Raw genomic sequence first — 216344 nt, forward strand, 5'->3', positions numbered from 1 at the left:
AGTTTAGCAATGGGGGATATTGACAGACTTAGTATTGCTGAAAAAATAAATATTGCAAAAAACAAAATAAAACTGGTAAATAGAACCATCTTTTAAAATTTCCCCTTCTTTCCAGAATAATTTACAAGGAAGACAGTGTTCCACTCCTTCCCAAATTTTCAAATGTATGCAACTTTCCTCCTAAAGTCAAAATAAATTTCTTTCCCCCAATCTATCAAGTAAAAATCTCCTTTCTCAAAGAGGATTTCAATTTCATCACATTTTGGAGTTATTTATGAGGCCAACATGTTCAGTAAGGTAGTATGCACAGTTAAAAAAAAGTTATTTGGTTTCACTTGTCCAATTACAAAATTATGATAGGGAAAAAAAGTCCTCTCCAGACCCTCTCCCTTTTCCCTACTCCTATCACCACACCTTTGATCCACTTCCAAATATGGAAAGTTTCGTGCCCAGTGAAACATTTTTTCTGGAAATTCCAGGCTTTATGGAAAGACAGTTAGGGAAGGAATTTTGCAACAGAAATTATTTTACTGCCTTAACGTTTGTACCAGAATACAAAAATAACCCAGTGAATGGGCTTGGTACAAAGTCATAATTTGCAAGCCTATTTGAGGGGATTTGAGGATAGGAGAGAGGAGGACTTTAGAGAAATGAAAAGAAAGTTATTTTAACACAACCGAAGTTAGATATATTTAGTAAAACACCCAGTACACCACTGACTGACCTGACTGACCAGGCTTAAGGATTTGGCTAAGACTTAAAGTTTTTGGTTTTTTAATGTTTCTTCTCTCTCCACTTTATCTTCCTTTATCACTTGTGTGCATGTGTGTGACGTTTCAGTGTTTCCAGGGACTTCATTTCTTCACTTCGAGCTCCAGAATCAATCCAAGTACCTTCCCCTACTAAGAAGCCAGCTCCAAACCACAAAACAACCGAGAATGGAGCTGCAACAGCCTGGAAGCGGTAGCCACACTTGGAAGGCATGAAAATATCCCAGAGCAAGCCCTACCCGGGGAGGCCGAGTCGTTGCAAAGCAGTACCAAGGAGGCTTTCACTTCCTCCTTCTACCCGCAGAACAGCACTGAGCACGTTAGGTCCAGAGAGATGCTATTTGGGACAAAGGGACAAGAAAAATAAAAATCTGCAGCTGTTCGGGCGTCCCTGATCCAGGAGCTCCTGGGCTCCAGCGAGGAGGACAAGCTGCTCACTCACATCTGCAGTTTCTCCCGGAACAGGAGCAGCATCAGCAGCTGCAGGGGGCGGCGGCAGGACTAGGAGCAGCAGGAGTTGGTGGGTTAAAGGGATCCAGACTGAGAGGCTCTCCTAGCCCCTCTAGGAAGTGACGACTTCGCTGAGTCCCAGAGAAAAGAAACAAAGTTTGTGTTTGTGAATTGTTTCCCTTCCCTGCACTCCTCCACACCCTCTGAGTAGCCCTAACCGAGACTTTCACCCAATTAAGGTGAGTAGCCCTGAAGGGGAAGCCCCCCCCCCCATTCTGATCCCTCAGAGCCCCCCACCCTCTGGTGGAAGGGGAGTCTTCTCTTCTTTTTTAAATGGATTTATGCCTTCGGTTTCCCTACAGAGTTCGGGAGGGGAGTGCGTTCGTTTTAGAGCTATTTGTTGCGTCTGCCTGGAGAGGCTAGAGTTGTTGGGGCCGGTGTAGGGGGAAGGGACGAAGTACAATTGGGGGCTGCGCTGGGCCGGCCTCCCCTTCCCCCCGCCTCTGCTGCTGCTGCTGCTGCCCGCACCCACTGTGCACCAAGTGACAGGCACAGCTGAGCGCCTCGGCCCAGGGCTCCCGGCCCGGCGGGCTGCGGCCCCGCCTGGTCTGCCCTGCCCGCCGTCCGGCCCCGGCCCCGGCCCGGCCCGGCCCGGCCCCGGCCCGCTCTGTCCCTCCTCCCGTACGCTAAGGACCCTTCCACGAACAGACACTGGGCAAAGCGATCAGTTCACGGGGGGGAACAGCCAGCTCGAGAGTTCCGCAGTCTGTTTTCCCTAGTTGCACTGAAGAGGGGGGGGGGGAGAAAAGTTCGGTGTTTTCCAGAAAGCCAGACTGCTTTGTTTACCCCTTAACTGGTAGTAGTCTCCCAACCCCCACTCCTCTATTTTTCTTGCAAGGACATCTTCCTCTTCTTTCCTTCTCTTTTAGGCTTAGGTAGAAAGTTAAAAGGAACTCCTTTTCATCTCCTAACCCCCCCCCTCCCCGAATTTACTTGGCTCTTAAATGACTAAAATCAATCAGACTCTTCAGTTTGAATAAACACATAATCTGGCCTCCTAAAAAAACTCCTATCTCCGCAAAACCTGAGAATGTTTGAATAAATTCATTATCACTTCTCCACGACCCCCACCTCCATCTCTAACTCCCCCGCCTCCCCATTCGTACAGTTCTTTAGCAGATTAATTGCTAAGGACTATTGCTTTTGCAGTTTATCCATAAAACTGCCTGCACGCCCCCGTACATATGTGAGTGTTTTATATATAAAACTCACAATTTCTTCCTTCTGATGGATTCTGGCATACCATCGTTTTTATGAAGCTCTTAAGACTGTATAAGTATGCAGGGGATTTTTTTTTTTGGTGGGGGAAGTGGGTATCCTTGTAAAGTATCTTTTTAAAAATAACAGCTGAAAGATTTCTAACCCCGGCAAAGCAACCCGAGTGGAGTCCAGTTTGGCCAGCGGCGCAGAGGCTCCCTTGCACGTAGTCTGTCGGGGACTGGGAAATTGGGGGCGGGCACGAATGCGTCCTTTCTAGTAGGGTCATTTAATGCAGAGATCTGGGGATCAGTTGTCTCAAGGACGAAATGTTGCAGCAGTTTCATGATGGCGGCGTGTAATTACTGTGGGATCGCAGACTGGCTTTGTTGGATTGGATGTTGATACTCAGGAGCTAGGCTTTGGCGTGGGGGGGGGGGTCGTCGAGAAAACTCGATTTGCATTGCAAATACAAGAAAGAATTCTGCCTCGGATGTGTTGCCAAGTTCCTGTTTGCCCCTTAACTTCCAGCAGGTGATTTATTTACTCTTCTCTCTGGCTCCCAACTTCCCTCTCCCCAGACACCATGCTAAACAACTGAGAACGAAAAGCAGGAGGAGAGATTGAAGCACACTACTGCATTGCCTACCTGCCTGGGACTGGGATGTCCTGTAAAAATTCAGGAAAATAGACCCTTATAAATTGCCTTTGAAAACTGGTGAAGAGGGATTGGGAAGTTAAGGCCTGGCCCACCTTCTGCAGGAGGACTTTCTCTACCACCCTGTTTAGATTACTTTGGTCTGCTTATAGGTATCTAGTCATTTCTTATTTCTTACATTATATGTGGGTGGCTAGATGATAGAAAATTAGTTGTTTCTATGTCGTTTCCTGTTGTAATCAAAGTTTCTTGTAGCCAAGCACCATTTTAGCTTTGTTTTTTAGTCTTTATTTGTATCCCACTGTGCTTCTCATATAGTAAGTAGTTAATAATTGCTGGTTGACTGCCTGGATGCACATAACCTGTCAGAGGACACTCAGGGTGTGGCTGTGTTTCTGAGAGCTGTGTTAGAAATCAATGACAGCCTGTTAGACTTTGAACTCTTGGTGGCCAGCTACAAAAAACCTTGTTGGGGCCCAATTTCTTCATTTTGTTCTGGGGAAAGGGGGGGGGCAAGACACTGTATATGTACAGGAGGAGCAATATTTCCTGAATGAAATACCTTTTTCCTAGACATAGTCTTAAAACTTTATAATTACCAACTGCCTCTGGGCCAGGAAAAGGACTTGGACCTTTTCTGGCTCATTTCTTTGAATAACTTGAAAATGGACCAGATAGGAAATGAAAGATCCATGAGAAATCCTTTTTATTTAGAAAGGTTTTATTTATTTTGAGTTTTGCAGTTTTTCCCCCAATCTTGCTTCCCTCCCCTTTAATCTTATAGTATAAGCAGTATGTGTGCATATAGACATGTATATAAACACTCATGTATTTCTACATATATGTGCATTTTACAGGTCTACTGTATTTCACTACAGTCAGGTATTTTAAAGTTACAAAAAGTGGGGTGAAGGAGAGGCTTGGAAGGCAGGGACATCATTTTTGTGGGTGAGAAACTCAAGTTCTGGTTACTGGGGGGTGTGCTAATTGGCACTCCTTTGCATCTTGCTTTACAAGTGTTCTTTAGCCTGCATCCATACTGTGACTTTGGCCTGTCTGGATTCCTCCCCACCCACCTCTGGCAACCAGTCCAGGCTTCTGGAGGTGAGTAACAACTGTTAACTGATTTGAGTGAGCTTCCTCTGTTGTGATCATGCTGTGATCATGTTCTGTTCATACCTATGAGGTTTTGAAAACCAGACTTTATTTTCACATAAGTTGCAGATAGTTTTGGACAGAGAAAAACCCACCTATAACCACAAACACTCATCTCCTGTGAATGCAAGAAGAATCAGTACTTAATGTAAAACATCAAAAGCCATTTTTAGTGGAAAGACGGGACTGTTTTTGGAGTCAGGAAGATGGATTCAAAATTGTGTGACCATGGTCAAATGACTTAATTTTACCACCTGTTTCTTTTTTTGTTTTGTTTTGTTTGTGTTTTTTGCAAGGCAAATGGGGTTAAGTGGCTTGCTCAAGGCCATACAACTAAGTAATTATTAAATGTCTGAGATCAGATTTGAACCCAGGTACTCCTGACTCCAAGGCTGGTGCTTTATCCACTACGACACCTAGCCACCCCCTAGCCTGTTTCTTCATTTTGAAAATAATAGCACTCACATCTCAGAATTGTTTAGAATAAAAATCTTAAAGTCTTGCATAAATAACAGTTGTTATTTTTATTATCAGGAGCAATCTAGATTATAAATCTTGCCCACGGGATGGCCCATTCTGGGCCATATTCTGGAATGTTCTTCCCTTTAAAGAATCTATCCATCCTTTTATGTCTTGCCTAAGTTTCAAGTATTTGGTTCAGTAGACAAGAACTATATTTACCATGCTTAGGGATTGTACTTGATAGTGGGTGTGAAATACCATGCTGACCCCAAAGACCATGTTTTGTACATTTCAAGAGTTTGACCTAAATGGACTAGGTGTTTTTGGCCTCTAACTGAGATTTGATTAAGTATCTGTAATCCCTTTGGTGGAGGCAGAAGACCTGGCTTCATTGCCTGCCTCTGGTACTTTTACCCCTTTGAGATCCATGAATGCTACCCCCCCCCCCCCAATAGAACTGGTTAAAAGGAATTACCAGCATGCCACTGGTCTTGGCTATTAATGTCCTTTCTGGAGATGGCTAGATGAATCTTGTAATAATATTCTGCATTTTTAGGGGAGCTTGCAGGAGAAGGTAACTGCCCAAATAACCAGTTTGAATTTGGCACCAGGAATGGCAGGGAAGGGGAGTTGCTGATTGCCAAGGGCTAAAGGGTGAGAAGGGGATCAATTGGTGAATCTAAATGGGAGCCATACAGCAGTTTGAATGGTTGCAGCTCTGTGGGTTAACTCTGGCTGATAGTTCTTCATAATTCAGACTCTTCAATTTGCTCCCCGCCCCTCCCCTGCTTCTTTATTATACTAGAATCTGCACAGTAGTTGCTTAAGACCGGAAACTTAATCCTTACTTCCTCTCCCACCTTACATAAAATGCTGATTTATTAGCTAGGCTTACTGCTGAGTTCATGGGACCTAGGACTACTTTATAGCATTTGCCTCTTGGGAGCCTGTAAAAACTGTGAATAAAAACTGAATATAGATATTTTTTAAACCACTTACCTGTAGTGTGAGAAGTGGGAACACACCACACATAGGGGTTCCTGGAGGTTGATTATGAAGATTAGTAATACTCAGAGATTACTCTTAAAAAATGTTGCTCTCTGAGTCAGATGGAGCAATCCTCCTCCCCTCCCCCCACTGTGGCTGTAATGAGGAAGCTCCATTATGCTCTCTCTGCCCCACATCTGCATTTCTATTCAGCTGGTGGCCTCTTGACGCACTCATTCCTATAGCCATAATCCTCTGTTTTGACATCACTGTTAGCTTCCTGAAAGAGAGGCCTAAACACCCCCCATTGATCCTGAATTCCTCCATATAACAAACCTTTGCAAATTTCCTGGTTCTGTGAGTATCGATGCTTGGTCTATCAACCTCACTTCCTTCTTGAAAAACCCTTCCCCCATTTCATTTCTCTTTCTCACTGAAAAAGCCTTTAGTGAAGACAATTAACAATAATACATAAATAAATAGATTAATAGATAAATAAATAAAATGCCTAGCGTGTACAAGACCAGAGAGGCAATATAGAGGAAGTCTTGTAATTAGAAAAACCTCATTTCAAGTCTTGCCTGATGCTGACTGATGTGTTATCCTGGGTAAGTCATGTAACTTTTTAGTACCCATGGGCAAAACTAGTTATCTATCTGCTCAGGGTAGGAGTACTTGCTTTTAGTACACCACTACACCACTGAAACCAAAAAAAATCAAGATCAAAATAAAAAAAAGCCTAACAGGTGCACCAAGCAAATAAGAAATGATACAGTTCCTACTTAAGAAAAATCACAGTCTGAGTAGGAAGACATCATTGTGACACAAGGATCATACATGATAGAATATAATACTGAGTAGAGCAAAGGAAAGGTCCTGACTGTATCCAGAGATGATTTAAGGAGCCAATGCTGTGGTTGAGTTAGAGGTTGGACACTCCTGAGGAAGAGGCAGCATCTGAATTGGGTCTTGAAAGAAAATATAAACTCACAATTTAGAACTTTAGGGGCTCCTCCTTACTTTTCCATCTATATCTTCTACTATTCCCCTCCATTGGATGGAACTTTGTATTGCAGTCAAAACATTTTCCCTATTGTTCTGCTAAAAGGTCATGCACATTCTTCCTGTGTACCTTGGTGTTCTATGTTCACAGGCTTCTCCTTGCTTTTACTTCTTCCCCCCTTGTTTACTAGTCCTTCAAGCTCTAGGTCAAAGCTCTTCCATGAAGTGGGCCATGGAGCCCAATCCTTTGAACTCCAGTAAGCAGTGTGCTGGTAAAAAGTTTAACAGTCAGCTCTCAGGAAAAAATGTGCACATAACACACTTTTAAATTTAATCTTTTGAAATTTTTAAAAAAATTTTCTCCATCACTTTATTAAGTCTAGACAAGCAGCAAAACAATAAATCAAGCCCTGTTGTGTAGCATTTGCAGATGTCTGAAATGAAAATGCTTACAATGAAAATATAACAAATGGCTTTTAGGAGCCATAGAAGCTGACTCCAACATACTTCTGACTATGTTACAAAACAGAATACTAGACCTGGAAGGAATTTTTGAAGTCATCTAGTCCAATTCTCCCTTTTGACAGATGAGGAAAGAGATTTTTATTAATGGCTTAGACTAAAACAAAAAAAAAAGACGTGTATAAAATTTACAGATGACCGTAACCTGGGAGGAATAACTAACACACTGGATGATTAGTCAGTCAGGATCCTAAAAGATGTGTGATATAAGAAAGAGCATTGGAATAAATTAAATAAGCTCCTTTCAGTAGTGATAAATGTAGTCTTATCAATTATCCCTTACACATTGCGGGAGGAGCTAGGGTCAGGGCACCTCCATGATTTAAAAAATCCATGTAAAATTTTTTGTTTCTCAGGGAAGAAGTCTGAATTTTTTTCTTTTTCTTTTATGGGGTGTTTATAGTATCTCATTGTAAAATTTGGGTTAAGATAAATTTTGGTCAGAGACTGTTTTATCTGTTGGCCTTCAAATGTTGTTTTCAGTTTCTGCAAAACTTACCCAAAATTCCCATTTAATTTCCTACTCATAATATATTGAAACTGAAATGGGAAAAGTCGAGATGTGGAAGGGATAGCTATATTTGGGTTAAAAAAATCAGCTTCATAATATAGGGGAGTCATGGTTAGATATCATTTTGCCTGGAAAAGTTTTCTGTTTCTGGGTGGATTGCAAACTCAACAGGAAGGTAGTTTCAAAACAAAACAAAAGTTAATATGATATTGGGTTTTCATTGTTTCCAGAAATAGTGTCTCATATCATAGCCCATGTGTTATTGTATTCTCTTCTGGGCATAATAGTTTAGGAAGGTCAATCTAGTATTCTGGAGAGTGTATAGAAGATGGTATTAGATGTGTTAGGATGGTGAAGAGCCTTGAGTTCATGTTATATGAAGGTTGATTCAAAGTACAGGATAGGAGAAGATTCAGAGGGAACATGATAGCTATGTTCAAAAATGTGGGGTGGGGGTGGTAATCAGAATTAAAAGACTTGTCCAGCGTCATTAGAGCAAGTATCTGAGTCTGGATTTGAACTAAGGTCTTACTGACTTCAGGAGTGCTGCTCTATCCACTGTACCACTTAGCTGCCCCTATGTTCATGTATTTGAAAGGCTATCATGTGAAAAAAGTTCTGGTTTGGTTTGGTTTGGTTTGATTCCAGAGAACAGAACCAGGAATGATAGGTAGTAGTTGCAAAGATACAACTTTAGGTTTGCTAATGGGTTCCTCCTTAATGGAGGTCTTCAAGCAAAGACAGTCTATTGTGTTATAGTGAGCAAAGGCTACACTAGGTGGCTGCTAACTGCAGTTCTATAATCTTGAGCCAAAATTTACACTTCACTTGGCACACATTGTCTCATTTGAACCCTACAACCCTATGTGATAGGTGTACAACAAGTATCCACTTTGATAGTGATCCATCTCTATCACCAAATTGGGGATCTATCTCACAGGTGAAGAAACTGAAATTCAGAGGAATTGTGACTTAGCCTAGGCCAAAGTTAGAACTAGAACCCAGATCATTTTTTGTCGCTTAGTTCTCAAATGGTACTTATCACATACTGTCTTAGGTAACCATTATTTACATTTTTAATGTATCTTCTCTCTCTCCTTAATTTAATTACAAACCTCCTCAAGGAGAGGGACCTTTTTGATTCCTTTTGAGAGTCAGTTAGCATAGCAGATGAGTACTTAACCTGGCATCTATTTTACCTGGGTTTGAATTCCCAGAGGATATTTAGTAGCTATTTGGCCCAGGTCAAATCACTTAATCTCCCTTTAATCCTCAATTTCCTCATCTGTAAAGTGTTGGGGGGAGGAGGTGTGAGGGGGAGGTAATAAACTATTAAATTTTAATAGCTTAAAACTGCAATTTGGCAGGGAGGAAGGGATTTTTGGGGACTATAGTACAGAACACAGAATACTCAGAACTCTGAGTTTATCTAGTCCCATTCCTTCCTTTTACAGGAAAGAGGTTTATATTAATAGCTTGGACTGAAATGTAGATGACATACTTATAAAATTTACAGATGACTGTAATTTTTGGGACACTCTACCCATACCTATCTCACTAGTCTGTAGTAAGATTCAGATGAGAGAGTAAATGTTTAGTGCTTTGTAAAATATTTGTAAAATACATTCTTTTTAACATCCCCAGAATCTCTTTTCTCAGAGAGGTAGCTGGTGATACAGAGGGTAGCATTCTGGGCCTGGAGTCAGGAAGACCCGAGTTCAGTTGTGATCTCAAACACTTAGTAGTTTTGTGACCCTTGGCAAATCAATTAACCTCTATCTACCTCATTTTCCTCAACTGTAAAATGGAAATAATAACACTTACTTTGAAGTTTTTTGATGAGGGTCAAATGAGTTGATATTTGTAAAAAGTTCTTAGCTCCATGTCTATCACAAAATAGACTAAAATAAAAATCTGAGGATAATGGAGAGAATGTCAGCAAACAATTAGTTCTACCATGTGTCAGGCAAAGGAACTTGTAGTAAGAAAAGACAAATTCTCCTGCCTTTGCCCTTCCCATTCCCCCACCCCTCACCCTGAGCCAGAAGCATGATTTCACTATATAATTACTATATTTTTAAAAGTAAAAAGCATCAGGGCAGATTTGAGAAGATCCTCTCCAAGGTAAACCCTACCATCAAATTTGCTCCCCAGAAATTCAGTAGCAACCACCTGGCACAAATGTTGTCAATTATAGCCTTCTCCTGCAAGCCAGATTCCTTTTTGATTGCACTATCCCTGGGTATTCATAAACAGATCTGGAGTTAACATTGTGAATTCGTCCTGAAAAATTGCATGTAATCTGAGTTTTCATAACTCAAAGCATATCTTAAATTCACTAAGAGAGCATATTATTTCCCAATTCAGTGTCATTGTTCTTTCATGCTGCCTTAACTATAACTAATCAGAATAAAACATCAAAAACTATTTTTGTCTGTTTTGTACAAACTGATTTTCTTAAATTTTCTTAAAATTTTCTTAAAATATCCTGTTCTTTAAAGATTTTTAAAACCTTAGAGTTCCCCCCCCTTAAAGCATGAGTTTTGTGCTTTGCTAGAGTTAATGCTCTAGCATTTGATTGTATAATTAATTAATGTAGTGTTGATTTCCAAGACTCCAGACCAATGTCAGATAGATAACAATATTTATTGAATGTTTACTACCATCAGAACACTGTACTGGGCAACATGTCAAAGAGACCTAAGGCAGAGGTCCTGGCCTGAAAGTTCTTATACTCTGATGAGGGAGCCAGTATAAACATGCTTGAAAAGCACAAATGAACAGTTACAAAATAATATTTGAATTACCAGTCCTTAGAAAATTGTTTACTTCAGAGCTCAGCACTGATCTAACATCCATTCACTCGTTTATTTTGATGGATTCAATTCAGTTCACTTTGCATTTATATTAAAAAAAAGTACTAATATATTTTGATTCTTCTTGTCCTGTCATATCTGACTCTCTCTGAACTCATTTGGGATTTTCTTAGTAAAGATACTGGAGTAGTTTGCCATTTCCTTCTTCAGCTTATTTGAGGAAACTGAGGCATACAGGATCAAGTGACTTGTCTAGGGTCACAAAGCTAGCAAGTGTCTAAGGAAGATTTGAACTCAGCAGATGACTCTTCCTGACTCCAGCCTGGTGCTCTAGTCTTTGCATCACCTAGCTGCCCTATTTCTTTTGCTTATACACCATGTGAATATTTAAATTTCTTAAATATCTTCTTCCCAACTCTCCAGTGTATCCATTCATCCCTGTAACAAAAATTAGAAAGAAAAAGAAAAGGGGTGGAGGTAAGAGTGGAGAGGAAAGCAGTTCATCAAAATTAACCAACATGATAACTGAGTCTGACAGTGTTCCATACCTAGGATGCTTTACCTCTGCAGAGGGAAGAAGGTATGTTTGTTTACTTCTTCCTGGGACCAAATTTGGCAATTATATTTGTATAACTTTAAGTTTTGTTACAGATTCTTTACTTTTACAGTTCTTTCCATTTCCACTTATTCAACATTCAGAAGTGCCTACCAGCAATAATATTTGCTCTTAAAAGTTCTTATATTCAAATCTATTTGTAAAGACAAGACATTCCTGGAAAGTTACACAATACCTTGAGATAGTCCATGTGATGAGTGGAAAAAAGTAGGGAATTTGGAATCAGAGATTCTGACTTCAAGTCCCAATTCTGTTGTACAATAATAGTTATTCAATCATGGAAACACTACTTTATCTTTCTGGGCATGTTTCCCTATCCATCAAATGAGAGGATTGGACTAGATGCCATCTAAAATCCTTTCCAGGTTTAAATCTATGTACCAATATTGCAATAAGGTATGTTATTCAGTGGCATATGAATAGACTCTGAGTGCTCTGAGTTTACCCTAACAGAGCAAATGTACCAGTCAATCAATGAACAATTTTTAAGTACTTTTACTATACAGTTGTTTTTTTATCCTTCATTTTTTAAGAGGACCAATGACGTCATGGATGATGTCTTGTCTTGTCTTGTATTTGTTTTGAATTTAAGGTGAGGCAGAGCTATGCAAAGTCAGCAGCCTCACACTCTCTTCCTGAGTCATTGAAGTCCAATGGCAAGACAAAACTCAGGATAACTGGCAGTGTCCAGGGGAATGCAGTGAATGATCTTGACCAAGCTCTCAATCATTCACAGCACTTGCTTCATGATTGTTGGAACGCTTTGCTTTCATCTGTCCCTTCCCACTGGAGAGCATATCTCTCTTCTTTTTCCTCTTAAAGATTATTTGAACCTCTGCAAAGAAGGATGGAAGTAAAGTACCTTTTTTCAATTTTCTCTTGGATTAACCTTTGCCATTATAGGCTTTAGAGGTAGAAGAGACTGTAGAAGCTATCTAGGCCACACTTGAGACCCAAGGTCACCTAGGTAGAAAGTGGCAGACCTAGATACACTGAGGTCAAATCCAACTCTCTTTCCACTGTACTGAGCTATATTTGAATTCTCCTTTGGTCATTTACTAGCTATGTGACCATGGACAAATTCATTTATTCAACTTCTTTGAACTCCAGTGTTTCTGTCTATAGACTATATTATCTATCTCAAAGGGTTGTTGAGAGGTTCAGAGATTCTGTTAAGCTTGTGTTAAGCCTTAGAGGACTATGTAAATATAAGCTATTATTATTTTTATGCTTCTTTTTCTCTTTTGGGGAGCATGAGGGAAGAATTTGGGGCATGCTGGTTTGGGATGATAGAATTAAGATTTGTTTTTATGGAAAACACTGCCCTCTGGTCTTCCATTTAGCCTCGTAAAAGTTCTTTTCACACCTTCAGTGTGTATGATGACAAGAATGGACTTCTCTAAAGCTTTCCAGGATGTCATTGCTAGAGCCCTGAGGGTTTGCAGTGGTTGAGTTGAGATATCCAGTCTGACATCTTTTCTGATAGCTGGGAGCATGACTTGTCTGAGATCTGTGCCAAGGACATAGTGCCTTGAGTCTTTGAGTCAGAAAGTTGCCTTGGCTTAATCTTAGACCATTAAAGTTCCCATGATGACATCCAGAGTCCCCCCCAAAAAGACTCATCTTCAATACATACTTTTAAAATTAATTTTATTTTTTAAAATCCATTTTATTTTATTTTCCATTCTAAATTATCTCCTTTCTTCCCCTCTTCCCTTACTTATTTAGGTCAGAAAAACAAAACCTATTACAAATAGGTGGTAATCTTGCAAAATAAATTCCCAAATCAATCTAGTCCTCATCCTATACCCCCCTTCCCCTCCAAAAAAAAAGGAAAGAAAGGGAAGAGAGAAGGGGAAAAAAAGTAAAGAAGATAGGAAAGAGGATAAAATTTCTTTTAATCCACAAAGTACATTAGCTCTCTATCATATTTCATGAGTTCTTTAAACTGTGGTTGGTCTTTGTGTCAATCAGATATTAAGTCTTTCAAAGTTGATTATCTTTACATGATTGCTGAATAAATTATTCTTATTTCAGTTTCTGTCATTTTTGCATCTTCCCAAGTTTTTCTGATTTTTTCTTTTTAAATTTGTAACCATTAGCAAAAATAAAAAATTGAATGAAAAATTTAAAGATCATATATAAACCATAAATTCCAAAGAATTTTTAAAATTGTGTATATTATACCTACCAAAATAATAGACATCTGTTTTTCTTCCACTTTTCCTACTTAAAATTTTTTTTCTTCTTGTGCACTTTCCCTTTGAAGATTATTTCATTTAATCTTCAGTATACTTTAAAAATAAAAAGGAAATGCAGCCCCAAATTTATTTGAATCATTGAATGTTGGGAGCTATTAGGAACCTTAGGAATGATATGTATGGTTCAACCATCTATTAGGCTGTAAAAAATTTTTTTAATCTGTGTCCCTTCCCTATGGGGGGGGGGGGAAGAGTGGTTCTGGACATATATATGCTTGCCTTATTATAGAAAACTTCTGTTGTGAAAGTTCCTTCTTGGGATGCTGATTACTAGCTGGTCTGGGGGGTACTAAGAGATTAAGTTGCCACTTGGCCACAAAGTTAGCATCCTTTGCTAGGATTTTTATCTGAAAAAAAAAAAAGTTAAAAAGACCAGACTCACAAGGTAGACTGTGTCATGGTGGAGAGTACAGTATTCCAAGGTTGGCTTCTTCTCTACTCTGACACATTACCTTTTACCTTTTACATGTTGTTGAGTCATGGCTGATTCTTTGTGACACATTTGGGGTTTTCTTGGCAGAGATTGTGGAATGGTTTGCCATTTCCTTCTCCAGCTCATTTTATAGTGAGAAAACCAAGGCAAACAGGGTTAAGTGATTTGTCCAGGGTCACACAGCTGAGCTAGTATCTACCATACCATTTAACTGCCTTTTACATAGTAAGCACTAAAAAACTGCTGAATCAAATTGAACCCAGAATAGTTTGCAGATGGGGATACTGAGGCCCCAGAAGGTAGTGTGCTTGAGGTTCATACAGCTGGTGTCTAGCAGAGACAAATTAGAATGAAATTGTCCAGGCTTTAACCACATCACATTCTTCTTTATTCTTTAGCCACAGTCAAACCTGTAGGTCTCTTGTTTTCTTGATGCCTTTGCTAAGCCACAGTGAAAGCCAGAGATGAGTTTCAACTGAGTTAGATGTGCTTATCTCTCCTGGCTCATCTTTCTTTTTACTTGAGGCCTCCCTGAGGCTTTAGGGCGAGTACTTTACAACCTTTGGCTAAAGGTTTCCAGGGCAAGTGTGTAGGTGTGGGGCAAATTTTATTGTGTTCCCTACCCCATCCTCCATGACTCTGAGATGGACAGTATAGAAACAAGTCAACTTGATTTACTCAGGATCATATAGTTAGTATATAGATTTTTGTTGTTGTTGTTTAGTTGGTTCAGTTCTATCTGACCCCTTTTTGTGACCCCATATGGGATTTTCTTGACAAAAATACTGGAGTAGTTTGCCATTTTCTTCTCAATGATTCAGTGGGTCTGTTTTGTCAGCCAATCAGAGGTTAAGTGACTTACCCAGGGTCATGCAACTAGTAAGATTCTAAGGTTGGATTTGAACTTCCTGATTCCAGTTCCATTGTTCTATCCACTGAGCCACAAGCTATCTCCATTTGGGGATTTTCTTGGCAAAGACAGTGGAGTGGTTTGCCATTTCCTTCTTTAACTAATTTTACAGATGAGGAACTGTGGTAAACAGGGTCAAGTGACTTGCCCAGGATCACATAGCTAGTAAATCTCTGAGGTAGGTTTTGAACTCAGGAAGATAAGTCTTTCTGATTTCAGGTGCAGTGCTCTATCCACTGATTAGTGGACTCTAGTAGAGAGTGGATAAGTCAAGAATAAAACCTAGTTGCAATCTCTTTTATCCTTTATATTTATTAGATGTCCTATGCAGACCTTTCTATCATTATTTTCACAAATTGTTTATAAACTATGTTTGAAGAATAAATATCATAATATGGCACAAGCTAGAATGATATTTTAAGATAGGAAATCACTTACTAAGGTTTGGAAGGGCATAATAAGTTTTAGGTAGAGGGTATACTTATACCTATGAATTTATAGGTATTTTAAAGTATGAGTAGCATTAATATTAATAAGCTTGGATTTAAAATGATTCTATTATTCAGAATGTCTCTGGGTCAAGAATGAGATCCTTTCTAATCCAGGCATTCCCAGAGGAGGTGTTCCTGAAATGTTGTCATAAACTGTCCATTCCCTTGTGGACCTAAGTACTAGGAAATAAACCAAGTGAATGTAGTGAAATAGAAAGAACAAATCATTTATTCTCTCTGAGCCTCAGTTTCTTCAGCTGTCAAATGAGGGACTTGGCCCTATAATAGCAGAAAAATAGCAAGGAAATGATAAAATTCAACATTGGAGGAGCTGAAGGGAAACAGGCAGACTACTAGTACTACTGGTGGTATTGCAGACAGGTACAAATATTTTAGTCAAACCAGGTAATGTATAATAAACATTACAAAACTGATCTTACCTTTTTATCTAACTTTTCCTTTTTAGGGTTTTTATGTTGTTTGTTTGTTTGTTTCTTGCAAGGCAGTGGGATTCAGTGACTTGCCCAAGGACACAGAGCTAGGTAATTATTAAGTGTTTGAGGTCGAATTTGAACTCAGGTCCTCCTGACTCCAGGACCTGTGCTCTATCTACTGCACCATCTAGCCACCCCCACAGATTTTATTTTTAAAATATCCTAAAAATGAAAAACAAAGGAACACTTACAAAAAATATCATGTTACTTGGTGTGGAATAGAATTTTTTGGTGCCATAAAAATGTGATGTATTAAAAGGAATGATGAAAAGTAAACCAATCAACATTTAATATAAAGAAAAATTGCAACAGTCCCTGCTCTCATTCTGTAAAGTAAGAAGAAAGAAACTACATGTTTAGAAATAAATATATATAAAATAAATAACAAAGCAATTTGTGGAGATGGAGGTAGAGACAGAATGCAATCCAGGAATGGCAGATAGACATGTAAAAGAATGGAAATGAGAGAAGAAATGTTATGTGAAGTGACATAAGTAAGATCAGCAAAGCCAGAATCATATACACATTAATTAAATTAATATGTACAAGACATATACTTTAGATAACATTTGAAAGTAAGACACTAAACAAATGCCTTTTTTTTTGTTTATTGATTCATTTGGGAGTAGGGTTTTTTGGTTTGGGGATTTTGGGGGGATATATAGTTTGTTATATAGTTTATATAGTTTGTTAAATAGAGGGGTTTATTTGAAAATTTACTCCTTGATTTTTTTTTTGTCTTTGTTGATGGTTATGAAATTTTTTTTTTTTAATAAAAGAGGGTAGAGTATCTCCTAGGTGCTTTTAGGCTGTTTAGTTCTATATTCCTAACTGATAGACCCCACCTACCCCCTTCTACAAAGCTTGGAGCATACCCCAAGTCTACAATGAGCTTACTTGAAAACCAGAGAATAAACTATTGCTAATTTTTCTGTCTCTCTCTTCAGAATAAGACCAGAAAATTTTCTTCTCTGGCAGAACAGCTGGTTTGATTGAGTAGCTTAATGATGGATTTTCTGGGCTGTACTAAATGCAATGCCTAAATCTCAGATATTCAAGAGTAACCCATAGCCAATTCCTGTCTTAAAGGACCAGGATGTTGGGTGGGTTTTTTTTTTTTTTTAGGTTTTTGCAAAGCAAATGGGGTTAAGTGGCTTGCCCAAGGCCACACAGCTAGGTAATTATTAAGTATCTGAGGTCAAATTTGAACTCAGGTACTCCTGACTCCAGGGCCAGTGCTTTATCCACTGTGCCACCTAACTGACCCAGGATGTTGGTTTTTGTGTTTGTCCATGCTGATGTTTGATGAATGAATAGGATAGGGTCCCATTTAACATGGGGGTGCAGGCAGGGTTTATTCCAGGGGGCCAACACTTGAGGTACATTTTCTTCTTGAGAAGGATTCTTTTTTATTATTTAAATATTTTAATTTTTAATTTTTCCAACTACATGCAATGGTAGTTTTCAACAATCTTTTGGCAACATTTTGAATTTTACATTTTTCTCCCTCCCTCTCTTCCCTCTCACTACCCCCCTACAGAAAGCAATATAATATAGGTTCTACATGTATAATGATGCTAAACATATATCCATATTCACCATATTGTGAAAGAAGAATCAAATCTAAATGAAAGGAAAAATAATTAGAAAAAAATACATATGACAACTTTTAAAAATTTTTAAAAATTGAAGATATTAAGCTTTGGTCTGTAGTTAAACTCCACTATTCTTTGCCACTACAAAAAAAAAACCTGCTATAAATATTTTTATGTGCATGGATTTTTTTATCCTTCTTGTTGATCTCTTTGAGATATATTCATAATAGTAGTATTACTGGATCAAAGGGTATTCACAGTTTTATTGCCCTTTGAGTATAATTCCAAGTTGATCTCCAGAGAGGTTGGATCAGTTCACAACTCCACCAACAGCACATTAGTGTCTCACTTTTCCAACATCTCCAACATTGATCATTTTCTTTTTTTGTCACGTTAGTCAATCTGATAGGTGTGAGGTAGTACCCAGAGTTGTTTTAATTTTCGTTTCTCTAATCAATAATGATTTAGAGCTATAGATGACTATAGATAGCTTTAATTTCTTCTGAGAATTTCCTTTTCATATCCTTTGGCCATTTATCAATTTGAGAATGACTTGTATTCTTATAAATTTGGCTCAGTTCTCTATATATTTTAGAAATGAATCCTTTGTCAGAAACACTAAATGGTAAAAACAAAATATTTCCCAACTTACTACATAACTTGTAAACTTAGTTGCATTGATTTTATTTGTACAAAAACTTTTCATTTTAATGTAATCAAAATTATCCATTTTATCTTTTAGAATGTTCTTTGTCTCTTTGCTCATAAACTCCCTTGAGGAGAATTCTTTTTTAAAAATTAATTTATTTTAATTAACATAAGTTTATTTTCTCTACTTCCAACTTCCCCCTCATCCTTGGAGAAAAGAAAAAGAAAAGCAAACAAGTATGCATGGACAAACAAAACTAATTCCCACATTGCTATTGTGGTTTTGGTTGTGTTTTTTCAATTGTGTCTAACTCTTTGACTCTGTATAACCCCACTTGGGGTTTTCTTAGCAAAGATATTAGACTGGTTTACCATTTCCTTCTCCAGCTCATTTTAGAGATGGGGGAAATTGAGGGGAAAGGGTTAAGTTGCTAATAATTATCTGAGACCAGATTTGAACTCAGGAAGATGAGTCTTTTTTGACTTCTGGCCTGATAGTCTCTCCACTGAACCACCTAGTTGCCTTTATTCCCACATTATCAATATCAAAAAAAAATGTCTGTTTTCTCCCTGAGTCTATCACCTGTCAGGAAGTGTGTAGCATGTTTCATCATGAGTCCTCTGAAAGCGCCATTGTATCGATCAGAATTCTTGAATCTTCCAAGGTTGTTTGACTTTACAGTATTGCTATTGTATAAATTGTTTTCCTGGAACTGTTCAGTTGACTCTTCATCAGTTCTTATAAGTTCATCAGGTTTCCCTGAAATTGTTCCCATCATCTTTTCTCACAGAAAAATTGTAATCCATTATATTCATAAGATAATATGTTTACTGGTAACCTAATTGATGAGCACTCCCTTGGTTTTTATTTCTTTGCCTCTAAAAAAAGAACTATTTAAATATGGCTCTTTTTCTTCTTTTGATCTCTTTAGAAGTATAGATTTAGTGGTAGATATCCCTAGGTTAAAGGGTGTGTACAGTTAGTAATTTTTTTAGCACGGTTCCAAATTGCGTTCTCCTTTAGTTATACCAATCATAACACCACTACCAATAGAAGTATCTATTGTACTTGTTTTCCAAAGCCCTTCCAACATGTCATTTTTTTCTTTTTTGTCAACATTACTTATCTGGTGAGTTGAGGTGGAACCTCAGAGTTGCTCTAATTTACATTTTCCAATTATTAATTTTTAATTAGCATTTTTAAAATATAGTTATTGATAACTTAGATTTCTTCCTCTGAAAATTGCTTGTCAAATCCTTTAAGTTCCTGGGAGGAATGATCAACATACAGTCCTTAGATGCCCTGAGGATCCTGTCCCCATGGTCTCCTGAAATCTCTTTCTCCAATCCTCTGTTTGGGAAAGGGCAAGGAAATAGATCATGCCCTTTTCCAGTGCAACTGTATCTAGAATTAGATTGTCTTCCCCTAACTTCTGTTGTTTTTTACTTGGGTGAAAAAATTCTGAGGGCAGTCACCTCATTGCTAAAGAAATAAATCATAAAGGCAAGGATTAAAGGAAGGGATAGGAAAAGGAAAAAAGAGTGCTGTTAAAAAATTGTCAAATTTAGTCCTTCTTTCTGTAGAGACAGACAGTGGGAAGCTCCAAATTGTTCCCTCATGCATTTAGCAGTTATCTTTTATAATTTAGTTTAATCCTGGTAGAAATTACTTTCTTCTAGGAACTTCACAGTCCACTGATGATTGTGGATACCAAGTGTTCTTTTGAACTTTTGGGGGGAAGTTGTTCCAAACCTTTGTATCAAGTTGAAAATATGGGCAGTTAAGAGAACATAGACTAGTGTCATCTGTGTATTACATAGCTTTATTTTAAATTTTTTTCTTTTCTATAATTTTTGAAATTGACCCAAGAAAATGAACATTTCCTCATCCAAAGAAAAATGGAACAGAATATGAGAAGTCTCAATTTTGTCCAAATTTTAAAAAATGTGTGTATGTGTGTGTGTGTGTGTGATTTAACCTATAGTTACAATACTGACCTACTTATCTCTTCCCTACTCCTTCTGTTTTCCTCTATGTATTTTTTTTAGGTTTTTGCAAGGCAATGGGGTTAAGTGGCTTGCCCAAGGCCACACAGCTAGGTAATTATTAAGTGTCTGAGGCCAGATTTGAACTCAGGTACTCCTGACTCCAGGGGCGGTGCTCTATCCACTGAGCCACCTAGCTGCCCCCTATGTATTTTTTTTGACATTAGATTTCTTCATCTCACCCAGACTAGAAGTATACCAGTCATATATGGAACTCGTCCCACTTCTCATTGGCATGGAAGTTTTCACCTGCTCTGTTTCTAGCCTGGGCACTCTTTAGGCAGTGGGAATTGCTTGACAGGTACCAAATTTAGTAGAGAACTCTTTTAATTTTTTTATTTAAATTTTCATTTCTTTCTTTCTTTTTTTTTTTGGAGGCAGTTGGCGTTAAGTGACTTGCCCAGGGTCACATAGCTAGTAAGTGTCTGAGGTCAAACTTGAAGACAGGTCCTCCTGGCTCCAGGGTCAATGCTCTATCCTCTGTGCCACCTAACTGCCCCTTTAACTTAAAATTCTCTCTTGCCTCCCCTCCCCCTCTCATTGAGAAGGCAAAAAAAAATAGGATGTCTATTATACATATGAAATCAGGCAAAAGAGATTAATGCAGACACTCATTTGGCTCTTGTCATACTGCCACTCAAAAATCCTGGAACTCAAGTAATCCATCAACCTCAGCCTTCCCTGGAGAAAGGATTATAGGCACATACCACTATTCCTAGCTTTTCTATGTGTTTTAAAATTTTTTTCATTGACAATTCTTCCTTTTTTCTTTTTGTTTTTGGAATTACCATTCTTTGGCTGTAACAACCCCCTCTCCATCCCAAACCTCACAACATTCTGCACTTAAAGCCATTTCTTGAGACAAATAAGTATAGTTTATCTCATTCTGTATCTCTTGTCTATCATCTCTCAGTCTTTCAGAGTTGTTTTTCTTTACAATGTTGTCAGCATTGTATTACATTGAAAATCAGTTATCATTGATTTCATTGGTTCTGTGTATTTTATTCTGAATCAGTTAATACTGGTCTTCCCAAGCATTTCTGAATCCATCTTTTCCATCATTTCTTACAGCCCAAATAAAATTCTAATACCTTCATGGATTGTAATTTGTTTAGTCATTCCCCAGTTGATGAATACTCATTTTGTCCAGTTCTTTGCATTACACAAAGTTTTGCTATAAATAATTTAGTACATATGATATATTTTTTCTCTTTTCTTCAATTTCTTTAGGGTATATGCTTATCTTATGACTGAGTAAAAAGATATTCATAACTTATGATGTTGGGGACTATAGTTTCAAATTGTATAACTACTTTTCTAAAGCCTCCAAACATCAGTCTAAAGGATCTTTCTTTCTTGGACCACCTACTACATTCCCATAACATAACATTTTTGTGCTTCTTATGGACCCTTGTTTTCTTTGTTATTTTAGATAATTGTATATATGTCACATACATACATCCCCTATAACTTTGCATGTTCCAAGAGGACTGGGTCCTCATATTAATAGTAATAAATATTTAAATATTCAGAGATACATTGTTTCATTTCTGTGAGTACTCTTTTTAAAGAATCTTTATTTTATTTATTAATTTATTTTTATCTGAAATTTTTAATTCCAAGTTCTTTCTCCTACCAGCACTATCCCATCCATTGAGAAGGTAAAAAATATGACACTCGACATACATATGAAGTCATGCAAAACATATTTCCCCATTAGTAATGTTACCCCCCCAAAACCCAAGGAAAATAAAGGAAGTAAAATATGCTTCATTCTATACTCTGAGACTATTAATTTTCTATCTAGAGATTGATAGCATTTTATATGATGAGTCCTTTGTGGTTGTGATGGCTCATTGTATTAATCAGACTTACAGTTGATTATTTTTATTTACACTGGTATTGTTAACTGTGTAGATTGTTCCCTGGTTCTACTCACTTTACTTTATATCAGTTCATTTAAGTCTAACCAGGTTTTTTTGGTTTTCTGAAACCATCTCCTTCATCATTTCTTATAGCACAATGGTATTCCATAATCATGTTATGTAACTTGTTTAGCAATTTCCTAGTTGATGGGCATCCTCTCAGTTTTCAACTCTGTCACCACAGAAAGAGCTGCTATGAATATTTTCGTACATTATGGGTCATTTTCCTTTTTTTTTTTTTAAATCTCATTGAGGTATATAAACCTATTAGAGATATTGTTGGATCCAAGGGTGTGTTCAGTTTTACAACCCTTTGGGCATAGTTCAAATTGTTCTTCAGAATTATTAGGCTAGTCTGCAGTCACACTAATAATGCATGATACCCAGACAAATAAGTCTTTGGGAGTTGTTGTGACTTTAAAAATTCATTATTTTGTTTATGGAAACTTGATGTTGAACTTTTCAAAATTAATATTTATATTCCCTCAAATTCTCAAAAAATTTGTATTTATATTTCTTCAAAGGAGTAAACTAACTGGAAATTTCCTTGGTATACTCATCTCCATTGATGTCTACTCCTCTCTAGCTACACACAGAATGATCATTACTTTGATCTTACTATTACCCACAAGAGTTCCACTTTCATGTTTGTGAACATTGAATTTCCTTTATCTGATCATAATTTATCATTCCAACTTTCCATTTGTATGGAGGCCTCTAACTCTATTCTTTATCCTCTCTGTGATCTCTAATCCATTCTTTCCTTTGACTACTTACCCTCTTTCCTTCCCTATTACAATCCCTTGGTGAACTAGTTCAAATCTACACTATTATCTACACTTGGGCCCCTTGTCCCTTACTCTATGGTGTCTTACCAAGTCTCAATTTTTTTATTATTCCAACTATCTTCTGCCTTCACTCATCATCATCCGTGGGGCAAGACAATCCTTTTACACCCCTAATCAATTCATTATTTTATCATCTCAATAGCTTTTTCAAACCTTTTTTATCTTTTTCTCAAATCCATACCTCTTTTCAAAGAATCTTCAATAAAAGATTGAGACCATTCACAGAGAGCTTCCTCTGCTTTCCTCTTCATTTTACATCACTCAGTTGTCTTTCTCTATTTTCTTCTCTTTCATTCTTGTCTCACATGAAGACATGGCCCTTCTCCTTTCTAATAGTAATTCCTTGTGCATCCTTGTGTGTGCTCTTTTCTTCATTAGATTTCCCCCTATCATTTATACTTTCTCTAATGGTTAACCTCTCCCATTTCTACCCTGGTCTTAAAGAAAAAACAAACCCTTAAGTAAATTGCTCAGGTCAACTAGTGAACTCTAGTCCTAACTCTGGGGCCAGTGCACTATACTCTGTGCCACCTAGCTTAGCTAGCTTCCTCATTAACTGACAAATCTAATAGATTTTTTCATTCCTCATCCTTCTGATTCTCATTGTAGCCTTTGACTCTCCTCTCCCCTCTTCCTTAAATAGTAAGCAATTTGATATAGGTTGTTTATGTACAGTCATGTAGAACACATTTCTAAATTAGTCATAGATATGAAAGAAGAAACAAAAGGAAAAAAAATCATGAAAAAAATAAAGTGAAAATGGTATGCTTCGATATGCATTCAGAATCCATCATTTTTTCCTCCAGATGTGGATAGCATTTTTCATGATGAGTCTTTGTAATTGTAATACTGAGAAGAGCTAAGTCATTCATAGTTGCTCATCAATCTATATGTTGCTGTTATTGTATATATTATTTTTCTGGTTCTATTCACTTCACTTTATATTACTTCATATAAGTCTTTCCCGATTTTTCTAAAATATTCTACTCCTCATTTCTTATTACACAATAATATTCCTTTGCAGTCTTGTTCAGCCATTCTCCAATTGATGAGGATCCTCTTAATTTCCAGTCCTTTACCACCCAAAAAGAGCTGCAATAAACATTTTTGTACATATAGGTCCTTTTCCCTTCAAGTCTGCCCAAATCTTACCTTCTGCAAGTAGTCTTTCCCAGTCCTCCTTACTGCCAATTCCTTTCTTCTGCCTTTAATTGATCCCGTGTGTATAGTCAGTCCTCAGTAGTTACTCATTTAACCATGGCTCTGTCCAACAGAGGAAAAAAATGAGAGGCACAATGCATACAAGTTTGTGGAGTGATTAGCATCCTACTAGCCACTTCATGATGTACATGTTCACCCTATAGTTGTAAAGAGCTTTCTCTATATTTGTCATATTTTCACTAAGGGCCTTTAAAACTTTAAGTTTAAAACTCAAGTTTTGTGTTATAATTCTACCCTCCCCAAAGTGTAGTCCTTTGGGCACCAAACCTATGCATGCAAAATCAGTTAAGTGACTCAGTGAGAAAATAAAAGGTATAAAATAAAATTCATGAAACCATTGTCTGCTTAAGTTTGATGTTGACAAATCATTATGTAAGGCCTCAAAAAAGGAGGAAAGGGGTGGGCGGCTAGGTGGCTCAGTGAATAGAGCACCTGGCCTTGGAGTCAGGAGTACCTGGGTTCAAATCCGACCTCAGACAGTTAATAATTACCTAGCCATGTGGCCTTGGGCAAGCCACTTAAATCCATTGCCTTGAAAAAAAAAAGGAGGAAAGTAGTTTTAAGTGTTTGGAAATTTTTTTCATAGTTGTATTTTCAGCACTTTCTAGTAAAAAATGATCAGTTTTGGTGGTCTCCAGAACCTAACCTCCTCTTTTCCCTAGGTTGATATTAACATTCATGTTTCTGTCTTTCTCACCATTTTCTAAGAATATTAGACAAAGTTTGTTATTAGTTGCCATGTTGACTTCTTAATGGCAGAGACTTTATTTGGCCTTTCTTTGTATCCCCCAGAACTTAGCACAGAACCCACCACATATTGGCACTTAATAAATTTTTATTAGTGACTCAATTTGTTTTTTGTTTCTTTTATGATAATCTTTGTATGCTTTGTTCTTTGTTCCTCATCAGTTTATTCAGATCTCACATTCCTTTGAATTCTTCATATTTATCTGATCTTATGTTCTGATCCTTTTTCTGCCTTGCTTCCACCATCATTTTGGAAGTAGAAAGATTTGGACCACTCTGCACCATTCTATATTTCGTTCATTTTATACGTCACTGTGTCAAAAACAACAGCAACAACAACAACACCAAACCACTACAGGTGGCCAAGCTTCTGGTGATAGGTTGGCCTTTCCAAACTCAGGCACACTGATTCTCAGACATGTTTTTACTTGTGTTTTTCCCAAGTAAATAGAATCTGCCAGAACTGTCAGTCTCCTGACATAGCTTTTAGAAAGCTAAGATCACTTACACACCATGATGACCAATAATCAATTTTTTCATAGGAGTCGTAGCACATAATAGATTCTTGATAAATGGTTGATAATTAAATTGAAGGTTTCTTGAATGGCAGAAGGTATTTTGAATGGGAGAAGTGTCATCTAGGCTCTCTCTCTCATGGCCAGGGAGAGAAATTAAAAGGAAATCAAAGAACCTGCTATTTCCCTTTTTCTTTTCACACTATAATATACTTGAAGTCCCAGGGAGTTTAGCTTTATAGCTAGTGTTAACTTCCAAAGTTAATATTCTGAAAAGATGTAACGTTAGTAGCACTCAGTTGTTTCAGATAGTACAAAAAAAATACATAGTATTTCAGTTGTCCTCTTTAGGAATGAAACTTTGTAAAAAGAACAATGAATTTCTTCTTAATATATTTGAAACATGTTATATAATGAGCACAGCAGAGGAGTAGCCTCCAGACTAATTTTAGCAGCCACAAGTGATCATCATTTTCATCATTCTGGAGAGCCAGATGTGGATATACTTATAAGGCTATGATGTCAGTTAATGGGCACTAGTTTAGGACTAAGCCCAAGATAGAAGACCCCCAGGAGATTTCTTTTATTGGGTAGACTAGTCATGTCCAATTCTTTAAGATCCTTCTGAGTTTTGTAAGCAAAGATAGAAGAGTTTACTATTTCCTTTTCCAGCTCATTTTCCAGATGAGGAAACTGAGGCAAACAGAAGTGACTTGTCTAGGTTCACAAACCTGAGGCCAGATTTGAACTCAGGAAGATGAGACTTTCTGACTCCAGTCCTGGTACTCTATCTACTGTGCCACCTAGGTACCTACTCAAAAGATATCCCACATTTATATATCCTTCCTACAAACAAAATTATTAAATCTCTCAGTTACAAAATTGTTAGGGGAATCATCCTAAATCCTCCAACCCCTAAGTTGTACCCTCTTGTACCCTCACAAGAAACTCAGTAAAGACATATGGCAAATATTTGGTAAACAGATAAATTATTCTTTTGAAATTCATTTATCTCTTTAACTTCTTACATGAATATGCATGGTAAATGCTAAACTTTATTTCCTTTTGCTTTGACTAGGAAGTAGAAAAAAGTTTACTAAAAACCAAAGGGTATGAAGACTGAAGAGGAATCGGAACCCCTGCCCTCCAGTGTTGGTGGCAGATAAGCCTCCACCAGCTCTTCTCTGTAGTATCAGGCCCTGGATGACTAGGGGCTTTAATATTTTACCTGGGTGGAGCGAGTGAATAGAATGAAGCAGCCTGGTTTTCTTCCAACTCATGTTCAAAGGCTTTGTCATAACAAAGCTTATTTTGAAAACCTGTTTTCCTTCAAGACTCAGGTCAAATCCTTGAATCTATAAGCTACTTTGTTCCTTTTCTCCCTCATGCTTCTCTCTCCTCCACTCCCCCCCCATTACTAGTGCCTTCTGCATGAGAGTCCCTCTAACTTACATTATATAACAGAACATATTTGTAGCTTGTAGTTATTTGCATGCATGCATTTGCATATTGAGTATTTTCATATTGTGTCCCCCCATTTCCCATGTGAGTTTCTTAAGGGTAGAGGACATATTTATTTTTTTATCTTTGTTCCAAACTCCCAAAGATATTTGGATGAAGCAATAGACCATGCCATGGATAGAGTGTTAGGCTTGAAGATAAACCTAAGTGTAAATCCAGCCTCAGAAACTATTTGAGGTGTGCCCTTAACCTTAAAGCAAGTCACTTAACTTCTGTTTGCCTCAGTTTTCTCATCTGTAAATGGGGATAATAAAAATATTCACCTCCCATAATTGTAGTAAGGATCAAATGAATTATATGTGAACCACTTAGCTTACTGCTATATAGTAAGCACTATATAAATGTTATCTATGCATTCAAAGTGCCTTGTACTTAGTAGGTGGTTTAAAAATGTTTTGTTGATTAGACTGATTATTATTTACCACTCTCAGGAATGAAAACTACAGTTAATACCATATTTTCCAAGTACAAGCTGTATTCATAATGTAAAACATAGGTATAGCCCACATTCCATAAAAATTGGACTAGCTGACCTCCAACTTGTACTGGAACCAAAGCAAAATTAAATTCCTTGAATCCTTTCCATTTTTTTTTTAGATTTTTGCAAGGCAAATGGGGTTAAGTGACTTGCCCAAAGCCACACAGCTAGGTAATTATTAAGTGTCTGAGTCCGGGTTTGAACTCAGGTACTCCTGACTCCAGGGCTGGTGCTCTATTCACTGCGCCACCTAGCTACCCCTGCTTTCCACTTTTTAATCTATTAATGATCTAAGTTATTCTGAATATAATTTAGTGATAATACTATTTTGCAATAACAATATTCATCCATTATTATGACCAAACAAAATAACATTAAAAAGTAGACAAATTCTTACTGTCTTACTTCCAGTGAAAAAAATCAATGAAACACCTTTCCCTACTTCTCTTAGGGAGAGGTAGGGAACTCTAATTGTAGAATGTGAGATATACAATATCAACCACTACATCAACTAGTTTTGTGTAACTTTTCCCTTTTTTTGCAAAGGGAGGATTCAATGGCAGTTGGGAAGCCATATTTCAACATGGCCATGGTATATAAAAAAAGCATAAGTAAAACTTTAAAATAAAAAAGGTAAAATATATTACAAGTAAATTCTATTATAGCATCACAAAATTCATGCAATCAACAAAAACACAATAGCCAGATAAGCATTTAAAGTAAGATGCAAAATCTTAATAAGACCCTTAGCATTTAATAAGTTTAGAACCAAATGAACTAACAAACAACAGACAAACAAAAAAAATGCTCCCTTATGGAATTCCTTTCCTGGGTCTATCTAAAGTTCAAATTATTTCTTCTCATTTTCTCCCTCCCTTCCCTCCATTTCTTTCTATCTCTCTTTTTCTTCCCTTCCTTTCCCTCCTTCCCTTTCTTTCTTCCTCCCTCCCTTCCTCTTTTCTTCCTTTCATCCTTCCTTTCTAATGTAGGGTGTTGGACTAAATGATTTCTGAGCTCCATTCCATCTCTAGATTTCAAATCCTGTGTCATCCCCACTTTTTCTAAGAGCTTCACAATCAAGGTCTTAATCACTTCTCATCTTGTTTTTGAGTTTGTCACAGATTTAGAACTACAAATTTGATGCTTTGGTTTTTTGCTTAATAGTATCCTCTCTTCTAACAATCTTTAGCAATTTTATTATCCTGTCTTTGAAATTCTTTTAGGAGAGGGAGTCTTAGTACTGTGTTCCTTGTGGCTGCCCCCAGTCAGAAGGAGGTTGTCATAGTTCATGATGTTGAGAAAAGCATAAAGGCTTCCTCTCCATTTAAGAATTTGCCTCGGATGTGGTCTGTCTGATAGAATAGGGATCATTTGTACAGACTAGCAGGTTTAATGTGGGAGGTGAAGGTGTAGGAAATGGAAATGGAAATATTGATTCCATCTGGAATGATAGCACAGAGAGCCCCTGGGATTTTCCTTGGAATGTACAGGTTAAATCCTGTTACAATAAATACCAATGCAGGAACCTCTGTAAAATTCTAAGGCAGAGTCATTGACCTGCTTATTTAAAACAACATTCAACAACAACAATCAAGCAGATTCCAATGCAAAGAAAGAATGGTTGCTATTATTCAATTCAATAATAATGTGTTAATAATAATGCCTCCCCATCCTTCTAAGAACATTGAGCTCACACAAATCTAGTTCTGATCCTGGGAGTCAGTCATTTTCTAACTTTGGTTCATGCCCCCAGTCCAGGGTTCTACTCTGAAAATACTTTCTGAATAAACCTTAGATTTGCTTCATATCTAGGTTCCCCCCCCCAAAAAAAATGGCAAAAGGGTATCCAACTTATGTATTCGGTGTACAATATGGATGTCTAGTATGAGACAACTTTTATCTCTCTCCCTTTTACCTAGAAAATGCAGAAGGTAAAATGAACACACAGGAACAATGAACAAATATAGAAACACAAGCACTCACTAGCTCAGTAGACTACTCTCTGGAAGATAAAGATATTTTGAGAGATTGCTAAACAAATAATTCCCATTCTTCTTGGATGTCTACATCATCGGAGCAATTTATGGCAATAGTAAGGTCCAGATGTCCTATCATGGCAGAGCAGAGCAATTCTCTGTTGAGAATTCTCTTCCTGTTGAGTAAATCTTCTAGGAGGCTTGGTGTTTGACTTTAGAGGACAGAAACTCTTGCTGGCTTTGAAACTCTACTAGAAAAGTTCTTTCTTAGGACTAGTCCCTGACATACTCAGTTGAGGAATGTTAGGTAGAAAGCAATCAGGAACTTAAAGGTCTTTAATATCCTTCTTAGGCCCTCTGAAAAAACACATAAAAGTCACCATGTGCTTCTTCTATTAGTCTTTAGTTTCTGCTCTTGCTATAGGGAGGGAAAAGTCACTTTCTTCCCTTTTACTTACTGCATTTTAGTATGTAAGTCCAAGAAAGAGAAAACTTTTTTTTTTTAGGTTTTTGCAAGCAAATGGGATTAAGAGGCTTGTCCAAGGCCACACAGCTAGGTAATTATTAAGTGTCTGAGACCGGATTTGAACCCAGGTACTCCTGACTCCAAGGCTGGTGCTTTATCCACTAGCCACCTAGCTGCTCCGAAAACTCTTTTTTAAGAAAGATTTTATTTATTTTCAGTTTTACAATTTTTTTCCCCCATTCTTGCTTCCCTCCCCCCAGCCCCTCACAGAAGGTATTCTGTTAGTGTTTAGATTGGTTCCATGCTATACATTGATCTCAGTTGAATGTAACAACAAAGAAATCATATCCTTAAGGAAGAAAACTAAAGTATAAGATAGTAAAATTACATAATAATAATAATAATAATAATAACGCTCCCCCCCTCATTTGATGGTAATAGTCTCTGGTCTTTGTTCAAAGTCCATAATTCTTTCTCTGGATATAGATGGTGTTCTCCATTGCAGATAGCTCAAAATTGTCTCTGGTTGTTTCACTGAAAGGATGAGCAAGTCTATCAGGGTTGATCATCACCCCCGTGTTGCTGTTAGGGTGTACAATGTTGAGAAAACTCTTTTAAAAAGAATTCATATCCTCTGACTTTGCCCACTGACTTGAAAGGAGCCCTAGTTACTGGAGACCAATCAAGAGTTTCTATGACCTTTCAGCAAGATACCCTTCCAACAAAACTTCTTGTCCTGTAATCATATCAAGTAGACTGACCAATGGTCAAATTAATCAGAGGCTCCCAGGTTCATTACTATATGGGAGAATAATTCTATTATCTTTTTTGTTTTTGTTTTTTAATTTTTGGTAGGGCATGCTAAGTCAATACATCAAAACCGTTTTGCAAACATCCTATTTCTCCTCTCCTTTTTAGCCTCCTTCTAAAAGGGGGGCAGCTAGGTGGTGTAGTGGATAGAGTACCGGCCCTGGAGTCAGAAGGGCCTGAGTTCAAAGCCCACTTCAGACACTTAATAATTGCTCAGCTGTGTGACCTTGGGCAAGCCACTTAACCTCATTGCCTTGCAAAAACTAAAACAAAAGAAAAATCCAAAAAAGTCTATCTACAATGGGTGTCTTTTTTTTTAGCCTCTCATAGTCTTCTAAACCCCCTTAACCTGACTTCCAATATTATTATTTAATGGAAGCTACTCTCTCCAAATTTATAAATAACCACTTAATTGTCAAATCTGATGACCTCTTCTCACAATCCTTTTTAAGTCTTAGCAGCATTTGTCACTGTTGTCCACCAAGAATATCTCTTCCAAGTTACTTTTTCCTCTCTGATTTTGTGAGATTATTTTTCTTAGTTATCTTCCTATCCACCTGTCTGATTGTTCCTTCTCAGTCTCCTTTGCTGGACCATCATCCTTCAAAGCTCTGTCCTAGGTCTTTTCTTTTCTCATTATACTCTGTCCTTTGGTGATCCCATTAACTCTCATCAGTTCAGTGATCACATCTTTGCAGATGATTCCCTAACTCTATATTCCCCTATCTCTATATCCAGCCATTTTACAAAATTAAAGTTTTCACTTTGAACTAAACAAACATCAAACAAAATAAGCAGTTCTATAAATAAGGTAGAACAGAAAAAAAAGTATACAAAATTGCAAATTTCAGTTATGTGCAGTTTGCTTTTCTTTTAAAAATACATAAAAATTCAACATTTAGACTTTTAAAGCTTCCCTGTTTACTTGTCCTTTCTGGCCTTCTATTGTATTTGTAGAGTAGGAGGATGAGTGGGTCATTATTGAAGCATTTTTTAAAATTTACAAGTGTTATAATAGTTTCTCTCAGAAGAATGAGAGAGAGAACATGATAGAGAAAAACTATTATAACAAATCATATTCAAGTAAAATAAATTTCTATATTTATCTTAGCTAAAAATGTATGTTGTATTCTGCATGATGAGTTTATCACCTCTTTCACAGGAGGTAGATAATATGATTCATTATCAGTCTTATGGGAATTGTGGTTATTATCCCCCCTCCCAAGAAAAAACACAACAAAATACATACCTCTTCTGAAATTTTTTTTCTAATTAATGATGAGAACATCATCATCCTTCTAGGCTCCTTAGTTCACAACCTTATTGTAATCCTTCAGTTATTAATTTCACTCCCTTTCTAATCAGTTGCCAACTCTGTCTCTCAACATCTCTTGTGTAGTTCACTCATCCTATATATCCAATCAATTGCCAAATATATTTCCACAATATTTCTTGCATAGGGGTTCCATCTCTCTAGACAAACAGTCCATCATTACTTCTATCCTAGACTATTATAACAACCTCTTTTTTGATTGATATACCTTCCTCAGACCTCTTACCACGCCTTTCCATCTTCCTTGACACCCAAAGTGATTTTCCCAAAGCATATCTTTCACATACAAACACTACACACACACACACACACACACACACACACACACACACACACACACACAAACACTCTCTCTCTCTCTCTTTCTCTCTCACCAAACTTCAGTGGTTCTTAATTACTCCTAGAATCAAATATACTCTTCCTTTTGAAACCCTTCTTACCATTCTAGTGTGCTTTCAGGTTACTCCTTTCTAAGCATTTTTCAATCTAGCTAATAATTAATAATAATAATAATAAATCCTCATAGGATGCTCCATCCCTGTGCCTTTGCATAGGCTGTCTGTCATATAGAATGCTACCTTTCTTCACCTTAGCTTTTTGGAATCCTTAATTTCCTTCCAAACTCAGCCCAGGGACCACCTTTTTTCCCCCTTATTAAAGATTTTATTTATTTTGAGTTTTACAATTTTCCCCCCAATCTTACTTCCCTCCCCCCACCCCACCCCAGAAAGCAATTTGTCAGTCTTTACTTTGTTTCCATGTCGTACATTAATCCAAATTGAGTGTGATGAGAGAGAAATCATATCCTTAAGGAAGAAACAAAAAGTATAAGAGATAACAAGATCAGACAATAAGATATCTGGGTTTTTTATTCCTAAAGGGAATAGTCCTTGAACTTTGTTCCATCTCCTTGGTTCTTTATCTGGATACAGATGGTATTCTTCATTGCAGACAGCTCAAAATTGTCCCTGATTATTGCACTGATGGAATGAGCAAGTCCATCAAGGTTGATCATCACCCCCATGTTGCTGTTAGGGTGTACAGTGTTTTTCTGGTTCTGCTCATCTTGCTCAGCATCAGTTCATGCAAATCCCTCCATGACATACATACACCGCAATTTGCTAAGCCATTCCCCAATTGAAGGACATTTACTTGATTTCTAATTCTTTGCCACCACAAACAGGACTGCTATGAATATTTTTGTACAAGTGATGTTTTTACCCTTTGTCATCATCTCTTCAGGGTATAGGCCCAGTAGTGGTATTGCTGGATCAAAGGGTATGCACATTTTTGTTGCCCTTTGGGCATAGTTCCAAATTTCTTTCCAGAAAGGTTAGATGAGTTCACAGCTCCACCAACAGTGTAATAGTGTCAGGGACCATCTTTCCATGTCCACCCCACCTCCACCAGCTGCTTGTGCACTCTCTCTCTCTCTCTCTCTCTCTCTTTCTCTCCCCCCTTCTCTCTCCATTTATATAAATATATGCATATATGTATACATATATGTTTATGTGCACCTAATATTGATTTATATATATATATACATTTATATATTCTTTATGTCTCTAATATATTCATCTATGGTCTCTCCAGTTTCTGGATAAGCTTCTTGAGGATAAGGACTGTATTACTAATCTTTAGACACCCATTGCTTAGCCTGGTTCTTACTTAATAAATGCTTGTGGATTGATTGATTGGCATATCTGTGAGCATCTGCCCATGAAAAACTGTCATGGCAAAGAATCATTTTGTCTATCCTCAAGTCCTTCTTGCATATTCCTTGCCTGGTGTCAGTGACAGTTACTCTGGGTAGCATCATCTAGCTGGTTTTTTTCCCTCTCCTCAACAAACCCCAACAAACAGACAATGTATTTGTCTATAAAATCCCTGGTTGACCAATCAAAATTCCAAAAAATTGCTTTAATGAATTGGAAAAAATTGTAATTCTCATATAGAGAAATAAAAAGTCAAAAATTTCCAGGGATTTAATGAAAAAAAAAGTACAAAAGAAGGTGGCTTAGCCCTGCCAAATCTAAAATTATATTAAAAAGCATCAGTCATCAAAACTATCTGGTATTGGCTAAGAAATAGAGTTGTGGATCAGTGGAATAGACTAGGTGTCATAGCAGGAAATGATTATAGTATTCTGCTGTTTGATAAACCCAAAGAGTCCAGCTATTGGGATAAAAACTCTCTCATAGATAAAAACTGTTGGGAAAATTGGAAGTTAGTATGGCAGAAACTTGGATTAGACCAACACCTCACACCCTACACCAAGATAAGATCAAAATGGATATAGGATTTAGACATAAAAAAAATTATAAACAAACTAGGAGATCAAGGAATAGTTTACCTGTCAAATCTATGGAAAGAGAAACAGTTTATGACTAAGGAAGAGATGGACAATATCATTAAAAACAAAATAGACAATTTTGATTACATTAAGTTAAAAAGCTTTTGCACAGACAAAACCATTGTAACCAAGATAAAAAGAGATGTAGTAAATTGGGAAACAATTTTTACAACTAGTATTTCTGACAAAGGACTCATCTCTAAAATATACAGAGAACTGAGTCAAATTTAAAAAGAAAAAGAAGCCATTCCCCAATTGACAACTTGTCAAAGGATATGCAAAGGCAATTTACAGATAAGGAAATCAAAGTGATCTATAGTCATATTAAAAATTGCTCTAAATCACTACTTATTAGAGAAATGCAAATTAAAGCATCTCTGAGGTACCACCTCACACCTCTCAGACTGGCCAATATGACCAGAAAGGACAAATGATCAATGTTGGAAGGGAGGTGGGAAATCTGGGACACTAATGCATTGTTGGTGGAGCTGTGAACTCATCCAGCTTTTCTGGAAAGCAGTGAAAAATGTGTATACTCTTTGATCCAGCAATACCACTACTGGGTCTATACCCTGAAGAGATTATGAAAAGGGGTAAAAATATCACTTCTACAAAAATATTTGTAGCAGCAGCATGTTTGTGGTGGCAAAGAATTGGAAATTAAGTGAATGTCCTTCAGTTGGGGAATGGCTTAACAAACTGTGGTATATGTATGTGATAGAACACTATTGTTCTATTAGAAACCAGGAGGGATGGGAATTCAAGAAAGCCTGGAAGGATTTGCATGAACTGATGCTAGTGAGATGAGTAGAACCAGAAGAACATTGTACACCCTAACAGCAGCATGGGAGTGATGATCAACCTTAATGGATTTGCTCATTCCATCAGTGCAACAGTCAGGCACTATTTTGGGGTTTCTGCGATGGAGAGTACTATCCGTATCCAGAGAAAGAATTGTAGAGTTTGAACAAAGATCAAAGGCTATTACGTTTAATTTTTAAAAAGTTATCTTATTATATGATCTTGCTATCTCTTATACTTTATTTTTCTTCCTTAAGGATATGATTTCTCTCTCATCATATTCAACTTAGATCAGTGTATAGCATGGAAACAATGTAAAGACTAACAGACTTGCCTTCTATGGGGGTGGAGGGAGGGAAAACTTGTAAAATTCAAAATAAATAAAATCTTTCTTTAAAAAAAAAAGGTTGGAGTGTCTAGGTGGTGCAGTGGATAGAGCACCGGCCCTGGAGTCAGGAGTACCTGAGTTCAATTCCATCCTCACACACTTAATAATTACCTAGCTGTGTGGCCTTGGGCAAGCCACTTAACCTCATTGCCTTGCAAAAACTAAAACAAAAACAAAAAAAAAACAAAAAAAACTGGTTGAAGTCTGTTGGAAGTGGAAGAGAGGTGAGATTTTAGCACTTGGAAGAACTCAGAAACATTCAGGATGTGTCAGAGTAGATGACAAAAAAGCCTCTGATCAAATACACATTAAGGTGTATTTGAAAGTGTCTGTCTGGTATATGTGATAACGTGTCAATGGTAATAGGGACAATAAAAGAAATAATACTCCTGTAATGAAAGCCCTAGGTAGCACAGTGAATAGAATGCCAGGGCAGGACTCAGAAGGACCTGAGTTCAAATTCAAATTCAGACACTTACTTAGTTGTGTAAATAACTTAACCCTGTTTGTCTCACTTTCTTCATCTGTAAAATGAACTGGAGAAGAAAATGGCAAAGCACTCTAGGATCTTTGCCAAGAAAACCTCAACAACACTGAAGTCCTACTCTAGGATCTTTTTATGATTTTAGAGGTAACCAGGGGCTCTTTGAAATCAAATCAGTGTATTTCAAATCTTTTCAGCTCTGTTCCAGTCCCTTTTCATTCAATAATATTCTTTTTTAAAATTTTTTTATTTTAGATTTTTCAAGGCAATGGGGTTAATTAAGTGGCTTGCCCAAGGCCACATGGCTAGGTAATTATTTAGTATCTGAGGTCGGATTTGGACCCAGGTACTCCTGACTCCAAGGCCGGTGCTCTATCCACTGCGCCACCTAGTCGCCCCTTTGCCGCCCCCCTCATTTGATAATATTCTAAGGTGGTTCAAACTCTTGAACTTCGTATCTTTTAAAATAAAATAATGTATCTATAGTTTCTTTTTGATTGGCTACATTTGGCAAAACTTTTTTAAAGTGGTAAGAAAATTGCAAGTGAAAATCTATTCCTACATGCATGAAGAGAGTCTACATATCATAGTGGAAACTGTATAAGCCTACAGATCAGGAATTCTGGGTTCAAGAGGCACTGACAGAAGCTAGTTAGATAACAGTCATAGTCACTTAACCTCTTCATGGCCTCAGACAACTCTCTAAGACTACAAGTTTCAGAGAAGATTCAAATTTGCATGGGTGGAGGAGATATTTCTTACATGCATGAAAACCACAGCAGGCCTAGACCAAAACAAAACATGTGGGGAAGGAACTTGCTGACACAGTGAGTTGAAAGCCAAAAGCATTTGATACCTTTGGATTTGGATACTTAGCATTTTTACAGATTTGGTGTTCAGAATAACATATGAATGACCAAGGCAAGAGCTGATATGAATGAGAATCACCTAACCCTTACAAAAGTTTGTTTATATTAGCCACCCTACCATAATTCCCCATCCAATTAAATGTTTTCTTCTTAAGAATTATGGAACACCATGTGGGATTCTGATTAGTATCACTTTGTTACAAGTTCAGATCTAAGCTATTTGAATAGGTTGTTTGCCTTAAAAATTAAAATGCCATAGCATTCTTGCATCTAGCTTTTGCATGTAACAATTACAAACAACTGGAGGCATAGATAGATCACTGGGCAACAGATATTTTTAAAAAAACACCACCACAACTTCCACCTTTTTGGTGTCTTTTGTGATGGAGAACTCAAACTGTTAGTCTTTAATTGAATAGATATTAGTTATAAATAATGAGCACCTATTACAGATAAAGTATTGTTCCCTACTCACAAGGAATTTACAGTCTAATAGAGGGAAGGTCAAGTTCATAAATATAAAGGTAAGTGAGATAAAAGGGCAGAGAGGAGTTCAGAGTGCTATGAGAAATGTGAGGAATGGGAGATCACTTTTACCTGGAAATAGAGCAGCTATGAAAGATTTCAAGGATGAATTGATTATCATTGTAATAAATTAGACAACTGAACACAGAAATATATGGTAAAATCAGAGACACTGACTACTGAAGAAGAAACTCCTCTTTGATAAAATTTCCTCAGAAAAGGGGTGGCTAGGTGGCACAGTGGATACAGCACCGGCCCTGGAGTCAGGAGTACCTGAGTTCAAATCCGGTCTCAGATACTTAATAATTACCTAGCTGTGTGGCCTTGGGCAAGCCACTTAACCCCATTTGCCTTACAAAAAAAAAAACAAACTAAAAATTCTCCTCAGAAAGTAGTCTAGGAGAAAATAGGTTTAGATAAACCTTATGTCATTTACTATACTAAATTCCAAATGAATCCAAGAAATCATATCTTAAAATGATTAGAGGACAGAGGAAGGAAGATATCTTTCAAGACTATGACAAGGGGGGTGGAATTCTTAAACAAAGGAGATGATTGGGCAAAAAAACGGGCAATTTTTGAGTATAGTTAAAGTCAGAATTCAAACAATTAAAAAATCATAATGGTATGTTTCTGATAAAAATTACATAAAATTGATACGAATATATAAGAAGAATAATTCCCCATTAAGTGGTCAAAGGCCAAGAAGAGGCAGTTCTCAAAAGAAGAAATGTAACCTATTAGTGACCATTTGGAAAAATTTGATAGATCATTAATAATAAGAAAAATGCTGATCAAATAACGTAAGTTCCACCTTTTACCCATCCAATTGTCAGAGATAATAGGAGGAAAATAGCGATTGCTAGAGTTTTGTGGGGAGGGGATGGACACACTAGTCCAACCATTGCTAGTGCTTTAAATTGGTTATATCATCCTGGAAAGTAAATTGGAACTATATACTCCAAAGTCAGTAAATTATACTTACCTTCAACCTTGTGATATTGGTCATGTATTCCAAGAATTGGGAAAGGATTTATATGTATAAGAATACTTACAGGAGCAGTTTTTATTCTGGTAAAGAATTCCAAAAAGAATAATTTCCATCAATATGGGAATAACCAATGAATTCTAACTTATGAAAATAAAGGAATTTTATTAGGTAATATCTAAGGAGGATTTGGAAAAATAAGGAAAGACTTGTATGAACTGATTCAAAGTGAAGGTGGGGAATGGTCAGTTACCTTGGAAAGAACTATAAAGGAGAGTGGTGGGAGGAGAAGTCAGATTACAAGGAGCTGGTGCTCAGTGGGCAATGAAAGAGTAGAGTAGGGGCAGTGAATATTAGAATATGCTTTCTAAGAATTTAGATAGTTAGTGAGTAGAACTAGACAGAATGATGGCCAGCCCAAAGAAATAGTGGGAGAGAATTAAAGGTTGACTGGTCTGGGGTCTTTCCTTAAAATTGAGTTTCTGGGAAGAATGTATCAATAGGAGAAAGTTGCCACAGATATGGAAGTATGATCCAAGGTGAGAAGGCAACTGAGGCATCATGGTGATAACTCTAAAGATCCAGAAGCAGAACTGAGAGAAGAATGGATGGATTGCCCATCATTGCGATGTTAGTGACCAAGTGATAATTTTTTTTAAGTCACAGTGATTCACGACACAGTGTAATAGCCTGGGTGGGGGAGGTCAGTCTGCATCAGTGGGAGGTATAAACATACTGTGATGAAATTGTAGATCTTTTGAAATATCAAAGCAATAATAATTCCTTATGCTTGTAAAGTGATTTATAGTTTATAGAGCACTTTTATGTTTCCTATATCATGGTTTGAAGGGAAAAGGCTTTAAGGACTTGAGTTCAGATCCTTACTCTCCCTCTTGCTAGACATATGATTTTGGGGAAATCATTTGTCCAAGGACCCATTTTCCTTCCTTGTAAAATGAGAAGGTAAGACCAAATGACCTTAAAGTTCCTTCAAGTTCTAAATTTGTGAACCTTTATTCTACATGTAAATGTGCCAAAAATTTCATAGGATGTAGAACTGGAAAGAACTTTTGAAATGATATAGTCTGATCCCTTCATTTTATAGATGAGAGAACTGAGGCTGAGGGAAATAATTTTCCCAGGGTCACATAGCTAGGTATTAGTAGAGCCAGGAAGGGGCTTTAAATATTTTAAATGCAAGAACAAATTGCAGGGACTTCCCAGAACAAGATCAGGCTGTCTTTACCCACTAATGTGTATTTGAGCTACCTGACTTCTTATAAAAGGAATATGATGTCATAATGTTAGGTCTAAGTTATTTAGTGATCTAGTACTTCTGGCTAGGAGGAGAGCAATGAAAGAACTGGAAGTTTAGAATGGACATGTGGATTTGAGAGGAGTTGAAAAGGAAATAGATAAGCAGAATTGAGGACATGAACCTCAGAACAAACTGATCCAGATAGGAAATTGAATAATGGCAAAGAAAATTTTCCTGAAAAGCAGAGCCCACTTGACACTCTAGCAGGTGGTTGGTCAGGTGGGTGTCAGCAGCATGACCTTGTCCTTCCCTAGAGTTCCCTCTAATGCCAAATTGTAGCATGGAGGTGATCCTAAGTTCTAAAAGTTGATACCAAGGTCCTACCATAGTGGAAGTCATTTGGGTCTACTGAAGGCCTATGCATCTGTCATCTATCAGCCTAGCTAAATTCAGGAATATAGGGACTCAAGAAGGAAATATTTTCCATAAAGAAAATATTTCCGTCTTTTTTATTCAGTTATGTCTGATTCTTTGTGACCACATTTTGAGTTTTCTTGGCAAATATACTGGAATGGTTTGCTATTTCCTTCTCCAACTCATTTTATAGATGAGGAAATGAGGCAAACAGAATTAAGTGGATTTGAACTCAAGGTCTTCCTGATTCTAAGCCCAGTGCCCTATCCGCTGTCCCACCTAGCCACCCTTAGGGAAAAAATACATCTCAGAAAAGTCCTATGGGAGACCAAGGTCCAGCCCTGAGGTGGATTAGCACAGAAGACTACAAACTCAAGTTTTGGTTTTAGTGGCACAGCCTTCAGACTACAAAAACTTACAGCTGTAACTATATTAAAGGGCTGCTTGATACTTTAAATCGGTGCCTGGTTAATTGAATAACATGGAACTGCACTTGCATACAGTCAGCTGTCCCTGAACTATCCATAGCTTATGCTCTAAAATTTTCTACACTGAAGTAAGATTAGTTGTACACTACTGTGTAAATTAATGTATAGAGTAAGGTTAATAGATTCTGATTGTGTTTTATTATAGTAGAGACAATGCTGGATTTGGAGTAGGTCTGGGCTGGAGTCTTGGCAGTGCCACTTATAATACCTTAAGTAAAGTACTTAATCAACTCTGAATCTCAGTTTATAAACTTCAGGGATTGGACTTTATGAATTCTAAGGTTCTTTTCAACTCTAAGTCCTATAATATTATGTAATATATATATATATATATGCATAGCTATATATGTATATACACATGCACATAGGCATCAGTGTATGTATATACATATAGAAGTTTCCTAGAGAAGGGTGTGTTATACTGGACAGGGTCATAGCACTAGTCTTTTAAGGGTTTTTGTTTTTGTTTTTGTTTTTGTTGTTTTTTTTTTGCTGCTTGAGCTATCTATAAAGGCATTGAATGCCTTTTCACTGGCTGCCCCGCTTTGCTTGGAATTCTCACTCCTTACCTGTTATCTTCTAGCTTCCCTAGTTTCCTTCTAGTCTTAGCTAAAATTCTGTCCTCGGCAAGACTTAAGGTATAGTAAGTGGCAAAGCCAAGACTCACACTCAGACCTACTCCTGATCCAGCATTGTCTACTATAATACAATAGGTGCATTAATATACAAAGTCATATATGATTGCTAGTGCCTTCCCTCTGAGATTATTTTCAATTAATCCTTTAAATGTCAGCAGTTGCTTCAAGTGGTGTCCATAATTAGAATGTAAGTGCCTTGTTGGATGGAGTTGTTTTTTTGTAGTCCTTTCACTTAGCACAGCGTTTAATAAGTCCTTGTGGATTTGACCTGATTTGACTATAAGAGCTACTGAAATGGCCATTCTAGAAACAAATTTTCATTTTACATTTCAGTAATTCTATAATGTCAGACTGTCCCTAACTTGATTTCTGGGATTTTACCCAAGTCAAGAGCAAAGGTTGGGCAAGGAAGCTTACTTTTAACCTTTTGACCCCTCCTTTCTGTCTTTCTTTTGATATAGTTGGGGGAAAAAACCAATCGTGGTAGTTGAAAGCAGATCTCAAAAGATTTACAGGAAGAATAGATGGGATAAAATAGGCTAAAATTCTTCAGAGGAAATAAATACTGGAGGGATGTGAAATCCCTAAGGATGAATTTCTGAAGATACAAAGGAGAATGGCTGAATAAATCAAGATCATGTGGATGTAATAGAATACTGTTTTCTTGTAAGAAATGAAGAAAGTGATGGTTTCTTTGATCTAGGAAGACTTGTATGAACTGATACAGAGTGAAGTAAGTAGAATGAGAAGAACAATTTATATTGTAGCATCAATATTACAAAAATGAATGATTCTGATGAACTCCAGTACAAGGACTATCTATGATTCCAGAGGACTGATGATAAAAAAACCACTGCCCATTTCACAATAGAGAGATAATGGACTAGTATGCAGAATCAGAAACACATTTAAGAATATGGCCAGTGTGAAATTAATTTTTGACTATGCTTATATGAAAAAGGTTCTGTATTTGTTGCTTTTTTCTTTTTAAAAAAATGGTACAAGGAAAATAGGAGGGAGAAAAAATACCAGACAATTTTCAAACTACCTACAAAGGGAAATATAGTGTCAATAGTTTAGAAAATTGATGATTGTCTGTAAAAACTAATATAAAACTCAAAACTAATGCATATCTAAAAAGGCAGGTATCTAAAAAGATATCTACAATAATAGTTGGAAGCAAGGACTGGTAACAAAGGATGAATGTGAGCAAAATCTGTAACAAAATGTAGTCCTAAAAAAATTGTGTCAGGAATGCTAAAGCTCAGAACTGAGGAATTGAAGTTTAAGAAAGTAAAATGATAAAAAAAAAAAGAAAAAAGAAAGTAAAATGATTTGTTTTTGTCATATTGGAAGAAAAGAAAGACTCAAAGAATGGATAAGATCATGGTTTGGGAAAGATGGTATGAAAACATAGAGAGGGAAAAATAACTTGTCTTGTTTTGCTTTTGTTTACTCTGCCAAGACTTTTGGACTGAGGATGATAGAACAAAAATGATCAACAGAAAGTAATTACCCAAGACAGGTAAAAAGATAGTAAGAGAGCACCTAATTGCCTTTGATAAATACAAGTCACTTGACCCAGATGAAATACATTCTGGAATACAGAAGCTGAGGATGAAATTGCTGAGCCATTGTCAGTAATATTGGCAACCTTCATCAAGACTAGATCATACCAGACTTAACTTTATTTCCTTTGTTGTTAGTCTGACTAAATTGGTAAAAATGGGAATGCTGTAGTTGTAGTTCACCTTGATTTAAGTGTATATCTCATTCTAATGAAAAAATATGAGGAGATATGGATTACAAAATAATACAGAGAGGTGGATTTGGAAATCGTTTCTATGTCTATACCTAAAAAGTAGTTTAGTTAATAAGGTAAGTTGTTAGAGGCTAGATGGCTTATGTATAAAGAACTAACCTAGAGTCAGAAAGACCTAAGTTCAAATCTTGCTTCAGATACTTTCTAGGTGAATGACCATGACAAGTCAGTTTTCTTATCTGTAAAATAAGATAATAGCAGGGCCTACCGCTCAGAGGTGTTGTAAGGATCCAATGAGATAAAATCTGTAAATCATCTTAAATGCTCCTTTCCTTCCTACTTAACAGATCACTGGGCAACAGCTATTTTTTTTTTACTTGTTTTGCCAGGCAATAGGATTAAGTGACTTGCTCAAGGTCATAGAGCTAATAAATATCAAGTGGGAGACTTGATTTGAACTCAGGTCTTCCTGACTCCAAAGTCAGTGCTCTATGTCCCCAACATCTATTTTTAAAAAATCATCACGATTTTAATATCAATATAGCAAGAAGTCTTCTATGGAATATTCTAGGGACTCGTGAGATTAATGACTTTAACAAAGGCATGAAATACATGCTCATAACATTTGAAGGGGGATCTCTTCACACACTGGGATAACAGAATTAAGACCCAAAAAGAAGGCTGAATCTAATAAGATGAATTTCAGTAAGAATACATGTAAAGTCTTACACTAGGATTCAACAAATTAGCTTCACAGAGAAAAGATGTGTGGTTAAATAGAAGTTTATCTGAAAAAGATAATGGGTTTTTTAGTGGCCTGAAGCCTACAAATGAAATCAACAATTTGATGGTTAACTTTGGACTACATTGGAAGACACATGGCTTCCAGGAATAAGTGTGTGTTTGTGTGTGTGTGTGTGTGTGTGTGTGTGTGTGTGTGTGTGTGTGTGTGTGTGTGTATCTTGAATATTGAGTTCAGTTTCACATACCACCACTGTTTAAGAAATTGATAAGCCAGAGAGTTTCTACAAGAGAAAGCCTAGGGTGATCTCATAGCCAGGAACTTGAGTTCCAATCATTAGCAGATAAATTTTATTTACTTATTTTTAAAGATAATTTTCAACATTCATTATTGCCTTTTTAATTAATCAATTTTCCCAACTACATGCAGAGATAGTTTAAAACAATCATTTTTTATAGGATCTTGAGTTTCACATTTTCCTCCTCCCTCCCTTCCCCCTCCCCAACAGAGAGAAATCTAATATGGGTTATATACGCATAACTATCATCCATTTTTGTAAAGTTTTCTCCCTCCCCTTTTCTGTCTCCCTACCCTAAAGAAGCAAGTACTTTGATATAGATTATATATATATATATATATATACACAATTGTGTTAACATATATTTTCAAATTAGTCACACTGTGAAAAAAGAATCAGAACAAAAAGGTAAAAACCACGACAAGGAAAATAAAATTGATAAGGTGAAAATTCTTTACTTGGATCTGTATTCAGATTCCATAGTTCTTTTTCTGGATGTGGGTAGCATTTTCCATCAAAGGTCTTTTAGAATTTTCTTTGATTTCTATATTACTGAGATCTAAGTCTATCATAGTTGATTATTGCACAGTGTTGCTGTTAAAGTGTACAATGCGCTCTTTATTCTAAACACTTCATTCATCATCAGTTCATATACATCTTTCCAGATTTTTCTGAAATCTATAATCGTTTCTTTTAGAGCAATAATATTCTATTATGTTTATATACCTCATTTTGTTCAACCCTTCTCCAGTTGATGGTCATCTTTTCAATTTCCAATTCTTTGCCAGTCACAAAAAGAGCTATGAATATTCTTGTACATATGGGTATATTCCCCCTTTTTCGTGATCTCTTTGTGATATAGCCCCAACAGTGATATCATTGGATCTAAGAGTATGCACAATTTTATTCCTTTTTGGGCACAGCTCCAAACTGTTCTCTGGAATGGTTGGATCAATTCACAACTCCACCAACAGTGTATTAATGTCTCAGTTTTCCTCTATCCTCTCCAACATTTATCAATTCCCTTTTCTGTCATATTGTCATATTTCAAATCTGATAGGTGTATACCTCAAAATTGTTTTAATTTGTATTTCTCTAATTATTAATGACAGAGCATTTTTTTTTCTTTTTTGCAAGGCAATGAGGTTAAGTGGCTTGCCCAAGGCCACACAGCTAGGTAATAATTATTAAGTGTCTGAGCCTGGACCTGAATTCAGGTACTCCTGACTCCAGGGCTGGTGCTCTATCCACTGTACTACCTAGCTACCCCCAGAGCATTTTTTTTCACATGATTATAGGTAGCTTTAATTTCCTTATCTGAAAAATGCCTGTTCATATCCTTTTATCATTTATCAATTGGGAAATAACTTTTATTTTATAAATTTGAATCAATTCTCTATATATTTGAGAAATGAGGCCCATAAGAAGATAAACTGAAGAAAAAAATGACTAATAGCCAAGAGAAGAGATCATTCAGGAGGAACAACCTAGCTGTGTTCAAGTATTAGGGCTTTTGTGTGGAAATGGAATTAGACTTATTTTGTTTGGCTTAGGAGACCAGCTTGGAACAATGGGTGGAAATTACATAGGCAAATTTAGGATGGATTGAGGTCAGGAAAAATTTTCTTAACAATTAGAGATGTCTAAAAGTGGAATGGTTTTCCTTGAGACTTAGTGAATTCGTCCTCTGGAAGTTTCTAAGCAGAGCCTGGGTGACCACTTGCCAGGTTTGTTATAGTAAAGATTTCTTTCAGGTATGAGTAGCACTGTATGGCTGTTAAGGTCCCTTCCAACTTTTCAATTCTGTGTTTCTGTAATAACTTGAGTTCATGCCCAGAACAAAGGCCTCATTACTGGAAAAATAAAGAATTTATACCTAGTCTGGGAACTAATAACAGAGGGAGGAGTGACTTACTAGACTTTCCTAGAACATGTCTGAGTTCTCTGGCTACATATGAATTCCATGAATTCTTGTTGAAATGCTACTCCTCATTCAGGACCCAGATCAAATGGTACTTCTTTTATGAAGTCTCTTCTGATGACCTATTAGGTGTTTGTTTGAAGTGCATCATCTGAACTCCTTGTAGTCATATTTTGTACCACCATCTGTAGCATTTATCATATTCTACTTTGCATGATCACTACTTTTGTACTAGTATTATAGCCTTAATTGTTATCTTGGGGGGGGGGGGCAGGCAAGGTTAAGTGACTTGTTCAGGGTCATATAGTTAGTAAGTGTCTCTGGCCTCAGTTATCTGCTAACTCTGTGACCCTGGGCAAGTCACTTACTCCTGTTGACTTCAGTTTCTTCATCTGTAGAATAAGCTGGAGATGAAAATGCCAATCCACTATCTTATCTCTGCCAAGAAAACCCCAAATATGAAAAGTTGATCATGACTGAAAAATGACACAACTATGTGATTATGGTCAAATCACTTAACCTGTGTGGGCCTCAGTTTTCTCGCATGTAAAAATGAGGTTGAATTTGATGAATTCTAAAGTCTCAAAGTTCTACCACCTCTCTATGGAAAGGAGATATTTATATTAGTTTTCTTTTTAATATCAATCAACTCCTTTATATGAGGAGTTCTGATCACATAATAGGAGACTAATAAAAGGCAATATTATTGATTCTTGGGGAATGGATATTGCTGCAACAAATCTAAGTTTAGTTTCTTTTTAGTGTTGTTTTATCATTATTTATCATTACAAATAAGGTACAGCTATTCTCTTGTTTTCTATGCATTTAATGCTTGTTAAATGATTGAATTATTTTTTCTAAACATGTGCTTTTATTCTGTTTTTTATTTTTAGACAAAATCCTTTTTAGCTTTAATGAACTGGTGTGTAAATATTATTTCTCTGCATAGTTCCCAGGAAGCCCAGGTAGCGGGAGGAGTCCATGCTGATTATCTCACTCTTTTTTTTTTAAATTTATTTATTTTTGAATTTTACAATTTTCCCCAAATCTCGATTTCCCCCTTCATATCCTGAAGGAAAAAAAAATAAAAGATAGCAAGATTACATAAGATTTTTTTTTAATTAAAAGTAATAGTCTTTGGTCTTTGTTCAAATTCCACAATTCTTTCTCTGAATACAGATGGTATCCTCCATTGAAGATACCCCAAAATTGTGACTGATTGTTGCACTGATGGAATGAGCAAGTCCATTAAGGTTGATCATAAACCCCATGTTGCTGTTATGGTATACAATATTCTTCTGGTTCTGTTCATCTCATTCAGCATCAGTTCATGCAAATCCCTCCAGGCTTCTTTGAATTCCCATCCCTCCTGGTGTCTAATAGAACAATAGTGTTCCATAACATACATATACCACAATTTGTTTAGCTATTCACCAGTTGATGGACATTCACTCAGTTTCCAATTCCTTGCCACCACAAACAGGGCTGCTATGAATATTTTTGTACAAGTGATGTTTTTGCCTTTTTTCATGATCTCTTCAGGGTATAGACCCAGTAGTGGTAGTGCTGGATCAAAGGACATGCATTATTGATTGCATTCTGAATAATCCTTTCAAGAACTGTTTTCTTTCCCTACAGAGGGAACATGGCATAGTAGATGGAGAGCTGGCCTTGAAGTCAGGAATATCTAGTCCTCTTTTATTACAAACTGGATGCAAGACCCTAGGCAAATCATTTAACAATTTTGGGGCAATACTCTAAAACTGAGCTGCAGAGAGGGTGTTGAGCTTCCTTACCAGGGAATTCCCTGCAACACTGAAACCACATATCCGGTCCCTATTTAGAGAAGTGTTCTCTTTTCCAAATAGCCAGTTTACTTCATTTCTGAAGCTCTTGGATTTAATCTATCTCACCACACCCACCCCACCCAAATCCTTAACGTGACTGAATGCCTGGAATGGGAGGCTTTGGAATTGATTATAGTTACTATACAATGACCGTATTAGTCCTGCTGGACTGTGGCTTCGAGGGTCTTTGACTTCTCCCTGCCATATGCATTTTGCTATTTATATCCTTCCTTTATGTATGCCCATTGACCCAAGTTTTGTAGCCCAGAATGGAAGACAATGGGAGGAAGGGTGCCCAGAGCTAGAGATGATTCCCAAGATTGCTTTTGGATCTTGGTACTTTGCAATCCAACAATATATTTCTAGAGTAGGGTTTTCAACTTGGTTAGGAATATGTCACTTGGGTTGGTTAGCATTGGATACCTAAATTACAAGCTCATTTTACAGCATCACCTGTTTTTTATCAAGCAGGGTTAAGTCTAGGCTCCTTAGGAACGTGGCCCAGTGAAGAAAGGTTATGATGAAGCTGCTTTTTTTTTTGCTTTATTTTGATTGCTAAATACAAGTCATGACAAACTCATGACAAACCCAACATTGCCTTGCCAAAAAAAACCACCAATAAAAGGAAGAGTGTGAAATATTATTTATTGAATACCAATGTATTTAGTCTCAGTTTTGTTACTATTTAAAGTCATCTTCATTTATATAGTTGTAGTCATTATATATATTACAAATTGTGTGTATGTATGTATATATATATATATATATCTTTATTTGGACTTTACTTTTGTTCATTCTGTATTGCTTCATGCAAGTCTTTCCACATTTTTCTGAATTCTTCATGTTTGTCTCCTTGTATGGCACATCATTTCACAGAATCATATAATTTGAGAATTGGAAGCGTCCTCATTGATCATCTAGTCCAGACCAGTTTTCAAAAGGAACCCACCCTATTCCCCAGTATGTTATCTTTTCTTTGGAAACCACCCCAAAGAGAACCCAACACCTCTTAAGCACATGCCTGTAATCACTGCTGTTAGGGAAGCTGAGAGTGATGGATTATTTTGAGCCTAGGTGGTAGGGTTAAAGCCTATTAGGTGTCTCCACTAAGTCTGGCATCTATAAGGTAAGCTCCTGAGAAGGGGGTGGCCACCAGACTGCCTAAGAGGAACAAACTGGTCCAAGAAATGGAACAGATCAAATCTTCCTTGCTGATCAGGAGGATTGGGCCTATAATTGGCCACTGCATTTCCAGTCTAGGTGAAATAAGAAGCCTCAGTGTCAAAAAAAAAAAATGCTGGGTACCCTTAAGAATATTTTTGTCCTGAATTTTTGCTGCAAAAAAACTTTGGAAAATTAATCTCATAAAGAAATTATGGTTCAAAGGGTATGAACCAATTTGTTGTAACTACTCTTTCTGGAGGAAGCCAAAGTAGCAGTTGTGCTATGATAACCACTTGGTTTCACTTTTTATCTAATTCACTTTTAAAGGAGTGGTTAGAGAAAAGAAGCAAAACTAAAATGAAAAACTTTACTGTTTTATAATGAGGCATACACAGGCTAACAAGTAGGAATCGTAAGTAGCGTTTATATAGTTAGTATCTTAAAGTCTGGAGAGCATTTTACATACATTATCAGCTCACTTGTACCTTGTAGCAATCTAGTGAGTTAAAGTTGTTGTTCCTGAAATGTTTTAGTTGTGTCAGAGACTCTGAGACCCCCATTTGAGATTTTTCTAAAGTTATTTTTTTTTAAGGATTTTGCAACGCAAATGGGGTTGAGTGGCTTGCCCAAGGCCACACAGCTAGGTCATTATTAAGTGTCTGAGACCAGATTTGAACTCAGGTTCTCCTGACTCCAGGGCCAGTGCTTTATCCACTGCACCACCTAGCTGCCCCCATTTGAGATTTTCTAGCAAAAATACTGGAGTAGTTTGCCATTTCCTTCTCCAGCTCGTTTAACAGATAAGGAAACTGAGGTTAACAAGGTTAAGCCACTTGCCCAGGGTTAAAGAGCTAAGAAGTGTCTGAGGACAGATTTGAACTGAGGTCCTTCTGACTCCAGGCCAATGCTCTAGCCACTGTGCCACCTAGTTCAGAAAAGAAAAATGAAATGACTTGTCCAATGTCACACTAGAAAAGGTGAGAAGTGGGATCTGAATGCAGATTTTCCTAATTTCAAATCTAGCATTTGATTTGCAGAAAACATCTTTTGATAATTCATCAGGATTCATTCAATCATATACTAAATAATATATGTGACCAAGTGCCTTGGCTGGTACATTTAACCCACAGAGTGGAAATTAGATGTTGAACAACTTCACTCTTTTTTTTCTTCCTCTTGATTCCCTTGATTCCTTGAAAAGAAAGAAATGATAGGATACATAGATTAGCTTTCTACATCTACTTTCATAATAAAAAGTGCTTGTTCAGCTATGTCTGACTCTTCATGTTCCCATTTGGAATTTACTTGGCAAAGATATTGAAGAGGTTTGCCAGCTCATTTTCCAGTTGAGGAAACTGAGGAAAATGAGGTTAAATGACTAATATGTGTCTGAGTCCAGATTTGAACTTAAGAAGATGAATCTTCCTGATTCCAGACCTGCAGTTCTATCCATTCTACCACCTCACTGCCCACCATAAAACAATAATAGTATTTATATAGTCTTGAGTTTTGCAAAGCGCTTGAAAATATTATCTCATTTGATTCTCACAACTATGGGACATGGTGCTATTATTTTATATTTTAAATATGAGGAAACTGAGGCTAAATTACTTGCCTCTGATCACACAGCTTAATAAGAATTTGAGGCTGGTGAACTCAGGTCTTCTTGATTCCAAGCCTAGTGCTCTATCTACTATGCCATTTAGCTGCCCCCAGTAGATATTTTTTTTAATATTTAATTTAATTTGGTTTTTGCAAGGCAATGGGTTAAGTGACTTGCCTAAGGTCACACAGCTAGGTAATTATTAAGTCTCTGAAGTCATATTTGAACTCAGGTCCTCCTGACTCCAGGCCAGTGCTCTAGTCACTGTGCCACCTAGCTGTCCCCCCCAATAAATATTAATGAATGTTTATTGATTTATTTCCTTTCCTCTTCTAGAAGGTTTTTTAAAGTCCAGATTGTGATTTCCACACTCCAGAGGTGCCAAGTAGCTGAAATAATATCTACCTTTGGATCTAGAGCATTTGCTGCAAAGACTTGGAACCTGACTTCCCAAGCAAGTAAAAGAATTTCCAGGGAAGAGGTTTCAGGTGGAGGTGATCTCTCCACACCTGCTTACCTCACTTAATAGGTCAGGTTTGTTGAATCTTAGAATGTTAGAGCTGGAAAGAACCTTGAAGATGGAGAAAGAAATTTAGAATCGACAAAACAGTTCCAGAGAGATAAATTTATCCAAAGAGATATTTCTGATTCCAAGTCTATTGTGCCACAGTGAAAAGCATTCTTTGGATTGAACTGGTTGAGAGCTGGTTCATCTGCTTGTATTCCCAAGACCACATTCCTGAAGTTGCTTTCTCTTTTCCTTCATGTGAATGCTGCAGGAAACTGGGTAAAGATTAGAGAAGGATTGGCCTTTCTTTTCCAGAGTTTGTTGTAAAGAAGGAGGGATAAACAGGTTAAGGATAACTGACCAAGTTTATTTTTTAATCAAATGTCATTCTCTTTCTCCTCCAACCCTAGAAAATCTTTATAGGTATAATCTCACTTTCTTAGGAATAGTCTGGAATGGCTAAAGGGAACGAAGGAACACGCTTTTATTTTATTTTTTATTAGTTTTTTTTGCAAGGCAAGTGGCTTGCCCAAGGTCACACAGGTAATTATTAAGTGTCTGAGGACGTATTTGAACTCGGGTCCTTCTGACTACAGGGCGGATGCTATCCACTGCGGGCGCTCTATCCACTGCGCCACCTAGCTGCCTCGGAACAAGCTTTTATTAAGCACCTAAAAATGTTTACAAATGTTGACTCATTTGGCCCTCCCTACAACCCTGGGAGGCAAACTATCATTATTCCCATATTGAGAAAACTGAGATAAAAGAGGTTAAGTGACTTGCCCAGGGACACATTAGGTAAGAGTCCTAGATCTTCCAGACCCTTCGCTCTCTGCAACTGCTGCTACTTTGGCTCTCTCCAGAAAGCTGTAGACTTGGGGCCATCACTTCCTTTTCTTCAAGGTCCTGTTTCCTCGCTGTGCTCGATGCTAAAATAAAGGGGGAACTTTTAAGTAAGAAGTGGCCGGGACTTTACAGATTGTCTCGCACAGCCCCTCCACTGCCCCCTCCTCCTTTCTAGTTATTAGCATGGGGCGGAGCTGGGCAAGAAAGGGCCACTGCCTCCTTGAGCATGCAAGCAGTGGGATTCTGGATAGGGACGGCAGAGAAATTGTGGATGTGGAGGAAGAGCCTTTTCTGATGCCTTCCAATACAACCAGACCTCTTTAGAAAGGAAAACCCAGGGACTTTTTCTTTTTTAAGGCATAGTTTCTTCAAGATGGGTTGCAGGGAGATTTGTAGTAAAAACTCCTCCCTCCCTTTCCCGGCTGCAGGCTCTTGTTCTTCCAAGACAGGAGTGGAGGTTCCTGGTCCTTGTTCATGACGTGCGGGGGTTGGGGAGGGGGAAGCATTCTGCGTGGTCTCGGCGTCCAAAACAGAGGATTCTCTTCATGTTGGAGACGCTCTTTCCCTCCTCCCTCCCTCCTCTGCGTGTGTTTCTGCACCCTCCTCCCCCCCCCCCCCCCCCGGCCTCCCAGGCTGGGGCACTTTCCTGGCAGGCACGATGGGTTTCCACGCATTTCGTCAGCATCTCCTCCCGACCTTGGGGCTGGCCAGGGAGCGCCGCGCAGGGGCCGGCCGGCCGGCTGCTGGCGGCCCACCCGGAGGGGGTGGTCCGGGGCGGGGGGAGCAGATGGCAGTCGTGCGTGGAGCGGGGCCGCGCTGGAAATCCCCACTTCGCGGGAGAGGCGGGCGGTTGTTGAGGACGCCCTTCGCGGCCTTATATGGTCCCAGGAAGTGGGCGGGCCGGCCGCTCGGGAGGCGAGATCATCAGACGGGAGTGCTGACCCAGTGGGAGAGCCGGTTCCAGTTGGCCGCGGGGCCCGCGCGCGGCCGGAGGCTGTCCCGGGGCTGCCTCCGCGGCTGCGGCTTGTGCAATCCCGGGCGCCCGGCGCCGGCCCCCCCGGCCCCTGCGCGCTCCCCCACGCCTCCTTTTTTTTCCAAGCCGTGAGCTCAACCGATGAGTCAGAGCCGTGCGAGCCTGACAGCGCGTCGCAGGCCGGGCCGCAGCGCGGGACGGAGCCAGGGCGAGCACGGGCTGGCGCGGACCAGGTACTGGGCGCCGGACGCGGCCCCCGGGGGCCGGCCCAACTTCTGCCCCCCCCCCCCCGGGACCTCCGCCGGGGTGGGGGGGGCAGCGAGCGTCGGTTTGTTTTCAAATTCGGGGAGGCTGCGTGCGAGCCGCCCCGGTGCTGCGCGGGAGCGCGAAGCCTGCAGCGGGACGGGCAGGCGCGGGGCGGGCAGGCGCGGGGCGAGGGTGGCGGCGCCGCTCCGCCCGCAGGCGCGCCGTCGGGCCCGGGAGGGCCCGGGGCTCCGGGAGACCTCGGCGCCGGGGAACTTTTGTGGGGTTCGGTGCGTGCGAGTGCGTGCGCGCCCGAGCCCCCTCCCCCTCCGCCGTGTGCGTGCGGACGGGCGGCCCGTGCAGCTACGCAGCTCCGGCCGGCTGTCTGCAGCGCCGGGGCGCGGCCGCCCGCCGGCACCCCCCTGCCCGGGGCCAGTGGGAGCGGGCCGGGGGCCGGGCGGGCGCGCCCCGGACCTGTCACCCGCAGCCTCCCCTGCAGCCGCCGCCGAGCGAGGCGGGGGGCGCGGGGGGCGCCGAGCGAGGCGGGGGGCGCGGGGGCGCGGGGGGCGCGGGGGCGCGGAGCAGGCCTGGGGGGTGCGAAGCAGGCGCGGGGGCGCGGAGCAGGCGCGGGGGCGCGGGGGGCGCGGAGCAGGCCCGGGGGGCGCGGGGGCGCGGGGGGCGCGGAGCAGGCCCGGGGGGCGCGGGGGCGCGGGGGGCGCAGAGCAGGCCCGGGGGGCGCGGGGGCGCGGGGGGCGCGGAGCAGGCCCGGGGGGCGCGGGGGCGCAGAGCAGGCCCGGGGCCGCCCCGGCGCTCCGCGCTTCTCCGCGCTTCTCCGCGGCACTTGCCGAGGCCGGCCCTCGCCGCCGCCGCATCGGCCCCTGCACGCGAGAGGCCGCGCTCTGCAGCGGCGCCGCAGTCGCCCCGAGCCCGCCGGCACCCCTCCGTGTCCGGGCTCGCCTCCTCGCCTCGCGCCGCTGCTGAGCCAGACATCACGCCGGCAGCGGGCTGCGCCGAGACCTGTTGCATGGCCGGGCCGGGTCCCGAAGGGCCGCGCCGCTGGAGGCGCCTCCGGCCGACTCTCGCGCTGGACTCCGCCGGAGCACTTGCCTAGTGAAAGGAAACATTATTTTCCCCAAAACTTTGTGACTTCCTGGTTCTCTGATTTCCCCATTGGCCTTGCTCGATGGCCCTTAACTGGAGAAGTTGGGGGGCGGGTGCATCCGTCAGGCAGCAAGGCCTCAGGCTGGCAAGAAGGATTTATATATATACAAGTTGCTGTGAGCGGGGCTGAGGGGGCAGACAGACGGCGATCGGGGCTTCCACAATATTCACTGGGCCCTGGATAGATTTTGCACGACAGTGACGCTGGTGGTGCCTGGTTTCCCTCCTACAGCTGAATCAGTACTACCTTTGGGATCTTTTCTGTAGAGGGGAAAGGGAGGAAAAGAAAGCATTGCAGTTGTGAAGACCCTCCATCGGGGCTAGGAGGTAGGGGCGGAGAATAGACCAACCCAAACAAGTCTCATTATTTGCCGTCCACCCTAGTGGCCGCCAGAGGTGGTAAAAGGTGGCTCTTTAGAAGTGGTAGTGCAGATGTAGGTCATAATGATAAGAGCCAGTATTTAAATAGCTCTTAAAGGTTTGCAATGCACTTTACACATAGTATCCTCGCATTAAACCTGGGAGGTAGAAATTTATCCCGATTTTACAAATGAAGGCACTGAAGTAGTTGAGTTTGACTTGTGCCGGTCACAGCTATTTGAGGTCATATTTGAACTCAGGTCTTCTGACTCCAGGTCCAGCTTTATCCCTCATGTCAGTTAGTTGCCTTCATCTTAAATGTGGTCTTTCTTTTCACATGCTGTTGGGAGCTTTAGATTTCCCCTGTTAAAATATCTTAAGATAAAAAGATTGAACAGTTAGTTGCAGGTTCGTTTTCCTGCCTTCTATGAGCAGTGAAGAAAACATAAGTAAAAATGAAATTGCATGAATAATAAATGATCAACCCAATTTAATGTTAACATACAGAGGCTATGCTACATTCCCTAGTATGATTGAGATCTAGGCCACCCAGGCTTTTTCTTTATTGGAATCAGTGGTTTCCCCTCCCCCCCCAAATCCCTGGAGGATTTTGGACCACTTGACATCTAAATGCCCCAAGTCTCAGCTTTAGTCATGGAAAGGGCAAATGCAGACTACTACTCCCCTCCAATTTCTACAAACCTTGCATACCATGACCTCTACTTCCAGAGCAAGGGAAGGGGGGCTTTCTGAGATGCCTTACTAGAACACAGTAGGAGGCAATTTAACTTTTAAACAGAGGATTTAAAAATAACTCCAGCATTTGGTGCTGTGGGCTGCTGCTTTTAATAAATGCAGGAGAAAGACAACATGCTTCATTCAGATTAAGGAGAAGTTTCTCAGAGCCTCTGGACTCTTGCATAGGTTGCTAGTGAAAGATGCAGCTAGTCAGTACTGGCTAGGCAAGTCTGCCTTGAGACCCATTATATACAGGGGTACAGAAGCTCCCTTGGAACAGACAGCTAGTTCAGGGACTTTCTGTCTGAATGTCCAGACTACTTCCAGGTCATTTAGTAGCAGATGGATAGGCAAGATGGGGGCCTTCAAGACTTTGGGACAAAAGGCATTAGCCCTGAGCAGAACAAGTCCCTATATAACTTCTTGATCCTGTGAGCTTTTCCTTCCCCCCGCTCATAGGATCACATAATCATAGACTGTCAAGTTGAAAGAGACCCTAGAAATAAGCTAGTACAGCCCTTTAATTTTTCAGATGAGGAAACTGAGTCCTACAAAAACTTCCAAGTTAGTCAATGTAGAGCTAGTAATATGACTTTGGTTTTCTCTATCCTCAGTACCTTTTTTTTTTCCTACTCCAACAAGGTAACCCCCTCTCAGTGGAATGTGGTGTGCAGTGCTTGGGCAAATAAAAATATACCTATATCCCAGAAAGATCTTCTCAGTGACTTTAGTCAAGCTAGATGCCCCTGTTTCTGGAATTTGCCCTTTTCCTTCACTCTCAGAAAGATACCAATTCACTCCCACCTTTTCATCCTTTCGGACTTTGCTCAAGTGCAGCCCCCCTTCGTGATCTCTCAGCCAAAAGTAATTTATTTCAAATATTGTGTGCTTCCTAGGTTCTGTCAAAGCATTTTTATTTGTATTTTTGGTCTATTTATCACATTTGACTTTGCATTGTACTTATTTGCATACTCTTATCTGTTGCATGATGTTGAAAGTTGCTTGCTTAGATAAGTATGATGCCATGGAATGTGTATTGACTTTGAATTAAGAGGACAAATTTCACTTTTGATATTTACTACCTGTGAGTCCTTGGTCAAGTCACTTAGAAAAAATCTGTAGACTGATGGTTGGTATATGGCCTCTGATGTTACTTACAGTTCTAAGATTATTTTACTTTAGGCTCCTTTGAGTGGAGGATGAGAGTCATTTGTATTCAGAGCACCTAGACATATTGTTCTTTTATGTAGCAGGTGTTTAATAAATGCTTGAATTGTGGTTATACTACCAGATTGAGTGGATGGACATTGGTTGCATTCAATTTAAGGCCACACTGACCTAATCATACATTTGTCAGCTTGTTGAAAACAACAAGGAAGGAATATCTAGAGGACAAAAATATGGCCAACATTTATGTAGTACTTTAAGATTTGAAAAGTGGTTTACAATCATAGCCCTGTGAGTGAGAGGGCCATCATTATCATTCCATTTTACAGAAGAGGAAAATGAAACTGATGGGTTAAATGGCTTGAGTGACTTTTGAGACCAGCTTGTGTCTGAATCAGGGTTTGAACTTAGGAATGTGCCACTTATGTGAATAAAAGAGTAACATATGGGACAGTGAATTAAGAGAAAGTTGCTTTGAAGAGGGTTGATGAATAGGAGCTGAAAAATGTAAAAAACTTATAGAAAAGCAGATCCCATTCTGGATCTCTTCCAGTTCTAAAACCCATATCTTACAACTAGAGCTCCTAAGACAAAGGGAAAGATCTGAAAGGAAGAGATTTGGGAGGGAGGTTCAGGGGTTGGAATATATTAAATTTTGGAATTATTTGGATTTAAATTAAATTTGGAATATATTAAAATTTAAAGACTAGATTTTGTGAGCCAATCATTGATCATAGAATTTCAGAATTAAAAGTAATCCCAACTATTATCTAAACCTATCAGTACCTGAAAGGAACCTACCTGACACATGGGATATCCAGCCTTTTCTTGAAAAAGACTGGAGGAACCTATCACCTTTTGAGGAAGACCATTCTTGTATTTGTGGATAGCACTAATCTACTCTTGGTAGCCTAAAATTGCTTCTTTACATCTCTCACATTGTACTTTACTCAAGTCAGATCCCATTTCTATCCCTTGTAACATTGCTGTTGACTCCCAATTCCTACCCTTTTTTAAAAGTTAAGCATCTTTAGTTCCTTCAACCAAGTCTCATATGACCTGGACTTAAGGCCATGGTCATCATGTACATGTTTTTGGAATATCATTGTGGTGTGAGTGGGCCAGTTTCCAGGGAACAATAATAATAGACATTTTTATAACATGTGCCAAGAACTTACCTCATATGATCCTCAGAACAGCTCTCAAAGTTGGTTTGTATTATTATCCCCCTTTTACAGATGAGGAAATCAGGGCAAACAGGTAAAGTGATTCGCCTGGGATCCTAGTAAATATTTGAGATTACATTTGAACTCAGGTTTTCCTGACTCCAGCCCAGTTTCTTTGATTGTCTAGGGAAGACAGAGCCCCCACCCCACCCCCGCTTGTCTACCTCAGAGTTAGATTTGACCTAACTTGAAGATGATTGATTCCTGATCATGGATTTAGGGCTGGAAGGAATCCTTTGAGCCCATTGAGTTCATCATCTTCATTTTACAGATGATGAAGTTGGGACCCAAAGAAGCAAGTAACTTGATCATAATACTTAAGAATTAAATACCAAAGCTGAGATTCAATTCAAAACCAATGCTCTTTCCACTGTGCCTTAGTACTTGCCTCAGAGCTGTCTGAAGCAGCAGAGTGAAGGGGCCATTGAGCAAGGGTGCCACTAATTTAGAAGTGCCTTTTGATGACATAGCTAGGACTGAATTTAGGATCAGACCCAAGCTTCCTGAGCTATTGGGGCTTCTTGGGGAGAGGGGCTCTGAAGACTTGCCTTGACTTTTTGTTTGGGGGTACATTAGGATTTTGGCTTCAAGTGAATTAAATGGATTGTTGTGTACTAAAACTCTGGCCAGTGGGGGTGTGATGAGGCAATGAACATCTTGGAACCATGAACTCTTATTAAAGTCATCTGCATCTGAGGTAACATGCAGCTGGAGAAGGTGAACTTTTTGTATACAGAACTTTTTGTACAAATGAACTTTTAACATTTGAGTCCTTACTCAACAAAGATGTATCATATGCTAGGTTGAGGGGGACAAAAATGAAAATGAGACAATTTCTGCCCTACAGAAGCTTATATTCTGAATGGGAAGAAGAGGGGAGAAAGTTGCATCAAGTCAACAGGTAAATAATATTTACAAGGCAATACAGAACAATTTCTGGCGGGGGGAAAAAGCTGCTTATGGGGAGTGGATCAGAAAAGGCAGTTAAAAGAGGAATTATGCTAGGTAGAGGGGAAATGAGAAAAAGGGAATTAGAATTTACATAACATCACTGTGTGTCAGACATATTGCTAAGCACTTTACAAATATCTCATTTGATGGAGATGAGAGGTAGTGATGAAAAGAGAATTCTTTCTAGACATGGAGTGGCCCACCTCTGCAAGCATAGAGGAAAGAAGGTTATGTATGGAGAACAGCTCTCATGTCAGCTGAACTGGAGCGGGGCATGAAGGTCACTTTATTTTTTTTTATTTTTTATTTTTTAAAGTTTTTTAGTTTTTGCAAGGCAATGAGGTTAAGTGGCTTGCCCAAGGCCACACAGCTAGGTCATTATTAAGTGTCTGAGGCTGGATTTGAACCCAGGTACTCCTGACTCCAGGGCTGGTGATTTATCCACTGCTCCACCTAGCCACCCCGAAGGTCACTTTAAATGATAAATCTAGAAGATTTTTTTATTTTTTATTTTATCCTAAAAGTAATAGGCAGCTCCTGATGATTTTTGAATAGGGGAGTGATTTGGTCTAATCTGAGTTTGGCACCTGTGAGGGTAGCTAGGTGACACAGTGAATAAAAACACTGATCTTGAAGTCAGGCAGGCTTGAGTTCAAATTTGACCTCAAACATGCTGGACCAAGTCACTTAGCATTTATTGCCTCTCTCTTGCCAAAATTTTTTTTGACTTCTCTCTGATTAGGAGGGGACAGAGAAATCTTCCTGATGGTAGCCAGTAACTAGAAGTAAAACTTCCTCTACTTTGATATCTTGATAATCCGGTGCAGTGGATGGGGCACCAACTTTGGGGTCAGGAGGACAAGAATTTGAATCTGGCCTTGACTCTTATTAGCTACATCACCTTAGGCAAGTCGCTTAACCCTGATTGCCTCACATCCAGAATCTTCTCCACACATCCTGATTCATATCTGGTCACTGGACCTAGATGACTCTGGAGGAGAAAGGATCCTGCTCACTCAAATCCAGTTCATGCGCTTGTCATAGCACCACCTCCCTGTTGTCATGTTCTTTGAAAAATGAAGGACAAATCTTAGCAAAAGACTGGACTCTCCAACCTCAAACCTTTGCTAAGCATTACTGGCACAGACTGGTTTCAGATCCCACCTTTTGATATTTATTAGTAGTTTGCCCATGATCAGCAAGCCTCTAAGTTTCAGTTTTCTTATGTGTAAAATGGGAATAATAATAATACCTGTAATGAAAGGAAACATATAGTGAGGAGAGAGCATACCTCAGAATCAGGAAAATTCAACCTCAATTCAAGTACACCTTCCAGTCACATTGATGTGTCCCTGGACAGGGTAACCTCAGGCATCCCAATTTCTCATTACTTCTTTAAGACTATAAATGGCAGAAAAGGGTTAGTTAATCTGTTTTGTTAGTCATTGAGAGTTGCTTTCTGTACTGATGATACTAGTCTAGTCAAAAAGTAAGTGACCTCAGCAATTACAGAAAGTGTTTAGTTTATAGGAGGGTTGTGTCTTAAATAAAATAACATTTGTAAAGTGACCTTTGGGTGTCATTTAGGGAAGCTAGATGGTGCAGTAGATAGAGCACTGGTCTTGGAATTAGGAGAATGGGAGTTCAAAATCCAGCCTCTGACACGTAGTAGCTGTGTGACCTTGGGCAAGTCACTTAACTGATTGCCTCACATTCCGGATCATCTCCAGTTGTCTGATTCATATCTAGAATCTGGATCCAGATGGCTCTGGAGGAAAAAGTGAGGCTGGGGACTTAGCATAGTACCCCCTTCACTCAGTTCCAATGCAAATGCTTGTCATGGCATCACCTCCCTAATGTCTTGGTCTTCTTCAAAAATGAAGGACAAACATTATGATTAATATTTTATTGTTATTATTATTATTATTATACTCTGAGCCTATATGGTAGGACTTAATGACCTCAGATGTTTCAAGAGGCAATTCCCCAATGAATATTTTTTCTTTCCTCTCTCTTAATTATTTCCTACTTAGCCTCTGTATGTTCAGGCATATTCCACTTTTGCATTTTTTTGGGGGGGGTATTTCAGTAATGATATTGGAATGGTTTACCATTTTCTTCTCTGGTTCATTTTACTGATGAAGAAACTGAGGCCAGTAGGGTTAAGTGACTTGCCCAGGATCACATAGTGTCTGACGATGAATATGAACTTGTGTGTTCTGACTTCAGACCTAGCATTCTCTAATCAATATAGAGCTTATATATGTGTGTGTGTGTGTGTGTGTGTGTGTGTGTGTGTGTTTTCTCTCTCCCCACCCCCATTAGATTGTGAGCACCTTGAGTAAAGGACCTTTCTTTGACCTTCTTTTGTATTCTCAGTTCTTAGCACTGTTCTAGATATATAATAGATTTTTAATGATTAATGACTGATTGAATGCATTTAGCACCTTTTTCTCCCTCTAATTTTGTATCATTCCCTGGGTCTGATAGGTATATCTGTCTACCTGAAATGAACTTTCTACCAATTTCCAACTCCTCTAGTTCTTGACTGTGCTTGTTTCCGGTATAGGAAGGAAATTCTATTTGTGTGCTAGCCTCCTGATGAGGTACTGGAACCTTTTGGGGCTGTCTGAGTGATTATTCCTGGGTGATTAAAATTAAATAGGTCATTTCAAATCTGTGGTCTTTAAAGTCTTGTGGGCCTGGAACTTACTGTCATCTAACCTCTTGGGAATGTAAGCTGCTTGAGGATAAAGACTGTTTCTATTTGGCTTAGTATTCCCAGTGCCATTTAATAGGCTTAACCAATATTTATCAGTTATCTGGAAATGGAATCTTTTTGGCATCTCCCACTATCTCCAGGTCCTAATTTTTAGCTGATGTTGAGACCCTAGGGGTCTCAGACATTCTCTATCCTGGTGCCATTGGGCCAGGACTGGAAAAATGGGGCCTTTGAGTGACATCAGGTTGTATTTGCTGGCTCAGATCCTAGAACACACCCAAGCTTTGCATTCATCGAATGAAGTGTCATTTGGGAGGGTCCATCAGGATGTTTAGATTGATAAACTCCCTCAAATTCTCCCTTCTTTTGACTCCACTTAATGCCATTAAACTCTGGAGGGTGAATTCTGAGCAGATTCGATTGGGGGGGTGGTGAAGGATGAGACTGAAGCTTCAAAAAGGGTTTCAAGCTTTCTCTTAAACAAACAAAAAATGAGGGAAGCTACATTACATAAGAAAATTACCACAGTTTGGAAACCATCTGGGTTTAGTTGTGTGTGTGTGTGTGTGTGTGTGTGTGTGTGTGTGTGTATTGTGTGTGTATTTTCCCTGGGTTTCTTTCTTCCCATTGACATGTGATTGGGTGTCTTTGTGTGTGCCCAGTCTTGGCTGGGCTTGTAAAAATGATCTCCAAGGGGAGAACAGGGGCCATTTTCCCAGTGACTGGTTAAAAACTTCTCCCCAAATATGTCTTGCTATCAGTAAGCAGCCTGTCTTCCTGGAACATTGCAGGTTGGCTAAGGTGCTCTCTGTCCTCTTCTCCTTTCCCCTTTGGCCTCAGGGACTTTGGTGATCACATTTTTTCCAGGCTGTTTCTCTGTTCCTTTCTGTTTTGGCTGGAGTTTGGGGCCAGAATTGAGGTCGGGGGAGGGGGTGGCATTAGTCCAGACCTTGGCTCTGAGGGGAAGCACAGGCCCATATTAAGCCAAAACGGGGTTTTCCCTGGATACTGCTCTTCCTCCTCCCAAGATATGGTGGAAAATGAGATCTCTGGTGGGAGAAAATTAACAACTAAAATTGGCTTTCCTTCAAGGCAAGTCAACAAGCATTTATTAAGTCCCAAAAATGTGCCAGGCACTGGGTACTCACATTCTAATGAGGGAGACAGTTTGCAAATGATTATGTTTAAACAAGTTGTATACTAGATAAATTAGAGATAGTCAAAAGAGAGAAGATATTAGCATTAAGGGGAATTGGAAAGCTTTTTCTGTAGCATTTCAGCTGAGACCTGAAGGAAGCCAATGCAGCACTGGTGTGCTAGAGTTGATTGTTAAATAATTTGTGTGATCATTTACACTCTAGAAAAAAGGGATCTTTGTTTATTTAGGTCTTGATTTATTGTTTTGTTAGTTGTTTTGGCCTGAGAAAGTCTTGGAGAAATATTAATTATGCAGATAAAACATAAAAGTGTGTCATCCATATATTTTTTCAGGGGGCAGCTAGGTGGTGCAGTGGGTAGTACCGGCCCTGGAGTCAGGAGGACCTCAGTTCAAATATGGCTTCAGATACTTAATAATTGCCTAGCTGTGTGACCTTGGGCAAGTCACTTAACCTTATTGCCTTAAAAACAAAACAAAAACACATTTTTTTTTCAGAGAGCCTGTTGTTAGACATTTACCAGCATACCCACACCACCCCTTTCGCTGCTGTGAAACTGTGGGGGAAAGAGTTCTAAAGTTGAGAGAGGATCCCACTTATTTTGAAAAAAGTATCCCTGATACTCTCTGTCATCACACATCTTCTATTTGCTTATTGGTTTAAGTGTTTTCCTTCCACCATTCTCCCCATAACATTTAAGTGTTTTCTAGGAACATTTGAGGACATTCACCCTGTTGTTTTACTTATTCTGGCCTGTGAGTTCACTTGTTTGAGGGAAATTCCAGTGTGGAGACTTCTTCTAGTGAGGCCTCCAAGTTTTGCACATAGTAGGTATTGCAATCTTGTTGTATTTAATTTAATTTCAATTTCCTGCTGTATCTAACTGTGTTCCAAAAACCTGACCCAGTCCTCAGCTGCTCCAGTCTGTGTTATAGTGTATTCAACCTTTTGCAGCAAGACTTTGCAATCCTACTTATTGCTTTGCAATCCTTCCTCCTTTGCAGCTCTTGCCTGTCTTTTGGGATTCTTAACCCTCTCTGCTGGTGCACAACTTCCATTTGGAATATACTCCCCCAGGCCCTTAGATCATGTTATATAATGTTAAAATTTTCTACGGGTCCAATCCCCTCATTTTACAAATGAAGAAGTCAAGGCTCAGAAGCAACTGCCCCTAGCCATTTTGGTTAATGATGGCAGAGCTGGAGCCTGTGGGAATGGGAGAGTACCCTCCCCCCAACAACTGCTTTGAAGTCTCAGCTCCCAAAGAGGTAACTAGAGATTTGCTGTAAGTCTCCTTTTCCTCATATGACAGGGTCTAGAGGAAATCTGTCTGGAAACCCTGGATTCTGGGTATATGGTCATATCATAACTGGGCTTTTTAAAATTTTCTACATTTATCTGTATTTGTTAATGGTGAGAAAGGAGGCACCACAAGTCAAGTGAAAACAGAAGTGCTGTGTTCCATTTTCCACCCCGAGAGCCCCTTTACAATGCTAGGTACAGGTTGGGGAGGGAAGTAAGGAGTGGGGGGGAGGGCCTTTTACTCTGCTTCAGGCCTCTTCTTCTATCCCAGTGGTAATTCCTTGCACAGTTGAAAATAAATGTCCCACTCTCTGTTGCTAGCAACTGCCTTTCCCTGTTGGCTCCTGACAGAAGAGGTGCCAAAAATAACTAGCTGTGCTCTTATAATTAGCAGGACATTAAGCTCACCCCACTACATTTTGGGTAGACTCCCAATGAGTCTGTCATCCAGAGCCCCACTTCTTTATGTCCAGTGTTTTTCCATCTTCTAGCAATGGTTTATTTCGTTAAAAAGATTACATTTTCCTTCCCACTCTTTGCTGAACTCTCCTCTGTAGTCATGGGCTCTGATCCCTCCCCCACTCATCTGGGGACTGGGCAGCTGAGGGAAGTGGGGGAATCACTTTTCCTCTCTGCAGAATTTCCATAGTCTTATTTCTGGAATATTTCCCAGGCTAGGAAATCTTTCCTTGGCAAAACTGTGAAGTTCCTTCATTAGTTTATTCATTCAACAAACATTTGAGAGTTCCTCTCCCTTCTCCACCTTCAATTATGAAGAGGAATAAGACATGGTCTATGCCCTTAAGGAACAAGGGGCAATCTATATGTATGCTGGGTAAGAAAGAAATGCACACACAAATAGGAAAGTCTGGTGCAGTGAAAAGGAACCTTGTTTGGTAGTCAAAGGCCCTGGATTTAATTCCTGTCTTTACCTTTTATTTTCTGTGTGATCTTCCTTAATTTCATCACTAAATGCAGTCACTGGATGATTTTTGTAAGGTCCTTTACAACTCAAATCCGTGTTCTGACACAAAACAGAGTTTACTAGTGGATACAAAATGCTACTGGTGATCCAAAGTAAAGAGTTTATTTTTGCCTGGATCCGAAGTAAAGAGTTTATTTTAACCTGGATCCGAAGTAAAGAATTTATTTTTGCCTGGGGGGAGGTCAAGGACCCCATTCTGGAGAAGGGCTTTTGAGCTGGACTTTGAAGAATGGGTAGGATTTCAAAAGGCACATAAGTAGGGAGAGGACTTTTGGGGTGATTTGTACTAAGGCAAAGTTTTCTGGGGGCACCCTCCCTATTTTCCTTTCAGGATTTCTTATTTGCCCAGAGGTCCTTATTATACTGTCCTCAGGTTGCCTTAGGTCCCCTCCAGACTGCTTTGTTTTGGATCAGTTTCCTCCTTTTTCCTCTCCTTCCATTACAAAAAAGTATTCATGATATTAAGGCTTCAGTGACTGATAACAAGATTCATGTGTTGCTTTTCCTAAGGGACTTTGAATTAGTTGGGATAATACTTTACTCCCAAGAATCTTAAATAGTGTGGCATTTATTACAATCTGTGACAGGGCCTGAAGTCAACATCTCTCAAAATTCAAAATTAGTGATACAGGGATACTTTGAATGTCTCTGTTAAGAACTCTGAAATCGATTATTCATCATGGGAGATATTGGCACAGAACTGGCCAGCATGGCATGTCCTCATCAGAGAGAGTGCTGTGCTCTGTGAAAAGCAAAAATGGAAAGCAGCTTAAAGGAAATGTGAGATCTGTAAATTTAGAGAACCCACCTCAGGTTGAACCATGGACGATTTGTGCCCAACCTATGGTAGAGCATTCTGAGATCATATTGGTCTGATCATCCAGTCATATACACTGTAATTTATCTCTAACATAGCATTGTTATTTTGATCTTATTCTATAATGTAGGGAAGAACCAACTAACCATTTAGCATTTGCACTTACATAGCATCTAAGGCAAGTTTATCCAAAGAATTAGAATTGCTCAGACTTTAAGGACAAAGTTGCAATTAATTGCTCAGGGCTATAGTACTAGTGAAGTGGCTAGCCTGACTAGGACCACAACTACTGATTGCTAAAGTATTGAATTCCACCTCAGGTTTGTTGGGTAGGTTCTATGCTTAGCCCTTTACAGAATATTTGGTTAGATCCTCACAAAGAACCCTGAGAAGCATAAGGTTGGATCTGATTTAGATCTTACTATCTATCCCCAAAGCTTCTCTTCCCCCACCCCCAACATTTTCCCAACCTCTACAACCCAACTGTTGCTAGAAAGTTTAGACCATGGCAAAATATGTAACCCTTGGTTCTAAAATTTTTTCTCCTTTAGGTTGTAGAAATTTTAGGGCCCTAGGGTCCAATTGTCTGACCTGGCCCCTGCCAAGGAAGCCTTATTATTATTAGCTTGTATTCCAGGTTTGGATTATTTGTGAAGATCCATTGCCAAAGACCTCTGGGTGTATTTCAGGAACATTAAAGAATAAATCAACAGGAAAAAGAAGGGAAAGAGCCCTGCAGCTGAAGTCTCAAAAGTAAAAGAAACTCAAAGAATTTGTATTCATTTGTGCTGGGAGTGATTTAGGTTTACAGTCCCCACCCCTTCACCTGGTAGATGTGGATGAGCTCCCTAGGCTCACAATCTTCTGTAGCCTAACTATGGCCAATTCATCTAGAAGACTTTTGTTGAGAATGAGGGTGAAATGAAGTTATACATACTTGGCCAACCAGGCTAGTTTTCTGGTCTTCTCTTCCTTAGGGGGAAGTAGGTTACTGCTGGTCCATCCCCTCAACTTAAAACAGGTCAACCTTTAGGCCACAAGGCAAAAAGTAATGAGTTGAAAGTCCTACCACCTTCCTTCCCACGTTTCCCGTTCCTCCTCCAGGAATTTTTCTTCAGGTGTGTTGATCAGACATCCCTTCTCTCTGAGGAAGTATTTCTAGAGCAGTAAACTAATCATTCTGGACTTAGTTTGGCTTCCACTCCCACTTGTTGCTGGATGGCCAGGCTCCAACTTCAGTGACTCAGTTTCCTTAGCTGCACAAATAGACTTATGTTAGAATTCTTTGAACTCTTTGAAACTGGAGAACCTGGATATAATTGTTTTGATCAATCAGCAAACATTTATTAAGGATTATAATGAACCAGGCTGTTATAAACTCTGGGAATAGAAAGAAAGGACAATACAGCTCCTGCCCTAAAGGAGCTTACATTCCAGTGAAAAGTTCCATGAACAGATTATGGAGGGATGGGGGGGGGGGAGATCTGTGAATTTAGAGGAGAAAATCTTTTCTTTGGAATCCTATTACTTTATTTTGCATAGTCAAAAATATTCTGAGAGGGGATGCATAAGTTTCAGCAGTCTGTGAGAGACAAAAAAAGTTGATTCCTGTTCATTCCCATGGAAGAAAAAATATCTGACAAGGTATACTAGGTAGAAACAAGGTATCTTGTTTTCAGTAAAGGTCTCTTGAAAGTTAAATGTGAGATGAATTTTTGAGGAGGTCAGGGAAATTTAAGAGGCAAGAGTTGATGATGAAGAATATTCTAGACATCCAAAACAGCCCTCCAGCTGGGAAATTAAATGGCCACTCTTAAATGAATGTGACAGTGAACAGGATTCACTGACTCAAAAGTTGGAGAGTGTCCTTCTGAATCCTAGCTTTGCAGGGATGGGAAGTAAAATTGAGTGGCAGAGATTGGAACAAGTGTATGCTGAGAGTGACTTTGGATGTATCACTTGTTCTTCTCCAGGCCTCAGTTTCCTCATCTGTACAATTAGTTGTTCACTTGTGTCTGACCTTTCACGATCCTATTGAGGTTTTCTTGGCAAAGATATTGGAGTGGTTTGCTGTTTCCTTCTTCTGTAGTTTTCCCTTCTGAGTTTTGAAGAAACTTAAACAGGGTTAAGTGACTTACCCAGGGACACACAGGAAGATATCTTCCTGATTCCAAGTCTGCACTCTATTTGCTATGCCATTTCTCTGCCCCTACAACTAGGTAGATGGACTAAGTAATCACCAAGCTCCTTTCCAGTTTCATGATGCTGTAATCCTAAGCAACATCAAGATTTTTTTTTTCTACATGTGAGAGATCATCAGAAAGTATGCTCAGCAGGAAAGTCAAATTAAAACAGGGGTTCTTCACTCTTTTTTGTGTCATAAACCTTTCTTCCTGTCTTGTGAATCCCATGAACTCTTTCTCAGAAAAATGATTTAAATGAATAAAATACACAGGATTACAAAGGAGACCAATTAAATTGATGTAGTTATTGAAAAAATTTTTTGTTATGTTATTGACCCTATGGTAAGAACCTTTGTTTTATTCAAAATGTCTGGCTATAAGTAAGTTTGATATAGTTTCAACTTGCCTCTTAAACTTTTTAATATTATAACCTTCTTTGGGAGTCTGTTGAAATCTATAGATATTTTCACAGAATAATGTTAAATGCATAAAATAAGATCCATAGGATTCCTAGTTAGCATTATAAATAATTATGTTGAAATAAAATTATCAAAAAGTTTTAAGTTCTCAGATCTCAAGTTAAAAACTTTATTTTTACTTATATTTATTTCAGTCAACAAAAATATTTTCCCTGTCATGCTTCACCTCACCCCAAAATTGAGATAGAAAAAACAAAATCCTTGTTATAAACATGTGTAATTAGGCAAATCAATTTCCCTTAGTGTCCATGTCCTAAGGACACAGGCAGCTTTATAGTATGGGTCCTCTGAAAACTGATTGGTCATTCCATTGAATCAAAGTTCCCAAGTCTTCTGCAGTTTGTCTTTTCAATATTGTCACTATATAAATCTTTCTTCTAATTCTGGTCACCTAACTCTACCTCTCTTCAAATAAGTCTTCTCAGGTTTCTCTAAAACCATACCCTTTACCATTTCTTATACTACTGTAGTTACTCCATCATCTTTATATACCATGACTTAATCAGTGATTTCCCCAGTTGATAAGACCCTTCTTCATTTTCAAGTTCTATACTATTACAAAAAAAATCTGCTTTAAATATTTTTTAATATGTCCTTAGAATTAGTTTTGCTTTGGAATACTCTCCTTTAACCTAACCCATTTGACCTGGTTTTTATAGGTCTTGTTTTGTAGAGTCATTAACTGTTCATTGATCCTCTAATTTCAGGGATTTTGTTGCATGGGAAATATTTTGTACCTACTATGCCAAACTGTTTAATTTCCTTTCCAATTCTTTCTTAGCTCTCATTTCTTTTTTGATTTTTTTCCTCTAGCACTCTCATTTCATTCACTTAAAAAAATTGTTTGGCCCTATTAAAAAAACTTGCTTGTCTCTTCCAAGTTCTAGTTGAACATGTGCCCAGGCAGTGTTTTTCTTTGAGGCTTTGCTTACCGACACATCTGTTTTAGAATCATTCTGTTCTTTTGGATCTCGGTCACCATGATAGCTCTTTAGGGTGGCATTCTTTTTCATTTGTTCATTCTTCCAGTCTATTTTCTGACTTTGGACTTTATTATAGAGCCAGAATCTGCTTATTTCTTTAGGGAATATCTGAGCTGCCCCTGTTGCTGCTTTCTTGGACTATTGAGAGTTGGGATATTCCAGGATTTCAGGGTCAATTCAAGATATGCAAAACTTTCAGTGATCTTAATTCAGTGTTTGATCCTGAGAAAATATAATTTCTACCTTCTTGGTCTAAGGTCTTGGATTTGGATCTGAGCAAAACAGCTCCAGGCTTTTTATTGCAGACCTTTTTTTTATCATGAATATTGGATTTCCACAGTGGCTGCTGTACTCAGTCAGTTCTGCAGGTTCACAAAGAAAACACTGAAGACTCTTCCTTAGTTTAGAGTAGGTAAATTCAATCTGTGGTGGCTGAGCAATCCATTCATGCAGTCTGCCAATGGTGCAATCCTTAACTTACAGGGACAGGGATTAAATTTTTTGTAAGGTCTGTGTGGTCTCACAGATTCATTGAAGGGCATCTTGAAAATATTCTTTACATTATTACAACTTCTATCAAATCAGATGTAGATGCACTGGTATAGAAAAAGCAGACTTTAAAGTGTTCACATTAAAAAACGACATGTTCTTAATTTTGTTTAAAAGGTAAATGTTTTGGGGCAGCTAAGGTGGCACAGCAGATAGAGCACTGGCCCTGGATTCAGGAGGACCTGAATTCAAATCCAGCTCGGACATTTAATAATTACCTAGCTGTGTGACCTTGGGCAAATCACTTTAGCCCCATTGCCTTGTTAAAAAATAAAACAGTAAATGTTTTGTTGTACTCATTGTTTTTTATTATACTTTATTACATTATAGTAATATGGGTTACATTATTGTAATTAATAAACATTACATTCTATATGTGACCCTAGACAAGTTTTGTTTTGGGTAATGAGGCCCAGAAGAATTAAAAAGCTGGGCACCATGGTTTAGGACTGATTATTCTGTTGTAGGCTTTAGCGTGATTTAGAAGCTGGAATCTGATCTTGTTCTGCTCCTGGGTTCAGAACCATACAGTTGCTGCTTATTCTTTGGAATTTACTCCTTGCTTAATATTCAATCTAGGATTACATTTCCTTCTTATTAGGCATCCCTGGTTAAAGGACAAAAGAGTTACCATTTGTTACTCTTTCTTGCCCTGCTTAAGATTGGGATTCTCTTTGCTGAATTTGGAAACCAATTTTTTCTTTCATGCATAGCCTCTCCCTGCACTAGGTAGACAGACCCTTGTTTTTTATTGTCCTAGAATTCTCTTTTTCCCTGTACTGACTGGGGCTGGAAAAAAAAATGACTCAATATTATTTTTCTTCTTGGATTTCCTTATCAGGGATTTATCTGGGGCATTTTAAAAATCTGTTTAGATGTGTTAGAGGTGTGTGGGTGTAGGTGAGTTCCTGTTCTGCCATCTTGGCTCTGCCTTTAAGAACCTCTCTTCTAAAAGAAAACTATTGATAAAAGAATGAAAGATACAAAAATGACTATGGGGTTTAGAAGAGAAGGGGAAAAGAAGTAGAATGTAAACTTTTTTGAAGACAGGGACTGTTTCCATTTTGCTTTGATTCTTCCATGTACACCTTGCATACAGTAGGCATTCATGAAATGTTTGTTGAATTATGCCATTTGCATGTTGAGTAGAAATTGTATGAGTCATCATCTTGAAGAACCAGGTCAATTAAATGACCTATAACTACTCATAACCCTTTGACTTCAAAGCTCTTATGTGGCTATCTATCTTTTCTTCCCAACTCACCATACCATAGTGAGGTAGATAGTAGAGTCACACCCATTTCCCAGGTAGAGGCAGATTGGGCTCCAAACCAGGAAGCATTGAGCAAACAAGGGAGCCCACAGTCATGGAATAAATGAGTGGCAGAGCTGATACTGGTACTCTAGTACTAAGATCTCTCTGTGGCATCCCTCCTGGACCTTCCCATGTTATCTGGCTCTATCTTTCTTTTAAAAAGTGGGTATGTACAACCTTTTGTTGACATGAATGATGTTTGGAGGGAGGGTGATGTTCAAACCTGTTTCACGTGTTCCCTGAGTCCAGATAAAGTGAGTTGAGTATCTGGTCAGCTTGGTGCTGACTAGAGCAGGCAGAATTGTACAGGATACCTGCTTGTAGGAGCATTTCCATCTCATAAATCAGAAAATGTTTTTTATAAATCAAGGTTTGATTTATTGTTTTGTTAATTATCTAGACTGAAGAAAGTGATGAAGGAAATGTTAATACAAATTAAACACAGTAGTGTGTTTGGGGGGGGGGGCTAGGTACTGCAGTAGCTAGAGCACCAACCCTGGAGTCAGGAGGACCTGAGTTCAAATTTGGTCTCAGACATTTAATACTTAGCTGTGTGACCTTGGGCAAGTCACTTAATCCCTTGCAAAAAAAAGTGAGTCTTTTTGGAGGAGAGTACAATTTTTCCCCTAGATTTCTGGCTAAACATTTCACCAGCATACCCTGAGTACTAGGTATAGGAGACAAGACAAGAAATATGAATTATCCTATCAACTCAACCACAAACTACCATGTGACAGTGGAAAACCACTTTATTTCTCTGAGCCTCATCTGTAAAGCAAAGAAGTTTTATGAGATGGTCTTTTATCTCTAATGTTCTGTGTCCTTTATTTTAAGGTCTCTTATTTTCCTGTGATTCAATGACCCAGGAAGTCTGGGTTTCCTCTCAGTTTCATTCTTGATTTGCTTTATACTTTGCAAGGCACTTTCTCTCTTTGAGGATGGATTTCCTCATCTTTGAAGGAAGTGTGTTATTTTGTTTCTTTACTGACCTAACAAGGATGTCAAGAATTTTTGAAATGTGCTTTGAGATTCTTGGAGAATCACCTACCTGCCCTTAGCCTCAGTTTCCTTCTCTGTGAAATGGTGATAATAACACTGACTACACAGTTTTGTTGTGAGGATCAAATGATCTTTCTGTAAAGCACTTGAAGTGCTATTTCAAAGACTAGCTATCATTATTAAAACAGTTAAGTGACCCTGTGGGTAGAGTCTTGAACTTGTATTCAGGAGGACCTGAGATGAGACCTAACTTCATAACATCAGTTTTCTCCTTTGTAAAATGGAGGGAATAATGGCACTACTTTCCATGGTTGTTGAGAGGATTAAATTAATATTTTTTGCTTAATATGTTTTGCAAACACCAGAGATAACATATAAATGTTAGTTATATTATTAGAAAAAATATCTCATAGAATAAAAGGATTCTATGATTTAGAGCAAAGAGGGATGCTAGGGATCTATCCTCTTGTTTGAGCAATGAGAAGCTGAAACCAAGTGGAAAGATGAGATTTGAAACAAAATCTTTTTTATCCCAAATTTCATTCTTGCTTTTCCCCACTATACTATGCTGTCTATTCTCCACCTTGAATATGTATGGTATTTGTATCATTGAAGAGTTCTAAGAATATATGTTAATTCATTATAGTTGAGGATCTCTTTTGTTTTGAGCAGGGGGCTTAACTGGATGAATTCTCTCATCCCAAAGAAGATTTTAGTTTAAATCTAGCCTCAGAAATTTATCACTACATGATCCTGGGTAAGTCACTTAATTTCTACTTTTGAGGATCAAAGAACATAATATTTGTAACACATTTAGCACAGTACCTTGTAGTTAGGTTTCCCTCCCTTCCTCCATTTATGATGACCCACATGGTCATTCATGCTTGAGAAGGAGGAGTTTGTGAACCAGTTACCACGCTAAGAGCATTTGAGGTTGGGCATGATGCAGGAAGATGGCACTGCTCAATTTTTGAAACAACTTCTTGAATGGTACTTACCTTTGGTACCACTGTCTTTGACAGACTTTTGTACTAGAATGTCCTGGACCAAATAGCTCACATATCTTAATCTCTGTGTCCTAAAAGGGTGGTCTCTGAGTGTCTTCTACTTGCCTTCTGAGAGTTAGAGAATTGAATCCATCAGGGTAGAAAAAGAGACACTCGAAGGGTTTTTAGGATGGAGATGGATAACATGTTCCATATTATTGACTCCTTTGGAATCTCCAATTTATAGGTTGCTCCAAGTTTGGGTGGCAAAGTCCTTTCTGTTAAGAAGGAAGTACTTGAGGATTAAAACAATAAATTCAGTGGTACCTAGTTCTGTTGAATGTGCCTTTTTGATTCCAGTGCCTCTTTCCCCCTCCTTCCCCTCTCTCTCTCTGGTCCTCTATATTTGGTATGTCTTGGAATTAAATGTTTTCTTGCCTCTATCTCTAAAAATTCTTACCTTCCTTCAAAGTATAAAGAAATCATCATCATCATCATCATCATCATCACACCACTACTACCACATACACACACACACCATTTATTAACACTCTCTTCCTCTTGGAATTACTGTGTATGTGTTGTGTGTGTATTATATTTTCTTGTTTTTCAGTCATATCCAACTCTTCGTGATCCATTTGAGATTTTCTTGGCAAAGATATTGGAGTGTTTTGCCATTTCTTTCTTCATTGTATTTATTTAGGTATATACTTTGTGTGAAACAGAACATAACCTCCTTGAGGGAAGGGATTATTTTTACTTCTTTATCTCAAGGGTCTGGCACTCTTGTGTATAGGAATTTAATGAACATTTGGTGAGTTGAATGAAAATAATGATGATAATAATAGCTAGTATTTCCATGACTTAAATTTTGCATAGTGCTTAACAAATATTGCCTCATTAAGTGCTAGCTACTATTATCCCCATTTTTCAGATGAAGAAACTGAGACAGGAAGAGGCTAAATATCTTGCCCAGATTCATGAAGCTAGTGTTCTGAGGCAGGATTTGAGTTTCAGGTCTGTTGTTTCTCAATCCTACCTCAAATTTCGTATATTTTCCCCTGCTTCCATATATCCCTCAACTGTATTCCATTGGCAGGCACTGTAGAAGTCTCTGGATTTGAAGATAGGAGAGCTAAATATTCTTTAGTGCTGAATTTTCTACTAACAAAGATAACTGTGTGACCTTGGGTAGGTCTTTTCTTTGCAAAATGAGGATGTTAGACTTGATATTTAATCTCCTCTACAGTTCTTATATTCCACAATTTTACTGATATTTCTTCCCATAGATTTGATTTTATTTATTTTGTCAAACTCCAAACTTGTATCTTCCTCTTTGCCAAGTTTAATGAAAGAGGTTGAGGCTCTGGTTCTCCCTACTTTCTTTCCTGTTTCCTGAGTGAGATTCTGTTAACTGTTTCTGTAGACCTGGTTTCAGTAGCAGTAACAGCAGACTTGTGCTAGCTAGATTGCTGCAATGAACATTTATTGCATGTGCACATGAACATGCATGCACATTCACACATACACACACCATCCCTCTGTACCAACACCCACCACATGCTTTGCTGGTTTCCTGGGGCCTTCCTTCACAACTTGCCCCCATCTGAAAGTAAAATTTATGCCTCTGCTGGGTAGGGGGGTTGGTTTATTTCTCCTGGGGTTTAGCCCTGTGAGCTAACACCCACATAAGAAAGCACTGACTAAGGCCCCCCACTACAGTTAGCTTACTAGAGAATGTGTTTGTTTTTTATCTAGGAAGGGAGCATCTGCTCTGAACTGTGGAGCAAACATGGGTTTTTTTAAATTTTTTTATTTTATTTTAACTTGGCACATGTGTCTTGCCCTTCTCTATGGGGGTTATGGTTTTTTCCTATCTCCTAGAAGTGTTGGACACATAATAGGTTTGATAAACATTGAATGAATGAGTGACCTTTTTTTTTTCTTAGATTGGAGATGTTGTTTGTTCTTTATTCTCAAAGAGGACCAATGACATCAGGAGGATTCCATTATGGGTTGCTCCAAGGTTGGGTGGCAAAGTCCCTTCTGATAGGGGATATACATCAGAATTAAAACAGTAGGTAGATTCAGTGGTGTCCAGTCCTATCAGATCTGCCTTCTTGATTCCCCCTCCTTCCCTCTCTCTGACCCACTCTCTTCCAAATTTGGTATGAATGGGCCCTCATGTCCTGGAATTAAATGTTTTCTTGCCTCCACCTCTTAAAATCCTGCAAATGACTTGTAGGTGAATTGGATTTAAGTGAAGCAGGTCTGTGCAAAGTCACAGTCTTGTTCTCTCTCCTCCAGAACCATCTGGATCCAGTGGCAAGACAGTTCAGGACAAGTGGCAATGGCCCTAGATGTGTATAAATGGAAGAACTTAGCCTTTTTAAGCTAATATCATTCCTAGGGCTCAGTTTGTCTGAGGCAACACCCGTTCAGTGTTGAGGCAAAAGATGACTTAGTTTGCCTTCTCAAAAGAATCAGTTTGGGAGGGGAATGAAGGACAAACAACAATCTGTAAGTGGTAGCAACTGCCCCACTGGGGATCCCAATTGGCCAGTTCCCATTGGGCAATGATACTATCTCCTTCCTTCCTTTATTTCTTGCTTGCTTCCTTCCTTCCTTTCTTGGGCTAGAACTAAGGGAATTGGGAGTGTTAAACATTCCTTCCAGGACTCCTGATTTTTGTCCTCTTGGAGAGAGGCAGGCCTAGCCTTCATTTAGAATGTGAAGTCTGGACTAGTTAGACCTGGGATTCACACTCACCCAGTCAAGAAGGCCCTCGAAGAGGTTATTGTTGGGGCAAAGCCAGGGATTCAGGGGTGGAGTGAACTTCAGATAATTCTAGCATCTCCTGTGACTACTGGGAATGATGGAAATGGAGTTGCAGTGGGGATATTGAACAGAGACTTTGACACAGGTTGAGTCTCCTGAAATGGATGAGATGGGAGGTGTTAATGGTTTAAGGGCTGTCAAATGGAAAGAGAAAAATAGCCAATCCCATTAAAGCAGACCTTCCTGAGAGTAGACTTAAGCAACTCAAATCCCTTAGTACCTCCATGACTTTGTATTACAGATAACTTGGAGCTAAGCTAAGCCTGGAGAGTCACCTGGGGTTTGCCTTGTCCTTTTCCTCTTGTATATTTTCTAGTCAAAAGACAACTAGGTAGTGCAGTGGATAGGGTATTAATCTTGGAGTCATGTGATCTAGGTTCAAATTCTAAATTCTATCTCAAGACCTTTACTAACTCTTGAATTTTAGGCAAATTACTTGACTTCTTGAGCCTCATTTTCCTCATCTGCCAATAGCATCTACCTCTTAGAATTGTTGTGGGGATCAAATGAGATAACATGTAAATGTTTCACAAACCTGTATAAATGCTAGATATTATTATTATCATCAGCATTCTTTCAGTTCCAAACACTGGACCATATCTCTAATGAGACTGTGTTTAGAATCATAGGTTGATATTACATTTAATAATTATTTTAAAAAAAGAATCATAAGTTGATTTAAAGACTTTGACCTGAAAAAAGATCTTAAATCTTTGTTGTCCAACATTCTTTTTTTTTTTTTAGATTTTTTTTCAAGGCCACATGACTAGGTAATTATTAAGTGTCTGAGGCCAGTTTTGAACTCAGGTACTCCTGACTCCAAGGCCAGTGCTGTATCCACTGCGCCGCCTAGCCACCCCTGTCCAACATTCTTAATTTATGCCTTAGGTTCCTGAGACTCTCAAAGGTGAAGTGGTTTATCTTAAGGTCACATAGCTAGGTGATAGCCAAGTTGGGATTTGGAAAAAAGTCTCATTTTGTATGTGTGGTTTTCATAAAATCATATCTGTTTTTCATATTGACCTATTTGATGGGGTAGGAGACTGATTAGAACTGAGAAGGTGGGAACTTCAGTACCTTCAGAGGCAATTGTACTAGAATTGCTTCCTCAGAGGTCAACCCTGTGAGACAGATACTTTTATTATTCACATTTTCTAATTGTCCCCCACTTTACATATGAGAAAATTCTGAGGGTCAGCGAAGTTGTGACTTGGGTCACCCAGCCCAAGGTGACTCTACATGACCCCATGAACTTTTTTCCATGGGTATTTTCTTGACAAAGATCCTGGAGTGGTTTGCCATTTCTTCTCTCCATTTTGCAAATGAAGAACTATGTCAAATGGGGGTTAAGTGATTTGCCCTGGGGTCATACAGCTAATAGATTAAGTGAGACAGGATTTGAACTCAGTTCTTCCTGACCCCAAACCTGGTGCTCTATCCACTGCACTACATAGCTGCCTATGTCCATTTATATTAGATAGTTTTGTAGGCTATCTAACCACATAGAAAGGAATCTTATCTTACTCTTTCAATCAATCAATCAACAAGTTATTATTACTCATCTGTGTATGTTCCTTTGGACCAATACTGTGCTTTCTACTTTGGAAGAAAAATAATAATCAATTATTCAAAAGTGCATGTCATTTTCTAGCTGCTAGGGATAAAAAAGACAAGTAAAAGAGTCTCTGCCTTCAAGCAGTTTACATTCTAGATTTGGGGATTCTTAACTTTTGGTGGAACATGTATCCCTTTGGCAATTTAGTAAAACCCATGGACACCATCTCAGAGCACTGCTTTTAAATGCATAAAACAACATACATGTGATTACAAAGAAAACAAATCATATTGACTATATTTATCAAAATATTTTTTAAAAAAAAAGTCCATGGACAGGCTGAAGAACTTTTGCTTTAGGGGATAGCATTAAATCTAATCCCTTGGCCCAAGCAGCTTACTTTCTAGTTGTGGAGATAGAATCTTTAGAGAATAACTCATTACTAAACTGTGTGGTTTAAAGGGAGGGGCATTTTAGGTGAGGGAAGCAATGTGAACCCAGACATGGTAGGGACCTTGAGTAACTTGCTTGACTGGAGTGGAGATTGCACGTAGAGGATAGTAGAAGATAAGGTTGAATAGTTAGGGTGAGGCCAGGGAGGCCCCTGAAAACCTTGTACATTTTGTCTTTCCCACTGAGGGCATCCTGAAAGTGTTATTGGCTAAGTGTACTCATTTTACAGATTCCTTGGTGAAATCCCCAGAGAGTTTTTACCCAGTAACCTACAAATCACCTCATTCTTTTCTAGAAGGGGAGGAAGAAACAGAAGTAGGCAGCTTATGGAGTACAGATTTTCCTCATCTCTTGTGACATTGTGACATTACACAAGAGGTCACCAATCCCCAGAAACCTCTTCCTCTGAATCTCAGATTAGCAACAGTCTAGTAGGTAAAATAGCATGGGTGTTTTCCTGGCATCTTCTGGTCGGAGGGAACCTCACTTTGATCACTTATACCCTGTTTCCTACTCCTATGAAACAGCTGATCTTTTAAATTAATGATTTATTGATGCTTTTTCTTTTTGGAATCAGTCATTTCCAGAAATCTATCTGACCTATCCTTATAGTGTAATAAAGAAAAATAAGGGATTGGAGTTTTTTTCCTTTTTACTTGGATTTTTGAATTATTTGTCTGTTTGTATATTTGTATCCCCCTGGTAAAAATATAAGGTCTTTGAGGGCAGGGACTGATTCACTTTTTCAATGTATATCCCTGGTACCTATCAAAATACTTAGTGTGAAATACCTAGCGTATGCATTTAATAATACTTACTGTATACCATGGCCATATAAATGGGCAGCTTGGTGGTACATAGATAGAGCACTGGGCTTGGAATAAGAAAGACTCATCTTCATGAATTCAAATGTGACTGCAGACTTGGACTAGCTGGCTGTGCGATACTGGACAAGTCACTTAACTTTGCCTGAATTTCCTCATCTGCAAAATGAACCGGAGAAAGAAATGACAAATCTCTCTAGGATCCTTGCCAAGAAAACCCCAAATAGGATATGAGGAGGTGGATGTGACTGAAATGACTGAATAACAAAAATTTGGGGGACAGTTAGGTGGCACAGTGGATAGATAGATCTTTTGTCAGTAAGACTCATTTTCATGAGTTCAGATGTGGCCTTAAGACATTTACTAGCTGTGTCACTCTGGGCAGTTCACTTTGTGCTGCTTACCTCAGTTTCTCCATCTCTAAAATGAGCTGGAGAAGGAAATGGTAAATCATTTCAGTATCTTTACCAAGAAAACCATGAAAAGTCAAGCATGACTGAAAAATGACTAATAAATAAAACAACAAAAAAACCCACTACATTCTAGGCTTGTTGATTAAGTGACTGATTTAAAATTTAATGCCATGCCATAGAAACAGGCTGGTGGATATTTAACAATGTATGTTCACAACCTTTAAGTTCAATCTGCAATATTAGCATCTTCTCCCTCACTATCTAAAGTTTAAGATAATCCACAAATTAATAAATCGAGTCCTAATTTGTAGTACTTGCTGAGTTTTGAGATGTAAATGCATACACTGAAAATTTAATTGGTCTTCTTGAGGCTCTTCTGGGCTCTGGCACAGCCATGTGAGTTTGCACCCATTATTGCTTACCTCCCCAAGGAGAGGAGGGCAGTATATTTTGGGATGTCAGAAGACCTCCTTGGAATTTGTGAAATCTTGGTTCAATCTTATATGTTCATACCTCCCAGATGCTTAATAGTGGCTAAGAGATAACATCTAAGAAGTACTGCCTGAGAAAGAACTATCCCAGATTGGGGGGAAACTCATCTAGAAAACTTCATAGGGCAGAGGAGAGAAAGTAGAAAGCAACATAACTGCCAGTGGCATTCCTTGAAGCCTAGGAATATGGGATCCTTTTTTTTTCTGTTTCATTATTGTTCTCTCCGTGCCTCAGTTTTCCTCATCTAAAAAATGGGTATAATTATCCCTGTTTTCCATCTACTTCTGGTGTGTTGCCCTGGGATAAAATTGAAAGTCTAAATGAAAGATTTGAACTCCTTTCAACAAGATGTAATACTAGTCTTTTATAATTGGAGAGGATATCCTCTTTCTTCTCCTTCCTGTCCTGTGTTCCAAGATAGATATTTTTATAGCCAAAGTATACACTATACCCAAGCCTGACACTGACATTGACAGAATTTGCTAACTTTTTTTAAGTTAGCCAGAACCCTGATCAAATTTTCACTTTAGTCAGTAGACCTAATGTCCAGGTTCTGTATCATTTTTATTGCTATGTTCTTCTCCCTTTGTTGGATTGGAAACTGCTTGAAGACAAGAATAACATTTTTATATATCTCAGGGAAATTGGCCTCTTTTCAGTCTTTTGTAGGAGACTCTTGTCAGTGATAGAATAGGGAATGGAGAAAGTTGAGTTCATTACTGACTAGGCATTGTCCATAATGAAAATTTATTTAGACTGGCACATTCTGAGGATTTCTGGCTGGTCAATTTTACATGTGATTATCATTTGGTCTATAAAGGTATCACATAAGATCCTTACCCTTTTCTTATCCCTCTTGCACTAGGATGGGATGGTAAATTTTTGATCTGTTCAGAGGACTGCCTGACTTCTTCAAGACTTCAACCCTTGTGTCCTCCAGTCAGACACTCTCTGCAGTTTTGTTCATGTTAATTGTCACACCCCCCATGCTTTATTTTTAAAATTCTAAACTTAAGAAGCACCAAATAAAATTAGCATTTCCATAAGAGTTGGAAAGAAAAATAGATTATATGTGAAACCCTGAATCTCTTATATATAGTTAGCTTTTCCTTTCAAGTATATAATAAATTCAACAAGTTTCTTGCAAACCTATCCAACTAGTCTGTTTATTCTTCTGGCCTTCCTTGTCTTAACTACTCAATTGTTAAAAAATTGCTTCAATTATTTTCTTTTCTGTCTTCTCTTTTCTTTATATTTTCCCCCTTTGCTTTTTTTTTAAATTTCATCCCTGTTTCTGGCCCTTTTATCCAACCTCACTTCACATTCATTGGAAAAAAGAAAAAAAAACATTTGTATTTAAATAATACCTAGTCAAGCATAACATATTCATACATTGGCCATTGGCTGTGTGACTGAAAATGTATGTCTTACTCTGTACCTTAAGTCCATCATGTGTCTGTTAAGAAGTGGTTATGTATGTCCTCAAATGTCTTCTGGAATCATTACTAGTCATTGCAGAGAATATAGTTCTTAATGTTTCAAAAATGTTTTTCTGTACAATGTAATTGTTAGGCGGCAAGGTGATAAAGTAGATATATCGCCTTAGAGTTAGGAAGATGTTAGTTCATATTCATTAAACATTTAAATTCTGTGTTATATTATACGAGTCATCCAACTTCTGTTTGCCTCAGTTTCCTCAGTTGTAAAATGGGGGTAATAATAGTACCACACCCTCAGGTTGTTAGGAATATCAAATTAGTCAATATCTATAAATTTACAGATATTAAAGCGTGATACCTCTCACATAGTAAGTACTGTATAAATGACAGCTATTTTTGTTATTATCATTATTGTAGTTATTGTATAAATTTTTCTCTTATCTTAAGCTGTATCAGTTCATAAAAGGTTTACCAAATTTCTCTAAAACTTTCCTATGCTGCAATAGTATTGTTGTATAATAATATTCCATTGCATTAATAAACCACTTGTTCAGCCATTCCCACTTGATGGGCACTTCTTAGTTTCCATTTCCTTGCTATAATGAAAAATGCTACTATGAATATTCTTATCATATAGGTCCTTTCCCCCTTTTATCTTTTTGTGATATAGGTCTAATAGTGATGATCCTAGGTCAAAGGATATGCACAATTTGCTGATTTTTACAACAGCATTTCAAAATGCTTCTACTTACAGTGCATTAAGTTTGCCTTGTCCCCTATTCCTTCCAACAATTCCAAACTGTCATTTTCTTTTTCTGTATTCTTTGCCAGTTTGTTGGATGTGAGATGAAACTTTGAGTTGTTTTATTCTGCATTTCTCTAATAATCGGTGAATTGCTAGTAGAGAATTTTTTTTTTAGGTTTTTGCAAGGCAGATGGGGTTAAGTGGCTTGCCCAAGGCCACACAGCTAGGTAATTACTAAGTGTCTTGAGACTGGATTTGAACCCAGGTACTCCTGACTCCAAAGCCGGTGCTTTATCCACTGCACCACCTAGCCGCCCCGAGAATTTTTTTGATAAAACTGTTGATAATTTGAATTTCTTTGAGAACTTCCTGTTCATAGCCCTTGACCATCTATTGTGGTGATTAGTTCTTGTTCTGATATATTTGAAGCAGGTTATTATATATCTTACCATATCATATCAGATTTTTATCAGAAAAAAATTGTTGCAAAGATTTCTTCCCAGTTATTTTCCTTTTATTCTTAGTTGCATTGGTTTTGTTTGTGCAAAAACCATTTTTATTTCATTTAATTCAAATTATCCATTTTTACCATCTATGCTTCTTTCTACCACCTATTTGGTCTTGTGTTTTTCTCTATAACTTTGAAAGGTATTTTTTCCTTGTTTCTTTATAAGATAACCTTTTATGTGTAAGTCACCTATCCATTTGGAGCTTGTCTTAGTATGTAGTATGAGATGTTGGTCTATACCTTATTTCTGCCATACTCTTTTCATGGTTTTTCCAACAGTTTCAGTTGAATAGTAAATCCCAGTTGCTGAGTCTTTGGGTTTATCAAGCACTAGGTAGGCTACTGTATTTAGTGCTTTGTTATGTTGTATACCTGATCTAGTCTATTGATTGAGTTTTCTTTTGTAACCAATATTAAATAGATTTGATGATGACTACTTTGTAGTATAGCCTAACAATTACTGTTGATTGTTTCTTCCTTGAACCTAGCCTGGAATACCTGAGGATACAGTGGGGAAAGGAAAGATGGGATATCTGTCCATTCCATTCATTAAACACACACACACACACACACACACACACACACACACACACACTTATTAAGTATCTCCTATATAGAAAGTATTATGTGAAGTACTGGGGATATATAAGACAAAAACAAAAGAAAGAATTCCTACCCTCAAGGAGTTTAGATTGTTCTTGGAATTATACAATATATTCACAGATTAGCAAATACAAAGTATAGTTTCAAGAGGGAGAGTATGCTAAAAATTTTAAAGTATCAGAAAGGATCTTGTGTGTATGCAGCAGATGTAGGAGCTAATTTCCCAACCCCACTCACAATGGCAGGTTGGCTCAATTTCTACTTATCCCCTCAGCTGTAGGGTATTCCCTAAAGGGTTAAAAGTCAGTTTTCTCATGCTAGATCACATGCCCCAGCTCGTGTGCTTCTGCCATAACTATTAGTTGATATTAATTTGTCAGCTAAATTTAATTAGATTTTAGAAAGAAGTATTTTACTTAAGTAGTATAATTTTTTTGTTTTATTTAAGGCAGTGGGGTTAAGTGACTTGCCCAAGGTCACACAGCTAGGCAATCATTACATGTCTGAGGCTGGATTTGAACTCAGGCCCTCCTGATTCCAGGTGCTCTATCCACTGATAACATTTTTTTTTAGTTTTTTTTTGCAAGGCAAATGGGGTTAAGTGGCTTGCCCAAGGCCACCCGGCTAGGTAATTATTAAGTGTCTGAGGTCGCATTGAACCCAGGTACTCCTGACTCCAGGGCTGGTGCTCTATTCACTGCGCCACCTAGCTGCCCCCACTGATAACATTTTAAAAAAATAAATCAGTTGGTATAAAACACCTCTCCAAAGCCTGTAACACACATTCTGTTAGCAAAGGGGTAACTTGTGTCTCCTAGAAATATTTTTATTGGAGCTTTCAAAATGCTCCCCTTAATGATAGCATCATTTTGGTTGTTGAGAGTCTTTGGAAAGGTTTGACTATGTCTCTATTCTATCCTAGGCTTCAGATTGCAAATAGGGCCATTAGCTTTCTTGGAAAGCTGGGGTATCAATGAGAAAGCCAAAATTTCCCAGATCTTTAAAGCTCACAAGGTCCTCCTCCAACCAAAAGAATCACTTCCAAACCTGGCTGTATCCTAAATGTTTTTCAAACAAAAGATATTTATTAAACATCTAAAGTGCTAAGCACTGTGCTAAGAGCTGGGTATACAAATATGAAAAAGAGATAGTTCTTGCCTCTCAAGCTTACAATCTAAATAGAGAAAGGGAAAAAGTGATATGGAGCTATAAAGGGTTGGGGCATGGGGAGAAGACAGAGACAGACACACACACACACACACACACATACATACATACATACATACAGATATTCTGGTGTGTTGAGACATTTGAATTCAAAGTTCCACCCTCTGATCAGAAATGTAGAGTACTGGTGAGCTTTGAGTATCAAGCTTGATAGAATTTTTCAAGATGTTGAGATGTCCCACTGAGTTTACTTGGAGTCAAGGTAGAGAAATTTTAAAAAAAATCCAATATGATATTCTTCAAGTGGGAGACTAAGGAGATGTCTGAGGAGGAGCCTATAGGTTTCTTGAACCAAGGCAAAACAATTATGAATTTGCTAGGGTAGAACCCTAAAGTCAATTCTTCATGATTTCCAAATCTGTACCCTCCTTCATGCATGAGTAGGTTACCTTAGAGTGTTGTAGGCATTCAGAACTTTATTTAGAGAAATCATGGGGCTAAAGGTTAAATATATAATTTAGAAAGTGTATTTGTCAAAATCAATGCTGTGAGAGACTTCTAAAACAAAGCTAAATTCAGGGGTGGCTAGGTGGTGCAGTGGATAGAGCACAGACCCTGGAGTCAGGAGTACCTGAGTTCAAATCTGGTCTCAGATACTTAATAATTACCTAGCCGGGTGGCCTTGAGCAAGCCACTTAACCCCATTTGCCTTGCAAAAAGAAAAAAAAAACTAAAAAGAAAAAGCTAAATTCTGTACACAGGACACCAAAGAATGTATCCAATAAGTCTTTCTCTCCCTATTTTGTGAAATTTGTGATACAAATTAGGAGTTTTAGTCCTTTTCATTTAACCTCAAGCTGTGGGAGGATGACCTTTTCAGGATGTTGTTGGTTTTTGAGCAGTGCCTCATTAGTCATCATCCTGGCACTCCAGGTGGGTCCATATTATATATTTGGGAGGTCTCTCTGACAAAGGTCCAGATAAATATGAAACTGGATGCCACAGCCCTTTTATTACCAACTCTTTTAGTGGTATGCTCTGGAAAAACTGGTGGGGCAGTGTAGGAAAGGAGGAGCCCCCACTCATAAAGCAATAGGCAAAAGAAATTGGAGTATACTAGGTTATATTGCCTTTAGACTACCCTGAATAATTACACTTAGATTTTGAAACCAGGTGCCTGGATGTCGTGGTTTAGAAGAAGGAGGCTGAAAGCACCAGTGAATTGCTAGAGAACACCACATCTGTCTGCCTTCCTGAGCAAAGGGAACTGCAAATGAGGGCTCCTGTTCTAAAATAGGTCAAGCTGCCAAGGCCTTGGTTAATGGGGCCAGAGCCAGGCATGGATTGGGGATAGATGAGTCATTCTTGGCCTGGAGTTATATTGTTATTATTTCTTCCCTAGAAATAGAGTGATAGAACATTTATTGAGGGCTTACTATGTGCTCAAGTGCTGTGCTAAGATCTGAAGATACAAATATTAGCAATATATGTAAAGAATTATACCACAGCTGTGGCTCTTGGTTTTGAAAGAAAAGGAACTGTTTATGATGGGGTGGAGAAAACCCACAAGACTCACAGGGACTACCTGGCTTCAGATCTCAGCTCTGGAGCATGCTGTAGGAGGGTAGTAGATGATTATTTGGGAGAAGGGGAGCTGGGTGTGGCACTTAAGGATAGAGCTTCAGAATTGACTCTGGGTCAATTATTTCATCTAGAATGATACTGCTTTATTGGTATGGTGGGGGGGGGGTCAGTGACTCTCTGGTCTTAGATGGTCTCAGCCAGATTCTAACTAAGAGAGTCTAGGAGTCAGGAAACAGGTCACTTAAGCTTTGTGTGGCTGTTTCCCCATCTGCAAAATGGAGATATAACTTATTTGTTTCATCCCTAAGGCATTGAGTTCTTGTGGGGATTAAATGAAATAAGCAAAGGACCTTGTAGTTAGAAGTCCTGATTTCAGATTTCTGCTTTGGGACATGCTGTATGAGGATAGCTGGTGATTTTGTGTGTGTGGGGGGGGGATTGATGGGGATTGATGGGGATTGCTACTTGGGGAAAGACTAAGTCCTCATTGGTTCCTCTTCGAATTACATTGCTCTTTCTAGTACCCATCTTGTAAACTTGGTGTCTTACTGATCTTATTGAGCACAGTCTAAAGATGGACCCTCATTTACCCTCCTCTCCAACCCCCATACCTAAGTTCTGTTTAAATGTTGTTTCTAAGCTTCAGGTTTCTCATCTGCCAGATTTGCAAAGGTAAATCTAATTTGTCCCTCCCCTTACTCAGTAAGCTCCAATGGGTTCCCCATTACTTCCAGAATCAAATAGAAACTTATCTTTGGCATTTAAAACCCATCACAGTTTGTCCCCAAACATTTCTTTCCTCCTTGTACTAGGCAATCCAGACAAACAGGTCACCTTTTGTCTCCCTCACACAGCCCTTGATCTTCTCACCTCTGTGATGTACATCCTGGAGACGTAGAATACTCTCCTTTATTTCCATCTCTCAGAATCTCTAGTTTTTAGGGATCCACTCAAGTTCCTCACTGATTTTCTAAGCTGCCAATGCCTCCTCCTTTCCCTGTTCTCCCCCTTTATTAATCACCTTGTATCTATTTTGTAGGTATCAATCTACTGAAGTGTCTCTTTTGGCTAGATTATAAACGTCTTAAGGGTAGTTATTTTGATTTTTTTATTTCTGTATCTGCAGCACCTTACCCAATTCCTGACACATAACTGAAGTCTACTAAATGTTTGTTAATTGATTAATTGGAGTTGAGACAAATTGTGATGGAACAGAATATTGAATTTAATGTCTAAAGACTTGAGCTCAAATAATAAAATCTTCCCTTTTTAAGGAGTCCTTTTTAAGGATTCAATTTCTTCTCATATAATGAAGGGATTGAACTAGTTGATTCTAAGATGTCTTCCAGCTCCAGAATCTAAGATTCATCTTTTGATTTGTAAAATGGGATTGATGATACCTTTAAGGATAATTTTTGTTGTGGTGATTGTTTTGGGAAACCTTAAAGCTCTATAAACATGAACAAATGTTACTAATAATTTGTTGAGCTGCAACAGGGGCAGTGGCAGTGGTGCTAAGTGCTAGGGCTCTCAAAATGTGTCTGAGTTGACTTAGTTTGTTAAAAGTTAGACTTTAGGTGCATCTGTTCAGGTATTGGAATCTGGAATATGCTGTGTGAGGGATAGAGCATGAGAATTGACTCTGAATCAGCCTTTCCTCTGTTGATCTGTAATGATATTCCTTTGGGGGAATGGGGAACCAGATAGCTAGCTGGAGGCCTATGACTTTCTGGTCTTGGGTAGTCTCAATGAAGTTCCTATTAAGAGTCTAAGAGGCAGGAAATAGGGAAGTGTCTGGAGTTGACTTCCTTCCAGACTAGCGTGCACCTGTAGAAATTTGAATTTTCACCCCTATGAACAGTACATTAGAGGCCCTTCTTCCTTTCCCCTCCCAACATATTCTCTGGCTCTGTTTTTGTTCTCAGTGTGGGTTCCCTAAATCTCTCTTGTATAAGGAAAAAGTGCTCCAGGCCACAACCCTCTAGAAAACTTGGAAGATCTGTTTGAGATCCTGGCTCTTCTAGTGACTGAAGAACAGCCCTATGTTAGCATAGACCAGAACCCTTGTTGGGGAAAGAAAAGAAGTTGGAAAAGAGGAGTTGATAGGCAAGGACCAAAAACAGGAAAAGAAGAGAAAGTATAGACTTGAACAGACTGAGTTGTATTATTATCGAGGAGATCCATATAAGCTGTGGGTTTCCTTCAGTTAGGATCAGACAGCAGCTGTCCCTGAAATTTTGAGACCCAAAGGCATTCTTGTCAGCTCTTGATTCCTCATTAAGTCCTTTTCCTTCTAAGGGGAACAAGAATATCCCAGTGAAGCTTCCTTAGTCTTTGGTGACATAAATTAAAGCACATTTGGAGAAAGAGAACCAGTCCTCTACAATTTTCTCTACCAATCTAAAGAAGGGATAACAAACCATAGATTGGGATTGGGGAGGGAGAGTAAAATGAGGGTTTGGCTAGCCAACTTCTACCCTATTGGTGCATCAGTGGGGGTTGGGGAGCAGGATTGGAGGAAAGTGACTCAAAGTCCACCAAACAGAGAATGTTTGATTTGATGAATAAGAAAATTGAGCTGCAGCTGAGAAGTGGACATGACTTCAAGTCCTGTGGCTTGTGTCCCTAGAACTCAAAAGCCAGGAGGTTGAAATGAACATGCCTTCTATAGAAATCTTAAGGAACAAATACAGGAGACTGGAGAGACTTGGGCCCCTGAAGAGGTTGGAAAAGTGGAGTTGGAGAGGGTGGAATGGAATCTGTTACCTTTTAATTGACCAAGGAAATGAACTGACTAGGTTTGCAGCCTTTTCTCTTCTACCCTCTCTGCCCATAGACTAAAGAGGCTCAGCAGGGCCCCACAGCTGTTTCCTTGGAGAGAATGAGAGGGACTTGCCTGCCAAGGGCACATGGCATCTGCCATTACCGATCTAGAGAAATCTGTACTAAGGAAACCCTTCCCCAGCAGAAGCTACATCAGACAACAGGTGGTAGTGGAGGGGAGGTAAAAAGGAGATGGGGGAGTATGGGGAGAGGCTGAGGAGAGACGTGGTGTCTCAGCTGTTGAGCAAGGCAGCCCCAAGCTTCCTGCTGATTCCCCAGCTCCCTCCCTGAAAGGCTCCCAGTGCACACTCCACACCCTTCCCTGGAGACAAAGGGCATTCCTGGCTTGAGAAGAACAGCCCTTTTTCTCCCTCCCTGATAATAGAAGGCTCCTAGGGCCTCTCCTATGCCATATATCTTGGCCGTCTCTTGCTTTCCCTTATGGGATAACAGTGGTGATTTTGTAACTGGAAGCATTGCAAGAAGTGGGGGGCCTACCAAGAGGAGGCAGGGACCTATGCAGATTCCTGGGTTAGTAGCTATCCGGCATGGTTTCCTGAAAGAAGAGCAGTAGACTAAAAAGGTCTTAGATTCCTTAGGATAGGCAAGAAGTAGTGAATGGAGACTCATTTCTGCCTCATTCATTAGGCAGCTGAATGGTGTAGTAAACAATGCCGGATTTGGAGTCAGGGAGCCTAGAGTTTGAATCCTGTCTCATTATCTTGCTAGCTGTGTCATCCTGAGCAAGTCTCTAAACTAGATACTCTTCAATATTAATTTCCTTATCTGTAAAATGGAGATAATAATAGCTCCTTCCTTCCTTCCTTCTTTCCTTCCTTCTTCTGCAATCAAGGTTAAGTGACTTGCCCATCATCAAAGAGCAAGTAATTATCTGGGGTGAAATTTGAACTCAGGTCTTCCTAACTCCCCTGCTCTATCCCCTGAGTCACCTAACTGCCTTACACCTATTATTTCCTCCAAATCATGAAATATCTATTCCTTTCTGAGTCCCCAGACATCTGGGCATTTTTTGGGGAGGGTAACCTGACTTAAGTAGCTTGCCCACATCTCTACTTCCTATTATAAGAATTCCTGACCACACTTGAACCCTAGATTTTGCACTTCCTTGGCATTTCTTGGGTCTTTCCTTTTACAATCTTTTTTTTTTTATTGTAGCCTGTGGCTATACTGACTTGAAGCTCTATACAGTTTCCTAAGGAAAATCTTGGGGAACTAAGCTCTTGTATGGAAGAGGAGATTCAGGGTTAGGTCAGTGGTATCCCTGAGGACCTTCCCTAAAAGCCTAAATCTCACTGGATTTTGGAATGGAAGGAACTTCCACCAAGATTATCCAGCTTATTGCCAAAGACTGAAAAAGTTTAGTTCTAGGAGTGGGTGGGTACTCAGGTTCTAAAGATCTGAAGTCCTAAAGGCAGAACTTTACTCCCAAATGAGAGGATATAAAAGAGCAATTTTAGCTGTAGCAATTTTAACTATAGCCATGGTGTTGGACACCTCAGGTCTCAAGGGGCCCAGAAGGCTCATTTGTATTAGAGCTATGCTTGTCTCCCACTGTACTGTTTTGCTCTAGTCACAGAATAGGGCTGCTGTCTGCCTGCCTTTCACATGCCAAGTATCTCTGGTATCTTTTTAGTCACTCAGCCTCATTACTGTGGTTTGCATGGGGGTTGTCAGGAAGATCTGTGGTCACGGTGTGGGGGGGGCAGGCGGGAGAGTAGGGGGACAGCAGGGGAGGCTTAGAGTTTCTGTGCAGTCACATGGACTTCTAATCTTCAGCAGTTCTGCCCTCCCTCCCCATTCTTTTTCCTCACTGAGAGACAGTGTTGGCTGACGGCAGAGCTTGGTCAGGTTGTTGCCAGGTGGGAAAGGATGCTTCCACCGATGACAAACAATGGGCACAATAATGGGCATGATGATTCAGGGCACTTCTGTGGGGGTTGTTTTCCTGAGTAGGTTTTGGTTGCTTCATTCCCTACAGTAACATTGGGACTGGTTGCAAAAGTGTTTAAATGTAAGAAAGGCTTTTTTGTTTAGAAGGTTTGTTCTATATCAATTTCTCCTTAATCTCTTCTCTTCCTGCCCTTTCACCAGTTAAATTCTTCTGGGGTCTTTATCTCTATACAACTGCCCCCTATTCTTGACCTTTTCTGATATGGAAGAAAGGATTTTCTCTCTAGATGAGTCAAAACTTTGAGAAGCCTCAAGTGTTTGCTGTGACTGAGGCCTAGGGAAGCAAGGGGGGACTACTGAGGGAGGAAACCCAAAGAATCTGATGGGTCACGTGGGTGGGGAGCCGAGGAAGGAAATTGAGAAGGAGGAAGTTACTACCCTACTGTGATGTAGGGTGAAAGTGAAAGATGATAGGAAGAAAATACTGGAGAAGTGAGTCACTGTGGGTCATGGAGTAAGAGGGAGTAAGGAAATCAGTGGTCAGATGAGTGATAGTACTTAGGTTGGTCTCTTGGCAGGTTAATTGCTCCCTGCAAAGCCTTCCTATTGGGAGGCACATGAAGCATGGCTGGGGGACTGTCCCACTTGGACAGAGTAAGAGCAAAGACTTTTCAGATCCAAGGCTTCTAGAACCTGGTCCATCTACGGGAATTCTGCTTAAAGTGCTATAAGAATGTGAGTTGCTGTTTTGGGTTTTTTGGGTTTGGTTTTTTTTTTCCATCACATTTCTGTGGTATCCTCCTCCCAACAGAAATAACTTCTCTTCTTCAGACTTTCCCTATCACAAACATGCTTTTTCTTCTGAACTCTTCCCCCTTTCTCAAAGTCCCCCCCCCCCCCACTCCATAGCTGGACATTGAGACTTTAACTGCTTCAAGTCTCTTCTGTACTTCAGTTCATCCACCACTGGGCAGTTTAAAATCATATACCCAACTGTGTCTTGATTTCCCTTCTCAAACAACTCCATTGTTTCTATGATCAAATATGAAATCCTCTGCTTGCCTTTTAAAACACTTTCCTGCTTTTCCAGTTTTCTTATACCTTCCTCATTCTCCTGAATATTACCTGGTTCTACATCTTCTGACTCCGTGAATTTACACTGATCCCTGTCCCCCGTGCCTGCATAGTTTTCCTGCTTAGTCTTAGCTAAAATTCGGGCTTCTACAAGTAGACCTTTCCGGAGCTTTACAGCTTTCCCTTTGAAATTATCTCTAATTTATCCTGTATATATTTTTGTTCTCAGTTATTTGTGTTCTATTTCTCCCATGAGATTATGACCCCTAGATTACCAGGACTGTCTTTTGCCTTTCTTCCTATCCTCAGCACTTACCACTGTGCCTGAAACCATTCTAGGGGCTTTAAGAGCACTTGTTGACTGGCTCCTCAGCTTCTTTTGTTGTCTCTGCTGAGGATGGAGGGGCAACCACTAGCTGCTGCCCCAGTCAGCAGCATCCTTCACAGGTACCACCAGCCTGTCAGTTTTTGTGCAATTTAAGTGAGACTTGAGATTTCATACTGAAGCCTTTTCAAGGCTTCCTACACATGCTTCCCTTTAGGTATGTACTCTGTACAGGCCAGACTAAACTACTTGTTCTCCTTCTAACAAGAGGTTAGTAGGCATTTTAATTAAACTTTGTTGAATAAATTTATCCTTTTTCAAATTGTTCCTTCCTCCCCCACACCCTCTACTGTTCCAGAGGCTTTAGCTACTGGTTTCCTTTGGGGATGGAAGGAGGCCAAGATTTCAAGTTTTTTCCCCCAGATTTGTCTTTGTTTGAAGCCTCCCACTTTTATAGGAGGCTTCCCCAGGCCTTCAGTCCCCTCGACTGCTCATGTTTTCCTTTCTCAGATTATATTTCCTATATTTTATATTTTATGTTTACCTAACTATAGTTTTTCTCACACATTAGACTATAAGTTCCTTGAGGGCAGGGACTGTTTTTGCCTTTCTTTATACCTCCAATGTTTAGCATTGGCCCAGGACCTGTGGTAAATGTTGCCTTAAATGTGTGCAGAGCTACTTTGCAATTAAGTGGCCTTAAAAACTGGGTAACAAGGATGGCTTCCTCTTGTGTCATTTGTCTTCTCTTCTGACTCATACCCCATTGCATACTCAGTATTGTAGATCTGCCTCTGCCAGAGACTGGGAGGGCATCCTGCACACTTACCAGGCCCTTCTCAGAATTTCTCCCAGGGGCCCCACTTCTGCTGCCAATGGCTGGCTCTGGAATGTGTCTAGAAGCCCAGAGTCCTGATCAGTTGGTCTTATGGTGCCTTTGGCGGCTTTTTTCCCTTCCTTGTCGAAATATCCCCCCCTCCCTTTGCATAATGCTTGTACTCTTTCTTTTTCCACTTTTAGAGAAAGGAGAACTGTAGGATAGGCTGAATTGTAGGATAAACTTGAAATTGAGCAAAAAGATGCTGGTGCATAGAATAAAACCCCAAGTAGATTCCTTGGGGATCATGAAAATGCCAAATCAAGCACATATTTATTGCATGACTATTGAGTGCAAGAAGGTAAGATGATAAATTCAGATAAGATATAGCCCCTCCTTTCTAGGAGCTTATTGACTTGTAGGGTAATGAGATACCCTTATAAATTAATAAAAATTTATAATATTATGAATAGCAAACATTTATATAGCTCTTTAAGGTGTGCAAAGCACTTAAATATTATCTAATTTTTTCCTCAAAGCAACCTTGGTATATAAATATGTTTATTAATCCCATTTTACAGATGAGGAAACTAAGACAGGCAACAGTTTGAGTATTCATAACCTCTGTGCTCAGGATCTCACAGCTAATAAGTGTGAAAGGTTGGGATATGAACTCAGGTCTTCCTGACTTCAAGTTTAGTAGGCTATCCACTATGATACCTACCTGTTAGTAATTTTTAGGGCAACAAGGTTGCATAGTGGATAGAGAACTGGTCCTGGAATCAGGAATACCTAAATCCAGGTCAGACATTTACTAGCAATGGGATCCTGGGCAAGTCACCTAAACTCAGTTACCTCCCCACCACCAAAAAAAAAAAGTAATATACAGAAAATTTTATGATAAGTACATTAGAATTACTTTTTAGTAATCCTATTCTTCGTGACCCTATTTGGGGTTTCTTAGCAAAAATGCTGGGGTGGTTTAACATTTTTTTCTCTAGCTCATTTGACAGATGAGGAAACTGAGGCAAACAGCTTTAAGTGACTTTGCCAGGGCCACCCAGCTAGCCAGATTTGAACTGAGGAAGATGAACTTTCCTGACTCCAGGTCTCATAATCTTTTTTTTTTATTTTTGCAAGGCAATGGGGTTAATTGACTTGCCCAAGGTCACACAGCTAGGTAATCATTAAGTGAGGCCAGATTTGAACACAGGTTCTCCTGACTCTAGGACCAGCGCTATATCCACTGCACCACCTAGCTGCTCCCTGAAACTATTTTTAAGGAAAACCTTAAAAGCAAGGTATAGTTTGCTTGGTATAGTGAATGGAGTCAGATAATGTGATATAAGCCTGGAAAGGTAGAATTATAGAAAGGAACCCTGGAGGCCATTAGACCTAGAGAAGTTTAAGTGACCTATATGTGATTCCACAGCTAGTAAGTGTATAGATATATATGAAGTAGGATTTGAACTCTGGTCTTTCTAGTTCCATGTATAAAACCCTCTCCTCTCTGCTACACCCTCTAGGTTATAAAGGGCTACAAATATCAATTTGAGGACTTTCCATCACTACCCAAATTCCGGTCTTGACTTTGCCAGTCCCTTGTACAGTGAATTTCAAACCTGTTTTAAGACTCTGTTATATCTTGAATTCAGAAAGATTTTGTGCTTGTAGCCTCCTAGGAAATAGCAACAGCTGGTGTAGAGTTAACTATCTCTCTATTCCCTGCTCCCCCTTTACACACACTGCCTCTGCTGCAGATGTCAGAATCAAGAATGCTCTGGGAGACCTTGAGAGCTGTATAGTTGCATTAGGGAAGGATCAGATCTGTTGAAGAGACCGCCAGATAGATGGGAGATATATGTACAGTGCTGAAGAGAGTTCAGAGCTGGTAATGTAATGAAAGTCATAGGTGCAGTTCATGGAGAGGAGATTTACCTAGTCACACAGGGATGTAATGGCTCAATGAGAATTTCCCTCTGCCCGCTAGTTCCTGCTCATCGTTTTCCTCAGTACTTGACATGTTTCCATTTTCTCTTTTAGGCGTTGAAAATTTTGGCAGCATGAATTGGGGAAGGATAAAAGAAGTGATACACAGGGTTTGAAAAACCCTTTAGAAGAACCAGAAGGAACCTTGACTGAGCACTACCAGTCACCTGAGTCTTAATCATTTCTCCTGTTTCCCCCCCTTTTCTCCTTTGGCAACTGGAAATTAGCATTCAGCAACCACTTGGGGGGGGGGGTGGAGCCCATGCTCCAAAGGGCTTTTCCCTGGGGGATGGGCAGCTGGTGAACAGGTAACTCTTGACCCTGGCATAGCAAACCACACGATGAACCTCCAGGCCCAACCCAAGGCCCAGAACAAACGGAAACGGGTTCCATTTTTTAGTGACCCAGAAGCAGCAACAAAGGAGCAGCAACAGCTGAAGGAAGGGCAGTACTATGGTCACAGTGGACCAGTTGGTGGTGTCCCTACTTCCCAGCCCACTGATCTACCCCCTCACAATCCTCTGTCATTACTGAACTCAGTAGTTTACAGGACGGAGCGGGGTAACCCTCCCATGCTCTCTCAATCAGTGGCAGCTGGGAAGTGGTCAAATTCAGTGATGGGCCGAGTGCCTGAACGGGGAGGAGATGCAAGCTGGCAGCAGCAGTCCCAGCCCACTCCCCAGCAATTGTGGAACCATGCAATTGCAATGTATGGTAGCCAAAAAGGGGCCCCTCATCATGGAGTTGGGGTCTCAGGTTTCTATAGCCACTCTGAGACCTTGAAACGAAGCCAGGAGAAAGGGATGCTGCCACTGGACCCTTATAATGATGCTATACAGCAGATGATGTCCCAAAAGGCACAGCTTGAACTGGGGAGGCCCCAGGCCCCAGTGAACTCCTTCCACACACCCAAGAAACCTCCAAACCAATTGCCCCTGCAGCCTTTCCAGTTGGCATTTGGGAACCAGGTGAACCACCATGTTTTCCGACAGACCCCACCTAGTACCAACCCAGCTGCCTTTCCCCCACAGCAGAAACAGCAGGCACTCCCCCAGATGCAGCTTTTTGAGAATTTCTATCCTCCCCAGCAGCAACCTCCACCTCCATCCCACTCCCAACAGCCCCAGGACTTTAGCCTTCAGTCAGCTGGCCCAATGGGTCAGGCTCACCTCGGGGCCCATCACAGTATGGTGCCCTGTCCCTTTCCCCCCAATCCTGAGATGAACCCAGAGCTTCTGAAGGCCCTTATGCAGGACCAGCCTACACAACCTGTGCTACCTCAGGCCCAGATCTTCCCAAGACGCTCCCGACGGCTCTCCAAGGAAGGGATTCTTCCGCCCTCCTCATCTTCAACTGCCCTGGACGGTCCTGCTCCCCAATCCCGGGAAGAGATCTCCAGCAATCTATTCTTGCATCACTGGTCACAGCAGCAGCACCTGCCCCAGGGTAACCTGGGACACCCCCATCCTGAAAGCCTGGGTCATGAGAAGGGCAGTCATCTCATGCCCCAGTCAGAGCACAGTGGAGTAGTTCTTGCTGGTCAGCAACACCTGCCTGAAGGGGAGAGACTGGCCCAGAATGGCCGTGAGCGGGAGGCCCCCGAATGCAGTGATGCCTGGGGATCCAATGACTTTGGAGTGGTTCGAGGAGGAGTGATTCAGAGCACGAGAAGGCGGCGGCGGGCTTCCCAGGAGGCCAATTTGCTGACACTGGCTCAAAAAGCTGTGGAACTGGCCTCACTCCAGAATTCAATGGTGAGAAATGAGATCCTCCAGAAGAGTTTGGGAGAAATCGAAAAGTCTCGTTAGATTCTAGAGAAAATATAGAAGTGAGATGAAGGATGGAATATGTTAGATATAGAAGGGCCAAAGATTGGGTCTGGCAATCAAGAAATATTTAACTCCTACTCTTTTCTGGAGTAAAAAAATAGTGAAACATCCCTGCTCCTAATGAGCTTACATACTATCAAGGTAGAAATCAGGAATTACCAAAGTAGATACAGTACAATTTGGGACTGGGGGACTAGTAACTTTGGTGGATGCAGAAAGGCTTCACATGGAAGGCAGGGATGTTCTTGAAGGAAAATAGTGATTATGAGCTGCAGAGCAGACAGTCCAGTCCAGGCTCCACCCTCTTTTGGTTTGCAGCTTCACCAACAGTGTATTAGTGTCCCTATTCTCCCAAAATGAATACTGTTGCCAAACAAAGACATTTTCCCCCTTGGGGAACCTCTGTGATAAGAAAGGAAAGCTGTTTCAACTAGTGACTGGAAATAGAGATACAACAGAAAGTTTTGCCAGACTGTTCTAGGCCCACACCCAAGCACTATCAACATAGCTTTATTGAGGACAGCTGTGTTCTGGGCTCTTTGTGAGAAACAAAGAATAGTGAGAAATCCTTACTGAGACCACCATACACAAATATTAGAGAATGGAAATATTAATTTGGATGAACAAATAAGAGGTAGTGAGGACAAGAAAAGAAGTCCTCAAAGTAAGACAAGGTAAGGTTCTGAATGTAAGATTTGGACAGGATTGCTTTCCAAATTGGGAAAGCAGAAATAGGAGAGGTGAACTTAAAAATAAATTATACAGGGGACGGCTAGGGGTGCAGTGGATAGAGCACCGGCCCTGGAGTCAGGCGTACCTGAGTTCAAATCTGGCCTCAGATACTTAATAATTACCTAGCTGTGTGGCCTTGGACAAGCCACTTAACCCCACTGCCTTGCAAAAACCTAAACAAATAAATAAATTATGCAGTACCCCAAAAAATTAGATAAATTTGGAAGAGAAGGAGAAAATCTAGAAAAAGAGTAAGAGTAAGGTTGATTAATTTATGTGCCTTGAGATCACCTTGAGGATACCATTGCCCTGAATGAAGCTAATGTGTCTATTGGGAAATAATTGGAGATAATAACTCAAATTTATTTTTATGATTTTTATTAATATTAATAATATCTTTACTACTAGAAAGCTGGTCTCAAAACTTCCTAGCCAGGGAACTTTTAACACTACAGTTTGCAAAGCACTTTACAAAATTTTAAAGCCACACTTCAAGTCCTTCCTCTTGTGAGCCTCTTGGTCACTCTCAGTAGTTCACTCTCTAAGATTACAACTTGCAGGACAACACTGTGCCAACAACTAAAGGGCACTGTGGGTAGTGCACCAGCCCCTCAGGAGGACCCAGTTCAAATCTGGTCAGAAACTTACTAGCCTGGGCAAGTCATTTTAACCCCAATTCCCTTTCCCCAAAAAGAATGCAGAAAAGGTGCCAGTCTTCATTGGTAGAGGAAGGTTCCTTATTTTGAGAATTCATCATATGAATGATCACCTATCCAATTTCCATGCCTGTTTATAATGACAACAACAATAACAAAGGTTGACATTTATGTGATACTTTAAGGTTTGGTTGTTGGCTTTTCTTGCTTTAATTTAAAAAATTTATTTTTTATTTACAACAACCTTGAGAGAATTCTTTCTCTCTCCCCCATCCTTCTCCCTCTCTGTCCCTGTCCCTCTCTATGAGTGTACACACACACACACACACACACACACACACACACACACACACACACACCTAAGTACTAGACCCATTTTACAGATGAAGAAACCGAGGCTTAGAAAGATTAAATAGTTTGCTCAAGGTCCATCTGCTAATAACTATTAGAACTGGAGCTCAACCCCAGTCAAAGAATCAGTGTAAGAACTAGTTAAAAGAAACTTTAGAAATCATCCAGTCCTGTGGTTCTCAAATTTTTTTTTGCCTGCTTGTTGCACAGTATTTTCTGTGAAGAATTAGATCAGGTTAGCAAGTCAACAAGCATTTAAGTTCCTGTTGTGTGCCAACCACTATGCCAAGCACTGGAGAGATAAAGAAAAGCAAAAAACAGTCCTTGCTGTGGAGACCACAGTCCAACAGAGGGAGACAACATGCCAACAACTGGGTACAAACAAGCTACATACAAGATCAATTGGAGATAGTCCACAGAGGGAGGGTGGCCCTAGCCTCAAGGGTGATGAAAGCCTTCTTGCACAAGATAGGATGTTAGCTGAGACTTGAAGAAAGCCAGGGAAGCCAGGACTAAGGGATGAGAGAGAAATAGAGAGATAGGGAGCTTAGACTTCCTGAATAGGTATAATTTACCTTCAAAAAGGACAGTTGTTTTATTAAATTCTTTGGCAATTGAAGCATGATATGTTTTGGGATTTATGTCTACGATGTCTACTTGTAATAGGCAAATCTTATTTATTTTGTAAATATTCTCTTTACCATACAAGTTGTACTGGTAACATTTATATTTGACAAAATTATTTATAAATTTTCTTTTATTTGTAGAAACATAGCATTCCAAGTTTTAAAACATTGTCTTTAGCAACACACTCTTTGGGAATTACTATTCTAATTCAACCCCCTGGTTTTATAGAAGAGGAAACAGACTTTCTCTCAATTCTAGAGGGTCATAGGACTCTTGACTCTTTCCAATATACCATACAACAACTAGATAGAGATAGAGAGCTGAACCTAGAGTCAGGATAACCTGAATTCAAATGTGACTTCAGATAACTTCCTTAACTTCATGACTAGGACAGTTAGGTGGGTGGCACAATGGAGAGATCATTTTCAGAATTCAACTGTAGTCTCAGACCTATATGACCCTGGGCAAGTCACTTAATCCTGTGTACTTCAATTTTCACATTTGTAAAATGAGTTGGAAAAGGAAATGGCAAACCACTCGTGTCTTTGCTAAGAAGACTCCAAATGGGGTCACAAAGAATTGAACATGACTGAAACTCATGACTCTGGGCAAGTCATTTAACCACTATCTGCCTCAGTTTCCTCCTATGTAAAATGGGGGCAATAATAGAGCCTATACCTCTAAGGTTGTTTTGGGGAACAAGATAATATTTGTAAAGAAAATTCTTTGTAAGCCTTATAAATAAACCTATATAAAAATGCTAGCTATCATTATTATCATTCTTTAGATAAGATTGCAAAAAAGATGCAGAGTGGGGCCAGACCCCAACCTTAATACCTTAATAAAAAATCAAGGCATCAAGAGAGTGATTTTTTTAATGATGTTTTAAAAATATGATGTAATAGCTAGAGTAAACTGTGAGTAAATTAACCAGAAAATGAAGGAATTATGTCTTTGTCTTCAATTCCTTTCTATGTTTCCCTTTCCAGGAGGCTGAAGGCCTAGAGGAGAGGCGAAAGACAGTGGTAGCATCTGCAGCCAAGAGCGTGGTGGAGTTTGCTGGGCCCTCACCGCCCTCTAAAAGGGCCCGAGAAGACAGTGGGATGGTCCCTCTTATCATTCCTGTGTCAGTCCCTGTGTGCAGGGTCGATCTGCCAGAGGTAGCACAGCTGGGATATTCAGATGAGGAAGGGAAAGTCCCTTTGGCTTCAGCATCTGATCGGAGCCCCACTGAACACAAACCCTCAGTCATTGTCACACGAAGGAGATCCAACCGGAATCCTGTAGCTGATATGCCTACCCAGGTAGAAACAACATTTTGAAAACAAGATACTACTTCCCTCCCCCCTCTCTTTCACATATAATGCTAATCCTAAACTTTTGGATGGGTTAATATTTTGGAGGAAAATATGAATACTGGTGGCCTCTAATTTATGGGAGAGAATTCCATTTGGCAATTGAAAAGAAAAGTCAAGATTTGTCTTTTACTCCCAAAGACCTAGATTTAATATCCAAAATCTGTGGGAAGAAGGTTGAGCATGTATGTGCATCTTGAATCAAGAGAATTTGGAACTAGAGAGCCCCCCCCACCAGCCACCTTGTCCAACTCCCCTCAATTTCCTGAGAGTTCCAGAGACAGTGACTTGTCCAAGATCATATAGTGGTAGGAGCTAGAAATTGAACTTGGATCACCAAACCCACTGCCCAAGATTCTTTCCTTTATGCAATGCTGCCACCCAGTGTTATTATTTCAAATGTGAAACTTTTTTTTTTAGATTTTTTTTTTTTGCTCAAGGCCACACAACTAGGTAATTATTAAGTGTTTGAGACCGGATTTGAACCCAGATACTCCTGACTCCAGGGCTGGTGCTTTATCCACTGCGCCACCTAGCCGCCCCATCAAATGTGAAGCTCTTAATGATCCTTGAACTTATCTCAAAATCTTCAAATTGAAATATTCTTCTTTTACTGGTATTGCTCCATTCAAATTTACACTTAGGAAGCCTGAAATGGGAGCCTAAGTTATTGTCCCCATTTTACTGAAATTATTACACATTGTTCAGAGGCAATGTGAGAGAGAATGCCCGAGAGGAAAGGGGAATCCAAAGAACAACTGCTGACCAATTGCTGTATCATTTGGGTCTAGAATCTGTTTTGCGACTTTCTTTTCTGCATGGACAGTAATAAAGTAGTAGATCTAGGAGTAGATATAAAAGGAAGAAAAAAGTGTGTTAGGTTCTTTTTTCCTTTTTTTTTTTTTAGTTCTTTTGGGGATGATAGAAAAGGAAGATGTAGCTTCAAACTTTCTTCCAGAGGGAAGAGCCTAAATAAGATGAATAATAAATCAAGGGACTTCTAGATCATGACACCAGACTAGACACTCTCTAGATCCCATTATTTCTCAAAAAAAACCCAAATCACGAGGAAAGTAAATCCCAGATTGAGTTACAATTATAGGTGAATCCAGGGGACTAAAAAATAGAACCCCCAATAAAGTAAAATTCTCATGAATTGATACCAAATAAATTGTTCACTGAACATCTATTCTCTTTTCCACCAACCTCAATGCCCTATACAAATTGTCCTGTGGACTTATGCCTGGAGCCCATATTGAGAACCCATACTCTTTCAGACATACCTGTCTGACTGCCCACCTTCCTCATAACAATCTAGGCTAGGCATCCCCTCCAGAACACCAGACCAACCCTGCCTGAAACCTGCAAAAAAAAAAAAAAAGGTAACACACAAATGCAGTCCAGTCAGAGAAGGAAATGAAGGTGGATAACCATGCCTAGTTATAAAAAACATGAAGGAAAGGGGGACTAAAACTCAGTTGGGCCACTTCTGTTCCTCTTTTTACTTCCTTGAGACTGCTCTGGCCAGTAAACCCAGAAAAAAGAAAAGACTGCTTTCCAACCTAGGCTAGGGATCTATATACCAGCAAAGGCAAGGAGTCAGAAAGTGAATGATGGGGAAAATGATAAGGGGCAAAAAAGACTGAAACATAAATTTCAAGAGGAAGGAAACATAATTAAAATCCATAGCACAAACAGATAAATCATTACAGAGAATCCCAAAACTGGAAAGAAGAATAAGTACTGAATTTTCAAAGAGATTACAAAACTCTTAACAAATGTTATGAGAGAACCAATGATTGATAAAACATAGAATGTAATAGGTTCCCAGGAGATCTTGGATTTATAAAAAAGAAATTTCAGAATTTTTCAAAAGAAAACTAAAATTAACATGAGAAGATATTAGAATAAATGTATCCAAATTATAATTATCAATGTAGAAACAAAGTCTTCAGTTTCCAGACCAAGAAAACTGAGTTCATAATGGAGAATATCTCTAAAGAAAAAGAAGAGGAGAAAAAATTCAGAATTCAAAAATACTAAAGTGGAATAAAAGAGTGGAATAAAAGAAGCAAAAAACAAAATTATTAAAAGAATGTATCTATACAAGTCAAAATGATTGACCTTGAAGACAGGATAGTCAGAAATAGTATAAGCTCATAAGTCTCTCAGAAGACCCTGACTAAAAAACCCTTAACACCATAGTATAGGATGCAAGAAATAATGCAAGAAAATTGTCCAGAAATTCTGAATGTAATTGAAAATAATAGATAATAGAAAATAGTAGATAAGGAAGTATAGAGTAATTATTCTATACTTAGAGATAATTTTTTAAATTAATTTTTTAAATCAACAAAATCTTTCTCTTTTCACCATGTCTAATTGAAAGAAGAACAAAATCTATGTTATAAATAAGTAGAATCAAAATATTTCCAAATTGGACATGATGGAGAGAGAGAGAGAGAGAGAGAGAGAGAGAGAGAGTGTGTGTGCGCACATGTGTGTGTGTGTGTGTGCATGCACACGCACAAGTCATACTCTGAGTCTACTTGGAGTACATGGCGTGTTTCAGTATTAGTATTCTAAAATCACTATTAGTCATTATGCGCATTGGGTTTCTTACGTCTTTCAAAGTTGTTAGTCTTTACAATATTGTTTGTCATTTTATTAATTGTTCTCCTGTATCATATATGTTTTCCCAGTTTTGTCTGAAACTACTTCTCCATCATTTCCTACAGTATAATATTCTGTCATTTATAAACCAAACTTTTCTAGCCATTTCCCAGTTGATAGGTACTCCCTCAGATACCCATTTTTTGCCACCTCAAAAAAAAAACCTATAAATATTTTTAACCATCCTTAGTTAGGGGGTTCCTACACTGAGAAGTCATTTTTTCTTAGGGAGTGTTGTGCTTCCATAAACAAGAAAATGTATATGTGAACTCCCTAGAGGCAGATGGTACCCCAAAGGATATGTGACATGAACCTAGAGATAAACAGTCTTTTAGGAAGGAAAGTGATCTTGGGGTTGGTAGGAAGTAGAACTGGATTATAAAATTTGGTACACAGGCTATTTCTACAAGATAATGCTTTTATCCAATATACTTTCTCATGAATTAATAATTCTTCTAAAAGTAATATATAATTTCTAAAGGGACTGAGGTGAACAAGATGTATAATGGCATTAACATAGACATTATTTAGAAAATAGAACTCAAACTAATTACTTCAAAAACTTTACCCCATACAAAGAAATAAATACAACAAAATCAAAGATGAAATTTTAAAATAGGCTAATAAGAAAATTAACTGAACAAAGCAAAAACAAATTTCTCAGAAACATTTAAACTGGTAAACATAAGAAGCTCATGGGAAGGAGATAATCTGAACTAACCACTTAAACTGAGAGAGAGAAAGGAAGAAAAAGGGAGAAGAAATTGATAAATAAATTAAGTAAAAATATCAAACTAGTAATAGGACTAGCAAATGAGAGCAGAAATGCTGTAAGAGGAGCAAGAGAATGTGTGGGGAATAGCATTATAGCAAAGTAGTTTTAGCACAATTGATTGTGAAGCAAACTGTTGTCTTAAAAAGAGAAAGGGAATTTTAAAAAATCTTTAAATCCCCCAATATTAAAAGACACAAATGGGAAAAACACAAGCCTGCATATTATAACTTCAAATGGAATAAATGGATTAAATAAATCCAATGAAGCAAAAGTGACTGGTAGAATGACTAAGAAAACAAAATTCTACAATGTGATGTTTACAAGAAATACATCTAAAAAGAAAGCAAAGCTATATTTAGAATCAAAATGAGATACTGGAACAAAATTTACTATGCATCAGGTGAATCCAGAAAAGCAATCATGCTTTCAGACAAAGCAAAAATAAAAATTCACGGAATCTATTGAGATTAGGTTTAAAGGAACCATAAACAATGGACTAACATCGATAGTAAACATTGTGGGATGTTTAATGGCATATACCCTAAATTCATAAAAGAAAAATAATTAATTGACTTAGAAAGATGTATGTATTAAAACTATAATATTAGGAGACCTTAATGTTTCTTTTTTTTTTCTAAAAACTGGACAAATCTAACAGAAAACTATAAAACTGAAGAAACTATTGAACAATTAAGATTAAGACAGTGTGTTACCACTGAATGGAACTATTAAATAATGTGCTTTATTTTCCCCACTCCTCATGGTACTTTTACAAAACTTTACTATGGTATGAGGACAACTAAACCCAAAATAAGAAAAAGAAATTTCAAAAATTAGAGGAGAATTAAATTAAAAAACTGCTCAGCAAAACTAAAGGTAAAGTGAACCAATAATATTATAAGAAGAGGGGGGAAATGAAATGAACCAGAAATTCCCAAAATAAGCCAAGGTGAAAGCACAACAAAGAAGAAATTTTAAAAAAGGATCAGAACATTGTATACACAGTTATAAACAAATGCAATGGAAAGCTCAAAAGGAAGTAGAAGGTTATTTATTGAATTCAAAGAGATCTTCAATTACAGAAAAAAAGGATTTAAGCTAGGTGTAAAAGAACTAATAAATTTCTGTGGGGGGGGTTGGGGGAGGGAAGCAAGATTGGGGGGAAAACTGTAAAACTCAGATAATATCTTTAATAAAAATAAATTTAGAAAAAACTAATAAAGTTCCTGCACTAGATGGATTTATAGGCAAATTCTTTCTTTCAAATTTTTAATACTATACTATTTTTTTCTCCCCCCCTTCCTCCCCCCCCAATAGAACGCAGTCTGATAGGCTTTCATTGTTTCCATGCTTTCCATTGATGAAATTGAATGTGTTATAAGAGTAAACATAGGGGCAGCTAGGTGGCGCAGTGGATAAAGCACCGGCCCTGAGTCAGGAGTACTTGGGTTCAAATCCCGTCTCAGACACTTGATAATTACCTAGCCTTGTGGCCTTGGGCAAGCCACTTAACTCCATTTGCCTTGCAAAAAAAAAAAAAGTAAACATAAACACCCCTCCCCAAGAAGGTGAGAAACCTCAAGAATAGAGAGAGAGAGAAAAAGTACTTCAGTCTGTGTTCAGATTCTAACTCTGGGGTGAGTTGCTTTCTTTATTGTATCCACCAGAAAAGTTGCTTCAATATTTTTCCCACAGTTGTATTACTAGATGTACCTGCAGTATATTCCTCCCCACTCTCATTTATTCTATTCTCTCTCTCCTTTCATCCTGGCCCTGTCCAAAAGTGTGTTGTATCTAAGTACCCTCTCCCTCAATCTTCCCTCTCTTCTATCACCTATTCCCCCCTTCCCTCTCCCTATTCCCCCTTATCCTATCCTCTTTTCTTCTCATTTTTCTCTAGGGTAAGATATATTTCCTCATCCTATTAAGTGTGTATGTTATTTCCTCTTTGAGCCATTTCTGATGAGAATGAAGGCTCACTCATTCCCCCTTGCCTTCCCCCTTTCCACTCCAATGAAAAAGCTTTTTCTTAGCTTCTTCGTCTCCTTTCCCTTCCTCCTAGTACTTTCCTTTATCACTCATTGACTCCATCTTTTTACTTTATTATATCATTATATTCTGCTCCTTCCTATGTCCTGTATATATGCTTCTTCTAATAGCGCTTATAAATGAGGAAGTTCATATGAGTTATCAATGTCTTCTTCCTATGTAGGAATATAAACAGTTCAATACCATTAAGTTCCTCATAGTTAGTCCCTCTCTTCCATTCCCTCTATGGTTCATCAGAGTTTTGTACTTGGAGATCAAGCTTATTATTCAGCTCTGGTTGATTGAATAGGAAAGTTTGAAAGTTCCCTGTTTCATTGAAAGTCCATCTTTTACCCCTGAAAGAGGTTGTTCAGTTTTGCTGTGTAGTTGATTCTCAGTTGTAAACCAAGATCTTTTGTCTTCCAGAATATCATATTCCAATCCCTACAAGCCCTTAATGCAGATCCTGTGTAATCCTTACTATGGAGCCTTGGAAGTTGAATTGTTTGTTTCTGGCAGCTTTTATAATTTTCTCTTTGATTTAGGAGTTTTGGAATTTGACTGTGATATTCCTGGAAGTTTTTTTTTGGGAGGGTGATCTCTTTCAGGAGATGACTGATGAATTCCCTCGATTTCTATTTTACCCTCTGCTTCTAGGATCTCAGGGCAATTTTGCTGTATTATTTCTTGAAAAATGAAGTTTAGGCTCTTTTCCTGATCATGGCCTTCAGATAGCCCAATAATTTTTAAATTATTTCTTCTGGATCTGTTTTTTTTTTCTTTTTTTCATTTGTTTTTTTATTCTCATTTTCTACAAATGTTTTTTTTACATTAATAAATATTCTTGTTTACAAGTAAACAAAATACCCCTCCCCCCATGAATATAGATAGACTTGCTTGGGCGAAAAAAGTAAAGGGGAGAGAAAAAAAATTAAAATAAAAAAAATAATAGTAATAATTGTAGGTATGGCCAGGTGGCGCAGTGGACGAAGCACCAGCCCTGGAGCCACGAGCACCCGAGTCCATATCCAACCTGTAAACCCAATAATCACCCAGCCATGTGACATGCAAGCCATCTGATCCCCACTGCCCTGCAAAAACCAAAAAGAAGAAAAAAAAAAGACCCAAAATAAAATAAAATAGTAATAATAGTAGGGGTGACTGGGTGGCAGACAGAGCATTGGCCCTTGAGCCAGGAGCACCTGAGTCCAATCCGGCCCCAGACACCCAAAGATCACCCTGCTATGTGGCCCCAGGCAGGCCACCCAACCCCACTTGCCCTGCACCCTCCCCCAAATAATAATAACAAAAAATGTACTTCAGTCTTTGTTCCAACACCAACAACTCTGTCACGGGTGGATCACATTCTTTATGATAAGTCCATCACAAAAGTCACTTCCATATTTTTCCAACGTTGTCATTGCTGATCGCAACTCCCTCCTTTCTTATTTCTCCACTACCCTGTACTATATTTTCTCTCTCCTTTCACTCTGACTCTGCTGTAGGGTTGCTGAGTGGCACAGCAGACAGATCCCTGGTCCTGGGGCCAAGAAGCCCTGAGCCCCCATACCACCCCTTAGGCCCAGAATCCACCTGGCCCTATGGTCCTGGGCAGGCCTTCCAATCCCAGCCCCTTGCAAGAAGTAAAAAAGAAAATGTGTTATATCTGACCACTCTCCCCCCCGGTCCATCCTCTCCTCCTTTATTCACATCCCCACCCCTTCCCCCTGCTCCCCCTTCCTTCTTACTCCAGATGTCTATACCCCATTGAGTATATTTGCTGTTTCCTCTCCTAGACATCTCTGATGAGAGCAAAGGTTCCCTCATTCCCCCTTGCCTCCCCCCCCTTCCATATCATTGCAATAGCTCATTGTAATAAAAAAAAATCTTATTATGTGAAATATCTTGGATTCCCCCTCTCCTTTTTCTTTCTCCCATTCCATTTCCCTTTTTTTCCCTATTGACTCCATTTTTACACCATATTTTATCTTCGAATTCAGCTTTCTCCTGTGCTTCAACTATAAAAGCTCCCTCTACCTGCTCTGTTAACTGAGAAGGTTCATATGAGTATTATCAGTGTCATTTTTCTATACAGGAATACATGCAGTTCATCATCATTAAGTCCCTCATATTTCCCCCCTCTCCTCCCATCTCCATGCTTCACCTGAGTCCTGTATCTGAAGATCAAACCTTCTGTTCAGCTCTGGCCATTCCAAAAGGAACATTTGAAATTCCCCTGGTTCATTGAAAGTCCATCTTTTTACCTGGAAGAGGACATTCAGCCTTGCTGGGTAGTTCATTCTTGGCTGCATTCTAAGCTCTTTTGCCTTCTGGTATATTGTATTCCAAGCCCTACGAGCTTCCAATGTAGCTGCTGCTAAGTCCTGTGTGATCCTGACTGCAGCTCCACGATATTTGAACTGTGTCCTTCTGGCTGCTTGTAATATTTTCTCTTTGACTTGGGAGTTCTGGAACTTGGCTATAATATTCCTGGGGGTTGGTTTTTTGGGATCTCTTTCTCTGGGGGATCTGTGGATTCTCTCCATTTCTATTTTGCCCTCTGCTTGTAGAATATCAGGGCAATTTTCCTGTAGTAATTCTTTGAAAATGATGTCAAGGCTCTTTTCCTGATCATGACTTTCAGGTATTCCAATAATTTTTAAATTATCTTTCCTAAGTCTGTTTTTCCATATCAGTTATTTTTTCAATGAGATATTTCACATTTTCTTCTAATTTTTCATTTTTTTGGTTTTGAAGTATTGATTCCTGATTTCTGTTAAATTCATCAATCTCCCTGAATTCTATTCTTTGTCTGAAGGATTTGTTCTCCTCAGAGAGTTTTCTTATCTCTTTTCCCATCTGGCCAATTTTGCTTTTTAAAGCATTCTTCTCCTCAATAACTTTTTGAACTGTTTTATCCATTTGACCTAAGCTGGTTTTTAGCATGCTATTTTCTTCAGCATTTTTTTGGATTTCCTTGACTAAGATGCTGACTTCATTTTCATGTTTTTCCTTCATCTCCTTTCTTTTCCCAGTTTTTCTTCCAACTCCCTCATTTGATTTTCAAAGTCTTTTTTGAGCTCTGTCATAGCCTGAGCCCAATTTCTGTTTTTCTTGGAGTCTTTAGATGCAGGAGCTTGTGCTTCCTCATCTTCAGACTGAGTATTTTGATCCTTCTTGGGTTCATTTGCAAAATATTTCTCAATGGTCTTCCTCTTGTTTCTTTGCTTGCTCATTTTCCCAGCCTAAGCCTGTTTTTTGGGGTGCTTCCTGAGCTTTTGGGATACTCTCACAAGGGTCTCAGTGTGTGAGGCTCTGTCCTCCCTCCTGGTCTGTGAATGACCATAAGCACCTCCCTCTGCCACGGGGCCGAGGTGGGGGGGGCCCTGTTTTTCTATGGGGGCCCTAGACTGGGATCAGGATCTGAATGTGGTCAGAGCCCCAGAGTCCTGTTCCAGGGCCCGAGGACAGGGCTCTGCAGTCTCTCTCTCTTCATTCCCCTCCCTCAGCTCAATGGGCTCATGCCTTAGGGGCTCCTGCTTACCAGCTCCGCCTGCTTCTGTTTCCAGGTGTGGGCTCCAGAAAGACCAAGCTGCTGGCTGTGTGCCCTGAAGGCTGGTCTCCATGTGCTTGCTCTGGCAGAGGTCCTCCCCCCGCCCCACTGTTCCCCCACTTTGTGCCCGGTGTTCCCCGGGGTGCAGCTCAGGAGACTTCCCCCACTGCTGTGAGCCGCGGCTCCCAGGACCTTGGGGCTGCCTCCGGGAGGCTGAAGTTCTTTTGCTCTGGCAGGCCACCCCTCTGGTGTGCTGCCCCTCCGACCCCGCGGAGCAGAGCCTTTCTGCTCTTTTCCAGGTTACCTTGAGTAGGAGAACTGCCTCACTGGGTCCCTTTGTGGGTTCTGTCTCTCGAAAGTTTAGTTAGAGTCCTTAGTTTATGAGTTTTTATCAGAGAGCGCCTAAGACTGGATCCCTTCATGTCGCCATCTTGGCTCCGCCCCTCCTCTGGATCTGTTTTTGAGGTTGTTTTTTTTCCCAGTGAGATACTTCACATTTTCTTCTAATTTTTGGCTTTTTTAAAGAAGAGTTTTATTTCTTCCTCATTTTTTGCAAAGTTTTCAGTTTCCTTTAGTTCCATTCTGCATTTGAAGGAGTTATTTTCTTCAGAGAGCTTTTTTAATCTGCTTTTTAAAGCATTCTTCTCATTTGCTTTTTGTTTTGCTTTTTCCATTAGGCCTAAACTGGTTTTTAACATATTATTTTCTTCAATTTTTTTTGTATTTCTTTCAGTAAGCTGCTGATTTGGTTTTCAAGATTTTTCTGCATCACTCTCATTTCTTCTCCCAGTTTTTCTTCTACCTCCCTTAATTGCTTTTCAAAGTCTTTTTTGAGCTTATCCATAGTCTGAGCCCATTTTCTATTTCTCTTGGAGGCTTTTGAATACAGAAGCTTCGATTTTGTCATCATCTGAGTATGTGTTTTGATTTTCCATGTGACTAAAGTAATTCTCTATGGTCAGATTCTTCTTTTTCTGTTGTTTACTCATTTCCTCAGCCCAAGACAGCACTTCCAAGGCTTTGGGGTTTTTTTTTTGGGGGGGGACACCCCACTGGGACCTTTATTGCTCCAAGGTCTTGTGCTTTCTTGCCTGTGCTTTGATATGTACATGGACACCTCACTTCCCTCTGCCTTGGAGCTGTAAGGAGGATCCTGCTTGGCTACTTAGTATGGAGGCCCAAACTGCAATCTGGATCTAAGTGTAGGCAAATCCCTAGGGAGAGCAGAGAAATTTCTGCAGTCTTCCCTGACCCCCTTACTGTCTCTGGGGGTGGAGGCTGCTTTCTCCAGATTCATGCTGCAGATTCTGTGGCCAGTGCTCCTCACTCCACACTCACCCAGGTGCAGCAGAGTTCTCTCACCACCCCTTCAAGCTGTTGCAGGTGACCTCTAGGCTGGGCTGGGCTAGGCTTTGGCTGCGGGTTTTTTCCAACCCCCACTCCCGGTGAAACACACCTTTCCCGTGGAACTTCTAAGTTATCTTGGATTGTGAAAATGTATCACTCAATCTTTTCTTTTTTATTAGAAAAAATTTTTTAATTTTTTTTCTTTTAAATTTATTTTTTATTCTCATTTTGTACAAATGTTTTTTTACATTAATAAAATATTCTTGTTTACAAGTAAACAAAATACCCCTCCTCCCCATGAATATAGATAGACTTGTTTGGGCGAAAAAAGTAAAGGGGAGAGAAAAAAATTAAAATAAAAAAATAATTATAGTAATAATTATAGGTATGGCCAGGTGGCACAATGGACAAAACTCCAGCACTGGAGCCACGAGCACCCGAGTCCATATCCAGCCTCATAAACCCAACAATCACCCAGCCGTGTGACATGCAAGCCACCCGATCCCCACTGCCCTGCAAAAACCAAAAAGAAGAAAAAAAAGACCCAAAATAAAATAAAATAGTAATAATAGTAGGGGTGGCTGGGTGGCAGACAGAGCATTGGCCCTTGAGCCAGGAGCACCCGGGTCCAAATCCGGCCCCAGTCACCCAAAGATCACCCTGCTATGTGGCCCCAGGCAGGCCATCCAGCCCTACTTGCCCTGCACCCTCCCCCAAATAATCATAACAAAAAATGTGCTTGAGTCTTTGTTTCAACACCAACAACTCTGTCATGGGTGGATCTCATTCTTTATGATAAGTCCATCACAAAAGTTATTTCCATATTTTTCCACCTTTGCCACTGCTGATTGCAACTCCCTCCTTTATTATTTCTCCACTACCATGTACTCTATTTTCTCTCTCCTTTCACTCTGACTCTACTGTAGGGTCGCTGAGTGGCACAGCAGACAGATCCCTGGTCCTGGGGCCAAGAAGCCCTGAGCCCCCATACCACCCCTTAGGCCCAGAATCCACCTGGCCCTATGGTCCTGGGCAGGCCTTCCAATCCCAGCCCCTTGCAAGAAGTAAAAAAGAATGTGTTATATCTGACCACTCTCCCCCCCTGGTCCATCCTCTCCTCCTTTATTCACATCCCCACCCCTTCCCACTGCTCCCCCTTCCTTCTTACTCCAGATGTCTATACCCCATTGAGTATTTTTGCTGTTTCCTCTCCTAGCCATCTCTGATGAGAGCAAAGTTTCCCTCATTCCCCCTGGCCTCCCCCCTTCCATGTCATTGCAATAGCTCATTGTAATAAAAAAAATCTTATGTGAAATATCTTGGACTATTCCCCCCTCTCCTTTTTCTTTCTCCCATTCCATTTCCCTTTTTTTCTATTGACTCCATTTTTGCACCATATTTTATCTTCGAATTCAGCTTTCTCCTGTGCTTCAACTATAAAAGCTCTCTCTACCTGCTCTATTAACTGAGAAGGTTCACATGAGTATTATCAGCATCATTTTTCTATTCAGGAATACATGCAGTTCATCCTCATTAAGTCCCTCATATTTTCCCCCTCTCTTCCAATCTCCATGCTTCACCCGAGTCCTATATTTGAAGATCAAACCTTCTGTTCAGCTCTGGCCATTCCAAAAGGAACATTCGAAATTCCCCTGGTTCATTGAAAGTCCATCTTTTTCCCTAGAAGAGGACATTCAGCCTTGCTGGGTAGTTCATTCTTGGCTGCATTCTAAGCTCTTTTGCCTTCCGGTATATTGTATTCCAAGCCCTAGGAGCTTCCAATGTAGCTGCTGCTAAGTCCTGTGTGATCCTGACTGCAGCTCCACAATATTTGAACTGTGTCCTGGCTGCTTGTAATATTTTCTCTTTGACTTGGGAGTTCTGGAACTTGGCTATAATATTCCTTGGGGTTGGTTTTTTGGGATCTCTTTCTCTGGGGGATCTGTGGATTCTCTCCATTTCTATTTTGCCCTCTGCTTCTAGAATATCAGGGCAATTTTCCTGTAGTAATTCTTTGAAAATGATGTCAAGGCTCTTTTCCTGATCATGACTTTCAGGTATTCCAATAATTTTTAAATTATCTTTCCTAAGTCTGTTTTCCATATCAGTTGTTTTTTTCAATGAGATATTTCACATTTTCTTCTAATTTTTCATTTTTTTGGTTTTGAAGTATTGATTCCTGATTTCTGTTAAATTCATCAATCTCCCTAAATTCTGTTCTTTGTCTGAAGGATTTGTTCTCCTCAGAGAGTTTTCTTATCTCTTTTCCCATCTGGCCAATTTTGCTTTTTAAAGCATTCTTCTCAATAACTTTTTGAACTGTTTTATCCATTTGACCTAAGCTGGTTTTTAGCATGCTATTTTCTTCAGCATTTTTTTGGATTTCCTTGACTAAGCTGCTGACTTCATTTTCATGTTTTTCCTGCATCTCTCTCCTTTCTTTTCCCAGTTTTTCTTCCAACTCCCTCATTTGATTTTCAAAGTCTTTTTTGAGCTCTATCATAGCCTGAGCCCAATTTCTGTTTTTCTTGGAGTCTTTAGATGCAGGAGCTTGTGCTTCCTCATCTTCAGACTGAGTATTTTGGTCCTTCTTGGGCTCATTTGCAAAATATTTCCTCAATAGTCTTCTTTTTGTTTTTCTTCTTGCTCATTTTCCCAGCCTGGGCCTGGTTTGGGGTGTTTCTTGAGCTTTTGGGACACTCCCACAAGGGTCTCAGTGTGTGTGAGGCTCTGTCCTCCCTCCTCGTCTGTGAATGACCATAAGCGCCCCCCTCTGCCAAGGAGCTGAGGTGGGGGGGCCCTGCTGTTCTATGGGGGGCCTAGACTGTGATCAGAATCTGAATGTGGTCAGAGCCCCAGAGTCCTGTTTCAGGGGCAGAGGACAGAGCTAGGCAGTCTCTCTTCACTCCCCTCCCTCAGCTCAATGGGCTCATGCCCTGGGGGCTCCTGCTTACCGGCTCCTCCTGCTTCTCTTTCCTGGATCAGGGCTGGGGAAAGTGGATGCTGCTGGCTGTGTGCCCTGAGGGCTGGGCTCCATGTGCTCTCTCTGGCAGCGGTCCCCCCCTGTTCCCTCACTTTGTGCCCGGTGCTCCTCGGGGTGCAGCTCAGGAGACTCCCCGGCTGCTGTGAGCTGAGACTCCCAGCGCCCTGGGGCTGCCTCCGGGAGGCTGAGGTTCTTTGGCTCTGGCGGGCCACCCGTCTGGCGCCCGCCTCTCCAATCCCGGGGAGCAGAGCCTTTCTGCTCTTTTCCCAGTTACCTTGTGTAGGCGAACTGCCTCACTGGATCCCTTTGTGGGTTCTGTCTCTCGAAAGTTTAGTTAGAGTCCTTAGCTGATGAATTTTGTCAGAGAGCTCCTAAGACTCGATCCCTTCTTGTCCTCACTCAATCTTTCTGTGGATTCTTCCCCTCTAAATTTTGGCTAGAGTCATAATTTGTTGGCTTTTGGAGTTTTGGGGGGAAGGAGTTCCAGGGAAATGCTGTCTTCAGGCTGCCATCTTGACTCCGCCCCCCTCAAAAGAAACAGTCTTATACTCATACTATTTAAATTATTCTCAAAACTAGAGAAAGAATCCATTCTTTAAAGACCTAAACAAGCCAAAGAAAACCATATAGTCCGGTAACATTAATAAATATAAATTCAGAATTTAATATAATATCCTGTCAAATTGACTATGCAGTAATTTTTCTAAATTCATTCATTAAAAATCTTTCACTGAACAAATTGGATTCATGCCATGGACTCAAAGATTAGGAAACAGCATGATTAATCATATTAAAAGCAAAATCAACTAAAAGCACATGATTATTTTAGTAAAGGCACAAAACACCTTTAACAAAGTATGATATAAATATATGCTAAAAATCTTAAACACAATATAAACACAGAAGGATTTTTTAAAAAATAAGATTAAAAAATACTTTCTAAAAACCAACAGCTATTATCATATAAAATGGAGAAATATGATAGACAATTTTGCTTACATGAAATTGAGAAGCTTTATGTGAACACAATTAGTCACAGTATAAGTCAGCTGAGAGATTCTATATATTAAATATCCCCTAAACTTTTCCCCAATAAGTTGTCAAAGAATATGAATAAATCATTTTCTCAATGATTTTTTTCAAAAAAAGTTGCAAACTCTTAGTAATTTTATGAAATAATATTCCAAATTATGAATGATATAAGAATGCAAAATACAACTGCCCTATGGATTTACCTCACAATCAGAAAATTAACAAAAGTGATAGGTGAGAGAATAGTTAATGTTGGAGGGGGTAGTGGAAATATGAGCACAATAATGATACATTGTGGAATTATACTAATAAAGTAGCTAAAACTTCTATGCCTGCTAGGCATATACCCCAAAGAAGTTTTTTAAAAAGAGAAAGACTTTTTACATCAAAATTGTGTGTATTTGTTTGTATGTGTTACTGTTAGTGTTATCAGAGTCTTAAAATGATAAATGCTGAATATGAAAAAGCATAGCAGAACTTATTTGAACTAATATAAAATGAAAGAAGAAAATGTACATGGTGGTCTCAACATGAATGGAGAGAACCATTAGAAAATAATAGAAACTGACATGATAATAAAAGTTGGCCTCAAAGAATAGAGATGGTTGACCAGTGTTAATTAGATTTTCTTAACTTTTTTCCTTCCTCTTTCCCTCCCCCCCTTTTTTAAAAAAGAAATGGTTTTCTGGGAAAAGGATAGGAGAAGAAAATAATGAGATATCTTGATGATGAACACAAAATATATATCAATAAAAATTAATTTTAACAAAAAAGAATCCAAAATCAAGAACATGACTATATGCTTTTCTTTAAAAAGGGTGACTTTCTTTTGGCCTTCTTTCTGCAGGTTGAAGATGTGGATCCTAAAGGGGATGGTGAGGGCTTGGTTCGGAAACCAAAACAGAGGCCTCGACCTGAACCCTTGATTATCCCCACCAAGGCAGGCACTTTCATTGCCCCTCCAGTTTATTCCAACATTACTCCCTACCAGAGTCATCTACGTTCTCCTGTTCGCCTGGCTGATCACCCATCCGACAGAAACTTTGAACTCCCCCCCTACACACCCCCACCCATACTCAGCCCTGTTCGTGAAGGTTCAGGCCTCTATTTCAATGCCATCATGTCAGCCACTGGCCTTGTTGCCCCTCCCCCCATCACACCAAAGAGTGCTCATCGGACCCTACTCCGATCCAGTGAGTGTCCTGTTATCAGGAAATATGGGTAGAAGGGGGGCAACATGGAGAAACCCCATCTTTTAGGCTTCTGTGAATTAACCTAAGTCTCTGGGATGTAAAGGGAGCAACCTGCTGATTAACCATTTAGGATATGGGAAGTATTATTATTCTTTTAAGAATGGCTCACTGTGTTTTGAGTTTGTTCTTATTTTTGTTTTTTAAGGGTTTTTTTTTTTTAATATCACATTTGGGGCAGCTAGGTGGCACAGTGGATAGAGCACTGGCCCTGGCATCAGGAGACCTGAGTTCAAATCCTGCCTCAGACACTTAATAATTAGCTAGCTGTGTGACCTTGGGCAAATCATTTAACCCCATTGCCTTGCAAAAAAAAAATAATCACACTTATTTCCAAATATTTCTTCCCCTCCCCAGCAAGACCAGCCCAATCCATCAACCAAGTGTGACAGGATATATAAAATTCTGGATTTGTTTGTACTAATCCAGCCACATGTTTTCACCTTTTCCCTCTAGCAGCTAATGAAAGGCCCAGGTGAGCCCTGAAGTTCTGAACCAGGCTGGCCCTTGAAATCCAATGAAAATAGTTGTAACTTGGAGGGATTGAGTTGATGGTTTTACCCCCACCCCAAATAGTAACTGCTCTCTGGCTCCCTCTGGTGATTTCCCAGAACAACTGGGTTGTTGTGATCCTTCCCCTCCTCCTTAGCAGAATTGCAGACTATATTCCATGTCCTTCTTTCTATGCTGAGCTTGAAATAGTTCAAGAAGAAACTACTTGTGAAGTTAAACTGAAGGTAGAGAAGAGACCAACTAATCAGAAAATATTTATAAAGTCATTTTTCAGTTAGGTCCAAATCTCTGTGTGACCCCATTTGGAGTTTTCTTGGCAAAGGTACTGGAGTAGTTTTTGTTTCCTTTTATAGTGGATTCAGATATTGTGACTTGCCCAGGGTCATGTAGTTGGGATATAATTGTTTAAGGCTGTATTTGAACTCAGATCTTTCTGACTCCAAGCCCAGTGCTCAATTCATTGAACTACTTTGCTGCTTCTTAGCAAATAACTATTTACAGGCAAGACACTATGTCAGATGATACAAAGACTATAGAGAAGTAGAAACAAAAATCTCTGTTATCAAGGAGCCTAACAATCTAGTTGGAGGAATATGGCAGGTGCAGAGTGAAAAGATCTTAAGACTGAGCAGTCTGTGACTGCAACTGAAGGATACTCATAATAACTGCTCTGGTGGTTCAGAGGAGGAAGAGATTTCTGTAATCTGGATTATCCTCTGAAGCATTCTAGTAGGAAGTAGGCTTTGAACCTGGTATTGATTTTATGCTTCAGTTGTGTCTGACTCTACATGGACTCACACGATTATCTTGGCAAAAAGAGTGGAGTGGTTTGCCATTTCCTTTTCCAGTGGGTCCCCCTGAGGAACTGAAGCAAATAAAGGTTTAGTGACTTGTCCAGGGACATACAGCTTGTACCTGAGGCTGGATTTGAAGTCAGTCTTCCTGACTTCAGGACTAGTGCTCTCTCCATTGTACCACCTGGTTTTGTTAGGGGTTAGGAATTTATTGGACTAAGAAGACCCTGAGAAGAGAGCAGTTTGTTTCAAATGGAGAGAAAGATGTGGTCAGAAACAAGGAGGTAAAAAGGTAGTAGAGATGACTGAGAGGAGAATAGTTTGGTTGAATCTTGGGGAGGGGAGACTGGAAAGATAAAAGGGAACCACGTTGTGGAGGGTATTGAAAGTTTGGTTAGAGTTTGGATTTTACCATATAACTATTGGACTATGATTTGGAAACTTTTTTTTAAGCCAGGAAGAGGAAAGATGTAAGTAAGTTGTACAAAAGATAACTAAATCTAAAGCTGACAACAAGAATGGGCTTGGAGGCATGGAAAGCTTGGATTCTGTTCCCAAGTCTCTTCAGTGCCCCCAAGCTAGTATCTAAGACTTAACATCCTAGGATTTTCAAATTTTCATTAATGCAAGTAGTTCACTTTGATAACTGGCTTAGATCACTACCACTTCCAGACCCCTCCTATTCTCTCCCCTCCCAAATCATACTGTTTTATGTCTGAAAGAGCCATTTAAAAGACCTTCTGCCCTAGAGATATTGTCATCTCTTAGGGGGCTTAGACTAACTTGGTGGACTCTGCTCTAAGATTTTTAAAGTACTATTTTATTGTAGTTGTTACTAGGTCCCACTCTTTTTTGTTTTTTGTTTTTTTGTTTTTGTCATGTAGTGGGGTTAAGTGACTTGCCCAAGGTCACACAACTAGGTAATTAAGTATCTGAGGCTGGATTTGAACTCAGGTCCCCCTGACCCCAGGGTCCATGCTCTTTCCCCTAACTGCCTGCCTTGCAAAGCATTTTACTAATGCACTATCTCATTTGAACCTCACCACAAGGTAGATCCTATTATTATCTTGATAGTAATTCCTCCCTGGGGGTAACTCTGGTTCAGTGGCTTATCTAAGGTCAGACCTAATACAGGATTTGAATTTAGGTCTTCTGGAGTACTTCAACTTGGAATCCAGTCTTTCCTGGTTGAGATGGTCTTGTCTATGGCTGCATCAAAGAAAGGAAGACTAGATTCCAAGCCTAATGATGAGGCAGCAATGTTAATAATGACTAATTTTTAGTTGTCGCTTTACAAATGCTATTTCACTTCTCATTTTACTGCCAATAATCAGCAAGGTTGAGCCTAAAATCCTTACCTCAGGAAGTCCCTGAGATTTATCTGCAATAGTGTAGGTTGGGGGTTGTTTTAGGGTGACTGTCAATCAGACTCTGTCTGAAATACTGGGGTCACAGTGGTCCTAGAATAGAAGACACCAAGCAAGGATATGACTAGGAAGGAGCTTCCTAGAATCAAGTTTCTTGCAGAAAGCCAAGGGGATGATGTATGTCTGTCTGTCTCTTACACACACACACACACTCACTACATCCCTCTTCCATTTTGTACTGTTTCATAAATGTGTTGTTTGTTTCTCAGACAGTGCTGAAGTGACTCCGCCTGTTCTTTCTGTGATGGGAGAAGTTACACCTGTCAGCATTGAGCCGTAAGTGTTTCAAAAAATGCCACCTTTACCCCTAGGCTGCCCCAGTTCTTTATACAAAACTGGGGTTTTTTGCCTTCTTCTGAAGTCTATGAAGGGAAAGGAAGTGAAAATGGAGGTGATTGACTCTAGGAACCTTAAATGTATTAGAATTCTATTATTTGCCTACTGATGGGATGGAGAACTCTGCTCTTGTGCCCGAGAGAAAAGGGGAGTGACTGGTAGGGTCCACTAAAGAATAGCAAGGGGAATGGGTAACTCATGAGTGAACATTGCTCTAACCTAAGAAGCCCTGTCTGCCTCTTCTAGAGTTGTTCATTTCAAATCCCCCCATCTCTGACTATAATTCAGAATTCACGGGGAGGGTCTAAGGCCAATTTCCACTTATCAGTCAATCAGTAAACATTTATTAAGTGCCTATTCTATACCCAGGCAGTGTGCCAAGCTTATTTTTCATATATTGCTGTCAATCTCTAAAACCTCATTTAAAGTTTCTTCTTTATCTCCTACCAACCTCCATATTTTTTCTTTGCCTAGAAGGCACAGGACATCGATGGCAACAGAAGACAAGTTTTCCCCTAGAGACCATATGACCCATAGGTAGGGGCCCACTGAACTCCTTGCCTCAAATGGAGCCATGTTTGTGATTGAATCTCCAGTCCAGTTTTGTACTCTTTGTTGAGCTTTCAAGTTACTCTTCTCCTCTACTCCTGGGGTCAGAACCTCAGGTTCTTATCTTGATGGGTAGGGCCAGGGCCCAGGCTGAGAGGAATTACCATTTGCATTGAGAGATCAGATACCATACCACTTATCCTTTCTTTTCCTGCAGTCGAATCAATGTCGGGACTAGGTTCCAAGCAGAAATCCCCACAATCCGGGATAGGGCTCTGGCAGCTGGAGATGAGCATAAAGCAGATCTGGTCTGGCAGCCATGGGGAGACCTGGATGCGAGCAAGGAGACTCAAGGGCAAGGTGAGGAGGACCACAGGGATCAAGGGAATGGTCCATTTTTCTTAATTATTGTGAGTTTCTGAATCAGGGCTTTTTTTTTTAATTCCATCTTTGTTTCTCTCTGGGAATCTTTCTGGAACCAGTGGAAGACCTTCTGACTGCTGCCTGCTCTAGTATCTTTCCTGGGGCTGGAACTAATCAGGAGCTAGCCTTGCATTGCCTGCATGAAGCCAAGGGCAACATCTTGGTGAGCTGGGGGTCCAGGACAAGGGGCATCATGAATTGTATGTGGGGGGAGGCAGGGGTTGTATGCTGTTATCAACAGAGAGATAAGTATCTGTGTAGGAAGGGACCAACACAAATTGCCCAATTAAGAGAATAAAGTAGATATGGGCCACATCTCAATTCTGCCCATCCAAAAGCATCACTCCACTGCAGAGAAAGGCCTTGGAGCTAATGTAACCCATGCTGTACAGACTGGTTTTCCTTTTTTTGAGTGCTTGATGTATACAGTAGGCTCTCTTGTGCATCTTGGAAGGCATGGATGGAGGTAAGAGAAGGGGGAGAGTGTGCCCCAGGAAATGGGAGTGTTTTCCTGCCACCTGAAAGGATGATTTTGCTAGCAAGGGTCCTAGAAGAATTATCAGCCCCTTCCAGCCACTCTTATAATATAATACATAAATAGACTAATCCTTGACTTATTGTTTATGGAAGAGAGTATAGCAGAGAGAGCCTCAGATTGGGAGTCTTAGAATCATGGGATTATAGATTCAGTAGATGAAAAGCCCTTCAGGAATCTTCTAGTTCATTTATTCTTCTCATTTTATTTACTCTTGAGTATACTGCAACCCACTCAAGCTAAGTGAATTCATTAAGGTTTGATAGATATGGCAGAGCAAGAATTTGAACCAGGCATTTCTAGTACCAAGATGGCAGAATGAAGAAGCCCTCCCAGATTCCCTGCCATAAAACTTGAAAACTCAGAATTGATTGAGGAGCTAAGAAGGAGCTTACCAGCATGACTGAAAGGTCCTTCTCACTAGGGTAGGAAAGGAATGAGATCTAAGAGCAGCAGCCCCCAACTTCAAAGCAGGAAGTCTTCAGCAAGAGTCCAAACCTGGGGCAATCCACTAGTGAGACCCTGCCCTCCTCTGAGACAGTGGCTTCTTAGAGACAAGTGAGCAGTCTGTTTAGCACATCAAGGCACCACCACCCCTCCCCCCTAGCATAGGTCACCAGGGAAACCTTGACCCTATCTACTTGTGGTTTCAACAAAGAGACCTTTTTTCTCTTGCAACTCAATAGCAGCACTCCATTCCTGGTGCTGACCTGCAATAAGCTCCCTCCTCCAGAGCTAGCCTCTAGAAAGACTCTGTTACCAAAGCAGCCCAGCATCAAGACCCCACCCCTCAAACAGGCCAACTAAATCCCATATCCATGGTAGGTCAACAGGGAGGTCCCATCCCCCAGTATAAGACAGAAGGAAGCCTAACCTCCAGTGAAAGCAAGAAGCTAAACCCTGAGGCCCAGGAAAAGCCAACAGTGGTTAAGACCCAGAGCCCCAGCAAAAAAGCTTGGGGAGAGCGCAGGACCAGGGCCCAACTCACATAAAAACATCAAGTCACAAAAAAGGTAGAAAGATGAGCAAAAGCAAACAAAAAAACTTGATGATAGAAAGTTACTGTGGTGATAGGGAGGATCAAAGCATAAACTTGAAAGAGGACAAAAGTATCCAACTGGCTACATGTGAAGCCTCAAAGAAAAATGTGATTTGGTCATTGGCCCCAAAAGAATTCCTAGAAGAGATTAAAATAGATTTTAAAAGGAAAATTAGAAAATTAGAAGAAAAAATCAAGAAAACAGACATGAGTACTGCATGATAATCTTGAAAAAAGTCAATAGAATGGAAAAAGACATGCAAAAAATTTACCAAGGAAAATAATTCCCTGAAAAATAGAATTGTACAAGTGGAAACTAATGACTTTATGAGACATTAAGATGCAATCAAACAATTTTAAGAGGTTTTAAAAAAGAAAATGAAATTTCTTAGAAAAAAACAGCTAATATATAAAATGGATTCAGGATTATGGGACTACCTGAGAGCCATAATCAAGAAAAAAAAGCACAAACATCTTTGAAAGAAATTATTAAAGAAAAGCACTCTGATATATTAGAAACAGATGGCAAAATAGAAATTGAAAGAATCCATTGATTGTTGCCTGAAAGAAATCCCAAAAAATGGAAACTCCTAGGAATATCAAATCCAAATTCCAGAGCTTACAAATCAGAGAGAGCAGACAAAAAGAAACAATTAAAATAAACTCTACAGTCAGGTTTACAGATCATCAGCTTTCATATTAAAGAATCAGAGTTTACTATAAGAGCAATTAGAAGGAGTATGTGGAGACAAAGGATGAGGACATAAGGTGACTCTTATGGGAAAGATACCCCCCCAAAAAATATAGGAGTGAGAAAGAAAATTGTTCTGGAAGAAGAGGGGAGATTGAAAGGGGTATATTAACCCACATAAAAGAGAGATGAAAGAGCTAATATAATGGAGGGAAAGATTGGGGATGGGGACAAAGCTTAAACTGTATTCTCATCACAGTTCAAAGAAGATACAGCATATACACTCAGTTGGTCATAGAAATCTATTTTATCTTTAATGAAATAAAAAAATACAGGGATAATAGAAGGGGGGAGAGACTGATAAAAATGGAAGATAGGAGATATAACAATCATGATCTCCAACAAAGCAAAAAAAAAAATGAGATAAAGAAGGAAACCATAATTTGCTGAAAGATATCATAGCCAGTAATTGTCAATACTAAATATATGCTCCTAGAATAGCACCTAAATTTTTGAAGGAGAAGCTGAATATGTTACAGGAGGAAGTAGATAATGAAACTATACTTGTAGGGAACCTCAGCTTTCCCCTTTCAGGACAAGATAAATCTAACCAAAAAATAAACAAGAAAGAAGTTAAGTAAGGATATGATCTCTCTCTCGTCACAGTCAACTTAGATCAATGTATACCATGGAAACAATGTAAAGACTAACAGAATGCCTTCTGTTGGGGTTGGGGGAGGGAAGCAAGACTAGGGGGGGAAATTGTAAAATTCAAAATAAATAAAATCTTTCTTTTATTTAAAAAAAAGAAAGAAGTTAAGGAGGTGAATAAATTTCTGGAAAAGTTAACCACAAGAGATCTCTGAATAAAATTGAATGGGAATAGAAAGTAATAAACCTTTTTTCTCAGCAGTACTTGGCTGAGTCAACAAAAATTGACTATGTATTAGGATATAAAACACTCACAACCAAAAGCTAAAATAGCAAGCACATACTTTTCGGCTAGTGATACAGAAAAAAGTTCTACAATAGACAATGAAAAGAGATTAAAAATTAATTGGAAATTAAATAATGTAATATTAAAAAACAAGTGGTCAAAGAACAAATCATAGAAACCATCAGTAATTCCATTAAAGAGAATGACAACATATCAAAATTTATGGGATGCAGTCAAAGTAATACTTAGGGGGAAAATTTATATTTTTAAAAGAAAGAAGGAATAGAAGTGAAGAGTAGGGACATCTAACTTTAAAAACTGGGAAAACAATTTTAAATCCCCAATTAAACATCGAATTGGAAATCTTGAAAATAAAGGAGAAGGGGGGCTAGGTGGAGCAGTGGATAAAGCACCAGCCCTGGAGTCAGGAGTTACCTGGGTTCAAATCCGGTCTCAGACATTTAATAATTACCTAGCTGTGTGGCCTTGGGCAAGCCACTTAACCCCATTTGCCTTGCAAAAAAAAAACCTAAAAAAAAAAAGAAGAAAAGAAAGGAGAGATTAACTAGAGGTAGATTTTATAAAAAAAAAACCCAATGAAATAGACAAACCATTGATTAATTTAATTTTAAAAAGTAAGGAAGGGCGGCTAGGCGGCATAGTAGATAAAGCACCAGCCTTGGAGTCAGGAGTACCTGGGTTCAAATCTGGTCTCAGACACTTAATAATTACCTAACTGTGTGACCTTGGGCAAGCCACTTAACCCCATTTGCCTTGCAAAAACCTAAAAAAAGTAAGGAAGGGGGCAGCCAGGTGGAGCAGTGGATAGAGCACCAGCCCTGGAATCAGGAGGACCTGAGTTCAAATTAGCACTCAGGCACTTAATTATCTAATTGTATGACCTTAGGCAAGTTGCTTAACCCCATTGGCTTGCAAAAAAAAAAAAATGACAAAGTGATTTCAGAAAAATATGGAAAGACTACATGAAGTGAACAGAACCAGAACATTTGTACTCTATAATAGCAGTATTGTTTGATAAAACTCTGTGACTGACTTGGCTATTCCCAGAAATTACAATGGTCTAAGATAGTCCCAAAGGACAAAGAATGAAGCATAATTTATACTTCCAGAGAAAGAACACAAATTGAAGCATGCTATTTTTCACTTTTCTTTCTTTATTTTTCTTTTATTTGAGTCTTCTTGTACAAAATGACTAATACAGAAATGTTTCACATGTAGAAAAAAATTTTGAACCCAGGACTTCCAACCTCAAGTCCATTGCTCCTTTCACTATTTTCAGTTATCTGAGTTCTAGTCCTGTGTTTGCTACTTGTGTATTATTCTGGACAGACCACTTTATCTCAGTGGACCTCAGTTTCTTCTTTTGTCAAATAAAGCTAGACTAGATGTAGAGATCCCCTTCTGCTTGACATTCACTTCAATCAATGCTCCACTCTACAAAAAGGAATACTTATTTCTTGGGGACAGAGAGTGCAAAAGTGATTGTCAAAGGGCCATTAGGGTTTGACTTGGGTACTTGGGACACTGCCTAGTACCAAGATCCCCTTCAAACCCGATTTGAGACCTTGACCTTCCCCTTTCCTCCCTCAGGCAACACTGACCAAACTGCTGCTCAAGAAGCCACTTCGACCTCCCGATCACCCACTGGCAAATTACCACTATACAGGTGAGTTGAGTAAGGGATAGAGCTGCTTCCTCACCAGCTGACAGTATCTATGGAGCTGTGTCCCACACATTCGATCCTAAATATGGTTGGGAGATAAAAAGGAGAAAGGCTCTTACTAAGTAAACATGAATTGTTATTGACTACAACAGAAGTACCATAGACTGATATGACTGTAAGGAAATTGGATGTGGGGTTGAGAGGTTGCTCGAGAAATTTGAAGGTTTAAGGATGAGTGGAATGGAAGGTTTTGTGTGGGTGATGAATTCTAAGCTGGAACTTGAGAGTTAGGAAGGACATAGATAGCACATACTGTCCTCAGTGAAGTCATGACTTTTCATCCCATTCCTAGTTCTTTGGAGAGATCTGGATCAGGAATGAAAGTCGTCATGGAAGAATACATGAGATGTGTTCCTTACCCTTATGAGGCTTTAACGCATTTATCCTCAGCTGGAAAGATCTCTGACTAGCCCTGCTGTTTCCCTCAAGTTGGTTCCCATCTTAAAGGAGAGAGAGGAGATCAGTAGAAAGGGGGGTTGAAAGGAAAAGATGGGTTCTAAAATGATAGGTTTTCTGGTCCTTCAGTGGAGACTTGTACTTCCAAAATGATGGGGAATCTCTTGAAGTGAAAGGGAAGTTTCTCTACTTGGTCTACCATATTCCCCTTTTAATGGCTCTTCCAAGGAATTTCAATCTCTTCATTTCTCCATTCCTCATCACAGGGTCTGACCAGTGGAAAGTAGCTGAAAAAAAACTATTCAATAAGGGCATTGCCATCTATAAGAAGGACTTCTTCCTGGTGCAGAAGTTGGTGAGTTGGAGGACATTTTCCTTATGGGAAGAAATTCAGTTTTTTTCAATACATTCTAGTTATATTCACAGTATAAGAAGAGAACATGAAAAACAGTTCTTGGCCTAATGGAGCTTATATTCTACTGAGAGGTTCAAGGAAGACAGTGTGTGAAGGTATATCATGTAAAAAAAAATTCAAGAAATACTGGAAACTATACAAAGGGGAAGTGGTATAGAGAGGCTATCAGCCAGAGCCATTTCAGTCTTGACTTCTGCCATTGAGAAGAAACCAGAGCTTCCTCTCAGTTTTCATTCTGAAAAATGAAGCATCCTTCCCTTCCCCTTGCATCCATCGCTTCTTCCTCTTCTTTTTTTCTTGCTTGCCTCTATCCCCTTGAGAAAATGATACCTTATTTTGTCAAGACCTCTGCCTCAGACCATGAGGATGGGTTTTCAGGCCCTTTGGACTCAAGTCTGATAAATAGCTGGGGAAGTAAAGGAGGGCAGTGAGCAGAAGTGAATCATTGCCACTCCAACCAGAATGGTTGCTGCAGAGGATGATGATTAGCAGCATCAGACAGTGAGGTCATCCCAGATTAAGGGACAGCAGGCAGATATGTGACTTCAAGCCTAGCAAGTAGCCTGGGAATTGGAAATTGGGGAGCATTCCTGTTCCCTAACCTCATAAGTTGTCCTCCTCCTGTTGGTCCCATGAGCTCTGACTGCTTAAGATGTCAATTGAACAACTGGATATCCCAGCACTGTGTATTTGTATTGAAAATAGAAAAATAAATGTGAAGTAATCTCTATCCTCAAAGACATTATGTGAATATACAGATAAGTACAAAGTACATGCAAAAATACTTTGAAATGTCAGTGGATCTTTGATCTCATCAATGTGAGCACTCCCTCCAATCATGAATTATTGTTGTAGCCCATCTACATCTGCCCATCCTCTAGGATTTTTTCCCATGTCCTTCAATGTTTGTCCCAGTGGAAACTGAGGACCTTCCTCCTTTTCTCTTATCATCTGAAGGAAAATACAAAAAAGTGGTTGAGGCTTTTCTTAAATTGTCCCTCATTCTAATCAGAAATAACCCATAATCATTAAAATACAAAGTAATTTTAGTCAAGAGAGAGAAAACATTAACAGTTGGGAGAGAAAGGGGTCAGGAAAAGCTTCAGGCAGGAGGTGGCATCTGAACTAAATGGGAAAACTCACAATGAAGTTTCTCTATTAAGCCCCTATAGAGACCAATTTATTTCTTGTGTTGAATATGTATCTAAGAATACTAAGCTTCATCTTGAAAAATTATTAATTAAAATTATCATTTCCCTCCCCCCATCTCTTGGTGTGGTTTGGGTTTGACTTAGTGATTGTTATACTATCTTATCTGATACATGACTCACCTTAGTTAACAATACTGGAGATATTAGATTCTCTCATTTAATGTGTTAATTTATTGGTGAACCATTTGGTCTCCTAAAAAAATCCTCAAATTTTATTCTTTGTGTATAACCCATAGAGATATGCCTATAGATATATAAATATGGAGATGTGTGGTCATAGACAGGTAACTTAATCTCAATGCTACAGTGATGTGTGTATGTTAAGTATAAGTGTATTAAAAATCTTAGCCTTAGTCTTAAGGTATGAAAGCTTTTGGGAAATGGACAGACCAGGGAGAGAAAATATGAGAATACATCCAGAAAACAATTCGGAATCTCTTTGTACTCCAGAATTCCAGATTCTTTAGTTTGGAGTTTGAGACTCTCCACAATTTGCCTCCTATATTCCTTTCCAACATTATTTCATACAGCGCCCCTTCATGACCTCTACTTGCCATCAAAACTGGAATATTACTTGCTGCCTGTGGACTTTACACTATTTCCCACCTCCATGAATTTGTACAAGCCGAGTCCATGTCTGGAATGTACTCACTCTTCATTTCCTCTAAGAATTTTCCTTCAAGATTCTACAAAGATGCAGTTTCCTTTGTGATATCTTTCCTCATCCCCTCAGGTGTTACTCTGTCTCTGTGTTTCAATTTTCTTTGTACTATCCTCATTTGCATAGGGTAGTATATGACATGATGGATCATACTTTTAAGTTTGGAGCCAGAAAGAATTGGTTCAAATACTGCCTTTAGTGCTAAGGGACAAAGACACTTGACCTCTCTGCTCCATAGGCAGAATCTTTATGGTCACAGACTGGTCTTACTGATGGTGAGGAAATTCTTCTACTGAGAGTTACCTGTGCTGAGAAAACCATGACTATTTTGTATCTATTCACCTCTATTCTTAGAGCAATAGAATATAAACTCCTTGTGGTCAGGAATATTCCATTTTTGTTATTGTATCTTCAATACCTAATATAGGGGCCCTCCATGTAGAAGGCCCTTAATAAATGTTTATTGAATGGATTAATCCAATGCATGCTGTTGTTTGGAGATGGGGAGGATATGGCGGGGGGAGAACAGCAAAAGGAAGAAAGGGGAGCCGGACAAATGAAACTAAACAGATCAAGGGATTTAATGTCATTTTGATTCCAAACCAGATTCAGACCAAAACAGTGGCCCAGTGTGTGGAATTCTATTACACCTATAAGAAGCAGGTGAAAATTGGACGAAATGGAACGCTGACCTTCGGGGATGTTGATGCCACCGATGACAAACAGGGTCAGGAAGAAGTGGAAGTAGACATTAAGGTGATTTCCTCTCCTATCTGCATAGCTAAGATCCTTGAGATTTGGTTCCTCATGGGCCTTTGGTTATGTTGTGAGGAAGTGGGAAGGAAGGGAACCAGAATACCATAAAGCTTGGACCGAAAGGAGCAATTTTGAGTCAGTTGCATGAAACAAGGGTTTTGGACCCTTCTTGCAAAGTGGTTTGGTCGTAGAAGGACAAGAGGGAAAAAGGGGAGAAAGAGATAGAGAGGGAAGATTTATTAGTCACCTGCTATTTGTCAGTCTGTAGGCAGCATCATGGACAGAGAGCTGGGTCTGGAGTGAGGAAGACTTATCTCTCTGAATTCAAATCTGACCTCAGACACTTCCTAGTTGTGTCCCTGTTTGCCTCATTGAGCTCATTTGTCAAATGGACAATTTGCTAGGCTCTGTTGAGTACTTTTTGTTGTATTATTATACAACAATATATTCTTATATTATTTTGTTTTACCCTCACAACAACCCTATAGATTTAGGTGTTATTGATAGCTCTTTTTTTACAATTGAAGAAACTTGAGTCAGACATTGAAGTGACTTGCTGCTTAGTGGTAATAATTGTAGTAAGCAGAAGCAAAAAATGAGTTTCATGTCACTTTGGGAAAGTTTTCTGAGAGATATCATGAATATTATCCCATCACATCATGATGACAATTCTGGCAGGCAGGGAGAAACAATATTATCCCTATTTTCATTAATGGGAAAATTGATGTAGGGTCTGAGCTGAAAGAGAATGAGAACGGGATATTGCTTAACCCTGGAGGGAGTGGAGCTGTGGATATCTCCTTTGCACAAGTACTGTTGAAGATGATCACTGTCTTCAAGGGTTTGAAGGTAGTCATTTGGAAGAGAGCTTAGACCAGGTCTGGTTGACTCTAGTAGTCAGAAGTAGGAGTTAGTGGGTACATGGTCTAAAGAGATTGATTTAGGGTTAAGGAAAAACTTCCTAACAAAGTCATCTCCCATTGAATGGATCATCTTAGGAGGTACTGAAATCCTTTATCTCGAGAAACTGGATGACTACTAGGTAAAGGTAATATAGAGGGATTTCTGTATAGATACAGATTGGATTAAATGATGTAGGATGTCCCTTCTGCCTGAGCTTCTCCAAATCTGGGTAATCTGGGTGAGGTGACAACTCAAGATTCTGCAGCTAATTAATAGAGGAATGGGGACTGCCCCTAAATTAGCTTAAGCCCCTAAATTCCTAGGCCAGAATTTTTTCCTATGAGATCACATTGCTGAGTGTGCCGTGTGTGTGTGTGTGTCTGTCTGTTTGTCTATTTGTCTCTGTGTTTTTCTACCTCATCTGCTTTAGGCTCCAAGTCCCTAATATTCATCTGACTCAGATCCCTTAAATAGGGAAGATTAAAATTTGTTTCTTTAAAAAAAAAAAGTCTTCCTGGATACAAAGCATAAGAGGATGGACTGAGGCCAACAGACTCACTCTTTCTTTTTCCAATTTTAAGAGTTCCCAGAGGTTGACAAGGGTCCAGCCTCCCAGAAGGGAGGCTCCAAGTGAAGAATGTGCAATGGCCAAAAAGGAAGCCAAGAAGGAGGATGGGGAGGAAGAAAGAAAGCAGGAGGAACAAGAAGAGGTGCGGGAGAGGAGCCGGAGGGCAGCAGCTGTCAAAGCTGCCCAGACAATACAAGCCAATGAGGCGGTGAGTGAGTCTTGAACTCTGGAGTCAGCCAAGAGCTCAGAGTATTCTTTGGGTCTCACACTTGTTATGTAAAGAGGTCTCTAATACAAAATTAATGACTACTAGCCCCTTCCCATCTCCCTTAAGTGATGCAAGTTCAAATTGGTCACACATCTAGGCCCAGCTACAGGGCTGACAGATGTGGTCAGAGATGACCAGAACAAAGAGGTTTGAGGGGGCAGGTGGGGACAAGGACAGTTGAAGAAATCCTGCTAGAGATGGTAGTAAGATGTGATTCAGGTAACAGGCAACTTGAATGAAAGCCCAGAGAAGGATGGTTGGGCAGAAGGGTTACAGTTCTGAGGAGCTAGAATTTGGAAGTTAAAACTGGCCTCTGGAGCAGGAAAGGATATTTGTTAGGGTTGGGACTTAACTGGTTAGTGTTTCATTTGGAGGGAAAGTATTTAGGACTTGGACCTCAAGCTGATTCCTCAAGAAGGAGGCTTTTGTTACAAGGGAAGATCTTTATTTGAGGAAGAGGGGATGGGAGGAATGAAGCAAAAAAAGTGCCAAGAAAGAAAGAAAAGCATCAATGAAATATTTGAAAACACAGAAGAGAAATTAAAATTTGTATTGGTGCTACTATGTCAAACTTATTTTTTTCAAAACAAGCTGTTTATGGTAGATTTGTGATTTCATAGTGTAATTCGTATTTTCTGTCCCTCTATTTGTCTAGATGTTTATAGTTATTGAGGACTTACGTTCATAATTTTAGAAATTGTTTTTAAAAAGAATTCGAGAAAGGAGTTACAATAGTTCGGATTTATGAACTGCATTTAGCAACAAACAGGAACTCTGAACAGATAGAGCTAATCAAAGCTTCCAGGGCTTCCTGGGAAAGGAGGGACTTATGAAGTCTCCTTAGGATTTTTTGCTTTGGTACTTGCTGCCAGGAACCAAACTAAGCAGGCAAAGCTAGGGCTGTCTCACAATATCTCTTTTATTCCAAACAATGCAATTGCTTCATCTTCATCTATCTAGATCAATGATGTCCTCATCCTCAGGAGCCATGAGTCCAATGCTCCTGGGGTGGCCAGCAGCCGAGCTACAGAGAAACCTAAAGAGAGCTCTGGGAAATCTCGAAGAGCTGGACCCATCACAGAGAAGAAGATCACAGAGACCTTAAGTAAAACCCAGAACCAGGATAGCACGTTCCCGTGTAAAAAATGCGGCAGGTATGATTGGTAATAGGTGGGTGGCTGATAATGAGAATTGGCAAAAGACCAGAGTTTTGGGTTCTTGGTGGGACAATGAACAAGATGATAGATAGATGGGATGATGGGCAGTGTTGGCTCTTGGTGGATAATGATGCCTGAAGCTGATGCCTCTACCTCCCGATGGCCCAAGAGCTCACTGGAAGGGAGCATGAGCCACTTAAGGTAGCATTTTGTCACATAGGGACCTGTCTGGTGAGCAGGTATCATGACATCATAATAGATTGCAGGCTGGGTTTGAATCCTACCTCAGATTTTTGTCCAGGATCATCTGATTTCTCTGACCCTCAGTTTTCTCATTTAAAAATAGAAATAATATCAGAAGAACTTGCCTTACCTTAAATGAGATAATGAATCCAAAGCACATGTATTAAATAAACCTCTTAGATTATTTCCTGGACTAGTTTAGTAACCCTTCCTCCATATTTCTTGTGATGTTTATATCTTGATCTCTGAACCATTGCTGCGGGGTGTTTGTAGAACTGTTTTGAAAATTAATGGGGAAATTCTTAAAAGACATGGGGGTAAGGGGCGGCTAGGTGGCACAGTGGACAGAGCATGAGCCCTGGAGTTAGGAGTACCTCAGTTCAAAGCCAGCCTCAAACACTTAATAATTACCTAGCTGTGTGGCCTTGGGCAAGTCACTTAACCCCATTGCCTTGCAAAAAAAAACTAAAAAAAAAAAGACATGGGGGCCAGGTTGGAGCCTGGGCCATTGGGTCTAGGGTCTGGCACACTGATTAGCTCAGCAAAATTCTAATGAAACCTTTTGAAATGTGTTGCATCAAAATTATACACCAAAAAGAGTCAATGTAATATGTATAGATGTAGGACTGAGTGCAAATCAGTGAAAATAAGAATACATAGGGTTGACTGATAATGGTCATGGATGGAGGACTAGTTTACCCATCCTGCCTCTCATCTTCCTTCTTGTGGTGGGATTGATTCACTTTTGCTTAGAATATTCTATAGGAACACATCAGTTCCTTAAATGTTTACTATTTGCCAAGCATTTTGTTAAGCATTTGAAGATGCAAATGCAAAAGTCAGTGAACTTACATTCTAGTGGGAGAGGGGAGGGTGTAACAGCACAGACAGGGAATCAGTTACCAGAAAAGGGAGGTTTTGCATTTGGGAATACTTAATTGTGGTGAACATATCCCTAGGGTAGCCTAACTGATATGCCCTTTTCAAAGCAATGGTAGCATTGACTTAAGGTTTCCAGAGCAAGAGTGATGGATTGTATGTGAAGTTTGGTCTGAAGGTAGCTGCATTTGAGCTGTATGCATTTGTACTTACTCACCAAGCAGAACAGCTCCCTACCTGTCCTGGGTGGGAGTTTCAAAATTGAGTAGATGAAGCAACAACTTCTTACCCCATGACCATTGTTGGTGAAGTAGCCTAAACCAGGACAGAGGACAGTGAGGTAGCTTGGAGCCTAGTTGTTGGGTGAAGTTAACAATCAAAATACAGCTATAACCAACCACCCAACCCCTGATTACCCCTGTTCCTAACTGGGGCAGGGTATGATTGATTATTTTTGAGAGGTTTGATTAATTATTTTTATGTAGCAGTCTTATTATTTTAATCCAATTTTTATTTTTATTTCTCTATCTTCTCCCCCCGTCCTTTAAGGAGAAAAAAATTACAATCATATATAATCACACATAAACAACTTCCCACATTAGCAACATCCAAACAAAGGGGGAAAAAAGTGAAGAAAAGCTGTGACTCAGCTCTTTATCAAGAGGTGGAGGAGGCAGCTAGTGGCACAGTGGATAGAGCACTGGCCTTGGAGTCAGGAGGACCTGAGTTCATATCTAGCCTCAGACACTTAATAATTATCTAGCTGTGTGGCCTTGGGCAAGCCACTTAACCCCATTCATTGCCTTGCCAATAAAAAGAAAGAAAGAAAAAGGGCAGAGAGCCTACTTCCTCATGACTCCTTTGGAATTGTGGTTTGTCATTGTGTTGTTCAGAATTATTACTGTCTTTCAAAGTGCTTTATCATTACAATATTGCTGTTACTGAAATTGTTCTCCATTCTGCTCCCTTCACTTTACATCACTTCACATAAATCTGACCACATTTTTCTGAAACTATCCTTTTCATTATTCATAATAGTATAATAATATCCCATCACTTTTAGCCATTCCCCTATTGATGGGCATCAAGAGGTATGATTTAAAAGCCAGGACATGAGGTAGCTAGTGAATGAGTACCCAGGACTAGAGATCCTTAAGAGCCATCCATGCAAATCTTCCATTTTATAGAAAAGGGAACTGAGGCATGGGAGGCAAACGGTGACTCCCCAGATAAGAAATAATCAGAACCAAGATGTGATGCCGAATCCTGGCTCTTCACCTGAGCTTTCTTACTCATGACTCTTATCCCAGATATTTTAATCCGAGGAAGTCTAGGTGAGAGCAGACCTCCTTGAGGGCCCTTTTCTCTAAAGTTAGGAAAGGAATCTGGTCATGACTCAGCTTTCTCCCTTTCTCTCCCTCCTTTTTAGGGTATTCTTCAAAGTAAAGAGCCGAAGTGCCCACATGAAGAGCCATGCAGAGCAAGAGAAGAAGGCAGCGGCGCTAAAGCAGAAGGAAAAGGAAGCTGCAGCTGCAGCAGCTGCAGCAGCAGCTGCCGCCACCCGCCTCCAGGCCCGACGGGAGAACAGCAGCAATGGTGGTGGTGGTGGTGGCGGTGGCGGCGGCGGTGGCGGCAGCAGCAGCAGCAGCAGGAGCTCAGATGAAGATGGCGAGATGCAGTAGCAGAGGCGGTAGATTCAGCTGGGAAAGCACTGAGGCTGGTTCTCCCCCACTCTCCCTGTGCTGGGCGCTGTCCCTCTCTGCACCCTCACCTGCCTTGTGGCTGTAGCAGCCTGGCTCCCAGACACGAGTTGGGAGGGAATCAGAAAGACTTGAAAAAGTTGAACAAAAGACAAGCTTTTATTTAATTTATGAAGGCCCTGCGAACAGTGTTACCTGGGGCAGGACCCAGTTCCCCTTATATTGAGTTTGTCAGACCTTGTCCCTGTGCTTTTTCAGAATGGTTGGACTCCTTCAGCTTCTAGAGACCTCCCCACCTGCCCCGAGCCATCTGGCTACTGGTTGCTGCTGCTATTTCTTGTTGCTTTTTGGACACCAAACTCTTGCTGCACAATTCCCCTTTTCTTGGCCTTCCATTCCTCCCCTGAATCACCTGGAAGATACTTTAGGGGATGGAGAGTTTAGCTCAAGTTTGCAAGATTTCACCCTATCCTCCTGGACATGGCCTACCAAGCACCACTAGAAATGAACCATCCCACCAGCAGGATGTGCGCAGTGTCTCTCTTACCTGGCTCAGGTGGGGGCGGGGGGAGCATTTGGTCTTCTCCTTGAACCTGCCACCTGGTGGAGTCCCCAACCCAGGAACATAAGGAGCAGGCAAGCACACTGATGGCCAAACCAAAGCTTCTCTAGTTATCCCTTCTCCCCCTGAAGGGAGGCTGCAGGATACACCTAGCAGATAGGGAAAAAAAGTGGAAGGAAGAATGGGGATTTTTTTCCCCTCTACCTTTTTCAATATCCTCTTAGACAGCAACTCTGCTCAGCTGCAATGAACTTTTCAAACTCTTTGGAGACCCAAACCAAAATTAGTAGCACCTTTCTATGGCACTAGACCTTCCTGGGGAAAGGGAGCTAGTGAGAACACTGTTCTCCAGAGAGGAAAGAACAGGTGAGAAGGTTGCTTGTGAAGGGGAAGGTGGTCAAATTTTTTGCTAAATTGGACTCATCCTTATTTCTCACCTCCTTAAACAGATGCCTTTGGTCCCGAGCTACTGTGAAAGAGGGTTCTTACAGTGTGACTAGCTAAAAGTCCTTTAGGATCTCCTTGTTATTAAACTTCTTACCTGGTGAGAGTCCCCTAGAGTTCTAAGGTTCAAACCAATCTACCCCCCACTTGCTTGAATTGCCAAAACACAGCCCTCGGATTTCATGCTTTGACTGCCTTCCTGTTTGTGGGACCCCATACTGACCTGATGTATGGAAAGCACAAACCCCCAGAGTTCTTCAGATTTGGGAATCCTTTCCTGATGGTGGTCAGTGACCTAGATAAAAGGATTGTGATTTGGGAATTATTTATTTTTCATATTTAAATTTTCACATCCTCTCAGGGAGCCAGGGGCCTCTTGCTTTCTAGAGGCCCAATTCATTTATCTAAAAGTAAGATATCTACCTGCTCTCAGAGGGGAAATATCATGTACCTGGGGTGTAGGACCTTGTCTATCAGAGTCACTGCAAGAACTGACCCCTGTCAGTGGAGCAATTGAGGTTTCCCCAACCCATCACAAGATAACCTGCTAAAAGCCACAGAGAGTACAAATTAGAAAATATTTTAGTGTTTGGAAAAGGATTTTTATTTTTTAAAGAAACTGAAAACAATGCTACTTGCCCAGTTTTCTTTCCTCTACTTTCAGATAGGTTAAGAGCAAGGATGGTGGAAAGTCCTTCAATTCTGGACTGTTTGGAGTTCATTTAAGTAGAAGGAGTCTATTTCTCCTCATCCCCTCCCCCCGCAAAATACAAACAAATCCACAATCACAAAAAACTTGTGGGATACAGGTTTACTGGAATTACTGGAATGAAAACTTAGAACAAGAAAAGGTTTTGAAAATAGCCTGTGGGATTCAGAAGAGCCTGTCTGATTCTAGAGATGTAATAGTTTCTAATCACATGCCTAAAGTTTGCAAATGAGATCCAAAGGAAGTAACATTCCCAATAACTAGGCAGATCAGGTTAGTGATTTGGGAGAGGGGATTGCTTGTAAACTATGCATTATGAGATATTCATCAGTAACATTTTTACAATAATATGGGTCTCCAGAGCCCCCTACAGGAGGAATAACCAAATCTTTCTGCCTAGCCTTCTAAGAATGACCTAGATTCCCAATTCCTTGTCCACCAATCTGTTTTTCTCCATAAGATTGTGCAAATTCAGTGTCCTAAGATTGTATAAAATCTTGTACAGGAACCAGAAGGAAGTTAAAGTCAATATGAGTGCCTTCTCAGCTCAGCCCTGAAGTGCTACTTAAGTGTCCCAGGATTTTTCTATTTAAAAATTCTTTTAGTTTCAGTCCTTGTTTAGACACACAGCTCTTGTAACAGAACCCTTCAGTCACATGAGACCCTTTCATTCACTCAGAAAGTGGTAGAACCCACTCTTTTGGAATTGTTTGACTAATAAAGTAATTCTCTTCCCTCCCCCAGCTAGCAGGAACCTTCCCAGGTAAGGGGTAGGCAAGGAAGATTTTGGGGAGATAGTTATCTACAGTAAAATGCGAAAAATTTGTATCTTTAAAGAATTAAAGGCAATCATGGTTAATAAAATGCATACAAAACAGAATCCATAAAAAAAAGTTAAACTTATCTTTCAATGGTGCTGTTCTCTATTTGTGATAGGTTTGGTCACATTTTTTTCTTTTATTCGCTTAGCCTGATCAGAAAGTCCATTGCTTTGGGAAGTTGGATAATCAGTGTCTCCAGCTTTAAGGATTTCTGCCTCTTCCCCACTCCCCATCATTGGACAGTCTATTGTAATAGCCACCATCACCATACTTACCTAAGAAAAGGCAAGAAACTCAGGACCTGGACAAGGATGGCCTGAAGGCCCTTTGTTAACTGTCAGTGCTGATCAGCTGGAGCCGTGCCTTTGGTAATAGTGTGGATACATGCTCTGCTGCCTTTTGATATTTCCTTGGGCTGACTTTTGTCCTCTGAAAGAAAAGGTGTTCCCCATCTCTAATCTGGACAGTCAATTTGGTCTTGAAACTATACATGAGGGGAGTAGTGTAGTGCCATTTTTTTTTACTGCCTTTAATCACCATCCATGGTTAAAATACATTCCCTCCTCTTCTGACATCCATATACCTCCCACTGTCTCCAATGGAGTTGAACCAGTGGTACAGGGGTTTTATATGCTGCTTCGTTCCAAAGGGATTGTCTGCAATCTACTGCCTCTGAAGCCGCTTCTCATTCTCATACCATGCAGTGGAATGGAGGGAGAATACAGAGCATATTCGAGTCTTAGCTGTCTCCTTGCTCTCTCTGAGGCATGCTTCTGGGATGGCATTACCAGCTGGAGAGCTTGACTCCTCAGGTTAACGGAGAATATGCATTTTCTAGAACACATTTCTATATTTAAGACCAGATATTCTCCCTTCCCATCTTGTGTTAATATTGCTAACAACAATCTGCAGCTGTTTCAACCATTACTTGTTTAAAGTTGGAGGTCTTTTGGGAGGGGAGAGAGCACAGGAACAGTCAGTCTGTAATTATTGTATAAATGCTTTAATAGCATATAAATAAGTATATTACTTTTATTTTGAAAAATGATCAGACACTGCCTTTTGTGTGTTTGCTGCCTGTGGCAACCTTTTTAAGACTGTTACATATTAAAATAGTGTACATATATATTATATTATATATATTATTTACCTCTTTTGCTGTACAGTTGTGATAGACCAGACTGAAGATTTTATTTTTTGTGTGCTTTTTATAAAAAAAATTAATACACTAAAGAAAATCTTGCTGATGTGATTGTAATGTACCCATGTAACTTATTTACTTTTGAATGTCTTTCCATATCTCTAAACCTTTTATTAAATAAGGTTTTAAAAATTCATAGTAAAAAGTTATTTTTTGGTGGGACTTGTGACCATCTGGGCTTGATCATAGGCTGTCTTATGGAACTGGAATGGATTTGAGAGAACATGTAGGCCACCATCTCATTTTGGAGTTCAGGAAGTAGGGAGGGTCCTTCCTGATTTTCCATGACATTATGCTGCCTCAAAGGGCAGAAAGGTCAAATCCTACTGTTCCCTTATCCGTTTGTTCCATGGAAGCTTGTAGTCACCACTGCTGAACCTCCTTTTCATGATCCCATTAACAAATGAGATTGGGGAGGCTAGGTGGCACAGTGGATAGAGCACTGGCCCTGAAGTCAGGAGTACCTGAGTTCAAATCCTGCCTCAGGCACTTAATAATTACCTAGCCTTGGGCAAGCCACTTAAAACCCCATTTGCCTTAAAAAAAAAAAAACCCAACCAAACAAATGAGGGGCACCCATGCAAAATCAAGAGTAGCTATAGATAGATCAAAGTTTTCCAAAGGTCAAATATTGGTAAATTACTAAAATTGGATATGCTAGGTTTCTTAATCCTGTGGTTATATAAAAAAAATGCATGTACTTTTTTTTTATAAAATAACACCATTTATTACTATTTTTAAACAAATTCAACAAAATAACATTTAGAAACCAAATAGGTCTAAATAATTTAAGAGACAATAATTTTAGCCATAAAGTCATGCTACAAAACTTCTATGTATAAAAGAGATTATTAACCAAAGTACATATAATATCCTTCTAATTAGAGACAGTTCTAGAAGTCAAGGATTCTAGAGTGACTCTTCCTAGGCAACAGAGTCAGGGGATGAGCTTCTTGGGATGAGCTTGCTTCCTTCAGCTTCTATCCATCAGTCTTTTGATTGAATTAATGCCTCTGGGTATCAGCACCCCAGAGACAAGCACTCCACCCTGGCAAAGAACTTCCACCCACCTCCACACTATTTGCCACGACTCTGTTTAGCCAACATCTAAATTAATAAAATATATGTATATAGTATGTGTGAGGGAACAATAACTTCACAAAGCTGCTGTTCAAGATTCTACATGGTTTCAGCATTGTACATTGGGATTATATAGTCTGTCACATCACATAGATTCATCACCACAGATGCAGCAGAAATGGAAGATTGCACCAAATACCTAAGGAAATCTTTACTAGAATTGGTGTTCTTAGGAAGCTACATAAATAAATGCTTAGACTGGGTCACTAGATATAGCTTATGTGAGTTCTAATACAAAGATTGTTGTGCAGACTAGATCAATACCCATCTATCCTTTGGAAGTACTTCCTATCGACATCCAGTGCATCATTTTAAAGTGCAAATTTTCCCCCAATAGTAACTTCCCTCCCTCCTTAAATTTGCTGTAACAAAATTTAGCTGGCTGGTTTCCTCTGACCTCCTCCTCAGAAATAAATTCTAATCCAGTTACCACTTTGTCACAACTGTCAGACAGTGCTAGGTAATATGACAAGTCAGATAAAGGTAGGACTCAGTTTGCTTTAATTTTTTTGTAGTCACTAGTTCATGAAAAGGCACCAGTGAATTTGTAGATGGAACTTCATGTAAAGTTAGAAAAGATTTCAATTCTTATCCTTGGTTTTTATTGTAACTATCATTACAAATTTATAAGAAAATATAGCTGGATTTCGAAAATGGGATTCAGTGAGATGTGTCAAAAGCACCAACTGTGTGAGTGAAGCTTTTAGACTTCAACACTCTACAAACTTGGAAAAAAAAATAAGTTTTTGCTTAATGAATAGAAACTAGTAAACAATAACTGTAATAGGAATTGAACAATGCTCCTTTACAAATCATGACCCCATTTGGGGTTTTCTTGGCAAATATAATGTAGCAGTTTGTCCTTGCCTTCTGCAGTTCATTTTACAGAAGAGGAAACTGAGGCAAACAGGTTAAATGACTTGTCCAGAGTCACACAACTAATGAAGTGTCTGAAGTCAGATTTGAACTCAGAAAGCTAGGTCTTCCTGATTTCAGGACTGGCACTTTGTCCACCATGCTGATATAAAATGTTATTCTGAACTCATCCCTATACAATAGGCTATTTGCCCTCTCTACTAGTCACAGTGCCTTTTCAGTCTTTTAGTGAATGATCAAATTCTTTCTACACAGCCCTTTTCTATTTACTCCTTCCAGATGGACGATTATAGTAAACCCTAAAGCTAAATTAGCCCAAAATCTATTTACACAGGAATTAATACTGAGAACAAATCTTTGAAAGGGACTTTTATACCCTTAAAACCTCACTTCTCATTCCTCCATATCATTCTATTTCACATTGCTAATGAGCTCCCTGTCAAAACAAATCTCCATATGCAAATATCAACTATCTACATTCTTGATACCATCTCTGTTCAACCCTTAATCCTCCTTCAGAGGCTGAAAGAGGAAGACTAAATCCCACATCTCAGTTTCTGGTTTGTAATCTCAAAGGAAGTGAATTAACACTAACATAAATAGCAACTGAAAAAATTTTTAAACCATACTTAGGAACATTGCCAAGACCATCCAGAGGTTTGTTGTAAGAAATATCCTTTGTAAACTGTAAAGCACTTTTTAAAAAGTGAGTTACTAAGGAATGTCTACATTATCCAATTCTCATGAACAATTTCCAAAGTTTATATAATCTGTAAAAATTTTATTACTGATGCATAAAACTTTGAATCTTGAGCAAAATTCGGCTAAATCATTCTTTAAAGAACATTGACTTAATTTTTAAAGTGTACTCAAAATGTTGGATTTTAGAAACTGAGTAAGAGAGAAGTGTGGACATTTCCTATCAAAGGACAGCATTACTACCTAAAAGAGAGAAGGCAAAAATCAATAAAAAGAATTGGGTCAAAGTAAAAATGGTTAGCAGTGCTGGATGAGACACTTCTAGGAAAAGGTGAGAAAATAAAACTAAAACTACCAAAAATAAGAAAGGGAAAATAGGGTAATGTTTGTATGTCTTTCCTGACCATCCATCATATACACATCACCTTTTTAAACAACATATGAAGACTGACATCAGATAACTAGAGTTGTATTTAAAAGTAGAGTCACAACTAATTCAATACTGGATACCACAGAAGTGATGAAATTCTCTGGATGACTAAAATTGAAGCTTTTCTGAACAATTAAAAGATCTGACCAATTATACAAATTTACTATTAGAGGGAAAAATAGATTCAGGAAAATTAATTTAGCCACTTGAAACATGTATAAAATATATGTAATATATGTATGTGTGTGTATATAATATATATGAATAATCTAGGAGCACAGAGACAACACATTCAAACTAGGCCAAACGTCTTTCCTGGACACAATATGCTTAAGGCATAATGCCTCAGTTAAATTTAGTGTCCTGCAAAATAGATGAAGTAAGATCCTGAACTACTTCTGGGCCCTAATATTTCCTTCCCCAAGAGCTAAAATTCAGTTCCATTAAAACCACCATGCTAGGCATCACAAAAGGCACTCAATAAACGTTGAATTGACATGAATGTGAATATTGAGTGAAGACACCAATAATCACCACCTTCTATTTCTCTATACTACATGTAATTCCAAGGTTACTAAAGGAAAGGAAAAAAGTCCCTTCTAATTTAAAAAGGTCAAAACCAAGAATAGGAAAAACAGGCATCAAAAACAGCTCCTTAGCCATGTTTCAAGCAGACTCAACTGTGCAAAATGGTTCTAAGTCACTTATTCACTCTAGCAGTGATTTTTAGCAGAAAAGAACATAACCCACTCAACCTAAAGATTTTCAATTCAACCAAGTTAACAGAATGAATTCCCAACCACAACAAAAGTACAATTCTTTGAATTATGATTCCCCCCTTAAAATCCATAGACTTTGGATACTCAAGATTGGGTTTCCTATTAATTATATAGAATTCTCACTAAGAGAATGGCTAAAAAGTTTAAATGCTGCACCCAAAACTGATTGTCAAAGCAGTGATATCTTTCTAATAAGTTTGTATGCTCAAGAAAATCAAATGTTTTTGTCTTGGTAAGAATACAATACTTCTGAAGCCAGGGGGCTACTTCTTTAAATCATTAACTTTTTTCTCCTTTATTTCTCCTTATGAATTTATCAGTGGTAAACTCACTTTAGGCATATTTAGAACACTTTCTGGCTCTGCATGAAGTGAATCAGGTTTCTCTCTCTCTCTGCAAAATTCCACTTAAGAGCACTAACTCACCCTTCCCAGAAAGGGAAGGAATGTAGACTTTTTTGTACCACAACATAATGAAATTATGTCTTTTTATTATTTCATGATTTCAGAATTTAAGTATATTGCAATGCTGTGTGAAATTACTCTAAAAGATGTTGCCATATGTCTATATACCCATATCAAAATGTTCACCTCCTATATGCACTTACATAACCCATCCTATCAGCTATCTGATTTGGTGTTTTTCAAACAAGAGTGAACCTAAAAATAGAAAATTTCATTTATCAGGAAGTTGCTAGATTCAATTCTTGATAAGATCTCTTATTCTTTTTATCTACCACAATCATTGACTCCAATAAATAGGTACAACTAAAGACCTAGGTGAATATAGAGCAATTCTAACCTAGCCATAAGTTTGGGCTAGGTAAACCTAAAATATCTAGTTCTTTACAATTTTTAATATGCCCTTCATCATGTACCTATGACCAGATTTACATGTGCAAAATAACTGGATGACAGCACAGAGTGATCATTACAGACATCTTCCCAAGTGATATCAAACAGAGCATGACCAATTCAACCCCAGTGATTAATACAGAAATTCAAGATAATTGCAGTCACTGGACTGACCAGGCCATAATCTAACTCAGTGGCCACAAGTAAAGATTATCTAAATTCCAGTTAACATGCACTCATTTTTAAAAATCCCAACAAAGCACAATATAGAATAGACTTCCTTGGATTTGAATTTTTCTCTCTTGTTCACAGTTGTTCCAAATGAAGCTTGATCTGCTGGTTCTGAGTCTTGCTGGTGACAGAAGATCATTTCATGCTATATGTTGTCTTTTTTGAATCAAATAGATGGCATTTCTATGACTATGAAAAACAAAGAGGTAGCTAGATGGGAAGGAAGATGGTAAAGATCCAAATATGTGGGTCTAAAACTTTTAACTTGAAGCAACACATATTTAAAAAAAAAAAGGCTAAGTGGTATTCAAACAAATTGAACAAAGAACTAAAACTTATTCCTTTGTTATAAATAATTAAAATACTTAGACTGAAGGGATTTGTAAAATGTGCTTCTAACTAGAAAAAATGACTATTTTATAAATATTAGTTTGAGAATATGCAATTACGATTAAAGAGTGAATATTGCTATCAGCAATTTCTTTAGTTACAAAATAGGAGGCCTATATCCATATAAGTAAAGTTGCTGTCACCACTGTTTTGTTAACTCACTCTTTAGATGGGGTAAAAAAGGGAAAATAACGACAAGGAATTTGTAAAATGTTTTAAAAGTATTTTTGCCCTCCATATACTTTTTAAAACAATTATACAAAACATCTATTGTTCTTACTTAAATATCATAAGTTAAAACAAAGTAGAAATGTGACATTAGCCTTCTTCTTCTTCTTCCTCTTTAATTACTGGGATTCCTAAAAACAAAAGAGAAAATTACTTCTTAAGATTCTTAACATATTCTTAATATTAGTACTAATAAGTGACATAAGTTTCCTTTTGAGCTAAAAATTATGAGATTCTCAAAAACATCCATGACTTCCCAAGTTAAGGCTAAATGTCTGAACTGGGCTCACAGGTAATGAAGAAAAAAATACTTGGCAAAAAACTGTTTAAATTCCTTTCCTTTACATCAGTCTTCTATTATCTAAAGATACCAATCACATACTTTTGAAACCCTATAATCCAATCAAATTAGTGAATAGACTATCCACCAAATGTAAAGGAATTTGTACAGTAAAAAGAGTGCTGGAATGGAGATTAAAATAGAAAATCTCTAAGATCCCTTGCAGCTCAATCTAAATCTATGACTTGAACTTTCTCATTCCTGCTTTTAACTGTACAAATGGACTCTAACTTTAAAACCCTATACTTGTCCTATTACTACCACCCACTGTGTAATTCAAACCTTTCTCTTGTTGGTGAAATCTTCTCCAACCAGCTTGACCTATGTCTTTACTAATTTTCCCTGGCAGTATTGTATATAAAACATCATATACTGCCTTACTCTCTGTCTTGTTGGTTGTTCATGAAGCATTGTTATCTCTTTAGAATTTCAGAAAAATAAAGAAAACTTGCTTGGGTGGCCATGGAAATCCTGAGGAAAAGTGTAGCCTTATGAAAAATAGCCCCACACTCTTCAAAAAATCTAATTTTCTTGAATCTTTCAGACTATGGATAATACAGGTATCATCTATAACCATGTTGGAGAAACCCTGGGCAACCCAAAGCTCCTCTCCTCAGTTCATCCTGATTCAAACCTAACTAAACCAGCCTCTGGGGTTCAAGGGGACTTGCTATTTTCCTTGTTTGGTTCTTCTCCTTGTAACATGTAAATCAACCCTTTGAGCCCCAAAACATCACCAAGCCCTCACCGTCCAGCTTCTTCAGCCTGGGGACTCGTCTGGTTGCTTCATCAATCCAGTTGCCCTCAGAGGAACATTTCTCTTCCAGAGGATTGCCCACAAACACCAGCTCTTCTAGGCATGCTAATTCAGCCAGCTTCACAAACTCCGCTAAGATTATAAAGAATTAATTCAAAATTAAATGCTATATTAACAATGTAATTGCTGGGGTTTCATTATGGCTGATCCTCAATATCACAGACCACATTGGCAGTCATATCTTTGGGGCTCTTCTGTTCATTTCAGCAACAGTTGGCATTTAAAAGGCAGTTCAAAAAGCTGTGCCACAAAATGAGTCTTCTGAGCACTGAAAGGTAAATAGTAGTAGAAAAACTCCTTTCTTTCAGTCTAAAAGAAGGGTGAGATCATTTCTGGCCAAACCCAAAAGAACCAATTGCCCTGCCTCAAATGACAAATCACCTGACACGTGCTGGCCATGTCAAGAAGGGACTGCCATTGTTTCTCCCTTATATCCCCTTCCAGGTTTGACACTGACTGGACTGTGATGTACACCACGATGGTCAAGTGAAATAATACAGTGTGGACAAAATGTGGCTGAAGCCAGGGTCAGCCCCACCAAACACTGGACCTGCACTAAGGCTGTGGAGCACACAGACTTGGTCTGTGAAGGAGCCGACATTTAAATGGAAGAACAGAGACACCTTTCTAAGAAAAGATGGCATGAGAGGAGAGCCCCCAAAAGAGACAAAGGATGACAGTTTAGTTAGGGAGAGTCAAAGGAAGAGGTCCATTGAAGTTAGTTTCCCATGGCCTTTAGGCAAAACAAAATTTTGTTCATGAGTAATAAAGAGATGTTGAGCCTATGACTACAGTAGGAATAACTAAACAACTAAAAATGGCAAACTGCTAGCATTCAGTTGCTCTTTATGCCGAATGGTAGAAGCACATTATTAAAGAAGCAATGTCCCTTCTGCAGATCCTTTTGACTTCTTGGGTTAATTACTGTGAACAAGAAAGCAGAATGAAACCTGCTTACCCCAGTCTCTTACTAGGTTATTAGACATATAGAGGATCTTCAGTCGCTTCATAACATGGATCCCTTTCAGCTTTTCAATAAAATTATAAGATATCCACAGCTCCTCTAAGGTGTCTCCAACTGCTTCCTGGAAAAAAAGAATGACAACCTGGATTTAAATATTCCAGATCTATAAGTATTCCCTTCTCCTGTATATAGTATGGCAGGTGGAGGCAATTATGGGGGGGGGGGGGTGCTGTGAGCCCTTTGTTGGCATGGCTTCTGAGAAACCAGGTCATCTCCACACCATGAGAGGGTGTCAGAGCAGGCCTTGGTAGAGAGGATAACCTTTATAAGGTACTTGGCTTGGGAAACTTGAAAAATCACCAATTAATATAATTAAAATAATATAGGTTATTTTAAAATATTCTCTCCCCTGTTTGCACCATTTATTCATGGATGCAAACTTCAGTTCAATATAATGCTCCTGAAGTATCAAGGTCTAAATCAGAATATTAATGAAATTTCATTTCATTAGGAAATGACCATACTTGCACTGAAAAAGATTCAAAACTTTAAAAAAAAATCTCCCAAACTACTTAGTATATCAAGTTTCTGTAAGTCAAGAATTCTCCTCCTTCAGAATAGAAAGGCTAATACAACTTGCCAATAATCGGCATTTTTTGTTTATTTTTTTCAAATTACACTAAAAATTATTTTTAACATTTTAAAAAATTTTTCAATTCCAGATTCTCTCCCTCCCCTTGTTGAAAATGCAAACAATTTTATATAAGTCATACAGTCATTTAGTCATGCAAAGCATTTTCATATTAGTCATATTGTGAAAGAAAACATGGGCCAAAAAATAAAAATAAAAATTTTTTAAAGTATACTTCAATTTGCATTCAAACAGTTCTTTCTCTGGAATTGTGTGAATCATTGTATTGCTGAGAAAAGCTAAGTCATTCACAGTTGATCATTGTACAATATCACTGTTACTATGTAGACTGTTCTCATCAATTCATGGAAATCTTTCCAGATTTTTCTGAAAAAGTAATGCTCGTCATTTTTTTTTTTTTAGGTTTTTGCAAGGCAAATGGGGTTAAGTGGCTTGCCCAAGGCCACATAGCTAGGTAATTATTAAGTGTCTGAGACCAGATTTGAACCCAGGTACTCCTGACTCCAGGGCCGGTGCTCTATCCACTATGCCACCTAGCCACCCCCGTCATTTTTTTTATAACACAACAATATTCTATCACAATCATATACCACAACTTTTTCAGCCATTCCTCAATTGATAGGCATCCCCTGGATTGCCAATTCTTTGTCACTACAATAAGAGTGATTTTTTTTTACATGTAGATCCTTTTCCTTTTTCCTTTGAAAAATCTCTTTCTGTCATATTAGATGACTAGATGGGTGTATGAGGAAGTGGCACAGAGTTGTTTTAATTTGCATTTCTCTAATCAATTGTGACTTAGAGCAAAATATGACTTTAGAAAGTTTTGATTTCTTCTTCTGAAAATTGCCTCTTCATGTCCTTTGACCATTTACAATTGGGGAATGACTTGTATTCTTATAAATCTGACTCAGTTCTCTCTCTCTCTCTCTCTCTCTCTCTCTCTCTCTCTCTCTCTCATATATATATATTAAGAAATAAGACCTTTATCAAAGAAATTTGTTATAAAAACTTTTTCACAGTTATAATTATTTTGTATTTCCTTCCATTCTATTTTCTCTGTTTATCCTTCTCTTTTTCTCCCTTGACCCCTTTCCTCAAAAGTATCCCGGCTTTAGATCACTATTTCCCCAATGGGCCTATGGCTGCTTGTGTCTGACAACCCTGATACAGAGGATTGAGAACCCCACTGGGGATCAGGACCCATGGATTGAACCCCCATTTCTACACATACTTGCCTATGCTCCTGGCAAGTTAGTTCTTTTGACAGCCTGGGCAACTCTCTATTGCTATAAATGATAACTAACATTTACAGAGTGTCTTAATAATACAATGTATTTTACATATATGGTCTCAGAATTTACTCTGAGATAAATGAAGAAAGTGAAGTTGAGAGAGGTTAGTGACTTATCCAGGGTCAGAAAGCTAAGAAGGATTCCAGGCAAGATCCAGACTCATTCGGAGCTCCATTAACTCTGCTACAGAACAGCTGCTGATCTGCCAGAAGGTCCCTAGGCCCCATGAGATCAGAGGTCCATGCTGCTTCCAGCTCCACCTTGACCCACTCAGAATCATCTGGACTAAGTCACAATTTAAGGGAGCCTCAATCTGCTTGTCAATAAATGAAGGGGTCACTCTATCTGACCTCTTAGCCTCCCCTTCTGCTCTAAACCCTGTGACTGAATAACTATGTGTTCCATGCCATACAGGGGTTTCAGACATTACCCCAAGGAATCTTCATTCCTATTCATTAACAGCTTCTGTCAGTTATGCAGGACTGCCTGGCCCAGCTAGTTGGGCTTTTGAAAGAACCTTCTGAAATCTCATGAAATCTAACAGCAAGTCCTTTTTCTTTATTTTTTGGTTTTACAATTATCAACCCCTGATTTTCTTATTATTCTGAAGAGAAAGAAGAAAACCCTCCTAGCATTACTTTTTTTTATTAATTAAATTTATTTTTTTATTCTCATTTTGTACAAATGTTTTTTTACATTAATATTCTTGTTTACAAGTAAACAAAATACCCCTCCCCCATGAATATAGATAGACTTGCTTGGGTGAAAAAAAGTAAAGGGGAGAGAAAAAAAATTAAAATTAAAAAAATAATAGTAATAATTGTAGGTATGGCCAGGTGGTGCAATGGATGAAGCACCAGCCCTGGAGCCACGAGCACCCGAGTCCATATCCAGCCTTGTAAACCCAATAATCACCCAGCCATGTGACATGCAAGCCACCCGATCCCCACTGCCCTGCAAAAACCAAAAAGAAGAAAAAAAAAGACCCAAAATAAAATAAAATAAAATAGTAATAATAGTAGGGGTGGCTGGGTGGCAGACAGAGCATTGGCCCTTGAGCCAGGAGCACCTGGGTCCAAATCTGGCCCCAGACACCCAAAGATCACCCTGCTATGTGGCCCCAGGCAGGCCACCCAGCCCCACTTGCCCTGCACCCCCCCCAAATAATAATAACAAAAGATGTGCTTCAGTCTTTGTTCCCACACCAACAACTCTGTCACAGGTGGATCTCATTCTTTATGATAAGTCCATCACAAAAGTTACTTCCATATTTTTCCAACTTTGCCATTGCTGATCGCAACTCCCTTTCTTATTTCTCCACTACCATGTACTATATTTTCTCTCTCCTTTCACTCTGACTCTGCTGTAGGGTTGCTGAGTGGCACAGCAGACAGATCCCTGGTCCTGGGGCCAAGAAGCCCTGAGCCCCCATACCACCCCTTAGGCCCAGAATCCACCTGGCCCTATGGTCCTGGGCAGGCCTTCCAATCCCAGCCCCTTGCAAGAAGTAAAAAAGAAAATGTGTTATATCTGACCACTCTCCCCCCATGGTCCATCCTCTCCTCCTTTATTCACATCCCCACCCCTTCCCCCTGCTCCCCCCTCTTTCTTACTCCAGATGTCTATACCCCATTGAGTATATTTGCTGTTTCCTCTCCTAGCCATCTCTGATGAGAGCAAAGGGTTCCCTCATTCCCCCTTGCCTTCCCCCTTCCATATCATTGCAGTAGCTCGTTGTAATAAAAAAAATCTTATTATGTGAAATATCTTGGACTATTCCCCCTCTCCTTTTTCTTTCTCCCATTCCATTTCCCTTTTTTTCTATTGACTCCATTTTTACACCATATTTTATCTTCGAATTTAGCTTTCTCCTGTGCTTCAACTATAAAAGCTCCCTCTACCTGCTCTGTTAACTGAGCAGGTTCATATGAGTATTATCAGTGTCATTTTTCTATACAGGAATACATGCAGTTCATCATCATTAAGTCCCTCATATTTTCCCCTTCTCCTCCACTCTCTATGCTTCACCTGAGTCCTGTATCTGAAGATCAAACCTTCTGTTCAGCTCTGGCCATTCCAAAAGGAACATTTGAAATTCCCCTGGTTCATTGAAAAGTCCATCTTTTTCCCTGGAAGAGGACATTCAGCCTTGCTGAGTAGTTCATTCTTGGCTGCATTCTAAGCTCTTTTGCCTTCCGGTATATTGTATTCCCTAGCCCTACGAGCTTCCAGTGTAGTTGCTGCTAAGTCCTGTGTGATCCTGACTGCAGCTCCATGATATTTGAACTGTGTCCTTCTGGCTGCTTGTAATATTTTCTCTTCGACTTGGGAGTTCTGGAACTTGGCTATAATATTCCTGGGGGTTGGTTTTTTGGGATCTCTTTCTTGGGGGGATCGGTGGATTCTCTCCATTTCTATTTTGCCCTCTGCTTGTAGAATATCAGGGCAATTTTCCTGTAGTAACTCTTTGAAAATGATGTCAAGGCTCTTTTCCTGATCATGACTTTCAGGTATTCCAATAATTTTTAAAATATCTTTCCTAAGTCTGTTTTCCATATCAGTAATTTTTTCAATGAGATGTTTCACATTTTCTTCTAATTTTTCATTTTTTTGGTTTTGAAGTATTGATTCCTGATTTCTGATAAATTCATCAATCTCCCTGAATTCTATTCTTTGTCTGAAGGATTTGTTCTCCTCAGAGAGTTTTCTTATCTCTTTTTCCATCTGGCCAATTTTGCTTTTTTTTTGGCATGCCAATTTTTTTATTGTTTTCTAAATACACACAGTTGATATTCAAGTTCTGAAACCATACAAATTCACTTCGCGGGTAAAGCATGTATTATAATGACACTGATATGTAAATTACTCACCTAAAAGTAATGAAATAGTTGGCCTAAACTAATCACAGTTTTATAGATCAATGTTTTGATTATTAAATTCTAAAAGCTAATTATTTGTCAACAACCAACCACATCCTTTTGTTTTATAATTGACTAAATACTTCTTTTGATGAGATGATATAAAATAATTGTTTTAGGAATTATTAGAAAACACAGCAATAATGCAATCTTCACTGGGTACCACAAAAAAGCAAACTTAGTTTCATAATTGAAAGATCCAATCCAGTTAATAATTCACTCATTATAGTAATGAAAAAGATATTAACTATTAAATATCCATCACAATACAACTACTCAACCAAAACCTTATGATCCTTATACTTTGCACATATTTGTTTCTTCCTAATAGTGACTTCAGGTATGTGTTGCATAAATAAAAAGTCACTTTTAGATACAACAGTAGATAACTGGGTGATTGTGATATACTTACAAATCCAAATATTCAAATATATTCCTATAAATATGGGAATAGCAATGTAAATGGAATCTAAGCAAATTTTTACATTCACAAGGATTTTGAACATTTTTTGTCCTCTTGCTTTGTTAGAGGTTTAAATGAAAAGTCCCATGATCTTTCCTCCCTAAATTAAAAACATTGCTGTAATACTTTAGGAATAAAATGGGTACATTCTCCTTCAACAATGGATATTTTTCTTCTAACAATGTAGTATCTTGAATTGTTATATAATTGGTTCATATACAGATAGTTCAATTTGCTCATTTATTCATTCAAGAAATAGTGGCATGCCTATAATATGCATATCTCTCCAGCTGGATTTTGGTATAATGCTTTGTCCACAGTAAACACATGGTAATTAATGGATGAAATAGTCGTAACTGTTAAAATTACTAGCAGGCTTCTATGTTTTTTATAAGTGGACATATGATTAATATATTGATTCAGCAGAAAAGTCAGTAATACTATGGAAAAATGTACCATGTTCTTGTTCTGACTCATGAAATGCTATTATAGCTAAGTATGTTTTCATCAGCTTAGCTCTTGAACCAATAGATGAGTAGACTGTCAAATTCAAGGTTGTAAATAAAAAATAGTAACAATGTACCCATGACAGCTAATAGGTATACCTATTTCCAGGTCTTCAGTAATAATAAAGAATCTGAATCAAGAAGCAACGAAAAAAAAGAAAATATAAATCAAAGTTTTCTTAGGCCTAACCTTGGGCTCTACTGACTTACTTTCTTAAAGCCCTACTATCTGTCTTTAGTGCTTCAAAATACGACCCTAGAGAATTTTTATTTTTCTTTGTAGAAAAGTGCTCAACAATGATTGTCAGTGGAATGTTAGCTGTTTTAGTGTAGGTACTATTTGAATTGTCTTTTTAATCCCTAGAGCACAATATGAGGACTTGTACATAATAGTGTTTAATAAATGCTTGGAAGATAGGATTTATGGATTACTCAATTTTATAAGGTTATTTCAGACTCCCAATAAATAAATTTTGTTTTCTAAGAGGGAACTATAACAGTCTTATCTTTTTTTCATTTGGAAGCAACGAATTTTGCTTTTTAAAGCATTCTTCTCCTCAATAACTTTTTGAACTGTTTTATCCATTTGACCTAAGCTGGTTTTTAAGCATGCTATTTTCTTCAGCATTTTTTTGGATGTCCTTGACTAAGCTGCTGACTTCATTTTCATGTTTTTCCTGCATCTCTCTCCTTTCTTTTCCCAGTTTTTCTTCCAACTCCCTCATTTGATTTTCAAAGTCTTTTTTGAGCTCTGTCATAGCCTGAGCCCAATTTCTGTTTTTCTTGGAGTCTTTAGATGCAGGAGCTTGTGCTTCCTCATCTTCAGACTGAGTATTTTGATCCTTCTTGGGCTCATTTGCAAAATATTTCTCAATGGTCTTCCTCTTGTTTCTTTGCTTGCCCATTTTCCCAGCCTCAGCCTGTTTTTTGGGGGGTGCTTCCTGAGCTTTTGGGACACTCCCACAAGGGTCTCAGTGTGTGAGGCTCTGTCCTCCCTCCTGGTCTGTGAATGACCATAAGCGCCCTCTGCCATGGGGCCGAGGTTGGGGGGGCCCCTGTTGTTCGGTGGGGGGGGGGGCCTAGACTGCGATCAGGATCTGAATGTGGTCAGAGCCCCAGAGTCCTGTTCCAGAGGCAGAGGACAGAGCTCTGCAGTCTCTGTCTCTTCACTCCTCTCCCTCAGCTCAATGGGCTCATGCCCTGGGGGCTCCTGCTTACTGGCTCTGCCTGCTTCTGTTTCTGGGTGTGGGCTGCCAAAAGACCAAGCTGTTTGCTGTGTGCCCTGAGGGCTGGGCTCCATGTGCTCGCTCTGGCAGAGGTCCCCCGCTGTTCCACCACTTTGTGCCTGGTGCTCCCTGGGGTGCAGCTCAGGAGACTTCCCAGCGCCCTGGAGCTGCCTCCGGGAGGCTGAAGTTCTTTCACTCTGGCGGGCCACCCCTCTAGCGGGCCGCCCCTTCGACCCCGGGGAGCAGAGCCTTTCTGCTCTTTTCCAGGTTACCTTGAGTAGAAGAACTGCCTCACTGGGTCCCTTTGTGGGTTCTGTCTCTTGAAAGTTTAGTTAGAGTCTTTAGTTTCAGGTTTTATCAGAGAGCCCCTAAGACTCCATCCCTTCATGTCACCATCTTGGCTCCGCCCTGCATTACTTTTCTAGGAGGAAAAAGGTTCTCTCTATTCAACTTTGTAATTCTATTTCAGCTGAAATAATTCTTCCAAATATTAGTTGTTCATCCATCACATTCATTTAATATCTAATTGCTAATGGTTTTTATTGTTATTTGAGGTAGTTAGAGTGCTAGCTCTGGAGTCAGGTAGACTTGAATTCAAATTTAATCTCAGTAATTACTAGTGATGGAACCCTGGGCAAATCACTTAACCTCTGTTTGTCTCAGTTTTCTTATCTGTGAAACAGGGATAATAACAGCACCTACTTCCCAGAGTTGTTATGAGGATCAAATGAGATCATATTTGTAAAATACGTGCTTAGCACTGTGGGCTGGCACTTCTGAGACACCGTATAAAGGTAAATTATAGAGAGATACAGCACCTGGTCTAGAGTCAAGGAAGACCTGAGTTCAACTCCAACCTCAGTCACTTTCTAACTGTGTGACCCTGCACATGTCACTTAACTCTCTTTGCCTCAGTTTCCTCATCTGTAAAAGAAGCTGCAGAAGGAAATGGCAGAACATTTCAGTATCTCTGCCAAGAAATCCTGAATGGGATCATAAAGAGTCTGAAATCACTGACACCTAAACAACACCAACATATATGAGTTGTTGTTGTTGTTGTTATTATTATTATTATGTTCCTAGGAGATGGATAGAAAAGTAGATTGTACTGCAAATGAATGCTCTCCAAGTTTCTTCTTTAAAGAGATGTAGAAAGGATTAAAAGTGGACCCCGCATAAAAGAAAGAAGCAGTCCTAAGTATCAAAAAGAGCATTATGAAAGGTAACCTACCAATCCATTTAAATTCTTTATGTTATTCCTTCCCAGTGACAAGATCCGCAAGTTTTCTATAATAGAGAGAAAATGGTTTTTTTATTCAATGCAAAAAACATTTATTAATTATATCCTTATAACATCTCTCACATGAAATACAAAGATGGAAAAAATGCTTTACCCTCTAATAATTAATCTTGATGGGATGGGAGAAGGGAGGAGATGAAGCATATATCTAGAAAGACATATGTCTAGGAGCATATGTCTAAATAAATGCACAATAACTTGAGAAGAGAGGAGCACTAACACTTGAGGGTAGAGATGCTGCACAGAAAAGCCTTGGGCAGGAAAGCTGTGGCCTTCCTGAGTTGAGCCTTGAAGGAAATTGGGAATCCCAAGAAGCTGAGATTACGAAAGAATGCATTCCATGTAGGTAAGACAGCTTGTGCAGGGGACTGTGAAGGTAGGAGAAATGCCCAATTCAGAGACAGCAAGTTTGGTTAAATGTATACTAAATAAGGGAAATAGAGCCAATTTATAATGGATCCTTCTAGTTATAATATACACTGTTGTAAAGGTGATATTAACTGAAATTTACAAAGCATAGAGTATTAACTGAAATTTACAAAGCATAGAGTTTGCAAAATTTATATAGCATTTTTAGATATAATCTCACATGATAGTACAATTATACTTAGCACATATATAATGTTCAAAAAGATTCTTAAATTATGAATAAAAGAATCAGTCTGAGTCCAGGCAATTATAGGGGAGAAAGACAAATTTCTCAGTCTGGACCTCTGTGACAAGCTTGGAAATAAGGGTCTATGGGGAAGAGAAGGGAGAGGGAATGCCAGAAGCATAGTTACCAAAAATAGGAATACTAAATGACAAATCAATAAAAGTATTATGGCTTCTTTGATAAAATACCAGCCAAATACATTGCACATAAAATAAATGTCAAAATTTAAAATTTTACACCATGATAGTATCTCATTAAAGCAATGATTATAAGTTTGACTGATTTTCAAGTGCTTACTGATAAAGATGTTAATTATTGGTTGTAGAAAGCAATCATGTAATAGTTGAATAAATGCTGAATCTAATAAGCTATATTTTAAGCCTTTCATAGTATGAAGATATACACAAAAAAATAAAATTTTATTTTGTTTTTAAAAAATCTATACTTTCAATCTTTTTAATGATGTTGAAAAAGGATTATAATCAAATTTCTGAACATCCTCTTTCCTCAGGAATAAGTATCATTACTTTAGATTAAAGTTTATACTATTTTCCATATTCTTATTATCACAATTTAGTTTAAATATGCTTGTTCCTTGGAACCTTATAATCAGTCCTCAATGCTTTTATACTCTCATTATAAGTATTAATGAATTATTCTCTGCAACAAGCTTTGACTTTTTAAGTCCCTACAAATAAATATATGATATAAAAATATAAATTAAATCACTATCATTTATAGGAATGACAGATTGAAGCTTCTCCATAGAGATATGCTATTTTTAAAAAATAAAATTCGAGTTTTAATTAATTTTGATATATAAGCTTATCAAGGAGAATGAAAGTTTTGATAAATTATATTTGAAAAAATATGAGAAAAGTGATGTCAGGTCAAAAATATCATTCAATATTTACTAGTAAGGAATAAAACATTTTATAGTTGTATTAACACCAAAAATTATTAAATGTTTTAATATAAGGCACTGCAAATTTTTCATTACTTTATGATGCCATGTAAAGTGGCTACTCCTAGGAACAATGAAATAATTTTTCACAGAAGCTCCCATTGAAACCAAAATATTGCATCTTTGAGTTCCACTATTTTGGTGAGGAAAAAACATAAGCTGTAGACAAGGATTATTCTTTAGAACTCAACACAACAAAGGATTTTTTGTTCAGATAATCCTGTGAATTCCCCTGGCTGAGAAAATAGTGTTAATGGGGCCAAGGATATAAACTAAATTCCCCTTGGGGCTTGTTGGGGATTATCACTCTGTTCCAATGATACCATAGTAAATAGATCCAACCCCAACATATTGCCTTGCAAATGTACAGGAAAAAGTATGTTTGCTCATTCATGCTGCAAAAAAATTAAAAACAAAAAAACTGTGCATTGACAGTACTAGACTGGATGATTTCAAAGATCACTTTCAGCTCTACATCCTATGATCTCAGGATAAAAAATATACTATCTTTTGTACTATATTTCAACAACTTTACAATTAATCATTATGTCCATTTTCGTAGGATTATAGACTTGGAAGTTAGAAGAGACCTCAGAACCATCTAGTCTAAATCATGACCTCATTTTTACAGGTGAGAAAAATGATGGTCAAAAGTTAAGTGTTTTTCTCAAGGAACAGAAATGAAATGTCTTAAATAATTCCCAAGTCTGCAAAAAACAAGAATAGATCTTTTCATTTCAATTGTATACTCTAATAATTCCTCCCTCAAAACTAAGTAAACATCAAATTATCTGAATTTCTCAGTTCTACCTATTTTCTAACACTTTCTAGTTCATCTGAATGTTGCACACATACAAAATCCTTGTATTGCTGATGTGTCAAATCTAAGATTGTTCAATACAGTTATGTCTGCAGTTGTCTTATGATATCAAGATCTCAGATATTTGGGCTTCTCTTTTATATGACAATTATTTTTATGTAACCATGATCAAACTGTCATCAAACTTTGGAAAGCTTATTTCAAGCAGCTAAAAACTCAAATAACTAATAGATTACTTACTTAAACCATTCAGATTGGCAATTTTTTCAATGCAGTTTGTAGACAGTGAAAGCTTCCTTAGAGAGAATAAAAACTTAAATTAATCAGAAAATCAACAATGTCATAGGAAAAATTCCTGAACACTAATTACAACAAGAATGCTATCATTGTTTATGTTCTTGCTTTATCTTAAAGTCTCATATCCAAATTCTTTAAAACCTTTTTAATGAGAATAATAATGATAATAGCTCATGTTTATATTGCAGTTGTTCAGTCATTTGGTCACGTCCAACTCTAAGTAACCCCATGGACAAAGTCTTTGGGGGTTTTCTTGGCAAAAATATTAGAGTTCTTTGCCATTTCCTTCTCCAGTGTATCCCCATTTTACAGATGAGGAACTGAAGCAAATAGGGTTAAGGACTTACCCAGGGTCACGCAGCTAATAAAAGTGTCTGAGATTAGTCTGAACTTAGATCTTTTTAACTTTAGGCCTGGTGCCCCATCCACTGAATCATCTAGCTACTCTCACATTTATATGGACTACTTTAAAGTTCAGAAAGAGTGAGCTTAAAAATAATTCTTGACTTCTTTTGTTATCTTAAAGTAATTTTAAAATGTTTTTAAATAAAAATTATTGGTAATTTCAAATGTTTTCTAGTTACCTAAAGAATTTTCAGTCAAACTGAGAAGTGGATAGCTCAGTGTACTATGAATATGGCTGATAACTAATTCTCTTAAGGTCTGGGAAGGGATAACCTACTCAAAGTACCAATCATTCATGAGTGAAACCCTATAGATAACTGACAATTCCTTTGTTTTTTTAGGTTTTTGCAAGGCAATGGGGTTAAGTGGCTTGCCCAAGGCCACACAGCTAAGCAATTATTAGGTGTCTTGAGGCCTGATTTGAACTCTGGGTTCGGTGCTCTATCCACTAAGCCACCTAGCCACCCTTGACAACGCCTTTCTAAGCTCATTTTCAGGGACTCTGATCCTGAGCTAAAAGGTCCTAAGGATTTTTATCTTGGAGATGGTTCCTCTGATGGGGTGTGTACCATTAAGGAAGAGAATGTGTGAATGCCATAATTAACACCACTGAAGAGGACTGCTTCACAGCAAAGTGTTCTCCAAATATATCATAACAGTAATTCACATACTACAGTTACCTCACTGTAGTAACCTCACTCTTTCCAAAGCTGTGAAGCAACTTTCTCCATCTATAAGCTGAAGGGTTCTATTAGATGATTTCTAGTTGAAAGGCAATAATATAGTGTAGTGGAAAAGGTCCTGAAATAGAAGTCAGGAGACCTGGATTCTACTCTAATAAGTGACTCCTTCACTTACTTCCCTAGCACTTGGGGCCATCTTACCCTCAAAAATTCCTCCAACCCTGCAGCCTTCTCACCCTAGACCATCCCTCTACCATGCCAATCCTCTTTACCCATAGGTGAGCTATTCCTAGGGGCCTTCATTTTAGAGTAGAGCCAGGTGCCTAACCTTTATTCCCCACCTGACTCTGTTTCTAACTTTCCCAACTTTGACACTATGCTTCCTCTGAAGGCACCTCCTCCTCCTCAATAGCCTTTTTTGTGTTATTTCCCCTGTTATAGTAATAAGCTCCCCAAGGGGAGCAAAGCTGCACCCATACCAAGTCCTTTCATGAATGCCAGCAGGCCACTGGCCTTACCAATGTGACCATCTTCAGGGCAATCTCTCTGCCAAGGATCCTCAAATGACAACCTTTGAACCACCTGCCTCACAGGGCTATGGTAAGGAAAACTGTAGTAAAACTCAAAGCCTCTAGAACTGTAACGCAGACCTCATGGATCTAAGGCCAACATTAATACTACAGCTGCCTTGACAAAGAATATTCATGTTTAATAGGAGCAGAGATCTGATACAGAAAGAATGACATATTATCAAGTCAAACCTCCACATTTTACAAATGAGGAAACTAAGGCCTGGCAATACTGAGTGGTTTGCTCTGGGTTACACAGCTACAAGCCTCTGAGGTGAAATTCAAACCCAAATCCTCTTGACTCTAAGTCTAGTATTAGATTGTGCTGCCTGTACCTTGTCATGTACTCGTCTCCGTTAACGAGGCTAGAGATGTCCCAAAAATTCCAGTGCAGTTTAAGATAGTAAAACCACTGCACTATGACTTTTGGAACATCCTGAATCTAGGCTGGCATAAATACAAAAATGAGTCCAAATGGGCCCTCATTTAAATGCCTTTAATCCCTCATAAATCAGTTCTTTCTCACTTCTTAAGATCTATTATTGAAACTTGCTATCCTTCCCAATGCAAAATCTAATTTAAAAAAAGACTCAAAAAATGCTTTAAAGAACTTACAGTAATTCCAATACAAGTCATTAGCCCCATTTCATAAATGAGTAATCTGAGCCCTATAAGTTGTCATTTGCCCAAATAGAGCCAGTACAGGAGTTAGAACTAGAACTCTTAAGTTCCATGATCCTCGGACTATACCATGCTAATGTACCTTTTCACAGTATCTAGGAAAGAGAACAGAATTTACAGTTTGATGGAACCTTAGAGCCAATACAATGACCTCATGTTACAGTTGAAAAAAGACTCGAAAATAATTATGTGGATCAGAATTGCTCAGGACAACATGGTATAATGCTTGGAGTCCAGGAGACACAGGTTCAAGTCCCTTTGACAAATACCTGTGTGTGTCCCACATAACTCTCTAAAGTTATAAATTTCAGAACAGTGACTGATCTGCATTGGTAGAGAGACTTACTTTAATGTACACTCCCTCTGTCAATGAAATCAGAGGTCCTCCCCCTCCACCAAACCTGGTCAGAAATGATTTTTAAAGCAATTCTCATTACACTGATCTTATCCAAATGCTATTGGTTTAATGTGACAGCATTACATAATAAGATACCATACAATGTTGATTTCCAGTCTCTATGTAAAAGTCATTGTAGGTTAAACTGCTAGGGTTTTTTTTTTATGTTGCACTTATAATACAAAGGGACCAAACTATAAAATTGGTACAGAGTATTCATTCTAACATATTCATGTGGTATCAAAGAATAACTATAAGATGGAACTTTCAGCAGGTTATTTTTAATATATATATTTTGACTCATAACTTTGTCTAGGAAAGAGGTAATGTACAGATTTCACATGTACAGGGAAGCAGTTCTTTGATTCCTCCATATTCTCCATGCTGATGATTTTCAGACACAATGAAGAAAGTGTACCTTTGGATAACACTCTATTAATGATCCTAGAAACTCCTAAATCAGTAGTAGTCTGTTTAAATGTTTGATCATCAGAGGATACGTTATAAGGGGGAAATGTATAAGGTGCAGAGAAAAACACATATCTTTCTTAAAGTATTATTTAAAAAGACAAAAAAGGAAATTGACAATTTTAGAATTGGTGAGACAGAATAATTGATTTGTCTTTTCATAACTTACTCGCAATTAGCAAGCATGGACAGTGATGCATCCATCTTCTCTACAGGGGGAATCTGGGCATAAAGTTTTACTTCTTTGGCTTCTGAAGGCTTCTGACCTGATTTTTCTTCCTGTGACAAAAAAAGTGGGAAGAAGAATATTGTTCCAATTGGAATGTTTAACTAAAACAGGGTAATAACTTCTAAGAATCCCTCCATTTTAACTCAAAAAAATTTTAAAGTTCACTATCAGTTATTAGTCTCTCCTAATGAATGTTTTCATTAAATAAATACTAATCTTATGTACCACAGTCACCTGAGTGTATCAAAAAATTCAATGGTACACCAATACCAAATGGAGAAGGAAGAATTAAAGAAGATATTTCATGTCTAGGATAGTCAAAGCTTTTAAGTTCCATTTATTTTTTTAATTTTTTTATTTCCATGCTATACATTGATCTAAGTTGAATGCGTTGAGAGAGAAATCATATCCTTAAGGGAAAAAAAACATAAAATATAAGATAGCAAAATTACATAATAAGATTTTTTTTTAAATTGAAGGTAATAGTCTTTGGTCTTTGTTCAAATTCCACAATTTTTCCTCTGAAAACAGATCATATTTGCCATCACAGATACTCCAAAATTATCCCTGATTGTTGCACTGATGGAATGAGCAAGTCCATTAAGATTGATCATCACCTCCATGTTGCTGTTAGGGTGTACAATGTTCTTCTGCTTCTGCTCATCTTCGCTCATCATCGGTTGATGCAAATCCTTCCAGGCTTCCCTGAATTCCTATCCCTCCTGGTTTCTAATAGAACAGTAGTGTTCCATAACGTACATATACCATAATTTGTTCAGTCATTCACCAATTGATGGACATTCACTCAATTTCTAATTCTTTGCCACCACTAACAGGGCTGCTATAAATATTTTTGTACAAGTGATGTTTTTATCCTTTTTAAGTTCCATTTAATTTTAAACACTTTCCTAGGAGGGTGTTCTAGTCCTCCAACAAGCTTCCCTTATATCCAGTATTCTAGACTTCTAATATCAGCTATTTTCTTTGTCATCTCTTCTTTATTCTAATTTCAATTCTTACTCTGAAGTAGAAATCAAAAAAATAAAAGTTGAAGAAGCCTCATTTCTACTACTGAGCTTGAAAAGCAATGTGGCACATTCTGGATTTGTAGTCAAAAGTTATACACTTAGTGCATGACTTGGGCAAGTCATTTAAACCTCTCTGGTGCTCACTTTACAGTAATAGGATTGAACTAGATGACCTCAAAGACCTCATGCTCTACATCTAGGATCCCATTTCCTTCTTATGAAGGACTACCCCAATTGAGTGCTTTATTTTTAATGTTTAATACATGTTTTGGGGGGTCTGTTTTTTTTTAACCCTCAACACCTCTGTGAATTTAATTTTGGGTTGAGTCTGAGAGAGATTTGTTCAGGTACTAGAACTGGGATTTAAACTTTTCTTCTTTCTCCTTAGCTTTCCTGACTAGTCCAAGGGCAAAATGTAGTCAGCCCTGCTTTGGGAGGGAAGAGCTTAGGGGTGAGTTCTTTTCACTAGGTTTCCCTAATAAACAAGTCCTACTCCCTGGAGCTTCTGTGTTGAACAAACCATCTCCCACTGTCAGGCTGATCAGGGCAGTTGAGGCCTGTGCCAATACAAATCGTTGACCTTGAATTTACTAATTTAATTTGCCTAACTTCAGAGGCAGACTTCACTTTTACTCTGCCTGGAATCATTCCCCAATGAATGACATTCTGCTTTCCACAGTCATGATACAGACCCCCCCCACCTTAGCAATTCATTCTCTCATCTCCATCTCTATTTCCATTCCCCTTAACTCTATGCAATATCCAATATCCAATCTACCAGTCCTTTCTGTTGTGTCCTTGGGTCTAACTGCTCTGTAATAGAACTATCAGGTTTTCATAAGTCTCCTTTCTTACTCCTTCCATCTTCTAGCATTCATTGAGATATGGTTCCCTCCTGATGACATTGCTCCTCTTGTCATCCTTTCCAATTCTAGATGTACTTTCACTTATATTCAACTCACTGATCATGGTAACAGAGCCAGCATATTTCCTCTGACTGCTTCTTCTAGACTCTTCCTTTATTACCATCACTCAGTAATTTCTTCCCCTTTGGGGTTCCATTTATTCCAACTTTATTACCCAATCTAGATTCTGGCAACTGTAATTTACAAATATCCCAAAACATAATATTTTCTTTCTCAATGAGTTCAGTGTCTAACTTAGTCTTTTTTTATCCAAAATGTAATTATAGGAGGTTTCAAAATACCTGCTGCTGTTTATTCAAACACTCTAACTTCCCAGTTCCCCAGTCTACTCAGTTTTCATAACTACCTCCTCAACTTTGCCCTGTCTCCATAGGGGACAATCATACCCTTGATCTTGCCATTGCCCACTAAAGTTCCATTCCCAGCTTGCAGACTAAACTTGTACAGTCTCCCTGGTGGAGATATTTTCACAGAGTACACAGGTTTCTGACTATCTTTTTGTAAAGTCTAATCAGAATGAGGGAGTTCAATGTTGTTTCTTTGAATGTCTCAACAAATACTAGATCTGGGGCCTTTTTAATATCTTTGCTGGAGTATACATGTAAGATTTGGGCTCCTCTACACTGTCATTTCAGCTAGAAGACTTCCTCTACCTTCTGAAAGATGAAATTATTATCAAAGCATGTCAAGAACTTATCTAGTTCTGTGTTATTAGTAGCAAGTGATCTCCAGCATAGTTGAAGGCTTCTATCACAAGTATATCTTGCCACTGTGCCAGTTTCTGTGAACTGTATCAAGAGAGTCAGCATAGTGTAATGAGGATAGCTGACCTGAGGCAGGAAAACCTGGTGGATCAAGTCTGTTCTCCAACACATGTGGACTACTGATCCTTTGAAAGTCACTTTTCTTAGTCAGCAGGCATCTCTCTAAGAGAGATGTAGCTTTTCTACTCTGCAAAGAGAGTTGTAGATTTGTTTCTGGTAGAATTTTCCTCTCCAAGAGTGAAATGAAAATTATTTAATTGAAAAAATAAAGAATTTATGATAGATCTAAAATTTACTTCCACAATGCTATCCTTTATATTCCTCTTATCCTCATTCAACTGTCCACTACCATTCTTTCCACTTCAAGTTCATGGACTTCCACAAAGTTCACAGGTCTATGTGACCCATGAATTTTTTTAAATTGGGATCAACAATTTTCTTGGCAGAGAAAGTTTTTAGTTGAAGAATCTTCTCTACAAATGCAGATTCTCTGCAAATTACAGTATTAGTTTCCTGTAGTCACAAAGACAGCATGTGTCAATTCTGAATTTTCTTTTAAATATCTTACTAGCTTCTTTTGTATTGTAACTGTTTTCTTTTGGAGGAAAAAAAAAAGAATATCTTTCCTGCATTGGAGTTTTTTCCTGTCATTTATTTACTTCTTTGTATTAAAAAACCAACTGCTTAAAATTCATTCTCTGCATTTTGAAGTTCATTTTGAAGTTCATAACTGAAGTTGTGAATGCACTCTATAAGTTTTATTTCAGTTATTGTTTTTTAAATTATTGAATGTACCTTTCATTGCTTTTTATGTCATACCGCAAAGGTAGCAGGTTTAAAGGCTATATCTAAGTACTTTTTGCTTTCTTTCTTTTATTTTCAGTTTAAAATTCTCCCATTTGGATAAATAAGTCTCCAGACAAATACATTCTTCCCAGTTTTTGTTAAACAGACCTTGTCTCTGGTCAAAATTCTATGTTCAAGAAGCTCCCAAGGGCTCTCTCCTCTCCCTTAACAGCTGCACACTTGATTATTCTTGTCTTATTAGGGATCTTTCTAGGAGAAATGTACATCAAGACAGGGAGGGCAGCAATGACAACCTGTACCACTATCCTGCCCTCAAAAATATATATAACACCAGGTTTCTTTTTGGTGCTGCTCTCACAGGCATTTCCCTGGTACTAGTCTATGAACAGGCAGCTGATTCTCTTGTACAACATCAGTTCACTCTGCAGTTACAAATCCTTGTATGTTATACAACAACCCAGAAAATCCAACTTCATCTTCTGACAGCATCTTCTTAGCTTCTTCTAATAATATCCTTTATTGATGTTGGGACTACTTGTGCCTCCCACAGCCTTCCATTTCATCTCTAGAACTGCATTATTTCTAGAGACTTTTTTTCCAGATTTCTTTTGGTGGTATTATTCATATGCACATGAATTTTTAGAAAGATTTAACTTTGGGCTTATATCCCAGCAGGTTATTAAGTAATACACTGTTATCAAATATCCCAGAAAGATAGCATACTTCTCAATTAGCCACAGAAATCAATCATATCCACTCTCCATATCTCTTGTCATAAAGGTGTAAATATCTTCTCTTTCTAGGAACCAGGAATAGGCTTCCTTAACTTTGTAACAGCTAAAGATTCTCCTTATTTCATGGGGCATGGAGTATAACTCCTCAGAGAAGATCCAGATCTAATCACTATGGGTTAGAACATTATAAGTGTCAAATAGCTCAGCTTCAATTGTTCTGAGTTACTTATAACTTATATTTTATTATTGTTTCAAAATTTTCTTCTAAACACAAAAAGACTATTTCTCTAAATAAAACGGAACACAGAGGACTGTAAATGAAGCCAAGAAACATACAAGTATATGCTGCTTGTCTGAAAAAGTTCCTTCTGAACTTTCTTCTGTTCTTGTCTGTGAATTTTTAAAACTGTCTCAATGGACTTTTTTTCCTTCTTTGTTTTTTCCTGGCATTATTATCACAACTTCTTCACCCCCATTAACTCTCCTCCCCATTAAAAATAGAGGAAAAACCCCTCCTAAGAAAAAAAAGCATAGCCAAGGAAAAATAAATCCAAATTATGAGAAAAATATATGTGTCTGTCTGTCTGTCTCTCTGTCTCTCTCTCTCTCTCTCTCTCCCTCCCTCCCTCCCCATCTTGAGTCCATCAGCTCTGTCAAAAAAGGGAAAATCTGTTTCATTGGTCCTCTGAAAATATGGATACACTCTACATTAGAGTTTTAAGTCTTTCAAAATTGTTTTTCTTTGTAATGTTGTGATTGTATCCAGTAAGAAACAACAACAAAGGATAATCATGCTGTGATACATCACAATTATTAAAATATAATTTGTTATTGTAAAGTGGTATTACTCTGAACTTCGACACTGAGCCATACTTCCAAATGACAGTGAAAATACATTGCATCATTTTGTCCCCCAAAAATTATATTTCAAAGCACTGTCTTACTGAAGTAGGACTGTTATTTACATTGCTGTTATTGGGAATGAAGAGAGGGTATTTATTTTTAAAAAGTGAATGAACATAATTTATATGCTTAAATCACTATTGTTAAAACACATATGCTATGTAATAAAATTTTAGACAAATTTTAATGTAGAGTTCAGGCTTTTATTTTTTTAGGTTTTTGCAAGGCAAACGGGATTAAGTGGCTTGCCCAAGGCCACACAGCTAGGTAATTACTAAGTGTCTGAGACTGGATTTGAACCCAGGTACTCCTGGCTCCAGGGCCAGTGCTTTATCCACTACGCCACCTAGACACCCCAAGAAGTTCGTTCTTACAATGAATTAGGTTGGGGTTTGGCTTGGATGTGAATGAGAGATGAAAAATAGAATTATAAATGTGTATAGATGGCTTTTTCAAAAAATTCATTTATTAGTGAATGGATATTGAATGAAGATTAACCAGATGATATTGGGGTATCCAAATAATTATATTCTTAAAAGTTATTTTATAGGATCCAAATTTCTAGTAGTCAAAAAGTATATTTTATAATTTTTAAAAGAACTCATATACTTACCCATCTGGCTAGGGCTTCTTTAATTGTTGTTGCTTTTGCCTAAAAAAAAAAATTAAAAAAAAATAAGGTACCTTTGTTGATATGCTATTTTATCCTAATTTGTTTTGATAGGGTATTTACATTTTTCTGAATAGAAATCAGAGTGCTTAATTTAAGGACACTGCAAAAAAAAAATAATAATGTTCATGATGTTAGGGTCATTATCACACACATAAATTCTACTCTCATCTAGTTTTTTTTAAGATTTTTTTTAAAGTTTTTATTTATTTAAGGCAATGGGGTAAAGTGACTAGTCCAAGGTCACACAACTAGGCAATTATTAAATGTCTGAGGCTGGATTTGAACTCAAATCCTCCTGACACCAGGGCTGATGTTCTACCCACTGCACCACCTAGCTCCCATCTAGTTTCCAAAGAAAAATAAGCTGTTGAACACCATATATTTAAGAAGTATATCTGATGTATGACAGGGCAGATATAGATTTACACTAGACTGATCTTTATTGAAATGTATTTTAAGAACCCCAGAATTAAAGCTATTTAGGGTCTTAATCTTTTTTTAATTAATTTTTTTGTTGGATTTTTTTATTTATTTAAGGTCATGGAGTTCAGTGACTTGCCCAAAGTCACACAGTGAGGCAATTATTAAGTGTCTAAGGTCACATTTGAACTCGGGTCCTCCTGACTCCAGGGTTGATGCTCTATCCACTGCACCACCTAGCTTTCCCTTAATCTTTTTTTTTAAAAAAGGTAGACATCTACTGATTTTAAAAAATTAAATGTTTTAATGGTTGTTCAGCTGTTTTAATCACAAATGATTTTTTTTGTGACCTTATCTGAAGCTTTTTCTTTGTCCAGCTCATTTTTACAAATGAATTGATTCAGGTAAACAGGGTTAAGTGACTTGCCCAGGGTCACACAACTAATAAGGATCTGAAACTAGATTTGAACTCAGAAAGATGAGACTTCCTGACTTCAGGCCCTGATCCTATCTACTGTACCATCTAGCTGTTCCAGTTTTTAAACAGAGTAGCTTCAAATTTTATACTCCCTCTATTTTCTGTTTTCTGAGAAAAATGAACAAAAGACAAAAGATAAAAATTTTAAACATTTTCCTATGCTACATAATATGGGTGCTTAATAAATGTTTTTATCTGAATAAATGTTTTGAATCATTATTTGAATGTTTAAGTGAACTATTTTTCCTGTGTAGCACCATATAATCTTCCATGATTGAGTCATATTTAAAATCATTCTTTTCAATTTATTTATTTATCTATCTGTTTATTTATTCATTTATCTATTTATCTGTTTGTTATTTATTTATTTTAGGTTTTTGCAAGGCAAATGGGGTTAAGTGGTTTGCCCAAGGCCACACAGCTAAGTAATTATTAAGTGACTGGGGCTGGATTTGAATTCAGGCACTCCTGATTCCAGGGCCGGTGCTCTATCCACTGCGCCACCTAGTCGCCCCATCATTCTTTTCAATTTACAGAATATATTATATATGAACTGGATTTTCCCAAAGTCAACAGGAGACAATTTTCAATTTACATTATTCCAAAGGATCCTAAATCAGTACTAGCTTAGAACTTAATCATAATTATCAGTTAATCATATGCAAGTAGCACATACTTGAGTCTATTACAGGAGCTAATTTTATATAGCATCATTAGAACCTAGAATCTGAGAAGGGCAGAGAAGTCATCTAATTTCAAAACATATCTGAACAGAAATTCCCCTACACCTGAAGACCTCCAACCTACTTTTAGATAACTCTTAATTGTTAAAAAAAAAAAACATTTTGTTTACCACTGGTTGAAATCTATCTCTCTAAAACTTTTACTCATTGTTTCCAGTACAGCTCCCTTGGGTCAAGAAGAATAAATCTAATCCACCTTCTATATATCAGACCATAAAATATTTGAGGGCAGTTATCACATCCTTCCTAAGGTTTCCTTTTCACCCCACTGGCTAAAAATCTCCCAGTACCTTAGCACCCTGGTGAACTCTTCAGGATAATAGCTTATCAAATGTCCTTCCTAAAATGTGGTACCCAGAACTAAAAACAATACTCCAGTTGTTGTTAGGCCAGGGCAAAGTATAATGGGACTATCGGCTTCCTTGGTCCAAATAAGAGAGGAACAGTGATTCCTCTATTAAAGCAGTAAACTAGTTTTCACATTGTTGACTAATACTAAATGTGTGGTACACTTAAGATTTTCAGACTTTTTTCACACAAATGTTGCTACACATACCTCCCATATCCTCTATTTCTAAGGTTCATTTCTGAACCCAAGTATAGGACTTTATACTTATCTCCATGATGTTATTAGATTCAACCTAGTATTCTAGTCTACCAATATCTTATTGTTCTTTTCTCCTTTCCCTTGTTAGCTAATACTTAGTGTTGTATTATATGCACAAATGTCAAGTAAGCCATCTATACATTGATCCAAGCCACTGATAAAAATGTTAAATACCAAAGAAGGATGTTAGTTGAAAACTTCTGTCCAAGTGCTAAGCTTTATGCATTACAGTACTTAATGTCTATTGAATTGAATTTAGCCATACTTTAGGGACTCAATTTTTTTCTGTTATTTCATTGGTGTTGTAAATGTCTCTACTGCAGATCAACAACTCATTCATGCCTTACTATCTTAGAGAATTTCCTTGGTCATCATAAGGAGAAGTGATTTGCCTGTGGTCACACAGCTAGGATGCAAAAGTCATACAGCTAGGATGAACCCAACTCTCCAATCAAAATCCTACATCCTGACTCTTGATATTTATATTATCAAAGCACTTTTTCTAGTACCTCACTTGGATATCACAATAACCCTGTGAGGGAGACTACACAGGTGTTATTCTTATTTTATAGATGAGTATATTGAGGCTAAGGCTCAGAGAGATGAAATGACTTGTCCATGGTTGTACAATAAATGGGTCAGAAGCAAGATTTCCTAAATCCAGGTCTAGCATGCTCATGACCACATCCTGTTCCATTTCACATTAGTAATCACAATGACCATTCTTTGTTCTGGGCAACCACTTCTGAATTTCCTCAGGGCACTTCAGGTCAGATGGCTTTCTCTCTGTGGCATTCATTCAGTTAGACTTGTGTAAAGTCTACTTTGACATATATTGGTTGTCATCACAATGTCTTCAGCTCCTAAGAGTTCACCATAGAATTACCCCCAAAGTAACCTAAATAAAACTAAATTATCTATCTCAGAAGAATGACGAAAACTCCTCCTTGAGCTGATTTTAACTCAATATTTATGAAATGCCTACTTTGATTTCATTTGAGCTTATGGTTTGGTAGGGAAATAGGACATATAGCTAAAAAAAGCATAACCATCATGAGTTCATCAAAAGGGGACAAAACAAGATGCGATTTACCTTGTACTTATTCTGTCTAACCCAATAGAATGTAAGCTGCTTGAGGACGGGACTGTTTCTTTTCTTTGTCTTTGTAGCCCAAAAGTCTAAGCATAGTATCTGAAGTCAACTATAAAATGAGCAAGAGTGGTATATATGGTTCTTTTCGATACGAAAATCATATAACTAGAGAGATGGAGGTGGAGGAGGAAGCTGGGAGAAGGGAATCTGAAATTAACCTAAAGCACTCTGATTGGTTCAAATTTGATGATTCCCATTAGTCTATTATTAAGATGTTTAATTCAATCAACATTATATACAAATCAGCAGTGGGATTCAGCCAGTTGGCACCAGTTTCAGCAGAAACTATATTTGATTTTACCTTGAGTTCCTCAAACTGGTTGCTAAAATGGCACTTGTAATCAGGGTTCTCAGGCCTAAGATAGGTAGCTGCCCAATGTGGAAATCACAAATTTACATTCCTTACTTTTTTCCTCTATAGAAATAACAATATTGCAAACTACATGTATTTTAGTGCTTCCAAGTTGTTTTTTTGTTTTGTTTTGTTTTTAGGTTTTTGCAAGGCAATGGTGTTAAGTGGCTTGCCCAAGGCCACACAGCTAGGTAATTATTAAGTGTTTGAGGCCAGATTTGAACTCAGGTACTCCTGACTCCAGGGCCGGTGCTCTATCCACTGTACCACCTAGCTGCCCCTATTCCTTACTTTTTTAATGTTTATCTGTGCAACAGTGTTTTCTTAGCCCCTGCAGTAATGTTCATTCCATCCATAGGTGAAAAAAAATTGATGGAACTATGCTTGTAATATTTATTTATTCAACTCTTAAAACTCATCATATCTTTGATGAAATACATTTTAATTCCCTTGTTTTTTGTGCTTCCGTAAACAAACATATAAAGAGAAAAAGTGCCAAACAACCAGGGGGTGACAAGCTATCATTTGTTTCTACTTTGTGTTATACCCAAAACTCCACCCCCCCAATATTATGAGTGTGCTGGTATTCCCTGAACGGTGAAACCAATGGGAAACTGGGACACAATGAACCAATAGAAATATAGATTTTTGTTTGTTTATTTTTGCAAGGCAATGGGGTTAAATGACTTGTCCAAGGTCACTCAGCTAAGTATTAAGTGTCTGAGGCCAGATTTGAATATAGGTCCTCCTGACTCCAGGGATGGTGCTCTATCCACTCTGCCACCTAGCTGCCCCAGAAATATAGACTTCAAGGGTTACTTCATCATCCATTTCAGAAGCCATGGAAATAGAAGAAAAAAGAGTTAAAATAGGTGGAATGGGTTTTGGTTCTCCATATGTTCCAACATTGGCTGCTATGGTTATGTGACTACTTTCATTCCATAAGGATATATCTGTTTACAGTAACATATTCTAGTTTTGTGTATCTCTTTTATTGATCCTATTTGAGTATTAAATGCAGGAAATATTGAAATATCATTCAGTATATCTTCTTGTATACTTAAAATGGTTATTAGGGCAGAGTACCAGTTGTTAATTTATTTGAATCCCACCAACGGACAAATGTTAAGCAACTTTCATGTATTTATTTACATACATGCAAGTTTTTTCTTCAATGCATCCTCAATGCATACAGCCCCCATGTGCTGTCCTAGGTGGCTCCTTTACACAAAAGTTGTGCAATCAACATTTGTGGAATGAATTTTTTTAAATCAAAATATGTATCATTCTATGAATGAAATTAGCACAGAATTACCAGCTTGAAAAAGATAGGAAAGAGTTTTAATTATTTTTATAACATATCACTGTCTCCCCCTCCAAAAAAAATGGACCAGAGTAATGTCTACCAAATAAAAGGCTGAGAAAATCTCTCAACTTCTGTGAATAAAGTTCCACCTATACCTTAAGGAGAAAAACTTACAAAGAATGGTGACAAACAACAACAAAAAGCTGTAGACTTTCCCCACAAACCCATAATCTATCTATTTTAATCACCTCCCATCAGGGAGTTGCATGGATGAAATGGGATTGGACTTGGAATTCCATTAGTATAGGGTACCGAGTGTGGTAGTGGCTTTTTTAGTCATGTTCCACTCTTTGTGAATTTTGCCACTTGCCAGCTAATTTCATACATGTAGAAATTGAGACAAACAAGATTAGGTGATTTGCCAAGGGTTACATAACTAGAAAGTCAAATTTGAACTCAGGATTTTCAGACTCCCGGGGACTCTATCCACTGGGCCACCACCTAGCTGGTTGGGTGTGTGGAAGTCAGCTCCAACTTGTTAGTAAGAGTCAAATGTTAAATTTACAGTGGCAGGGGTATGTTAAGAGTCAGATTCAATTGCTCTCAGAGAAGATTGTTAAAATTTTTATTGAGTATACTTTGGAAATCAGCAGATGACAAATTTAGACTGAATAAAGTAATAGGGGCAGCTAGGTGGCACAATGGATTGAGCACCAGCCCTGGAGTCAGGAGTACCTGGGTTCAAATCCGACCTCGGACGGTTGATAATTATCTAGCTGTGTGGCCTTGGGGAAGCCACTTAACCCCATTTGCCTTGCAAAAAAAACTAAAGTAATGGAGAAAAGGTATGTTTTTAAGGAGAGAAGATGCTGGTTGTTAAATATTTACCAGCCCACCAGAAACTCCCTCTAATAATGCAGGTAAACATTTAGTTTGTCTGCAACTTAAAGCCTTATAGAGTTGTCTGGAGGTAAGAAGGAGAGTTAAAATGATTTGCAGCCAGGTCACGAGGCACTTGAATCCAGGACCTGGAGACCCTGCCAGTCCTCCGTCCACAATGCCAAGGTGCTTCTCAGCTATTCATTTTCTGGTTTTACTGGTTGTAAAACCAGTCGCCAGTTTGTTCTTCAGTTCTGCTTTCTGGACACAGGCCTTGCACCTCCTGGGTTTCAGACTACCTAAAACCTTACTGGATCCTCTGTTCAGTCCAGAGACTAGTCCGACGCACCGATTCCCTGACCCTGGCTCTGCCTACTAGTACAAAAGGCAAACTTGAACCTGGTAATTAACTTTCATGACTCACACCAGAAGAGCTATTTAAGGCCGGATTTTTTTCCTGCTATTATTTAGAACGAACCATTTTAGTCCTTAGCTGTGACCACAAGAATGCAAGATAAAGAGGAAGGCTCATTTTCGGAGAGAAGCGCGGCAAGGCCCTTCCCGCCGCTCCCTTTACGGCTCGTGACTCAACTGCCCCCATCCCAGCAGGGAAATTTCAACAAGAAACCCACCGGCCATCTGTGCTCCTCGCCCACGACGCTCCCGGAGGCCCCCACGTGCTGTCCTAGGTGGCTCCCGGGCGCAGGGCCGCTGGGGGCGCGGCTCCCAGAACTCCTTGCGCGTGCGGGGCGGCATGCCAATGCGCGGGCGGAGGCGGCGCTCACCTGGCCGGGCCCCGGGCAGGTCGGGGCCTCGCCCGACGGCTGGGAGAGGCGGCCAGGCTCCCGCCCCTGGGCAGCCTCCCCGGGGCCTGGAGCGGGCACGCGTGCCTTCGGCGTGGCGGCCATCACGGCGGGCAGCCCCCGAGGCTCCCGCCCCGGCTCCTCTCACTCCACTTCTCCTCCAGCCCAAGCCGCGGCCATCGGCCCGAGGCCCTTCCCCCCGCCGCAGACCCTCCTCCTGCTTCCTTCCCTTCGGCCTGGGAGTGCCCCTCCGCGCTCCTCGCCACCGCCACCGCTCCTCGGCCCCCGGCCCAAGCTTGGCCTCCCCAGACCCTGGAGGTTACTCACCATTCTGTTCCGTTGCTACTGTCACTGCGGCGGTTGCTAGGGCCCAGCTCGGGCCTGGGCGCATGCGTACTGCCGGGAGGGACGCACGGGCGCGCGCCGGCGGCAGCACCACCTCCTCTCTCGGGCGCGCGCCGGCGGCGAGAGGCATTGTGGGATGACTAAAGGGGTCGACAGACTGCTTCCGCTCCAGCTAGCGGGGAGCGGGGGGGAGGGGCGGGGCCGGAAGGCGTCCTGGGCCGGGCCAGGCAGAACTCAGCTTCCGTGGTGCCTCCGCCGAGGGCCTGCGGGGAATGGAGGCAGACGCTCCCTGCCGATGCATTCCTCAGGAGCCACTGAAAAATTCATTTAACCCAAATTCATCCAAAAGAATCCCTCTCCCCCCCAAAAAAAGTTTTTGGCAAGAAATATAAAAATTGGGGCGGCTAGGTGGGGCAGTGGATAAAGCACCCGTCCTGGAGTCAGGAGTACCTGGGTTCAAATCCGGTCTCAGACAATGAATAATTACCTAGCTGTGTGGCCTCGGGCAAGCCACTTAACTCCATTTGCCTTGCAAAACAAAACAAAACAAAACAAAAAAAAGATAAAAATTTTAAAACTCAAAATCTTTTAAGTACAAAAAAAAAGATAAAAATAATAGCAGTCTCAAAAGGGAAGGGGAGGTTGCCAATATATACTCAATAAATATTTCCAAAGTATACGTTATGCATCAGGCACTTTGTCCAGTTTCTGCTCCGGGGCCTCGGGTTCTTAATGCTAACAGAATGAATATGGAAGCATCCTACCTCCTAGGGAGCTGAGGGCCCAGAGATAAATTATCCGGCAACTTTAGGGGAAGGATTCCAGACTGATTTCATGGAGTCCACAAACTTGATAAAGTTGTGAAGGGCATCCTTATGTACACTAAACTTTGGTTTCTATGTGTTTTATGCAGTTACAAACATCATTCCTGTGTGGGATAAAAATCCACTCCTCTGAGCAAAAGAAAATTTATTTTGACTTCTCTCAAAAAAAGTGACACACTCCAAGTCTCAGAAAGGTGGTGAAGATCAAGGAGTTGCCCCAGGTGACAGTCAAGCAAGATTATATGGCCTAGTGCCATCCCCCCTCCCTAGCCCCCTCTCTTCCAACCTGATTGCTTAAGGTTTTCAGAGTTACAATCTTTACTCGAAAAACATACCCTGAAACAAAGAGAAGAATGAAAGGTTTTCTTAAAATATTACCTCACAGGGGCAGTTAGGTGGCACAGTGGATAAAGCACCGGCCCTGCAGTCAGGAGTACCTGGGTTCAAATCCATCTCAGACACTTAATAATTACCTAGCTATGTGGCCTTGGGCAAGCCACTTAACCCCTTTGCCTTGCAAAAAAACCTAAAAAAAATATATTACCTCACCATCCAGATCATGAGGGTATCAGAAGATTTCTAACGACCTTCTGTTAAATGAAGTAATGTCTGAGTATGCAAGGTCTTCTAAGGGACTTTACTAGCACTAATCAAATAAGAAAAAACAGGCAACTATTCTCACAGTCCATTATCAAACAGGTGGCTAAGTAAGACTGCAGGGTCTCTTCTCTGGAAGTATCCCACTATGTTTCTCCCAAGCAGAATCAGTGCAAGGTCTTTCTGGAGATAGTCCACTGCTGGGGAGGTTAGGTGGCACAATGGATAGAGCACCAGGGCCCTGGAGTCAGGAGGACCTGAGTTCAAATTCAGCCTCAGACACTTAATAATTACCTAGCTGTGTGGCCTTCGGCAAGTCACTTAAACCCAGTGCCCTGCAAAACCTAACAACCAAAAAAAACTAACTTGAAATAGTCTATTGTTTCACTCCCTAGCAGAATCCGGAGGGTGTCTGACTGGGAACACAAGGCCTCTCTCCCTCTTCTAAGAATAGTCTAAAAGTAATAGTCTGTCTTTGTTTGAATGATTTTTAACCCTGAGAGGACTTCACTAAGAATATTAACTCTTAAGAGGGAATATTCCACTCATTTTGAAAAGGGGTCTACAGGCAAGGCCAGAGGTCAAAATGGCCTGGGACACAAGGGTTAGAAGAAGGCCTGAACTAGAGACTGGATGTTTTAAGAGGTAGAGGTGAGGAGGGCACCATGGGGCAAATTAGGCAAAGGAAGAGTGGCTGGAGATGGAACAGCAGTAGATTGCTTTGTCTGGAATGAAAAGAGGCAGTCACTAAAATTTCTTGGGCAAAAGAGTGAGGCTGTGTGGAGAATAGATTGGAAAAAACTACTCTTCTTCCTATTTTATAGTCGAGGAAACAGGTAGGCAGAGGTTGAATGACTTGCAAAAGTCACACAGCTACTGAGTGTCCTAAGACTAGATTTGAACTCAGGTCTTCCCATCTTCCTATGTTTAAGATTAATTAATTAATTAAGGCTGTGTGGAGAATAGATTGAAAAAAACTACTTTGTTTCCCATTTTATAGTTGAGGTCACACAGCTACTGTGTCCTAAGACTGGATTTGAACTCAGGTCTTCCTTTATCTACCCTGCCACTAGTTACTTCACTGTGTCACTAGCTGCCTTTTTGGAAGCAGGAAGACAGGTGATGATGTTGTTGATGAGATCCTCAACAAAGGGTGGTGGCAATGTGCCTGGCATGAAGGGGAATAGATGAAACAGATTTTGTGGAAGCAAAATGGTCAAGATAGTAACAGACCAGATAAAGAATTGGGGGACTAAGAGTTGAAAATGATGGTTGTAAATCCAAGTGAAGGGCAGTGCAGTTCTCAAAAGAAATAGAACAAGGGGCAGCTAGGTGGCACAGTGGATAGAATGCCAACCCTGGAGTCAGGAGTACCTGAGTTCAAATCCAGCCTCAGACATTTAATAATTACCTAGCTGTGTGGCCTTGGGCAAGCCACTTAACCCCATTGTCTTGCCAAAAAAAAAAAAAAAAAGAAAAAATAGGACTGGTAGGTGGTAGAGAAATGTGTTGTTTTTGACTTGTTGAGTTTGAAATACAACCAGGATGCCTAAGTAACATCCAGAGTCATTTGGTAATGAGGGCTTGGAGCTCAGTACACAGATAAGAGCTGTATATGTTAGATTTGGGAATCTTTTGCATTGCCCAAGGGAGTTGATGAAATCACAGAATGTACCAAGGAGCTAAGAGGCCTAGGATAGGAAACCTAAATGACATCCGTGGTTAGGAAGCAGGCCAGAGATGATGATTCTGCAAGTGAGACTGAGCAGAGGACTGAGTAGTTAATAATAATAGCATTATATGCACATGTGATATATATATATATATATATATATATATATATATAAATATATGTGCATATATATCACATTGCAAACAAAGTGCTTTATTTATGTCTATCTCACTTGATCCTTACAACAACTCTGTGATATAAGAACTATTATTGTTCTCATTATACAGATGAAGAAACTGAGGCACAGTGAGATTAAGTGATTTACCCAGTCACACAGCCAGTATCTGAGGCAAGGTTCAAATTCAGTTCTGCCTGACCTATGCTCTAACCACTAGGAAGTTTTTCCTTAAATTTTATGCTGAACCTTCCTTCCTACAGTTTATACCCCTCGAAAGTCAAATAGAACTAGTCTACTGCTTTCACAAAATTCTTCAACTACTTGAAGACTGCTATTTTGTCATTCCTGAGTCCTTTCTTCTTCAGGCTAAATATTTCCATTTCTATCACAATGGTTGTACTGCAATTTTTCTTTTATTGGCATAGAGAACTCATTTGCATTAGAATCTTAAGCTTACTACTAAAGAGGGCTCACTTTGGCTTTCTGTCTTAGCTTCAGTATCTATAAAATGGAGAAAATACTTGTACTAACTTTTAACAATTTAACAATCAGCTCCAGCACAACAGTAAGTTACAAAGCACTATATAAAATGATTTGTTGAAAGCTGGGATAGATAATTCTCTAAAATTCTTCATGCTTTAACTTTGTATAATTCTAGATAATTCATTCACAAATAAATGTTATCTTCAGGTTCAGAAATCAACCCTATCTTATTTTTAATATCTCATTTTACTGTTTTGTATTCTTTCCTCACTTGGCATCACAAAGGCTTGTGACTAGAAGTAACAAATTGGAACTGACCACAAGTAAACTGTATAAACTTTGTATATGTTCTTAAGAAATTTATTTGTCTTTGAAAATTAACAATATTCTGCACGTACATTTTAGAACAATTTTTCTGATTTCAAAATTTAAGAACATTTGTGAAAAAAAGTGATGCTGTGTTCTTTAAACCCTTAATATAAATAAACAAATTATTCCACAATATGAACCAGGGTATCCTTCTGTCTAAATTTTTTAAATATCCTAACAAATGAGATTTAAAGTCAAATAGCTCTATTTCTATCTAAACAAATAACCTTAAAAAAGGAAAAAAAATCAGTAGAGTGTGCCAAAGATTTACAGTGCTAAGACAATCAAAATCATTTAAAAGGATTCCATAAATGCAAAAAAAAAAATCTAGCCATAGGAGAAAGTTTGAAAAGAATGCTCAAAATAGTATCCTATGATTAAAAATGGACACAAACAGTGAGGAAATGGTAAATATAAATAATTACAAGAATACTTTTTTTTAAATAGGTGCATAGTTTGGATGAGAGAGGAAAGAGAGGTATTTATCAGATCTGATGACTTGATTAGGGGCAAAATATTGATTTGATATGCTTTATTTAAAACACATCAAAGCACAACTGAACCTGGCCGTTTGACTAATGTCCCTTTCAGGATACTTAAACAGTCAAATTCATTCAAATTAAATTAGAATTAATAGTATAGCAAACTTCAAATAGCAACCTCAGATCACGGCTCTTAATTTTTAAAGGCACATTTTCCCTTATTGTTGTTTTAGAAATGAGTTTTCAAAAAAGTCAACTTGATACTTTTCTGTCTTACATGACTAGCCCCCAGAAAGGTCAGCACATTCTCAATCTGCTGAGGTTTCTTTCTCTAATGTCAAATGTTTCAAAGTTTAGCTTTACTTTATAAATAGTTAAAGTTATAAAAAACATTATAACAATGACTCATTTGGGGATCCTAGGGGTGGTTGTAAACCCAAAGGGCCAGTGGCCAAACAATATATAAAAACTCAGTCACAAATCCTCCCATCCCCTCCCCACAATGAAACATGTGTCTATCTCAAGAAAGGCATCCTAAATGAAAACAAAACCCAAAACTTAATGTCCTCTAAAATACACACTTTCAAAAAAAATAATAGGATCACACCCCAATGAATGGTGATTTAAAAGAAAGACAATTCCTCCACCAATAAATTTTACTTTAGATTTCTGGGGTAGTGGAGGAAGGTTTTTGACCTTCCATTAGAAAAGTTCAATTCCTGCACTGTAATTTTGGAATAACCTGAATTCAACAAATTCTCAAAACTTCAAAATCTCTATACACACACACACACACACACACACACACACACACACACACAAATAGGAAAGAAAAAAGATGCTATAAACATAGAAACCTATTCTCATTACCTGACTGCTGTGCTGGAAAGATACATTTTCTAATTTTTTTCATGAATTTTCAGAAATCTTTTCTGACTTTTAAAAAGGTGGCTTCCACAAAATCCAAGGTCAATGCAGCTGATCCTACAGCTTCATGTCCCCAAGTAAAGTTCCTTATCAAAAAGCCAATGGTATATAGTCAATAATAAGAATACATTTCAAGTACATACTCTGGTCAAAAAGAAACTTACAAATATTTCTGTGGTAGACATGGAAGAATATTTTTCTATGTGCAAAAAAGAGCACAAAAAAATAGAAGGTAGACAAGCCACTGGTATACAAATTGATTTCTAACACCAAAAGGGGCCCACAATGAAAATTATTTTTGCTCCTTCATTTAATAACCATCTCTCCCTTTATAATTGAAAAGTCTACCTTCCCCTGGATAAGTCAATAAGATAGCTTAGGAATGACAGGTTCTGGTAAACACAAAAATTGAAATACTTCTGATCCTTGAATCAGTTTCCTTGAATTGCTACCAAAAAAAATACTATTTCCTTATCAATTGTACATCCCCCTAAAACATGTAGGTGGATATGAGATCTCAATTTTCATTTTACAAAGCTATGTGGATTCAGGCCTTTAACTTCATTTGAAATCAATTTGTTTCATTGTTTGGGGATTCGCTTCAACCCAACTTTATGATTTTATAGTCTTCAACCTAAATGCATCTTCAGAAACTCTAAGATCTTCTTCCAAGATTCCTCCTGAGCAATGGCATGGGCTCTGCACTGCCCCCCTCCCAAAATAGGGACCCCCAGCCACCGGTCCAAAGTAACTGGAAAAAATGGGCTATTTGGTGGATCAATTCGATGACCTGCATTAGGATAACTCAAAAGAGTATAATTTTTCTTCCCATGCTCCTCTAAGCGCTTGATTGCCAAGTCGGCATACAAAGAGCTATTCCATTGTTTGTCATCCTCTCCCACCACAAAAAGGAAGTGAGAGTTAGCTTTCTCTATGGGGATGATGCTGTCTCTATAAGCAGGATCCAAGGGGTCTACAAGGGCTTCTTTAACATCATATACTCCTGAGGAAGTGACTGTGATTTTGTCCAGGTCAAAGGGAAGCCCTGGAAGGATTACTTGGCCACAATGAAGAGCAGTGCCTGTGTTGAAAATGCAACCATTGATGCTGACCACAGCAGCCACATTTGGGAGGAAGGTAGCCATTGAGAAGGCCAGTTCTGCTCCTTTGCCCGATCCAATCACTCCGATTTTGGGACCTTTGATCTTTAAAGAAAAAGAGAAAAATAAAAAAGCAAACTGTTTATGCATTTCAAAGACTGCTATGGATTGATCTTTACTGATTTATTATTCACATAGTACATATTTTGCCAATGACTTATGTTACAATTATTTACATGGTTTGTTTTTTTTTAGATTTTTCAAGGCAATGGGGTTAAGTGGCTTGCCCAAGGCCACGCGGCTAGGTAATTATTAAGTGTCTGAGGCCACATTTGAACTCAGGTACTCCTGACTCCAAGGCCAGTGCTCTATCTACTGCACCACCTAGCCACCCTTTACAATTATTTCTATTCTTGTGATAAGTGTAATTTCCTTCTGGCACATCACTCACCTTTGGATGATTCTGCACAAATTTAGCTGCCTGAGCAAAGTAGTCAAGATTTAAGTCTTTCATGATGGGAGGTAGATCTTCAAAGGCAAAATATGGTAAAGCTAAGGTGGCAAAGCCTCGACAAGCAAGGAGGCTAGCCCGAAATTCATGTAGTCCCCCTTCATCTCCAAACATGTCAATCACACCAGGAAAGGGACCATTCCCTACAAAAGCAAGGATAGGATATAAGTGTTATTCTTGATTTCAGATAGAACAGTTTGGAACATTTAAATTTTTACTTATGGTACTTAGACACACTTTCAAGTTCTATTTGTTTTGCTCTTAATCTACATTTTATTTTGATTTCCATCAACAAGTACACATTCAAATATGTGAATAAAAACAAAAAAAACGAAGTGCAGAAGATAAAATAAAATAAAAAACCCACCCATAGGATTATAAATTTTTATAGGTCTATAACTTACATTATTTACCCATCCAAAAAGATGTCAATTTTTTCATATAACACAGAAATATCTACATCATTCTTATTTTCCTTTTTTTTTTTGCTCTTTGCTGTAAGAATTTGTTGCTGTTCTGACTTTTTAATCATTTTTAGTCTATATGGATATAATTATTTTGGTTCATTCCTCTCTAAGTTGATTTTACTTTCTAGATTTTCTCTCAGGCCACAAAAACCACTTTCTTCACACTGGAAGCTCAATCCATTCTTGCATTCACTTACTACAGTACATCCCTGTGGCTTCCCCTCTGACTGGCTGGTTCTTCACAGAATCTTCATTTTGAGAAAAATGTCCAAGCAAGCTGTGTCTTCTATCCACCCAGGCTACACTTGTCTCACTAGACTTTCTCCACTATAGTCCTGTACCGGTACCTTCCTTCACCTCTTTCATCTTTTCTTCTAACAACCTTCCCTTCCCCCCTTTTCAGTTTTATATATTGCTCCCTTTATTAGAATGTAAGCTCCTTGAGGGCAGAGGCTATCTTTCACTTTATGTTTATATTCCCAACACTATGTCTGGCACATGAGAAGCACTTAATAAATGTTTGTTGCTTTCTTCACTCCATATAATTTTTATATAGGTATTTATGTAAGCCCTATTTTTTTTAATTCTTCATATACATAATCTTTTTTTGGGGGGGGGAACAAAAGAAGTTAGAATAATAATTTCACTACTGTATACCAGAGGCCCACATAGCCCACAGGCTAAAAGTGGCCCATAACACTCCTAAGTGCAGCCCAAGTCAAGATAAAATGGAGTTTCTATCTGATTTAAACATAAACAATGTGTAATCTGCTGCAATCCTTATGGACAGTTTAGTGTTTCCTATTTCAATCTGAGTTTGATATCACTGGTGTACAATGTGAACTCCTAATAACAAAATATCTTTAACCCCAATGGGTAACTCTGATGTTAAATGATCCTCCAGGTCTTGGGCGACAGAGCCAGGACATCTTGGAAGCAGGCCCTGAGCCAGGGCTTCCTGATTCTGGGCTTAGTTCTCTTGCCTTTCTCATCATTTCTGTTGGTGCAATAATATTCTATCATATTCATATAACATACATAATTTGTTCAACCTGATTGAATATGAGATGTTTTCTTTTTTGATGAACACTTCATCTATTTCCATTTTTTTGACATCCTAATGGTAATTTCAGAACATTTTATAAACTGATCTCTCCCCAGCCAGTAGCATCCATGGCATATATTTAGCAGAACCACTGAATCAAAGGATATGCACATTCAATGTATCATTCCATACTGCTTTCCAGATTTCCATAGTGGACTAAGTCACAACTCCACTAGCAGGGTAAGATCATACCTGTTTTACTAGAACCTTTTAAGTTGTCATCTTTTGTCAACCTGAGGCCCAGGTAGCTCAGAGTTGCTTTAATTTGCATTTCTCCGATTAGGGATTTTGAATAATTTTTCATTTGACTGCTAACAGCTTGCTTTAGAGAATTGTCTATGTGTTCCTTTGACAACTTATCAATTATAAAATAGCCTATACTAAGAAAAATGCCAATTCATTATACATTAAAAATTTCCTCCTGTTTGTTTCTTCCTCTCTCTTATTGTAGATTCTTTGGTTTATTTTATACAAAACCTTTTTATTTTTACGCAATGAAATACAAGTATTTTCCCCCTTATAATTTTCTGAGTCACAATTTAATAATTTATCCATTTTCAAGCACTGTGGAAGTTTTCATCATCTCTTGTCCTCTAGCATTTTTTTTTAGTTGTTTTTTTTTTTTTGCAAGGCAAATGGGGTTAAGTGGTTTGCCCAAGGCCACATAGCTAGGTAATTATTAAGTGTCTGAGACCAGATTTGAACCGAGGTACTCCTGACTCCAAGGCCGGTGCTTTATCCACTACGCCACCTAGCCACCCCCTCTAGCTTTTTTATGATATATTTTTTAAACTACATAGAGTTCGTCTATCTGTATGTCTTGTGATTTAGTTTGCTCTCTTTTTTCAACAAATTGCTATCTAAATGTTGTCTATCAATTTTAGCTGTTGAGTGAATATTTCCCCCAGTGGTTTTACTGAATATTTCACCATCTAAATCTAGCTTTAGTTTATTACTACTTAACCTATTCACTGATCTGATATTTTATTTCCTAAAATCTAGTACCAGATAATTTATAGTAAAATTTAAATGCAATTTAATTTGTAGTATAGTTTAAAATGTAAAATGCAAAGGCTTCTCTCTTCGTTTTTCTTTTAATTGATTCCTCTGATATTCCAGATCTTTTACTCTTCCATATGAATTGCTATTATTTTGGTCAATTCTAAACTAGTGGGCATTTTAATAGAAATCACAAAATGCCTTCACTGATAGAAGTTCCCCCACATGGGTGTTCCACAGTTCTCTTCCCTGTTCCTGTTGTCCATGAATAAGAATTTTTTAAGGTTTTTCTATTGCATATAATTCTGGCTCCTGGGTTCAAATAAAGTTTTCTTATTGTAATGAAAACTTCTATTCCTGATCATTTTTTTTTGGCAAGGCAATGGGGTTAAGTGACTTGCCTAAGGTCACACAGCTAGGTAATTATTAAGTATCTGAAGCCAAATTTGAACTCAGGTCCTCCCAACTCCATTACTATCCATTGCACCACCTAGCTGCCCCCATTCCTAGTCATTTTAGTCATTTTAATATAAAGTATTTTATCAAAAGTCTTCATCTATTGATAAGATGGAATTCTAAATATTTTGTTAATAAGACTTCCCATGCGGTTTCCTAATGTTAAGCCATATGTACATTCCTGGCATTAGTCTCACTTGATCACATGAACAATTTCTATTACTATTATTTCTATTAATATTACTGTGTTATATTTTCCAAGATATTTTTATCCTCAATATTCATTAATAATATTAGTCTAAAGTTCCCTCTATATGTCTAAAACAGTTTGAAGATCGGAACTATATTTTAATTATAAGGAAAATCTGGTACAATGTCCCCTTTTCTGGAAAATAACTTCTATAGTATCAAAATCATTTGTTTTTTGATAAATTGATTTGGGAATCCATCTGGTCCTAATGCACTACACTTTATATTAGGATGCCTGGTAGTCACATACTGACTTAGAAAACCACATGTTACTATAATCTATTTCTATTATATTTTCTTTTATTTTGTTAAATATTTCCCATGATATTTTTGCTTGATTAGGCAACACTTGAGAGAGTTGGAGGTCACAAGACTGCCTTTTTTAACATATGATGCAGAAGAAATGATTGAGAGGGCACTGAGGTACCAACCTGGAAGATAACAGATGTGGTAAAAATCTAGGACCTTTTGATATAAAAAAAGATAATCAAGAAAAGATCATCAATATATCTACTCTCCTATCAGTATAAAATCCTTCTGAAGGTCATCTACATATGAATTTAGTAGGCATCATTATGTAAATGATGTTCCATCAATGGATCACATTATTACTGTCTAACAATTGCCTGAAAGATATAAAGACTTGTTTGCTAGTTTCTCCCGAAGTTTTTACCTCTTCCCCTTTCTTTGATGAAGAATGGGTAGAAGTGCAGGGTCACTCACAGCTCTGACCTGAGTCAGTTCATCCCTCCTTCCAGGAGTTCACCATAATGGTGTTGTAAGGGTCCAGACACCCAACCATGGATCATAGTTACCAAAGCTCAAACTCAGTCTTCCCAGTAGCAGGGATTATGGGGGGGGCAAACCTAATCTAGATTAGCCCCTTTTTCTTTGTCCATACACTCCAACCCATACTCACAATATGGCTAGTTTCTAGGTCTGATCCAATTAAGTTGCTAGATCCTACCTCCACTCCCCTAACCAAACATACACACTTAAGAAACCACCCATTATCTCATTTTTCCTATGATCAACTGCTCTATACTCTCCCTTTTTCACTCAATATTTGTAATGTATACAACAAAATAATTCCTTTTCTTGATCATGATTCTTCTTGCTTAAAATAAACCAAAAAACACTTAAGAATTTGAGTGCTTTGTTAATTTATTGATCTTTCTCTATTTTAAAAATTTTTTTTTATGTTTTTATTCTTTAGGTTTTTGCGAGGCAATGGGGTGAAGTGGCTTGCCCAAGGCCACACAGCTAGGCAATTATTAAGTATCTGATTTGAACTCAGGTACTCCTGACTCCAGGGATGGTGCTCTATCTACTGTGCCACCTAGCTGCCCCATTTATTGATGTTTCTCGTTCCACTCCATTCTTTTGTAATTTTACTTATCAGTGAAAATGACCTAGCTCCTAGACTCTCATTTAAACTTGCTAAGTTAAAAACCCTTGTTGCCTATATGTTTTCCTAGGATTTTTGGTTATTACAAGAACAGCAGCAGAATGTACTAAACATTGAATCAAAGGCAAACCTATCTAGTTTATCTATCAAATTCACCCTTCACTTTACACACCCACACACACCTCTAATATCTAAACCACCAAGAACATTATAAACAGAACAATCTAAAATAGTGTGCCCAATAACTTACACACTTAAAATTGTTCATTTTTAATGGCAACTGCTGAAAATCCTAATAACTTTTCTGGAGTTTTGTTTACCCTGAATAACACTGGTGATAGTTCACTCCCACTCAGATAAAAAAAAATCCTTTTTACATTAAATTACTACTGATTTAGTTGGCTAGAAAAATTCTAAGAATTGAAGTATGATTCACCTGGACTTTCAGTAAATTATTTTCCATCTTTTCCCACTTATTCCCCAACCCCCATATCAGATAAATAATTCTGGAAGACACAAATTGGAGCACCTTTTGGTAGGTAATACTTTTCTTCCTAGCTACTTATAAGATGTTCTTTAGAGGAGAATTTCTGAAGTGGGATAACAAAGATTCTCAATGAACTAAATATGATATTTCTTTTTAGGACAACTGGTGTCTATAGATCTGTCCTTTTGTTCTACTGATTTGGGCACATTTTCTTGATCAATTTCCTTCCTAATGGTGATTAGATTCTGTATTTTTCTCAGTAAACTCATAATTTTCAGAACTCTCTGAAATCCATCTTCCAGAGCTTTCAGTATTATCTTCTTTCAAATTCAACTAAGTGCTATTATGATCTTCATTTTACAGATGAGGAAACTGAGACAAACAGAGGTTAAGTGACTTGCCCAAGGTTATACTGCTAGTGTCTGGGACTGAATTTGAATTCAGGTCTTCTTGACTATAGGCCCATTGTTCTATCCACTGAGCACCCAACTGCTTCTTTTTCTTCTTTTTTTGTTTTTTTGAAAGGCAATGGGGGTTAAGTGACTTATCCAAGGTCACACAATTAAGTATTAGGTGAGGCCTAATTTGAACTCAGCTCCTTCTGACTCCAGGACCAATGCTCTAACCACCACCCCACCTAACTGCTTCTTAAGAGAATCAAAGAATTCTAAGTCCTAGATAACAGGTCCAGAAACCTTTGTTAACAACTTAAACATTTAATGTGCCACATTTCCTCACAGCAAAGAATGATATGCTATGAGCAGAAAAAAAAATCTGAGAATTAGATCTAGTTCAATCCTTTCAGTTTACAAATGTGGAACAAGGTCCAGAGAGATCCGGTGACTAGCAGGCAGTAAGGAACAAATAGAATTTTGAACTTAGGTCCTCAAAACTCCAAATTCAGTGCTTTTTTTTTTTTTTAAGGAACTGAACTTTATGCCAAAGAAAAAGGTTTAATTATTCTCTAAACTATTAAATTTAATGTTATGTTAATGTCACATGCAAGAAGGTAATGGTGCTTGGCACGTATAATGGGTCTGGTTTTAGAATAACTGAGATGGAATCCTGGCTTTAACATTCACTCCTCTGTGACTTGGAATAAATCACTTAATTGCAATTTCCTCATCTAGAAAATGAAGGAATTCAACTAGATGACCTCTAAGATCCTTTTCAGCTCTATATACTTTTGACTAACTGGAGAGCCAGCCTCTCTTGCTTCCAACATTATTCTTCCAACGCCAGAATACATATTTGTATGGCTAATCCTTTCCTCACCATCCAGCCCCTTTATTCTAGAGTTCCATGTTATTTAATAATTTAATCAGAGATGTAGAGGCAAACTCCCAAGGGACACCTCCTTCTCTCTGCTTTGATATCAGATAAAGATAAATAATCTAGTACAGCTGGCCAACTTTTTGCATTCAGTTCCTATACATAAACATCTTCCATTCTAAAATGCAAGCCTGCCTCCCCTTGGTCTCTTAGAACTCCTAAATTCCTTCAAGCTCAGTTCAGGCACCATGTCTCCCTGGAATCCTTCCTGTTTCATCTAATATTTACTGTCTTCTTCTTAAATAACTGTAAATGGTGGTGTAGTGGATAGAGAGTACTGACCCTGGAATCAGTACTACCTGAATTGAAATGACATCAAACTCTCCATTTGGATAAGAATAACACCTATTGCCAAATTCCAGAACTATCAGATAAATCCACTATCCCTCAAAGCTGAGTCTTCTTTTTCAGGGGAAAAGATGGTTTAACTAAATGGAAGAATTCCAAAAATTTCTGATGAAAAGACCAGAACTAAATAGAAAATTTGGATGTCAAGCAGGAGGTTCAAGAGACACATGAAAAGACTGAAAGAAGAAATCAGTGAATAATCAGTGCAGTGATCCTTGTGGCACAATGATCTAAACATTCTTCAGGTCTTGATTTCTGAACTATGATGCTAAGAGATATTATTTAGAAACTGTTGTAAAGTGAAAATAAAAAAAGCAATGAGCCAAAGAATAACACCTATTTCCTAGGTAAGTGAATGGAGAAAATATCTTGAAGATAAGTGCTATTTATGATTTATCCTCCTTTTGTAAGCATCACCAGGAACTCTGCTCTGACTACTGACCGCCTTTGGCTTTCTAAAATCCCAACTAAAATCTCTCCTCTACCTGAAACTTTCCCCAACCCTCTTAATTCAAGCGCTTTCCCTCTTGTTAATTATTTCCTATTTACCTTGTGTCTAGACAGCTTGGTATATATTTATGTGCTGTAGTTTTCCCCATTGGACTCCATGAAGGCAGGGATTGTCTGTCCGTGGTAGATAGTAGGTGTTTAATAAGTGTATACTGGTTTCTCTTTTATTTCATATGTATGTGTGTATTTATATCTTGTCTCCCCTATTGGATCCTAAACTTCTTGACAGAAGGGGCTGCCTTTCACCTCTTTTACTGTCTCCAGAACGCGGCGGGCCCTCAGCAGGTGCATAGTGTTTGCTGACTGATTACTTTCTTTCTCTTTTCCCATTTTTCTAGCATCTAGCTTGCTTTGCATATCATTGCAGGGGGTCTCCTCACAGGCAAGTGCAATCTTTTGCCTCTCTCCTTAGCTTACCGCGTTGTCGGGCACACGGGAGGCGCTCAATAAATGCTCACCGACTGCTTTCCTTTTGACTCATTTTCTATTTGTCCTGTCTGTAGCCCGGCACACGGCAGGAGCTTAATAAATGCTGGTTAATCCGTGCGTGCGGCGCGTTCTGGAGTGCTTACGGCTCCGGGCAGGCAGGCCGGCTGCGGGACGGGGTCTTGCCCGGGTGGGTGCCCCCAGCCCCCCGCGCCCGCCCGATTCCAGCCCTGCTGCCGCGCGGGAAGGCTGGGGGCGGCCCGGGCCCACGCACCTGGGGGCAGGAAGAAGGAGCCTCGCAGGGCGCCCTCGCGGACCCTGATGGCCCGCATCTCGGGGGTGGCGTACCAGCGCTCCACCCGGGCCGAGGCCAGCACGCGGCCCAGCAGCGGCCCTGGCCGGCGGTGCGCGCGGTGCAGCGTCAGCTCCAGCTTCAGCGGCTTCTCGAGCACGCGGCGCTGCACCAGGCGGACGTAGGGGTTCTCCATGCCGGCCGGGGCCAGGCTCCACAGCAGCCCCATGGGCTCCACGCCCGTGTAGTCGCCGCCCCGCGAGGCGTCCCGGGCCAGGTCCAGCGCCCCGGCGCCGTCGGCCTCGTAATGCGCGCTGGCCTGGAAGAGGCGGCCGTAGTAGCTGACGGCCAGCGCCCGCACCGTCACGGGCTCGCCGGGGCTCAGGCCGCGCGCCTGGATGTGCAGCGGCTCGTCCGCCAGGCCCACGGGCGGCCTCACGCTCAGCTCCACGCCCTTCGGGGCGCCGCTGGCGGCCGCGGACAGGGCCCGGAGCGGCCGCCGGACGAAGCCCGGCAAGCCTCGGGGCGCTGCCCCGGCCCAGCGCCACATGCTGCGGCCGGCTGCCCGCCGAGCCCGGAGCCGCGGAGCCCGGAGCCGCGGAGCCCGGAGCCGCGGAGCCCGGAGCCGCCGAGCCCGGAGCCGCGGAGCCCGGAGCCGCCGAGCCCGGAGCCGCGGAGCCCGGAGCCGCCGAGCCCGGAGCCGCCGAGCCCGGAGCCGCGGAGCCCGGAGCCGCGGAGCCCGGAGCCGGGAGCCCGGAGCCGGGAGCCCGGAGCCGCGGAGCCCGGAGCCCGGAGCCGCGGAGCCCGGAGCCGCGGAGCCCGGAGCCGGGAGCCCGGGAGCCGCGGAGCCCGGAGCCGCCGAGCCCGGAGCCGCCGAGCCCGGAGCCGCCGAGCCCGGAGCCGCCGAGCCCGGAGCCGCGGAGCCCGGAGCCCGGAGCCCGGAGCCCGGAGCCGCGGAGCGAGCCTGGCACTCGCGGAGCCCGGGAGCCGCGGAGCCCGGAGGCCGGAGCCGCGGAGCGAGCCTGGCACTCGCGGAGCCCGGAGCCGCGGAGCGAGCCTGGCACTCGCGGAGCCGGGCGCGCGCCGAGACGCCGCCTAGGAGGGCTCCCGGGGCAGAGGGTCAGCGCCGCGCCCCCGCCCGCGCTGGGCTAAGAGCCCGCGGCAACGCCCGCCCCCGCCCGCCGGCCCCTCCCCGCGGCCGCGCCTGCGCCTGCGCCTGCGCCGGTTCTCCCTCTGGGCACAGGAGGGCTCAGCCTGGCACCGGGAGCCGGAGGAGGGTCTCCGGGGTTGGGCACGGGAGGGACATCGGAGATGCGGCAGCTCCTCCTCCCTTTAACACCGGGAGAAACTTGAAGCAGCGACTTGCTCCTTGGGGTCGGAGAAATCGAAGCGGCAGGACCCACCCTGGGAGGCTTTTATCTCATAAAAATGCTTGTGGGGGCGGCAAGGTGGCGCAGTGGACAGAGCACCGGCCCTGGAGTCAGGAGGACCTGGGTTCAAATCGTGTCTCAGACACTTCATAATTACCTAGCTGTGTGGCCTTGGGCAAGCCACTTAACCCCATTGCCTAGCAACCCCCCCCCAAAAAAAAAAAAGTTTGTCACTGAATTTTGGTGAAAATTCTGAAAATGCACTACAGATCACCAATAGGAGCTTCAGGTATATTTAAAATTATAAGCCGAGATGCCTCTATTTCTGTTTCTCCTTCCCTTTGGCTTGGGACTTTTAAATACAATTGAATAGACTCTAGTGCCAGGAGTGAGCGCCTTTGACTAGCTCTAGAGTGCATGCCTGCCCCCACAAATGGCTCCATTCATTCAGTTCTTCTCGGCCTCACCACTCCCCCTCCCCCCACAGCTGGCAAACATACACGGTAATACGTTGGCCATCATCTCCCCAGTAGGTTGTGAGCTCCCTGAGGTTAGGGGAGCCTTGTACCTCTTTGAATATCTGGCATAAAGTCAGAACATAATAAATGTTGATTGATTGTTGGCTCCCACATTAGATGGTAAGTTCTTGGAAGGCAAGAACTGTCTTTTGCCTCTTTTTGGGGGAGGATCCCTCCAGAATTTAGCACAATGACTGACTGATTGTCCAAGATTAGGGATGAAAATAAAGAAGACAAGCAGGTTACTCAGGGTGCCTCTCATGATGGAGGCAAAAATCCACTGTGTTGCCTCCCCGCCTTGGGGTTAAAGGAATCCGTGATTTGGGGATATAAAAATGCTTTTGGGATTCAAGTGGAGCCTTCTTAAAGCTCAGGGGTGTCCACCAAGTGACACTGTTTCCCAATCCTGATTATAACAAGCCCAGGAGGTTGCATGAAGGTGGTGCAAGTTATCTTAAAACAAAGTACTTTTTTTTACTGCTGACTCCACTGTCTTGTGTTCAAAGAGCAACTGAATAGAAAGTTAACCTCTTAGGTCACCCATATACCCCAGAGAGACAGAAATTACTAGTGCTGCAACTTTAGGGCCCTCAAGCAGCTGAGCCCTTTGTTTAGCAACCAACTTTTTTTTTTAATTTATAAATTTAAATTTTATCACTATAAAATTGTCTACTCTTCCCTCCATGCCCAGCACCCTGCCATATAGACTGATAATAACAGGCAAAGTCATATAAAGGATATTTTCTATTGCTAATGTCAGTACTGATTAAAAGGTTAAAAAAAAGGCAGCCTAAAAGTGAAGTATGATTTTTATCAAATGTAAAAGTAATTTTATTCAGTGATATTTGTTTTCTTTCTTATTAATGACATTTTGGTTAAAATAGAAGGAAGAATAGAAGGAAACATAGTAAATGTAAGGCCAAGGAAAGACTCCCTCTAAAACAGAACAATGGTCTTCAAACTTTTGATTCCTCATCCTAACATATACATATATTATTGTGGCTATTGTATATCTTTCCTTTTCAAAGAGCATCAGTGACATTGAGGGTGATGTCTTGTCTCACTTGTGAATTGATTTAAGAAAGCAGAATTATAAGTCTCACTCTCTTTTTTAGAGTTCAGTGGCAAGACCAAAGTCAAGAAAGGCTCAAAAGGCTTCCTGTCTCAAGTCTCTCACCACTCAAGTGCATTCTATACCCACCTGCAAAAATAATTTACCTTAAGCATCCATCTGACCATGTGACTCTCCTACTCAATCATCTCCAAAGACTTCCAATTGTGTCCAAGAGAAAAATAGAAATTCCTCAATTTAGCATTTAAAACCTTAAAACTATTTTCATATGGATGTTTCCTTATTTCTTTTCTTTTTTCTTTTCTTAGTTTTTGCAAGGCAATGGGGTTAAATGGCTTGCCCAAGACCACACAACTAGGTTAATTATTAAGTGTCTGAAGCCAGATTTGAGCTCAGGTACTCCTGACTCCAGGGCTGGTGCTCTATCTACTGCACCACCTATCCACCCCTTTAGTTCTTATTTCTTGCTTATATATATGTATTACTGAACCAAAATTCTTTACTGTTGGAGATTGATTGCTCATTCTTCTCCACCAAGTTATCATGTTGGTTTTTATAAACCAACAAAAAAAAACCAGAGATTTAAAAAGAATGAGATGAAATGAAATAATACTTGATTTCTTAGTTTATAAGGAACCATTGGAGGTCATTGAAAAAAGGACAGTCAAAACTTGCCATTTAGGAATATCCATTTGATAGCTATGAGGAGGTTGGATTGGAATGGGGAGAAATTAGAGGAGGAGATCAATTAGGAGGCTATTGTCAGTGTCCAGCCAAGATGGTTGTGAGAGCCTGAATGTGAAGGGTGGCTTGTGAAAGTGGAGTAAAAGTATTATGGAAATATTTTGCAAGACTATATATTTATAATGTATATCAAATTACTTGCTTTCTCAATGAGCAGAGAAAGGGAGAAAATTTGGAATTTTAAAAATTAATGTTTAAAAATTGCTTATGCAAAGTAACTGGGGGAAAATAAAATACTAAATTAATAAAAAAAAAAAGAAAGTGGAGTAAAGGGAATGGATGGGGTAGATGTAGCAATAGAATCAGCAAGGCTTGACAGCTAATTGGATATGTAGTATAAAGGAGAATTAGGAGTTAAAAATAATAGAATTTTCAAAACTCTAAGATCTGAGTGACCAGAAGGAGGGTATGGTTCCCTATTTTAGGGAAGTTTGTAAAAGAGGTGGGTTTTGAGATATAGAGAATGAGATCAGTGAGGCAGATCAGCAACCCATCCATACCTTCTCTGTCCCATCAAAAACCAATATTGGGGCAGGGTTCTTTGTCATCAAGATTATGGGGTACATGCCTGGAAAAGAATAGGAGAGGTTGGGAAGTTGCAGTCATTATAGAGGGTACAATCAGAAAAGTGTTAGGTGATAATGGGTAAAGGGAGGTAAGTTGGAGACAAACTTTCCTGTCTAACAGAGAAAGGAATTTTGGCCATCTCCTAGCCCTCTAATTGGGCTAGGCATTATGCTGTGGCCCATTGGCTGAGAGCAGAAGGGTTGCCTTGGAACTGAAATAGGAGTTAGTTAGAGATGGCAAGAAGGGAAGCAGGGAAAAGACAGTACAAATGAAAATGTGAAGAAAAGTTATTCAAAAAAAGAAAAAAAAGGAATGTGGGGTCTGGACCAAGGCTGGGTATATCACAGACATTAAGAGTTCACTAAGACACAGCAGCTTCATAATTTTAATGATCCAAAAGAATGTGCTTTTTGACATGAGTCATTAGACTGATTAAATCACTTTCAAATTTCTGAAGGCTCTCTTCTAAATTCTTCCCTTTACAGGAAAAGTATTCATTATCAAATGTAAGCATTTTAAGTGAACAGCTTCCTGTTTTCCTAATCCTAGAATAACTCCTTCCTCAATTACAATTAAATCAATTAATAACCAGCAAACATTTTCTTTCTTCAGAGTCCCATGCTTGGTGCTACATTTAAGAGATATGTAGGCTAGAACTATCATAGGATGTCAAACTGATCTTAAGGATTGGAAGGGTTTTACTTTACCTCCAGTGATAGATTCTGGGCCAGAAAGGACTTTCTTGGTCCTCAAGTTGAATTCCTTTATTTTAATAATAAGGAAACTGCAGCCCAGAAAAATTAAGTGAACTATCCAAAATCATAGAGGTATTTAGGGACAACAAATTCAAGCCCTTCATTTTACTGATGAGAGACCAGAGACCCATATGGGTTAAGTGGGTCACCCAAAGTCACAATTATTAAAAAAAAAAAAAAGGTAGACCTCCAGGGAAATATAACCAACAAGATGGAGGATCAGAACACTCTCCAAAATTCTCTAACAATGAAAGGACAAATTAACTATTTTCATGGGACTAAACATCAAGAAACTTAAAAAGACTAATAACCTTTTGAATTAACAGCAGAGAATATTCATTCCTAATGTACACACTCAGAACCAGCCCCTCCCCTCCCTAACTGGGCATTTTCCCTACTGCTACATGCTTCCCCTCTCCTCACTAGTCTGGGACAACAACCAGATTTTAATTCTTCCCACTCTCTTGTGGAGGAAGAGATATAAGAAAGTCTGGGGCAGAAATGATCATTCACAGAACAAAAAACAGGGGGGGACCTGGGGCACCAACATGTGTATGGAGGCTGCACCAGGAATGAGAGATTATTTGTACTGTCTTCTTAAAAGTTACTTAGAAAGGGATTGGGGCCAGTGAATGTGAATTTCCTAATAAAGGAGAAAAATATAACTCAGAAGTCCAGCTCTCAGGGATCCACCATCAAAGGGTAAGAGGTAAAGAAAACTAAAATCACCAAAGATCTTAGAAGACAAAAAAGTTCAGTCAAAAACCAAGAGAACAAAGAGATAAGTCAACAGGAAAGGTAAAGATGGCAAAGAAAAGGAAACTGAAGCAACAAACTGGATGAAACCAACAACCCTGTGGATTCCCCAAAAAGCATGGAACCCTAAAAGGATGTATATGAATGGCTCAAGAGAAAAATCAGAATCCTAAAATAAACTAAAGGAGACCAAATGGAAAATTCCATGACCTACACAGAATAAATAATCAGCTGAATAGAAAAACTTGAATGGCAACTCTTTCCAAAGAAGTGAAGGAGAAAATAACTTACTGAAAAGTCAAATATAAGAAATTGTAAGACCCAATGGAAGAAGAGAAACAGGACCAGGAACAGGAATGCTATACAAGCAAAACACATTATCTTTGAAGAGAGGATATATATATATATATATATATATATATATATATATATATATATGTATATATATTAAGTAGGAGCTAGAATTTGATCCCAGATCCAAGTTCAACACTGCAATTGGGAGCCGTTTTCAGTGTTGTTGCTTTTTCCTAGATGGACCTAGAGATAAGACTCTCCTAGGATCTTAGAATACAGGGCTGTGAAAATAGAAAGGCAAAATAATTTAGGTTAAAATGATTTGAACTGAGAATCAGGAGATCCAGACTAAAGCTATCTCCTACTCTTTCCGGGCTTTTGCTTCTTCATTAAAATAACAGTTCATTTCGATAAATATTTATTAGGCAGTTATTGAAATGATATAGGAATGCAAAGACAAAAATGAAACTGTTCCTACCTTGAAGGATCTAACATTCTACAGAGATATACATGGTCATAGATTTTCATGCTGAAAGAAACCATCCACCTCATCTAACCAAACCAGTAGTGGCCACAGTGTGTTGACATTCCTACATGTAACTTGCAAGTTTCAATAAGCATTTGACTCTACTCATATATCCAACAGTGTGAGGTCTGTTTTCCTTTTCTGAGGCCTTGCCAAATTACAATATGAATTTGCTGATAAGTAAATCCAGTATGACCTCTTATTCCTTTGCATTGTTAGAATACAAGGTGGTAATTTTTACTATCAGAAATTGCTTATCTGGTAAAACTAATCAGACTCAATTATTCATTGGCTGAGGGTGCCTGCCAGCTCTTTCCTTCTCTTTCATTTCTGGCTATATAAATGATTTGAAAATGCTTTTCCTTTTGTCTGACTCCAAATACAGGGCTTATTCATTCCATAATATTTGGAATTTCAAAATTCCAGATTATTTAGCCCAGAGCAATCAGGTAAGGTTTTATATAAAATAAGGTCATGGGTTTACATCTGGAGAGAGTGAAGGATGACAGGTGTAGAAAAGCTAGTGCTCTGTTAGTATCCTTATAATATCAGAAGAAATCAAGGCAAACCCCCAGGATGTTGGGTGGATTCCTTCTGATGACTTTACAGAAGGAAATGAACAAGACTTGAAAGAGGATGGATGAGTTGTGACCTGAATCACTGCAGGTAGAGAATACCTACACGAACGAGATCAGAACTGTATTTCAGTATATTTGAAGAAGATGATGGAATCATATTTAAAGGCCAGCTTTGTTTTCTTGTGCCTATTTTACTGATAGAAAATCAGGAAAATATTGGATTGTTGGTCTTCTATTACACACACACACACAAATAAGTTCATAAATATTTCCCAATAAAAAATCTTAACCTTCATTTTTAAAAATTGAGTTTCAGGGGCAGCTAAGTGGCACAGTGGATAGAGCACCGGCCCTGGAGTCAGAAGTACCTGAGTTCAAATCCGGCTTCAGACACTTAATAATTACCTAACTGTGTGGCCTTGGGCAAGCCACTTAACACCATTTGCCTTGCAAAAACCTAAAAAAATTAAAAAAGTAAAAATTGAGTTTCAAATACTCTCCATTTGTTCTGATCCTCCCCTATTCATTGAGAAGGTAAGCAATATATTGATTATACATGTGAAGACATGCAAAACATATTTCTATATTAGACACACAAGAAAAATAAAGTTAAAAAGTATCTTCAATCTGTACTCAGTTCTATTTCTGGATGTGGATGGTATGTTTCAACATGAGTCCTTTGGAATTATTTTGGATTATTATTTTGATCAGAGTACCTAAATCTTTGACATTTGATTATCTTTACAGGATTGCTTTTCATGCCTCACTCTTGAAATTATCTGCTATTTAGTTAGTATATATGTACTTAACTTATTACACTGATTCAGGGCAGGGACTATTTCATTTTGGTCTTTATACACCCAGTACTTAACATAGTGTCTGGTATAGAATACCATACCTTTATTTAATAATATATTATTTTAAAAGCCTACACAATTACCCCATGGACATAAACCTAAACTAGTATTAAAAGTTCTACTCTAAAACTAGAATGGAAGTCTCTTATATAACTGCTGAATTAAATAGAATTTCTTTAAAATAAAAATATTCTGCCCTTAAATACCAAAAGAAAAATAATTAGTACTTCCAAATACATAAAGAACAGTAACATTGGTGGAGAATGATTACTCAGTGATCATTACATTAGGGAAAAAATTGACAGAAGCTTGGGAGAAAACAGATCCTTTGTGCTGTTGGCTTCAGGAGAGGATCACTCAGTTCCAAGGATCTCCCCCTGAAGAGGATCTAGAAGCAAATATATTCTGTCAAAACCATGAGAATAATAATCTTTCTTCTCCTGAGCTCTAAACACGTTACCTCATACAATGGCCATCAAGTAATCATTCACCACCAATGAGAACAGCTTTATGCAAGTGGACTTGAACCCCAGGTTACAACAGAAATAAAGATTAAATGTATATGAATTCTTAAATCTTATTACATAAAATTTGCTTGTTTAAAAAAATTAATTTAATTTTGCTTTTTCCCCCTGATTACATGCAAAAAGTTTCAACATTCACTCCTCAAAACTTGAGTTCTCCCTTCTTCCTACCCATCCCACATTGAGAAAGCAAAACTTGGTGTGTTTTTTTAACAGTTATATAATAATGTTTTTTTTAGTAACTTTATTTATTTTTTTGCAAGGCAAACGGGTTTAAGTGGCTTGCCCAAGGCCACACAGCTAGGTAATTATTAAGTGTCTGAGACTGGATTTGAACCTAGGTACTCCTGACTCCAGGGCCGGTGCCTTATCCACTACGCCACCTAGCTGCCCCATATATAATAAATTTACCATGTTTTTTTGAAGGCTATCCTGTACTCTTTCCTTCTGTTCATCCATCCACTCCTCAGTGCTTCTTTCTTTTAAATGTTTCCATGACTCCTTTTATTTTTAGTAATATTATCAATAGTCTTTTCTTCCAAAGCCTCCCATTTAAAAAAAACCCTTTTAACAAATGCATATTTATGAAAAATCAATCCATATATCTTCTTCTATATTTTAATACATCATCCACCTTTGTCTTGAAGTAGGTATCTTGCTTCATCAACAGCACGCTTAAGTTGTTTGCTCATTGCATTGATCATAGTCCTTGTGTCTTTTAAAATCATTTTTCTTATATACAGAGAACTGAGTCAAATTTTCAAAAAAACATGCCATTCATTCCTCAACTGACAAATGGTCAAAGAATATACAAAGGCAATTTATAGATGAGGAAATCAAAGTGATTCATCGTCATATGAAAAACTGCTCTAAATCATTACTTATTAGAGAAATGCAAATTAAAGCATCTCTGAGGTACCACCTCACACCAGTCAGACTGGCCAATATGACCAGAAAGGGCAATGATCAATGTTGGAAGGGATGTGGAAAATCTGGGACATTAATGCATTGTTGGTGGAGTTGTGAACTTACCCAACCTTTCTGAAGAGTGGTTTGGAATAAGCCCAAAGAGCAACAGAAATGTGCATACCCTTTGATCCAGCAATATTGTACCCCAAAGAGATTATGAAAAAAAGGTAAAAACATCACTTGTACAAAAATATTCATAGCAGCCCTGTTTGTGGTGGCAAAGAATTGGAAATTAAGTAAATGTCCTTCAATTGGGGAAAGGCTTAACAAACTGTGATACATGTGTGTCATGGAACACTATTGTTCTATCAGAAACCAGGAGGAATGGGAATTCAGGGAAGCCTGGAAGGACTTGCATCAACTGATGCTGAGCAAGATGAGCAGAACCAGAAAAACACTGTACACCCTAACAGCAACATGGGAGTGATGTTCAACCTTGATGGACTTGCTTATTCCATCAATACAACAATCAGGAACAATTTTGGGTTATCTGTGATGAAGAATACCATCTGTATCCAGAGAAAAAATTGTGGAGTTTGAACAAAGACCAAAGACTATTTATTACCTTTAACTAAAAAAAAACCCATTATCTTATTATATAATTTTGCTCTCTCTTACACTTTATTTTTCTTCCTTAAGGATATGATTTCTCTCATCACATTCAACTTAGATCAATGTATACCATGGAAACAATGTAAAGACTAACAGGCTGCCTTCTGGGGGGTGGGGGAGGGAAGTAAGACTAGGGGAAAAAACTAAAACTGAAAATGAAAAAAATCTTTCTTAATATTGTTTTTCTTTAGAGTGCTGTATAAATTGTTCTCTTGACTCTACTCAATTTTTTTTGCATTCAAGTTCATTCAAGTCTTCTCCAGTTTTTTTCTGAGGCCATCCCTTTTGTCATTTCTTATAGAATAGTAATATTCCATTTTATAACCATAATTTGTTCAACCATCATAGTAGATAATAATTTCCTTAGTTTCCAGTTCTTTATTGTAACAAATAGAGCTACTTTAAATATTTTTAACATATTCTTTTTTCCTATGTTCTTTGATTACTTTGGGGTATAGGCTTAATAGTTGTTTTGCTAGGTCAAAGAATATGCACAAATTTTTTTTTGTTTTTTGAATATGCACAATTTAATAGCTTTTAAGGCATAGTTCTAAGTTGTTTGCCAGAATGACTGGACCAATTCATAGCTCCACCAATAGTAGTACACTACAATATTTGTCTTCCCCAAACCCCACCAACAATCATAATCTTCTTTTTGTTTTTTGGGGGTTTTTTTTAGGGTTTTTTTTTGCAAATCAAATGGGGTTAAGTGGCTTGCCCAAGGCCACAGAGCTAGGTAATTATTAAGTGTCTGAGACTGGATTTGAACCCAGGTACTCCTAACTCCAAGGCCAGTGCTTTATCCACTACGCCACCTAGCTGCCCCATCATAATCTTTTAAAAAAATTTTTTGCCAGTCTGATGTGTTTTAATTTGTGCTCTTTGATTTGTTTAATTAGTCATTGGGAATACTTTTTCAAATGGCAATTGATAGTTTATATTTTTTTTTCCTTTTAAAACTGCCAGTTCATATATTTCGACCTCTCTATTGGATTAACATTCTTATTTTTCTATATCTGAACTACTTTCATATATGTATATAAATACACACACTTTACACCAGATCTTTATCAGAAAAAATTGCTACAAAGACCTTTCCCTCAGTTAATCAATTCTCTTCTATTTTAAGCCACATTGATTTGTCCGTGTATAAACTTTTTAACACAAAATTAATTTTTTGAAGCAGCTAGGAGTAGGGATCAGGGAGTTGAGATCAAGGCTCTCAATGTTTACTGGTTGTATGACCCTGGGCAAATTACTTAATCTCTCTCAGCTTCAGTTTCCTCATATTATAGTAACTTAAATAGGTAATATATTTTAATATATCAAAAAGAATATATTATAATCAATATAATTTGTTCATCAATATAATGATATAACTGTAGCTATAGATATTAATATTGATGTGTTAGTTATATTGCATATAAATAACTATAGATGTAAATATAAAGCTACACAAATGCTAGCTAATATTATATAATACAAATTGTCCAGATAATCTGATCCTCTCTATTCACAGGTAAACTCTTCATCTCTCCATAGCTGCAAAAGATCTTTCCTTCCTTGTACCTCTAATTTGTTTAGATCCTGTATACATTTTAAGTTTCTCTTGGTAAATGGTATGAGATATTGGACTAAAGTTCATACTTTAGAATCTAAAGCTGTCCTCAGTGTCTTTCCTTGTTGAATATCCTTCTCCTGATATTCCTAAATAAATCTCCTTTTATTAAATATTGACTAATGACCCACAAGTGTCTCATTTTGTTCCAGCTTTCATTGTTCAGTCATTTCGGTCATGCCTGACCTTCATTACATCATTGGGTTCTTGGTGAAGCTACTAGAGTAGTTTGCCATTTCCTTCTCCAGTTCATTTTACAGATGAAGAAACTGAGACAAAGAGGGTTAAGTGTCTTGCCCAGGGCCAAATAGCTACTAAGTACCTGAGGCCACATTTGAACTCAGGTGTTTTTGTTCCAGTATCAAACATAAGTTACCAAGGGATTGACTTGAATCCTGCCCAGCCTATAACAATAAGTCCTAGACCAAAATGCTACATTTTGTTATGGAAGATAGAGGTTTCATTGAGGTATTTTTGGAAGAATGTTTGAATTTGCTTCCAACTGTCCACCTGTGCCATGGAGTGAGCCTTTGACTCACCTCCCCAGAACACTCCTCGGCCCACCATTTCATGCACAGACACCATACATGGAGGAAAATAAGGGGGATCAATGCAATGCCCTGTCTTTGGATAACAGATGATCTGCGGTTTTTCTTTACCATGAGTCTGTAATTGTTCAGAGGCCATATATGCATAGGATTCACTCTTCCAGTTATGGTCGTCTTGACCAACAATGAACAAGAAAGGCCCTTGGGCCCTTTCTATTGGGATGAGGCTTTGGCAGTTGCGCTTTTCAAATGGGTTACTCCAAATATCCACAAGATCTACAAGACCTGATTCAGTGATCTTGAGTCTCTCTAGGTCAAATTCAATATTAGGAAGAGTCGTCTCCTTATAGTGCAGTGGGACCATTGTGTTGGCCACAGAGGCATTTATAAGCACTGTGGCTGTGACACCTTTCAGGAAGGAAGCCATGGAAAGACACAAGTCACCCCCTTTGGAGAATCCAAGTAACCCAATGCCTGGGCCTTTTACCTGATGAAAGAAACAAAGAGAAATAAAACCACTCTAGTAATCAAAATAGAAGAAATAACAAGGGGATCTCTTAGAGTCAAAAGTCCTGAATCTTACCTTTGACATTTACAAGATATTTGATCCTAGACAAAGCAATTAATCCAAAACTCAATTTCCTTATCTGTAATATGGAGATAAAAAAAAATGCTTGCACTCCCTACCTCACAATGCTGTTAGCCAAGGTAATCCAAGGTAATGCCATCCTCTGCTCTTGAATCTTTATTTCCTTGGATTATTGTGTCTTATGCCTTGTTAACTCCAACCACAGAATAGTTCTACCTTTTGTTTTCCTCATGAATATTCATGTGCTGCTGAAGGAAGTAGCCTAACCATGTACAACTATTTAAGTCAGTCAGTAAACAAATTTAAAGCACTTATTATATCAGGGTACAGCCTGTGGTCTTAGGCCCTGGCTGCTAGCAAAGTCTGTAAGCTATAATTTATAGTAAACTATTATTGTAATAATAATTATTACTGTTAGTATATAGGACAGACAGACATCTGGGTATAGCAAAGAATGATCTTCAGCAAGAAGATAGATAAGAAGGAAGGATATAGTTCTAGACCTTCAGAAAAGGACATGCTAGTAGATGAAATAATTCAGAAAAGATAGGAATGTAATACTTTTTAAAAAAATCCGCTATTATATTTTTATGGCTTTTTCTTTCACCAACATATAGTACATTGAGAGATTGTTTCATAAGTTGCTAAAGCCAAAAAAAAATATCTTTTGCTTGTGAGTCTTTTAAAATTGATCAAAACAGAATATTGACTAAGCTATCTGTGGTGAGTGAAGGATGAAATGATTGAGGAAACAAAGGTTGGAGCTTCTGAGTTATCATACAATTCATGCTAATTGCCTAATAAATCAGGACTAGGTATCTCAGACATTATGTATTAAAACAATTAAATAAGCTCAATTAATTAAAAGAAAACAATTAACCAGGATTCAAAATTTGGTGTTCTGATTTCTAATTGGAGGAAAGAGTATAGCTACTCCCAGCTGGAAGGGGAGAGAGGGAATAGATGCATTTCTCTGCAATTAGAACAAGAAATGTTCTATTCCCCCACAAGTATCTCTATAATCAATCAAAGACACATGGAAAAGTAACTGATCAGAACAAGGTCAGTGTGTGACATGAACCGCTTGAGATGTATAACTGTGAGAAAATTCCTTGCATCAATCTTCACATCTGACTGGGTTTCAGATGAACATAAATAGATTCTTGGTTAAGAGTCTCAAAGTGGCAGGTAGGAGTGGTCCATCTTCCAAACCACTCAGGATTAGATTCAAACATTGTGGTAAAGCTTTCTCATAATTTCCATAATTGATTAAGATTGTCTCACATAGAAACTGTATTAGAGCCATAATTGATTAGAAAGGGAACTGAGCTAGCTCTAGGACTAAGCCATAAAATGGACTTAGTTGTTCTAATTCTCTCAATCCCCTCAACATGATGAGGATCCTGGGACTTCAAATGCTAGGTTATCATCATAGGACCAGTCCAATTAAGACAAGTTCACAAAAACTATGCTCTATATCAAAAATGACAGCAAATGATCACAATAATGTAAAGGAAAATAACTTTAAAAGACACTAGAATTCAGTTCCATGCAATGACCAATATACTTTATTGGGATGATAATGATTCATATATATATATATATACCTCTTTCCTATCTTTAGAAAGATGGTGGATTACAGGTAAAGAATAAAGTGTATGGATCAATTTCCTTGATGAATATTGATACAAAAATTTTAAATAAAATATTAGCAAAGAAATTTCAGCAATTTATCACTAGGAGAATAAATTTTGATCAGGTAAGATTTATACTAGAAATGCAGGGATGCTTCAATATTGGAAAACAATCAACATAATTGACTATATCAATAGCAAAACTAACAAAAATCATATCAGTGTCTCAATAGATGTGGTATATGAATGTGATAGAACTCTATTGTTCTGTAAGAAATCATAGCAGGTGGGGTTCAGAAAACTCTAAAAAGACTTATATGAACTCATGCTGGGCAAAGTGAGTAGAAGAACCAGTAGAACATTATACATTAACAGCAATATTATGTGATGATCAACTATGACAGACTTAGTTCTTCCCAGCTGTACCATGATCAAAGACAATTCTAAAACAGTTGTGATAAGACCATCCATATTTCGAAAAAGAACTATGGAGTCTGAATGTAGACCAAAACAAACTATTTTTACTTTTTTTAAAAATTGGTTTTATTTTTTCTTTCTCATAGGTTTTTCCCATTTGTTTTGATTCTTCTTTTACAATATGATTAATAGAGAAATAATATTCAAAATGATTGTACATATATAATTTATATTGGATTACTCCCTGTCATAGGGAGGGAGGAGGAAGGAGAGAGAGGTAGAAAAATGTAGAACTCAAGAATCTTAGAGAAAATGAATGTTGAAAATTATTTTTACATATAAATTGAAAAAATTAAAATTAAAAAGAAAAAGAAAATTAGGTTTGAATGTAACCATGTATAATGTAAGTATTAAGATAATTCAGTGTACAATATAAAGGCTAACAGAATGCCTTCCCTGGGGGGTGAGGGGAGGGAAGCAAGAATGAGGGGAATATTATAAAACTCAAAATAAATAAAATCTTTCTAAAAAAAAATAATTCAATGTAATCAGATTCTAAAACCGGATTCCCGCTTTCTTGAGTTTCTGATCATTTTGGAATAATTGACTGACCACATTAGCTTTTAAGGTTTCCCTGGTAATATTTTATTTCTCTGCATTATATGTCTTTCATATATGGCTTTGGAGCTTATTGCAATAACTTATGTTGTCTAAAATTAGAATTTCCCTTGAGATCACATTATCTCAAAATGGTTAACTTCAAATTCACATTCAATTAGAGATTAATGACCATATCCCTGTAACCCAAGAAAACTTCTGGTATAAGTATTATATCAAGAGAATGTCTTAGTTTGCTTCTTGTTCCTTTCTTCTGTTACATTATTATATTGATTTGGATGATTAGTCTCTTGGGTTAAACAGATGTGGATAATAGAAAATAGGTTGTTTTGGGATTTTCTTTGACATACTTGATATTATTTACAAAGTCATGCTTTTCATACTTCCCCTTCCCAAGGGTACTAATCATGTCAGCAAAATTTGTCAGCAAATTTCTGTATAAAGGAAAAGAATTTACAACTAAAAATTAGTATAGAACTGTTTCAGTGGTCATAGACAAATATATAATTTGTTTAAAAAGTTACTTCTCTTGCTTTAGAGTTAAATAATCCTGGGTTTTTATTTGCATCATAATTGTATGTATAAATTATTTTCAGAATTTAGAGAATCACCTGCTGAAAAGGGTAAAATCAACACTTACTTTTATCTGCTATTTACTAATTTTCAAAAATATTATCTTAAAGATTTATTTGTCCAGAAAGTGTTTCTTTGGTTCCTTTATTCCAGTATATATTTTAGTGTGGCAAAAATTTGCCAAAAATATTTTAGTGCAAATATTTTAACAAGAGGGAAAGTTCTAAAGTGATGTACCAAATTGCAAATATGGCTTCATCCTTTAATTTTCTCTCTACTCACTTGTCTATTCTACTGCCATCTTATTTTTAAAGCTAGGCCCATTTCTGAAACACTGACAAGATGAATTTCCAGCCTGAAGATATTTTAGGCTGAAAAAGAAAACACAGCAAATTCTTAGGCTTTTGTAAAATGTTATTTTTTTTCTTGAAAAAAAACTGGAGATTTATTGGTCCATAAAAGTGGTTATAAGAAAATAAATGAAAAAAAATCAAAATAAGTTCAGACTTTATTTAGTTTGTTTTATCATAAGACTTGAAGGCGAACATTTTAATATGTGATCTTTTGCTATTTTGGACCTAGCAAGCCTATAAAACTTGTTATATATCTAATAAAAAGACATATTTTTTCAAACACAAAAAATATGTTGGATTATTTTGCCTAACTATACTTCTTTGCTAAAAGGGAGGGTTCTATTGGGAGTTGGGGTTTTGGGAAATATTTTAAAAAGAATCAGTAGGGGGCGGCAAGGTGGCACAGTGGATAGAACACCGGCCCTGGAGTCAGGAGTACCTGGGTTCAAATCCAGCTTTCATAAAGGAGAGATCTTTCATAAGGAGAGATCATTTACACAATTCATCTTTCTGGGGAAGGTCATGGTTGAAATAAAAACAATGTAGCTAAAATTAGAAAAAAATCTGTAAAATGGGAAAAAAATTTTTGCAGTAAGTTTCTCTGATAAAGGTCTCATTTCTAAAATATATAGGGAATTGAATCAAATTGATAAGAATAAAAGCCATTTTCCATTTAATGAAGCGTCAAAAGATATGAATAGACAGTTTTTAGAGGAAGAAATCAAAGTTCAATAGTCATATGAAAAAATACTTTAAGTCACTAATAATTAGAGAAATGCAAATTATAACAACACTGAGGTATCACCTCACATTCATCAGATTGGCTAAGTTAACAAACAGGAAAATGACAAATGCTAGAGGGACTATGGGGAAATAGGTATATTAATGCATTGCTGTTGATACTATAAACTGGTCCAACTATTATGGAGAACAATTTGAAACTATGCCCAAAGGGCTTATAAAACTGTGCATACTCTCTGATCCAGTAATGCCACTGCCAGAAGGGCTTTCCCCAAAGAGATCAAAGAAAGAGGAATAAATATTTATTGAAGCTCTTTATGATATCAAAGAATCAGAAACTGACCAAATATGACAGAATACTATTATTCTATAAGAAATGACAAGGTGGGAGGATTCAGAAAAACCTGAAAAGATGTGAATGGAAAGTGAAATAAGTAGAATCAGGAAAACAATCTACACAGTAACAGCAATATTTTAAAGATAATCATCCTGGAAAGACTTAGTAACTGATCGGCACAATGACCCATGACAATTCCAAAGGAATCATCAATATTTACACTATCTGGAGCACAGCTATGTGGAGACAAGAAGACTTGACTTCAGTTCCATCATCTGGAACTTACTAGCCATGTGACCCTCAACGAGTCACTTAACTTCTGTTTGCTTCAGTTTCCCTATCTGCAAAATGGAGATTAAAGAAAAGTGCAGGTTTGTTTTAAAAATAACTGAGGTAATAATTGTAAAGTGCTAAGCAGTGTCTGACACATAATAAATGTTAGCTAGTTTTACTAAGTAGATTCAAGACCTACAAGTAAATCTGTAACATAATGCATTGTTCATTAAACCCAAGAAAAACAAATTATCCAGAGGAAGGAATGTTAAGAAAACTGAAAAACAGTTTGGTGGAAAATAGGTTTAGACTGACATTTTACATCAGAGTATAATTAATTACAAATGGATAAAAAATCTGAATATTAAAAAGTTAAACTATTAAAAATTAGCTTAAATGGAAGATTATACAGTTATGTTTAGAGAGAAATTTATAGCAGATAAAGGATAGAAGAGATTATAACAGAAAAAATACACAACATTCATTACCTAAAATTAAAGAACTTCTGCACAAATGACTTAGAAGTCAGAAAAAGAATAAATAAGGACTGGAAAAAAAATCTGTACATAAAACATTATAAAAGTCTAAGATCTGAAAAATAGCTTTGAAGAATTAATACAAGTCTATAAGACTAATAGGTAAGTGGTCAAAGGATGTGAAGAGTTTTAAAAAGAAATGTAACTTATTCACAACCTCTGAAAAAATGAAATACAAATGAAAACAAGTCTGAGGTATTACTTCCTATTCACTATCATATTGGCAAAGAGTCACACTAACCTTAATCTGGTTGTAAATTGGTTTAACTTGTCTGGCAAACAATTTGGAATTATGAGCAAAAGTTATGAAAATAGTCATGCATTTTGATTCAACAATCTCTCTAGGATTAAGGAGGTCAGTGACAGAAAAAAAAGTTCCATATAGATCAAAATATTTATAGTAACAGCATTTGGTTTTTGGTTTTTGGCTTTTTTTTAGCTTTTTGCAAGGCAAATGGGGTTTAAGTGGCTTGCCCAAGGCCACACAGCTAAGTAATTATTAAATGTCTGAGACAGGATTTGAACCCAGGTACTCCTGACTCTAGGGCCAGTGCTTTATCCACTATTCCACCTAGATGCCCCAGTAACAGTATTTGTAATAGCAAAAAGATGAAAGCAAATTATATACCCAATAACTGAGGAGCTGCTAAATTTGGAGTGTTTAATAAATAGTGATATATGCTGAAGTGAAATATGATTGTACAGTATGGAATGACAAATATGAAGAATCAGAGAAAAATGAGAAGAAACCTCTGAACCATTGCAGAACAATGCACAATGCAGAACCACAAAATCAATATACATAATGACTGTTGCTTGGTCACCATTCAGCTATGTCTGACTGCATGATCCCATTTGCAGTTTTCTTATCAAAGATATTGGAGTAGTTTGACATATCCTCCTCCAGCTCATTTTACAGATGAAGAAACTGAGGCAAAAAGAATTAAATGACTTGCCCAGGATCACACTGTTAATAAGTATCTGAGACTGGATATGAACTTAGGAAGATGAGTCTTCCTGACTCCAGTGCTCTACTACTGCACCACCTAGCTGTTCTTATATACAATGACCATATTAATAAAATTGAATACAATGCTAAAAGGCTTTAGAATTCTTATCAACAGTGGAATAGATTAGGTGCAAAAGAGACAGAAGGAAACAATTATAGTAATCTGCTGTTTGATAAACCCAAAAGACCCAGTTTCTGGGCTCTCTCTCTTCACTTAAAACTATGGGGAAAATTGGAAGTTAGTATGGTAGAAACCTGGATTAGATCATCATCTCACACCCTATCCCAAGATAAGATCAAAATGGATACAGGATTTAGACATAAGAGACAATATTATAAGCAAATTAGGAGATCAAGTATTAGTTTATTTGTCAGATCTATGGAAAGAGACGCAGTTTATGACCAAGGAAGAGATGGAGAATATCATTAAAAACAAATTAGATAATTTTGATTACATTAGATTAAAAAGTTTTCCACAAACAAAACCACTGTTACCAAGATCAAAAGAAATATAATAAATTGGGAAACAATTTTTACAACTAGTATTTCTGACAAAGGACTCATTTCTAAAATATAGAGTGAACTAAGTCTAATTTATAAAAAAAAAGAACCCCAAGCCATTCCCCAATTGACAAATGGTCAAAGGATATGCAGAGGCAACTTTTAGATGAGGAAATCAAAGCTATCCATAGTCATATGAAAAATGGCTCTAAATCATTACTGATTAGAGAAATGCAAATTAAAGCAGCTCTGAGGTACCACCTTACACCAATCAGATTGGCCAATATGACTAGAAAGAACAATGTTCAATGTTGAAAGTGATGTGGGAAATCTGGTTGTTGGTGGATCTGTGAACTCGTCCAACCTTTCTGGAGAGCAATCTTGAATTATGCCAAAAGGCAACAAAAATGTGCAAACCCTTTGATTTAGCAATACCACTACTGGGTTCATACCCTGAAGAAATCATGAAAAAAGGAAAAAAGATCACTTGTACAAAAATATTCATAGCAGCCCTGTTTATGGTAGCAAAGAATTGGAAATCAAGTGAATGTCCATCAATTGGGGAATGGCTGAACAAATTGTGGTATATGCATTGGAACACTATTGCTCTATTAGAAACCAGAAGGGATGAGATTTCAGAGAAGCCTGGAAAGACTTGCATGAATTGATGCTGAGTGAGATGAAAAGAACCAGAAGAACATTGTACACCCTAACAGAAACATGGGGGTGCTGATCAATCTTATTGGACTTGCTCATTCCATCAGTGCAATAATCAGGGATAATTTTAGAGTACCTGTGACAGAGAATACCATTGTACCCAGAGAAAGAACTAGGAGTTTAAACAAAGACCAAAGTCTAGAACCTTCAATTTTTTTTTTTTTTAAAAAGGGTCGGGGGCGGCTAGGTGGTGCAGTGGATAGAGCACTGGCCCTGGAATCAGGAGTACCTGTGTTCAAATCTGGCCTCAGACACTTAATAATTACCTAGCTGTATGGCCTTGGGCAAGCCACTTAACCCCATTTGCCTTGCAAAAAAAAAAACCTAAAAAAAAAAGGTCTTATGTACTACATAATTTTGCTACCTCTAATATTTTATTTTCTCCTCATGAATGATTTTTCTCAGGCAGCTAGGTGGCGCAGTGGATAGAGCACCGGCCCTGGAGTCAGGAGTACCTGAGTTCAGATGTGACCTCAGACACTTAATAATTACCTAGTTGTGTGGTCTTAGGCAAGCCACTTAACCCCAATTGCCTTGCAAAAAAAAAAAAAGAATGATTTCTCTTCCAACACATTCAATATCAATCAATGTATAACATGGAAACAATGTAAAGATTACCAGTCTGCCTTCTGTGGGGGGATGGGGGAGGGAAGGGAGGGTGGAGGAAAGATTGTAAAATTCAAAGCCTTACAGAAAATGATGGGTAGAAACTACTATTGTATATAATTGAAAAATAAACAAAATATTAATTTTTAAAAAAGAATTCTTAATCAAATAAAATTAACAAATATTAGTTTCAGATTACTGAGATTAAAACACAGTTCCTTTCTTTTAAGGAATGATAAACTATAAGAATAGAAACTATGTGTCATCAATCACAATTGCTTGCTTGGGTGCATATTATGGAAGGATGGTGTTATTGAGAATTGATTTATGTCAAAATAAAATATATAAATAATCTTTTTAAAATATATTTAAGATCACTTGGACAAAGAGAAAAGATATGATAGGATTAGGAAATATGATGTGATAGTGAACAGAGATTTCAGTTACTTGTGCATCTTCTGGAGTATTCTCCTTGCCAAAAACTATGAGAATTATTAGCTGATAATTTCTTGGTCTGTAGGCCACCACTCCATCTTAGAAGAAAAGAAAATACATTATAGTTTGACATGCACACTAGATTAGGGGAAAGTAGATTTCAAAGAGTTCAGAGAAAGGATAGGTAGAGTCCTGTGCTGTAAAGAAAATTCTACAGAGCCCAGGAGGGAGTTATGGAGTGAACAAGTATGAAATTTTGAACATGTGTAATAATGGACTGGGAAGCATGAACAGCATGCTCAGCTAATACAATCTTCATGTGGAAGAAGATGGGGTAGGGAGGGTCCAGAATGGTGAATCACGAGAGGTTTGGGAGCTAGAGTCCATGCTGGGTATTATAGTCACCTAACCCACCAGAGAGAGTGAGGTCAGAGAACTGACTGAAGAGCACATCCCAGAGGTGGCTGTGCATCGAGGACATATCCAACATCTGTGAACTCGGTGAGAGGCACAGTATATAGAAACTGATTTAAATCTCAGAACAGTTTACAGGGACCAACATAGGACGATAAGGGAGAATGTTTGTACAGTTTAGAGGTGGGGTTAAGGGCAAGGTAGCCCCACTCCCACCCCCAGTCCTCTCCGCTGATCTGGGAAATCTGAGTAAAATTTTTTGGCCCTTTCTTCAGAGAAGTTTGATTTATTATGGCATTAAAAATTGAAAATAGTATGCTTTGGTCTATATTCAGACTTCATAGTTCCTTCTCTAATGTAGGTGGTATTTTCCATCACAAGTCCTTTAGGATTGTCTTTGATTATTTCCTATGGAGAAGACAAAAGTCTTGACATCATTGGTTTTTTTTTAGCAATGGGGGTAAGTGACTTGGCCAAGGTCACACAGGTAGATAATTATTAAGTGTCTGAGACTGGATTTGAACTCAGGTCCTCCAGGGCTGGTGCTCTATCCACTCTGTCACCTAGCTACCTCCCCTCCACATCATTCTTATGAAACTATGCAACATTTCTGTATTTAACCTTTACTATCACCCTTGCCTTTATCTTTTATAGGCTTCTTTTAAAAAATCCAAACTGGTCAACAATGAGCTACATCAATCTTTCATTTGCTGTATTTTTTCCTCTCATGGTTTTTTCCCCTTTTGTTCTAAATCATCTTTTACAACATGATTAATAAGGAAATATGTTTAACATAATTATGCATTTGTAACCTATATTAGACTATTCACTGTCAAGGAGAGAGGGGATGGAAGGGAGGGAGAAACATCATTGCACATAGTTGAAAAAATAATATTTTTATTAAAAAAATAGAATGAGAGGCAGCTAGGTGGCACAGTGGATAGAGCACCAGCCCTGGAGTCAGGAGGACCTTAGTTCAAATCCAGCCTCAGACACTTAATAATTACCTAGCTGTGTGGCCTTTGACAAGCCACTTAACCCCATTGCCCTGCAAAAACCTAAAAAAAAAAAAATAGAAAGCTATAAGGAATGTTGAAGATTAGAATGAGCCAAGAAAGAGGATTAGGTTTGGTTTTGGTTTCTGTTTTGTTTGATTTTTTTTTTGTTCTAAATTCTTTTGGAGTCAGGAGAATATTCAAAGAAGGAAAAGGTTTACTATACAATCAAGAGCTCTAAAGGGAGATGATTAAATGATGTCCCAAGGAATTGGAGAGATTAATGTGAATATTTACCTCATCTTCATTGTCTTATCATAAAATAATTCTCCTGATGAAACTTCTGGATAATCTTTATGTTTCCATATTTATCCTAACCTCAATCTCATTTGGTACAGCCTCAGAGTATATGCGTTCATACCCCTACCTCTGGATGTTGCAACATGTAGTCCAGGGCCTCTTCAAAATATTCCAGATGTATATCATTCAACGCTTTGGGGAGATCTTCAAATCTGAAATAAGCCAGAGCAAGCACAGCAAAACCATGTCCAGCCAGCAAGCTGGCTCTATATTCACAGAGACCACCTCCAGTTCCATATAGGTCAATGATCCCTGGGAAAGGTCCTGCTCCTGGAAGACGCAACAAATTAGGATTCTTTAGTCCCAAAAGACAAACTTAAATGTGACTGCTAGGTCCTGCAAGTAAAGACAACAGATTTAGACTATGATTCTTAAAATTAACTTCAATATTTATGAGATTTCATAAGTGTGTGTAATATTTCTTCTCACATAAGCCAAAATTGTACCCCATTTTAATAAATGGTCTCATGAATTGTTCAGGTCCTAAAAAAGAATTCTCTAGTGGCTAACATTCTGGTGATGATGAAACTCTCTTAATTTAGTGAGGCTGAGCATTATTGGGGTCTATACAAACATAGTAATAGTTATCAGATTAACATCTGACTAGCATATTAGCAAGCTCTGGAGAATACAGAATCACCATGAGACCCAAAGTCAGATTTTAGTGGAGATTTTAAAACACCTTCTAGAACAACCACATGGATAGTTTCATTTGTAGAGTATTTTATGTTATTTCTCTATGTATTATTATTTCGCCTCATAGTGTAAGCTCCTTCAGTGCAGGGATGGTCATTTTTGTATCCCCAGGACCAGGGACATGTGGGGAGATGAGGCAGAAGAGGCAAAGCTGTGCCTCACCTCTGATTGTGAAATCCCTCACAAACTGGGCAAACGAAAGTGCTTGGCAAATAACCCTTGTTGATTGATGTTGCAGAAATGTTCAAAGAATACTTAGGTGCTTGCTTGTAAATAGTCACATTTTGTTATGTTAGCCATACTTGCAGTAATCATATGTTAAACAATATAAAGTGAAAGATCAAAATAATAATTGTAGCTAATATTTATATTGAGCTTCAAAATTTACAAAGCACTTCATAAATATTATCTCATTTGATCCTCACAATGAGAAAATTGGGCTTTATTCTATAAACAATACATAAACCATTGAGAGTGCCTCAAACTAGGACTGGACATAGACAAAAGATAGATATGTCTGACAATAGCATACAGACAGCACTATAAAGGTCCAGGAGGAAAAAAATGTGAATTCTTTTGGTTTTCAAAAAATGAAAAATAACAAAAAAAATCAAGAGGAAAGATTCCCTTTTGTGCTATGTTCCTCTCCTCTCCTGTCTGTCCCTCTCACACATTACCCCCAATGAATACCAAGATGATCATTCTTTGTGCAAACTAAGTTTTATAGAGATAAATGTCCCTAAACAGACAATGTAAGGTCAGATCTTCCTAAGTAAACAGTTTCATAGTTCACATTGTCCATTAAAAACCAACCTGGTCAGGGGTGGCTGGGTGGTGCGGTGGGTAGAGCACCGGCCCTGGAATCAGGAGTACCTGAGTTCAAATCCAGCCTCAGACACTTAATTACCTAGCTGTGTGGCCTTGGGCAAGCCACTTAACCCCATTGCCTTGCAAAAACTAAAAAAAGAACAAAAAAACCCCAACCTGGTCTTCCCCACTCATGACTTTTAATTTTTCCTAAGTCTTAAGCCTTTCCTTAGTATGATCAACAATAACAGCTACCAAAGTTGTGAGGAGCAAAAGATCTGTAGGAAGAAAAGGGATAATCATCTGTTTTAAATATGGGTATAATCTAACCCCTGACAGGTATACATTCTGCTCCAATCTCCTTGCTAATTTGGTCTTTAAGGAAGCAAGCAGAGCAAATGGTCATAAGAACATAGATTTATAGTTGGAAAGTTCCTGAAAGGTCATTGAGTTCAATTCCCCTTATTTTACAGATAAGAAACAAGAGTCACATTTCTAAAATATACAGAGAACTGAGTCATATTTTTAAAACAAAAAGCCATTCCCCAATTGACAAATGGTCAAAGGATATGCAAAGGCAATTTACAGCTGAGGAGATCAAAGCAATTCATAGCCATATGAAAAATTGCTCTAAATCATTAATTATTAGAGAAATGCAGGTACCTGGAACCTCAGGCACCTAACAAGAAATGAATAGAATCTAGTTGGATTCCCATAGGTTGTACGGCTACCACATAAGTTACAGAATGGATCCGGAAAATCCTGCTGGGAGAAATCAGGGAATCTGGGGGGTGCTTTGGGAGAATTTGAAACATGTGGTCTAAAGAAGTTTTCTAAAGAAGTTTTCAGACAGACTTTTGCCAGTCCAACAAGTAAGCTAAGTAAGGGTCATGGCTTTTGGTAAATAGAGTATGTCACATCCCGCTGGGCCAGGAGCCTCACAGACTGGACCATGAGCTTGTCTCCTGGGCCCAGCTCCTAAGGGACATGTACTGCCACCCAGGAAGAAAAGAAGGACTAAGGCTGGGAGGGCAAGGGCAGGGGTGAGCCCGGACGCCGCACCTGGGGGCAGGAACAGGGTGGCCCGCAGGCTGCCCTCTCGCACCGGGATCCTCTTCACCCCCGGCCCCAGGAAGCCCCGCTCGTGCACCACCCGCGCCAGCAGCCGCGTGGGCCGGGGGTCGTGGCCCTCGTACACCTCCAGGTCCACGAGGAAGGGGGTCTGCACGTCCCGCTTCACCAGCCGCCAGAAGGGCTTCTCGGGCTGCAGGCTCCAGAAGAGCCCCATGGGCTCCAGGCCGCTGAAGCTGCCGCCCAGCGCGGGCGCCCGCGCCAGGTCCAGGCGGCCGCCCGCGTCGGCCCGGTAGCGGGCGGCCGCCTGGAAGCGCCGGCCCGTCTCGTCGCGCAGGGCGGCGCGCAGCGTGACGGGCTGCTGCGGGGCCAGGCCCTGCACCGCCACCCGCACGGGCTCGTCCCACAGGCAGCGCGGCCCGGGCAGCAGGCTCAGGCTCACCGCCATGGGGGACTGAGCCCGGGCGGCGCGAGCCCGCCCAGGAGGGGGGAGCGGGGCCGGCCTCTCCGTTCCCATTGGCTCCCCCGAGGGCGGAAACCTCGGCGCTGTCCAATGGCTTCTGTAGAGGCGCGGAGGGGGGGGAGCGTGGGTGGCGGCGCGCAAAGTTCAAGTCCTTCCCTCCTTTCCCGTAGTTTGTTTTCAGACAGCAGCTTTTGTTTGGGGGGAGGTTGGAAAGTCGGGTACCTAGCTGTAAAGTTAAACAAAATTAAAGGCCTGGAATAAGTATTTAATCAGTCCTGAGATGTTTATCTGTTTAATACTTTTTGAATAATATATATATATATATATATTTTTTTTTTTTCTTTGCAAGGCAAATGGGGTTAAGTGGCTTGCCCAAGGCCACACAGCTAGGTAATTAAGTGTCTGAGACTGGATTTGAACCCAAGTACTCCTGACTCCAAGGCCAGTGCTTTATCCACTACACCACCTAGCCGCCCCGAATAATATATATTTTATCAGGATTCTTTCTTTCCCAAAATACAAGTGTGTGCGTGTACATCCTTATGCCTGTCCTCCCCCTTGACTCACTCCCTTTGCTCTGGAAGGCTCTGGAAAGAGCATTTTCTCCACCCCAGCACCTGCCTTGAGATCCTGTTTCTGCCCCTAACAACCTGTGAGAAAGGCCTCTCTCACTTGCTCCCCCTGGTCATCAGGGAATGGGTGGTCCTAGAAAGTTAATTTCAACTGTTCTCAGTGGCAGGGGGTGCTCTGGGAATACTTTGGCATCTTTTCTTTTCCCAATATTTATTATTCTCTCTAGGCACTGATGCATATTACTGGCAAATGGCTATCTTAATATCCCCCTAGGAGCTAGGCCCTGGAGACAAGCTCATGGTCAAGTCTATAAGGCACATGTCTTCTGCTCCTGGGTCAGGCGGATGTGACATACTCTTTTTTAGCAAAAGCAAGGACACTTAGCCTACTATTGGATTGGCAAAGGTCTCTAGTCTGAAAGACAAGCCTTGAGCTTTGAGATTGGTCGCCACTAGAACAGAAAAGAGAGAGGTTTGGCCTCTCTGCTTTGACAATCCTTCTTGGTTCAGATGGGACTTCCTAAATTGAGAAATTCCATTTTTACTTATGATAATCAGTCACTTCATACTCCAAGTGAGTAGTTGGGGACCAAGTTAGGCCAGAAGCCTATGCCCTGGGACAGGTTCAATACCTCAAAATGAACTTTTCTCTCTTCAGACCCTATCTAAAATGTATTGTTTTCTTGTCCTCTTTCTAGTTCAAAGTCTCTAACTCAGATCTTAGTCTTCTTTTCCCCAGTTTCTTCATGATAGATTTAGGGGAAAAGATAATATATTTTAGTTTGTAAAAAAAAAAATCAAGTCTTTCTGAGGAAAAAATAATGATCAAATCAAGATAGGGAATGTTTTTCATTCTCCCTATCCCATAACTGGTGACTAAATCGAAAAGAAAGGGGCCTAATCTGTTGGAATAACTTAACATGTACACACATATAAGTATACTAGAGATAGACACATGTATACATACAAACATAGATACAATGTATAAATAACACTACAAATATCTAATCTGATCTTCACAAAAATCCTGTAAAGTAGGTGCTATTATTTCCATTGTCAGTGAGCAAACTAAGTTGGATACATAGCTATTAAGTGTTTGAGGTAATTTGAACCCAGAACTTCCTGAATACAAAGTCTACTGTTCTGTTCA

At 38.9% G+C, this 216344-nt stretch overlaps 4 protein-coding genes across 13 annotated transcripts; 1 reads left to right on the forward strand and 3 right to left on the reverse strand.

The window, feature by feature from the left end:
* Positions 1-827: 827 nt before the first annotated feature.
* Positions 828-138425, forward strand: MIDEAS (mitotic deacetylase associated SANT domain protein). 7 transcript variants are annotated; one of them, XM_074235756.1, is made up of 14 exons: positions 828-1459; positions 4153-4239; positions 94732-96431; positions 99862-100176; positions 115466-115811; positions 118812-118878; positions 119705-119847; positions 119970-120073; positions 124724-124799; positions 125519-125607; positions 128146-128295; positions 129780-129974; positions 130995-131188; positions 133743-138425. In XM_074235756.1, exons 3-14 carry the CDS (start codon positions 95019-95021, stop codon positions 133993-133995), a joined length of 3345 nt encoding a protein of 1114 aa, XP_074091857.1. In that variant the 5' UTR covers positions 828-1459; positions 4153-4239; positions 94732-95018; the 3' UTR covers positions 133996-138425. The 7 variants fall into 7 exon arrangements, with proteins under 7 accessions (XP_074091857.1, XP_074091853.1, XP_074091859.1 ...); XM_074235752.1 differs by lacking the exon at positions 4153-4239; XM_074235754.1 differs by lacking the exon at positions 828-1459 and having other exon boundaries at positions 1870-4239.
* A 13-nt stretch (positions 138426-138438) lies between these two features.
* On the reverse strand, positions 138439-173065 carry DNAL1 (dynein axonemal light chain 1). 3 transcript variants are annotated; one of them, XM_074235760.1, is made up of 9 exons: positions 172432-172917; positions 165802-165840; positions 159967-160076; positions 156538-156593; positions 153790-153845; positions 145493-145619; positions 144466-144606; positions 143430-143508; positions 138439-142948 (listed from the first exon to the last, which is right to left on the reverse strand). In XM_074235760.1, exons 1-8 carry the CDS (start codon positions 172705-172707, stop codon positions 143468-143470), a joined length of 846 nt encoding a protein of 281 aa, XP_074091861.1. In that variant the 5' UTR covers positions 172708-172917; the 3' UTR covers positions 138439-142948; positions 143430-143467. The 3 variants fall into 3 exon arrangements, with proteins under 3 accessions (XP_074091861.1, XP_074091862.1, XP_074091860.1); XM_074235761.1 differs by lacking the exon at positions 172432-172917 and adding an exon at positions 172930-173065 and having other exon boundaries at positions 138439-143508; XM_074235759.1 differs by having other exon boundaries at positions 138439-143508; positions 172432-172916.
* A 3265-nt stretch (positions 173066-176330) lies between these two features.
* Positions 176331-188737, reverse strand: LOC141522372 (acyl-coenzyme A thioesterase 1-like). The gene is made up of 3 exons (XM_074235762.1): positions 188152-188737; positions 180031-180233; positions 176331-179684 (listed from the first exon to the last, which is right to left on the reverse strand). The coding sequence occupies exons 1-3, from the start codon at positions 188717-188719 to the stop codon at positions 179109-179111; spliced, it is 1347 nt and encodes a 448-aa protein (XP_074091863.1). The 5' UTR covers positions 188720-188737; the 3' UTR covers positions 176331-179108.
* A 698-nt stretch (positions 188738-189435) lies between these two features.
* On the reverse strand, positions 189436-214616 carry LOC141522373 (acyl-coenzyme A thioesterase 6-like). 2 transcript variants are annotated; one of them, XM_074235764.1, is made up of 3 exons: positions 214151-214616; positions 211653-211855; positions 189436-200964 (listed from the first exon to the last, which is right to left on the reverse strand). In XM_074235764.1, the coding sequence occupies exons 1-3, from the start codon at positions 214605-214607 to the stop codon at positions 200362-200364; spliced, it is 1263 nt and encodes a 420-aa protein (XP_074091865.1). In that variant the 5' UTR covers positions 214608-214616; the 3' UTR covers positions 189436-200361. The 2 variants fall into 2 exon arrangements, with proteins under 2 accessions (XP_074091865.1, XP_074091864.1); XM_074235763.1 differs by having other exon boundaries at positions 200871-209914; positions 214151-214607.
* Between the last annotated feature and the right edge of the window lie 1728 nt (positions 214617-216344).

The sequence above is a fragment of the Macrotis lagotis genome, chromosome 4 (assembly GCF_037893015.1).
Source record: "Macrotis lagotis isolate mMagLag1 chromosome 4, bilby.v1.9.chrom.fasta, whole genome shotgun sequence".
Taxonomy (NCBI): Eukaryota; Metazoa; Chordata; class Mammalia; order Peramelemorphia; family Peramelidae; genus Macrotis; species Macrotis lagotis.

Excerpts from the sequence above, each read along its gene's own strand:
- DNAL1 (XM_074235760.1), bottom strand. The coding sequence starts at position 172,707 with ATGGCCGCCACGCCGAAGGCACGCGTGCCCGCTCCAGGCCCCGGGGAG. Across the intron at positions 156,594-159,966 it reads TCCATGCTTGCTAATTGCGA|GAAGCTTTCACTGTCTACAA; the intron begins GTAAGTTATGAA and ends ATTCTCTCTAAG. Across the intron at positions 143,509-144,465 it reads CAGGCTGAAGAAGCTGGACG|GAATCCCAGTAATTAAAGAG; the intron begins GTGAGGGCTTGG and ends TTTTGTTTTTAG.
- LOC141522373 (XM_074235764.1), bottom strand. The coding sequence starts at position 214,607 with ATGGCGGTGAGCCTGAGCCTGCTGCCCGGGCCGCGCTGCCTGTGGGAC. Across the intron at positions 211,856-214,150 it reads CACCCTGTTCCTGCCCCCAG|GAGCAGGACCTTTCCCAGGG; the intron begins GTGCGGCGTCCG and ends TGCGTCTTCCAG. Across the intron at positions 200,965-211,652 it reads ACATGTTGCAACATCCAGAG|GTAAAAGGCCCAGGCATTGG; the intron begins GTAGGGGTATGA and ends TTCTTTCATCAG.
- MIDEAS (XM_074235756.1), top strand. The coding sequence starts at position 95,019 with ATGAACCTCCAGGCCCAACCCAAGGCCCAGAACAAACGGAAACGGGTT. Across the intron at positions 100,177-115,465 it reads TAGCTGATATGCCTACCCAG|GTTGAAGATGTGGATCCTAA; the intron begins GTAGAAACAACA and ends TTCTTTCTGCAG. Across the intron at positions 124,800-125,518 it reads GGCAAATTACCACTATACAG|GGTCTGACCAGTGGAAAGTA; the intron begins GTGAGTTGAGTA and ends TCCTCATCACAG.
- LOC141522372 (XM_074235762.1), bottom strand. The coding sequence starts at position 188,719 with ATGTGGCGCTGGGCCGGGGCAGCGCCCCGAGGCTTGCCGGGCTTCGTC. Across the intron at positions 180,234-188,151 it reads CTCCTTCTTCCTGCCCCCAG|GGAATGGTCCCTTTCCTGGT; the intron begins GTGCGTGGGCCC and ends TTGCTTTTGTAG. Across the intron at positions 179,685-180,030 it reads TTGTGCAGAATCATCCAAAG|ATCAAAGGTCCCAAAATCGG; the intron begins GTGAGTGATGTG and ends TTTTCTTTAAAG.